We start from the raw sequence: 288358 nt of genomic DNA, 5'->3' as shown, positions 1-288358 counted from the left end.
TTTGAATTCTTTCCAATTAGTTGAAGTCTTTGTCAATGCATGCCAGCTCTTTGGCATAAATTAAGTTTTGCCTCATTTTAGGTGAACAAGGCAGACTGTACTTCAGCAGCAGGGAACAAAGCTTTCAAGGACATGCTAAAGAAATGCTTCTAATTTGTAAAAAAAGGAGGGCTTTGTGAAAATTACTTTTGAGATACACTTGATAATACATAAAATCTACAAGTTTTAAATTGTGTCAGCAATTTTTGACTGACATTTCAGAGCAGATATTTTGACATATTTTGATCTATTAACTCAGAACATTCTGATGCATTATGAAAAAAGAGTCAGATGAAAATGTTCTTTCAGAGAGCTTGAGCAATGCTAACAATGAAAAAGTAAACATAACTTTTTTTTCAGTTGCTGAATGAAAAATGATATGTTAAATTAAAACTATCCATTGACATTCCTTGAAATGTTTACACTTTTACTTTGTGTTCTCAAAAACATGGCATGCTGAAAAGCTGCCAGTTTAGTTAAATGTAATACAGTTTAAATATTTTCCAGGAAAATTTTAAGTTTAGGATTAGATGGATAAATTTCTCTTATATTAGTGATTATGTATACACCATGTCTTAAGTATAAAAAAACAAAGTCTAATTGGTTTATTGTAGACCAATATTATATAGATTCCTGTCATATCTCCTAAATTTCTTGGGCTTAAAGTATCAATTTAAAAACCTGAAAAATATCACTAATTCCTTGGGATTTTTTCATACCCGAGGGCTTTATACTAGCCTAATCATAAAAATGCAGCTTAAAGTAATAAAAATTAGCTGCTAGTAAAATTAATATTAACATTAAGGGTTTTATGCCAAATTTGACATCTAGACTTAAATGTGCTGAACAAAGTGCAGTGTGATTTAGGCTACTGAAAACGTAGTGATTGGGATTTCCTTGAAGACTAGATCTAGGTATTTCTCATATATACAAAAACTACAATCCATCCTGTGGGGAAAAGGAACAAACATGATATTGATCACAAAACTATTGATGCATCAGAAACCATTCAGGGGAAGAAAGAGAACAGATACTAGTATTCTGTAGTTAAAAGAGACTTTTTCCTCTTAGACTAAAGACATCAACCACCTCACTTTGCTTTTGAAAAAACCCACCTATAGATCTGTGACACACACAAGCAGCATCAGAATCACCCCTGCTGACCAATTTAAGTCAGCTGCAACTTGGATCTCTTCCCAGTTCTCTTTTGTGAGGAGTGCCCATCACACAGGCTCCACATGGACCTCACTGAGTCAGGGTGGTGGTGGGGGTGGGGAAAGGAGCAGTGTTAAAGTGTCCACTTGATTATCTCTATGCCACAACTGTAATGTAATTTAGCTCAAAACCTGGGCCACATTACAGGCCGTGCAAGAGGGTTATAGTGCCACTCCAAACATCTGCAGTGGTGCAAAGGTTGAGTTCTCAGCATGTCCCTGCAGCCTTTATCCTTGGCTTCACTCTGTCGGTGGAGCCTGGAAGGGCTTCCCAAGGGAGCAGCCTGCAGCTGTCTTGCAGAGATCCTACGCCAAGGCAATTTTCCTTCCACAGGAAGCAGGCTTTGAGAATACCTTATACATCCTCAGCCCTCTACTCATTAGGAACACTGAAACAGACCTGGGAGTGTTTCTCAGCCACTCTAACTGCACTGTTTCCCTTAATACTGTACTAATGTACTGGGCTAACACTTTAGCACTGACTTGCAAAAGTGATTGATATTTATTGAATTGCTATTTCCTCTGCAGTTTTGTCTCTGAATGTCCTTTCCTGTCAGATTTGAAGGGATTATAGTCTTGAGTGTAGAGACTGAATATTATCCTGTATAAATGACTTCCAACATGCAGCACAACTATATATAACTACTGGAAAGTGCATGTTTTTTCTTAATTTCTGCTCTAATAATGGTTATGTACAGAGTAATCATCAAGAAAGGACAGAGTATAATCACAGATTACTTGAACAACTTCCTTAATATCTTTCTGTTTCCTTTTCTGAATTAAGACAGAAAACTGTAAAGTAAAACAATGATCAAGGAGCTTAAAAGTGACAGTGATGTACCTAGACTAGAGTGTACACCCATAGCACTCAATGGAACATTGTATAGAGACCCCTGAACAGGGACAATCAAGCTGATGAGACATTTTGTCTCACTGAAATATTAATGAACTTGAAAAGCAGAATGTCTTTACAGGTGCATTTTTTTTTATTAGACCAATTATTGTTCTTGGCCCTACAAAAAAACTGTGGAATGACTGGCTTGGCCTTATCTTCTCTTGCACAATTTTGATTCCTGTGTTTTCCTGCTGCAGAGCCCAAGATCATTCCCTAGCTTCTTAAAGTGCTTCAGTTGAATCAAAGAGATTACAAAAAAGCATGCATCATTAATACATACTTAAATGGGTATATTTAATGCTATTTAGGAAACAATAAAAGCAGGGGAACATTTTTATAAAGCGAAACAAATATCAAAGCACTTCTTCGAGTGGTGACTAACAGAGTCTTACCCATTATGAATTCCTGTGCAAGAAGTATTGGAGACTGGGCTTCAACCTGTTTCACCACAGCAGTAAATCACCACCTTTTCACTGGTTCTCAAAGACTCCTGTTCTGGTGTACTTCAACTGAGAACAGAATGAAATATGTCCTCCAAAATCAAGATTCCAGAATATTTCTCCAGGGCCTTGAACTTCTTTAGAAAATGAGTCATCCACACACATCCTATCATACAGCAATGTGAGAACACAAAACAAACATCCATGTTTCAATAGAGCAGCAAGGTACCTAACAACCCCAACCCCACCATGCTCCTGAAGCCAGGTGTTTCCACTTGTACCTGAGGCATGTGAGGCAAAGTTCACCAATTCATCTGAAACTAGTATTGCTCTTGTTCCATTTTAATCTAATGCTTATGAAAAACCCTCCCTTGTTCTAGTTTGGTATTAGTTTCAAGGGAAGATAATTTATTAGCTCTTCACTGTCTGAAATGAGTACACTTGTGAGGGCTTCTGCATATCCCACTAATGAGGGCTCAGTGGCAGAAGCATTTCAGTGCATATAATTTGGAAAGTAGTTTTTCTCTCTTCATGTTGATAATTCGAGCCAAATATCAAAAAGGTTGTTAGGACGGATCTGGTTTTCCCCCTCCTTGCCTCCATTGTGGGTATTGTTAAAAAAAGTAAAAGCAAAATTCTGGTATGCAGTTTGTCCTGCACCTGCTTCCCATGCTGTGTCCTTCCAAGGCAGGGAACATAATGAGTGCATGGCTTTGGCTTTGAATCCAGCAGGAGATGTCATGATGCAACTTTTCTGGGAATCTGTTCGGGGCAGACTGAACAAGCTGGGCTAAAACCTGTTTGGAAATATGTTTTTCCTGTCTCGAGAAAATGAACCCAGCAGCTTCCTCCCAAATGCTGCATTTGGAGGCTGGAACTATAAGTATGGAGTACTATTCAGTGCGTGTAGGAATATTTAGGCCTTTGGTGTATTTTTGGACATTGGTCCCTGGTAACAGGCTGGGAGCTCCCATTGATGCTGCAGGTTGCCAAGTTGTACTCTGCAATGGCACTAGGCTGTGATGGGTTTTGCATTACCCTTAAAAGCACTGCTGGAAGAGACACCACACTGCTGGCTAGCAGTGTGATTTCTGCAAACACTGATTCAGAAATGGAGCAAGGCTCCAAGTGTGCCAGCACTCCCCCTTCCTCCCTGAACTCCTATTCCATCTCCAGTAACAGGAGTATTGGAGTATACTCACTTCACATGTCTGAACTTCTGGACACTATTTGTGTGCACCAATGCCAAGAGATTCTAGGCACAGGGACATAATGCTGCTTTTACCCATTTCCAGGTCTCTTCCTTGTTCTACTCCATACAAACAAGAAAGAACATAGTCACCCAATTTCAGGGAAGATGGCTCCTGTGCTTTTGATGGAAGGCAATGCAGATAGAAAAAAAAATTGGCCACAGCCTTGAGAGGAGTGCAGGAGCCAGTGCTGTGGCTACCTGGGTTCTTCCCTGTACTGCTTTACTTCCTCTTACTCAGGACAGTGAAACTCTAAGTTCACAAGGAAACAAGAGGATCCTGTTGATCTGTGGGCAGTAAGCAGGCCTTGCACCAGGCACAAGCAACAACTGAAATTGAGGGTCATGAACAGAACAGCATGACCAGAGCACATGAAAAGAGCTGAAATTCAGAGGGTCATGAACAGAACAGCATGAACAGAGCACTTGAAGGCTTGGAACTGTCACCACCTTTCAGCAGCAGGGATGCACACCTGGGAAGGCAGCTCACCAGCAGCAGGAACCACACTGCCTCCAGCTGGAGCCATTTCTGCTGTCAAGTCAAGCAGTGTCAATTTTTCAAGGGACTGTGGCTTTTTGGAAGGGCAAATCAGGTTTTCCTTGTGGAAAAATGAATGCTGCTTTAACTAGTTTTTGGAGTTAAGTGGATAGATCTCTAAACAATTAAATATTTCTGCATGCAGTGGTGAAAATGTCTCCCTTTCAAAATGTGCTCTCAGTTTCAGGAATTCTGAACTCACAGTTTCACAAAAGAAAAGCATAATGTGGTACAGCACAGGGCTTCTTCTCACACAGTGTTTTCAATATTTTCACTGTGGTAGAACTTCCTTTCCTTTACCTGTATGAATTCAGAGACCTATTTCAATCTCTGTAGTTAACGTCACATGTTTCCCAGCCATATAGTTCAGCACAGTTGAAATGCTTAAAATCTTTAACCAATAGCTTGTGTGAAAGTTATTCCTTATCTCTGTCTTAATTTCTGAGGAATTTGGGATTCCTTCTTCAATAGTTAGTGACTTCAAATGAGGAAGGGAATGAGAAATGAGAGTGAGAAAAATGTGTCTTCCAGGAAACATTCGGCATTTGAGATCAACACAGAAAGCTAAAACATGTTCTGCAGATATTGGCACCAAAGCAGAGGTGTGGAGGAATGCCACAATAAAGAATTTATTACCTTGGGCTTCCACAGTGTATTTTCCTGTACTACAGCAATTTTGTGGGCTGAAGACGAAGACAAAGAAACAGAGCAGAGCTAAACATAACACAAATTTTTATGATACAAAAAAAAAAAAGTATAAAAAGTTTCTGTTGACTGAACCTACATCCAAAGCTATCAGCCTTTCTCCTTTCTGGAAGCCATTGACTGTCATGTGAAGAACAAGTGGAGGGCCAGGAAGCAGAGTTATAATGATGTCCAAAGCTTGGCTCAAAGACCACTGCAGTAAACAGAAAGATGAAGTGCTGCTGCCTCAGCAGGTATCTGCTCAAAACAGGATTTGCAAAACCTCATTGCATTGAGTCAGATCCGTGATGTAAATCCAAACAATAAATGCAACTCAATACCACATCTTCCAAACAATCACAAGAGCTAGATAGGTTATAAATAAATGGTAGAGAGAAAATAGAAATTATACAGTCAAAAGAAGTGTTATCACCAATAATGTCTTAGTTTTAGCCTGACTTGGGGGAACTGCACAGAGTCTAAACTAAACAACACTTAGCCTTTTTTTCTATTCCAGGCTTAATTTAATATTATTTCTTTAAAGGAAGGACAAAACAAGTTTATTTTAATCACTGATCCTGTATACAATAGAAGGGTGCATATGCACTAGTACAGCCTGGCATAATTATAACTATTTAGAAGTTTTATTAGGATTAAAAGTTTTAACAAGTTTTCTAACTGGGAGTCCTAGAGCTCCTGGTTATACTGAAGTTATGTGGCCAACATTCCTTCAGCTCAGCACAGCAAAAGCCTGTCAGCCCATTTTAGAAATGGTATGGCAAATCCACTCTTCTCTTCTGTATTCAGAACAAAGTACACCACTTTTGCCTTTTTTACTATTATTTTTATTGTTCTGCATTGTATGAATGCCAGATATATATTGTCAGGAAGATTAATCTAACTGTACTTGGTTCATATTATTATTCCTTCCTGTCGCTTTTGCACAGCTGGCAGACATGAGTAAGCAAATAATTCTGCTTATGGAAAAATTATTTTTATGGTTATTTATAACTTACAGGCTCCAATACAGGGAGTCAAGTATTCAAGATGTGGTAACACAGTCTAACTGATCTGGTGCGTGCTGTTCTGAGAGGAACTCCTCATTTTTCCCTGTCTGTCCTGTCTCCTGTAGTGAAGAAGTCATTAAGATGGACTGAAAATGACTGAATACATGGGTGGGCTACACTGTGAATTTAGGAATTGAGTCCTGTTGAATTCTTGTGCTTTCTCTTATGAAATCTTTACTTATAAATGCAAGAGCAGCATCAAAAGAAAGAAGAAAGTCTCCCAAACCACTCCTGAAACTCAAGGCCTGACACTAAGCCTCCCTACTGGGTAATAGGCAGCATAATTTCAAATCCCCATATTGGGAGAAAAGTTTATAAATAGGTTCATAAGATAGTTTCAAGATGAGAGAAAACCTTCTGGTTATTTAAACCAGATGAAATTCAAAGAATTTGCTCAACTGTAGCCACATAATTCATGCCAGTTTTTCTTACCCACGCAGACTAGAAAGAAAGTGAATGCCAGTTATTTGTCACGTGCCTTAGATATTATAGAACTTGCTTCCATGTAACTTTAGAGCTGGTCAGGATGCCTGTTTGCCCTGACAAGCACTTGATGTTTTTTCAGCAGAGCTACTAGAACAATCTTTTTGATTTTACCATCTATGCAAACCTACCACAGATGTAATACAACAACTGTACAAGAATATTTTTAGTGCTTTGTTAGGCCCCCTGAGCCAAAAGGCTCTTCTTGATGTGAAACGGGAGAGGTCAACAAGAAAAGCCCCCTTGGAGATCAGAAATGTGAATAGGAAAAGAGAATTGATGTGTGGGAGCAGAGCCCAGGTCTGCAGTGCCACACTGCATTTCATTTCAGGAATTGCTGAAAGCTGGACAACATGGACTGAGGGAATAGCTATGGCATAACTTAATTGACTTCTGAATTCAATAAAAAAAATTTAACTTGACTTGCATCCATTTACTTGCCTAATTTCGGAATTTTGGGCCAAATCCAGCTGAGATCTTGGCATATCACATCATGCTGCTGGGATATAATAAATAACAAGGATGCAAGTCCTGAGGAAAATCATTTCTCATCACGCATACATATCTGCATATGCACAAAAGCAGAGCTGGGGCCAAGCTTACGGCAAAAATACAACTATCTTTTATTTCCCAACTCCTGCTTCCTTCTTCTCAACTTCAGAGAGCTCTGCTGATCTTTGAAACCTTTCTGTCAGGTTTCCCCTGTTTCCTGGGTATTCTGAAGTTTCCTTTCTACTTTTGCTCAGATTTGCCCCGCACAGTGCCACAGGGATGTTCAAAACAAAGCTCAAGAAAGAAGAAACCATGTTATAAGATGTTCTGGTTTTCAAAGAACTATGTAGCATAAAAGAATTGGAAAGATCCTGAACAGAATGTGACCCTGTGAGTCCATGAAACTAGATCATTTGACACTGATAACCTGTGACTTTGCAAGTTCTAAGCATAACTCAAGCCATTAAACAGTCTCATAAAGTGGTTAAATGTGGAAGATTGCTGTGAGTAATGCAGCATTGCAGAGTATAATATTAAAAAAAAAAAACCTAAAAATTTTCCAGACCAAAAAAGGAATAGCATGAAAAATGGCATGTTGTAGACAGTGGGCCATAAAGCTCTCATAAGTATTTGCATAAAGCAAATAGGAATGCAAATACAGTCAAATAGGAATTATTTCCCTTTGTGGAAGAGACAGAGCTATCTAGCCACATATTATTTGATACTGAAAACTTCAGTCAGCTCCAGAACTATCCTCATTAGGAAGCAGCAAGCCAGAGGGGCCTATAGAGATCAGCATGGCAAGTTTAGCATGTTAGAAAATACCCTTAGGAACTGTAACACAAACCTGCTAGAAAATCCTTAAAATCATCAGTCACTTTGTTAGGGGAAAAAACCAAAAAGAAGTTGTAAAGCTTCCTCAGTGACTTGCACCATGGGGCCTGATAACAAAGCATTAGATTCATGAAGATATACTGGTCTTTCAACTCATGCCACAGATGTATTTCCACATTACACAGCTAAGTATCACCTCTTAATTTTAGGGTAAATAGGCATTTACTAGTTTCCTTTATGGGATTTTGATTGCCTCCACAGCCCATAACAATATTTATTCCTTCCAAACCAAAAGCATTTGATTTGCATTGCCCTCAAGGCCCTTGGGTCTTTTCTAGAGGAAACATCACTTTTTATTTTGGCTCATCTACAGATATTTGTTTTTTATTTTAGGGAAGAGGTTTTACTGGAGACATTGGAGATGGAAAGGACTTAATTAGTCACTTAGGACTGACTTAGTCACAACCATAGTCTTTCAGTCCAACCCATTATCAAGCAGCCTTGGTTCTCGCTGTATTTTCCCATATTGCTGTCTCCTTGCACTCCAAACAGGAAGTTCCCCTGAGACTTACAACAGAATCTCCTTCCTCAGCTTTTTCCTTCTCTCCTTTGTCATCAACCATTTGTCCCTTACTCTTGTGTGCATGGTTTCATCACCAAAAAAACCAGTTATTTTATGTATTCAGCTTCACTTCTGCTTTTTTGGATAGAGGTATTTATAGAGTGCCCCTTTCCTTGTGTGGACAGATCTCTGTTTGGGAAGTAACACCAAACAGCTCTGCCTGAGACTCTACAGAGCAATGAGGATACTTGTGAGACCCCTATATTAGGGATTAGGCAAAACTGTGACCTGCACTACTGTATTTGAGACAATTGGTTATAGCTGAATTGATTAGCTTTCTCTTCAATGCTCCACTGTTTTAACTAATCCCTGGTTTGTAAAATGTTTGGCATTACAAAACCTCTTGCTCCTTGAGCAGAGAATAAAAATGGTATCCAAACTAAAGGCAACAGTTTCCACTTTTCCTTTCATTAGAGACCCTACATATGATATAATTTGGATTTCAAACTGAATTGAGGGTAGATTGCTTTGTTTTTGTGTTATAGATTACTCCTTTTCCATTAAGTTTTCAAGTATGGTGTGTGTTCAATTTGTTCTTCCCTTTGCATGTATGTTTAAAAAATCCCTGCTATATTTTCTTTCCAAATGACATAATTACTTCATGATGTCTTTACTTCTCTCTTGTTATTTTTGCTGGAAACAGTGAAAATGTACTTAAACAGCTCTTTGGCAGACATATATATCATACTGACCCAATTTATAGCATCTGCCTTGCAACTTTGTGTACCATCATTTGCCAAACATTCTGTAACTGCAAAATAATAAGAAAATAATAGTGAAGTGTTCCTACCCTTTCATGCTCTCTGTTCTGCATCCCACATGTCCCACAGAGCCTACATAATGAAATGTTTGCTAGGTTGTTGGGTCAGCACGGAGGAACAGAGTAAAACCCATGCTGGAAGTACTCACTGAGTTGGACTCATGGCTCCCCAGGCCAAGGTTCCTGCTGTTAAACACACTCAGCTGCATCTGCTACTAAGAACAGCTAGAGAAGAGTGGCCATTAAAGCTGCAAAGTTTAGTGGCAGAACAGAATATCCCTCCACAAAAGTAAAAACTGAAAGGGCAACAGAAAGAATTTGTAAAACAGGGCACCTAAACTTTTTCGCTTATGTTCAGCTTTGAGTTATGCATATGCTGTTTTTCTTTTGAATTTTAGCACACTTGAATTAGCCCTGGGGTTATTTTGAACTTCTAAACTAGTTATTTGTGAACAGAAAGGGACCAATCCAATTGGTGAACTCAGATTTTAATATAGGTGGCACTTCAAACATCTTACTGTGCATTTTGGATTATTAAAATAACAAATGGGAAAAATATTAACTAAACTTTAAAATTACCTTTTTCTTTTTACCTCCAACTTTGGAAGGCTGGTGTAAAGTGAATCAGTGCATTTCTTTCTAACACTAGAACACTTTCTTTCCTCTTCCACCTTACCAGAGAGAGGTTGATTTTATACTGATATATGCAGAAAAGAATGGAAAAATTACACCCCATTGGTTTCTGAGAACTGAATCCTTCATGTCAGCTGTTAGATTTGTTTTGTGGGGTTTTTTTCCTATAATAGCCTCCTCCTCAATGGTTTCTGTAACTTTTCCAGTACAAAATGGGTTAGCCAGATTCTCAAGAACTTCTTCATTTCCCTAGACATTGTGTAGCACAGCTATTTTTGCTGGGCCATGTTAAAAATAATGGTCTATGTGGCCTCAGACAGGAATGACCTAGTTGAAGCCTCAAATTAATTCTATGGAGGATGTCACTTGTCCTTATTTTGAGTGATACACTCATTGCATAATTTATGAGAACCAGCTATCTGGAAGAAACAGAAAGATGCAAAAATGTGACAGACAGGAAAATTCAATAGCAGAAAACATGTTTTCAGATGGACAAGCCACAGGGTGTGCAAGCCTAATCATACCTTGCCTTTCTTGTTTACTATGGATCTGTTTTTCAGAAGGATAAGTTACAAGAGGAAAACCAAAGTGCAGCATAAGCCTGTATAACCACATAGGCATGAATGTTAGCCCTACCATTTTCATTAGGATATATCAGATTCCTTAGTGCCCCAGCATATACCACAGCACATGTCACAGTCAAGACAACCAGGATACACAGAGCGCCACCATAAAATTTCAGAAAGCTTCAACCCAAACAAACACCTTACCTCTTCAGAAGCCTTCAGGTGGCTATCCCTACAGAATAACACCTCACCGCTTCAGAAGGCTGCAAGCATCTGCTTTTCCTGGTTCTTTAGCCCAACCTTTTATACCTTCATGTTGATGCATGGCACCTGTGTGCCCTCTGTTCCCTGTGGTGTTGGTCAGTGCCCCTGGGCACTCCATGGCTCATTGCTGTCAATGCTCTCACAGCTGTGCCCATTGGGGATGAGGCTCAGTCTCACTCCCAACCACCACAAACTGTGTGCCTATAACTTAGTATTTTATTTAACAGAAACTGTTTTGCTATCCAAACTGTATCAAAGTTCCACAGCACTTGTTCAGCAACTCAAACAGTCATATAGGATGTAAAATATTTGTAAAATTTTAATGGTTTTGGTATTCTAAGTTAGCTGAGTCATAACAGGTGGGGAAAGGTCAGAGCAATGAGGCCATTAGATAAAAATTTAATCATCACATTTCCCTGAATACACAGAAAAAAAATTAGCATTTGAAGTCATGGACCTGGATCTAAATAAATGTATTTTTCTCTTTCTGCATGACTTGGACCTGCAGGTGACCCACTTGTAACAGAAGCCATAGGGTGGGAGAAGTTGGCATCTTGTAGCTCTCTCATGCAGACTGTATATCATCTCTGTCCCTAAATTGTCCCCTCAGAATAGTCTGGCATCTCTCACAATCAGGAATTATGAAGTGAAAAGGGACATGCATAATACATTTTATTATCACCATATTTTTCCTCCTCTTATTCAGATTTTGTTTCTGCGCACAGTTGTGTCTCAGACATCCCAGCCTTGCACCAGATCAACTGCTTTCATGGGTGTTTCCTTGTGTCTCCTCTCTCTTTGGAGCACTCTGAGTAGATCAGTCAAGAATGGGTGAGAAGATGTAAAAAACAAGTGTTTCCCACTATAGAGACATGGTCATGGCCATTCAAAGATGCACCATCTGATAACTACTGAAGAAATGGATTTGTCATTATGTAACAATCAGAATAGGAGAGCATATTTCTCCAGAGCTAAGGTTCTGAAATATTTCAAAACCACTTTTATTCCATTAAAGTAATTAAGAATTTGAATCTCTTGCCTAAGTGAAACTAAACTTCAAAAATCCCTGTGTACTACGAGGACCATCACTGCTTGCTGAAGATGGATAAAATGAGCAGAATGTGTAACATCCATTTGAAAAGCACCAAAAAAACCCAAACAGTTAAGAAATAAAATACTGCTTATTACCTATTTTGAATAGCTTTCTAATTTTACCCTGTGAAAATGCTCTGCCTTGACACTAGCACTTCTGAAAATGAACAGAACACTCAAATTGACATGATTATATCCTACAGCATATAAAGCATTAAAGAAAAAGCAGTGAAAACTTCTGGGAAAAAGGAGTCATGTTCTGCCTTAGTTTTGGTTTGGAATTAATGAGCACCCATAACTATTTGTGCCTTTGCCTTTGGAGCTGGAACTGCCCACACATTACATTTTTTGTTGCTGTAACCTGAGGGCTGGGAGGCTGAAAGGGCTCCCAACACATCTCTGTTCATTCCAGAGTGCACTGCAGTTGCACTTAGAGTTGGTATCAGGCATGGAGCGCTTAGACACTGCACAAACAGAAAGCACATTTTTGGATGCTTTTCTGTGAATACCTCACTGAGCTGTGAGAGTTTGTTTACAGAGTTGCTCAGCAGCTTCACTTTCCATTGACTTCAGTTGCTGGCTCCTCAGGTCCGCCGTTTACAAAGGGAGGAGAGATGGAAAAGAAAGTATGGACACTGTTACAAGACCTATACTGCTAGATTTTTGTAATATTTAGATCTATTCAGAACAGGTGTTTCAGTTAATTTCTAAATGTTTCACTTAAAAAGATTGATCTATTTACTTAGTAAAAACAAAGAAAGTTGTAAGTCTCTTGGGATTTTCAAAGCAGCAGAGCCAGGTCTGTGTCCATCATCCACTGAAATTTATTAGGATTTGACTTACTAATTTTCCACAATTTTACTGAAAATACCAGCTTTGTGGGCAGCTATGGAAAAACTGAAGCATTTACTGCTAGCTATGCCATCATCTTAAAACACAATTAAAATATAAAAGGCATGCCAAATGCCACAAAATTGCTCAGAAAAGAACGGAGGTCTGAATGTAGGGAGATTACATGCTTAGGAGTAAGGCAAGAAAAATTATGTCCTATAGAAAAGAGTATTTTAGCATCATCTGAACCTTTTGGCACCAAAATGAGATATAGAAAATTGTGAACAGTTTGATTTTGAGGGACTAGCCTGTAATGGGACCTATTTTCTAATGAACACCTTACTGACCTTTTGCAACATTACTCTTAATTATCTGCCACATTAATACTTTATGAACAAAATCTTATACACTTGAGTATTTCCACTATTGTCAACATGAGCACTATTCTTACATATGTCTAAAATCTTACCACTTGCTTCTGCATTTTACTCTCAGCAACTTTTCCTTTTTTTACTATAGTGTTATCAAAGTGATAAAAGATTTTACCCCTACATGAAACAGAATAAAATTATAGTAACTCTGAGGTTACAGATGCTTAGGAGTAGTCTGGACATCCTTAGGGTTAGAAACTTGACAGTAGAAGTGAAGATTTAAGCTGCAGGACAAGTACAAAAACCTTATAATTCCTGTACTTTGGGCATTTTTCAGATAGTTTTAGGATGATTTTTAGACTGTGGAGGACTGCCTTGGGCATGTTCTTGTGGGAACCCATTGTATGTTTATTGGTGTGAATTTAACTGAAGAAACAAGATAACTCTGTTTATTGTGGGAAGGGATTATGGTGAGAACTCTTCTGCTGCTGCTAAATTATGTTGTTTTTCACTATCCCAAGAATAGGAAGAGGACATAAATCCAAACTTCTTCCTCAAAATTGCTTCCTGAGCCCATCATTCTTCTTATAGGGAAGCATGAGGGTTGTACCCCATCACACATATGGTAATTCTAGTGCATCCACATGGAGAAACACAATACCCACACAGAGGACTTTTGTTTCAGGCTTACACTACAGAGTGTAAATCTGCCCCTAATGCTCTGACTTAATAGAGTGCATCTACTCTTATTACACATAAAAAAATGCAATACTAATAGCCATAAATAATTATCTAATACCACAGAAATTTTCCAGATAATTCACATAAATGTGAAGACTTGTTATGTTTGAGTAGTATCTCTGCTTTGGGAAGGGAATATCACATATCCAAACCAGCAATATATCTAGTGAAAACAAACTTTCTTCTAGATTCACTAAAGAAATTATAAAAGTTGGCTATGTGCATAAAATGGCAATTTTTGCAATCCTGTTTGATACAAATACACTTGGCCCTCTCGGCACCAGTTCTAAATCTGCATTTTCACTCAGACGACATTCGGCCATTGCCTAACCTTGGCGCCCATCCTCCCCTTTACTCCAGATGAGATAGACTCGAGATACCAGGGCAGTGTGACTCACAGAAACTCCTTCCCGCATCAAATCCCCAGCCTAGCATACAACATGGATTCAAAAGCCCTTCTAGGACACATGCCAGCACTACAGCTAGCCCTGAGCTTCAGATCTCTGCTCAGAGAGGAAAGCCAAGGAGCTATGAGTAAGCCAGTGTTAGGAACATCTTTTTCTATCACCCACGTCTAACCCCATAGCACCAGCCGCTGCTGACACTGTCAACCCACACCCCTTAGCTCCTGGAAACTACAACACAGTAGCTATAAGCTCCTGTTAGCTACAACACAGTGTAGCTAATTCAAAAGTTAATTCTTAGTTCTGCCAGCCAGTGAAATTGTGACCCCTAGTCGTTGTCCTGTATTTATCCATAAAGCAGTTAGTCCGTCGTGAGACTCAGGTTTGGCACTAGCTCACATCCACCTCCAGAGGCTTCACAAGGGTTTCACAATACTGGTTAGGTCTTGCTGTCCTGAGTCTTTGACCATAGCACTGCAGATAAACTAGAGAGACTGGATTCAGGCAAGAGGCCTGATTTATCCACGTGGACAGTTTTCCCTTTCATGGACTTCTAGTTCTGCAGCATGTGACTTGTCTGAACACTAATTTCTATCCAGCAATATACTGATTTTCCTCTAATCTGAAATTCTTGGCAACTAAAAGAACCTAATTAGGGTGTTTCTGTTGGCATTTATTCTTTTTCTGTGAGAGGGAAACATATTTCAGTTTTGTGCAGCTCAAACTCCTTAAACACAGCCAATTAAAATACAAATTTGAACTTAACTGATCATCCTTTCTGGGCAGGGGAATTAGTTGTAAGTCCAACATTGTGACACAAAACTAGGCAAGCAGCTTCACATGGAGCTGCTCCTTGGCCCTCGTCTGCATTGAAGTTAACCCTACTGCTAATCTTAGCCTTAACCTTAATCACAGGCCAGCAACTGCTACCACTACAGACAGAATAAACTCATTGGGTCATAAATAAAACCTATAATATCGTTCTGGAAAAAAAAAATCTATCTATCTATCTATCTATCTATCTATCTATCTATCTATCTATATCTCTGTATATCTATATCTAGTTTTGAGGCTCCTCTCTGTTCAAGCACTGACCCTGATGTGATCACTAGCCCTAAGCTGAAGCTTTATTTCACTAATCCTCTACAGGAAATAAACTAGAACTAGCCCTACTGTTGCCTGTTTCTAAACCTATATAATTTCCTTAGTTTATAATCTCCTGCCATCTGAATCCAAAACCTCACCAATGGGGGAACACATTCATTGAACAAAGTGTGTTAAACATCTTGACTCTTGGCACCTCATTAAAGCAGCTGAATAAATTGACTCAAAAGAACTATGTTTTGAAGAATCTGCCTTCAGACTCAAAATCACGAACAAACTAAGCAGAGGGAATGAAAGAGAACTTCCATTTATCTCACTTGTTTCCACCTCTGACAGAAGCTCAGAGGTTGTGCAGCCTGCTGAGACCTCTGCATCCCTGAGCTGACAAGGCTCATTGCTCTGTGGGCTGAGCCAGCACTGGAAACCTCCAGATCTGCCTGGGAGCCTTACAAAGAATGAGCCATATCAGCTGGCCAGGGTCAAAGAAGTGACTACTTGGCAACCTGACTTGCCAAGGTGACTTTCTGATTTCAGGTGATTTCTCACTGGGATTTTTTCTCTTACTCTTGGCAGCTTGAGTACTGCTGATCAGACGAGCTGAGAGACACGTGGCTGTAACTTTTTAAAGATATCAATGCAACTTAGTTCTTTATACAAAGTAAAAATTCAAGTTGAAAAAGGTCAGGTGAATGATCAAACAGAAGGACCACAAAATATAATTATTACTCTCACAAGCATATATCTTAGTATATCCAGTGCCCTTTCAGATCTTTAGCAAGAAGATTTTAGGCATGAAATCTTTTAGTCAGCGACAGTCACTAAAGTAGAATTAACTGCAGAAAAGTATACAAACCCCTTGAAGTGTAAGATCACTTGAGTTCAAGAAGGAAAAACAAAATTTAAATAGTAACAGTCAAGCCAAGCCAATCTGAATTGCAGTGACAGGGAAGCAAAGCTATATAGACTGAACTGCTGTTTCCGGAGTAATGAGAGGCCTGGCAGAAAATACAACAGTGCTCTTTATCACTCCACTCCCCACAGTCCTAAGGGTCCCTTCAGACATTGCAAGGTCCAGATGCATTTTGGTCTTTTTTACTCTAGACCATTTCTGGTGATTGACTACCTCGTGAACCGTTGCACTGTAGTGGGAAACCCCAGAGCTGATGCCATTGCAGGCTGCAGGGATGGCAGAACAGAGATGTCTAGACAGGGAAAGGATCAGTATCCTATTTGGTCAATAGATGGTCCTCTGATCTTTTCAAAGGTGGGATTGCTGCTTTCTGCATCTGATGCCCAGCTGTTTTTTGAGGTATATCAGTTTTACTTTGGTAAACTGGTCATTAGTGCCATATTTCTTTTGCTGTAGTTCCTTTTCCTTCATTTGTAATTATTTCAGCCATTGGCTCACATGATATTAATCATTCCACAGAGAAAATGTTACACATGCCAGGTTCAGACTGTTCTAGTAAACCACAGGGAAATGGTTTATTGTGATAGAAATGCTAAGTTTACTTTGACCTGATGTCATTACTGAGTAATGCACAAGGACAAATTTCAGTACTATTCAAGACTATCCAACAGAAAGGTGGTAAGCAGCAAAACCTGAAATTTAAGTAAGACTTGGTGGAGTTTTAGGTCATTATGGACAGCAAATCTATTTAATGGGGAATGTCCTTTTTGGTATGTCTTTCATCTTGGAAGTGGGAACACTTCCCATTGAGATCAAAGAAAAAATGTTACTGGCATTCATGATACATAGCTAACATCATCAGAGCTTCAGGGTTTAATTAAAAGAAGAATTTTGTCCACAAGAAAAGCCAGTAGTCATCAAAACCATGGTGTGTTTCACAACTAGACTCTCTCAACAGATTCCCAGATACTGCTGAGATCAGTAGCCAAAGCCAAATGCAATGCTTAGATAAATACCAGATGCCAGGTGCTTGGTGTCTTTGGGCTAATATTCCCTCATACAGGGCTACTTTCCAGTTTGTGGTTTCTGCTGAAGAAGGTCTCATTTTGACTTGCATTAGGCAATACACACATGCACTGCTCTTAATGAATAAATCCCATCTGGAAAACTGCCATCATAAAGCTCTGCAAAGAAGCCTCTCCCTTCAACTGAAAGCACAAACTGTACGGTAGGACAGTACCTATAGGGTGCCTATTAAACCAAACTCCAAGCACTGGTTTCCCTCATGCAATAGTCTGCTCACAGAGATTGTTGTGACAGACCCTTTAGACAGGGAAGGTTCATCTCTCAGTTGCAGTGGTGCAATTTATGCGCATTCCAGTTCTGAGAGGCAACAGATATGCAAGGTCGTATTGCTTGCTCAAGAATGCATTCAAAACTTTGCACCTTTCCAAAACTCTGAGTCACTTCTGACTTATTCCAACATGTTATTAATTACAATACTGTTAGTGAAGTTCATGAAAGAGATTTTGCACATAATGAATTTTTCAAGAGAGATTATATAAAAGCACCTATAAATTAAGCAGATGGCAGAGCACAAGTCTTTGAGGGAAGAGATAATGTGGAAGGCAGAAGAAGAAATAATTTACAAAATGTTAAAACAAATAGTTTCTAACTTCTTGAATTTCTTTCACCTTTGAAGAAGGAAACCTGGACAAGGAATTCTGTGAGGAAAAGCAGATATGACAGGCACAGATTAGGAGGAAGATGGAGCAGCAGTTACAGAAGAGCAATCAGGAAGGGAGGAAACCATTCTCCTGGAAGAAAAAAATAGAGAGTGACAATTCACAGGAGTAATAGAAGATAAGAAAAACAGAAAACAGTGAAAGGCAGAAATAAGCAATCCTGACATATCCTGAAAATAAGAAATAACAAATTGGCAGAGAGCAAACCAAACTCAAAAAATAAGGATTCAATACAACTCTGCTTATAAGATCCAAAAAGACCTTTGCACTGTTAATGCTGCCCTTGGCCCCAGAGTTTCTGACTCCTGCTAGTACCAAAAGGAGTGGGAGGCAGAGGCATTTGACTGGCCCTTGGTCTGGAAGCCAGCCAGCAGCGCGGCAAAACTTCTTTTTTTTTTTCTTTTTTAATTGTTTTTGCTAGTGATTACAAATATTTCTCATTATGTGCTTTCTAGGAGGAAATTTGGTGTAAATAACCCATTTTTTTCTCTGTAAATTCTTCCTCTTACGCTTCTTATGTTTTGGGTTTCCTTCCACTAAATATACTCAAAATATTCTCACTAATTCTGTCCATCTCTGAGGTACAAATTATTCTGTGTCAATAGACTGGACTTTAGTTGGGAATTTTGTATATAGCAAACATTTAAAAATATTAATGTACTGTTTAAAGCACGGGCTTGTACATTCACTTACCCTTGTCATATCAAGACAAGATTCTTCACTGACTTCTGTGGGTATTTTTTGTCATTTGGTTTATGACAGAAGTCTCCAAGTGGACAATCTGTTTCTTTAACTATTTTTTTTTTTTTTACCAGAGGTTGAATATGTCCTTAATGAGTTAACTTTCAGTCAAATTTTTCCTTCTTCCTGAGGATTTCTAATAAGGTTGTGAACCTCCAAAGTTCTACTAAAAACTTTATGTGATTTTTATTCTTTTCAGTAGTCTGTGACTTATCCTTTTGAGGCCCAATATATAACCAGAGTAATGAGTTTCTTTTTCAAACACATCTTGCCCCTGAAACTTCAGGATAATTTTAGTTTTTTCCTATTTCTCATTTGCAACAACAATGGAGCTCAGCAGGTCTGTGGGAAACAGAAATAAACTGGGACAGAGGCCGAGATGGAAATGTTTCAGCTGAAAATCTGTTCTCAAAAATGAGGGATCGGTTGCAACCAAGTTGGAGAGAGAATCCTTTGTTAGTTTGGTATGACACCTGATATTATAAAAATCACAGAGAAGCAGATGTTCCTTATCCAGGAGACTAGGTGTTGGGTTTTCTTGTTTCCAAAATAACCTTCCAAGACAGCACAAAGCATGGGGAAATATCAATTTCTTCTGTTTCTGGTATAAGTTCTTCTGGCTGTACCTGCTCCAGTAAATGAACTTGGCCTAAAACTGTGTTTGGGTCTAAATGAACTGGGATGGCCTTTTTCAGTGCTGAACAACTGCTTTCAGACTCCAAAAGAAGAGGTTCCAGGAGACCTGCCTGGAGGGAATGGCCACCACAGTCATTTAACTCTCAAAACACAAAAAAGTGCCCAGGAATTGTTTGGGTACAGCACTGTTTGGGAAAGGATGAACTCATGCCAGGCAAAGCTCTCTTTACCAGCACAGATGTTCTCAGCCTGGTGCTCAGAAATGTTTCCAGGCATGCTTGGATTTGGTCATACAGACATAGCCTGAAGGTGTAATAGTGTTTCAAGGGGGCCCATGTGTTAGAGATGTGTTTTATGACCTTTATGTAATGTAGATCTTCTCTTACTGGTGTCTTCAAATCTCCATGGGAACAAATAAAGATATAAAGGTGTTATTCTGTCTTTGTGTAACAGAAAGGGAGGGAACAAACAAACGTGGAGTGTTTGGACTTTTTAATAAATCCCTAGTTTGCATGAAGCATGTTCTGACTAAGCCACACAATGGGCAAATTAGAAATCTGCAAATTAAAATATATGTGATTGATAGTGGTCATTAAACAGGCCTTTTCAATCAATCAAGTACTAAGACTGTTCCTGCTCACCTTCAAAGCAGTTGTGAAATTTATCATCTTAATACATGCAAAAGTTTCCTTCTGTGGATCCAGCAAATACTGCTGAGCCACCCACGCCGCACACATGTTCACAGGCTCTATAAATCTTGAGATGGTGCAAGTTCAGATCCATTCCAATTGCCAGAAAAAAACACTCAAAAAAGATCAGCAAATACAAACCAGAACAGAATCCTAAATAAAATACTTCAGAGGGTTCCCTTATCCCATTGTATTCCAGTAAATTATGTGTACTTTCCCGTGTGTTTTGGCACCAGAAAAAAAATACAAATCTGTCTCTTAATTATGCAAACACAAGGAATATGTAAGTCCTTGAAAACAAATCTCTTGAGCTGTGCTATGAAACTTTTTAAGAGATTCATGTCACCCTAACACCCTGTCACTTCAAAGCAAGAACCCAATATTTCATCACAGGAAAACTGGTTTGTTGAATTGGGCTTTACAAGTTATAACACAAGCAAAGTGCTGTACAGCATCTTTCAGGATTCACCTTGATTTCTTTTTTAGAAGTAGAAGCACTTCAGAGAAATGCTTTGGCAAAGCCTCCTTGGTGCAGTCTGGAAATTTTCTGGTATAGATAAAGACATACATACATACACACGGTTCGTGCCTGAGTGTGAGACCTGCAGGAAATGAGTGAAGAAGAAACAGGACTTACTTAGTGGATTGTTATAATTAAGCTCATTAACAAGAAAAATTAAATTATTTTCTACCTTCATCCTGGTTGATTTGAATGTTCTGCTAAATGCAATTGTCAGAACAACAGGTTAATTTTTGAAAAGCAGGCTGCAATTGGTCTGGCTGCCATTCAAATGTATATAATTGTTTCAGAATGAGCGAAGAGCACGACAAGGCCATGTGAGGCCAGCAAGAGGAGAGAGGGAAAGTTTGGATTAGAGGCTTCCTGTATGGAAAACATCTGCACTGGAGCTGGAGAAGCTGCACTTTCACTGGGGCCTGAGTTAGAATTACAGGGCTGAGGCAGCACCCACTGCTCACCCAACCTGTGCAGGCACATCACTTTGGATGATCCAGATGCAAGAGCAAGCTCAGAAGCTTGTCACCTCTTCCAAAGGCAGTTACTCTATTTAGTGGTGGTTACTCAAAGAAAACTTTTGAAACAACTGTTTTGTCATCGTATCAACTTCCCCCTGAAAATAAAATATTGTAAATGATCCACTTTGTATTTCATTCAGGACCAATACTTGAGACCTGAAAGTCTGCATTTACACAAAATGTAGTTATCAGCTGAAACAGGAATATTTTTTGCTGCACATTGTAGCCAGTTCTAGTGATCTGGGGAGAATGGTGTTATTAAATTAATGTTTTTAAGAACTTCTCACTTGTCTCTCACCCAAATCAGATCATCAAAACTCATCATCAAAAACATCAGCTCACCTAACTTGAACCAACAGCAATAGAGGCCATAAGAACCAAAGAAAGAGACATAGAAATCCAACAGTTTCCCAAATTTCTCTTGAGAAGCTGTTAACTTATTTTGAATTTTCAGATTCCTTATCTTTTCCATTTCATTGACTACATATTTCTTTGCTGATATAAACACTGTTAGATAGTTTCTATCTCTCTATAAAAACACTTCTCACTCAAGTGCTCTCCCCTTTCACCATAGCACCTCTTCCCCACTCCACACAGTCTATCAAAGTCACAGGAATAGAAGACAACTTGTTCAAAATTATGCAGCACTTAATTTCTGGAAGACTGTCCCTCAATCCCATAATTAAGTAACAACAGGATAAGCAAGATGGATAAATGCAAACTAAGATCTAATAAGTGGCTTTAAAACATTAAAAATAATTAAAATAGAATAAAAATTACTAGTAAAATCAGCTATAAGGACTGGATTACTTTTTTTTGCTGTTGTTTTGCATATGTTCAGGTCTTTGGAGATTTTCCAACTTGGAAACTTGGACTTGGTATCTCCTAGAGCTGATAAAGATGTAGCAGGGACCACGGACTTGCTACTAAGTGCTACGAAGCTCTCTCAGAACAGGTTGCAAGCCGAATTATCACGTTATTCACTTTTGGCCTTATGCACAGGCAGTGAATCCCAAATAAATAGCAAGATGCATTCTGTCCAACAAATGGACCATATGAATATGAAGGAATGCCACATGTACAAAAGGATAAGGTCACACCCTGAAAAAGAGCATTAAGCAGGAGCAGGAGAGGCACTGGCCATTCCTGCACTTCTCTCTTCCCAAGGCAGGCAGAGACGTGGCCAAGAGCAGGTGCCTATTGCCAGGGGGAATAACCACATGGTGAGGGGAAACTAAAGGAATCCAAACAAATTTCCCCCCAAAGCCACAAGGTCCCAGTGGAAGGAGCAGCTGGTTTCTCTTCCCCAGGAAAGATACCTGAGAGCCTCTCCTCCCTTTTTCCCATTGTGGTCAAGTGAGGCAGAAGCCTGTTCTGAGCCAGCTCCTTGTGGCCTGGAGTGACCCTTGGAGGGGAAGCTGATGAGAAGGAGCCTCACTAGACAGAGCTTGCCAGTGGGTGCAGCCACGGAGAAATTCCGTGTCTGATGGAGTCCTTGAGTGGCTGCCAGGGCCCCGGCATGCCTGGACACGGCCTCAGACACGTACAGGGCTCGGGGCCTTCGGGTGGGGGCAAACAAAAGATTGATGCAGCAAAGGATGCTATAGCTTTTTGCATCCAACTTGCTTTCAGTACAGCTTGATTTGCATAGAACAAATATTCCTCTGAGAATACTGCTGAATTCTTTCTAGCTGAGACAAACTATTTATATAAATTGTATTGTTCTGGAGAAATCCAGCCAATAAAGCATATTTTATTCCCTTTATTATATATGACATTTACATACTACACAACTTCTGATTAGTAACATGAATATAAAATCTAAGATTGATTTCTACCATAAATTTTTAATTCCATTTGCCATTTTGGGATCATCATTCTACAAAACTACATGCTTTTAGGCTGGAAGCATTTTTGTTTATATGGCATTAATTGTTTTTCTGAATCATAAAATCCTATGAGGAAACCTCAATTTCTGCTATAATTCTTTCCACTTTAAAAACCAGGTCATTGCCAATCACTCTGACTTTGGTATTGCCTTGTGGAATGAAATAATACCTTGTGTGTTTGGTACACAAACAATTCAGTTTAAAATAGAGGACAGAATCCTATTCCCCAAACACTGGATTACTAGAGACCAAACTGAAATCCCTTGATTTGAATTCTCTTTGCATTTGAATTCAAACCTTTCTCCTTAGGAAGACACAGTAATAAAGAATGGAAAAACAGCATTGCATCTAATTTTTACTTAATTAAAAAATCAATACACATTAGTCTTTATCTGGGATCTTAAGACCTTTCTTTACGTCTTCTATCACATTACTTCTACAAATCTGGAGATTTTGATTGCTCTTCTTCTGCATAGATTATAAGTCTTGGAAAAAAAAACAACCTCAGGAGCAGAAGTAACAGAGAGCTGCCTGCAGATTCAGTAAAACTGTTATTTGCTCTACAGCTCCTCCACATGCAGCAAGTGTAACCATATGATTAATCTCCTCTTTTGTCATTCTTAAAAATTGCAACCAAAAAGGAGCAGAAAGTTCTTTGCCACCTATACTCTGCAACATGGAATTTCTCTACACAGATTTGATTTGCTCTGACTCTTCTTGACCACATCTGTCCATCTTTGCTGGGGTGAAAAATATGATCCTGGAGAAACTGGAATAGAATATCACATATGATATGTATGTTTCTGAACTTAATCATGGTGGGCTGAGAGCTTCAACCTCAGGACACTTAGAAAAGGCATTGTTTCCTTCATCAGGCTGAGGAAGACTTCAGAAGTTAGAGTGGACAAATTTTCATAAAAGCATAGTCTTTCATTTACCTTTACTATAGAGAGATGCAAATATTCTTTGTTCCTCTCTATGATGAAAGAGGGTGGACAGCTTCTTTTTTGAAGCTTATTTATTTACTGGCATCTCTTGTTTTCCATGGCAGATGTTTCCCTGTCTATTTTGCATGGAAACCCTTATTTTCTGCAGCTTGTTCTGTTTTGAATTGAAGACTGCAGTGGAATTGTCTGTGACCAGCAGACAGCAGCAGGAAGACCTTTCTGCTTTCTAATGATCCATCTTGTAAATCATTACACTTGCAGCCTAGGAGTGGAGAGACTGGAACAGAAGAAAATATGGATTAGGAGTTGAAAGAAAATATTGCACAATTTGGTCTCAATCTTAAAGAAGCAACATCCTTAAAACCAGATAACTGGGATGATAAAATTCCTGCAGAGATTATTTCTTAGGTTTATTCCACAAAATCAGTCATTAAAATGTATTATTATCTTGGTGAGCCTTTGCTACCAGAAGAAAAGGGCAAGTTTTAAAATAAGGCAGGCAGAGTTATAAATAACTGGGTAAGAAATGTAAGGTTTTGTAGTAGAAGTGCTCTAACTATACTGGCAGAGTTTATAAATCACTAGCAAGGACCTTCAGGGCTAGCAATTACTCTACATATGACTACATCACTTGCAGTTGTCCTTAAATAACAGCAGAGAAAGAGTACTGGGACACAAAACACACGGCAGTGCTTCCCACCTAATACTGCTCAGGAAAGTGATCTCAGCCTTCTTACAGTAAAGGTTTCAATGAAGCAAAGCAATTGGCTGCCCCTGTGCTGAGAGCAGACAGAGAGCAAAGAAAGGCAAATGCAACAAATCAGCAAGATGTTGAAATAACCTTTCCAAGGGGGAAAGAATGTGACACAGAGCAAGTTACAATGAGTAAAAGTATCTGTTGAGTGTTCTTTCTTGGTAGCAGGAGGTTCAAGCTGAAAGGCTAAAAGCGTCCTCAACTCAAAAGTAGCTCTGGTTGTGAGCAAGCCATCAAAGTGCAAAAAGCTGCACAGCCCAGAAAAAGTCAAGCCATGTGTCCCTCCTGAAGCCCAGCACAAGGCTCAGAGCCTCACAGCCCTGGATGAGCACATCCAACCCTATGGCAGGATAACTGCCCCAGCTCAGAGCAGAAGCTGCACAGCTGGATTCCTGCAGGGCTGTGCCCAAGCCTTGCCTTCTGGCTGCCTGAGGACAGAGCTGTTCTTTGTCCTCCTGCACTTTGTTTGCTTGTCTGGAACCCCCACATGGGTCACAGCGTTCTGCCTGAAGATGCATCCTAACCCTCTGAAGACCTCTGGAAAATGCTCTCTGTGTAAACACCCTGAACATTAAGGGTCAGGATAGGTGACTGTCACAGGACAGTTGTTATGATCAAAGCACTTAGGAATGTTCTTCAGCATTCATTAGGGTTGATGTGGAAGCTTCTAAATCCTGTCATCCCAGAAAGGTTTAGGAGGCAGGACATCATTATTACTGCAGGACTAGGCTACTCTGCATTCTATTGCCTCACTTTCTTGTTTTGCATGTAGAACAATCCTTACATACCAAAACATATTGGTTTTGTTTTGTTTTGGTTTGGCTTTTTTAATGTAAAAGAGGTAAGAATAAGTATATCCATTACAGTGTCATTTGTCTTTGTCTGGGTAGCACAGCCCAAAAGTGAAAGCAGAATATTTACACTGTGAGTTTCACTATTTTTAGAAAATGGACTATTGGAATTCACATCCTCTGCAGACTGTTGCAGGGAAAGATACCATGAAGTTGAAAACAACGACTATTCATGGTAAAAAGGGCTATTTTGCTTGTGCTCAGCACTTTTTTGTGTTTACAGGGATGGCTGAATCACATTAGTTACTTAATAATATAAAGCTGAATTGGAATTTAACATGTCTGGAGGGATTTCTGGTTTCCTTGAAGTGCCAAGCGTATTCACTCTTTAAAATTGAAAAAAGAAGAATGACATTCATGATCCTATTGGGATCTGCCTTATTCAACACAATTTTTCTGATGGCAATCCACCTCTTTAGCTTGAGTTACTCTGTTCTCTGTAGTGATGCCTCATGCTCACTTGTCACTTCAAAGAGTCTGAGCCATGCTTTAAGGCTGGGGAGCAGACAGGTGTAGTGCTCCTGTTTGGGAAGCATTCCAGAGTGCAGGAGGTAGGTAACCCTGTGGGCTGGCACAGCATCTGCTGGATCTGCTGAACATCTTAATGGGATCTATCTGCACTGGAAATGCAGAGGCACGTTGTGGCTGTCCATCCATCTATTTATCCATCCATCCATTCATCCATCCATCCATCCATCCATCCATCCATCCATCCATCCATCCATCCATCCATCCATCCATCCCAATAATTCTGCTGGGTGGGTGGATGCAAGGTTTTTCCTGTGACCCAGCCACCCCATGGCTGTCACCTCTGCAGCAACACCAGAAGATCTGTCTGTACTCCAATGATTTGCTAATCTTAAAAAAGGAAAAGCTGTCTCTACTACACACAAAAAAATTAAGCCCACTTTCACTAAATTGCAAGTAAATCTGTAATCAGACCAGGGGAGACCCAAAAGCACAGCACGGACCCAAATGATGGGCCACTTAATGACTATCAGCTCTCTGACTGCTTCATTGATGGTTTCCAACAAATGACTTTTTTTCTTACTGAGTGAGTTCTCTCATTAATTAGGAAAAGGCTTATAAAATTGGTATCATGATTGAACATCTCTCAAAATAGCATGTGCTTGGTCAGTCACACATTTTTTCCATAAATTCAAAACAAGAATAAAGTCCACAGCATTTCCTCCATAAGCTACATTACATTATTTTAATGCTCTCTTTAAAGACCGTAAATTAATCTGGAAATGGTGGTACACATGTAGGGTGCCATGGTTTTTCATTCATAGCCCACACGAGATAGCATTAGAGAAAACAGGGTAACAGAGTATAGTTTTATTACTATGTACCAATTGTGCATTCCCCACACTTCTTTTGTATTTTCATTTTGTTAGCCTGATGCTTTGTCCCCTGGGAAATCTGTTGTATTATATTAATCAGGAAAAGGTTGTCTTAGTCAAACAGAGAATTGTGGAATGACTCTCTCCCATTTCTTTTTCAGTGGGGAGGAAAGTAAGCAAGCACACCCAAGTATGAAGTTTGTTTTCATTTCTTCTGACCCTTTTTCTGCTAGTTAACAGGTTTTGTTTTTATATATGCATAAGGCGAGAGATAAGAAAGTTAAAGTCCTGAACTTTTCAGCCCTTGACTACAGAGAATTGGTGGGAAATATATTAAAGAAAAAGAAGTTTGGAGTTGCAGTATAACTCAAATCCTGTATGAGATATTTTTAGAATAGGGAAATAAATGAAGTACCAAGGAAAAAAAAAATACACTTGATAAGAAAACACAAATATTTTAATTTATGGTCTTTCAATGCAGCATTCAAAAACGCTCTACCAGGAATGACAAAGTCTGTGCCACATTATTCAAGGCATGACCAGAGTTAGTAATTAATTTACCTAAGAAAAAAGTGTTCTTTGACTTTACTTTTAAAGAGCACTGGGAACTGCACTTCATACATGGACCATTTTACTGGATTAAATTAATTTATAAAATATGCTTTCAATGATAATTTTTTCTTAATAAATAATGATAAATTATTTAAGAACTATTTATGTGTTATTATGGCATTACCTGAGGTTCAAGCAAGGATTTTTGCAGACATAGAACTTTGCCTTTTTGTGCTTTAATGATGGCAGCCTGTTTAATGTGCAGAGAGACACATTCTCAGTAAAGCTGAGACAAGAGGGAAGCAGCAAATGTCCAAACCAGAAGGATATTTTATGTGCTATATCTATTAGTGCTGTTCAAATGATAATTTCTTAACTCGGCAACTACTTTTCAGGTTTTTAAGCATGTAATTCTTTTTGAACTCATGTTAAAGGCCTGTTTTATCCTTATTGATCCAGTTTTGCTCTTTAATCTTTCACCTTTTTATTCTATTATTATTAAAATGTACAGCTAATGATATCCTCCCAAGCTTTTTCTTCATCACTGACTTATATATACTTAGAAATTCTTGTGATTCACCCTGCTCAAAAGCAGATACTGTAAAACCTCTCTTATCAGCACCTCAGCAAACCCTGCACCTGACTTCTCAAACAGGTTATCTGCACTGGACCCATATAAATGTGGGTTTCACCTCTACTAGTCAAAGCTGACACCTCCAGGGTTGCTGGGGCTTAAGTAGTTGAGACTCTTAGGAATTCTTTGCTTGCTAAAAGCAATCCAGACTGAAAAGTACTTTTCCCCCTTGTTTGCATGACTAGAACTGCCTTGTGAATTGGAAGCTCCTGTGAGGCTATTTAAAAACAAAAAATTCTATCCCCTGTGAAGGTATTTAAACCATGTGCATGCTCTTCCATCAAAAAAAAAAAAAAAAACCCAACCAAACAGCCCCAAAAACCCCTCAAATCTTATCTTGTTAGTACAAATATCCCCTTGAAAAGTTGTGATAGATTGTAGAACATAGTAGTACTGTTTTGATTTATGAAGACTTATTATTCATCTCACAAAGTTGCAAGATAGATAAAATTGTTATTAAAAGCTTAAAATGGAGACTAGCTTTAAGTCAGATGAGAGAACAGGAAGAGAAGACAAGATCTAATCAGAGTGCCTGGAATTCTCTTTAGGTACCATAATTGCTTCAAATAGTTGAACAGAATTTAAAAGAAATCAGTAGGATAATTTTTTCAATGGGTATTATTGATCTCTGACATTAATCTCTGATCTCTAAGATCTCTGTTCATTTTGGGAGGATATTATAGACTGGAGAACCCAAATATCTACTTTGTGAAATGATTTTCTGCTGTGGTAGCAGAACAAATGACAGAGAGTGTTCCCTGATGTGTGGAAAGGTCACAGTGGGCAAAGAGGTCTCATCACCTACAGCTTCTACACTGAAGTGCTTTATTCCTATAAGAGTTTTCAGTTTGCATGTTTAACACTTATAACTGTCAACAAATCATACCTCTGACACTATTAGCTAATGAATTTGACTCTTACTCAAAAAAAAATGCAGGGAAATGAAGGAAAAAATAATATTTTAATCAAATTAGGACTCACCAGCAACAGGGGGATGGCTGGAGAAATTAAAATTGCAAATAAAGTACCATTTAGAGAAGAGACTGTGAGAGTGATCTAACCAACTGCACATAAAAATGTAAGGTTTTGGCCCTCCAGATGCTCTGGAAATAGGCAGATATGTCTGTGCTGATTACAGCATTAAAGTTTACAGCACGCTACTGATAAAACTATCAAAGATTTACACCAGAAGTGGAATGAAGCAATTCTGCCCATTTAATTAGGCAAGCAAATTGCAATGAGTACTTGGGAAATGTCTGTTCGTGGTTGTGATGGATGTTCCTGCTGTGTGATGATATTCCTGGGACAAGGAGTTCTCCAGCAGAATCCACCCTGTGTTTTACCCTAGCACTGCTGAGAGGGGGCTGTGTGAGAGGCATGGGCCAGCAGACAGCACATTTCTATCCCAAAATCCAAAACCAGCAACTGATACAACAGCCATCATCTGTTACATCTTCTTAGCGCTCTGCAGAGGGCAGAGACCATTCTCATCCTAAACACTTCTTTGCCATGTCTCCATAGCTCCTACCTGTGTGTCCAGTGGATAACTCCCCAGTTGCTCCTGGCAGTCTGGCACGGAGCTCTTTGCCAGGTTTTTTCAAACCTGTGGGAGGCTTCATTGGCTGCTTCAAGTCAAGAAATTCCGGGTGATGAAACTGCCTTCCATCTCTTTCTAGGGAAAGCAAGGAACTCCCAGCTTCAGGACCTATTTAGTCATACAAGGCAACAGCATGTGCTGATCCGCTTGTCTCTTTTGCTGCCAGGCATCTGGATAAAAACAAAACTGCTGTGAAAATTCCAGGGTCATGCCAAATGTAGCTGTCCTATGCATGTCTTTGAGCAAGCAGCTACCCAAATGAATAATGGATCACCTTTTCAGCTAGCAGCCCAGTTGTGCAGGATGCTGGAGAGCTCAGAAGCACTTCTTTATCAAGGAGGCTCTTAAACTTGATTTGAAACAATCTAATTTTGCTGTGTGTAGCAATTTAGAATTCAGTGGCTGAAATGGAAAAGCAGGACACAGAACAAGCTCAGGATCAGTGCAGTGATCAGGCCACTCCATGAGAACCCCAGAGGTGGCTGAGAGGACATGAGGTTAAACTGGGCACTTTAAAACACCATCTCAAGCAGAAAATCGTGCACAAGTTTCATAGGTGAGAGCAGGACAGCTGACTGCCAAATGGGATTTGCAAACACAAGCAACTCCAGTGTGACTCAGACTGGCAGGCACAGTGCTGAAACCCAGAAAACTCAAGTGCTCCATGGAGTGAGCAGGTGAATAATCCACTCTATGTAGGCATCAAGAACAGGTTCCCAGCCCTGGGGCACTGACACGTCTGCAGGTCCAGGCCCCATCTCTCACACTGGCCAAAGCTGCCATCTGTATGACCTGCATGTTCTTCCAGCCTTTAAGGGAGTTGCTCTTTTAAGCCTCATTTTTATAGCTCAGAAATATAAAATCTCTGTCACACACAACTGAGATAGAAGTAGCAATAAGCCAAATTTCCTATAAACATGCCAGCTATTGTTCTTTTCTTATACTATTGTTCATTAGGGTTGGCAGAGATTATCTGGGGAACTGGATGACTTTATCACACATTATTTATCCCACACCCAGCACTCAGCAACATGCTCACGACATGGTCAGTGAATCCATGTTCACCAATTCCCAGAAAGAAAACTCCCTCAGGTCAGCTTGTGATTCTCCCTGTAAAAAAATTGCCCATCAAGGCCCCTTCTCTCCTCAAAGCTCTTGACCAGCTATAAGCCATGTGTTATTCCATAGTCATCCCAAGACACAGCTGTGTCAACAGATCCATCTTTCCTAATATCTTTTTCTGTCTTATTTTTGAATTTTGCTGCTGCATGTCACCAATCTGTGACAGGATTTAGTCTGAAATGGAGAAAAAAAAATGCCCTGTTCTCTTACCTTAGCATTTGAGCAGGTCCTACAAGTGCCCTTAATGGTCCAGCTGTCACTTGCTGTGTGTGATGCCTCTTCATCTCTTCTTGAACAAAACAGTGTGGGGAGGCCAGTAACTGTGTTTGCGCACACCAGTGTTTTTCAGTGTGTTTAAAACACAAGTAATGCACAGAATTTAAGAAATGTTATGTTTCATACCAAAGGCAAACAAATCCCAGTGTCCTGCTCTACCACTGGTGGCTTGATTATTCATTTTACATCTTTGCAGTTTGTCATTCACGTCTTTGAGCAAAACAACAACGTGGAGATGTACATGTGGACTTTGTCATGAATGGAATATGAATTTGTAGAGTTTTTTATCCCTACTGAAATCCCCTATACATAAAAGAAAATAGCTAAAGAGGATCCTGATTAATAGTTTTTAGTTTATAGCCAAGACTTCTCTCAGCTCTAAGACAAGATTTAAACAAAAGAAGTATCTAATTGGCTTTTACTGCACTAAACTTCTTAAGTTTTATAAACAGTTATAATCATCCCAGATGGTGGGTTTCGTTTTTTAGAGTTTTTTGGGTTTTTTAGTCTTTTTTTGTTTGTTTGTTTGTTTGTTTCAAATTAAAGAATAAAGCTGAAGTATCCAGTTTGCTAGCAAAATTGTTAATAGAGTGTATTTTTATATTGATCATTTTCAAAGCAATGACTAAAAATGTAAATTAAATAAAGCACAAAAATGAGCGCAGATGAAAAAAGATTGAATTCACTGTTTCAGGATGTTTTGTAAAATGGATCTGTACATATCCTGAGCTTTCAATATGAATCTTTTCTAGGAGGTGGTCTGGGGTGAATTGTGTCCCTTAAAGCAATTTTAGTGGAACTTGCAATACATACAGGATTCTGATGCAGATGAGGAGGATTTTCTGCTTGTCAGATGTCTGATTTGGTCTCAGCAATCCAAGCTGACACAAAGTACCTCATCTTTCCCATTGCTGGGCCTGGCCTCCTACACAATCAGGACAATTATGGGGTTTGTTGGCTCAAATTGTTGCCCATTTTCCATAGGGTCTGACCCTCTTCCATGAGACTGAGATGTTTAGGGAGGAACTCCAAAAGAAACTTGCATGTTTATGCATATCTACTCATAAAAAGCTTTAGTGGCCAGAAGAGTGTTTTATATTTACTCCATTTGCCAGTTTTCTATGAAAGCCAAAAGGATCTGAAATTAAATGATCTGCATTCAATACAAGCCAATAATGTATCCAAGCACTGTTGGATGTTGAAGCACAAAATAACAGCTTTGCTTGGTAATGATGTCTTTCAAAAAACAGATGCCATATTTTACTTAGCTGTGGTTTACAGAAATAATTGATATTGTGGATATATGCAACCTCTCAGAAATACATTTCTTTATGTTTTTATCAAACTTTGAGCAAAAGATTTTCCTGATCAACAATGCTTATAGCTATAAGTCCTCATGTAGCTTTAATTGAAGTTAATTGAAGGTTTTAAGACAGTTTAGTTGAATCTACACACTTAAGACCATGGAGTAACTGTATTTAGCACAAGGATAAAATCCACAGTTCCTTTTTGGTCACCTAAAACCAATCTACAAAAGAGAAGTAGACCTTTTAAGATCCCTTACTCACATGAGTAGCATGCATGCAAGTGGACAGGCCTTTTGTTTATTTTAGTCTGCAATGGAAACCGCTGAAAACAATGTGCTTCCAAACTGACCCCTAGCCAAACCCATTTGCCTCAGTCCCATTTGCTGCTTTTTAACTAGCACACAGTGCTGGAGTGAGGTGAGTCAGTAATAAAGTACTGAGCAGGAGAAAAAGCTGTAGGTGGCTGCAGGTCACAACATGGGACACTACAGCTGAAGAAAATAAACACTAAAAGAAAACACACCTCAAGACAATAAACACTAGCCTATTTTACACATAGGAACATGTCAATTCAAAAACCTTCTAGTTTTCTTAACAAAGGAACTAAATTAAGCAGAAGGATTACTTTAGTTTACAGATTAGCAAAAAAAAAAAAAAAAAAACACAGGAAAGGAAACCAGAGTTCAAACAAAGCACACCTCAAGAATAAGATGCCACACCAGGTTATAAAGCACAAAGAGATTTTTGAATTACCTTCTCTGAGTGATACATGTGACTTTTCAAAGTATGTGCACCGGGTCTATCAACTTGCAAGTATGCTTGTGTTTGAGATGGCCATGAGAGCTAAGGCTAAACAAAAGCATTCAGAACATACATCTCATGAGTATTTTCCAGAATGTACAGCTGAGAGGAAAATCAAATAGATAAATAAATAAATAAACAGCCCAAATGAAATTTGACTGAGAAATAAAATGGAACAGGCTTATTACACATACTTCATGATTTTTTTCCTTAAACAATTTTCTACAGGCCAACAAATTATAAGCATGCAAATTCTCATACTATTATCAGTCTATTTCTTTATAAACAATAGAATAAATACCAGTGAAATGACTGTGTACATTTATAGATAGTATTCTTTGGCCACATCAGAAATTGTCTACAGACAATTTTGACATCTGCACTCATGTCCAAAGCAGAGCCAAGGCCCTATTTGGGTTTTCCATCTGCAAGCATAGAAATAGTGCAATGAGCAATCTTCAATACAAACACTCTGACAAGCTGATTATCACAAATTTGGCTCAAATTTTTTTTTTCTCCATTTTTGACAAACTAGAGCTGGTGACCATCCCCTCAAAGATGCCCAATGAAATGCAACCACAAACAGAGCCAGGTAGTGTTTACCTTTGTGAGTTGAAGATAAGGCTGTTTTACTTCTGGTGGAAGTATAAAAATGAGGCAGCATAAAAATATGGCAAGTTTTAAGAGTTTTACTCCTCATTCCTCCTCCCTGGCCTTGGGATCACCTGCTGAGACATTTACCCTTTGGTTACCACGTGTAGTAAGGCTCATTCCCCACTTCCCCATTATGGCACAGGCAGCGTTTAGTGTTTCCCTGGCTGCAAGTCATGACTTTTCTGTCTCATTCCTTGGCTTTGCATCTCCAAGAAGAGCCTGGCTCTCTTCTCCCTGTAACATTCACCCCCAGGGAGCTGAAGGAAGCAAAAAAATGCTCTCTGCCTTCTGCTCTCTGTGCTGAGCAAGCCCATCCCTCTCAGCCCCTCTGTACATGAACATGGTCCCATCAACACCATCCAGGTGGAGCTCTGCTGGATCCCCACCACTTGTCAGCATCCCTCCTGTCCTGGCTTACCCCAAATGGGACACAATACTTATGATGTGACTCCACAAATGCCACATGGAAAGGAGTAATGACTTCCCTCAACCAGCTGGATATGTCTAGACTCCAAATATTGTCTGTTTAGACTCCTTGAGGATGTGGGACTCAGCCTGGGCTACAGTCCAGCCTCTGTGTTCTCAGCTTTTCTTTCAGTGTGTCTTCCAGCATTTTTTTAAAAAAGAGAAGATTCTCCTTATCTGCCTCCTGCCTTGGGGTTCCTGCATTTCTTTTCTTTCTCCAGCCTGACCTCTAGCCTATCCCTTCAGGAGTCACTCCCCAATGACACTAATTTTCAGCTTTCATCTATCTGACAGGATCCCAGCCTCATCACATACTTTGTAGTCATGCTGTGTAGCCCAGAGACTGTAAATGACTGACATGCTTGCTTTATGGCCATGTCACATCTTTTCATGCTAAAGCATGGAAGAACTTTGTTCAAAACCCAGACATAATACAGGGGTTTCCAGTACAAAAAGCATGTTTGTCAACAGCTTCCACACAATCCCCTTGCATTAGAAAAAGGAAATTTTGTGGTATCTCAACTATTGCCATATGGAAAACTTCTCTAAACTCCTAATTTTGAGTAGTCTTGGGTATTTACCAAGTTGCTATATTCATCTTGGCTCCAAACCACAGAAAATTTCTTTGTCTGATATGTGTTTTTGTGTCAATATGGAGGACCTTAGGAAAGAGTCAGGGGAAATAGGTACTGTGCTCATCTGTGGTGATATTGCTTCAGAAATCTCTTGCAACAGAAATGGATGAAAAGTATTCATACATTACATCACACAAAATACATCCCTGTGGCTCAGTAACTGCAGAAAAATGCCATCCTTTTGCAACGCATCCTTGCTATTGATACTGAGAACAAAATCTATCCCTGCTTCACCAGCAAGTTGTTTCTTTACAAGCTATAACACACCTCTCCTAGATGCAGAAACAGAGCTGTGCAGGATAATTGTGGTTTTCTTGTTAACATTACTGTGGCAAAGCAATGCCCATACACTCAGCCCTGAGCTGTGGACAGAAGGGCTGGCACAGTACCTAGCAGAGCCTCATTTTGTCCTGCATGGGATGAATGTGCTAATCATGGTTATGTAAGTCCTGCACCAGGTTTTGCAGGTTTCTTGGTACAATGCTGGCACTGTAAAGTGCTGCTGATTTTACCTTAAGCCACAAGAGTTTTCACTTATTTAGAAAACAGACATGATTATTTATAATGCCTTTGGGGTAAATTCTAGTGCAGTCACACTGCCCCCTCCACAAGGTTTGCCATATTAAAGCTACCTTTACCTATCAACTATCTCTGATACCTGTGCTCTGCTTTGAACACTGTGAACATCCCCTTTGTACTGCCTGCTTTCCTGCTGTGCAGAAACAGAGATGTTCCCTCTTTTCCTGTGCTTCCTGTTCACAGCCATAAGTGGGCCACCACTTGGGCCCACGCAAACCGGAGCCATGCGTTTGGAGCAGAGGCCGCTCGTTCCTGCGCGGGCGTTTGAGAAGCGCCTCTCTGCTCCACGCTCCTCCTGTTGTTTTGTAAAAGCAGCTGGCCAGGGGGAGGACCCAGGCACTTTGCTTCACAGTAATGGAGCCCCAGGAGGTTCCATGACTCACGGCCTCCGTGTTCCTGCAGATGCTTTCCATCAGCAGCCATCAGGCTGGGATGTGCCTCCAGCAAGGCTCCCAAGCAGATGCTCCACACAGGCTGTCTCTGCTGCTCCAGCACGTCCTTGCCTGGGAGGCTGCTTTAGGCTACACATGCCTGGAGGGGGAAGAAGGGCTGGGAGAGGCAGCTAGAACTCACCAAAGCCCCTGCAAACTCCTGTAAATCAACGGGCTGCAGATCTCACAGGCAAGGCAGAGGAAATCACAGGATGGCTCGGAGAGATTATTGGGCTGCTGGTTAGAATCAGACTTCCAGGGACTCAAGGATTGTCATGAGAAAACTGAAGAATAGTGAAAGATTTCTTCATTGCATTAGTCAGAGTCAGAATGTCTGTTCTGCAAATTTTATTGCCCTTAATTCCATCTTTGATTTTGGCTCAGTTAGAAACAATCTCCACTCGCTACATAGTTGAGGCATGAATACACACACACACACACACACACATATACACATACATATTTTATATATATATGTATACATATATATATGTCAAAATGTTTTTCCAATATTTTTGTTTGAACTTACTGAAAAATGAAGCTATAAAAAATCAGAGCTGCACCTCAAGCTGAATGTTTTGGAGCAACCTAAACAACACACAAGCACAGATTAATGCAAGCTGCAGCTCCTCCTAAGACAGTTTATATTTCTACTTTTTAAAGCTAGCCTGCTCGCTTAGTTTAAATTTCCAAAATTGAAGTATTTTTAGCAGTTTTATAACATGAATATGATCCTGAAGTAGTAGAAAAAAAAAATCACTTTGCATTTGTTTACTCTTTTTACCATTACACTTTAGGCTAATCTTGCTAATTAAGTTTCAATAGCAGCTGCACTTTCAAAAAAGATGATACATGATTTAAATACCAGTTGAAAGGAAATAAAAGTGTCAATATTACATTAGCTTTTATGCTTCCATCCATAAATATTAATTTGCCTCCTGTTTTAACTAAGATTTACAACTCAAGTGATACAACAGCAAATATGTGCCAACACAAGTTTTCCAGTAAGCAAGAACATTTCACTCAGTTTTCTTTTCCCCAATGAGTTTTACTAGATGATGCTTTTATGTTAGAACTGATAGCTCTACCTTTAACCATCAGAAGGAGAAATCTGCTGCATCTAAATATGAATGCATAAAGTCAATTGACAAAATCTCATTGGTATTGAATGATGTAGGATCAGCCTCATTCCCACCTTACTGTAGACATTTGACAGCCTTAAATTTCATCAATATTGAGTAAGAATAGTTTCAAGATTTGTTTCCTTATGTGCTTTTTCCCCCCACAGGGACTCAAGAACTGATTTAAACCTGAACAATTTGAAGGCTCTTACTTGCTGCATTCGATTTTGTCTGCAGCTCTCTGCCTCATAAAGTAAATTAGAAACCTTCTCATGTCCTACAAATTTATGGAAGGCCAGCTTAGTTGCTATCTGCATGACACCACTATCATCATCTGGTTTATTTGGCACTGCTGGTCTGGACAAGCCCTGGATGAACTTGCCCTTTTTATGTAAAGCAACCTCTTTCTTCTAAGAGTTAAAGTTGAAAGACAGGTCAGTGTGGTCCAGACAATCTCTGTGTTATCACGTGTCATTAATTATGCTCCATCCTTTATCTCCTGAGTGATACATTCATTAGGCCGAAGCATGCATTGCTTAATGAGACATTTTGACTTTATTATTCTTTCCCAAATGTTCAGGAAAATTTATATTTGTAAGTTTAAAGCACAGCCAAATTGACAGTGATAGACAATTTGGCATTAGGCACTTTTTTCCAAGATTTAGTCCAACACTTTCTTATTGAATACAGCTGCAGAACTCAGATCTTACAGATGGTCACCACAATTCTCAGAGACTAGAAAGCCAAGACACTGGTGCCAGCTTATGTAATGACCCTTAAAGTACTGACATGTACAAGAAAATCCACGTGTCTTTTCTGTGCCTTTTTTCCTAAGCAGGCATGGTTGAAAGGGGGGCTTTAACTGTGTGATGTTCACTGAGAGGCTGGTGTCATCCAGGGTGGATGAGACTTTAACTGTGTGATGTTCTCAGAGAAGATGGTGTCACCCCGGGTGGATGGGAGGGTCTCACTCTGGTCCTGTGCCCAGGAAGGAACAAAGCCAGACTGTTAATGACAGCTTCCCCATGGTGGTGGGAAAGAAGGACAGCAGACAGTCCTTGCTGGATTTCTTTCTAGGTCACATTGACCTTCTCATGGCAAATAATGGTAATTTTTTTGCAGCTGAACACATAAACACTGTTTTCATTTTCTGTGGGCTGTTCTGCAGGGAAAGAAAAAAAAACCCCAACCCCAAAAAATCAAGTTGCAGTCAGTGAACCGTTTTTTGTATTCCTCTCCTCTTTCTGCATGCATGGCTCCTTAGGGCTCATATTTTCATGGAAGACCCAAACATAGGCAGTAATCCTTTGTGAAAACAAGAGGGGCAGTTGTTCCAAGGTTTCTCATTTTCCTCCACTGCAGTTTGGAATCCATCTTCCTGTCCTAGTGGTCCCACTCCTCACCCAGCCACTGAGACCTTAACATGCAGCTGATCACTTGAGTTTGATGCCACAAAGGGACAAGACTGACATTGAAAATAAAATGTGGAAAGGCACAAAATTACAGTAAAATAAGCAGATCCTACTTTTATACAAAAATAAGGGTTGCTGAACTTCCTCCTGACAAAATATAGCGATCTAATTTTGTCTGATGCTTCTCTGAGGCATCAGCACCTCCCTGAGAAGGAGGAGGAAACTGCACAGTATTTTGGATGCAGATGATCCAGCAGGCAGTCTCCTACAACCCCCATGCAACACTTCCTCTAGATTTTCACTAAGCAAATTAGTATGAGTGGAGATTTTATATCAATATGATAAAACAATATTCCTTTGTTTGCCCAGTTGCTGAGATCTTATTAAAAAAACTGTGGGAACTAGATTTCCTGATATGCTTTGCATTAATTAGTTGTATGTGGTTTAAATATGATTGTGAAATAATATTTGGATTATTATTAAAATTCAATATTTTATTTTAATGACATTTTTATTCTATTATTAAAAATGATAGAATTAAAAATGACATGGTAAAAATGACACCTTAATCTAATTTATTCTATTAACTGGAAAATATAGAGTTATATATCTAAATATTTTTTTTGAGAATAATGTTTTGAGAGCAGGAAGCAGGATGGAGAGCTAGATGCATAGCTAGATTTTGTTCAAAACTCAGCTGAATAGAATCAAACCATGCCAATTTAAATCAGCTGCAAATCTGGCTTCTGACTATGTTTTTTCCCATTTGGACAGAGGGATGTGCAATGCATCAACCGGTCATATTAAAAATGATCCAAGGTTATTCAGCCAGAGAAATCATTAAGCTGTTTGATTTTGCACTGTGGGTGATCACAGATTTTTTATTCCCAGAAAGAAAATAAGAAAATTGGTCTAAATGCTACATCCTTTTTGTCTGCCCTATTTAAAAGAGGTTAGCAGCATTAAAAAGTCGCCCTTGAACTAAAAGTCAGTACCATGGTGCAAGGCTGAAGGCTTTGAGGAAATCACTAATACATGGAGAGATGGAGAATGTTTGGAAGGTGAGGGAGGAAGGGGATATGACCATTTGGGACAGGGGGAGCCAGGCAAGAGCAGAGGAGTTCTACAGAGCTCTAAAGGAGTTCTAAAGGAGTTCTAAGGAGTTATTCAAGCTCTAAAAGAAATGAAGGAAGAAATTTGGATTCAGGGACACCACATTTTGTAGGTAACTAAAAATCAGACCTAAAAAGAATGTGCATTCCAGAAGCTTGCTTTCTGTCCTCATTGCCCTTCCACTCATCACCACTGAGCTCTCTGCACCTGCAGAGCATCCACTTACCTGCACCCCTTTACCAGAGAGGCCTCCACCTCTCCTTCCCAGTGCCCTCCCAAAGGCCCAGATCCCAGCTAGCTGAGCTGCTTTCTGCCAAACATCACAGCAATACCTGGGTCGCCAAGGTGTCACAGCACAGCCAACAACCTCAATGCTCTTCCACAGACTGCTCCTGGTGAATGCCCTGCAGCACAGAGCACTTGTGGATGCATCTCCACACCAGTGCTGGCAGACACAATGGGCCACACGCTGTGGCCCCAGCTCCCTGTGCCTCTGGCTTCACCCCAAACAGCCCCAGGGGCCCTTTGGAGTGGTGGCACCCTCACACCCTGAGCCCTCACACCCTGCTTCCCACCAGGCTGCCACCGATACAACTTTCATCAAATAGAAGCTCCTGGACCTCAGCCTCTTGTGTTTTCCTCTGCTGGGTCTGTCTCTTTGCTGCACTCCCCAGGGATTGTGCAAAGTATTTTAATAGTTCTGACACCGTGGCTCAGTGCTGGCCAAAATATTCACGTTGCCTTTTTTAGTATTTTGATAAGTAATTATTTGAACATCTTTTTCTTACCAACCTGCTAGATTGAAGGTAAAAATACTTAGAATTTACCTCATGCTACACAGAAAACTGTGAAGTTGTTCACTAATCTGCTGCCATCTGCCAGACACTCATTTGAATACACTGCATGCAGCAAAAGTGGATTTGATTAAACAAGGTCTTGAAAGTATATTCTTACTGTCTGAGATTAAGCCAAATATCTCTTTTCTTTCCCTACCCCCAGTCTAAGCTTATCTGTACTTATTCCAAGGAATTGTACTGACATGGTCTCCTTAGAGATTTTTTTATAATCTTTGGCACGAGCAAAAACCTTAATAATTTCCTTGACGTTTGCTGTTTATTTAGGGCCAATGTAAGCCATCTATTATATATCCCAATCCTTAAATGACCCCTAAATGGCAATTTAATCACATTTTTCTCAGAATCAATAGTGTTGTTGGAAAAAAATCCATCTAGGACTGCTAAGAACTAATATTGTAGTCTAATGACTATGACTACTCTCATAATTCAATCCACTTCACTGTCTTGTCCTTCACAGGGGTTCCAGAAATTGCAGTTTGGAGTCCAGACTAGACAGGTTTATAGTTTTTGCATAAACTTGAGACATGTAGTTTCTCACTCCTCAAGTCAGTACATTTTTGCCACACACAAGGAAGAACTTCAGCTATCAGACATCTCACATCCTTGTGTCCAACTTGTAATTCCCACAACTGGGGCTAAAAAGCAACGTTTTTATGAGTTTTTTTTCCTTTGCCAGATGCTCAAAGATCACTTAGAGCCCCTAGTCCTTCTGTTCAGTGCTCCAACTTCCCCCTGGATCTGATGACTATCTGATTCTTGTTCTCTTAATTTCATTGTCCCCAGAAAATGGGGACAATGAAATTAGGCTTTGCAAATCTCTGTTCAGTTTAAAACCAAGAAACTTTCCATTTTGTACTGCACCATGCTCTGGAGCTCGTGTCCATGGAGCCCTGCAGATACCCTGGAGCTGTGTGCAGCCTGCTGGGCACCACAGGGAAGGGATGGAGCATGGGCTGAACAGAGGGTGAGCCCACAGCAGGGACAGGGCAGCAGGCAGGACACTGAGACATGGCAAGGCCTCAGTGGGGACATCAAGAACCTTTTTCCGCAAGGAAACTCTGTAAATTTCTTGCAATAGAAAGTTTTTTAACTGAGAGCAGGGAAAAGGCACACATGCTCTCTTTCAAGGTCAAAGAAGGCTGGCAAAGGCTGTGTTCAGATCCTTTTATTTTTATCTCTGTCTTTTGAATTTCCTTTGTTTCATATATGACCCTGTTCCAGATATTATACAAACAAATCTGATTTTCTGTTTTTGTCTGTTTGCTTTGAACAAGGGTGCAGACAGATCTCAAAATCTTGGCTGGCTTGGGTTCCTGTCACCCTTCCTAAACTAAAAGTGCTCCTTTCACGTGACTGCCAATGCACTGATCTGTCTCCTGGCCCTTCCAAACCACCATGTGCTTCCCCAGAGGGTGACTGCTGTTCTGGTTTGTGTGTGCTGCGACAAACATGACATGTGATACGTTCTGTGTTGTGGCCTCAGATTTCTGCAACTGGACTGTTTTGGACTCTCTATCATCTCCTGGATGTGAGAAGTTATTCTGCTTTCTACACATTCATCCTGAACTGCACTGACTGGCCAAACTCTAATTATTTTATCTGGGTTTTGTTCTGGTCCTGCAGTAGTATCCAACAAAACTTTGTCCTAGATCCCAGTTCCTGTCTTTTATTAGAATTTCAGCACCCTCTTTCCACATGGCCTTTAGAGATCTCTGCATTTTATAACTTTCGTCTTCTCCTTTCCCTCTCCTGATTGACATCGCTTATTTCTTGAACAACACACAGAAAACTGTTACTCAAAAAGAAAAATGGGCTTTGTTTATTTGTTTAGTAAGGAATTTTCTGGAAGAAGATAATTGTTTCATAAGAAATTAGCTTGATGACTTTCATGAAAAAAATTTTAAGAGGCAAGAGAAAACTGGAAAGAAAATTATTTACATTGAACCATGAGATGAAAAAAAGAGAAACCATGACCCAGAAACTGCAGATTTGCTGCATAGCTGTCTAAAACTTCTCCAAGTATTCAATCTTTAAATGGAGATCTGGATGGAGATAAAAGATTGTATAGGATGGCTATTATTATCTGTGGCAATCTCTGCAATGCTGTGGAGTTTTTCTACAACTGACTGTCTCTGGGAACTCTCTGTGGTTTTATTAAAAAGAATAATAAGGTTCAACAGAAATGTTATAAGAATCTAAAAAATTTAATTTAGATAATCCTAGAGGATTTAATTCTTGCATATTTTTACTGACATATTTGAATACACAATTATGCAGAGTTCCTGTTTTAGTTACAAGATACCTCATAAAATAGACACAGCATAAGAAGTACAGACTAGCTTTCTATAAGCATGGAAATGTAAATGTTCTTATGACTCTATTTATTATCTCACTTGTGATTTTATATACTTAGTGCACTTATTTACAGTGCTTAAGTTGAAAGTAGATGCAACTGTAAGACCACAATAATTATATTTGCTTACCTTATTTTACATTATCTAGTTTTTGGTACTCTCTGGATGTCACTCATCACTGCACATGTTTTCTGCTAGGGTTTCTCCCAGTATTTATTCTCTGGCTCACAGAGTCACTCACATGCAATGTTGCAGTGACAGCAACCTGAAAATAGGTTAATGGGACAGTTCAGGTGAAGTATTCTCATTCAAACTAAGTGGGAAACGAGAGATGGAAAATAATGAAAGAACCTGAGCAAAATTATTATTTAATGGCTCTGTCAGGTACTAGCACAACCATGGATTTGAGTAATATAGTGATATAAAACAGTAGGACAGGTTCATTAAGACAATAGTTTATACTGTGAGATTCACAATATATAGGGAAGTCAGAATTCCTTGAAGCCTCTGCTAATCATTACTTGAGAAAAGAAATTAGAAATTATTATGAGGGAGTATTCTTCTACAGATCTCAAAATCAAGAAAACCCTGGTGAAGTATCTCTAGGCATAACTATTTTACCATTACACTTCTTTTTATTTTTAACTCCATTATTTGTTCCCATTATTAGTTTTTTTTTTTAATTTCTTGTTTAATAGCAAGGTCTTAATTATCTTGTTTACAGTTCTAGTGAGAGTTATAGATTAATGGCAGTGCTGGTTTTTCAATTACACTTCAGTAATTTGATTTGTGGCATAATACTCCATCTCTGCCTCACCACAGTGAAGAAATCCACTATGTACCAAAATAGAAGGAAAAAGACCTTTTCCTCAGCAGGGATTAAAAACAAATAAATAAGTAATTAATACCTCATTTGGTACCATCAGGAAAACACAAAACTTGGCACCATGACACCCAGCAAGGCTGGGTTTTAGAAGACTCCTTATTGCAGATGCCTTGTTTTCTGAAGCTTTCCCTCAAAATCAAAAATCAAACTGTCCAGCTCTATCTACTTCCAGCTGTATTCTTTACACAGGAACTCTTTTTTTATTTTTGTTTCCCTGTAGGGAAAGCATGATCAGATACAGAAGAGTTGACATCACCTCCAGCAGGTTTAGGGGAGCCTACAAATCCTGAATCTTGAAAGCAACCCTCAAAGCTTTTGTGCAAATCATTCTGTTCAGGCTTCAATTCCCTGTGTCCAGGAGTGGAAGAAGGTGGCCCAAATACCTCATTTTACACTGCCCCACCTAAACTTAAAATATCATCTGGTATTTTTCACTGAATTTCTGTGGAACTTGTATACTGAGTTCCCACTGAGTAATGAGAAAACCACTGGAAGAACATAGGAAAAAAATCAATTTACACAGTAAGGATATCTGAGCGGGTTCACACCTTAAAGGCGTAGCTTTTTATGCAGTATTAACAATGGTAAATGCTCAGAAGTCTCAGGTTTGTAACATAAGGACTCTTCCAGATAGAAAATTTTCTGAGTGAACCACATAATGGCACTTTTAAAGAATAAAAGCAGGAAGTTGCACTTTTCCTTAACAGATGGAAACAGCAGATGTGCCCAGATAATTTAATAATCTGTGACAATATTAGTTTTAGATCCAAAGCAGTCTGAGAAAAAACACATCAGATTTTCCCCAAGGACATCAATAAAATAAAAATCAGCTAACACCCAAAGAGAAGAGGCTAATCAGCACATCACAACATTTTTTCATGTGGTAGTTTGGTGCAGTGTCACCTTGACACAGAGTGCTGCTGCAGCAAAGGAAACCACACAACAAGGGACATCTGCATGTGATGGAAATCAAACTGACTGCCCTGGGGTTAGCATATCAGCAGTCAATTCTTTAGAAAGATTAGATTGGGGGTCTGTAAATGTAATTGTTTAAGATGTGCTTTACTGCAGAGATGTACAACAGTGGGATAAAATGGGCAATCCATCCAGAGAAACAGAAACAACTGGACTGAAGATCCTGGGTCAGTTTAGGATTTTAAGCAGAACTAACTGCTCCTTTCTCTGATGCTGTCCACAACTGTGCAGCTTCTTACTGAGGTTTCAGTAAGAGTGTTTCAGTGTCAAAATAAGCTGCACTCTGCTAACACATTACAGGCATTTTAAAGCAGTAGGACAAACTGGCCTACAGATATTTCAGTGTCTTGAAAGAACCAGAATTACATACGGGACTCTTCTGATAGGAGTATTTCTAACTAATTCCTGTTCAAACTGCAATAAAATAATGTCAGGAAACACAATTATTTCAAAACAGCATAAGATCATAAGATATCTTATTAGGACAACTTTTTCTTTCATTTTTTTTTCTAGCCTCTTTAAAAGGGTTTTTTCTAACCCTTTCTGTTGTCTTTAAAAGGATTTAAATTTCCTCATTTAATAGCAAGTGGTTTGAATTATTTTGCTTACAGCTCTAGTGAGATCTATAGATTAGAGGCAATGCTGTTTTTCTCTGAGCTCTTCCTAGCTGTCTTCTCTAACTCTCATCTTTCTTCCTTTCTGTCCTCCCTTCCTGTAAAGGAAACATTCCTGCCCAACTCCCCTCCCTTCAAAATGCTTCACTCCTAATCCCATGGGAAGATCCCTTCCTCATCTGTTAAAATGAAAAACCCTATCCAAAAGCCAAATCAACCCAGCAACAAACCCCATCATTGCAGCTTTAGCACATCTGGATGACAAAGGACATTGCTGCTTCCCAATATCCCCTGAGCCACAGGATGTCACTGTCACTGCCCAGGGGACACACTCCATGCTGCCCTGCAAAGATCAGGAGCCAGAGAAGCTGACATCTTTCCTCACCCCCCTGTGCCTCCCCTGAATTCCCCTGTGCCTTTGGGCACTGCTGCTGAGCTCTCCACTAGCACAAACACCCAGGTTTTGTGTCTTTGCCATGGCCCTGTCCTGCAGGGCCCTCCAGTCTGTCTCAGCCCGACAGTGCCACAGGGAGGTGGGTAAGACAAAGTTATTTCTGTTTGCAGCTGTTGGAGGGCAGAGTCTGTGGCACCTGTGTGGTTTGGAAGGGTTTCTGTGGCTCTGCTTTCACTGGAGGTTTCTCAGCCCTCTTCAGCCTCCTGCTGTGTGCTTAAATAGGATGGGACATCCCAAAAATATAACAAATCACTGCTGTGGTGCCATTGCTGTAGAGTGAGTGATGACCAGTTCAGTATGAGCTTCTCTTTCTGCCATAAGCTGTTAAAAGAGTGCAGAAACAGGACAGGCCTGATTTGACTCCCCTGGTGTGCCAAAAGCTTGGGCAGTGACTAAAATAATCTAGGATTTTGGTAAGTAAAATGAAGCAGATGCTTGTCAAGGTTTTCCTAGCAGAGCAGCCTGAGATTTGCAAACTGCATGTTCTGACTTAGATCAAAACCACAGAGCATGTTGGAGTTTAGCTTGGATTTGAGTTTTCCCAGAAACAACGGAAACTTGGTATCACTTCAGATCACAGATGAAACAAAGAAGTAAAATCTTCATTGCAGAGTTCAGTTTGTGGTCATGTCATGTGAAAGGAGGTCAGATTACCAGTGACCACACTGAAAGCTTTATTCAGAGCTGGGTTCAGATATCATGAGAAGTAAAAAAGCTCTCCAATATGTGACTAAAAAACATTGCAGCCTAGATGCATTAATGAAATTAACTTAGGTTAAAGTTTGCTAAGTAGATACATAAAGGCAGCTAAAATATCAACTCAGAGCAAAGTAATTCAGCTCAACAGAAAAAACCACCAAGGAATGCTTGCATTGCTTTTGGAGGTTTAGGCTTTTTTGCCTTGAAAACACTGGCTGCAAATGACCCACATATTTTGTGGCTGGATTAAATGTATAGTTAAAGGATAAAATTAAAATTTTGTTCATGCCATTAGATATAAAAAAGCCTTCTGAGCATTTTTTAAAGCTGCTCTGGGTATATTTGAAGAAAGAATAACATCTTAATCATGTTATTTTCCTATTTCCCTCAAGCACCCCTTCCCCCCTGTTCTTTGCTCCATTACTCTGCCCTTTCTGTGGCAGCCCTGTGTGAAGGAGAAAGAACAGCCTTAGTTAAGGAGGTCTAGGGCTTACAACACATTACATTTAGAAGCTGGTTCTGGCAAATTGACCAGTCAGTCACGCTGAGGAGAGTCCTCACTTCTCTATGGCTCAACCACAACACAGGCTCTTTGGAACACGAGACTCTTGGGATGATTTGAGTGAGAAAATTGGCAAATAACTCTTTCTAATGCTCACAATTTGTCTAATAAAACCTAAGTACTAGGATGTACATATCTGAAATCAGATACAGGGAACAGAGAACATAACTTGCACATAATTGGAGCTAGTTTTGCTGCTTGTAATGCACTGACTTTTCTTCTAACAAAACCTTTTCAAAATATGGTGTTTATTTTGACACAATTGCCCTTTCACTGTAACTCCCTGATGTGTAATATTTGTTTTTATTTCTATGTAAGGCTGCATTAGCCAGTTCAGAATAACAGCATATGTCACACATCTTTCACAACTCATCTCAACCGGGGCAAGAACTTTGCATCCTTGATCCCATTCTCTCAAATTCCTCTTTTGTCTTCACTGAAAATGCTAGAGTAAATAAAAATATTTCAATTTTCTTCTACTCTGACCATATTCACAAAGCAAAGTTGGCATAAACTATATATCAAATGTATACAAGAAATATATATAAATGTCTATGTATATAAATCAAGTCATTAGGGTTTCTAAGCTGGTAGATTGCAGCATCACTGATGTGGCAGCAAGGAAGGCCACAGCTCTTACATCCATTTCATGTGGTTACTCACTCTGTTACTGTGGGCTTTTTCAAAAGATTTCCGTGGGTTTTTTTTTGAAGGTACATATATAGACCTGTATATAAGCATCTCCATGTAAACAAATGCATATATAAGTATTTGCATGATTAAAGGCAAGAGCTGGAGTTTACTGTGTTGATTAGCCAGTCTTGCCATATTAGAAAGGGAAAAGGTTCTTTTCCTTTTCCAAACTGCAGGTTGATTTCACATAGGCAGAGATAATGATATAATTATGAAATGTATACTTATTTTTTCTTTCTTTCAGAAAGGGAAAACAAGAACCAACTAAATTTCCTGGAGATGGGATCAGAAATATGTTTTGCTAATTATTCCAGGAAGGAGCTGGCTTCCAAGCCTGGAGGAGCTAAGTTTCTACGTTATCTATAGAGTATCTAAGGGTACCTATGGGACAATCACAGGGAGAACCACTGTCACACTGAAATTCATTATACTCTGTCAATAAAGGTTAGTGTGAAACAATACCAATTAAATTAAATGCATAATAATCCATGAAAGAGTTACATAAAAACACACTGCCATTCACCACCATAAATCTGTGTCCCTCTGAGCAAGGGCTTCCTTGCAGATAAAATTGCCACGATTTGGATGCACAAAGTGGAGAAGGAATGCTTTCCCCATGCATTGCCCTGGGCTCTAAACACATCAATCACTGGATATGAAATCAGGCAGCAAGAATTGGAAAGGCAGAGAGGGTGGATGCCCCAGTGCCACAGAAGTCCAACATCCCTGTGCTGTGCACATATAACCTCACACAGAATGTGGTTCATTGCTTCTCTGGCAGCTGCTGAAAATGCTGACACAAGATGGAAAGTGACTGAACAACGGAATTGCACAGCTTTCCCTCCTGCCTTTCCCTGCTCTATCCTCAGCTGCATGTCTTTCCTGTGCCTCTCCCTTTTAATGACACTAACAGGCTGCAAATGTGAGAGCTTGTCATTTTTGTCCCCACCCCAACCTCCTCTCCAGCTCTCTATGCTTACACTGCCCAGACACAGTGTCCAGACACCAGCTCCAGCCACAACTTCCAGAGGGAGCTGACAAAGCTGCTGGGACCTGACCTGGCCCAGCCCAAGGCCTGGCAGACTGTGCATGGACAGGTGGCATCCCTGTGGCACCCACTGCCCTCTTCTCCACAGAGACACCTCTGACTAAAGAGTGTTTCCCCCTCAGCAGAGGTCAGGAGAGCCCCTGGCCACAATGGCAAAGACTCAGAAGAAAAACTACTTATGCCTAATGCAGCTGAAGAGGGAAGAAGATTGTGCAAAGGCCTGGACCACAGAAACCTTCTAAGAACTACTTGCACTGGATCCTGAGTGTCCTGGAGCTACCAGGAATGGAGACTGCTATGACAGGGCCCATATGAACATTAATTCATCAATCAGTGCTGGAGATGGAACTGGAAGCATCCAGAGCTTGGATGGGTGGTCTTACCCTGAGTTAAGACATAAATTTGGAGGAGGCACTGCTGTTGGTCATTTTTCTGGAATTCCTAGGACACAGCATACGGGCCTTCAGCAATCCACAGGAGGATCAAAGTATTAACAGGAATATTGGTCACGGAGAATTGTGTGGGTGGCAGAGTTGGGATAGTGGAGGCAGCCAAGTCTGTGGGGCAGCAATTCACTTTTCCATGTGCATTCAATCTGCCATAGCCACAGACTGGTCCTGAGACAGCCCTGTGGAAAGCAGGAGTACATTTGGCTTGGCCTCAAGCAGCATCTCCTCAGCAAATGAACTGCTGAGGACCATGATGGCAGCCACACAAAGAAAGTCCTTCCAGACAGACTTTAATGGGAAGCTGGGACTGATTCATCAGAAGTATCTAGTCTGCCTTTCATGAGGTTTAAATATTCATGCTTCAAACAAGTCCTACAGCAGTGCTGCTTGGAAGGCTGGTTTCCCTCTCAGCAGGACTCTCCACAGGAACCAATTTAAGCTTGAGGGGAAATAAACACCAACTAAGGCCTATCAAGTGAGATTCAGGACAGGATTTCTTTCCTGGAGCAGAACAGCAAGTCCTGTGTAAACTGTTCAAGAGCCCAGATGAATCAATGGCTGTGGCTATGTAAACATGATTCAGGTGTGGGCACAGAGACTGCTGGGGGAGGAAGAGGAGAGCAGAAAGAAAAGAGAGGAATACAAAGGCTTATTTAAGTTCAGAGTGGGGGAGAGACACCCCACCAGTTTATGCAAGGCACCATAGCACATAAGGGTGTCAGAGTCCTTGAACAAGGATGGAATTTCTGGGCTTCCTCCTCCTCTTTCCCAGAGCTGGACACCCATGTGCTGAGCACCAGAGGGTCACCTGAACAGACAAATCCAGAGGTCATAGCTGCCCTCAAGGTGTGCACTGGGGTTCCAAAGCCCAGAGTGAACCCCCGTGACACTGGGGCCTGCTGGAATGTGGCTGCACAGCAGAGGGCCTTGAATGCCCTAATCCTGTACTTCTGACAGGTTAAAGGAACAACAATCACTTCAGTGGAACAATATAAAAATATAAAAATTATATATAAAATCTTATTTATGTCTGAATCTCAATATGAAGATAAAGGAATGGCCTGGCATCCACTGACACCAAGAGACTGAGAAAGAAATAGAAACTTTTTTTTTTTTTTTGTTTCTATCTCATCATACCTACAGTGGTAAAATAACTGGGAAACATTCAATATAGAAGTGCAACTGGAAGGTAAACAGTTTCCCCTAACAAAACAGCTCTGAAAAGGCAGTTTGTAGAAGACAATCCCAGAGCAGCACACAAGAATTCTGGTAAGAACTTATTTTTATAAAATAAAGGTATGGCACTGTTTACCTGCTTTCTAAATTTGGCAGGGTTTTTCTACCATATACTTATTATGCACAGATGGGACAAAAACTGTAACACCAGAATAAAAACAATAGTCATTAGCTGGTTGGTTAAAAAAAAAGGTAGACTACAAGGTTGTACCAACATTACTCTTAAAAAAAGAGTTTGAGTCATTACCACATCTTGAATTTCCCCTGCCTTTGGTCAGGTCTCAGGATGCTTCCCTGGGTGCCCACAGGAACAAACTCCCCACAAACTCCAGCTGTGTTCTCCTGGGAGTGTCCTCAAGTGCTGCTTTCCAGGAGTGTAACCTTAGATCAGCCCTAGGCAGAGCTCAAGTCGTGTGATGCTGTTGCACAAGGTGTGGGGAGGAAAAGCACAGCTCTAAGGGAACAGGGAGCTGTAGATCACAAACTAACCCAGCATTCCTGGAAAACAGCAGTCTGCTTCTTGGGGCCAACCACAGGAGGTTTCTTCCAACTTTTCTTGGAGGCTTATTTGCCCTTTGAAACACCAACATGCAATCTGTGATTCCCAGGAAGAAGGCTGGATGTTAGGTTTTAAGAAAAAAACAGCTCTGCCACTGTTTCTAGGCAGAAATCTCAAAATGTTGAGATATGCACCTACTACATATTTCACAGCCTTCCAGATAGCTCTCTAGGAAGAGTGAAATTATGGAAAAATGAAAATTAATTCATAAAACCCAAGCAATTATGAGAAAAATAAGTAGTATTCAAACAAATAGAAGCTAGAATACTCTAGGGGCTTGCAGATAAGGGCTTGCATTCATAAAACACAGGGATGATACATTTTTTATAGGTTTCATTAAACTCTCGCCTGCTTATTGTTTTCCTGCTTTTTAATCAAATTTAGGGAGTCACAGAATGTGTCCTTATTTAAATTCTGCCAGAATGTACTTGAAGGTCCCTTTTCCCATGGGTTTCCCCTCAGGCTGAGAAAAAGCAAGTTTTAAATGTTCTCTGTTTTATAACAGCTGAGAGAGGGGCCAATGTCTGGAGTGCATTCAATGTCTGTCTGCACCTATTTGCCTTGTGCTTGAACTCCTGATGGAGACTGACTTGACATTTCCACAAGCCCAGTCAGCTCTGCTAATCTGCATTCCTGGTCAGCAGCTGCAGGGCTGGAGCACCTCCCAGTTCAGCCCCTCCTGACTCCAGAGGTACCTCTGAGGCAGCAGCCTCTGAAGGAAAGCTTGCAGAGCCCCTGTTTTGCATGTGTGCAGCATTCCCATTCCAGTATGCATAGATCAATGAGCAAATATCATTTGAAATATTGCAAACAGTTTGTCCACAGATTTTTCTGAAAGATCAAAGCCATCTGCAACACAGTAGTTTTAGACCCTTGATAGGTGCTGCTCAGAAACATTTAGCTATACATTCACAGATGCTCTGAATGTCTTCTCAGAGCAGTTAAGCATCATGTGAGTGTTTTCTGTGGGCTGTGGGGTCATGCAGACTGAGGATTTTCCTGCTTATAACCTAACATTTTCTCATCTTATATCAGCTTTCTCACAGCTTCCCTATATCTTTTCCCACAATAACAGTTTGCTCATGAGCACACACCAAGATGCAGGATGACCTCTGCACCAGAATAAAATATTGCTTAGAATATTGTGTGGGATTTTTTTCCCTTTGGCATTCAACCTCCTAGCCAGGGAGGTCTGTGAGAGACTGGATCAGTGGTCCTGAGAAAACAAATTGCTGTTTTGCTAAGTTTCAAGTAAATTCATTATGGCTTTATGACTCATGTGGCTTTAATGGCCTTACTGCTTTATTTATTAGAATGCCAAGAGACAATTTATCTTGTTTACTTAAATCTCCAGTCACATGTTTCAGACTTCAATAAGATTCCATTATTTTAAAATACCTACTTTGAAAAGGGCTATTAAATAGTGGAATCTTTTATGAGATTATATTACTCCAAATTTCATCCATCAAGCCTTTGCCACGTTACCACAACGTGCAACTGTGATGACACAGATCACAGCCTTGCTCAGTCTTTTAACATCAGATATTACACAATCTACAGGTTCTATCAAAATACACACAGTGAGTGCTAAAAATCCTTAACACCCTCAGGGACAGCTTTTATTGCAGACTCACTAAAACCTTAGAGATGTGAAAACAGACAAGCAACTTGTAAAGTCAATATTAACACTTTTCATCAGGAGACAATCTGACTCAAAGTCTAGAAACACCATCAAGGAATTAAATGATTTTGTTAATTTTTTTTTTTTTTTTGCTTCTCAGCAGCAGTAGAGCAGATCATCAGCTAAGCTACATAAATACAGCCTGACTGATGAGTGCAGCACAGCTGAGCCAAATCACACAAAAAATCCCTCAGAGCATTTCCATGCTCCTGTACAATTTCTCACTCACTTACCTTGAAAACTTTACCTTTGTTACCAAGTGTAGTTGCTCATTTTGCATCCCAGGTTTATCAACCACAGATGATATGTGATCGTGTCACTGTTTTACAGGGTTGAAGTGTTTAAAAATCTTAGATTTATTCTCTCTTTTTCATAGTTTCCCTGTGACAAAACCAGGGGAACCCCATTTCTGCATTGTTTGCACTGTAGGCGACTTTAATCTGCCATTATGGGGGAATAGCAAAGTATGCACAGGAGTGATAATGTTCTAACATACTCCACATATTAATGAAGAGCAGAAAATATCTCAGATTTGTAATCTATCCAGGCCCTTCAAATAGGTTTTGTTGCTTTTTCCCCCCCAGTAAACCTTTTTATCTTCATAGCCTTATCCTATTGTAGTGCACAGAAGGATTTTCTGTCTTTTCAGTGTCAAGGATTGCTTTATTTGAAAACAATGAAGTTTCAAATTGTCACATGTTTCAGACTTAAATAAGATTTGGGGGTTTTAAAACCCCCAAAATACAAGAACACCAAAATATTTTAAATGCACAATAATTTTCCAAAGCCAACCAGTTTAGATTCCTGGAGAGCTCATTCAGTTATTTTCAGTGAAAAATGCTCAATATATTCCAATTCTAATATGGTGCAAAGCTTCAAAAAGCATCTTGTTTTTACTGAATAAAATGCTTACAGAATAAAATCATAAAAGAAGTAAAATTCGCCACAATTTAAATGTTACATGTGGTAAAACCAGAGGTAGCTTTTAGAAGTACTCACGTTGAACAGAATTTCTGAATTTCTTTGATCAGAGAAGTTTGTGTGTAGCATGAATCTGCAAAGGAAACTGAACCAATGAGAATTTGAAAGGGTCTATCCTAAGACTCCTCTTTTGGCAAAGTTCTTATAAGGAGAATAATTTATATAAAGGTTTTGTTAACAGGCATTTAGAAAATATGGATGACTGTCATCCCTTCCAATCAGTATTAGAATAAAGGCAATTAGCTAAAGAACTTTTGTGATGGCTTAGTACAGCTTCCTTCTGGAAGCATTTGTCAGATATGCAACCTAGCCAGGTTTTTAATATGGTACAAACTACTAGAAAATAGGAAAAATACATAGAGACTGGAGCTTGCAGCAAGCAGCATCGTGGACAAGGCTCACTGTGGTTACCTACTCTGTGTGGGGCAATATTCCTTGCTTCTGGCACACACCAACAGCTCCAAGAGCAGTTCTTGGGGGCTGCAGACATGGCAAATCTGCTTCTTGGCAGCCCTTGTGCAACTCTGAGATAGCATAAAAGGTGATGGGGCAGAACGAGAGAAGTTCTCGCATCAGTGAAGTCTCACAAAAAATGCAGTGTGACTGAACTGCTTAATGTTGGCACAAGATGATGTTTTGTTCCTTTTTGATTTTCTTCTCTACTTCCTTCCTAATCTGTCTCTGCTCCTTCTTAATCTTTATTGCAAGGCATAAGTTCTGCTGAAATAAACAGTGGAAAATGTGAGGGGAAAAAAAAACTCTAAGAAAAAAAAGTCTAAAGGCTGAAATCTGCTGACTTTGGTTACTGTCATTCATATGAGACTTAAAATAAGTTCAGTTCATTCCAGAGTCCACTTTAGCAGAATTAACCTCAGGGTTTATTATCCCCAACTATATAGAAATTAGATTCTTGGGAAATTTCTTAAACACAAAAGTTAAATTACATATTCATATGTTTGGAAAGCTTTACCCCATCACACACACAAACTACATAAGCACTCCATGAATCCCACTGTGTCTTGTACTTCCAGAAAGTGCTTTGGTCTGAAGAATAAATAAATAAATGTGCAGTTTCTTTAATCTATGCACCACCACTGAGTGCATGCTGAAGCATCACAGGAAGGCAGCACATGTTACAAATGTCAGGCTTTCCCTCAGATAAAGCACTGCTTTACTCTTTTGAAACAACTGAACAAACCCAGAGAGTTGAAATCCTGGTCTCTATTTCATTTATGACAACGGCTCACCAGTTTTTCACCAGCTCACAGTGCAACTCATGCCTCAGTCTCTCATTAAGAATTTGTCTTAAAAGAAAAGGGGGAAAAGCAGGCTAATAAAGTACCAAGGCTCACTTGCTGCCTTTTGGCTGAAGCTCACCAAACACCTACCAGGAGGCATTTTCAGTTGCATTTTAAAACATATGGCCAGTTATTCTGAGAGGTTTTTTACATGTGACTTCTACATCCTCTGATTTTAAAAAGCAACAACAAAACCCCAAAGTGTGAAAATAAGGAAACTGAGAGCTTGCCTGCAATTCTTGCCACATCTCCTCTCTTTAGAGGGTGTCCAAAGGGTGACAATCTCTAGTGACAAATGAGATACAGTGCAGATAAGGGCTCTGTGTGTTTAAGCAGAGATTTCTCAGGCAATGACTGTCTCCTCCATTGCAGAAGAGACTCTTTTTGTGAAGCAGAGTTGCTCAGTGAGAATGAGACCATGCTTAGTTCCACAAATTGAAAATTAATCCTCATAATGAACTCTCAGAGCCAGCCCCATTCCTTGGCACATTCAATCACCTCTGGGATTACACGACCACGCTTCTGCAAGTGTGAGAATTTCTCCTTTTCCATCTGTGAAGCCAGAATGGAGTATAATTCCTTTCACCACATGAAAGATTTGGTCTTTACCATTTTGAGCAATTTGATCAATTTTATGTTTAGCACATATCCCATCTATTACATGGAAGGGCAAGAGCCACTTGCAGACCTGCTGGAAGTAAAGACGAGATAGGCCAAGAACATCCTGCCCTGATGCTCAGTGATTTATCAAAGGTTAAAAAAAGGAAACACCAACTCACCATATTTCAGCTGTTTGACTTCACAATTCTAACCTAAGCAGCTCATTTACTCAGGTATACCAGGATAGGCAGGTAGGAAGAAAGAATTAGTTCATATCATAGGAAAACAAGGAATATAAAGCAAGTAATCCTGCTTCTAGGTGTTAATATAGCTTGGGATGACAGGCCAGGAGAGTTGCTGGACATTCAAGTGGAACCAAAATCTACTATTACATGTTCAGAAGTGATACAGCCACAGTTAGCATGGTCAGCAGAGTGATCACAGTTTATAGAAGAAAAATATAGAAATGGAAAGAAAAGGCATCCAAAAGAAAGAAAAAAGTGTCAGCAAAACAGGCAGCATGAAGCTGAATAAAACACATGAACTATTTTATTTTTGTTGCAATTTAAAAATAAAAAAAGTCTTGTTCCTGACTCATTAGCACCACATTTCTAACCTAGTAGATGCTGTGTGTGTCTTTCTGCAGCAAGAGAACTTCCACAGCCAACACTGCGCTGTGAGCAGCAGCAGCATCCCCCTCCCTCTGAGCAGAGCAGGAACAATGTCCTGGGCTCCTCTGGCTGCTCCCAGCCTGGTATTTCAAAGCAGCAGTGAAAATGTGGCACAAGGTGCTGCTGCCCTGCCTGGGAGGGAACACTGACAGCAGCAGGGAGGGACAGATCCTGCTCACAGCTCACAGGACATGGTGATGTGTGCTACTTACCTGCCAGCACCCATTCCCATGGGTGTTCAAGCCCCATTCCCACAAATCCAAGTGCTTAGATGGATTTTGAGCATTAGCCTGGAGGGAAGTTTTACAAGGGAACAAAGTACCAGATGGTTTCAGATGACTTCTCTCAGAAGCACTGACACCATCTGTAGCAGCCTGTGCCATTTAACACACCTGGGTTACAGAGATTGTTTTCTAAGGCTCAGAAAAACTTCAGTTATTATCCTTCCCTTCTTAAACAGTCAGTCAGCAGCCAAGTATACTGAGCAGAGAAGTATGGGGGAAGAAAAGGACAAAAAGAAAAGTCAATTAAATACAGGAAGCACTGCAGAGAGAGTTACTCCCTAATTATCAGTATTGTACAGCTGCATTTAGAACAAGATTTTTCTCTGCTGATTGCAGATTAGCCCAAATTCGGTAATAAAGTAATTCTACCCTGAGACTGGATCCTTTCCAAAGGTGACTTTTAACCCATTCCAGCACTAAACCCTTTTGTGGCAGATCCAGCCCAATATTAAAGCACCACCCCATCCTACCTTCCAGCTGGGCATTTTAGTGAATGAACACTGTGCTCCAGGAGGCAATTTATTTAAAAACATTTATTTTAGGCAAAATTAAACAGACATTTGAGATTACATAGAAATACAGTTTCCAACTGGATCACATAAAAATTAAAAATGCACTGTTGTGTTGATTTAAGTATTTTTGTATGTATTGATCAGGTATATAAGATTTAACCATGCCATTTGCAGTCAACTATCATAAAAATCAGTAACGAAAAAGGTTTCTTAAAATGTGCAAATATTATCTTAGTGTTACCATTGATAATAAATGACCACTAAATAGATGCTTATTATGTAAAGCTTTTTAAAGTACAATAAAAATACAAATTCTATTTGTTAAAAAAGGCCATTGCTATGGCTACTAAACATCCTCATTATACAAATTCGAAAATACTATATGACAAACAAAATTATAAAGACTTTTCTTTATGAAACATATACTATTCTATTTGTTAGTGATTTCATATATTTTTAATATATATTTCTCTATAATACTCTATATGAATGATGAACTCAGAATGAGAGAGAGGAAGACAAATGCAATGTAGGATGTTAAGGCCCCAATTCAGCAAGGTACCTGAGGATGTGTCAAACCCAGCAAAGGAATAATCCCATTCTTTTAGAGGACTCCAAAGGCACATGCACAAGTACTTTGTTGAACAAGGCATAAAAATACCCATCATGAAATTGAAAAATGTGGTTTTGGTGTAAACTGTGACTCTGAAGGACAAAACTATAAGTGTCAGCAAAAAGCCTCTCATAAAAAAAAAATCTGAAAATTTAGGGGCAGGGGGGTTTCCACATTTTTATGCTTTGAAGGGAAAATACTAGAGGCTGGAAAGTTTTTAAATTTAATTAATGATAATTTTCTGAGATGGGTTTAAGATGGTGTTTCATTGCTTATGAGAAAGATTAATGAAGAGTATGCATAGACATGTCAGCATTCATCTCACCAGCAGCTGAGAATTTTGGTGTGCAGGTATTTCTGTAACATGAACAACCAGTGGGTACAAAGGACTTAGAGTTGTTTCTCTGCAGGAATTAAAGACGTGGAACAGTAAAGAAGAGAGTAAAAGAATTATACTCAACAGAGCCTGGCTGTAAACACTCGGGTGCTGAAAGTAATTACAGAACTGAGCCCAGTGACTGCATACACACAAAATTCCCTAAGTTCCTAAGTAAATGCAGGACCATAATCTTCCTTTTAAGTTATGGCTAGCATGTAATGGATTCCAAGGTACATACTTTACACTTCAGCTATAAAATATCAAAACAAAGGGCGGTTGCTTTGCCATTCTGCAATTTAGTAGTTCTTCTAGGCTCATTAAGCACTAATTACCAGACTAGCAACTTGTTAATTTCTAAACCATGAATGAAGGACATAAAATCTGGATTGTATAAACCAATGACAGCAGATATACAGGGCAGTAACCACAGTGATGGAAATCAATCACACTGCATCCAGATTTACTTTTGAAGCATATAGTAATGGTTAGTATTTTATGTTTTTTTCACTGCAAATTGAATTTTTTTGTAGCAGATAATAATTTTACTGCTTGAATATTAAATAATACCTTAAAAGCATAATTTCAAAATGCTGCCAGGTAAAGTACTATGTAGAATTCATGCCTGCACATTTGCAGAGAGAGACAGAGAGAGAGGTATGAGTGACCTTTCTGAAGAACTTCTCCAAGCTAATAGTCATAAAGCATAGTAAGCTCAGGCCAAAATGTGAGAGAAAGAAACAACAGCGTAATTTCATCCATAATTCATAAACAAATACAACTTTTTACATTTGTACAGGGAAAGACTGGAAATAAGTTGAATTTTTACAGAAGCAAGCCTCACAAGAGTTTACATGTTGAAAAAAGCAATTTTTGGCACATGGATAGTATCTGTGAGTACATGTTCAGAAATAAAAAAAAACCACTGTGGAGGAAATTCACATTGACTTTCTTGGCATCAGCACCTGCTGTCTAGTGGGTCAAGACAAAATACTGTGCCTTCAAGAGTTAATCCCATTTTGAACCCCTCCTGCAATGAAACAAGACATCATTAGTAAAGAGCCAAGTGAGTTCTGGAGGATTACATTCTCCTTGTAAAAACATTTAAATCCAAGCATATCTTTAGGCAGACAAACTGCAATGATACTTCAAAATTGAAGTACTCAATGATAATTCAAAACTGAATTCAGAAATATTTCCATTAATTGGTCAGCCACTTTTTAGCAAGTCTCAGTGGTTAACTCATAAAAGATGCACACCTTACAACAGCATAGCTACAGTATGTAGATAAAGTGAGGAAAATACTATAGAATAACAATATGGAATATTGTACATAGGCTGACAGAAATCCAAACAAGTTTAATTAGCAATATGTTGTTCCTGAGTAAAATTCAAGATTTATATTGAAAAATAGAGGTGTGACATGGGCATTGTTACTAATACAAGGTGTCTCCTACACTCTGTGGTGCTGTAAGAGCAGCCCAACAAAAAGTGCTGACTTCCCCAACTCAGAGGGCTGCTCTGAATTGCTCCCAGCGCAGTTAAATTGATATTTACTGCCCACTGCCATCTGAGCTTCATGAAAAAAACCATACTTGCTCAACTGCAAATGAAAAACTGTGCATTTTAAAGGCGTGTAACTCAGTAAAATAAAACCCAGTGGTATTTTGAAAGTGCAGTGAGTTGCTTTAAAAGTTCAGACCAAAATTCTTGAGTTTGCTCACATTCATTTTATTAATAGAAACACAAAAAAGATTATAAGCTGGATGCTACCACCTCCTCTATGGAAAAGAAATTTTTTCTATAAATACTTTTTATTTTGTATGCTTTCATAGATGCTTAGTTTGCTAAAGGTACTTTGTTCACACCAGTCCTAAACAACTGCACTTTTAATACAGGAAAACCACTCCTATTTTCACTTCTCTTTTTGCATTAAAAAAAGCTGAATAATATTGGCTTGACCCCTTAAAAGTCACCTTGGAGTCAAGAAAATTTCAGTCTCTAGGATGAAAGTACTTTGAAGGTTTAAGCAATTGGAAATGGGGCTCTGACTAGAAATGCCATGAGAGCATCAACTCCGTGGCAGCTGCAGCAGTGCTCTGTTCAGTGAGAGTGCTGATTGTGTGCTATGAAATCAATAACGGCTCTTTTCATCAAGGAAATATCTTGTAAACAAGATAAATCTTTTTGTAAAACCATCTGTGTGGGGATTAGGCACAAACTCAAGTCTTTCCCTCACATGCACAGCAGTACCTCAAGACCATACCTTTTGGGTTTAGAAGATAAATCCCAAGTCAAACCAGCTTAATTTCAAACAAATTCAAATCACAGGCTAACACTTGAAAAGTGTATGAATATCTAATAACCCTGCCAGCTACTGCTATCAGGAGAATAATGTGGAAAAACAGAACAAACCTCCTGGCAATAGTTACTAAATGGTCTGAGAATTTCCAAGTAAAAGCTGCATTTTCCTAAAGGCAGATCCATGCTACCCAGTTTACTCTACCTGGGTGACACAGTGCTGCCAAGGCTCACTAGTATATTTAATATTTTTCCTTTTTTTTGTTTTCTGTGCATTTTCAAAAGGATTAAAAGGAAGAACATTAAATGGAGAAGACATTTCAAGCAAACAGCAGGTGAAATTCCAAGTGAAACACATCCTGTTACAAAGTGTTCATTTTCCCAAAGGTTAAATTAACTGATGTGACTGCAGTCAACGGAGGACTGCTTACCCAGAAGGAGAATTCAGAGATTAGCCCTAGGGTCTGTTACACTTTAAACCCTGCAGTTACAGTGTGCCAGGGATGCTCAACTTCTGAGGTACCCGAAGGCTGCTCCCAGCTTTGAGCTTGTAAAGGGACACAGCAACAAGGGACTGTTGTTGGTGCTTCAAGCAGAGAACGCTTGATGAGCTCCAAGAGCAGAACATCACCAACAACTGGTTTGACAAGGATAGAGACCTTCATCCTGAGCCAGCCAGAGCCTTCACTGAACATCCATCCCATTCCTGTCCACTCTTATTTTTATCTTATTTTTACTGTTAAGCACAGCTTGCTGGTGTCTTAAGTGGTTTCACTTCCAATGCCCTCTTTCCAGCAAGGGAAGAGCAAATCAGATGATGCATTTTGTAAGTACACTCATCTCACTGCTCTTATGTTGAGCATGTCAAGTTTTTTCCACACAAATTGATATTTTGTCACTTAGCACTTTGCTCGTGTTTGCTATGACTTAGAACTATTTCCACTTTCTTGAAGAACCATGGCCTCCTTGGCTTTTCCTTCTGCAGCTTCACTCCTTTCCTTCTGCTACCTCCCCCCCAGTGCTGTTTAGTCCTTCTCAAGCTGTGATATTTTGCATTTAAAACCATTACATTTCCTCATATTTGCAATGTGATCAATGCTAATCCATTCAGAGACTGCTGCTCTTTATGGATCATCATGATTAAAAAAGCTTTTTAACATTATTACCAAAATGAACTGTCTGTCCTGAAAGAAACCAGTGCTGTGGCTGCCAGGTGTTGCTCCTGAGAACAATGGCTTATGCACCTTCCTGTCTGTAACAGGGACATGGCACTTCCATGGTCACTTCTGAGCCACAACAAACCCACAATCATCAGTGTCAGATTCTGCACTTCCAAGCAGCCTCAAACTTCCATGACAACCACAAGGCCAAAAAGCCCAACTGCATAGAGAGGACATCAAAGCAATCCAAGTGACCAGATGGGCATTCCTTTCATTAAAGGAATGTAAAATCTAGATTTTTTTTTTTTCTCTTGGGTATTTAGGTGGAAGACATGAAGTGAATTTTCAGGGAATGCTGGAAAAGGCCACCCTGTGGCACTGGCCAGGACAGGGAACAAGAAGTGTGCATCTATATTGTGCCTTGTTTTTCTGTGTTTGTGTCCACCTCAAGGAGCTTTTATACTTGAGAGGAATTTTAACACAAGAACTGAGCAGTTTAGATATCGCTAAGTAATGGTATTGTACTAAGGGACATGATTGATGCCCTAAAAAGAGGAGCAAAGTTTGTTTCCACTTGAAACAGCTCAGAAATAATCCCTCTTCCAAAAGCAGCCTTTTTGTGGAGTCAAGGATAAAAAGATGTGAGCTACTCTGGTTAAAACCAGTAAGCAGTACAAGACAAAGAACTTGCACTTTATCAGGAGATAAATTTGCCAGAATCAACCTTATGGCTGAGAAGTTCACTCACTTATCACTTCACAGTGATTTCACTCCATGAGCTTAAGTCAGCACAAACCCAATGAAGCAATGACAAATTTACATATCTCTGAGAAGAGCATTTAGAGGGCTGAGCATAACTTATTTGAGATGGAAAGATGTCAAGTCTACTGACTGCTTCAGGGCATGGAGGGAGAGTGGCTTACAGCTCCTGGAAGCTTTCTGATATTAACTACCTTGAGATTTTAATAAATTATAGCAGCTGCTGCTGGTGTGATTCATGATCCAGGGAAACTTCTCCTCACTGCAAGATTTCTGGGAAAGTAGACATTCATTTTATTAATGTCTGGACACAGTCAAAGTAAAGATGAAAATATGTTTCAGCATAAGGGTGCAGGGAAACAGGAGGTTGGACAGCCATCAGAGAGAGGCCTGAGCTATAAATGTCACATCTCAGCAAATGTTTGAGTTTTAAGCTCTGCAAAAAGATCAACAGAGATTGGACTGAGAAACGGAATGGAAAGCTTAACTGTGAAATTTGGATCCTCACTGAAGTTTAAAAATAAGAGTGTTCCCCTAGAGGCCAGGGAACCTTATCTGATCTCATGAAGTTCAGGATGCAGAGGAAAAGCACCCACTACTCAAGAGTTGGTTCTCCAGTGCCTCTTCTGCGCTGGGCTCTCCTCTCCCACTTTGTTCCCCAAAGCACAAGGCCACATCAGGGCAGCTTTTCTGCACAGGACTGTGGCACCTCACATGTTCCTCACAAGAAACAGGCTAAGAGAGTCTGGACTGGGCTGCTCCAATCAGGCTGGCACATCCTCACTGCAGGCTGAGCTGCATTTAACACCATGGTGCAGGAAGTTCATACTTGGAGCTATTTGCTAGGTGCCTGTAAAACAGTTACCTTCACAGACCTAACAGAACACAGAATTACTGAAATCCAGGCTGTGCTTCCATAATGCAAAGATGACAGACTCATTCACTTTGCATTTCAGAAAATAAAGAGAAGCCCACATTTTTCTTCCACATTTCTCATTGTTGGATTTCCAGAGCATATTACATGTTCTGTGCCCTCACCACCTCACCTGTGTCTAAGAGCTGTTGAGACTAGCACAGCTGCTTCTGCTCCTTGAAAAGTTTTAAATCACCCTGTCCAAACAAAGACTTGCTCTCAAGCATGATTATACTAACACAATCTCTGTACTAAAGGTTTTGCTGAAACCATTTCACTAGTGACAATCTGATAATGACAACTGGAGATATCACAAGTACACAGGGATCACAAACAGCAGTGAAAAAAAAAGGCTTAGTATTAGCACCTGGCAAGAGAGAGTAAAGAAAACAACCATCAGCTGTGCCTAACATAGAAATTGTGGGGCCCTAAAAATGAAAATGGCACTGACTCAAGAGTTTTATACACAAAACATAAATATTGAAATTTTTATACATAAAAAATATACATAAAATAAAAACACAAGACAAACACGTGCACATTTCAATTGTAAATGCTTTAAATACCATTATTAAAATATGATATACCAACCATCGCTGACGCTGTGCACCCAGGAAAGCACAAGAAGATAAAAGAGACATTAGGAAAAACATGTTTCAAGCTGTATTTTGCAACAATCACACAGTAAAATACAGTCTGTATTTTAAGGCTGTACAGAGCCTTTGCTCTGGCTCAAGTTAGAATATGGGGGTTTTTCATACCCTTTCAGCTGTACACTTGCTCTCAGCGGGATCATAAGTGTCAAGATTTGTGCCTACATAAAGTTCACTAATTAATTCTTAGTGAACGGCTGATATGCTGGGGGAGAGTGCTTTTCTTCACAACAGGACACAGTAACACTCCAGTGCTTGGGAGTTCTGTTATTGATTGGTTGTCTCCTTTTTTTAGATCAAGAGAGTACAAACAATGATGTGAGATTTTAATTTCATTACTTCAAACATCTTTGATAAATATATTTACTACTCCATTCCCTGATGTTTTATGAGGTGACAGCACTCTGTAGTGTTATAGGCAAACAATTCCAAATATTGTCAAAATATTACCTGTATAGGAACTCTTAATATGCAACATCTAAATATTGACATACCATTATTAGTGGCAACCACAGTTGCTACAATTTATTTTTCCTTAAAACCATGGAAATGTTGGTAATATTTTAATGGGAGGTGCTGTAAGATTTGGGGGTTGTGTTCAAGAGCTTGGTAACAACATTATGCAATTCACAAAACGCCAGCATGTTGTTGGAATTGCAAAGAAGACAGTTTGGGCTTTTAGCTGCTCTTTGAAATGATACAGGGGACTAAGAAGCTAAATTTCTTGCTTCATTGTGAGTAGAATTTGTCAGTGGAACCATCCTGAACTGACAAAGAAAAGAAAATGTATTCAGGAAAATGAAATGGTCTTTCAATCTTATTTAAGCCATTTTAAAATGCCTCTGCTGCTCTCTAGGCAGGAGACAGGAACAGAAGGAGCCTGAAAGCAAATGCTCTTGGACTTTGTGGGCTCCTAAGAGAAAAGAGGGTTGGAAACCCTTGGAATACTTTCTGCTGAGGAGCCAGGATCCTAGAAACTCAAGTTTCCATTATTTCCAGCATCTTCTTTTGCTGGCAGGCTGCTTAAAAAATACTAGAGATAAACTGGCAAGGAACTAGAAGTTTTCAAAGTCTGACTGCAGAGCATCATTTGTTCCAAAACTTGAGGACTTTCTCCTAGAATTGTTTCACAATTGGGTCAATAACTGAATGGACAATGTTGAGTGTTTCAGAATCAACAAACATTTTCTGATAAAACCACAACAATTCAGAATTCTTGAACCATTTCTCAGGAGTTAAATTGCTCCAGGGTGCCACAGAGCTGTTTTTAAAGGCAGCAAAAAATTGTCATGGCCTCAGAAGCACCTAAGTCTGTCCAATGCTGAGAGAAAACAACGTGATGCCAACTGAGGGAAAGAGGAGGCTACACTGGCATGGAGGAGATTGCTGCAGTGAAGATCAAGGGATGTGGAGGGCTCAATTCTCTTTTTCACCTCTGTCAGTCCCTTCCCAGGTAACAGCTCCCAAACCATTTTGGTTACTGCTGAGAAACCTTTCATTAGCGTAGCTGACTCTGTTGGTACCAGGTGGGGCTCTTGAGGCAAACCCAAACTGCAGCTCAAAGAGCAGCAGCATTCCATACAGATGGAATGGTCAGAAGCAGGGGTTTGTCTGGGCATTAGTGTGTGCTTTGTGGAACACATTTATAGAATATGGCAAGGATGTATTTCAAGGATAGGCACACAGCCATCAAAATGCACATAAGACAGTAGTTACCTGCATCTCATCTAGCTTGGACTGAATGTCTGGAGGGAAATCTCCTGCTCCACAGCTAAAAGGGTCAAAAGGTTCTGCTCCAAAAAGGTCTCTCTCTGCAACGACAGAAACGTGAGTCACTGGGAGAACAGGTATGGACAACAACAACAGTGCTCTGAAAAAGCCACCTTACATCTCCACCAGAGCTAAGCAACAGCACCACCAGATATGGCACTCATTAACCACAACTTCTAACATCCCAGTGTGCAAGCCAGCTCTTGGGCAGTTTCCCAAACCTTAATACTCAAATATTTTCCCAAGAACACCACTGGACTTCTGTTTAAGCCTCTCTTTAGCTTCCTTTAGTGCTTGTGCCTTCTAGAGATCTGGTGAGGAGTTGCTGCTCTTGGAAGAGGGCACCATGTACTGACGAGTGCTCTGGAGTCTGTGTGCAGGAGTTTCAAAAATGAAGAGGAAGCAACTGCACATGAGTTGCCAAATTTCATTTCTACATTCTGTCAACAACAAATTACGAACCAATTAATCTTTGTGTCCCCTGTCTGCCACTCCTCAGGTTAAGGATGTTTTTGTGAGACAAGCAAATATTCTTACTCAGGCAAGGTGAGGTCTTTATTTGATACAGTTCCTCAATGAACAACTAGCAGTAATTAAAACTAAAAGCCATCAGAGTTTTAAAATCTTGGAGAAAACCACATTAAGAAAGAAAAACTAATTTAAAAAAAAAAACAAAACCACAAGAGGACCATGAATTTTCACACTAAAATTGCACTAAATTTGGGTGCATAAATAGAATGATTGCAAATTTTCACTTTCTCAATACCAAAAGTTTCTCACTCTTTCTTAACTGCAGTTTGCATTCTAGTGGTCAAAGGGAGGGTGATGTTTCTTGTTTTTGTCTGGTTAAGAAGAAACACCTCCAATACAATTGGGAGTTCTTTTGGGTTCTTGTTTCGTATTAGACCAGTATAGTTCTTTATATCTGCCTGCTCTAATATTTTTTGGTTTTTCAGGTCTTGGGTGTTTTTTCCTCCTCCTTAGTAATAGATTTTTCTTTCCTACAGGTAAAAGTTCCATCTCTAGGCACATTTCCCATCTCACATTGGATTAAACTACAGCAGTTAAAAAAAAATAAAACTGCTAACCAAACACCACTGATTGCAGAATTTACAGAACCAAGTTCCTACAGCCTTGTCACTGGTGGAGAGAAAACCTGAACCATGAGGAGATATCCCCTGTCCTAACATTCATGGCTGCCTAGCAAGAAACTTGACAAGCACTCTACCTGCCTCAAAACAAATTTAGTTTTTGAGTGTGACGGTAAGAGGGGCAATTAACCCTGAAGTGACTGAGCAGTTCAGCACAAAATTCACCCTTCTCACTTGAGGTTTGGGTGACAATTGACTGCTGGAACCACTCCCCCTATTGCAGAATTCCCAGTCCTGTTATCAGTGGTGCAGCACCTGCCTACAGCTGCACAGCTGGTTTGGTTTTGGCATCCCTGCAGACAGAATTTCACACCTGTGTTCTCTGGGCTCTTCAACAGTTATTGTACATATCAGTCTGTCAGGGCTTTGCCCTTATCAATTAGGTGTTATCAGGCTGCACAGCAGGCATTTTAAATTATTGGCAAGTACCAGAATTTGCTCCAGCAATAAAGCATAGAAATTCCCATAATAAAGTACAGAAATTTGAGCAGCACTTGATTGATTACATATTTAAAAAACTGTGGCTAAGCAGCTACAAACTGTCACATGGGACCAGGAGATGGCCCAGATAAGAGAGCCTTATTCCAATAGTCCTCTACAGCCAAGAAGAAATCCAGTCTTTCCTGGCAAAGGCAGACCACCTGCGTGCAAGAGAGACTTGAACTCGGATAATCGAATGTAAAAATTAGGTTCTCTCTCATCCTTTGCCTCTTTCACAGCCAAAATGGGTCTGCTTCAGTATAACCGGTGTCCTGAAATGCTCTGATGCTCCCAGCAAATAACCTTCAGATGTGTAGCAGCTTTGAGTTGCAATCTAACCTCTACTGGGCAAAAAAGTGATTCTACTTTATAACCCTCAACAGTCTATGGGTCATTGTGTAGGTCCATTTTCTTTCCTTTTACCTTTAAAAGGAGCTGACAGCTTTCTCTGTGGTCAGACAATTGAAAGCAGACAGTTCCAACACCAGGGCTCAGCAAACATTGTACTGAATGTATTTAGGAAAAAACATTGAAGGACAAAATGCCTGCATGTAATTTGTACTGAATCATGACTTCTGACTATTTTTAAAAGCAAGTATTTTGTACACTATTATGGCTATTATCTCATTCATGCCTTATTATTGGGCTTGTATTAATGAAAGCCCTTTTGAGCTCATTAGCAGGAGAAAAGCAGAAATTTTAACTCCTTTAATGTGACGCCTTCCTTGAATGGGAAAGATTTCTGAATTTAAACTGTATACAAAGCAGAATTTAAAACAACCAGAGTGTGACTTATTCCAAGTGACAGAGCCTAGTAAACCCTGCACAGAATCAAATTCAAAATAAAGAAGCATTACCTAGCTGGGTTTCTGAGGAAAGCTATTACTTGGGGAATTATCTCTATCATAATTTGCTATCCGTTCTAGCTGAGGAAGTTCACAGAACAACTGCTTTTCTGCATTTAAAGTTTGAGTGTTACAAGAGAGGCTGCACTGCTAAGAGTCAGGGAAGCACAAAGTTCCATGGAATACTTTCAGTAGCACTGTCATTATTTGCCTTGAGAGCAAAAGCTGAAGAACATGTGTAAAATGGAGAAATGTGAGGATTTCATCCCTGCAGGGCCGGGATATTCCTTGGGATATCCATAGGCTTACCCACAGTGTTCACTCCACTCATGATGAAAGGGGGCCTCCTCTTAAGCACAGATGGGATAAATTGGTAACTTTTTGTTTTAGGCCAGAATATTTGCATGGAAATTAGCTACAACAAGAATATCTTGTCTTGCACACTCCCCAAAATCACTGTACCATAGACAGGGGCATTTCTTTCTCCAATAAACAGCAACCAGGAAGCCTTTGAAAATTATCCTTTCAAACAGTTGAAATAATTTCCTTTCCCTTTCTCATTCCTTTCTGGATGGAAATAAATTCACAGGCTGCAAAACTGACCCACAAATTCAAAAACCATGAAATGTTGACGTTTTAGATGCTCAGCTCAAACCACAGCATAACACGAACAAGTGATAAATTCTGGGACCTGACATTCAGGAGAACAAACAAATACTGGAGAATAGCAACCTGCACTCTATGGTAAAATCCAAATTGGCAATGACTAAGCAAAAATACAAATATTTGGTTTTTCTGCTGCAGTTCACATCCCAATCTCTATCTCAGCTCTCATCCAGGCTCACAGCTATGCTGATATATGCTTTGCCCAGATGGAGCAGCTGTGGTGACAAAAATGAATCACACTTAGAGATAAGCACCCAAAGAAATATTTGGAATAAACTGAGACAGGAAAATCCAGAAAGCCTTTCATTTAGCTGCAGGCTACTCCATATTTTTTTCTCTGGAAATTATTACCGCCATTATTCTGACAAAATACTCTTAAATATCTGCAGAAAAAGAGCACCTCAGAGCAGATTCCTGCATCTGCCAGTTGTGACCTTGGATTGTTCATGATGCATTTGTGTGAAATAAATACTGAACAACTCAGTAGAGAATAATCCTCTCCAGTTCTTTTCTGAGATATGAAAATAATGCTGTACCAACATGAAACCTAAGTTAATTCCTCCTTTAATGAAATAAAATTAATGAGCTAATTCTGACTATTCAGATAACTTATAAGAACTTACAACCCCTTACTCCATGAGGAAGCAGCATGCAATCTCTAGCATTGCATTTTTGGTTGCATTTCACTATGTTGCAATTATTACCTAAAGAGTCAGCATGCATTTAACCAATCTGCAACTTCCTGCACAAAAGTTATGCCACTTTCTCCTTTAAATAGGTAAAATAGGTAAACCCCATTTGTTTGCTATTGCTGATGCAGCCAGTAGTGAGCAGAGTACTGAGTAGCCCTGTTGGAACACTGCTGAATATGTACTCAAAATCTCAAGATTTAAATATTTTTTTAAAGCCTAAATGCTTTGGAAATAGCTGTCTTTAAAAAAAAAAAATAAAAAGTCACTGTTGTTCTGCTCTAGTATTAAAAGGTATCTTGAACTACACGCTGTGAGCTCAGCAAAGCCAGAGGTACCATTTATCACCCTACAACTGTTTTCCCTGTGAAATTATCAAGGGAAGAACTGGCAAGCAAAATTCTAACTCTGGGCATTTGTCATTATGGGAAGCTGAACTGTCATCCGGGTGCTAGAAATCACCTATGTAACTATTCCTTGGAAGAATGCAAAGTGCTTTGTATTTTTGCAGGTTTCTTACAAATGCCCACGCCTTTCTGGGGCACTGTTATTTTTGGCTGGTTTCTCAAACTGGCCAGTGGATGAATAAGATGAACTTTTAAAAGCACATTTTGCTTGAGCAGCCCAAGTGTCCTGCCTGGGTAACAGGCTCCACTTAGGCAAAAGGAATAAAATGAGGGGATACTAACAAATAGATGGCAAACCCTCATCTTTCTCCTTCTTTACTACTGAATGTGAGAAAGGTGAAAGTTACAAAATTATAAAATCCAAAAAATTCACCCGGTACTTTCACCAAATCAACTCTGCTTGAGTGCAGTGATAAAGAAAGTAGAGATAGGAAGAGGGAAAGATTATGTAGAAAATACAGACTCCAAACTTTCACTCTTGGTTGCCAGCTCTCTGACTTGTACTGGAGAAAGAAATGCCAGCTTGCTGGTTCTGGCAGCAGTGACACCACAAAGCAATGCATTATTGCACATCGCCACAGCAAGGGGACATTCACAGCCTGAATGAGCTTGTGGGAGCTGAACTTTCTCATCTGGGACAGTAAAGCCCTTGTTTGATGATAAAATATTCCTCTCATGTTTCAATGATGCTCTGAAACATGCCAAAAAGCATTAATAGCTCATGAACACAGTAATTTTCAACACAGAAAGTATCTTGACACAGCCTGAAAGAGCAGGGATCAAAAGTATAAAGACCGTGATGGGCTTTGTAATCTCTCCTTGAAGTGGCATCTCTGAACTACATCATCTCAAAAAGCCAAATCAGTGAAGTGCAGAAGCAGCAATTACTTTAAACAATAAATACTGCTGTTAATAAGCAACTATTTTTTTCTTTCCCCTTGTATTACAAATCCCATATAGCTGGAATTTTCAAGATCCTTCAAGATCTGAGTGCTGAGTCCCACAGGATTTCTATGGAACTGGGCCACAATTCCAATGGAACTGAGGTAAGTCAAGAGGTAAAAAAATTAAAATCTTGACTATAATTCAATTCAAGTTAAGTTGCCATTCTTGAAGCTGTATATGCACATTTAGATCTATTTTATGGCACTGATAATAGTTTCAGAGAAGCAACCTTTCAATTATTTATTGTAAAGGCATAAAATTCTCTCAATAGAGCTGTTCTATTCTATTAGAATATTCCAATATTCTTTTAAATTATATGAAAATAGTTAATACTGACTATACTTTATAGACATAAAATTCTGTTAGCATACCTTTTGGAGATCCCACAGAAGTTCATTAATTATATTAAATTGGTCTCTTTAAAAAAAACAAGGCTCTTTATTGAACTAAAAGTCTGAACATTTACTTTCTCTTTAGAAGGTGGCAGACATTCTGAGCAATACAACCAAAGAGTGTATCAGATATGGGCTTGGGGAGGGAAGACATTCACTCACTGAAGCTATAAAATGCAATTTTGTTTTGTGCACAGCTCCCATTCACAGTTGAAAATTCTCCATCCTAGAGGCATGCCCCAAAACAGCACAATCTCCTCAAATGTGTTCCATATGGTGGCAGGCAGTAACATTAATGTCCCTTGTTCACTCTAAAATAGGCATCAGGAACAGAAGACACAAACACAGACCCATATTTCCACAACCTCTAACATGCCCCACGCTCCTCTCCCTCAAGGGATTTCCAAAGCTTTTAAAAAGACTTTCTGGACTCCAAAAAAATTTCCAGTGAATTCAAGAACCTTACTCTAAATGCTTTCAAGCCTTTGCAAAATAAAATTGCTGTTGCTAATAACCTTCTGAAGACCTTTTAGGAGTGGTTGGAGATCTGGAGAGGTTCATCAACTACAGCTAAACAAAGCTGTGCATGACATGAAAAGCAGTGTTGAAAACAGCATTCCAAGTCCCCTTGAGGAGTTTCTTCAGCTCTCCCTTGAGCAACACCATCACCATACTTACTCCACCTGCTGCCTTCCCCAGAAATGCAGGCTCTAGGTGCTAGAACCGTGGCTTGACAAGGAAAGAACTAACAGGAAGTTAAAGTATTCCTTGAAGTACAGAAAAGAGACTGCAAAAGAAAAGCCAAGTTAAAATCCCCAACCCAACTCATTCCAAGTGTATATGTCACAGTTTCACAGTAAGTTTGTTTATAATGCAACTTGGCAGCAACATCAAGGACTTTGGGAGGATGGTATAAAGATGAAACGGCATTAGTGAACGTGATTTACAAAAACTGCATTTGGCTTTTCACGCAAAACGTACGTAAACTTTAAAGATGCTTTATAAAAAAAATAATGTAAGCAAAAGTAGGTCAGTTGTTACAAAACTTACTGATCTCTGTAGATCTACTGGGTACTGGAGGAGGCTGTGTGCCATTGCGAGTAGGTGTTGATGACTGAGGGGATATGGGAGAAAAGGGAACCATATCAAAGATGTCAGTGGAGGGTGATTTAGGTGTCACACTGCCTGCCTACAATAAGGACAATAAATATTAGGGCAATGTTTCACATGAAAAAGATCACAATACTGAATTCTTCAGCATGCAGATAAGAGTCACATTTTGAAAAGTTAAAAACAACCACCAGCATGCAAACCCCAGCTCCTGACACCAAGCAAATGGCATTTGCAGTACAGACTCTGACACATGCTAACACTCCCCAGTACAAAAGCAGCATTGCAATTTTTCCATTTTCAGTTGAAAATGTATCCCAGTTACACCTGACAAAGCTGTGACAAGCAGCTCTCTTGCAGACATATGAGCACAGACACCTTCACAAGACCCACTCGAGGTAATATGGCAACAACAACGTGCTCTGCTCTGGAGAGCAGAGAACCAAGTTCAAAGACACAATCCCAGTATTTTTTGGTTTACTAATTCTTCTTTAGATGATCTCTTATTTGGCAGCTTAGAGAAACTAGTTTGATCAAAGCTTTAAATGTGTTTTCCCACAAGTAATTATCTAAACGTGATATGCTGAATATTAACACCCAAAATAAACCTGTTGTCCTTGAAGGTAAAACTGAAGAGATTTTATTCAAAACGCACAGGAATTTAGAAGGGTTAAAAAAAAATACTGGGCAAGCAAGAAACCCCAAACCCACCAATTACTACAGTTCTACAGCCATATTTGGGTTTGAATGGTTCATTCCTCCTGCCACCAGCCCACTACTTCAGGGCACAAGTGAGGCACAGTCAAGTTAAAATATACTGAACACTGAGGACAGAGGATGGAATAGATTAAAACTGAGACTGATAAGCTGAAGGCAAAACTAGTTTGCATGTTCATGTTATTGCTGAGACAATACAGAAACCCCCCACACCCTGTGTATTAGAAAGGCCAGCCAGGCACAGCAAAAGCCTGCAGCTTTGAAACAAGATTCAGTTTGCACAAACTATCCACGCAGAAATGTTGAAGCACAAGTTAAATTAGTCACATGGATCCTTTAATTCAGAATACACAAATATGATAACCTGGCAAGCAGGTTGGTACTGCTTGTCCATGAGAGTCACATGGTTGGATTCTTATTTTGGAATGCTGCTTTCCTCAGTGCCTGTGCTGCAGACTTGCAGTTGCCCTGAGACAACTCACAGATCCCTAAGCCAAGTCTACAGGTGGCCCTGAACCACACTATATCTCTCTCTGGAGGTTCTCTGCAGTGGCTGCTGAGAGGGAATAGTGATCCACAGACTTCCTCTGAATGCACTGTTAAAAGAGGAAAAAAACCCCAGGGCTCCCAAGTCCTACATCTCCTATTTCTCAGAACTTCTGTGATTCATATTTTAAATTCGGATTATTTTTTTAAAATTGGATTGAGATCTGTAACTATTCAATATCTAAAACAACCGGAGGTATTTCTTCACTTTTCTTGCTATACAGAAGCATAGCAAGAAAAAAAAAAAATCTACATTTAACATACTGCTTTCATTTGCCTTAAAAAAAAAAAAATCTCTCAGTCACTGCTATTCCCAATTGTGACCATAGGTGAATCAACCTCATAAAAGAACCAGCGTTCAAGATTTTAACACATCCAGAACTCTTACTATCCTCAACTTGAATTACTATTGGCATTTCAAAGATCATGTACTGTGAAAAGATTTCAGTGCAGAGTTCAGACACCACAGGCTCCTGTTGGTGTCCATGGACCTTGCACTAACCCCGCAGAGAACCAGGATAATCCAGGTCTGGCAGATGGCTGGATGTCATCTGCTCCCACTCCAAGCAGGGCAATGGATGTGATGGACCCAAAATAAACACAATAAAGAAGCAAAGCCCTTCCTTCATCCAAAATTGCTCTGATTATAGACCGGCTTTTGTCAGCATCAGGAAGGTGGGATCAGGTTTAGGGCATAAATAAATGCTTATATCAGCCTCCATTTCCATCAACACCCATGGGCAACCCTAGAATGACTTGGAGATCATATGTGCTAATGGAGAACCTTATTTTATGGCTACCTAGAAGACAGATAAACAGCACTTACATTTAGTTATAAATGTGCTCTTCAGGCAAAAAAAGAAAACCCAAATTTTAGACTCATTTCCCATTTACATTCAATGTTGTTGAAGTCACTTACTGGTCATTTTGATTCTACTGATATGGTTTAATTAAAACTGTAAGTGAATTAAGAAATGTGTATTTTGAATACATATGAGCACAAGAAGCATTTTTATTTAGTGAACACATGCAGAAAGCCAGGATGGTCGCTAAATAAAGCAAATATTACTTGCACATGGAAGAAAAGTTGAGAGTATAAGCACATTAATATGAAAAAGGAGGCAATATGCCCATTTCATATTTGAGAATAATTTTCAACCTTCATTTTGCACAGTTTTTATAAAGTATTCTAAAAGTTATTTAATGGGTCATTGCTTTTCTATTAATTCCTGGGGGGAAGAAGCCCTTGCAGATGGACCTCTAGAATTGTTTTGAATTGCTATTCTTCATATAAAAAAACTTTAATAAAAGATTGACGGATAACAGAGATCATTAATTAATGGATTAATTTAAACATGTTGTAAAAGTAAGAATTTATGTTTTGAGGATGGAAAGAAAAAGCTCTGTAGAAATAAAAGTAATTCTTCACAAATTCCATATTTTAAGAGTACCCCTACAGAATCTAAGATTCATCCTCCCTATCCTTTAGCCACTGTACAAAATGCACATTTTTAATACAAGTTAATACACAACAGAGAACGAAAGAAAGCCAAAAATAAAGAAAACTAAAACTGAACAAGCTTTTGCACAGCAAGATTACACGAGGTCTTGGGCAGCTGTATTCACTGGCAGGCTTTGGAAGACCACTTTTTGAAGGTGGTGGTATTAACAATCCAGGTGGTAGTCTAGAGTCAGGAGAACTCCTAGGAGTAAGCGTAATGGAAGAGATATCTAAACAAGGAGGTGAATCCTCATTGTTACACCAGAAAAAAGTAGAGGGTCTTTGAAACATATGTTCATCATTATCACACTTTATGTGCAGCAGCTGAAAAGGAATCACAGAAAGAGAAAACACTCTGAGGAACAGAACGTGGTAATGTCAGGGAAAGAAGAATAAAAGAAACACATTTCATACTTCAAAAAAAGTTTGTCAGCAACTTGTTGTTCAGTGCTATAGTTACAAGATACAGAACTTGACAATATTTCAACAAAATATAAGGAAATGCCACGTTAAGAGGTAATTCAATACCAGTTGGAACAAAGACAGCTTGATCCTTGATCATCACCAAATAAAATGAAGTCAGACATCTTTCCAATAGTGTGTGTGCGTGAGATGGTAAGAAATGTCTAAATCCAACAAGGTATCAGCAGTCTCTCACATCTGCACTTGTAAATTAGCAGTAGGCACAAGTCTGGGGAGAAGAGTTACTGTGCTGGTTAATGCACAGGTCAGACTTTTCTCTAACTGATTGAGGAAAAATCTACCATTTATATCCCACCAGTGCTGAAAGAGCAGCTCATTACTGAACTAAAATCTTCAGAGGACAGATTAATATTTGGATCTTAACAGGAGGGATTGCACACTCGTGCAGAAAGTTCTTCTTGGCCACAGCCAGAAGTTCCACATGGAGAAGGCAGGAATGGCACCTGGGCTGGAGGTGTCCTAAACCCTAAAACTTAAACCCTAAGTTGGGTATCTTTGGGGGTCTTAAACCCTAAACCCAGTCCTGCTTAAACCCCTATGGCTGGCCCAGGCTGAGGCAGTGGCAGATGAGAGCAGAAAGAATTCTGAAGCTTGCTTTTGCTCCCCTTGTAGTGTTACACAATGGATATGTCATGATTATTTCATCAGAAATTTGCATAACTCAATAGAGCAGGATTCAATTATTTTAAACTATTTTTTTCAATGTTATGTAGAAAACAAAACATTTCACATCCTTTTAAAATGAGTCTCAGCTTCTTTCTTTACAGATTAACCTGGTTAATGGTACACGTGGCTAAACGTAGTAACAATGCCCTACTTGAGAATATCAAAACAACCTACAAAATTCCCTACTCAAAACATGCAATTCAGCATTAAATAATAAAAAAAAAATTTTCATCCCAACTTCAAAAATTTCTATGCTGGAATTGTGAAATGGAGGGTTTGGAATGGTAATCAACTAAAAGAAATACAAAACCCTACAGGAGAGAATTCTGATTATTATTTCAAGTGTATCACCAGACTACAGGTTGCAGTGCTACTGTGCATTACTGCCATGGAATCCTTGCTGCTGTACATAACTATGGGAAAAAACTCCAGCCCTCAGAATAATAAATGCTCAAAAAGATTAAACACAGTGTAAATAAGAAAGCCAAATACTCTCCTGAAATGCAAAACAGCCAAGAATAAGAATTTTTCACAAGAAGGCCTGGATGTCACATGAAAAATCATACAGAAAGCAGCAAAATGCACAAAGGACACCAAGCAGCAAAGCCATGAGGGTGATGAAACACATATCAAATCCAGACAATGGAAAAATTCAATACAAAACCAGAATATACAGCTCAGGTGTCATCCAAGCCCTGAACTTGAACAGGCACAGGTCTCATAGTGACACTTAGGACACCACACACCCTATGGGGTGGCGAGCTTCCTACAGCCTTTTGGGAATGAAGCAGCTCAGGACATGGATTTTCCCTGGGAATTTTGAGAGCAGCACAGAACCCATCAGGTGCTGGGAGGGCTGCTCTGTGTCTCATGCCAGAGCCCAGAAGGATCTGCAAGGCTGATGGGCTGTCTGCTCACAGCCTCTGGAGCCAAGCAGCCCACAGACACCACAGGGGCAGCAGGGAAGTGTATTCGACTATGGAACACAGGGAATGCCACAAGATGCACAAAGTGCAGGAGGAGAAAGGCAGAGACCCTTATTCTAAAGAATACAACCTGAGAAGGGCGTAGCTCCTGAAAATTAAAACACTTACACCAAAATATAAAGGAAGAAAATATAGTTAAAATAATTAAATTGTCATTTTATACATCAAGTATGTTTTGCCTGAGGTTGCCACTCCGACCTGTAGTAATGGTGGGATGGATACAACATGTTCCAATTTGGGCCTCATTCCATTAACATAAGAAAACAACAAGAAATTATACTTCATGAAATTATCATACAAGTTCAGAGGACTTTGTCTCTTTTATGGCTAGATATAACTAAGTGCCAGCAAAGGATTTATTTCTGACTCATTCTGCTGAGAAGGGTGCTGAAGATGAGCTCTTGTGCTGCACCATATCAGAAAATGTAACATGATTGAGGTTTTATTAACTGGAAAATCACTTCAAAATGGTTTCTTTTTACAAGGTGTCTCTAGACACTGATTGCAATTTCTGTGTCACAGCCACATAGCAATCACTTAAGTGGGAATTAGAAAAAAAATAGGAAATGGTTTTTGTTCCTTTGGACATTCAAATTAGTAATATAGAACCACCACAGCAGGAAACTGCAGCAATATTCCAGGGAACGGTGAGCGGCCTTGAATGGAAAATTATGCATTTAGTCAAGAACCTGCTCATTTCCGGAGATTTGGGACTACTAAGAACACTCACTAATCCATAACTTGCTAATTCATTAAATACTGTACAAACATTAGCAGTTCCATTAATTAACTGCTAAATCTTCAGTTAATTTAGTACTTTTTCAGTGACATGAAATATGCCATAGGGAATTTCAAATCCATTTTCTTTAACATTATAAATGCAGCAGAATTTTATACCCTCACGAAGAACTGCTCAAACATCTGAACACAGAGTATTATAAATCTAAACAAGCTGAAGAAAGGCAAAAAAACCATGTGCATTTTCCCACTTGGCAATCTTGGTGGAACAGGAATCAAGTGATATGCATAAACACATTCCAAAATGGTTTTTGAAATCTGCATACTGTTCCAACATCTATCTTGGGGTTTTCCCGTGAGTGTGGTAAAGCTTTCCAATGAGGGTCACAACAAAACCTTGGAGAAAGGTTAATCAATCAGTGTCTTTAATGCTCTGCTTAAAACTCAAAGGGTTTTGCACCACCTCCATGTAGGAGTACGTATTCCACACTGCTGCTTCGGCAATATTTATAGCGCATGGAAGAACACTGATCCTTTTGGGGCTGCTTCTCCCAACATTCTTCTCCTCCTGCTGCCCTCCAGTTCTGCCTCCCCCATGTTTCAGTGCTCTCTGGCAGCTTTGGGCAGCACTGGCAATGGGAACGGCAGCAAGTAAGACATGATGTGAGCCCACTGTGCCAGGGCTGTGCTGAGCTCTGGAGGCTGCAGCTACACAGCAGCAGCATCCAAAGCCTCCCGGGGACACAAACTGCAGCAGGGTCCCCACAGGCAAACAACAGGATGAGAAGCCAATGGTCCTCACATAATCAAGACCAAATGCAAAAAAGATCAGTGATTAAAGCATTGCCAAGCCACTGCAACAGATGAGAAGTAAACAACAGATACACAAGTCACAGAAACTTGAGCAGTGTGTGCAAAGGAGTGAGACAAAGGAAACGTTCCATGCCAACATTTCCCATGGCACATGGAAGCACAGATCAAGAGGCAAACTAAGCAAACTCTTAGTTTGGGATTGCATGTCCTCGACAGAGCCACTCAGGACACCAAAAAAAAGTGATAGTTCCTGTTGCATAACACTTCTGCATTGGCAAACACACTCATCTGAGGGACTAACTTCTCAAAGTTCTAGGAGGACTGCTCAAAACCATTGACCCAAATGCCAAAAACATGATCACTAAGCAGTTTATTATTTACTGAATGTGCTGAGCAAATGTAAATCTAATTAGCTACAATGTCCTGAGAGAAAAAGAGTGAAGATTGATAATTTGATGTTCAACTTTCACAGCATTTTTCATGCAAAAGTATTTCATTATACAATCCAGTTTTCCCTCTTTCATTTCCAGCTATGATCTCATTGCCTTAATGGCTTCTTTTATAGGTTCAGAAAGAAATTTTATTTTTCCCATAGAGTTTATGAACTGACAAAAAACCACCTAAATTAGATTGATGTTGATTTGGCCATATGGCTAGACTTAGAGCAGCTACAGAAAAATTTTCCTAGTGATACTAATAAGCAAGCAAGGAGAGAATTCTGATGGCAATTGTATCCCTGAAAAGCAGAACTCAATTGCTGTCAATGCTTTTCATCCATTTACACACTGCAAAAATACAAGGGGTAGGTAATTGCATTATTCACGCACATATTTTGCACCCATTTCACTCTGTCACTATTATTTTAAAATATGTCCTCCAATAAACCCTTAGTTGGCCTGCAAAAAACCTGCAATACATGCAAGAATCATCCAAAAGGGAGTTTTAGACTGAATTTCCCTTTGTACATCCAAATCAAGTCTTTAACTTGCACTGCTTATAAACTGGACAGAAAAAAGTCATCCCTAATTTTTTTCATTATTACTACTTTCAGTTTTTATATGCAAGTGGGATTTCTTCTGTTTTTCTGGGGTTTTTTGGGTTTTTTGGTTTTAATAGAGCAACTGAGGACTCACAATAAACTCCCTAATACTCCAATTCTATTATTACTTAAAACATATTTAATTAAAACAATTAGTAACATATATTTCAGCTGGAAAGATGTTCTCTCTTATGAAATTATCAACTCAAAATAGTTTTGATTATGTGGTTAAAATGAAGCCTTAAGCTTACAATGCACTGCTTGCATTTCCTTCTCTTAGTTAGATCATGCATGGATTTTTGGATAGGTCATTAATTTGTACACATTTTGATGTGAAAGATCAGCAAATTAAGGTGTTGTAATATTATGTTTTGCAAAAGAAAGTGTTTAACACTATTACCCAAGAATTCCATATGTGAGCACAGGAATTTTAGAGATGCAAATCTATCAGCAAAGCCACACATTGCAGTCTAGCCTGGCATATCAAATTTCATCAATAGTTTGTGAAACTACAGACAAAATGTTTTAAAAACCTTTTGGAAGTAGAAGAGGATCTGAATTTCAAGTTTGGATAGTATTACATTTGATCCTGAGCAAATGGTTTTATTTCATATTTAGCTACAAACCTATTTTCAGTGACAAGGAAGTTAGAAAAGTTTATTTCAAATGACAGCCTGGATGTATCTGTTTAGAACTGAAGCATGTTGAAACAATTTTTTTTTAAATGTGCAGTGAACCAGATACTTAAACCATACACGTATTAAGTTATGCATGCACAGTTTAAAGATGCTCTGACATTCTATTTTCTTTTGATACTGAAGTGAAAACAGGAAATGTAATCTGGTTCTGCTCGTGGGAAAACGATCTGTGAGTCAGAAGACCAAGCTGTCAAAAAGACCAGAATTGGCTTGCTTTTTTTAAAAAAAGAAACCAAATAAAACCCAAGCCACACAAATCAAGGGTCAGTGATAGAATACAAAAAAACCTGCTGCACTTCAAATTTCCTGAAGTGTTTTCTCCCTTCATTTCATTAAAAGCTAACAGGAAGACTAATGTGTCTAGAACGATGAATCAGTGCACCTCAGAAGCAGGAATAAAGAAATGATAGACTGGCACTGCATGCAAATGGCACCATGGCTTCCCAGTGACTGCCAGGTGGGACAGGCATCCTCTCCTGGATCAGTACCTTGCCATAGAAAGCATGACAGGGACATCACGTGCTGGCTGTCACAGCACTGTGTCATACTATAGGTGCAATAAACTCCAGAAGCCCCAAAGTCTCCTCTGCTGGGGATGGAAATCACCCTCCTGATGACTGCCAGCCTGACCCTGTGCCTGCTGAGACCCCCTGGCTTTGCTAGGATGGGCGCTGGGGGAGCAGAGGACACAGCCCAGAGGGATGTCCATGTTTCTGTTGCCCTGTTTGTGCCCTGCCAGCACAGCCCCTGCAGCACCCCCTGCTCTGGGAAGGGGATCCTTGCTCCATCCCATTGTTTGTAGGGCTGCTGTGGCCAGGCACTGGCCAGCAAGGGCTCAGCCACCACCCTGTGGGACAGGGGAGCCACTGGAGCACAGGTGCAAACGTTGGGAGAGAAAAACAGCATGCAGACAGCCAGACACAAAAAGGAAAGCACAAGCTGTGACAATCCAAGGTACTGTTCAAGCACAAACAGAAGCAACTTTTAACCATCCCTATCTGGCTTCTGAAACTGAACATTTCTTTACAAACTGCTGTGATGCCACTTAAAGGCATGTGTTCTTTTATCACATAAAGTATCAAGGATCAAGGCTTAAATTTTCCTTTGACCACTGAACAATCCCTTCCCCTAGACCTCAGCATGCAGAAGAGCTGGACTGCCAGATAAGGAGCATCAGCCGTACAAGATGAAAAAAATATAAATAAATCAAAATGCTTATTATGGCTAAGAAAAGCTTCAGAAAGCTGTTGTATGGCACTGGCATCACTGCATGATTCAACGGTGTGATATGAAAAATGCAAGAAAACTTAAAACTTACAGTTTAATAAATCTGTTCTAAATCTCAAGGACAATTATCATACTTTCACAGCATGCAATACCAAGAATATCTGCATGGAAGAAAGCTTCCCCCATCCACTCAAAAGTGCTTAGAAAGGGGCTCAAATAAGGTATTATTCCCCACATTGGATATTCAGCTTCATTAAAGCTATTTAATTTCAGAAAATACTATCAGCAGATCTGAAAAGTTTACTCTGACAACATAATCACAATATAGATCTGTTAGTTTAATTTTGAAGACAGAGCAGCAGCAGTACACAGATATTTTTAGTTTAAATTCAGAAAAGGTCCATAATTATTTAGTTTAAAACTAATCTTTTTTCATTACAGAAATCATGTGGAAATAGGGGGAAAGAAATTTTTACACCACTTCTTTTTTCTGATAAGAATTGAGACTGTGCAGAATCATACTTGGAATTATAGTTGATTTGAATGAAAAGCAAAAAAAATTAATTGCAAACTACAACAGGCAATCAATTGTCTTATGAATTGTTTGTAATTTTGTTCCTTCATACATATTTGTTGCTCACAAAGTAAAAAAGGAGATAGGTGTCATCACATTCACTGCTATTCCAGGCACATTGATTGATAATCCTTTTAACAGACTCAAATTGTCGTGAAAATATTTTAGAACTTATATAAAATATAATGATTTTATCTTTAATAAATAAAATATAATAAAAGATATTAATTTTATTCATTAATTTGTATAAATGTAATATTTTTATCTTTTTCTCTGCACTGAAGTCACTTGACAACCTCACCAGCCCATTCCTTCATTCATTCTCAGCCTAAGGGTTGCACTGCCATGGAGTTCCTCCTACACCAGCACACTGAGAGCTCTGATTCACCATCTCCACAAGATCTGTTTAAAAGGACCTGCTGAAAGCTGCCTCTTGGTGAGTGCCAAAGGCTGTGAACCTGGAGTTGGGTAAGACCTTTTCCTAAAAATGAGCTTGGCTTTGGTTGGTTGGTGTTGTTTCATTTTAATTTTTGGCTGTTGAGGACCATGCTCAGGGAAGGTCCAGCATCTCCAGGAGTACAGAGAGTTCCAACCCTCATCCATTTATAGAAACATTTCATGTCAGAATGGATGCAGATGTTGAACAGGCTCTCAGGTGGCTTTTACTGCAGTTTTAAACATTTGTGACAGGAAATGTTTGGTGGTTTCATTTCAAAGGTGAAGGAGTAAATAAAGCAATAAAATAAAAGTGCAAATTAATAGCCAACAGTGATTATTGAAATGAATTAATTATATCAATAATTTCTATAGTTTTGTTGCAGCACAAGTGCTATTTAAAAATATGCCTATTCAACTGTACCAATAGTAATTAAGAATAAAACACCTTCCAGGGAGAGAGTTTACAAGTGGCCATCAAATTAACAAATTTACATCTTAACTCTTTAATATGGAATGCAACACCATTGTCGTAAAAGACACCAAAACTCACAAACTACTGGATATTTTTGGGGCACTATTATTAATTTTCTTTCATTTTTTTGCTTAATGAAACGACAAAGTTCTTTAACTTAAATGAAAGAAAATGTGTTTAAGAGCCTATTTATTTGCATTCAAATATACATTTAGTTATTATATTCATAAATAAAAACAAACTGCCATCTCAATTGAGGAAAATAAAAGATGAAAGAATTGACTAACTTGATATTAAATTTAGCATTAAAATTGATTACCTATCACTGAATGCTTCATAAGTGAGAAGACATTCATAATTTAAAATGTTCACTGTGGTGGCTAAACAGTATTTATAATTTATGGTGCTTTCTCCTCTAAGTAGATTTCAGTAAAATGAAATGTCAGTCCCTCATGGGAACCAGCATCTCATCAACATAAAGAGTGTACAGACACTGCTGAGAAACTGTCAGCACCACTGCAAACATGCTTTTACACTGCCCACATCTTTGAACATCCATTTAAGGGGAAATGGTGAACATTCAAGGCAGGAACAAGGCAGTCCAAAATGCACAGCTGAAAAGCAGTTCCTCCTGTAAGATTTTGTCACACCTACATTAAGAAATTGGATTTATTTTGACAGCTGCCTGAAGTTGTACAGATGGAGCACTCTTGTGAGAAGAGGGGAGTCATGAGGACCAGTCTGCAGTGCAACCTGCATTGTTGGAGGCCCTGCCTAGGTGTCAGGAAGTGCCAGCCAGCCATTTAAACAAGCTTCTGTCCCGATCACCCACAGGAACTGCAGAGCAGTTGGGATTCCCAGCAAGGAGCCCACCCTTGCTTCCCTTTCCTGACCACCCAGCATTAGCTCCCAAGACCTAAGGACTCCTCGGCAGGCAGGCTGTCACCACAGGTGACCATGTGCTTGTGACAAAGGTGTGAGGAGCTCCCAAGCAGATCCTTTCAGTGCAGAGTTTTTCACCCTCAGCTGGCACATTCAGCTCTCTACTCGAGTGAGCATTTACTGTCCTCAGGCAGCAACAAATAGGTATGGAAGAGGCACAGCTGCACAGACTGCAATTTGCACTTCTGCTGGCTCGTCCCTCTGTCACTGTTAGTGACACTGCCCTTCAGCAGATGTGCTACTTGATCACTGCATGCCAATGGAAATCTCTGGGAACAGCAGGGATGTTCAGAATGATCAAGTGATTATAAATACAGAGTGACCCCAGACACAAGAGTTATGTCAGGTACTTACTGGAGACGCGTGCACTTGTGTTATTCTTAACTGGTTTTCCAAATCTTGAACTTTATTTTTCAGTTCTGCATTTTCAGTTTCTAATTCTTGAATCTACAAAGCAAGTGGTTATTCAACAGCTATTGAGATAGTCATGGATTTCAACAACAGCATCCACTGAACGTAAGTTTTATCAGAGATCTGGTGATTTAGAATCAAGCTTTAACTCTTTATCTGACTACAAAACATTTTCAGTATCCTCCATATTTCAAACTTTGTTTTTCACATCCTTGGAGGGCAGCAAAATATGAAATATTTTTTTAACAGATTTTTTTTTCAGTCTTTGTTTTTACCTTCACAATCTGAGAATAATGCTGGAAATTATGCTTCCATAAAAAGCAGCAGCATGTACTTTTATTTCTTAGAAAGAACTAATACAACTACAGCAGCATGTACTTTTATCTCTTAGAGAGAACAAAAAAGTTCAGAACTTACTCTTTTCTGTAAACCTGCAATTTGTTTCCTTGTTTCAACATCTTTTCCTCCGGATTCCAGAAATTTCCTGTAAGCTAAGTCAAATGCTTGACCAATTGTTAAAGTTATCTCTTCTGCCTTTACATAAAACATAAGACTGAAATTAGTAAATTAGGAATAATTGCTGGAGCTCCTTTCATTTCAGAATATCACAAAATAATTTATACCATGCATCATATCCAAAGGCTTTGCCCCATCCAACACGAAGCCAACGCTACAAAGGAGCATCACAAGCACCCTTCAGCAAAATACCTTGGCAAAATGCTATGAAAGCATTTTGAACGTAAAAATATGTAAAATGAATGTAAAAATACTTTGGATAAGAAAGGAGATTTAGCAGTATAAATTATGTCCTCAATTTCCATAAAAATGGACACCATACTGCACAATGGCTTTTCCTGATGATTTCTGAAGCATTTACAGCCTGTTCAATCATGAAATTAAGTCTTTTAGATTTAATGAAATAATGTTTTCATGCCAATGGATATTTTGACCCCTATTGATTTTAAATCTGGATTTCAACACTTACTTTTGTGAATACTATAAAAGCTCACTCAGGATACTGCAGACAAGTATTTAACTGCCCAATCATTTCCAACTACAAATATCTGAAAAAATAATCCAGATATTGCATTTGTAGGTGCAAAGTATAATAATTTACTAGTTCTATGCTGATTCATATCCTTTGTTATGATGTGTTTATACAGTCAGTGCCGAATATGTCTGTCAAAAATGATGGGGGTAAAGTAAGCCCACAGGAAGATGCTGAAGGACACCAAGGTTTCAGAAGCAAGTGACTCCAAAGCAGGACCAATAAAAGGTGAACCCATGGATACACTATTTGCTCAGAACTTTAGCAGAGAAAGTAAATAGACTCTCAGACACCAGAGAATGTCAGTTCTTGGTGCAATGACTTGTCTGGGAGTGCTTTGTGTTGTTAAACTTGAGAAATGTGGCAGTGAAAGGGGTGGATAAAGAAGGGAGAACCTTGCTGTGATAAAATAATAAAAAACCCCAAAAAACGAACAACACAAAAACCTCAACGCTAAAACCAGAGACTGACACATCAGCAGAAAAGCATGCAAGGGTATCTCAGCCCCAGAGCTGCAGTAATCTTTGCAAACAGCTGTGCAAACATCTCAAGCCTGGTGGGATGGAGCCTGTTCTCCGAGAGTATTGCAGATGCTTCCCCCAGGATGTTGAGCTGGGCAGTAAGAGAAATTATCCCAGAAAACCACCTCAGATCACTGAAGAAAGGGACTCTTCCTTAATTTAATGCATCTAAGTTGCGAGACACCATAGTGGCATGAAAAGCTGTGTCCCAGGTAAAAGGCAGGCAGTCTCCTGTTGACCATTCCCCCCTCACTCCAAGGCAGAGCCCTGCAGTGCCCCCCGTGTACTTACACACTTCTCACTGTCAAACACATAGCACAGGTGCTTATTGGATTCTGAGTCTTTGCAGATGAAAGTGAATATTCTCTTGTCAGTTTTGTCATCAGCACAAAAGGATATCCTGTGGAGCTGACAGTTGTGCTGGACCTCCTGCAAACAGACAGGATGGCAATTTTAAAGAAATTCCAGCACTCACTAAGGATAAAGATGCACAAAGGAAAGATCTGGATTTCCTCATAAGAGCAGGCAAGCTGCAGTAATGGTTTTGAATGCCTCTTATTGCACATGAGAGTGCCCAAAAATGGACTTAATGCATAACAGAAGTTAGCAAACTCATCTAAAAACTGCTCCTAATTTTACTGAATGTAAACAGGAAGTTTATTTGGACAGCATTTATCTGGAAGTGTTTATTTGGACAGTAATTTCTGTTCTAGAAAATTGATTTTGCTGTTGCTTTGCATACCTCTGCAATTTATTTAGGGCCTGATTATGTAAAATCATCTGTTCTTTTTCCAGGTGCACAAGATCTTTAGATTTCCTCATCTCCCAAGATTTGTTAAAATGGATTTACTGAAATGAGTCTTTTGCTGCATTAAATACAGAAAACAAATAAAATGACTTTGCTAACCGAGTAAAGAGAAAAAAATCTGACACGCAAATATTTGTTTATTTGAGGTGCCACATAAGCAGCTTTTAAGCATTATTATTTGTATATTTTTGCTACTGTACCTAATTTTCCATTAAAAACCAATTTCCAGTCATTTAAAAAGTTGCAATGGCCCTGCTGTTCAGTTGCAAGAGCTTGACAAGATTGAAATAAATAATCTCAGCTAGTTTTTTTGTTGTTTTTCTTCAACAAGTCTCTTCTTGGTATTTTATTTTATTTGGCTTATTACATGGGAAAGCAGTACTTGCTTTAAAGGAAAATATGTCTTTTAGATGTGAACTACTGTCTATTAAAAAATGTGCAGCACTGGGGTTCCCAGCTTGCTGTAGGCTCAAACAAGGCCATGCCCTCTTTGCAGACACCCACATAGCCAAAAAATGCACCCTATGGGCAACCTTTTCCCCTTGCCCCAAGTGAGTTCATCTTCTCAGTCTTTACAGCTGTTCTGAATATTCAATTTCTGCCATGTCCCAAACCCCTGTCCTGTAGCTCTTTAGCACACTAAAATAACAAGAAGCGCTTTCCCCAGCACTATGATATTTACAGATTCGTATAATTATTTTATATCATTTAAGGACAGAATCACTTTTCTATAATCCTTTTTTTTGAGTGCTAAGTATAGAATCAGGTCCTGATGAGCTGTGCTCCTGTTCCTACTGCCATTAATAGTCACTGTCTGACTAAAACCCAATATTCCAACTGAAGTGCTTTGTTTGAAAAACACACTGCAAAAAAGACTTCAATTAGTGCTGATAACATGAAATTGAATTTCCTAAAGCATTTGTAAACTGTGCAAAAAAGAAGGAAAACTCAATTGAAATTTACATGGAGCTACGAGAAACAAAGTGGGGGAGATAAAAAGACTGCTCACAGTTGATTACTACTTGAGTTGTAATAACAACATTGCTAAGAGATCAGAATGTTCCTACTCCCCCAGGAACATATCCCACAGATTTCTGCTAATCTCTGCAGGAGGCCTAAGATCTTTTGGCATTTCAAACTGTTATTTTAAAACAGTTTTTGCCACGATTTGGGGTTTTCCTTATGCCCTACTGCACAGGGAAGATGTAAAAACTCCAATTAAAGTTGGCATGGATATTTCTTATTCACTCTGCTTGTGTGTGAGCTGTTGAGTTCTGGTTGTGTGAAGAGTCTGAAGCAAAAATTAGCTGCCAACTTTGAAGTACAGCTACCATTTGCAAAAAGGCACTGCCACTGCCTGAATGCAGCAATTACTCCACAATTAAGAAGCAGGAACAAAAGAATCTTCCAAATTCAATATTCAACATATATATGGAAGGCTTTTTATCATATGCAGAGTTAAAAATTATTTAGGTCATTGTTTTCATCCTCTCCAAAGTTTAAAAGTTCTGCTGTTAAAGGATTAAAAAAAAATTGAATGCCACATCAGCTACAGTGTGCTTTCAGGACTATCATGTACCTTCCTGGGAAGATGTCACCCAGGTATTGCAACAAAACATGGTATTTTAAAAGATTTTTTCCGTCAACAAAATGGCTTTTGTTATAATACTTTAAAAACTACAAAACAATGAAAACCTTAAAATCAGTGAAAGAAATATTTACTAGTTTAGCATGAAAAAATCCCCATGTAACTTTCCTACCTTTGTTTTTGGATCTAGAATTTTTACACCATAGATTGAGATTTGTAACTCAACTTTGGGTGTCTTTTGGCCTTCAGATTTCTTGATATGTCTTGCAAACTGCAACACAAAAAGCACAACAGCAATCACATTAACATAAAGTTTGTTTGTTTTTATTAATTCTCATTTTCTCTCAACTCCCTCCACCTGAAGTTGTTTCCTTCCTTCTTCAATAAGCTTCCCATAAACAACACCAACTATTCCAAGAGTCTCAGTTGAGCACAGAGCAGTGTTTCTAACTGCACAATACAGAATGTTCCTAAAACTCAGGAAGAAGCATTTCAAAGTTACTTAGCATGTTCCCCTGAAACTTCTATCTGTTTTTATGCAGTTAAATGAAGGTTTTGCGTACTTCAAATACTCATCACTCCCACACTTGTGCATAAAGGAGTATCTGGAAGTACCCCACAAGATATTCCAACAGTTGTTTTAAATGGGGTCAGTTTGAAAGCACTACAGTTGCCAACACCTAAGAAGTACTTGATTTGTTTTATTCTCAGAATTTATCTGCCTGAAGCCCACTAGATGGTGGCTAGGCAGCATTTTATATGACTGGGTTAGGTAATAATTCCTAGCCAATACACTTTCCATCCTTACCTGTCACTCTTTCTCTCGTGAACACTGCCTATAAAATCAGCACAGTATCTCAAATTTGTCCCTGCATGACAGTTCAGAAGTGCCCTAAATTTGGGTATGTGATTGCTCCATATTTTTCTCTGTTGCCAGAGTAAAATGTTGCCCTTTTACTCCCAAGTCTTTGACAGCCTGGAATGGCATTTTCAAATGCATAAATAAGATGGAGATCCACTAAAGGCCAGAAGGTGGAGTCTCTGCTTCAGAGCTCGATGTTTGAACACAATTACCCTCAACATTCCCATTCCAGAATAAGCTGGGTGTGTAATCCCCACCAGTACAAATGCTCTGTGTCAGAAGCCAGTTTGGACAATGGCTTTCAGTGCCATCAAGATTTCAGGGTGCCACCAAGGGTGCTGTCTTGTGAGGTGCTCAGCTGTAGCCAACTGACACCTCTCCCATGAATCCCTACAATCTCTGATTACAATTATTTCTTTATTTAAGTGATAGTTCAGGGTTTGGATTTTTGCTTTGATCTTTTCCCATCCAGTACTTGCAAAACCTTCCCATCACACAAGTGCTTTACACGACATGACTGTTAACCTCTTATTTCATTTTGCTAACAGGCAGCCTCATTCATGACAAATTATTAACTAGTTTGCAGAACCACCCCAAAAGCACAAAATGAACCCGTTTTTCCCTTCTTCCCTATTTTATTCATCATTATGAAGGCATACTTATTGAACTTTTGACAGCTAAACATTAATTTATAATTGATCCCATCCACTTCACACAGTAACAGGACTTACCCAGACACTTCATTACTGATTAATGCACCCCAATGGTTGATAAGTATCACACACTTGGTAAAACAAACAGCACCCTCTCACCTCAAAAACCCCAAACAACCCTCCCCCATCCAAACTACTCTGTGTCATTCTCAAAACCAACTCTTAAATATAAATACCTATTTTGCATTTTAACATCTAGAAATGCTACAGTCACTGGCGAAGTATTTTATAAAATATAAATTATTTTATATTTCATACAGGAGGACTTGTGAAAAACAATTAGTTGAGAGTCAAGAAAATATAATTTCTAGCTCTTGAGAATATAAGTTGAATATAAGTTCTTTCTTCTTGAATATAAGTGCTAGTTCATGATGCCTCTTTAGCATCATGGATATGCCTCTTGCAACACATCCTTTTCCCATCTGCGAATTTAGCTTCAAGCCCAAGTCTTGCTACATACACTTTTAATACACATTAATCCCTCTATTTATTAAGATACCATTCCATATGCATATTTTAATTTTTAAAAATCAGTTTTATAGAAAATAGAATTAAAAACCATAACTGCTGGTTTACAGCATTTTGTCCAACGACATTTGTTGACTTTAAAGAACAATTAAAATTCACTACAGAGATAAAACATTTTATTTAATAAAAATCACTCACTAAACCACACAAAATCTGTCCTAAATTTTATACTGCAAATTTAGCCTTTAGTCTGTGCTTAAAGAGGAAAAAGATAGGGCAACTACTGCTTTATTAGCATAGATTTTTTTTTCCAAGATTAATATAAAGCCTAAAGTGTCTTTAGATAATTTTCAGACCATGGATTTATACCTCAGCTGCACCCACCAGCTTTCCTCTCTGCGTTGTAATTTCCTGATGTCCCCTCAGTGGGTGGGACCTGGAGCACATGTGTGATCCCTTTTCTCAGTACTCTGCACTTTGCCAGGTTAAACGGAATGACTACAAAATCCAAAGATCACCCAGACAGTTTGGACATCTCAATTCCAATGCACTCGATGGTGCCAAGGAAGACACCCATGGAACAGACAACTCTGGGGCACAACTCATCCTGAAACAGCCTGGAACTGCAGGAAATCCTGACCTTTTGGAAATGTCTCTTTGCCAAGAAGCCATGCATGAGAATTTCTGTGCAGCAGTAAAGAGAAAGCACAAACACTATTTGATTTTACTGCATTAAACTCATGGTATATATTGAAAATGATGATGGAATGCTTGATTTTCCAACAGCAGTCAGAGTCTCAAACAACAGCTACAACATGAAAAAGTTGTAGTTTTTACAGAAAAGAAGTTTTAAAGACAAAGGTTTTAAAGTAAGTGATGTGAATAGCTTGCACAAGTTTTAGAACAGCTGGCCAAAGCTTGCTCCAAGTAGTCAAGAAGACTTACAACACTGAGGAAGTTCCAGAAGGCAGTTCTGTGCAAATTCCAAAAAAAAGGGTGAACAAACTGACCCTACCACGTCTCCACTCTCAAAAAGCAGAAATACAGTTCAATAACTAGATAAGTCAAGTAAGATTAAATTAGTGATGATCAATATTTTTCAAAAAATGAAGCTTGTCCAAGTAGAGAAAGCATCTGCATTTTTATGCCACTTATGTTTAAGAAAGTGAAGCAACAGAAAGTATGAGTTTAGTTACATTAGTCTCCAGATGTAGTTATAAACAGGAAATTGTCATTGGGAAGATATGTTTCTAATGTATTCCAGCAGGGTTTATTTCTTAAGCATGACATTATTGAACAATGACCAGGAGGAAAAAAAAAAAAAGAAGCTGATAAAATCTGCAAGGAGAGAAAATGAGGGGAAAAAAAGGGGAGAAAACAAACTAGTGATTTGAAATCTAAAATTGCTACAGAGGAAGCTTGCAGACCACAAGGGCTGATGAAGGGGCAAACAACAGAGAGAAGCCTCGTCAACCAGAACAGCACAGGCTGGTATCCCAACAGAGCCCCTTGTTTTCTTACAAGTAACCCTGCAAACCCTACACATGGCAACAAACTGTGGTTCTTGGGAAACTACCCTGTGAGGATGAAGAATGAAGTCTTGATAACATAATAGGACTTCCACTAAGTGAGGACTTTCTCATGAAACCAAAACTGGGAAGGTGTTTCAAAGACATCCTTAAGATGACACGAATGGCTGCACTGCATCAGCTGCTTGTGAGAAAACACTCAAATGTTACCTGCTGAGGGTTTCAAATGCAGAAGGACGTCAACACAAGGGAGAAAAATTCACAGGCTATTTAGCAAAGTTAGCAGAGGGCTGGAAAACCCACTTTAAGACATTCCACAAAATCAAAACCAGGCCAATGGTGAAAGAAACCAAGCACCAAAGAACCACCTCCATGCAGACATTGAGACAAATTGAGCTTTTCAATCAAAGGTTTACTGGGTGCAGTGAACACACAAAGATTAATTCAGAAAATCTGTGGCAGTTCCTTTCTTGGTATTTTTCCTGCCCACTGTCCTGTGCAATAACAGACAGCACACAGATACTGATCAGCAATTCCTTTTATAGCTGACATTCTCCAGAGTGCCACATTCAGTCACCTCCCAGACTTGTGCAGGGTCTGACCAGCCAATCCCATCACTGAGTCAGGTATCAGGAATTTTCTCTAATTTATTTCTAGTCTTTCCTTCTACCTAAGGAGGACCCCAAGGGACCTCTGGACCTGGGAGATGTACAAGCATTATATTTTCCTATCAGCACACATTTGAAACCAAATAATATTTGTATCTCACACAGTAACAAGATTATTTAAGAGGGTAAAAATCTGCAGCCTCCCACTGGCATAAAAATGGAAAACTATATAAAATTATAGTGAATCACGGTATGGCTTAGGACAAGACACGATGGGCCAAATTCTTAAACTGTTAGTTTATACATATAATGCTCTCAGGCATGAACTCCAAGTTTGGTCCAGCTCAGTGGGCTGGGCTAGTTTATGTTCAACTGCTTCAGAATTAAGATGATATTTTCATGGCATTTTTAGGGAAAGGAACAGATACAAATAAACCTACTTTCTACAGTTTAACTTAGCTTTAAAAATAAAATAAATGAAAAAACATCCATATTTTTTGTAATTTATCACAGCAGCATGGGAAAACGCATACTCCAAGTGTGTTATTAAAATTAAATTTGATGTGTCTAGGTATCAAATCTTATCAAACCACAACCAACAAAAATGCCATGAGGAAAAAGAAAATCATGTTTCAAGACAGCCAGGAATCGGAGTTAAAGAATTAATTGTTAAGACTAATTACCTCTATAGATCTATAAACTGATTTAAGCCATGCAATCAAAACTATGTGCGTCTCTTTAATATTTACACCTCCAGCACAATTCAAGATAAAATTAAAAATAGTTGAGACATCAAAAGAGAGATGTTCCTGTGATTTAGGTACTAATGTTCATCCCAGCAAAGAGATGTTAAACTCCTTCATTTCATGCAGGTGACCAGTGACAAATCAGACATTGCACTTCACACCTAAAAAGAGCCCTGGCTTAGGGCAGGGTCATTGGATAAGGTGGGATAACTTTGTAACCTGTCTTTGAGAAAATGCTTCGCATCCTTTTTTCTCATTACAACATTCATTGTAAGGAAACATGTCTGAAAAAAACCCAACAGGCCCCATTTTTTTTTTCCAGTGCCTTCATGTCATCTGATTGGTCATGTAATGGTCCAAACTCTCATGGGCATTTGATGTGGGCATAATGAAATTATAGCCTCTGTAAAAGAGCTGTCAAGAGGAGGAAAAGGGTGAAAAGGCCACTGACATGCAAAATTCAATCTCTCAATAATCATCTTTGCAGGGAAAAAGCCATCCAGAAGTGTATGTCTATGGAATAGGTTGTATTTTATTTTCCAGACACACACTGGACTGAGAGGAAGACTATATCCATTATCCACAGTGTAGGACACAATACAGTGCAGTCTTTTTTCCATCTCTCACTTCCTGACAGAATTTCTGTGTTTTGTTTTATTTGGAGGTGGGCTACTTTGTTGCTGTTTTGAGATATTTTGGTCATTTTGTCTGGTGGCATGGAGTTTTGGGGGTTTGTTGCAGTTTTTTTTTGTGGTGGGTCTTTGGTTTTTTTTCCTGTTGGGTTAGTTTTGGTTGATTTTTTTCTTATGTGGTGGGGGGCAGGGTTTAATTTTAGTTTTTCTGAGAGGCAGGGTAAGCAGGTATTCTCTTATTCTTATTCTCATCTGACTTGCTTTGGTCTTCAGGATGTCCTTGACTGGTCCTGAACCACAAACTGTGCTTTCTGCAGTAGTTCAAAGAGAGCAGTCATGGCTGGAAGGCTTGGCTGCAAGTCTCTTTATCCCAATATTAGAACACTCTCTGTACTCCACCCTCCTCCTCTGTCCTTTTAACAACAAATTAAAATGAGCTTTAACATGGGAGGGAGCTCAGAACAAGATCCACAGATGGTCCTTGAAGGGCAGCAACAGGACAGCATCTCTGCATGAGTGGAAGTGTGTGAACCAGCACTCTTCACTCTGTGTATCCTTAGAGGTCAAGGACATGATGAAAAATATTTCAAGTGGTTTCAAAGTGATTCATTCTATTTGCATGTTGTCTGGTCATCTCCACTTACAGAATAAAAGTGGAAGAACAAAAGGATAATGAATTGAAAGCTGGGGAAGCAAACAGCCTTAAATTTGGCCCTCACAAAATATCCCTTGGAAGACTGTAGAAGAAACAGCCCAAAACTCAGGTGTTTATTCTGGTTTCTCCTTAACACCCCTCCATGCAGCTTTCTTACCACTGCTCTGGTTATGCTGCCCCTTCCATCTGTCCTGCTGCTCTTCCACCCTGTTTCCACCTCTGGCAACTCTTCTTACACTTTATAAGAAGGCTCAAATTCATTCTTACAGTCTGACTGAGAAGTTACAAACTTCATTAATCAAGGAAAGTAATAATTTCAATTAATAAAATGAAGTGTGATTTGACAACACGTAGACATTTGAGAACCATAGGCATGTTTGGATCCAGCATCTGGGCGCCATGTGCTTAAGCTTTTGTTTCAGTTTGACTAGAAAACTTGAAGGAAAACATGTTTTGTAATAAACTATGATATTTTATCTTACAAATAAATAAACAAACACATTGTAAAACATTAGTGTTCAAGTTTCTTCTCTCTCCTGCAGTACAGCTCCAAGCTCAAGGGGAAATCCCACCTAGATAAAGCCACTGGAGAATCCTCTGGTAAAATTAAACATAGTTGCTTGAAAAACAACTACCTTCTAATTGCAACCATCCCAGAAAAATTGTCAAGAAAACATAAAAGTTGTATTTGGGATAAAAGTAGAATGAAGTATCAAAAAAAAAAGTTCATCCAAGATACTTTATTTTCTGTAGAACATCAGCTCCATCTGCTGGGAAAAACCAGTTTGTAGCACGGGAGCTGCAGTTTCTGTGCTGGGCAACCCAAGTTTTTGTGCTGAGTTAAGGGCTTTTAGATGATTTAGAGAAGTACACAGTTGTATATCAAATCTTGACTCTGACATTTTGGTGACATGAGGGCTTAGAGAAAAATGCTTTCTGGTGGCTGGGTTTCATGGTCTGTATATCACTGGAGCATGTGACTTCAAAAGCTTATTAGAGTGATGCATGTCACTTGTAAAAATAGCTCTAAACACTACGAAAGTGTCAGTTGTTTTTGTGCCAGCTATTCATTTTCATTAAAAACAAATTATGATTAATAGCTTTGCAATTAAAAGCAAATCAAAATAATTTTAAAATATAAATATGCCATCAGAAGCTACATGTCTTCTAAAAACTCTCCTATCCCCAAACCACTTCATATTTCTTCAACATTTCTTTCAATATGACATTAGTTTTTCAAGCTGTTTAAATTGCTTAAAAATTTCCAATTAGCATTTTATAAAAACAAACTACAGATAGATGCTTAATGAGAAAATCCACTACCTCTAGGCTTGTCTTCAAAAACTACAGATGCACAACCAAAGTCAGTCTTCAAATGAGTATTCAATTAATTGGGGATTGTTTCAAACAAAAAATCATTTTCATTGCTCTGAAAATTCTGTTGCAAGTCCTTCCTAAAGTCATGCTTATTTACTTTGGAAGGTCTCTAATAAACTTGTGAGTATGTAAGATCACATGCAATACTTGATATCTAAGCTACAAAATTCCAGACTTGAATAAAATAATGCAATTCTAGCAGCTATTCAGATTTCTATCTCCAAGGTGGTTTATTTAGGGAATCTGTGTAGAAAATTAGAGTAAGTATCTATACACTCCAGTGACACCATAATTGCACACACCACTTTTCTGGCTTTGCCCACATGTCTGAGAGCAGTTATTTGAAATCCTTTTTGGCCTCTCTATCAGAGGAAACAATCTCCATGTGTGAAATCATAGAATGCAACCCACCCAAAGCCTCCAGAGACCACTGAGAGCCCAGGCCAGCCTGGGGTTCCACCAGTGACACAGAGACACTCAGCATTTGGTTATTCAGGAGTCCAACAAAACATTTAAAACAAAAGCAAAGCTGCTCCATAGCAAGATATCACTCTGACAGATTTCTGCACAGAACTGATTTTTCTGGGTGTATTGGAGTTTTATAAAGACAAACGACACAAGGTGCACACAAACCCACTTTGTTTCCACTGACAGAATGCTGCAATGCTTAAAAAAGGGTTAAACTTAGCCTAAAACACTTGAAAAGCCCTGGCCAAAAATGACTCTATCTGCAGCACAGAAAACTCTTTTTGGCATAAAACACTCCAAGAATCAGCTACATGAATCTTTAAAGGCAGCTGTACTATTTTGGTAGAGGGACAACAACAGCAAAGACATGTTTCAATACCTTAATAAGATTACTGATCCATCTGGTAAAGATGGCTTTCTCAAGGGAAAACTGAGCCTTAAAAGCTGAGCTACATGAGTAATCTCTTGTTTCCTTTCTGCATTTCTTTAGTACGGTAATAACACAATCAATTTTTTCAATATTGACTCCCCACGTTTCCTGCCCATTTCCAAGGAACCTGTTTAAATGAACAATGAAAAGCCTGCAAAAAGTTATGAAAAATGCAATAGCAGGGAGAAAGTTTTTTTACATCTAAATAAACTGAAGGGCCAATAGCTCAGAGCAGCTAAGCATGAAGCAATTCCACAGGAACAAGGCAGTGGAGTGGACTGGAACAATCAGCATTCCCTTCCCAGCTCAGTGTCAGAAGAGCTCTGAGCAGCCAAGGCAAAGCCACGTTCACTGAAAACAAACAACCCTCAGCAAGTCCTTGCATACAGATATTTTTAGTTGTCCACCAAGTCCCTTGGTGGCCAAGCACACGTAGCCAGGAGGAAATTGCAAAAGCCTGATTTCCTCAGCCATAGCTTGGGATGGCAGCTAAAACAAATTCTTGCTACTTCAGTTTGTATTAACGGAGCCCTTAATAAGCCTGAGGAAGAAGCATTAGCCATTGAAATACATTAACTTCATAAATATTTCTGAATGATCGTAAAATCTGTAGGACAATTAAATATTGTAGACAGCAGAACACCTGACCATACAGACATAAGGAAAAACCTACACACTAAAGGGTTTAGTAAAAGCAATACTTCTAGAGCCAGTGAATTCACCTAGAAAACCAACAAAGTGTCTTAGAAAAGTGGGTAAGAACACATTCAATTTATGTCTCATTAAAAATTCTTACCTTTAATTTTCTAACAGCATCTCTTACAACTTCTGTGCCTTTGGGCTGCTCCACTTCTGTACTGCCTAGAAACTGAAAAAATTGCAATTTGTGAGCAGTAAGTTATGCATTTAAAGGCCTAATCAACTTGAGTAATCTTATTTTCGAACAGCATTTTGGAAAGGCAATTGTTTCAGTAGTTGATAAATAAAAAAAACCTTCACACAGCTATTTCTATTCAAGAAAATAACAAGAATTACATTCTATACTAATATTAGCATTATTAAAACTGACTTTAAAAAAATCCTATACAAATATGTAAATTAGAAGTTCAAGTACCTTTTTCTACAGGGAAATTACCACTTTGGTAATAACTCTCTTTAGAAAATAATAAAAAAATGCACACAAAATACAGATGGAACATTCTTCCCATGAAAAAACACGAGCCAATAATTTGGATTCTGTCACTTACACATTCACACAAGATGTAAGATAAATTAAAAGAACTGATTTTCCTCTCAGAACTGCTCGGTATAGTAACACATTTACAGGAACTGGGCTCCAGCTTATGTAAAACAAGAAAAATATTCAAGTAGTTTCTACTACAAGTCACATTTTTACCAAGTAAGGCTTTAATGAAAACCAAACATATGTTTTCATATACAAAGCATAATACTGCAAAAGGACCTTATGTCTTTATTTGTACACTGAAACGCTTTTGTTTTCTGTACAATCACTCTTTTCTACTGTGCTGTTACAAAATGTATGATAATCCTGCCTGAAACCCATCTGTGTGAGCACTAATTGACTTTCTGTTGCCAAATTTTGACATTGAACTACAGTGAAGTCACATCAAGTACATATATATGCTAAAATACCTCTAGGAAAAAAAACCCCTCCCTTTTCTCCCAAAGTACAGCTTTCTGTGTACCATGACACACAGAGCCATGTGCAATTTTTCAGTCCTAGCCATTTTGAAAGGGATTTAAATTTGCCAAGATACAGACAACTTAAACAGAGTAACTCTGGAGTTTTTGGTTCTATTAAACCTTCCAAACATCTTTAGTGCAGTCAGTGTGCTCAAGGTACTCCTGCAAAGAAACTGTGCACCTCCACCCACAGTGAAGCCTCATTAGATATTTGCTACTGACTGAAATATGACATGCCACCTTGAAAACAACAGTGTAAATCAAAACACCACACACATCTGCTGCCAATATTCTCTATGATTACATTTCTCCAGGAGACCAAGGCTTTGGAAGAACAGAGCAGAAGGCTCTGCTATTGATTTGATGTCCTTCACACAACATCTCTGATGACTTGAGACTGAGGGGATGATCTTGCCTGGAAAAGTGATGGCTGCACAAAATGCATGTAGAGAAGGAAGAATGATTCTTGGACATGATGGATTCTGCACGTGGCAGAGACAGAAAGGGAAAGAGGAGTGAATATATGTTAGCAAAAAAAACCCCAAACCAGCAGGTAAGATCACATGAGAGTCTAAGAGGAAGGCTAAAACACCAACCAGATACCTGCAGACAAGCAAACCTAAATCCACCACACCTGGCAGAACACAAGAGGCAGAAGTTCAATTGCTGTATGCTGGTGAGCACACAAGGTATGTGATACACAGAGCAGGAATCCTGCAGAAACACAGGGAAGAAGAGCTGCAGGTGTGGACAAGGCTCAGTGAGCAGAGCAGAGGTCACTGCTGCCCATGGAGAAGCAGAGACAGATGCTTCATCCCTGGCTGTTCCCTAATCCTTGTACTGTTTCCAAACTGGCAGCACCAGTGTAAGCAGCCCAGTAGTTCCCAATGCAGATTCAGGGCCAGGCCTCTGGTGGAACTGGGTCATGCACACACAGAGATGCCCCAGGTTATGCTGCCTTGCCTGCAGCTGCTTCTCCAGAAGGGCACAGGGCTGCCCTATATTTCTTACTTACTTCCATCCAGATGACCAAGCTCTAATAAAGCTAAGAAAGAATCAGTCATTTCCCCAGGACTCTCCTCTGCTTCACAGTCCAAGAAGGATGAAGGTATCTTTGCTGTATTCAGTAAATCCCAGCAGCAGACCAATCTTTCCACAAACAGTACCTTCCACAAATACTGTTCTCCCAGAAGCTTGTACCTCATGATAATTCACACCACTGCCTCAGAAAATCAAATTCCCCAGCCACAGCTGGGGAATCTGTTAAATGCCACTGAATTGTAAAGCTTATAGTAATGTTCCCCAAACCAGAAATTAGCATTTATGATCATGGAGGGGAGGGAGAAGTAGATTTTAAAGCAGAAAGATAAACTGCTGAAAGCACTTTAAAAGATTGACAAAACCTGAAGAAAAACTCATTGTGTTTGCTCAGTAAATTACAAAAGAAATAAACAACCAAGACTCAGAGAATACAGAAACACCAAGAGACTTAGATCAGCATTTACAGAACATAACCCACTAGAATTCCATAAATCATTCACTCTCTTCCAGATGAGTGTTGGTTTTGACATTAGGCATCACCACTAAAATTTCAATTGCTCTCAGCAATCCAAATTCCAAATCCAGTTTTGAGCTGGATGTGGAATTCAAACTTGTGCATAATAAACTATTAAGCATAGGAAAATAATTAAGACACATTTAATCCAGATATACAAAGAAGAATTGTAACTTAAATGTTAAGACCAAGAAAAATTACAAGGCTATACTATGGATTGCACTGTTTGTAACTATTTCTAATTCTTTCAATTGCAACTGTACTTTTTGTTAATTCAGGTGTGTTAAAATTGCTTACACATTTCATGCTTGACTTCCCTTCTTAATTCCTTTGTAAGAGTAATAAAAAGAGAACCAGCAATTAAGGGGAGATATTCTGAATATTTGTATTAATTGGACTGTTCTGTTTGGGGAAAAATAGAGACAGAATTTCAGACCAAGACAGGTTTGTAACAAAAGAATTACTATGCAATAAAGCTTTAACAAACAGCTAATGTTCCAATGGGAGGCTTTTTATGGCTTGCTTTTCCATATGCTCTGTACCTTTTCCATCTCCTCTATCATCATTTTCTGTTCAATATGAGGTACCAATTACTGTGGTATTACTGATGATAGCTAAGCTAAGCAAACAGATGTATTTGCAAAGCTGGGGCTTCAGCTGCCAAGGTCACTGCGCAGTTTGTACAACCCCTGGCACAGCAGACGCGCTGCCACCAGGGTTTCTGGGGGAAGCCACCAACAACTAACTCACCACCCTCATGAAATGGGAAGGTGGCCATTTCATCATGGTCCTTTCAGCAGATTTTTCTCACCAAAACTCTCACAAACACAGAGAACAAATATTTGTTGTATCAGGAAGTTGGTCCAGCTGTGGCATGAATAATACAATTATTCAGCATGGAAGAGTTTCTGCAACAAAAATTTCAGAGCAAAAGGGGTAAATGTGAAACCTCCCTTTCCATGCCCAGGCCCCTTTAGGGAGCAGTACTGATCCAGAGCTTTAGATGGGAACTTGGCAAGTGCTTGTTTTCAGCATTTGAGGTTCCCTTCTGCAACCTGACTCATGCAGAACAACCAGCATAGGAAACCAAAGTGGTTCCTCAGAGTCAAGCTAACACAACTCCTGCACTTCACTGCAGAAGAGGGAAACAGAAAATAACAGTTTCCCTTTAGATCATTCACGATTAATACTAAATGCAAACTAATAAACACATTAAGTGCTTAAGTGTTCTTTACACAAGTAATGTGCTCAAATACATAATACATCTCAAAAATGTTTACATATGACTGCTACATCCATTTACTGTCTGCAGCTAGCAAAAACATTATTCCTGAGGTTGGTGTACTCCTTGCATAACATGCCTACTCAAACAGACACAATACATAATTTAGGCAAGCCACGAGACTCAAATATTTATGTGCTATTTACTATTAAGTTCATCGTGATCATACTGAATTTTTGTTGGATATGTAAAAAACTTGGAAGAAGATGGCATTTAATACTTTGTATAACATAAAGCAAGCTAAAACAATGCTCTTTACCACACATTTTTCACTGCAGTCTGCCATTCTTCCAAACATATTCCCTACAAAAGTGATGAGCAGTTATTTTCCTAATATATTACTCATTCTTATTTCACTTGCAGCTGTCTGCAATCAGAAATAACTCTTATGAGGCCAACAGATCCTATCAGTCAGGACCATTTAAGTGTTCCTTTAATGTACAGTGATGTTTGCCATGAAGAAAGTGAGCTGTTGGCCAGCCACATACAAGACAAACTCCTCAGGTCAAACTGTTTGTAATCTAATACTAGCAGACAACCAGATGTGCTCACTCCACATGCAAAGATTTGCAAGATAATGCAGCTGAAAAGAATTAACAGATACTATTTCAACATATTAAAGCAACAGAGGTTTTATCATTGACAGCAACTGAGAGAAAATTCAGCTCTGTTATGGCCAGGAGGGCTGTCTTACAGAACAAGCTATCAGACAGACCCTTTGTGGGGAATATCTTTGTCAGAATGAAGATGACATTTCCCTATGCACTAACATGAACAAGTCATATTTTTGGTCCAATTCCATTGTGAAGTTACGGAAATTGTATTTAGAGTTGTACTTTGGCTGGAGAAGCTATTAAAACAAAAGGTAAACAATCTTTTACTTTGCTGGCACAATTAAAAGTCATTTCAAATGTAAGACAACTTCAGGCATCCAGAATCCCTGACATTCCTGACAAGGCTGCTGCTGTTCTGGTGTGCCCAGCAGGTCTCAGTAAAGCCAGGTGAATTGTTAAGGTTAGCAGAGCACTTTCTTTCCTTGACATCAGCAGGAAACTCTCCAGTAATTCTTGCCCTGGCAGTTTAGATTTGATCCTCAACACTTTATTGGCTTTATATGCAAAGAACATCCAGGTGCTTTTCTTCAAAGCTTAGGGGGGAAAAAACCTCCATACATGCTTAGGAAAAGTTAGTTTTACCACACCCAAAAAATGAATAAACTTGACTTTTGATTAAGAACTAGTTTTAGGTGCACGTCTGAATATTTAATGTAGACTTCCACTCTTCCAGTAGAGAGCAGTGTAGGATATTTTAATAATAAAACAACATCTGTTTTCCTTTGTCATCACATTTCAATCTTGAAAAAAATCCAGTCTTTCACAGTGCCACATTTCTTTTTTACTCTGAAATTGCTGAACATTAATGGTTCTCTTTTATGCAGACTTAAATGCAATTATATGAAAACAGTACTTACCAAAATCATACAATAAAGAAAGGGAAAAAAACCCAATGCAAAATGACTGGATACCTGCTGGCAGCTTTTGACAAATTAGCTCCTTCTGCCTCCTCAGTTCTACAGGGATGCTGATTTACGGATGAAAGGAAGACAAATGTATCCACATTGTGAGAACACCAGAACAACAGAGTATAAAACAAGAATGAAAGAGAAGAGGGACCAGTTCTGAATAAATGTCTAAGCTGTTAACCACTCCATAAACCCAGGCAGACGTTTTGCTCAGCCTTGCACTCGTGAGCCTTCTCCATCACTCCAACAGCAGACGGACAACAGGGACCATAAAACAAACAAAACTTGGTATTTTGGGTTCCTTCTCTTTCCCCACCCCACAGTTCAGCTCCTCACCTGCAGCAGCTTCCTTGGCTCTCTACAAAGACATGTTTTTTGCCAGAGCACATAATGTTTGGATTTTTCCCCTTTGGAGAGCACTTTCCTAGTGCCACCTTAAACACAACTCCTGGGCATGATTGCCACTCAAATGAGAGCAGAAATCCAACTCTCCACATGGGAGTACGAGGCAAAGTGGCATCAGACACACATCAGCACATTCCTTGAATATCCCCTGCTTGTCTGACATCTAATGCTCTGCAGAAGTGGTGGCCCTGACACAAGAAAGAAATTCTAGGTATTTTTTGAGGGAGCGTTCAAGTACTACTGGCAAAGAAGAAAGATGAATGCACAATTAAAAACATTTTTAAAAAGGCAGCTATCTAATGGAAATCAAATATTACCAGGTATTTAGTCCATCAATAGAAAATATTTATAGCAATTAAGATATGATGAAAGAAAAATCTATTTAATAAGTTATTGAATTATTTGGGGAGAAAACAAGAGTGTTACAGAAATGATCATAAAGTAATTAGGTTCAAAAAGTCCCACTGGCTTAATTTGTACTTTCTTATATTCTCAACAGCTGCAGTAATTAAGAGCTCTCCACCCTCAAATACACAAGCAGTCATTTCAGCCTTTCAGTCTGGATCTATTAATCAGTAATAAAGAACATTATTTGATATCTAAAGCTCAACATATCTTTGAACAGCTGACAGAGACAACAGAAATTTCCCTGGAGTTGTGCACCTCACCTGGCTGTGGCTCCTGCCCAAAGGTCTGGAAACAGGAACCCCTAGAAATATTCTGTCAAAGCTACCTGAGAAACTGAGGGCACGTGGCAGCTCTAATCCTGCCTACACCTGCATCCTAACCCCTGTTCAGATATGCTAAAAAGAGAAATTATTGAGCTGCTGACTGGAAGAAATCAAGTCAGCTGATTCCAGCTTGGTGTAACCCTAAAGGCCAAAGAATAGGATAATTACACAAGGTCACATTCCTCCTCAACTCCCACTGCAGCCAGAAGGGAAAGTGGCACTCAAAAAGAAAAATACTACAGGAATATATGTTTGTATTACCAAAACCAGCTTGTTTGTAAGCAGAACTTCAGAAGACCTTAGGATACACTTGGTAAATGATCAAAACTTAAATCTTCTCCAGTGTGGCCACATACCAAGTGGGCTATCAACAAGGATAAAATAAAAAATTAAATCCAATTGCAACACAGCTATCAAAGCTGTGCTCTGTATTAAAGCATCTAATTCTAAAGACAAAATGATGCTAATACAGGTAGGACCCACACAGGGGAGCTAAGAGCAGAATAAATACAGAAAGAGAGAAAAGGTAACACATGTACGTTGTCACAACTGTCACTACAGCAAACACCAGCTGTACAAGAGAAACCAGCCAGCATTTCTTCAGCCCATCAGTCTCCCCAGCACTTCAGAAGCCCAGCTCAAACTGAACCATGCACCTGAGGATCAGACAGGCTCTGGGGGTGGTGTACCCTGTTCTCCCATTGCACACACCTCCAGCAGCCCCCCACAGCTACCCAGACTACAGACACAGGCTGAGAGCAGCACAGCTGCCCCAGCCTGACTCCCACCTCAGGCACTGAGAGCAGAGAACATTTCCCTGGCTCTGATCCACACACTCCTCAGCTGGAGCTGACTGTTCACTCCAGCCCTGAGTGGGGAGGAGGAAGCAGGTAATAGGGATATGTCTTAGGGGTAGTCCAGCTTGGAGCAAAAAAAAGACAGCAAACTCAAGCCACTTTTAGAAAATTCTGAAAAAACTTTGATGTATGGGAAAAGGGCTTAAAAAGGGAACACTTTGCCAGTGCACACATGGCAGTGATGCTAATACTAGTAGTATATCATGCTGAAGGCCTGTTTTGCTTTTAATCCCAGATGCACTTCCCATGGCTGATAAATAAAATCAAGGATAACATTTGGCATGTAATAAACCAGGGCAGGAGAAAATGGCAGTGAGAGCAAATCCATCACTGGAGAACATAATTTCTCATCATGTATTCCCTGTCTGTGTCTGGGTCACACAGGTTCTTTTTATGCCTTCTTTCCTCATGTGTGTGGCAATGTTCTTCAGCCTTCACATGCAAGAATCCTGTACTCAGAGGCTGGACAAAATGAAGGAGTAAATTAAAGAATGACACATTTTCAAAATTCATCTATTATGCTTAAATTTGGACATACTCTGTGTTTCCAGTTTGGCTTTTTACACATGTGAAAAGACTTTTTTTTTTTTTTTTGGTAGGAGAAACTGTCAGATCCTTTTGCTGCAGCAGGAGATGTCCGTGAATAACCCAAAGGCACCATCCTCAAGTTATTACAGCTCTTTTACTCCAATCCACTATTGACACACCAAACAATGGCATCAAATCTGCTCCTCTGCTGCTACTCATCAACTCTGCAGAGCCTCCTGTGGCACAGCTGGATACTGCCTCAAAGTTTGAGGGTAACTACCAGGAAAAAACCCATCCAAATAAGCATAGTATTGACAAATGCGGTCTAGCTTGACCCTACACATGGCCTGAATTGCTTCTGACTTGCATAGGAAATGACTGAGCTGTCCAACCACAGATGCTCAATAACATCCTTGTCAGCTCCTGCAACCTCTGTTGTTACTCTCATATTGGTTTAGATTCCATTTAGTTTGTGCCCTCCAAGAATTAAGAACTGGAAGCTCTGAACTGACTGGTCAGTCCTAAAATGCAGTGTATCTTCAGTTCTGCAAGAATTTTCATTGCTGAAGGAAGGTTCAGTGAAGGTGGGCACACAAACCATTCTGTATCAAGATAGGACAAACAGATGTAATTATCAAACAAGACACTTCCTTTAGAAAGGACAGTCAAATGTGAAAAGCCTCTGATACTCACTGAAGACACATCACACTACTTGAATACTTCAATTTAGAAAATTTATATTCCTGACTAGATTGTTTCCAATAAAAACAAAATATCTTCACTGAAGGAAGGCACCTAAAAATAATGCATATTCACTATTTCATACATCAAATTTTTGAACTTCAGAAGTAAACAATAACAGAGTGGACAGATTTTTCAGCTTTACACATTGATAATTAGACAGACTTCATTTGGCACCACAGCAACTCAATTTAACTCAAGCATAACTTCTTCGTGAAAATGGTAAAGTCACAGTTGGCCCTTAAATGTACTAAAAGACTGTTTTTCATTAAGTCCTAGATATTTACAAATATCTTAATGTAACAAATTTGACATAATTTGCTGATTTTTTATTTTTATTTCCATGAGCCAGATGCCAATGCAGTGTTTAATTTACCTTCAACATAAAACTGAAAAATTGCAACAACTCCTACATTCTTTTTACAGATGTGAAATGCAGTGTTAGAAATTTCAGAACACAGAGGCCACTTGGCTTCACTTCCCCCTTCACCTCTGCAGATGCCAGCCATCAACTCTGGCCATTCAGCAGGAACTTCACTGCACTGCTGTAGGAGAAAACCTTCAATTGTTACTGCTTGTGTAAAGCCACTATTTTGCCCAAGCTGAGGTCAAAGATCTTTTTTTTCAGCACTCTCAAATGGAAAGGACACATTCCCATGTCCACTGGCCCCTCAAAAAACACACACCTCTAGTAAAACCTACAATTAAAGGTACAGCAAGATAAAGATCCCAAGTTGCATTGCAGCAGCTTGAATACCCAGCACAAGCCATCAAAAGCTGCTGTCCTGGTTTCACAATTTAGCACTGCTGAATTATCACCCTGGTTTTCACAACCCCACTGTTCCTCTGAATGCAGCACCTACTGGCTGGCTCTGTATTAACATCCTGCAACCATCTCTTTTTCTACAAAATACAGCAAGCTGAAGCTTGAACTCTGTTAAGCTCCATCTGTGCTGCCGATTTTTTTTCCTACAAATATTAGGTGCCTATCTCCCCAAAGAAGAGTGGAAATCGAACTGAGACAAAAAGCCCTCATGAAGAGCCAAGATATGCTGTCAAGTATTTGATAACAAAGCTACCTTAATTCAGAAAACTGACAGAACCATTCTGCTTTACCAATAAGGTGAAGCTTTCTAAACCCAGGAGCATTTGATGCAGAAGTTTTGGGGTGCACCTCTGAGGCAGGGGAGCAAACAGGCCATGGCACCACTGAGAGCAGCTGCTCCTTCCAAGAGATGTTTCCCAGATGAGTTCATTGTTAGGAAGGGCTCTGAGCACAGGCTTCAGATCCTTGCTTTCATAACAACATGTACCAGACCAGCCAGGAGTTTCCATGTGCCAGTTCAAGGTGGGATTGTGCAATTCTGAGCATTCAGCTTGTAGCAACTGAAGCTGGACACAAAATTCTTGCAGCCTTCCTCCGCTCAATGTAAATAAATTCTACAAGTTCTGGAAGAAATTGTGATGGATTTATATACATATATATATATATATAGTGTATATATATGTTAATAAATAAAATTCAAAACCTATTGAAGTTATTATTTTTTACCAGAAAACACTAACGATATCTTATAAAAACAGAGATTAAATTGCACAGATGTTTCCCATTTTGTGGTTAAAGTTTATTTTGATCTAATTGCTACCTCCCTTGTCCTTGACAAACTAAACACTGAACTTGTACTATCATGGCAATACAACTTCTGCCATGGCAACATGCAATGACATTATAAACACAGAAACAGGAATTCCCTGTGGGACAAAAAACAGAAGTCACAGTTAGGAACAAAATCCTCATTCCAACACAAATAGCCTCAGTAATAGGAACAAATAACTATTGTCCCTGACTCGCAGTTTATTAAAGACTTTTTCCAGTTTAATGTGAAATAAGAAATGGCCTATTTTAAGGACACTGCATTGCTTCTGAATCAGGACTTGTAATACTGCAAGGCTTTCTGCACCATAATTAGAATAAATGACTCCTGATTTAATTCTTGATTCAGGGAATCAATGTGCTGTCAAACAGAGGACAGGCAGCACAACAGAAAAGAGCTATTCTGAAGAAAGAGCCATGAATTTGTGCAGCTAATGCTTTAGCAGCTTGGAAATAACATATAAATTTTAGTAGGCTTCTGAAGACACCCAAAATTTTGGACAGAGCCTCAATTTCTTTTTTTTAAGCCGTCATTACCAGAGAAGGTCATCTTTAAAATCTAGTATCTTAACTTTGAGTGCAGTAAATAATTTATACATACATTCTGTGGGCAAGATAAGAGACACCACAGGGCAGATACAGGTTCTGAGGAGCATTAAAGGGCAGGAACATCAAGCATGAAACTTTGTTGCTTTTTCATTGGTTGGTTGATTTTTTTTCCCTAAACTGTAGATTTCCTATACTGAGAACCACTTAATTTGTGAAAAAAGAATAAGCCTAATGTTTTATTAGTAATGTAACTTCAGTGAGAAAATATGTTGAGTCAGTATGCAAAGTGTAATTCACAATCACATGGCTAATCTACATGAATATGCTAAATTAAATACACTAAATTCAATACTATATTCATAGAAATTAATATCAGCATTTTTATAAAAGTGGACAAGAAAATGTCTGTGTCCAATAAAAATAAAAAGAAATTATTTTTCTTGGCTCCTAGAAACTACTTCCTAAGCTCCATTTACTTCTTTAGATGTGTTGGTAATTTTATACAAATGACACATATAGACATCTTTCTCACCTGCTATATTCACAGAACTATCTCAGAAATGTTCAGAGAGTATTTGACTGGGATAGTCAAGTCAAAACCAAATTAGTTACTTGTGGAAGGAACTAATTCTGCAGGGAGAGGTAGTCCATGCAGCAGATAAATACACAGGCAACAAAGCAGATGCCCTTAAAACTGAACATGATTGAAATTCTGACAAAATATCTTTAAGTGAGTACCTTGGAATAAAAGAAAAAGGACAGGGCAACCTGCACTGGTTCTGAGTACTTTGATTATTTGGACTGAAAAGGGGCAATAGCAACAAGACAGCACAGCTGGAGGTAAACTGGAAAAGCAAATGAAGAGCAGGGCTGGAGAGGAAATAGCTCTGCAACCACAGCAGCTCAACAGGGTCTTCATCGACTGTGGGGTCATAACTACAGCACAAGGTCAGCTGGTCAAGGATTTTTGGGAATTGCATTCAAAATTTTTATGGGAAAACACAAACATGTTGGAAATCTTCCTTCCCAAGGCTGGGAACACACCCTTAACGTACCTCTGCCTCGTGGTCTGTGGAAATGCTGCTGCACAGAACACAAACCCTACTTTAAATCCCTCTTCTTCAACTCCTGCACTGATTCTGGGAACAAGTACAATTCAGGCAATGGGCCTCAACAAGAAAAGCACTCCTTACATTGGTTTAGCTGTACTGGATCTTCCACTTTTCCTGCAGAGAATTGGAAGTGTCTTCTCTGTGATGATTTCTGTTTTATGAGCCTGTCTATATTGTCTCTCATTAATCTGTTTTTCAGAAGAAACTCCCTTCTTTACACACAATCTCTCATAAAATACAGCTATAAAACAGATGTGATCACCATAATTCAACATCTGGCCTTCAGGCACTTGAAGAATATCCATAACAGAGGCTTTTTTTTTTTTTTTTAAATCTAGATAGGATGAGGTAATTTTAAAAATTATTTGGAACAGAAATAACTGTCTCTTTATGTTATCATTTAACAAATGTGGAGCACTACTAAAACACAGAAAATATCCTTCCCACTAAAAAGCACAACATAGAAAGCTGAATTTTCTTATTTGATTATTTTAGCAAAATGTAAAAATATTTCGACCTGGCAACAGCAGATATGAAATGAAACCACCATTATCATGACCTTAGATCTACCAGCAGATGAGATGAACATCCTGGATGAACTTTTTAGGAGAACATAACTGAGATGGAAAGTAATCTGTAAATTATTTTACAATGGCAATAAATCCAAGAAAAAATTGGCTTTCACTTCTTACTTCATAGAAAATATTATGTTTTTCAATAAAAGACCTCAATCTGGTGCTGAAGTGGTAAAATTAAGCTGGACAAGATCATTAAAATGATACTCATATCATTAGGTGAACATAGAATGAGAAAAGTCTGATTCTGTATTTAAAAATCCTTCACATAAGGACATGGAGTCTTCCCTAAATAGCAACCTAATCCTTTTCACTAAGAGAACAGGTATTGAGAAGACATTTAATCTTGAGCTCAAGGCATGAAAGCAGAGTTCAAAATTTGGGGTCGGATTTGAGAACAGAGATTTGGGGCAGATATGTGGAAAATCTTCAGTATTACCTCTGTTCCTTATCTTTAAGCTGAGGATAATAAGTCACCAATTTCTTATCTGCATTATCATTTAATTATCCCAGCTGAGAAGAAAGCTCATGAGAGAAGTCCAAGGTCTTCAGTTGCCTACTTATTCTGAGCTTTGATCTATGACTACTTGCATCAGGGTAGCACCTACAGCCTCCCTCTCATTATTCTGGAGGCTGCACAAACATCAAAAAGATAGCCCTTAGCTTCAAAGAATTTATGATCTAATGAACTGTGATAAATTGCAGTAACCCCTTGGAAATGCACAGCACAGTTTCAGTTAGTACCTCTGAGTGTTACTGATGAAAATCAATATAAAACATCGACCCTATTCTTCCTCATACACATCAAACAACCAACACTAACACAAATAAAAAGCTATAAGCAGCACAATATTAACAAAGTGTTCTGGCACACAGAGTGCTTCAGCAGATTTCAAAGATAAAAAAGAACATGTGAAGAGGTCCCACCTTCCCACCTGCCTCTCTTCAAAATCCAAAGTTTAACCACTAAACCCATACCTAGTTTTGAAGATTTAAGATTATTCTGAACATTAAGTAAGCACATGCAATTTTGGGGAATGCTTTTCATTTTGAGAATGTTTGCCTTTGAGAGTTTCAGGTCCTCAGTGCCTCATAAAGTGAGGATATGGGATATGGCCTCTAAACTCTGACTTAAGATGACCTATAAATTCCTGATTGTAATGGATTTTTCCACAATAAACCTGTATTCATGAGTAAACAAGATTTGCCTCCCACTTAATCTTTTAGCTCTAATTAACATGATTTGTTGAGTTACTTACCTGCCCTTGTAGTTTCTTTCTACTCAGAAGCATTGGGAGCTACAGCAATAGTACAAGATCGGATTTAAGGACTTTTCTAGTTCATGCTTCAAGTTATCTTTCCCTTCAAATGCAACCCTTGATTCTGCACATTGCAAAGATTTAATGGACATCCTTGTTTCTATATTTTCCCTATTTTCAGTAATACTACAGCAAGACATTGCAAAACAAATTGTAAAACAATAGGACCAGCCCCATTTCGACTTTCCTAAAGATTCAGAAGGAAGAGAATATTAGTTAAAAAAATACTGAAGATAAAAAATGAAAGTTTAGAACAATGTAACCCATCATTACCTTTTAGTGGCACATAATTCCTAGTGAAAATGCAAAACATTTAAACAAAGCTTTACAAATAACTTAATGCAAATATTTCTCCTCTGCTATGTTCCAAACCAGAAAAATACTAGTTTCTCTATTAAGTTACACCTAGCATTCTCATATTCAAAGTTCAAAATGCTTTTTAAAACAGGCCAAGATTGTTTTACCCTTTCTGAGCCAAAGTGATCAGAAGGAGGCATTTCTGAAATATTTATTGCAGTCCAAGATCTGCAGCTGACTACTGTACACTGCTATTTTATTAAAGTTAATAAAGTCAGGGACTGCAGCTGGTGGTTTGTCTGATGGTTTATTAGAGGAAGAATCCTCATGGAGATCAGCATATGTGAAACTTTTCCTGAATGGTGAACAGCCTGGCTTTTGGACAGACTCCTGTAGTCTTGGCTCTGTTTTTAAAATTTTATCTCCTTGTAGAATTTTCTGTTAAGAATACTGTGCCATTCTCTTATTCTCTATTAAACCAGCTCTGTTTCTAGTTTATAGAAAGGCTGAGATTGAATGTTAGAGATAAGAAAGAGTAATTCACCTGCAGGCCTGATTTAATCTAAAGCAAACCAATCTAGAAACAGCTGTGGGTCACCTAGCCCACAAGGACAATAATCCAGATGTTTGAACCCTACTAATTCCAGCGTCAGGAATTAGTTGAAAGGCCTTTTTCCAGAAACCTCCCATTCCCACAGCTGCCAGCTCTCTGGAAACAGAGCTGCAGAGGGAATCCCAGAGGAGATGCTAATGAGCCTAATTGGCAGTTCCAGGCAGACTTAGGGAGAGGCAAGGGAATAAATATGAGCAACAGGGAGGGATGTGGAGGGTTGAGTAAATCTTTGTTGACCCTAAGGTCTTTGCACACTCTTTCTAGCTCTGTTAATTCTGACTGGACAGACCTCTGAGCTTTATTCATTTGTTTTGAACAGGGAGATCACTCACTGCTCCTTCATCAGTGAGTGCCTGCTCTTATCCAGGGCTGAGAACTCATGACTGAGTATCACAGACTTCAGAAGATTAGTACTCAAATACTACCTTAGTCTTTCTCTGAAGAATAGGAAAATGACATTGTAAAAGCTGCTATGAAGCTTCTAATGATTTTGTGACTTTTGTCTCAACAATCTCATTGCTCACCTCTTGTGAGACAATACCAGGGAAGGCCAGAGATGCAAATGCTCAAAACATACTTTTAAACTCATTGTTAACATGGTATCTTTAGAAATATGCTTCAGATGCTGAGTTGAATACTAAACCATAGAATCAGTTAGGTTGCAAAGGGTCTCTAAGATCATTGCATGCAACCCAGCACTACCATGTTCACTGCTAAAAACGTCCTAAGTGCTACATCCACATGGTTTTTGACCACTATCAGGGCTGGTGATTCCACCACATCCCTGGACAGCTTGTTCTACGCCTCACCACCCTTTCAGAGAAGAAATTTTCCCTAATATCCAACCCAAATCTCTCCTGGCAAACTGGAGGCAAATTCCCTTTGTCCTGTCACTTATTACCTTAGAGAAGACACCAACTCCCACTTGTCTACAACCTCTTTTTGGGTACATATAGCAGCCAATAGGGTTTTCCTTCAACCTCATTGTGTCCATGGGGAAAAAATCTGGGGAGCATCTGGTGCTCCCTCAGCAGCTCCTCATAGGACTTGTGCTCTAAATAGAATATTATGAAGAACTGCTGCTGAGAGTTGCTATTAGTACTACAGAAAAACCTGCAAGTGCCTTTTCTATTAAAAAAAATATATTCCACTTTCAGAACTTTTTGGATTAACACTTAAACACATGGTTGTTCATTACAACAAACAGTGCTTCTACACTAAGAATCACAATTTAGAAGAATAATCTAATAATTATAATCTACATAAAGAATAATAAATTATACAATAAAAAGAACCTAAAGAGTGTACCTAGCATAGGTTGGGTCTCAGGTGCTATGTTGTTCACCAATGTGCTCTGTTAATTGCATCATCCACATAATTCTTCTATGCCAGAGAAAACAACACCACAGAACGTTCTGATGTGGATTTTCCAACTCAACCAAAACAATATACATGCTTAGGAAACCAAAATTTGAAGTAAAAGGTTGAAAAAAGTTCTGAGCCAGAAAGAAAAGTTTACCATACATGTATAAACTATGTGCCACACAATCCAGAAGTTACATAGATGCCACGGGTTTCTAGCCCTTCTGCAACTGATTCTTAGACAAAACAGAACAATAACTCATTCTTGACTAAAATAAAACACAAGGCTTAAAGTTACACCTACACCCAATTCTTTCCCATATCTAAGCAAAGTGTAAAACTTGGCAAAACTTATGCCTCCAGGAACTTCAGAATCCTAGCTCCCATTTGGAATCCTAGCTCCCAATGCTGAGCACAGCCCTCTGCCACCAGGAGACCAGATCTGCATGAGCAGCAACATCCAGCAATTCCCTGTAGGGGCACCCCAACAGGGCAACTCTTCAGGCCCTGCAGGGAAAATAAGGCCTTGCAGTTTAATTGTTTCCCTTAAGTTGCATTCATACTTGGAAGCTTAACCCATGTGAAAGGTTGCCAGACCAACTGCTGTGGTAGTTGAAGCCTCTTAGTAAGATAAAAACATCACGTTTCCTCTTAAAGCCACAGGCCAGGCAGCCATCAGTTAGCCTACATAATTCCCAAAAGCATTCCTGCATCCCTGAACAGCTGCCTGAGCATCCAGCTACAGCTGGCAGAGATACAGAGGGGAGAGCGTGGAAGGGGGACCTGGCACAGGGAACATAGGAGGAATAAGGACAGCTTTTCCAGGCATGCAGGGGTGAATTTAGAAAAGCCAAACCTCATCTGGGGTTGACAGCGGTGAGGAATGTGACAGAGAAGAGGATGGCCAGGAAAAAGGGAACTGCACTTGTTCAGCCTGAAGGGGATGAGCCTGGTGTACACACGTCCATGTGTATGCATGGCTGAGAGTCACAAGCTGCACAAAATCACAACTAGAAATAAGGCAAAAGAAGGCAGAATGGTAGGGAATTATGTCCTGGAACTGGCTGCCAAGAGGCTCTGAATCTCTGCCCTTAATGGCATTTAAAGCTCAATTGCATAAGGCTCTGTTTTGTACCACCTGGCTTTGAAATAATTTCTCAGATGGGAATCAGCTGGATCATCTCCAGAGGTCCTTCCAACCTCTATTACACTAGATTCTTTCAATTCCCAAAGCCAATCCTAATCCAAATGCTGGACCACCAAGGGACAACTGCAACCTTCAAGGATGCATAGGACATTCCCTCTTCCTAAAATTGAGGGTGCTTCAAAATCCAACAATGAGCTAAATCTTTTGCAGATTTGTATTTTCAATCCAGATTGTACTTGTTAGAAAGCATATCAATGTCTGAAATAACTGATTTTAGAACTTTCTACCAAAAAAATTTATCTCAAGCTCTTAAGGTGCTTAAAAATATTTTTTCTCTGATGGGAGAGGTGCAAATTAGAATGTTTAAATCAGAGATGATGAAAACGTGTAATTAAGCAGCCAGGGTGCTAAATAAATGGATGTGACGGCAATTTATGTGAGAGAAGCAAACTGCTTGCATACAAAGGAAACCTAAAACTTGCTCAGGATAGGAAATACTTTAGGGCTGTGGTGGATCACTCATCAGCTTCAATGTAGACAAGGGGCTCTGTCTTCATCCTGTTTTATGACATTTTTAACATCTTACTGCATTATTGAGAGAGGGACTCCAATTACTTTTCAGATCCTATGCTGACTGCCATAAATTGGTATGAAGCATTTGTGATTCCTGCAAGAAACTCCAGCCCCCATAACTTTCTTGTGCTGCAAATGTTTCATAGTTGTAAATGAAGTTACGACACACAGGACACAGAAATTTCAAGGAAAGTGGAGCTTATGAAAAGCCCAAAGGATGACAAGCAGAACCTTAAAGAAGATGGCAGCCATAGGGAACAGATCAAGAACTACTGGTTTGTCCTTCAGTTGGAGTTCATGAAGTATTGACAATATGACCAGTGTTTTTTGTAATTTTTTTTTTTTTGTTTCTAACTGGAACCTGCCACAACCATTTCACTCAAACACATAGGCCTTATTTTTTCCTTTTCCAGAAAAAGGAAATAAACGAAACATCATCCATTGTACTAAACTGCCTTGCATTACTACACACAAATGGAATTTAAAGAAGAAACATTGGAATTGCTCATAAATTTGATTTTTTTCTTGAAGGAGGCCCTCTTCTGGAGAGTAAGAGCAATCAAACCAAGTCTGTTGAGAGTACCTGTTGCAGACTTGAAATATTTTAGATTTCATTCGCATGTTTATTAATCTTCAGTATAATGAGCCCCAATTTAATGACTGTAATGTATCAGAAATAACTAAGAAGTTCAAATTTGCATTGCCTTGTAAAATTACAGTTTTTTGCTTTCCTATCTCATTTGGGTGTTTTCACTAAACTAATTTTTCTTGTGCTTAAACACTAATTATGATCACATGCAAGACATTTTGGAACCCTAATGAAAGTTAATTGGTATTAAGTAATTAATTCTAATTATAATAAATTTAAAGCAGGAAAACTCATTATTTCTCTTCTACTGCAATAGTTTCTGATTTTCAACATTTTTGTGCTCTGTTTGAAATATCTTGCTATATCTATCTTCACCGCATATCTTAAATAGTGTGTGTGCCTTTTAACTCTGTTGACTTGGGAAAGCTACATGCAATTTGCCATTTGACATTTTTTCATTACTTTTAATGATGCAGTCATGATCATTCTGCTGAAATGCTGATAGAAAAAGAGAATTTCTATAGCAATAAAAAAATAATTGTAGTAGAAGTGCAGTTTACGCCACAAAAATGCGGCTTTGATAATATTGTACACTAATGATAGCAAAATGCAGATATGCAAAAGACAGAAATGCATCTAGAGCCCTGCACCCATAGTGACATCATTTGACTAAAATGCCTACTCCACATGAATATTATTAGCCATTGAATGATGATAAAAATTATATGGAAGAAGAAATAGCATATAGTTGAGAATCTAAATAATCTGTTTATTGTCCTACAGTGAGGACTAAGAGTTTTAGGTACTGCCAAGGGAGGTCTCTTATTACAGACTCAAACAATCATTTGGGTTGGAAAAGAGCTTCCAGATCATAAAGTGTGACCATTACTAAATTCCTTTTTTGAATTTTTAATTTAACTCTGAGCTTTCAAATTGAAAGTACTACATCAAGAATCAAATCTGCAGCTGACAATATGAAAACTCTGACAGTGAGTGTGAAGCAAGCGTTAGGCCAGTGAGCACTGGGAGCTGTGACATCTCTTGGTGAAACACCCTCCCAAGGGTTTAATGTGCCATCACTTGCCATGGAAAAGGGCAGCACTTCTGCCTCGTGCAAGGTCAGAGCCACTGACCCCTGCCTCGCCAGCTGCCAACACAAACACCAGGCTGGCAAAGCACAAACTCTCTCTGCAAAATGGAAAGCTGCGCTTGTGGAAGTTTGATCTAAGCCAAAAAATAAGCAAGTGAGTCTGAAGGGGATCACAGATGCAGTTACCACAGAGAGGCACAGTACACACGGCTGGTTGGGGCAGCTTTTGACTGGCAGAAAGGCACCACTCAGGGGATGACAACCACCAGCCCTATTTAAAGGTTACAGACTCATTCCATTTTAAAGTTACACTTTGGTCACTTCTGCTTTGCAGAAAGGAAGCTGGCCTCAAACCAAAAGAATTGCCATAAGGGCAAAAGAGAGCTTTTTCTTTACAGTACAGAAAATAACAGAAATATCCCTTCTTAATTAAGGACAATTACAGAAAAAAATTAACACAGAGAAGTTTGGGGTTGCCTTAGAATGTTATACCTGGGTGATATTAAAACTGTCATGCCACATCAAAATGAGTCTATATTTGGTACTGTATTATAAAAATTCTCAATTATCTTTCTGGGAGAAAAAAAAAAGTGTGACCAATATACTTTAATTTGTAGTGACACAGTTTAAAAATACAGGGCCACAAAGTGATGTCAAAATTCTGGCTTCACTAAACAAAGGTCACATATCCAGAGCATGCTGAAGGGTGAGGAATCTTCTTATCAGTGTGTTCTGGTAGACCAAGATATCAGTAAGACAAGAAGAAAAAAAAAAAGGATCCAAGAAAAACCACTAAACACAAAAAAGTAACAGTAACAGAACAAAGGCAACCAAAACAAAACTGAAGAGGGAAAATAAACGCCCCTGTCCCATCCCTGCCACAAATAAAAAAAACCAGTCTCATTGGTTTACACTGTGCAAAACCATGCCAAAATCAGCTAATTTCAAACCAGCAAAGTAGGAGTGGGTGTTGGAAAGTTGGAAAAGAGAGAGAAATTCAAGACAGTTTTATATTTCAGGGCTTCATTAGGAGACTCATGTTTCCTGGATTTTACTTGCAGAAGAAGCAACTCAGCTCATGTTTTCTTGCAAAGAGGATTATGGCCATAAATCATCCTGAGGGTGCATGTTCTAAGAGATAACATGACATTACTAATTCTCTGTTAAAAAGGTTCTCTCCAATTGGTAGAGAAAAAAGGCCACTTGTCAATATTGCAGGTTTCTTTTAATTTCCAGTTAACTTTGCTGAGATTTTTTTTTAATAACAGTCAACTCATGAACTGCATTTTATCAATGAGCTGTCTTAGCAATCAACAAAACATCATCTTTCCCAGTAAGCTCTGTCCATGTTCTGATCATCTCAGATTAGTGTCAGAGAAACTATTTTTGTGTCTTATAAAGAACAGAAACCACTTTTCCATCCACACTAATCTTCATCCAAAAAACTGTGGAGTAGAACACAGCTCACTTACTCATGGACAAATAACATCTCTGGTGTTACTTTCCATCAAACTAATTTGATTTTCTGAACATGTCATTCTTCACTCACATATAAATAAATATAAATCAGATCAAGCGTTGTCTTTTCTTCCCAACACACATGGAAGATACATGAACTGAATGCTAGAGAACTGGAACAATTAGGAAAAAAAAACCCAATGAGTTTGGTTAAATTCTTGTATAATGAAGGCTTTCTGAAGCTTTTAATCATAATTTCACAACATAGCTACAAGTTATCAAATCAATGAGACATTTCACTTAAAACCCAAAATGCTGCAAACCCCACATAAGGTACTGATAGATGCATACTTTCCTCTTCAAGTGAAAAATACTGCAAAACTTAATGAGAATGATACTTGAGAACTCAGGTGGAAATATCATCTAGATTTATTATGGTTATGCATGCATATGCCAGCTGAGTTCATAAAAGCTGAGTGAATTTATTCCAGGTGCCAATAAACAAACAGGGTAGGGAATCCCATACCCTTTACACTCCAGTTACAGAGCAGAGCAATTTTTTGCTTACTTTGAATCAAATGACTGATAGTTCTAAATAAGAATTTTCTACTGTGATCCAAATGAAAAAAAATGAGTTTAACTTTCCTAAAAAAGAAATAATAAAACAAACTCAAAACCCAACATATGTGGTATTAAAATTTCAGTTTCCTGCAAGTATTCTGACTGACCTTAGAGGCCTTCACAAAGGTGGAGGAGGCCCTGGAATAAACAACAAACAGGAGCAGAACTGGAGAGGACATTTAGGCACATATCAGCCTAAATAAGTGGAAAAACATTTTGGACCAAGAGTCTTGCTTTAGATTGGAATTCTCCTTTCTTTTCTTCTGCTCCAGAAGTTGCTGATGCTGTTGTTTCTACAGTTACCACCATCTCAGCACCATCCTCTTTTTTCTAATTCTTTTACTGCACAGCTACACTGACACCTACTCATCAGATCTGCTCTTAGGCAAGACAATGAAACATGAAAGATGAAGGAGGTTTCTTTTTTTCCTCTCAAAGACCAGAAAGGAACAGACATCGTTCAGTGCTTTGAAAAAACTCATGGCTTCTGCTTGCCCTGAAAACACATGGCACAGTCACCACAGCAAGTAATCCTCCCTCTGAAGAAGTACAATATAAAGCCAAAGTGTCTGGCAAGGCTTTTCAGTGAAATGTTAATACATCCTTTCGACAAAAATTCAGTTGGAGAGCACATAGAATAAAAACACATTCAAAACCTGGCAACTGTGAGAAAGAGACTCCACTTCGCACTACAAACTCTGTGGCAATGCTAAACAAAAGAAAATTGCAAATACAAAAGCAGGGAACACTCATATACCTGAGTCCTAGCCCATGAAACAAATATTTTTTGTCACATACAGATTAAAAAATTTGGTACTAGGAATTTCCACATAGATTTTTTTTATTGACTACTTTAACAAAAGTTTTTATATTAAGAAATACCAATCATAAGAGAACATCATCCAGAACGGCCCACAATAGAATTTTAATAAATTATACTCTCAGTTTGAGCAAATAATGGCAGATTGCTCAGTTTACTCTGAGTTGTGTTGATGGCTTCATATTCTCTCCTCCTTTTAGCAAGCTATCTTTTAAGCTGGTATTTAGGTAAGTATTTAGGAACCTTTATGTTCTGAGGTATTTAGGTAAGATCCATTTCCTGTCAAGGGGTGTCATTAGACAAATTGAACCATTACTTATATAAACTTATCTCACTGCAATTAGGGTGAGAAAATTAAAGTAAGGTTTCTGGCTTTACTGAGCAAAAATGCCATTATTGTTCTACCCCATTTCCTGAGTATTTGACATGTCAATATATCCAGCAGAAAGGGTTGTTACTTGTTGCCTTTGATATTGTTCAAAAGAAGTCTGTGCCATTAATTTTAATAATACTGTAAGCATGCAGCCTGATGTAAATTCCTTTGCACTCAAAACCTCAATCCATTTACAAAAACATCATCAAGCAGAAAAGGAACACTAATTTGCTTTCCAGTAAACCATAGCTCAGAACAAGAATCAACTGGCTATTAAAAACAGAGCATTTTCACCTGCAAACCAGACATTTACTAAGCTTGTCTTCATTATTTCACCTGGCAAATCTATGTCTCTGCAATCTTCAAGTCAAAACAAGATAGAATGTGCTGCATTCTAAAGGTAGGAGGAGAAAATAACTTCATATTTTCTTACCTTTGCATTATAGGGAATATAATGCTTTGATAAGGCTTCAGGAGTGTGCATCCATGTTTTGTCTACAGAAAAGCAAAATAAAAGAAGCACTGAATAGGTTATTCAATTGTTAACTTAAGTATAACAGAATCTCTGTGGAAAAGTTCAACAATCATCCTCTCACTCAAAAACCAGCTGTCTGAAGTAGTAAGAGGGGCTGGAGGGAAATCTCTCACACCTTCTCAAACACTTAAAAGAAAGAACCTGCTTCTTTCTGTTGGGCACATTTCCTATTTTAACCAGCTTGGTTTTCCATAAGAACTACAATTCCTCACCCCAAATGGTTCTGTCTCAGATCAGGATTTTATGCATCCTGCTGTTTAAAGCACTGACTGCATCTTGTGCATCTAATGATGCTGTTTTGATGAATTATGTCCTTTTTCTGATGAATTATCAAGACATTAAAGGGACAAACAAAAAATTATACAAGTTGCAACTGACAGAAGAAAGCCCTAATCCTTATAAAAGAAAAATGATGAACATCAGGTTCGTACATTTTAGATCTGATTTATAAGTTCAGATCATCTGTAATTTTTCCATACCTATGCTAAACAAATTTGCATACTTACCCTTCAACTTTGCCATTACAATACTGTGTTATTCTCTTACTTTTCCTGCTGCATGGACATAATTCTGTAATTATTTGTCAAACACATCTTCTCTTATTTGAATGGCCTTTTTGAATGTTCTACACCATTTAAGACGGAATTCCAAACATTAAGGAAAAGCTGCTTTTTATTACAAATCTTAGAAACAAATTTTCCAAGCTTTCTCATTTGAGAGCATTTAAGAAAACAAAATCATTCAAAAATACTAATTTTCATTACCACACATTTGGGAGAATCTGTAAATCCCATTAATGTTTTATATGACATACATAGAACATTTAGTAGTATTTTCTAACTTGAGACTACCCTGGTTTAAATGAGCATGAACTAAAGTCACAAATCTGGAACTTCATTGAGTTAAGTAACAGAATGACAGCTTAAAGGAAAAGCTTACCCTTGGATATTCCCAATTCCATTTGCCTTCACATGGCGTTGCAGTTACAGTAATCACCAACTTTTTTGTTAGTTACACTTAAGGACAATAAAATTCTGTTCACTTCAAACTGTTGAAGAGCAAAAGCTGTGACACTGATTGACACTAAAGCAATAATGAAATATTTCAGATTATGCAGGAGCAAGAAAATGGTTCACCAAGTTATTCACCAGCCACCACAGTAACAGGATCAGAACTATAAAGCTGAGAAATTCTTTTTTCCCCTTAGCAAATTTCATTCTAGATGGCAGCAATGTTCAGCTCCATTACAGAAGAGTGATATTATCACTTCCTAATTAAGGAAGAATGATTTGCCCATTCAGTGGCACCCAGGAGGATGATTAAAGAGGCTCTTCCTTTTAACTGGGGCTGGTGATTGGACTGCCAGAACCAAGAAACCATTTCCCAGAATATTTTAACACGCAAAACCTGATCTCCTCTTTAGCATAATATCAAAGGCTGATGTTACCTGGAAGTGCAAAATAACCATCCCAGGGAATCTGTGAGTTAAGGCCAGGTAGAATAAAGCCGGGAGAGAAGCTGAAAGCTAGCCATGCAGCTGGTCACTGGGCTTGGGGAGCTGGCACTCAGGACAGGACTGCTCACTGCCTGCTCTGTGAACACCTGCACAGGGCCAAGTTCAACTCCTCCAGGTGCAGCCACATTGCTAATACCCAGAGTTAATTTACCTAGCTCCTTCACAGTTCTATTTACTAGCTTCAGTAGGGATGCGATCATATTTATACATTTATAAGGGAAAAACTAATAAAAATAGAGTACTGAACCTCTTAAGGAAATTGCAATAGTTCTGCACTCATTTTATGCCTAGTACCACCACAAACAAGTGACAGAGCTGTAGCTTCTAAAGCAATTTTACAAGCAAACAAGTGGCTAGACAGGTGCCATCAAAACTATTCCTTGCAAATGTTTCTTCCTCCCTTCATGCCATCAGCACAAATTCAAATCTGAAAAAAATGTTATTTAGTTTGGGAGTCAAGTGTGAAGTGCTGGTCTTAATTCAGCATCAGGTAATCTTTAAAATTTTATTATCATGCACAAAGCTTTACTTAAAACGTTTCTGTGAAATCATCAAGTTGCCTACCAGCCTCCAACAGTAATGTGACAGAGATTCCAGCAAGGAATAACATTCCTGGGCAAGTGTTGCTATAACTGTTGGCACCCCTAACTGGGAGGAAGATCAGGAAATATGGACAGGTGCTCCCAGCTCAAAATGAAATCAGTAACTTAGTGAGGTACCAAAAGACACCTGGTTCCAGGTGTCTTGTGAAATTGGCTAAAATAATCCAACATTCAGATGGAGATCCACAGACACAGCTACTGAAGATTTCCTCTGACAATGGAAGTCCATTTCTTAGAGGCAAGTAATAGTTACAGAGTGGTGATGGTTTGGAAAGAGCTCTTAGTGCTAAACTACATCAATCCAAGGCAAAACTCAGCCTGATAGCAAAGACATGCAAAAAATCATACAAGCTACTATGGGGTAGTTTTTTAACCAGCATCTCCTTCTGAATTGTAAGGTCTGACTATGGACTTATACTACCCTTGGCAGCTGCTTGAAATAGAATTAGCTTGATTTCACAGCAGTTGAGAAACAACACATTTCAGACATTTTGCATGCAATAAACCAGAAAAACATGAAAAAAACCAAACAATAAAAGAAGTATTGGTCAAATATCTGATGTAGATATGGCTTGTGGTTTGCATGATCCCTCACCTAACTTAATTTTTTAAGAGTTTTCACAGCTTAAAACTTAATTATTCATTCTTTCTGAAGCACCAAGCAAAATTTGAAATGCTACAATGAAAACCACAGTTCATATTATTATTTTAGTAGTTACACAGACACTTCCCAGCTAAATAAAACAAGAGGTCCTAAAGAAAGAACTGAAAGCCCAGATAAAACCATACCTGACAACCTGTATCTAATGTTAACAGTAATAGAAAGTGAAAGGACTCATGCTGTTACACTAGGTGAAAACCATAGTCATTTTAGATCTTGTCTGAAGTTTTTAATCCAGGCTGCCTTAGAGTTTACATTAAAGTTTTAAAAAGTGCTCAGTTGTTTTTTGAGAATTATGAAGTTTTTAGAATTATGAGTTTGAGCCATTCAGAGTCCAATAGAACCTATGCTTAACTGAGGTATGAGAAATTCTGAGCAAGTGGTGGTTTTGCCACACTCACTGGCACTGTGTGGAACAAGAGGTGTAAAAAAGGGTTATTTCAAGGGCATGGGGTAAATGGCAGGGTCTGACAGATTGAATTGCAAGGGTGGAGGTGGGAGCTGGGCACTTCCATGGGCAGAGTATTAATGCTGCTCAGCACTGAGCCTTCTCTCTTTTCTCACCCCCCTGCACCATGCCAGCCCCTTACCCTCAAAAGGGGGAGGTGGCTTTGCAGAGTGCACTTCACACCTGCTGGGTCCCGTGTGTGAGCCAGGGCAGAGGGACAAACGTGTGCTGACAAATGACACACTGAAGGCAATTGACTCTGGGACTTCACCAAGGGCCCTGAACTGCTGTGCTGCACTCAGGGGAGGATGGCAGCAGGTTAGACAACAGCACAGTGACCATTTATCTACCAAAAAGGAAACACTAGCAGTGCCAAGAAACTGTTCTCCCTCTGAGATTAATTTCTCTGCATATTACTGCCCTAAGAGACTGCAGAATGGCATTTTCACAGTGAAGCTTTAGTTAACTGTCTCCCTAAAGCCCACTGCCATTATTAATTCATTAACATTAAGTAACACTTATTAATTAATGTCTCTAAAGTGTTTATCAAAGCATATTAGACCATTCATTTAATACAATGAACAGGGAAGGATTCTGCTTTTAACTTTTTCTTTTTCAGTGCCATAAAGAAAAGAGAGTTATTTCTAAAAGGTAGAAAATAAAACCTTTATTCTTTACTGGATTAGCATCTTTTCACATTGATGGATGCTTTTAGTGTTAATAGAAGAAATCTTGGAACTGTCTTTTCTTCCTGTTTTACAAAACTTGGTATGACAAAAATATTTTTTGTGACAAGCAGCATAATAAAAGTCTCCTGAAGAAGATATCCTAAGAGATCCATAATACATCTAGGTATTACTTCCTCAGGAACAAACAGCTTACTTGCTTCAGTGTATGTACACAAGTGCTCTCTGTTTCATTATTCCTAGATTATCTATTCTTCTGTAAAGAAAGAAAACCTTCACAACATGACATGAAAGAACTGTCACCCTGTTAAATAATTTCCTTTATTCTGACTGCAGTAGAAACAGGCAGGTGCTCACAAAGCCTCCTTATGCTGGTGAGACAGCAAGGTAGAATCTGACTTCCTGACCACTGCAGGTAACACATGAAAGGATAGGCTGAGGCCGGAGACAATGCTTGGCACCAGAGTTTTCATCAGAATGTAACACTAAAATGTTACTAACAAACAAATCTACCCATACTATTGCATTGTTCAGCTGCAGCATTTGTTCCAGCCACCTCCTAGAGCAATGACTGAGTAAAATCTGGGTGTCTGACAGCAGTAAAGTTATTAACAGGTTACTATGACTAAGGAAATGAAATTATCAGTCAGAACCTTCCCTAGAAACATATCAATAAAAATGCCCATCAATACATATAGCTCAAAAATACTTTTGTTATTTTTTTGCCTTTTTTTCCCCAAACATAAGCTATGTTTTGGATGCATATTTAGTCTTTGCCAAGAAAAGAGCCATATCTCCCTAGAACAGAGTGAGCCTGGCAGAATGCTTTGCCTGTGTCCTTCTCCCCTAATATTTAGTACCTTGTAAATGGTTTTAAACAGCTGATTGCTATATTTGCAGAATGGTGTCTCAGAATGCTGGGTTGGCATAGTTACAAAATGAAAACAAGCCTGGTATTTGTATTTCCCTCAAAAGTAACATCCACTGCATGGCCTACACATTTTATACTATATGTTTCTGATATATGGATGCTGATATGTAAGTTCTGACAATAAAGGAAAACAGGATGAAAGTGTTAGTACAACTGACCAGTGATTTTAGCAAATCTTAGCTTTTGCACTTTAGATTTTTTGATGTTAGAACTTGTAACTAGTTCATAGAACTTATAACTAGTTCATATTCCTAAACCAAAGGGGAAAAAAATAAAAATAAATCTGAACTATTTAGTTCATACCCTGTAAGTCTTCTAGTTACAACAGGAGAGCTCCCCTGTATTTGATAAAAGCTTCTATTTCAAGTCAAAAAGAGATTACTGGCATAACAATTTGAGTGATCACATTTTGCAAGTTTTCACTAAGATACATGTAGAGACCAAACCTCCAATTTCATATTTCCCTTTTGTAGTTCTGTAGAAAAATAGTTCAATGAACTATTCCAGTACTGCTATAAATAAATTTGGAGGAGTATCAATTAAACATAAAAAAATGTTTAAATAGCAAGCTTTTGAAGAATTTCTTGCTGTTAAAGAACATTATGTAAATAGATCAAAACAAAGGAAAAGAAGCATAAATGACAATCTCAATATACAATTAAAACAGAATTTTAATTTTCTGATTCCAGAACACTGAAATTATGTGATATAAAAGTTCAAATGGAGCTTTCTTTAAATTCTAACTGGAAGGAGAAGAAAGGAGTTTGAGCAACCAATGAGAGCAACTAAAAGATGCATATCTGTAGCTTCTCCTTGCTTATGTACCTAAGGTACATCCCTTTATGTCCCAGAAGGATTTGATTTCACAAAACTGTGCTTTCATGAGCGATCTATTTTGGATGTTCCCTGCAATTTTCCAACAGCTTTACAGGACAAATTCTTATGAAATCAAGTAGCCATTGTCATTCCTACCAAGGTCTAGTTGTTACAGCCCTAATTGATTTCACACAGGATAAGATATTTCATCTTTAACTAGATGCCTATCAAGCAATCTCACAGTGCACCTGTGTAACAAAAGTATTTAGGCTGTGGCTGTGTAAATTTTAATAGGGTAGAAGCCAAAAAGCTTCAGAGTCCCAGTATTTGTGCCTATGGCTCAACAGCACACGTCTCCTGGAGAGGAGTTCCTGAGCTTTGGGAGAAGTAACAAATAGTTCTTGCTGCAAATGTCACTGTTAACGTGCCTAGAGTAGTCCTTACAGCAGGCAAGAGATAAGATCAGTTCTGCAACACCTTTTTGAAGATAACACGGATAAAATAAGCAATAGGAAATTATCCTCCTCTTCTTATGGGACCACGGAGAAAAGAAAAATCAGGCTCAGCTGCACAGAGCCAAGAATCCTTCAGAGAAGGTTTCCAGAGCACCCTCCTCATCTGTATCCCTCCTGTAACCTTTTTTTTTCCTTAGCAATTAGAGCTGAACCTTCTGCTTTCAGAAGGTGAATATACTACCACAAATATGCATCCAGCTGCATACAGATGTTTACAAACACACACAAAGTGTCAGACTGAGCTCAGCCCTTTCCCACCAAGAGAAGACCTCTGGTCATTGCCAAACGAAGGTGGAAACCCTGCAGGTCTCCTTGCTGCTGTGCTTGAATGGGTGCTGCCACAGCCTGAGGAGAGCAATAGAACAAACAATACTTCAAAAAACAGAGTCAAAAACCAATACAAAAAAGGGACTAGGTCACTGAATATTGGTTTTCCACACAACCCCATATTTAGAAAGACAAGGAACAATAATTGAAATACATATGACTTCTTTGGGGAGGTGTTATAAAATTATTCAATGATTTTTGTGTCAAGACCAGCTGAACACAGAAATATTTGTTATACCAAAAAAGCATCCTCTTTTCTTCACACCCTTAACTCCTGAAAAACATTTTGTTCAAGAAAATCCTACAAAAATCAAGAAGCAGCTTTTTTGCATAGAGGCAGAAGAGGAGATTTAGACGTAGGTGTGGTTTGTTGAATTGCTGGTTTTCCTGTTTTCTTTTTCCCCTCTTCCCTGTAAGGTGAATGCTTTTATGAAATTACATAGTGCAACCACAAGAATTTCTGAAGATCACAGTGGGGGTGCCTGTGACTGCTTACATTCTTTAAAACTATGTGAGTATATCCTCTTTATGCTTTTTATCATTACTCTTAATGTGGTAGTCCAGCATACAATAGGCCATTTGTTTAAATCACTGATGTGAAATACATTCCGACAGAAGGAAAGCATTTACTTTAGCACTACACTTATCCCCATCATTCTTTTGGCCCTTCACTTACTGTCTCCTTAAGAAATAAATATAAACCAAAATAGTTTTCATCTCTGGAGTGCAGCATATGTTTATAATAAAAATAAAGATCATGCTACAGCCAGTGCATTCACATAAAAAAAGCATCCTATAAGCTTTGATTGCAGTTTTTTTATATGTCAGCCCCTGCCCATTAAATGCACCTGTCTACACTTTCATAAAAAAGAATCATAAAAAGCCATTTCACAGAAACATCATTGCTGAAATTTATGATTTTAAAACAGATCATTACTTCAATATATTCTATTTAGCATTATAAAGACCATCTACATCTCAAGAGCTGAAAACTGGCAGCAATTATCCACCTTATTAACTGCTCTCATATGGAAAAAAACCCTAGAAAACTTAGATTCCTGCATATATTGAACTACATGTGATAAGGAAGGCTGACACTCTTTATGGGCTGAAGGAGGACCATTGGGGCACAATAAAAAAAAAAAAAAAAAAAACACTAAATTCAACTGCTACATCCTGCACAGCCTCAGCCATTTCAGCCATTGTAATTCAGTGGACATGTATATCTACAGTTTTAGCACTGGTTTGTGTCACTCAAAAAGTTTCAATCTTTTACTCACAGAGGGGTTGGATTACAGTAATTCCTTATTCAGATGTGTCTCTCTCTGGGAGGAACAGGAGTTTTCTCTCACATTTCTGAAGTGGCAAAAGCCAGGAAACACTAGTTATTTTTCCTTATTTATATCCACCAGTTCTTACACTAGCATCTTTTAATGGAAGGACGCAGGATCAGTAAAATGTGCCAAATCCATTTATGCGAGGCAACTCCATTGACTAAAATAAGTAAAACAAAATCCCCATAGTTAATGTTTTCCATTTTGTTCATGCAAATAAATCTCATCACAAAATCAAGTCTAAATTAAGAACAAGTAATTTAGTTTAGATACAAATACACTAAGAATGAGAAAAATTTACATAACCACACAGCATTTAGAGATCTCTGTTACAGAATTACATTAATATCCCTAAGCTACTTAAAAGAGTGATTGAATTTAGAAAAATGCAAACATATTTCAAATTGAACAGACTTCCATCTGTACTACAGACTTTTTGCACCACAGCATTTCAAAGTGAGAATGATACCACATGTGATTTTAAATGGAAAACTGAAAATGGAAAGTAAAATGGACTCCTCAAAACCCCTTCCCCAAAACTGGATCACATAGAAAAGCAAGCTTCCAAATTGTGATAGATACACAAACATTTTCACAAGCTTGGTCATAACAAGGAAACAAGGACACACATATTGTTCATCAGTTTTTTATAGGAGAAGGAAAGAAATTCTCCAAGAGAAGATAATTGTAATTTCACTGTAATTTATTGAATTCATTAATCAATGAGTGGAAAACAGAATGCTCGCTTTTGTACAGTTTGTAGAGTCATCGAGTATTTCTGCAACTGAAAATTTTGTGCATAACACACCTATTTCTTAATCCAACCAAACTCAACTCAAGCTAAGAGAGAGCCTCAGTTACTCTGAATGTTTTTTTTTAAATCCATATTTAAATATGCAACTTAAACCAGCAACTGCTGGTATCAGCTTTAAACCTGAAATTAACCTTTTTTTCCATATTAGTGCCTACAATTTTTTTTGCTGTTACACAAGCCCATGGCTAACATAAGAGACCAGATATCACAACCTGGACTGCTGAAATATTTCATTTTTTTATCATTACCTGTGTAAGTACTTGCTGGAGCAAGCTGAATTTGCTTAAACTTCACATGTTCTTATATTTTTCATTGCCACTACTAAGATGAAAGATTAATAGCTTGCTTTTTTTCAATTTGAGATTTAAGCACATCAATTAAGCCTTCAACCCAAATGACTATGAGACAAGTAAAAATAATTTCAGCTGAAAAACAAGCAAGCTCACCAGTTCTGGTTTATACTAAATCTTGGGGAGTCAGGCAATGGCTGCACCACTTTTTTAAGGCCAGAGCATCAGCACACCATGTCAGCTGAAGTGGCTATTTCATGTCCAAACCATGCCCCTCAAAAATCATCTTACACTGGTACTGGCTGCAGATACAATACCTGTAGCAAAAAATTGTGCCTGAAAATGAAATACTGGTAATGCTGAAAGTGGAGACATGTGCTCTCAAGAGCACTGCTCTGATTTATGAAAATTTGCTGTTCCCATAACAGATTCTCTCCATAAACACTCATGCCACACATCTTATCTGTAGGAAACTTTTGCCTGTAAAGGATCAGAATTAATTTTAAAAAGAGATCACGTTCTGTCTTAGCAACTCACATTTCATGGCAATTCTTTTGTGAAAGCACAGGCTGCTATCCAGCCTCCAATGGAAGAAAAAGGGGAAAAAAATTAAAGAAAGCTTGCTTTTAGTGCTTATTTTCTTGCCTTGTCTAGCAAAGTCTGCAAATTAAATAATTTCCTGAACATTTAGAAGAAAAAAATCGTGTTGTTGGGATCAGGTGATGGCATGAGAACAGAGCTCATCAGCAAGAACAGCACAGTCCTAGCCATTCTGGCACCCAGTTCAAAAAGATGGGAGCTATGGCATGAGCAGCTACCTTCCCTATGTGTCATCATCACAAAGAACATTGGGGAACGTTTATTCTGTGCATCTGCCCAATTCAGATACAGTCTCTGGCCATTATCCAAGAATCACCTCCACCTGTTTAAATTCCCCTCACAATCCTATGGATTTAAGGCTATTGTTTTTGTAGCTTCAAGGTAACAGAGCACTGCAAACTTGGAACTCACAGAAATCCTGCCAGCACAGCCAGCTGGAAACTGGTTTGGGTTTAGTAAAAGCTGCTTGGGAAGCCACAGCAGTCACACTCTTAATGCCTCGAACCATCCACACACTTGTGGACAGAAGAAACCCACAAATAACCCATCAAGAAATGGAAAAAACTGTATCTATGAGATCTGGGGGGAAAAAGTCAAATACTATCTAGGAAGTTCAGCAATTGAAACTGTTTCTAAATGCAGTTATTATGCATGAACACTGATTGAGCCGAGTTCTTCTGAACTTCAATTTGCATTAAAAAGACGTAATTTGAAATAAGTAATTTTCACTTACTCTTGACAATTATTTAACTGAAACTTGTTTTTTTTTTTTCCTAGGGTATGAGAATGGAAATGTCATGAGTGTTACTATGAGTAAAATATATGGATGACAGCATTGAATTCCTGTCTCCTTATCTTCTGAATCATTATTAGGAATCCACACTAATTGCATTTCATTGTGCATGACAGCTTTTATATGATACTTTTTTCTTGTTGGGCTAAGAAAACACAAGAAATCAACTAAACAACAAAGCAAATGTCTTTGAAAACAATGAAATTCCAAAAATATAGGTAAGGACTTAATGAGAAATTTATAAGGATTTTCCTATGAAGAAATGAAAACAGAGAGGAGTTAATTGAGTCCCCTCAAATGATCCCAGGAAACTGGGGATACAACTTCACACCTGATTGTAAAGGCAAGATGTAGAAACTGCCAAAGGCAATACGAAATAGTGACAGAGCATTTTAGCATTCTGGGCTCAAGTCCAAACTCTGAGAAAATATCCAGTAAAACACAACTGGTCTGTTTCTGAAACATCACAGGCTGACCTTCAAAAGTTATCAGAAGTCATTAAGAAAAAAAAAAGAATAATTACATGGTCTCCTAGACAAAACAATCTACAATCCCCAAGTTTCTTTCTCAGTTGTGATAAATCAATCCACAATTAAAGAATAATCAAATGGTTTCTGAAATTATATGGAAGAAGCTTGGCAACACTATCAAGCACCTGAAAGGTGCTATCTGTTGATAGCAATGTCAAAATTACCTACAAAAGAAAACACATCAGTGCTTAAGGAGAGCACCGGCTATGGGTTTAAGCTTATTCCCTCCTGCTGTCAGGGTATTAAAAGATCTTTTATCCTATTTTGCAGCCTTTGTAAGTGTCTCTTCCTTTTGTAGTCATGTGCTGATATTCTGGACTGCTTCTCTCACCTTGATTCACCTGGCTTTAACAAACAAGTGCACTGGGCATACAAGGATGCAGTGATGCTGGCATTCCATGTTGGCCTAAGTACAAAGACTCCTTTTATTTCCAACTTTGATACTGACACCAAAGCAGAAACTCTTGATCTACAAACAAAATATTCACATTCAGTCCAACTGAGGTTACACCTACTTATTCATGCAAGGGCTTCATCTCAGTGTGTGCCACACTTAAGGACCTTTAGAAGAAAACATGGAAAAGGACCTTTAGAAGAAAACATGGAAAATAAAGAAATGAGATCTACTGAGTATTTTCTACCTTACAAACAAATGGGGTAAATATCAACAAAGTTGTCAGTAAAAAAAGCTTCACCACTAATGCTCCTTCTAAAGACTCATGTTTAATCATAAGCAGTTCATGAAAGAGACTAAGCAAGCCAGAGGAGCAACATATATAACACTGAATATTTAGTGCTTTGATATCCTTTTGGAAAGCATGCCATTTCAGATCGCTGCAAATCCAGAATAACTTCTTACAGCTAAAAATATCCTGCTGCACGATATATTCCAAGTGTATTAAACACAGTTTGAAAAAAAAAAACTCATCCAAGAACAAGAATCCAATGAATATATATATATAAAGAAATGTCACTGATTCTTAGAAGTTCTAAAACCCTCCAGCACCTCCTTTGGTGTGTGCAGGCAAAAAAAAGAAAACAATGTGTATTTTATGTTTATGTATTCATATGTGTGTGTGTAAACACATCCTGCAATAAAAAATACGTGAAATTCAACTTCAGCCTTGGAATGCAGAAAGCTCTGTAAGTACCAATCCACAGTGCTTTGCTCCATACATCTTCTAGAAGGGCTGCTCATTCTTATCTAGATAATTCAGGGCAATGATTAAGTTTTTCTTTGTATAATTCTTAATATTCCAAAGAAGTTTTACAGGGCATTTATGTCTCCACGAAATATAAGCTAAATTACCTACCTTTCTTCCTGCTAAAAGCACGATTCATGTTGAAAATCTACCCAGTCAATGATGCTTCTGGGTTTGGTTTTTTCCTCCCCTCTTTAACCTGCAGAAAAACACACATAAGAAAACAGAAAATCCCATTATTATAGTTGAAGCTCTATTTATCTTCATATAAAGATGCTGCAAATGACCTTAAGAACTCAGAAATAATGCTGAGAAAGTGGGGATGTGCTTTGCTGTGGAAGAAATTTCAACATTGAGAAGATCTACATTCACAACACCCGGAGGTGCTTCATACAGACAGACATTTTAAGGTTCCTTTAAGCTGTTCTCCCAAAGATGTCAGAGGCACAGAGCAGGTGGCATTATACACGTACATGAAGACAAATACCACTCACAAATAGGTTGGAAAGAAAGCTTTCAAATGAAAGCTGGCTCCATAAAAACACTCAGTTCACATTTGCACTGCCCTGTTTTGAGTCATTTAGGCTGTCAGATTATTTCAAGCTAGGCTTTCTTCTTCACATGGGCTTGACACTAGGGAAAAAAAATAAAAAAACCACAATATATAGACTCTTCTTCACTCAGGGACTCAATACTGATAAAACTGCATTCTATCAGTGCTACTACATCCTTGCCCCCTTTTCCTCAAACTGTACAGTATTATCTGTATTTTCTTCTCTTAAAAACACAGATCCATTCTTAAATTATTATTTAATTTTTGATTCATGATACTATTTTTGAATTTTGTTATTTACCAACACAAAAAACCCAATAAAATCCACTACATGCAAAGCTATTCAACACCACCCCATTCTGCATGACAGAGCTTTTACTTTTACTAACACATGTAAAGATATTCCCATTACTACTTTTCATTCTGTTCAGACCTTCCAAGCAGAAGTTTCACCAGTTCACTTTTTATCACAAAACATTGCTCTTTCTCTGCTCTCCAAGTCATCCAGTCAAAGAACCAAAAAAGGGATAGTAAAAAAAGAAAATAACACCTGGCTATCAGATGATTTCTTAAAATCAACTAGAACAGTACTTTTGCTTTGAACAAAAACAAAACTTAGGCCAGTATTTCAAATGTCAGCATTAAGATGACAAATACATTTAAGATAGGTTGTGCAGGTCATTAATATTTCTTGTGGTGCTTACCCCTCTTCTTCAAGTAAGTTCAATACCAATTAAAACAACTATAAACAAATTTCCATGTAAATATTTGATACTTTTCAGATTGGAACATATGAAAGACTACAGCTAGGAAAAAAAAACCAAACAAAAACCAACAAACCAAAACATCAAAACCTCAATTTTATTTTCCACTAATCACTGATGCAGCAGGACTTCTCCACACAGTCCTGTGAGAATGAAGGAGCAATTCCTCTTGAATTAAATTCACATAGCACCCTGGACATGAAACCAACTATTTTTTCCTTAAAGCACAGGTATCAGACCTCTGTTTTGGGAGATTTACTGAGCATTTGAGGAGGGAGGGCATAACAAATAGCACAGGCAGCAGTTACCCATGTGGTTCCCATGCCAAGATTTTGATGCAAAGCCCAGACAGTGCATTTGGTGCCGAGCAGCTCAAACAGCAGGGCTGGAGAAGCCTCACCCTCCCCACAGCCACCCCCTGCCCTCACTGTCATCAGCACCACACAACAGCTGGGGTACACAGGGGGCAGTGAAACCAAAAACACCATGAGGGTGTCCTAGGAATGGTTGTAGCAGCATCCCTGGAAAGGGCAATGGCATTAATGGGGGAATTCCAACACACCAATTCCAATACCCCAAAAGCTGAGAGTGCATGAGTAGCTCTCCTGGCAGGGCAGGCAGTGTGGGGCCTTCACCAGTGTAAGTGGGGACAATTAACTCAGTTGACATCAAGTCATAAGGAATGCACAGCACTAGACCAAACACTTGAGTTCTCCTCCATGCTGGGATCATAACATGCCCTTTTTTGGAATGTCTTTTTTTGTGTATTCCTGTCTCATCCAAGAGACTGCTAAGGAACATATTTGAGATGGTTACTGCATAGAGCATCTTCTAATTAGAAACTGCAGGCACATCATAGGGAAGCTGGCTGGCCACATTTCTAGAGCTCACCATTCAAGTATTTTGTTTAAAACACAGTGTAACTAAGTGAATGATTCTTCCTCATGAGCATGGATATATAACAAAGTGACCTATGCTAATAAAAGCCAAAATTCATTGACATTTAGCTAAACATGGCCAATATTGCCAAAACTATGTTCATCATTTCAATTCCAACAAAACATCAGTAGAACAAAACACAGATGTGGTTTAGGCAACAAACAATATCAAAACACTTAATCAGTGTACTTCCACTTCATACGAAAAAAGTTATTGAATACGGAAACAGAACTAGCTACATGTAACTGCTTTTACAATTCCCTCAAACTCTGATATGAACATCATCATCAACCTCTCAGTTGCTGTAAAATCAAATGATTAAATGCTTAATAAAATTTTGCTATTAACAAAAGACCAAGCCAAACACCACCAGGTTCATTTCAATCTCCTCAGTGGGGCTTTGGGCACAAGGGTGGTTATCAGATTGTCATACACAGCACTGGGAAGTTTTCAGTCAGAAAAGCAAAGCTAAGTTTAGACTTATTCTGCAATATCTTTGTCCATGATATTCCAATGATAAAGAATAAAACTCTTAGGAGCAAGCAAGCTGTTCTCTGGTAATGGAAGATAAATTTTCTGGCAGAAAACAATTGAGTTTCTGACAAATCTCAGCACACCAAACCACTGAAACAGACCAGTCTGTTAAAAGCCTGTAAGGAGCCAAAAGGAGGGCAAGTCTAAGAATCCCATTCTGGTGCAGGGAACCCTATAGACAAGGGGAGAGTCCTGCCTATAAATCACTTGACTTGCAAGGGTAAAGCAGTTGTAACAATAAGGTGCATTAGGGAATAGGAATGTGGACCAAGCCATTCCATTACTCATCACTAAGGAGGACACACCTAGGTAAAGAATGTTTCCCCACCTTACTCCAAAGAGTTTGCTTCAGCTTTGTCCAGAAACCAAACCCTCATGGGAAACAGAAAACCTACACGGGATTCCACAAAGCTGTTAACTGAAAAATTGTGAAGACTTCTGACAGGTACAAACTTGGGAAAATCTGGCTAATATCAGAGATAAAAGAAACAAAAAGAATAAAAGAGAGAAAAGACTTAGTAAATAATTTTAGTGCAGTAAAATATTTCAATGACAGATAAAAAACCTGAGCAGAAGACATGACACCCATGGTCTGAACACCCACCTGGGCATATGTCCTGGGCAGGTGGGTGTTTAAGCTGTCATATCCAATTTTAAGCAGTCACAGAGCAAGAAAACAACCATCTCCTTTTTTCTTCACTGTCATTAACCCCTTGGTTTTCACCAAGGGGGGTCTTGTCACAGCAAGGAGGAAAGTGCAGAATGGCAAGGGGAAACAAGTGGCCTCGGTGTTGGCAAGTATTTGGACCGGGGCGGGGAGTGCAAGGGTGGCAAGATCTGAAGCGGAGATTAGTGAGTAATTACTTTTTAACACTGGCAGTCACGTTGGTGGCTGTCTCCTCTGCCTAATGCAGCAAAGGCAGTGAACAATGAGGTGGAGTGGCAGCCTTCCAGCTGCCAGCACAGGGCTGCAGCCCTCCCTGCCTGCTGAAACAACTCAACAACTTCCACACCGGTGCCTCCACACGCCTGCGGGCTCCTTCAGAGGGCCGGGGTTTGATGTCCTTTCTAAATTTAGAGCTGTCTCAGACAAGCCACGAGAACACACTTAAGAAGGGAAAAAACAAGCTGTGACTGTAATTCATCCTCTTTGTCTCTTATTTCGTCTTAGAAATATTCCTGAGGATTTCTTTGGGGTTTCCTCCCCAGTCAGTCGCTTCGAATGGCATGGGCTGTAACAATTACCTGGTCTTAGTCTTTGATTTTATGCCTCTTTTTCATTCCACAAATAATGACAACAAAACCTCCCTAAAAAGTCCAACTTGTACCCATCCACTCCCTGTAATAAAAAATAGAATCCAATCTGTCCCTTCCCTTGCACACACACAGAGTTTCCCTACAGAGACTAATTTAGCTTCAGAGGACATGAAGATCCAGACTCTTCCCCCTCTCAGATCCCAGCTTTTAAAGCACACTGGGTAACATTCCTTAAAGAATGAAGCACAAAATGTCTTAAAGCCTGTTTTGAAAGGGCTGCAGCACACAGGATGTGTGATTCATTGACTTGAAATGAAACTTAGGCTTATAAAGTTATTTCTGAAGGAAAGATGAGAAACTGGAATAGAATAACAGCTTTTTAAGTATTCTTCTGATTTAGACCAAAACTCCATGAAAATATTGCTCTAATATAACATGGGGCATAACAGAGAAAAAAATTGCCATAATACAAGACTGCATTGAGTAATACACAAACCAAAGGAAACATCTTAATATCAGGAAGCACTTCCCCTTCTTTTTGTATGAAGGTAACTAAGACATCAACTTGCCACAACCCTTTTTCCTCTGAAACAGTAAAATCATTAAGAAATGGCACATCAATGAACATATTTTGATGCAGACCCAAACTTGCACTGTCATGCTAGGAGAGCAGCAAGCACTTTCAATCATGGTTATGAAAACACATACACCCTTTATGTTTATAAACAAGAACAGAACAGTCTGCAGGGCTGTAAACTACAACAGCATTTAAACAGAATTTAGAACTACAAAAACTAGCAGGAAAAATAACTTTAAAATGACACAGCTCTATGGGTTTCACCAAAACTGAAAACCCTTCCATCAACTGAAGTTCTTAGGCTACACTTGTGCTTTACAATTCACAGAAGCATAAATGGAGTATAAAGGAGAATAGTCAGTCACCAGAAAACTTTGAAAGTAAAGTTTTACTCATTTTCAAAGACATTCATTAGCCAGAGCCAAGTGGCAGCCATACATTCCTCCTGAAGGTGAATCTGCAGAAATACAGAACTACTTCTTGCAGTTTTTCAGCTTTGCAGAGGATGGAGCAAGGCAGACTGGAAAAAGCTGGTCCCCTATCTAAAATTCCCATCTTCCCATCACCAAAGCAGGCACTGCTGTAGAGATGACAGAATTCCCAAGGGGGCAGAGCCCAAACAGCTCTGCGGGCCCCCGAGCCTGCAGGGTGTGAGTGAAGTGCCCAGAGGTGTCACTGGGCCGCACTGGGTGTGAAGGAAGAGCAGACAGAAATGAACTGGGCAAACACCAAAACAGCTGGAAGCCACAGCCCGAGAAAAGAGCTCACCTTCCAACACACCGATTGTCCTTCAGTGAGTGGAATGGGCAGGAACACCCCAGTCTGAAAGCTGAAGAGCTTCCTGTGGTCTGACTGAGATCAGCCTGCTCTCCCCACGCTCCTGAAACCACCAGGAAGGTACAGGAGTCACACATAGTCCCTATCTTTTTCTTCCCCTCTCTCAAGCAGTACAAGCCTAGTACTGTTGTGGCAAGTGTTTTCCAGCCCACAGCAAGGAGTCTTTCAGACTACAGGTAAAGCATTTCTCATACAGTAGATCTGCCAAAAAGTATTTGCAGAAACCAAGGACAAGGAGACAGCAGTGTTTTGCTATAAATATCAATATCAAAGAGAGGCCAGGAAGCAGAAAATATATATGAAACTCATGCATTTCATAGCAGTTTTCACAAAACTCTTCTAGGTGATTTTTTACTCTTCCATTTCCTGAAATAATCTGTTCCTTTCAGTGGGAAAAAATGAAAATAAAGATGAGTAAACCGGTGACAAGGGGAAATCACTCAGCTGACAGCAAAAACAATTCCTTAGGCAAGGTGATCACTAACTTTTGTTTTACAGCAAGAAGAAATATCAACATCAATAAGTATAACAAGAATAAACTTCAGTATTGAAATACAACCAGGAAGAAAATGTGTTTATAATTGTTGCGAGCACCAATAAATCCTCAGACAAGCTGATAATGGAATGACCTTTAAAAACACCAGACAAATAGAAAATGTACTTGTTCCACACAAATAGCTCTCTAGATGTCTTTTAAAGCATTAGGAACAATGTAATTTTAAAAAATATTGCACTTCTCAGCATATTTACTGGTAAACAATAATTTTTTATTATGCTTAATTATGCTGATACATATTAGTGCATTACATGACTCATTGAACAAACTGAAACATATACTGTCCAAGCAAAAAGAGTCACTGCAAACACAAGAACATCCTCTTCTGCAGAAACCAGTTCTATTATTTCTATTTTCTATTATAAGGTTCATTATGCCTAAATAACCATAACAAGATGTAAGAGAGGAGTTTTCTCTTTCCTGCATTCCACAAGCACCAGTGAGTCAAATGTGAAGGATTTCACATTCTTACTCCAGTGTAGAAGAACTTAAAAATGTCAGATGCTCAGAGCCAGCAGAAGGGCTTTATGTGTTTTTTTTCTCTCCCAAAGAGCTCAGACACCTTCATCTGCTCCCAAAGGACAGACAGATGGCAAACATCTTGCAGAAAAGAGTATTCTGTATTTCACATCCCATTAGCCATTTGATCAGCTAGATGGAATCAGAACAAGATTTCTGCCTGTCCCACTACTTTCAGGTGGATGATTGAGCACCTGGGGAGCTTCGTGAGTGCTCTGTTTTTCACAGCAACAGAGTTCATCACTGGGGTCTACCACAGACAGGTAAACACAGAACAGCTCTTAAAAATAACCCAGCTCTGGTGGAAGGGATTACTGGGCACCTGAGATTTTGACTCACGGGAGAAGTATTTTTCCAGAATTTCACACACACTCCTTGATTAAATAGATACATACAGTCAAATAAAGGTGTTCCCTGACACAGAGTATGGTTACTTCCATGCTGGCATCACTATTTTTTCTCCTCTGGAAGAGTTTATTGCTCTACAGCAATCTGGATAACCTATTTACTTAATTACTGGCAATTGATTTTCACACCCCCCCCACCCCCATACTTTCTTTAAGGGGAAGGGAATGTATTTGAAACTTTCAGGTCTCAAAACAGCAGCAAATTTCTGTTAACCTTCTGTATTTTTTCCAGCTACATTTACTGCATTCATTGCATTTTTGTAATCACATTGTAAAAAGTGGTGCTGACAGAAAAGGCAGAGACCAAAAGACTCATTAGGTATTCTGAAAGTAAATCTCCAAACCAATTTCAGAAATAGGTTTAGATCCACTTAGAGTAAAAACTCATCCTATTTAGCAGATCTGTTATGGAGGCACAAGATTTTAACAAAAGACATAATTTTTCTCCTCTACCAAAGTACACTTGGCCAACCCTGAAAAGTGCATCAGACATTCCAATGTGCACATATGCTCAACAGGTCCCAGAAGACCACTTCACGTGCTTCCCTCAATGTGCATTAACCTTAATTGAAGTTCAAAAGCTGATTACTGATGTTCCAAAGATGAATAAGATGAAGAGAAAGCCCCAGATGTCTGTTTAGACAAAAGCAACCAAGAAACTTCTGGGTAGGTACCGAGAACAACCTGCACGAGAAGAATGAGATGTGCCTTCATCTCTCCACACATGCTCCTGTAATTTTGTTACTCCTGTACAGCACACTCTAGATATTTTCTTTGCTACAGTCCTCTCAACAGGCTCATTCCTATTTATAAATACAAAATGAAAAATGTAATCACCTTTTCCTCAAGGGATCTGAACTATGACATCCCAAATGGTTTCCTAAGTCTCTGAAATCAGTTTGGGTGTTTTCTTGTAATTGTAAAAGCTTTTGGGCTTTTGTTTATATTGGGGTATGTTTTTTCAAGTAAAAGATTGATACAAAATTAGCAGGGATCATCCTCTTATGGGAATGAGGAATACAATATTGTAATCATTATTTAAATCTAATTTATCTGCAGGACTTAAAATCCATACTTTTGTAATTTTATTTGGGGTCCCTGGTCCCACAGCTGTCCCTCAAAGGAGAGCCAGAACCCTGTACAAACTCTATGCCTACAGACTTTGATGCAGGCTATAAATGCTGGCTTTCTTGTCCCTTACAGCCCAATTCCTACCAGCATTCAGCTCCAGTGCTAAAGGTTACATGATAAAAAATATCACTATCATAAAAATTTCTCATAACTTAGTTTCTCATAATCAATTTATGAACATATTACATACTTCTGAAAGAACGGCATTCACTTAAGAGTTTAATAAGTGCCATTCACTACACAAAGACTTAAAATCTGTGATACTGAACACAATCCCTTACTATTAAAATCAATAGATTTCTCATTAATATTAACGCATTCAGATTCCTGGCTTGAACTGGCTAGCCTGAAGGACAGTATTAAGTTTGATTTATACAGATCAGATGGACTGTATTAAGTAATTTCAACATTTTTCAAAATTGAGAAAAGTTGGCAATACGCACTTTCTCACTTGTGCTAAATGAACCTCAGAGGGAGTATCTTGAAAAATAAGATTATTATATTGGATTTTAGGATTTATCACATGACATTGCTTTAGGTTATCTGAATATAGTCTGAAGAATCCAACCATTTTGGTAAGGTGGTGGTATGAAGTTAAATCCACAGACATGGAAGAGACACAAGAGCATGGGAACCAAAATCATATTTATGACAAATTAAATTAATTACCATGTCTATTGAGGAGAAACATTCAGGTTTTGCACACTATTACAGTCATTACTAATCTTATTTCAAGATTTTGGCAAGTGATCCATCCCAGAGTAATTTGGTGGAAAACACTGAAATCCAGACTATTACATAAGAGAATTTCTAAGCTAGCAAGTGCCAGCTGTATCTCCTATTACAGTTGGGACTAAGGAGAAGACGTAAGTTCTTAAAACATGAGAGACCACAAGGTTTAGACTGAAAGACTGATCACATCACACACACAATGGTACTGGCTGCTGGGGACTGGGACAGCTCCAGTCCCTGCTCCAATTAACCTCCATGTTGTTGGAACGTGCTGCAAGTCATGTTCACAGTTTGTTCAGCTTTAAAACCCTCAGTGAGGCAACTTCAAAATTTGGTAATGAAAGACTGCCTTGTCCCACCCTTCACAAGCATATTAATCCATGACACACAGCAGCTCTGTCCCCAGGCAGGGATCAGTCTGGGCTGAACCTCCAGAACCAGAGGAAAGAAATAGAGATTCATCCTCCTTAATGTTGGGAGGAAATTTAGGCACCTGCTGACATATTCTGTGGCAGAGTCCACAACTTTAATGACTGGATGTAAAAGAAGAGGGATGGGGAAAGTAGGTACTAACACCTGTTATGTTTTCAAAGAAAGAAATTTTTAAGTTACCCTCTTGAAACGTGAGAGAAGTGGGAGCAGAGGCAGAAAAGGGGAAAAAAACCCCAAAACTACACAAAACAAAATCAGAAAACACCAAACCTCAAAGCTTGAAAACACAATATTTTAAAAAATGGAAATGGATCCTTGCCAGAGTTTCATACTGAATACCTTGAATGCCTGTGCCAGGCATTTAATTTCCCTTTTTTTTTTTTTTTTGCAGCTCTGAGATACCAAGTCTGTTCTATGGCTCTAGATACAGTGACTAGATTTGCAAACACTGGAGCAAAAATATGATAGTTTTGCAGCAGCTCAGTCCTCTAATAAACTAAAGCTTCACTACCAAGGCTTCAAGAACTCACTGTATGAATTCAGTGTATCAATGCCTTTTGAGTGAGACTCTCAAATCTGTTTGTGTAGGTGAAGACTGCAGGCTAACTGAACTTAAACTCTGCTCACAGATCTTTAACATCTGTCCCTACCAGCTGGCACAAGGCACCTGAGCACCCAGAGCTGCCTGACGTCCTTGGGAAGCACAGCTCAGGGCTAACAGCGGTGCTCCTGCATTTACAGCACAGCTCCACTGACTCCTGCATTATACCCCAGTAACACACAGCCAGACAATCTTCTCCCACAGTTATCAACTCTCTGAGGGGGAAACCACAGATCACAGAGTGCACTCATGCACTTGAGAAAATGCTTTTGTTCAAAAGCCAAGCCTAGGAATCAGCTGATGAAACAAAAGCATCATTGTGAAACTTCAGCCTGCATCCCACAATCACACCAAACCACAGGCTCATCTCCTCTACTCCTTCCCCAACAACCTACACTGGCATTGCTGAATTTATGAATCAACAGTAACAGTTCAGATTCCTTAAGCTACTTCCAGGACAATCACATGCAAGTACTATTGGTAGTCAACAAAGAAAATTCAATTACTTGATGTTTTGGATTTGTACACAAACACAACTTCACAGACACTGTCTCAATATTAATTTTCCAAAAGCCTCTAATGTTGTTTTACAGTCAAACAACGACAATTCAAGAGAGCAAGCTGTGCATTTCTACTGGTATTTATGTATTTCACAGTTAATTTCAAAAGAAATAGCTAGGAGCACTGAAAAAAACTAAGCTTGTGTGAAATTACCATCATAAACAGTCTTGCTTCTACTGCAGTTGCAATTTATATTTTTTTGTAAAAAATGAACACAAAGAAAATAATGAGAAATGCAGAAACATATGAGGATTTCTTAAACAGGGAATAGTCATTACAGGCCAGTGTTATAAACATCCTGCTCAAATGCATCAAATCTTTAGCGATAGTTTCCCACACTTGTCTAAAACCCATTCTGTTTTAATAGAAAACGTATGCAAGCAAACTCAAGCAAAGCTCCTCCTTTGGAAATTGCTTTACTACACAGGCACATACATAGATGTGCACTCTCCTCTGTCTCCTGCAGGTGGACAAAAAGGACTGCTACTGAATTCCTACATCTTGGACTCTGCTTTTAGAACAAGAAAAGGGACACAGCCAAAGAACAGCAGCATCGAGATCACCTGAGAAAAACCTTCTTTCTTGAAGATGGAAACCTCAGTGTAAACACTAATGTAAACTGCAACACAAATTTCTACATATAAAGAAAAAAACATGAAGAATTATGGGGGGAGGGAAGAGAATAAAATAAAAGTGACTAACTATCAGTTTCCTTACTTAAGCTAGAGAAAATTACATGTGAAAATCCTTGCCTTGATAAACTGAAACAAATCTGAAGAGGGAGCAATGTTGGAAGCTGGGAGTTCTGGAGCCAGGAGGTACTACAAGGTATTTGTGGATGGAAAATCCCCATCTCTCTGCCAAACCTCAACTCCTTTCACTTCACTATGTTTACAACTGTGACATGCTATGCCTTCCTTGACAGAAATAGGTATTCCATCTTTCAAATGGTCTTAGCTGAGCATCCAAACTGAAATTAATCCGTTTGATATTGAGGGCAGCTCATATTCCCTGCTGTTGCTCTATGAACAGGAGATATTTCACTCATGCAAGGTCCTGGACAAATAATACTCTTATTTTTCATCCAAGAAATTTAAAACCAAGAGATTTTCCTCCAAATGCCCGAAATAAAAGGAGGAGCAATTCACCACCATACCTTTAAATCTGCTCGACTATCTGTTTTAGGAAACAAGCATACATTCACTATTCTGCTTTCTTCATCTATTTGTGGCTGTTGTGCAACTTTGGATTAATTGTGGTTTTATCTCTATTTTATGATATTAAGTCGCTATCTTGCCAGGCACTGAATTATTTAAAATATTAGCAAGATAAAGATCTTGCAGACTGGTCTGAATATGTGATACAAGTAAAGGCTTACCCTGCTACAAAGCTTCCTGGCACAAGGATGGTGCCTTGGAAAGTTTTCTTTTCTGCTTTTTTGGCTAAGGCAAAAGGGAGCAAACACATGGAAAACCTAGTAAAAGTTAGCTGGGTATCCTCTCTTAGGTTACTTTTTATGAGACACACAGTTCTGCCCTGAATTCCCATCCACATAAACCGTCAGCTCTCACAGTTCACATTGAATAGGGGGTTTTGGGGTCTTTTTTTGTACACAGCTGTATTCCAGCACTACGTGCAAGGTTTCCAGCACTGAATATTCATTCACATGAAAACAAATCTTTGCTTTGCTCAGGGTCATGAACAACTCACTTGTGACATTTACATCAATTGATCTGCCTGTTTTGTGAGTACTCCTTACAATATGCTGATCAAAACAATCAATTAATATTTCATTGCGTTAGAAGATCTGCACTTTTCTTCTCCAAGTCAAAATGATTTCTTTTTCAACTCATACAAAGACTCACCCTTTGATACTTGTTTTTACTTCTCTGTACTGTGATACTTTCAAAATGGTACATTTTCAAGGCTCAAAAAGTCAGTAACCAAATCCTATAGAATTTCCTTGGCGATAAATGCAAAGTTGCTGGCAGACACTGCTACCTCTCCTTGCGAGAAAAGCTAATTTTGAGAACTATCTTTATTCAACAGACTGCTAGCCAGAGATCTGTGCATCTTCATCAGCAAGAGTTAATAAGCTACATTTCTGCTGGTAAAAAGATCTTTAGCCAGCAGCATCTAAATTTGAGCACAAAGGATGACTGTGAGTGCACTTCAAGGTGTATAACAAAACACTCTGGCGTTATTGGCAAATAACAAGTCAGTCTTATCATGTTATCAGTCAGGGATATTTTTACAAGCACTGAGATCCACTCTCCAAAGCAAAGAAATAAAAACTATAGACTTGCCTTTAAATATGTAATTAATTGCCACTTTGACTCAAGGTTAAAATCCCATGTTTTATCTTGTACTTGTCAGTAAGCCATTATCACTGCAATTAAGATGGTTTATCTGATTAACAGAAATTCTCTAAACTACACTAAATCATTTCTGTAGGGTGAACAGCAATTGACTTACTAGAAAATCACCTGGCTTAGCTATCAGTTCTTAAATATCCACAGAGCTGCCATCATCACAGTATTTGACACCTTCTTTAATCACATAATAAAGACCTGCCACCTTCATAGCTCACTTTCATTTTAGAAATGGGAGAGCAGAGACACAGACTGATGCTCAGGAGAAGACATGGCTGCCACCATTTAGCACTCAAGGATAAAACACTGGAGAGACCAGATTTACCAGCATGTAGAAAAATGCAGAATCAGGTGTTGGGAAGCCAACAGCTGGAAACACACTCTGTGCTTTGAGTGAACACCCACAAAGCAGAACAATCAAGAGGTGCAGAAGAATATTCAGAAGCATGTTTTAATTTTTAACTCCTCAGAGGAAGGGAGGAATAAATGGAGTTTTAAGACTGGCAGTTTCAGATGAACACTTGCTCAGGCATCTGTTGGAACTGTGTGACTGGCAATGCAAACACACAGTGCCTTGGTGAGGGAAAACCGCAAAAGCAACGAGCCATGGCAGTTATTTAAAGGTGGCAGAGAACTCTGTCACACAACAGCCACCCCTCGGGCTGTCACCTCACCCGAGCTGCTGACACTGCTGCCAGAGCTGCAGGAGCACTCTGCCACAAACGCTTTTTAAAGGCTCTTGCATATTAATGTCCACTATGGCAGAGCAAGCACATGATAATGGACATGCCAGTGAGTTACTGTCAGAGCAGTAAGTCTGCAAAAAGCATTAAATTCACCCAAGAAAATAAAACCAGCTCCAAATGCAAGGGATGCAGGCAGAATGAGGAAGAGAGCCTGTGACAGTATCCCTACTTGCCACCACAAAGCCATGAACCTCACAGCAGAAGCTAAAAATTTAACTTTAAATACTGTTAAGTCTTCAAGTTCCTGCTTTTTTAATCTTTTTTTCTCAAAATGCTATTATGTAGGTGTGACAAACTTCAGAAAGACACTTCAATGTTTTTTCCAAAAAATGTCCTAGTGTAAAAAAAACCACAGCAAGCCCGTATTTTCTGTTATTCTGCATTGTTGAAATGTGACTTATTTGGGTATTCAGGTTTGATATCCTTTAATTTAGAGTTTTTTCTAACAGACCAAAATTTTAATGCTCCTGTCATTTCCCTGTAAATGAAAAGAACAAGTGCAAGAGGTTGCATTGGAAAGTTGAGAATGAATTTCTCAATTTCACGTATCATTTAACCAGTATCAGACAAAAAAAGTACCTTATAAAAAAATATCTGCAATGCACAGCCACTGAGCTGCTGACCATAGGTGGATTGGCTTTGGCCATGACTCAGAAATATGGAAGAGTTGCAGTTAAGAACCAGACTGAGGGTTGGGTAGAGGGCAGCTGTGTAACTCCTCTGTCTACACCTCTACTACGAAGCACTACAGAGCTGTCTCACAAACCTGTTTGAGGTGGTCTCTGACACTTTGATTCATCTGTTTACTCCTGGAGAAAGTGCAGCTCTATAAATGCAGAAAGTGCAAGCCACTATTTCTAATAAGCAAAGAATAAAACAAGTGGCTTTGAGGAGCAGCACAAACAGCAGGATGGAATTAACCCAAGCAAGCACTGAAAAGGCCCATGGTGGGATTCCTTCCAAACACCCTGCCAAAAACATGTGTGGTTTGGGGAGGGCAACTGGAAAGAAAGAAAAACACAGGAACAAAATCCACCAGATTTTTGTTTGTTTGCTTTTCTAGTCACTGATTACCTGTATTCAGACTATTGACAACCTTTTTTGGCAACCACTTCAAACACATTTATCTCCACCTGGAAATGGACATGGCTGGGACATCATTTCATTCCCTGTGACCTGCAAAACATCAACTGGGCTATTCTGCTTGATGACAGCAAATTGCAAAGATGCGGCAGGGCATCCAAAAGCTTTATCAACTGCAGCACAGGGATTCCCTGGCTGCTGACACTCCTGAATGACAGAGCACATCTAGATATTGATGAAGCCCTTTTTTCCATAGCAGAGGACACTGCTCTTATGGTTATTTAAGCTAAAAGGGATGAAGCAGCTAGAATTGCATCTCAAATATACATTAAACTAAAGGGTATACTTACATTTTGACCTTACATATTACGCCAAAAGGCACTGCAATGCACACATTTGTTTTAATAATACACCAAAATGTTGGAGACAAAAATGTTTTAAAATTATATAACTGCTCAACTTCAAGAGATGCTAAAGCCTAATGCTGAACAAAAAATAAGCATAATGCAGCCTAGATGCAGGTTTAAACAAAAAGAGAATTGCCTATAAAGAAGAAATTAATTAGAGATGTGGCAGAATCTTCACCCCCCGCAAACTTTCAGAAGTTTAATGGCCCTGTGAGAAGGAGTGACACCCCCAAATGGCAGGATGCCTGTAGGAAAGGCAACGGCAAGAATCTCAAGGTAAAGCACTGAAGCAGACCTGGAAGGCATTTTACATTCTGAATCATTTGGCTGCAGCCTTGCCTGGCTCCTTGCCAGGAGGCAAGGAGAAACCAAGACAAAGCAGAGCTAAAACCAGTCTGGCAGCTGGGGAGGCAGAGATGCAGCAGCAGACAGACAGCAGGGATGGGGCAGCTCAGCACACACAGCAAAGCAGAGACACAGAGCTTTACACAAGCACATCATGGGGAACAGCATGGAGCACACAGGTTTTCATGGGTGCACTGGAACTCCTATCCCCTATAAGCAGAATCCATTTTTGAATTGAGAAAATCAAACACACTCAAGAACAGAAAACCAAAATCCAGTCATGCAAACACCTTGCAATTAAAACTCGATTTCACTACTGTTTTTTGTAGGCTTAAACATCTATAGGAAAGATTTTCTGAATCAAGTCTGTGTAAATAACTCTGCCCACCTACCTGAACACCATCTGCATATATCTTGCTTATACTTAGAACACCATTCACATTCTCTACACAATTTTTTGAAGTGCTTTAAGGGAAAAATATCTTTTGAATGTACATACTTACTAGTTTTACATGATTAATATTGCTTATTAAAACATACTACTTCACATTTTTTCTGAGTTGGAAGAGACCTACAGGGATCATTTAGTCCAACATCTGGCCCTGCATGGAACAGCCCCAAGAATTTCACTGTGTGTCTGAGATAACTGTCCAAAACCACTTGAACTCAGTCTTGGTGCTGTTCTCTGGTGAGCCTGTTCCACTTCCCAACCACCCTCTGGGAGAAAACCATATTCAACCATGACCCAAAATTTTAGTTATCACCCTATAAGAGAGAAGGTTTTCTAGAGTTTTGACTCAATCACATTTAAAAAAAACCCCAACAACCTAGATGGTAGTTTCTGTTTTTTTAAAACCTGCGCTAATGCACTTAGGCTGAAAAGCATTTTGCAGCAACACAGCCATTCAAACACTGCAGATCTGATGTTACTCCATCATTAGTCACAGGAAGAGTTTTGCATTTGATTTTTCACACTCTTGGAGCAGTTGTGCTCCTTGCTGCCTTCTGTCCAAACATTTACTCCTACTTCTACTGCCCTTCTGCACTGGCACAAACAGTTCCTGTAAGGAAAATGTCTAGGAAAAAAGAAAAAAGCCCTGCAAAAAACTGTAGTGAAGTTTTCTCTAATCACACACTATAAAAAGTAAGGTCTGACAATAAACAGTGGAAAGCAGAAGAGCAGCAGGACTGTCTCTGCCACCTTCCACCCTGCCGTGTGCTGTGGCACTGAACTGCAAATCCAAGCCTCTGTGTACATCAGAAATCTTTCAGTAAATAACCATCTCTTCTTAGGTGCAGGGACAGTCACACTTCAGCCCACAGACAGGTTGTGCCAAAATAGTCAGAAAAGACATGAATTCAACTCATTTATGCTCAATTTGCTGCCTCTAGAGGCACTGTGAGACATCAGCTCTGCTTGACAAAGCCATTTAGATGCTATAGCAGAGACAAGTTCCCTGTGTCTTAAAAATTGTTTAAAGTAACTGAAGGCAGCTCTGCACTGAACTTCTACAAATGTAGAAAACAGTAAGTGCAAAATTTAGAGTTCATTAGCTCAATCTAACCACAGGAAGACATTTTTATTCTGCTCATTATTGGAATAGGCATGAAAAAAAATCCAAATACAGAATCTGGGCAAACAAACATTATGGCAACTGTGATGTAACAGAGCTTTCCCAATGAAACGTTAAATGGCAGTTTTGCTCTAAGTGAAACTGTTTTCCTAATCTTCCTTGAGATTTTAACTTCACTTGCCTGCTGAAAAAGGAACACAAGGGGCATTCCATGTCCCACTGGCCTCTCCTGCAGGTCTCTAAAGAGTGCTTCACACAAACAGTAATTTATGGACTCTTGGACTACAAGTACCTCAAATTCCACTTGAGGGTATTAGGCCAACTGCTGTTTAAATTACATGTAAACTAGCTGAATCATGACCCTCCACTGGGAAAGTCTGCCTTATAGATCATGTCCTCAGGGAGTTGAATGCTGTAATGACAACTTACCACTGAGCTAATCAAGGATCAGAAAACAAAGTTACAATTAACTAAAGCAGAAGCACTGCAAAAACAAATCAATAGTGCTACCCAGCTGAACCAGGTCATGCATGCCAGAACCTCCTACCATTTGCTGCTGCAGTATATGACTGCTAGAGTAAAAAAAATAACTCTAAACCACTGCAAAATCACTGAGTTATTAAAAGATGTCTTTTTACTCTAATACAGTGAAGTCAAAACCTGTTTGTTATTTCGGAGTTTTTAGAGCCCATCACTGGTCAACAACTGATTTTGAAAATGTCAGTGATCAGCCCTGGCCCTAAAGGTATCTGTAGAAATTACATTTTTACGTAATTTCTGCTCTAACTTTACAATGATGCATGCTTCATTCACTCAATAAATGATGGACACCAGAAGCATATACAACTTTAAAAGCCCAAGGACCATTTTATTTTTTAAATAAAGCCTTTTTAAATAACACCAGAGTTGTCTTTAAAATCCAGAATTCCACACACTGCATAAGCCTGCTGCAAATCAGCAAAAGAATTGGTATCTAAGAATATTAGACAAATCTGTTTCAAAAAGATCTATATTTACAACATGATTCTGTGCTTTGGACTGCTAAAGAGTTTTATCAACAACAGTTTCTGTAAATGGGTCTGGCTTTGACCCTCACTGTGGACAGACAGACCCATCTGGAAGTCCTGTGTGCAGAGCTAGAAGGTGAATCCAGAACATCCATGGGAGAGATTTGGAGTTGGTGTTGTCAGACAGAATAAGTTATAAACATACACACTGACTTTCTGAAAACCAGCAGTTTAGGCTAGTCACTCGGCAAGATAATGCCACAGCAGTAATCCAAAATCCAAGGAACTTTTACTTGAAATACAGTATTTTCACACCTCCTAGACCATGGTGCGGCAAGGAGCTCAGGAAGGAGCTGCACCTGAGTGCTGTGTGTGCAGGAGCAGGGGAGTGCTGTGCAGAGGCTGTGATATCCCTGTGATATAACCTTTGGAAATGCCAGCAGCATTCCCAGACAGCCTCAGCCATCTTCAGCTCTGTGCTTTGAGAGGTCCTTCGATGGATTTGGGGATTCATAATGAAATTAATCACTTGTACTACAGCACATTGAAGCAACAGAAATAAACCAGCCAAGAGAAAGTTTTTGTTAACCACTAGATTGCTAAACAGATGCTTTTGCTTATCCTTGCTAAAGATCAATAAAAGCTTGACACATTTTTTCAGCTCATCTTCCTTTACAAAGCTAACCATCCAGTTTCCCAGAGGCTCCTAGCTCTCCACCCCCACTTAAAAATCATTTCAAGAATTTAATATTTTTCACAAGTATATTTCCGTCACTTTTAAAAATAAAGTCTTATATACCATAGTGCTGCAGAATCCCAAAATTTGCCCTTTTTTCCCCAGTAAATGAACGTAAACTCACAGCTGCTGCCTTTCCTTTATCTAGGCAAGCCTTTCTCTCTAGACTACAGAGAAGTGAAGCAGGGAGACTGCAGCTCCAGCAGGCTGTAGCAGTGTCTGCAATCTAAGCCCTGAGTTAGCAGCTCTGGACAAGGGAGGGATATAAAAAAGGAAGAAAAAAGGAAAAGCCAGTTTGTAAGTGTCATGCCTGCAAGCATTATTCTCTCATTCAGCAGCAGGGCTACTGGAACACAGATGCTTGCACTGGGACAGCTTTGGGTCAAAAACTCAGTTCTGATAGACACTCAGTGGGTCTTGTGGCAAGGATGCTGTTTAATTCCGGGGGAAAGAGGAGCACCTCTCTAACCCCTGCAAAGTATAAAGCTTTGACTTTCTTACAAGCACTTTATATGGAGAAGAAAACAGAAAATCCAACTGGAGTCATTGACTCCAGTATTAGAAACCTTCCTCTACTCAACCACAAAAAAATTGAAATGTTTGCTTAATCCTTTTCTGCAAAACACTGCAAAGCAACAATATCACCAGCTTACCCTTCTGCATTCCAATTTCTTGCCAAGGTACAGAGCAGACACTAATTCTCATAGATCACTCATTTGCCAACATTTTTGTACCTTTGTTACTGCTGCTTTATAGTTTCTGATGTAGCAGAATAAAAAGAAGCAATGACAGATACAAGTTCTGAACTAGAGTATTATCAAAGCACAATAATTGTTATCTCATTTTAAGAAATGTAATGCCAATGGAAATATGTTTCATGTAGCAATAGAACCGTACTTCTAAATAAGAATTATGATATATATATTTCAACATAATTTCCTCATGCACATCTGCCCTACACCAACAAAATAACCACTTAAACGGAGCAGAAGCTTGACCACTTCTTAAATTAATCCCACTAAATACGAGTGCATGAGACATGCAGAATTAGACAAGAACTCCTGATCCTTTAAGCAAAAACTGATTGGCAGTTTCATAACAATAAAAGCAAAAAATAAAAATGAATACTGCACTCCCACAGCTTGTAGGAACTGTGCCTGTAGAAAAGGCGCCATATCTTGTTTCAGCATAAGGAAGTTCAATCCCCTCTAGTGCAGCACTGAGGATTTGAAAATATGCCCTTTACTGAATATTTGAATAAGCCATCCTAGGAATCTTGATATTTTTGTTGATTCAGTCTGAGGTATTTAGTTATACTATTTCCTTCAATCTTCTCGGATCCCTTGACTTTCAAGTATCAAGACATCAAGACATAGAATTTTACCTTATCATCAAGGGAATATTATTTCCCTGATCCATTAAATGGATAAATTACTTTACATCCTCTATATACTCCTTTCATTGATTTATCTATTGCTGCCTTAGTGTAAAAACTATCTTTGTGAGGAATATGAATTCCTGCTATTTCTTTTCCTTCATTTCTTGTTTCTCTACTTCATTCTTCTTCCCCTGACCTGGCTGCTTTTTTCCCCATTCACCTTAAGGAAAACACCAGGAACTTACATTATGCAGTCCTTCATCACCCTGTACCATTTTCTCCATTAATTGCCACAGGGGTTTTTTTCATTAGTTCTCAGCTGAGTTTCACCGAAATCAATCCAATTAATTATGTTTTCCCTTTTTCCTATATCATTAGTCAAAATGGCAAGTAAAGCCAGGTGACACCAATGCCTCTAGCACATTATTTAACAATTTCCTACAGCTTGATATACCTTTTTTCTTTTTCAGTCAGTTGTTACTAAGATGAAGTTCTTGCATTCAAGGATTTCAAAATAGTTTTTTAACCACAAATTGGAGAAGCATAAGTATCCAAGGCTTTTCAGCTACAGCACAAAGCCCACCAATAATAATTGCAACCTGATACCTACTGAGTACAATCAATAAACAAGTGATAAAATCTGCAAGTACCCAATTCCTTATCAAACATGCAATTCTTACCATTAGATCACCTGTTCATCTTCATAGAAACACAAGAAGAAACAGTAAAAAAACAAAATTACAGACTTGATATTGCATCATAGTAAATTTCATAGTGAAATAAAATACTATAAAATTCATAGTGAATTGTATTTTATTTTTGTCATCATTAAGACTTGATAATCACACATGCACTTGCTATCAATGAAAAGGAAATTCTGTTTTTCCTTGTGGTCTCAATTCAGTAAGAAAGTAAAGATCATGATAAACTTCAAACTTTGAAGCCCCATGATCAAATATTACTCAAGCCTAGACCTACACTCTCACCTAAAGCTTATCTGAGACAAAGGAACTTCTTGTTGATTCAAGAAGCAGAAGAAGATTGGAGGAAAAACGGCTTCAGGACATTGCACCAGGTGCTTAATTATTCTGTTTATGCTACTGAGGAAAAAGTCAGAGATACCAAACACAATTTACTACCTTTGAATCCCAATATCCCAAATGATTTCACCTAGCAAGTTGCTGATAGCCTCAGTTATCCAGGCAGTCACTTCACCAACCCAGAGGTCAAGACCCCAAATGTACAATTAATGATACAGGTTACTATTAGAACATAAACCCAGTGCTGAAACATCAGGAAGCTTCCCCAGCAGGCTGCACACTGCCCCACAAGGCTGTAATTTCAGTGCTTTGTTACTCTGCCAAAAAAAACATGTGTCAGTTTTAGTAATTATCCAATGCATCACGCTCGCCTGTTTCACTTGCTTCTATCATGCCTTCATTGGGATATCAAGATCATAAATGCTGAAGGACATTTGCCTAAGAGAATGTGTTCTGGAGCTACAAGATGCATTGTCCCTTCATCTGATGTGAGATATATCCTCTACCATTTCAACATCATGACAGTACTGAACTGAGCACACCAGTGCTGCACTCACACTCAACCAACTCCATTTTTTTCTACTAAAAAAAGCGTAAAGGAAGAGGAGCAGCAATTTCAGCTTTTTCACAAATGTATTTTTATTTCTGAGCTAAAACTATGTTTTTTAAGAGTTATATTCCAGGCAGAAGATAAAACCATAAACTATTCCACACATAATGACTTTGTGACTCTACAGCTGAGCACCTCCTGTTCCCCTGAAGACAGCAGAAGCTCCAAATTCTCACTCTCCCCCCTCTGCAAATTTGGGTTTTACAGACAGCATCCACTCTAACATTTCCTTGTCAACTGATACAGGATCTGACCCAGAAGACAAGACTGAAACACATATTTAAGTGTCATTCACACCTAGATTGACACCTCACCCATGAGAGTCAAACACTGTTTCATAAAAAAGAGTGTAACCACTTTTACTTGGCTCTCCCAGGCTTTTTAGTAACTATATGGTAACAGCATCCCAACTGTGCGTTTCATATTAAAGCAGAACAAATGAAAAGGTCACAGAACACTCTGGAAGGCAACACTCATTAATGCAGCGTTCAAGGTTAGATCAAAGGGAGCAGTGGAACTGGGATTACACTGACTCAAATGGCTCTACTCCTTTTTTGCTTATTTGCTGTTCGCCCCATAGTGCCTGAAGCTGTTGGCACAGCTGCCTGCCAGCAAAATTTATTTAGAAACCCCTTCATATTGTACTGTTCACAGTCACTATAACCAATATTTCAGGAATTATATTTACAGAGCAGCTGTCAGCAAAAGGACTTGGATGTGCAGCAGAAAGTTACAGCAATTCACTCTTTATATTCAAGGCACAGACATTGCACAAACCACACAGAGAGGTTCTTCAACTGAATTATCAGAGAAAGACACAGAAGCACCTTGGCTGTGTTTGTTCTCAAACAGTTGCCAAAAATCTGTCTTTATCAAAACCAGTCCTTTCTCACTTATACACATCCAAAGCAATCCTGCACAGGTTCAGTAATACCTACAATCATAAAATAGCATGAAAGAAACTCAGCTTTTAGAATACATTTCAAATTGTACATGTCCCAGGATGTGGGATAACTTCTTCCTAAATACTCAATTTTTCCTCTTCCTTGAAGAGAGGGAGGATGCTCCTTTATAATTATAGCTTAGTAGAAGTTATGTCAGTTTTAGAAGACAACAAGCAGCACTTACTGGAGGCTATAAAATCTGTGAGGTATACTATGCTTGACATCATCTCAGAGCAAAATGTTCCAAACCATTTCAACTTATCCTTTTGAAAACTCCAGATAAATAACCACACTTGTCCTAGTGGACCTATACAGCACATCTGGGACATTGATACTTACCTTGGATTATGCCATTTAAAAAAAATTAATTCCAAACTTTAAATCCACAGGAAAGTTTCCACAGCCCTCCACAGCTACAGCTAAGCCAGCAGTCTTTCCTAAACTCCCCTTTACAAATTTGTTTACCCCATCTCTGTCTTCTTCAGTTCATAGATGAATTCCCTATTGCAATCTTGCAGAATTTTAATGTGATTATTAATCTCATCTTTGTTCTGCAAAGTATTTAACCTTCTTCTTTTGCAAGGTCATAAAAATAATTGTTATAAATACTCTGGTTCAACAGACCCAAGAGACCCTGCTTTTCTACAGAGAAGAATAAAAGTCTTGTATGTCTCAGGAACGTGGTACCTATGTATTTCACATTACAAATGGATTTACTTACATATCCACAGAGTAATGCTGAGCAAGAAAACCCCAATTTTATCTGTGGTGTTACGTGAAATAATCCTGGAAAATTAATAAAGCTAATATGTAAAGGTCTAAAGTACATTCTACAGTGGGTGATAGAAGAAAGCAAGGCTGTACTCAAAGGAATTAAACCACCCTGCAATATAAATGTTAGAGCAGTCCCATAAAACAATGAGCTCCAGCAGATTATGGAAGGAAGAGCCAGAACATCAATTAGATATCAGAAACTGTATCCAAGTTAAAAGAAACCTCATGGCAAATCTGAGGGTTGTCTAAACAACCTGTGCCCACACAAGCTTTAAATACTGTATGCAACATGGTGGTAAAAGCTTTCAATGAAACAAAAGGGAGTAAACCAACTGATTAAAAAAAAAAATCAAAATCCACTAAGCCAAACTATTTTCTTAAGGTCAATTCAGGGAGCAGGAAGTTAAGAGTGTTTCTCAAGGGAAACCAGCTATGACTTTTTGCAGCTCAAAACCACATTGTACTCTATAAAAAGAAAAGACTAAAGGAGAAAGAAAATAAAGTTCCCAAATTAGACATAGTAATTTCTCACACTTTAGGTAATAAAGTATCTGCAAAGCTGAGACTAAAGATGCAGTCGCTCTTAGACAGGAAAGAAACATCCAAGCAGAATATTACCTAATTCTTCTGCATGAGAGACATTTCTGCCAGGGATATCCTGAAGGTCTCTAGGACTAGAGAGACAAGCAATATCCCAGGATGCTACCATTCAATTTTATTGCTACAGTTCCGCACATTTTGGTTTGTCTCCCCAGGTATTCAGGCAGTGCATCACCACTGGCAGGTCAGCAGCTGAGGGACTCCAGAGATCATTCCTTTGGACTCCCCTACTGATCCTGGGAACGAGCACAGGCAACTGCAGTCAGCTCCCAAAAGTCACTGGCTAATGTGAATTATTCTGCTCAGCACAGGCCAGCTCTATGTGACTCACTGATGAGCCTCCACTGGTGAGACCAGCGTTGAATTAACTGCCACAGCAAACAAAAACTCAGTGAACCCATCTTATTTTCACACAATACATTCTGAATCTTGTTTTTCTTGGCAACATTGTTGTGGGTTTTTTCTGCTCGTTCTACTCTTATTCTCACTCAAAACCAACCACGTAGACAAAGCACATGCTGCAAGAATGCTGGACAACAGAATTTGTCATAAAAACATGAAAGAAAAAGCATAAAATGCAGATTTGAGAATTAAGATAAAGTACTACACTTCTTATTTGATCATTGTATGTCATCTGTGCCTGAGACAAAGAACAGAGGGTCTGAGCACATCAAGCTTCATAAATAAGCAAAACACTCCTGGAAATACTGGAAGGAGACTCAAAGGAGTTTTCAGCTACTGGTGGTTGGTATTTAATTGAGAGTGCAAGTTAAATAGGGAAACTGACAGAAACTGGATCACATTCAGCTGTAGATATGCAAGTACAACGTACAAATACAAATCTTTCATTACTATAGCTCATTCATTAATCTTATCAAAAAATGCTTACAAGGAATTGAATCACACCAGTTATCAAACAACAACGCCACAGAGTTCTGCCAGGACAACCAACACATAGCTCCTTACAATGAACAGCAAGCCTGGAGCTCATTATCTAAGAAATGATCACACAAGTTCTCCCTCCACAGCCAGTCCTTGCACACCTACAGAGCCTTCATTCTCATGTAAGCCAATCTGCAGATATACATCTACTGGAGATAGTTGTTTACAAACAAAGGCAAAAGCTTGTCTCAGTGCATTTTAATGGGTATTACAAAAGATGCCACAAGAAAAATTCCCAGACCAATTAAGATTTATATGCTGCTAGACAACAGCAGGATAAGAAACTTTAAAAAGCCTATGGTATCAGTAAAAAAAAAAAAAAAACAAAAAACCAAAACCTTTGATTGTTGGAACATTTTAAATCATGAGGAGGTTTTAAAAAAAGCTTTTTTGATCTATGCCCACCCACATGCCAGCTCCAAAACATCTATGAGATGAAATAATTTCAAGCAGATCATGACAGCCTTGTGAGACTGAAAGAACAGTGATAAATCTGCACCAATACATCACTCTAAAAATGCATAATGCAGTGAATTACTTTCCCTGATGTCTTTAGGAAGGGAGTATGTGCACGTGCCAACACACATTCCTCTGTGTGTACACATGGAGAGTGCACCAATACACAAGTTCTGTGTTGTGTACTTCAGTCTGGGTCTTAGCAGTACTGAATCCAGGAGAGCCACAAAAGCAGGCAAGCAATCTTTCCTTCAGCTAGTCTATTCCCTGACTCCAAGCTGGAGAGGGACTGAGACAGGGGAACAACGCAAGGCTCAGAAACAGTTTTTATGCAGTCAAGAAACACAAACTTCTCAATTTAGAAGTTGGGACTCAGAACTCCTTCCTCTGTACAATTTACAATGTAATTATAGTATTGCTTGCAGCTCCAAATGACTCATGCAGGACCATTTTGGAAAAATACCTCAGTCTCCCAGAGCAGCTTTTGCCTCTAAAACTGTCGTGCACTGTGCTGAAGTTATTCCCACAGGGCGCCTCCTCACTGTAAGAAAAGGTTTATGTTGTGACCCTGGGCACTGCAGGATTTACCATTTGGCAAGGATGGTTTCCTCATACAGCTGCTGTAGCCTGGCAAGCTCCTAGCACTGCCTGCATTCCGCTCAAATACTCCTTATGGATATGGACTGCAGAATGGATGCAGGCAGCTGAAGTCAGCCCAGAATGTGCCACACTCCTGGAGCAAACAGCAGTCCCTGCTGCAGGGAACATCAGTGGTGCCACAAGGACACGCTGCAAATCCATCCCTACGACCAGGAAACGTGGTGTAGGGATAGCAAAGTCACATAAGTGTCAAACCAGGAATCTAACATTTCAGAGGAGCTGTTACACATTTAATGGGAACTTTCATGAAACACCACTAACAAATTTCATTTGGAGATTAAAATCACCAAAAAGCCGCAAACAACACTCCAGTTGGTCTGAGAGATTTCTGTGTGTACTCCAGACATTATCTGCTACATGACTAAGTAAAGAAGACAGTGATTATAAACATTGTCTGAAGACACATGTAGAGCTGGAAATGGAGCTAGTGGAAACAGGGAAGGTGAAGGATAGACACAAACAACGCAGGAAGTGTGTGGGGAGAGAACCTCATGTACATGACTTCAGTAAATTGATTCCCTCATACCCCAGCATTGGGAAACATTTTATATTTCAAAAAGGATAATTTTATGCTTAGTATCTTAACTAAACAAAGCTGAAAGCTAAGTGAGGAATGTCAAAAAATTACCAGCTCGCCAAACTAACATGCAAATAGAAATACAATGCTGTGGTTAGATTAAACTACTCAACTCACTAATAATTCATTCCTCCATGGTTTTCAGGCTTTACTGAAGCCCAAATCACTGTAAATAAGATTGTTTTAAAATAGCTAACACAAGCCTCATCATGTATACTAACTTCTTTTTGATTGGACTTCCAAACATCTGCACATTGGAGGCAATCCTATGTCCAACCTCACAGCCCCCCTGCCTAAAAACATATTTCAAGCCATCACAGACTAAGCCTAAACATTTCAGGAAGCAAAAACTTTTTTCTATGGCTTATAAGAGTTTCATTATTTAAAACCTTTGAAAAGCTAGGGGAATGATTGACCCCAGCTCCCCACCCCCAAAGGAACAGCCAGATGACTATATTTAAGCAGCTGGACACAACAATTTCTCAGTGCAGGTTCTTTAATGTAGTAGTCCATGAAACCAAAACTGGAATTCAAGCCCCTCTTGGTAAGCCTGCCACCTGCTTGCCTTGAGTTGATTTAAGGAAGCACAGCCTTTTTTCCTCCTGTTTAGATGGCAATTTTGATTGAAACATTCTGACAGATTAGTAATTTGGGGCCAGTTTTAAAGAAAAGCATTGTTTTTATCTGGTGATAAAAGTTTGATTATGTTTGTGATTTATAAGGAATTACTTTAAGAAGGCCAGGTTGCAGATGACAGTCTGCCTACATCCTACAGCCCACAGCTGCATAAAACAGAGTAATTGCAGCATCACAGCCTTTGAAACATGATTAATGGTGATTTCATCTTCTCTCAAATGGGTATAGAAAAAAACCAGAACATTATGCCTGGAAAATAAATTTGCCAACAAAAATATTGTAGCCCAAGTCACTTCCTAAATGGACATATTGCTTCCCAGTAATAAAATACACTTGCTCTATATCTAGACAGAAAGTAGTAAGCAAATGCATTTAACATCAAAATATAATCTTTAACTGCTCAGTCCTGGGTTTACTTAGGAAAAAAGCTGAAACAATTTGAAGTTTTCCAATCAGTAAATAACAGATTAAGATCTCTAAATTGAACATAACTCAATCCCAGCTAACTGATATCTCTTATCACAACATTGATAGTGAACACATTGATACAGAGTTGCATTTGGAGCAGCTGATAGTGCCATCACCTCATATGAGAAAATGCACACAGTACAGAAACCATGCCAAGGATAAATTTTATCTCTAATGACGCATTAGATGCTGCTACTTTAATTGGTGCTCCTATCAAAACTCATGAATAAAAGTGATGTCAACACTCAGTAATAGTCATGATTATTGATCAAAAACGCCTTATTAAAACCAGAAAATTTTGCATATTGACACTCAACCAACTGCAAAGGATTGGCAGGGTTCAGAGATGAGCCCCTGCCATCTGCACATGAATATGTATCAAGGGTTCATTTGATCAGTAACAAACAACTTACAGTCATTACAACAACCAAAAAGAGCACCATGTAAAGAAGGACTAGGGGAGTTATTTCAGCCAACAAGATTCCTCTATGAGATACAGCAATACCTTCAGACTCTCCAGCAGCACATCACTTCTAATTAAGCCTTGGAACAAATAAAAATCAAATCAGGATGGACAGGCTGACACACACTGTTGCCAACTAAGAAAGACTGAAAACAGTGCATGTCTGAAGGTAGAAAAACCATCCGAAGTTGTAATCTGACATACTATCTTTCCCTAAAATCTGAATTTACATGATTCAAACTGTAGAATGATTCTCTCTTAGTAATTTGAGATGACAAAGGGAATGCTGGTGCCACGTACTCCTCGAGGAAAGCCTTCACCTGAGCTTTCAGCCTGTCCCACATTAAAGTTCTTCCCATGGCCAAGTCTCTGCTGGGCTGTAACACTGAACCCCTTTAGATTTCTCTGAAACACCAAGTTTATCACTACTTCACTATACTTAAAACTACTGTTGGTTTTATTACTTTTGCCATCCTGTAAGGGTCTAAAGCACACCTCAGCACAGCTCTTCAGTCACAGCCTAAATTTCCCTAATACTTCAGAGTACCTCAGTTGAGATTGGAATCACACAGGACACCTTTCTCACAGCTCTGAGCTGCTCCTCTGGATCAAGGCACAGTGGACAGGATCTGAATTCTCAATCTCTATTGAATTGTTCCATGTTATGATCATGTAATAACATAAAACTGAGGAGAAAAAAAATATTCCACAAGAAACTAAGTGGAAAGAAAACAAAGAAAGAAAAAAAGAAAACACACAAAGAACACAAAACTCAAGTAAACAGGGACCGAAAGCATAAGGCGACAAAAAATAAATTACTCTGGAAAAAAAATGGTATTTTCTCCACAATGAGGCTTTTAAAGCCTCTCAGTTGCTCCTCTCTTGGCTCCACTTTATCCATAGGACACAATAGTATTATATATCCTCTATCCTCACTGCCCTTAATGACAGGCATGGTGCACCCAACCAAGAGCAGGACATGAACCACAACTGCCCTTGCAGATGGAAGCAATGGCAGGAATGAGGATCATGGGCTTCACTTCAAATCCCAGAGTTTTGCCAATACCACAAAAGCATCACACAGAGAACTTGATCCCCATCTTAAAGAAGATTGCCTTGGTCAAGGCATGATTGCGTAAAACTTTAGAAGAACCACCCAGCCACATCCTGGGTAATTCATCCTGTTCTTCAGGAATAACCCAGGAAAGAAAAGAACAAAAGTGCAAAACTACAAGGTTCACAGCATAATGCATGGAACACTGGAGCTGCAACATTTCTGGCATCCATGGCAACTTCTGAAATTGCCCTGGCCACAGAGACATTCTATTTTAAGAAAAACCCTAATTGCCATTCAACACAGGTGATGCATAACAATTACCCGACAAACAAGGCAAACACCTGTTTAAACTAAGAATCAGCATTCATTTGTATGTGATAATATGGTAGACAAGGTTATATACAGAAAGTGAAATTTCTATCTTGAGATATGTTTTAAATGTCAACAAGTATTAAGGAAGAGGCAAGTGAGGCAATACAAAAAACAAGACTGACAACCTACAAACCTACAATTAATGATCAATCACCAAATTATACTAGATGGAAATAATGTGTGCTTCACTGCATATGTTAAACTAAAATAGAGCTATTTCAAAGAGAATGGAAAAAAACACTTTTACAAACAATGTGGAACAATTATCTCTTTAGAAGTATTTTGGATGGGTTTCTCAACCATATCATCAGATAGAGATTTTTAACAAGCATAATATATTTAAGGTGGGTAAGTACAATTTTCATCTGAATTTTTAAAAGCTCTCTCAGATTTTTATTTTCCAAATACATTCAACCACAAGAGCTGTAATCAGTGACCTAAAAGCCAGATATTCTCCAACTGTTTTTCAAACCATATTACATAAAGCAAAGATAAGCCTAAGTCATAGTGAGAAAATATATTGGATGGGAAAAAATTTTTAGATAAGAGGCTCAAAAATTATCCCTGAAACAAATCTACTAACAAGATTAAATTTAAACATCTCCCACAAACAAAAGTTTCAAGCAAAGCCAAGTCTAGACACCACACACAAGAAGCTCTGTATAACATTTTTTCTAACACTGCACACATTTAATAAAGATGCCTTGAGCAACCTGAGTGCAGATACTCGGCCATGCAGACTAAAAGACAGTATCACTAAATGCCATACGTTACTCTTCCCCCAAGGACTCAAGCAACTTCTCCAAGAAAGCCCATGAGTTCTGGTGAAGGAAGAGGCATCCTGTAGTTTTTATGTCTATCTGGGAGGCTGTTTTCAGATTCCACAGTTAGAAGATCATGTAGAGTACATAAAAATGCTTCTGTCCTCCTCTTTAACTCCACTGCAGCAATGACCTCTAAGAAAGCAGCACAGCTCTCCAGCTGCATTTCACAGGGATATTCTCTGGTTTTGAGTAACCCACTCAAACCAAAGTGAGCCATCCTCCATCTTTATCTTACCTGATCCCCACACTTTATCTTACTCCAGTTCCAAGTGAATACCTAATGTATCCTGTTGAAACCCAGTATTTGGCTTTGCCACAATTTAGATGCAATGGCTGCACAGGCCAAGGTCATTCAGCACTGTAAATGCATTCAGTCTCACCTGTCCTGGAAGCAGCACACTAAATAGGGAGAGAAAAGCATTAAACATTTTCCTTCATCACTAAAGCTTGTTTTGATCTTTTAAAATGGATGAAAATTATCTTCACAGAAATTAAGAGTTCTTACTATTTATATTCTTCAGTAAATTTAACTTTCTGAAATATCATCTTGATTCTAGAGCTCATTTTGCAGCCAGTAACTGATCTCCGATTTTCTTCCTACTCAAAGCCATTTACTTTTACTTTTTATTCACCTTTTACTTTTCCCTCCTTTGTTTTCTTGGTTAAAAATCTGTCTGTTGAGATAGCAGCAATCAGCTTGTACTGACTGATGATGGGAAATCAATACATACAGCAATCCACAACTTCTGGAGGGGACCTTGCATTACCTGCTCTTCACCAGACTGCCACTGCTGCCTTTGGAGAACATATTACTCCAGTTCAACACCACTATGGTGGAGTTCTGATCAGGTCATGCTTGGCAAACAATTATTAGGGAATATTACTTCTAAATGCAGTCCAAACACAATCCTGTTAAAAAAAAAAAAAAGCTCCCAATGCTGTACTGGCTGTATAGGGAGACAAATAGATTCAAAACCTGCATGGCCACTCCGTAACCTTCTACGGAGTTACGTTAATAATAGCTTCAGCCCATCAACTTCTTGCCAGGTTAGGGTTTAAATCAATCCCTCCTTTCCCGATGAAATGAAAAGTTTATCAGGTATTCTTTTATTTGGTAAATTTTCTGATTAAGCACTTTCCACCTAGCAAGAAGAGTCAAAGAACACCCCTTTTCATGTGCATGTTACAAGGGCCTCTACTTCAAACACAGGTTCAACCCTGTAACCATTCACTTTCCCATAAATATTACAGAGCAGTAAAAACCTGCTAGACTCATTTGGACAGTTCTACTTTTCTTTTCTTAAGTCTGTTGCTAGATATTCTGCCATAATCCTTAAGATGTGCATTGCTTTTTCATGACCAGAGGAAAAATGTATTACCATACACAAGAAAAAAAAGAAAAAATAGTATAACAATAACTCAGGTTGTATTACAGAACTACAGCCTTGCTAACATAGCCTAAATTTCAGCTAGACAAAATATTGAATTCACTTTCATCAAGACTGGTATTTCATTGTAACAATGGACAATCCTTGTGCACAGACATAACGAGCAAAAGTACAACTGCCAAGTGGGAAAATCCCATCTTGAGTTCTGAAACTTCTCAAAAGAAGGTATACACCAAGATATATACTCAAAACCAGGAGCAGATGGAGCTGCTCTACTATTCAGACATTAGTTTGAATCCCCAAGATCCAAGTGTTCCAACCCTACCACTCCAAGAGTTCCCACCAAGAGGGCTGGAGAGGTGATGGTCATACAGGCACTGCAACCAAACAGTGCAGCCCCACAAAAGCCCAGCTCCAAGGGGTTTGCATGGCTTGTCTGGAGTTTGTTTCCTTCCAAGGAAACAAACTCCAGAACCAACACAAGCCTCCAAAAATTCCACCTGACCTCTGTTCTATCTTTGGCTGTAAGCAATTCTGCAGGAAATCACCACATTTAAAAAAAAAAAAAAAAAAAAAAAAAAAAAAAAAAAAAAACACACCAAATCTCTATTTTTCCATTTCAGCTTTGAAAAACAGACCTAAACCTGCAGTGGACAGAGCAAACCTCTACCTGTTCAAAACAGCCAGGAACAATACCATAACAGATTCTTATCATAGAGAGGAAAAACACAGCCAGCATTTTTAAATATGTTTTGAGGTGACTGCATGTATTCACATAGTCTGACAGCAAACAGATGTTTCTCCACAGAAGCCTGGACTGCAAGTGTATGAAAAACCAAAAAACGCTGAAAGAATGCAGCTGACCTTCTCTTAGGGCACAGTAATGACCATACAGTAACAGCCAAGAGAAATGTAGCCCAACTGCAAAAACATCAAGATATGTACACTTGGGGAAAAACCAGGATACGAGATACTTAGTAAAGACTTGCAAAACATAGAATCAGCATTTTGTAACAGTGAAGTCTTTGATGAAGAAAACTTCAGAGTCCCATAGTACATTTTTCACTTGTTTAACTTACTTTACTGGCTATTAAGCCATACTTCCCACAGCAGGGGAGAACATAGGCCAGCAAAGACAGAACTGCAAAAACTACCAAAGCCCTACCTAACCTTTCATGAGACCAATATGGGATCCTAAATAAAGCTCCCCTGTCCTCATTTCACCAGGCTACATTCTGTAGTAAAACACTAATGTAGCTTTTAAAATTTAAAGGCAGAAACACCCACACCCAAGCCTGTTACAACCAAGATAACTTCCTACAGAGCTGCTAACACAGAGCCAGCCCTAAGCAAGGCTGTTGGGTGAACAAAGCAAAGACTCTGATGTGCCACAGCAAGGTGGAACGAGACATGAAAACCTCTCACCAGCTCAAAGCCTCTGCAGGTTATCAGCTTCCCTAAGTGAGAAATGCCCTGGATGTCATCTGAAATCATTAAAAACCATGGGTTTTAAGCTCCCCTGACAGGTAACTGAGGCATAGGAGGAGGATGATAGAAGCCCTTCCCTCTAGCCAATTATAATCTGAATCCTGCTTCTAAAGCACTGCACCCCAAGAGATAATTTTTTTCCAATTAACAACTCTCAAAGTGATTGACATATACATGTCGATAATCATTAAAAAGTTATCTTAATTTGAAAACCACTTTTCATTTGGTATATCTATAGGATGAGATGCTCACAGTTTTACCAATTAGTGGCCACATATCAAAATGGGCTTTTTGTAACCAGACTTGTAAACAGAACAGAACCCAAAGGACACTCTTGTGTATCAAATCTATACCACTACCACAAATAATCACAATAAAATAGGCTATTTGCTGTGCATGAAAACATAAACAAAACTAAACAGATTTACAGCAAGAAACATTGACTTTGAGATCCAACAAAAATACAAGGAGATGGGAGAACTGTTGCTGTGAACATTCAATTTCCCTAAGTGATACCAGTTAGATCAAGCATTGACTTGTATTGTGCTGAAAAAGCTGGAATTACAGCATAAAGCTGTTCTGCATGGCAAGCTTCTGAAGGCAATCTTCCTGTATTATACATGAAGTTCTCTTTCAGTACAGCCATTCTGAGCAGGGTTTTGAAGATCAAGGGGGTTTTTAGTTAGCTCCTTTCTCCTACTACCAATGTGATCCAGCTGCTGCTCCCTTCCCATGGCTGCTACAGCAACTGAGAAAAGAAGACGTGGCAATAACACAGACTCCCTAAATATTTTTTTTGCTTTCTGTCTCGACAACTGCCAGGAGTGCAGCATCTAATCTTGGCATTTACAATAAATTCTTTTCCAAACTTCCCTTTTTGGTAAGGTATTTGCTAACTAAGGCTTCTAGATATCCCAGCTCACATATCAAAAAACTTCTAAAACTGCTGCAAGCCCGTTTCTCTCCTATTTCTGCAAAAACCTCCCTGCACAAACCAGAAAAACACAAGTTTTGGAGTTTTTCCTGGAGCACACATACTTCATCTTTTTAGAGTGATACAATTCTTGGAGCTTCATTTGAAGGATAATTGAATTGACTGAAAATGACAAGTACTAAATAAATCAAATAAACTCCAATACTCCAGAAGTTAAGTCAGGTATGACCCTCTCAATTTTGTATCAGCAAATCCTCTGAATTCAAACAGGTCCAGTTCAAACTTACACTTACATAAAATATGGGACACTGATAGGTATCAAAATGATTTCTAGCATCCATTTGTTTCAAAATTCCCACAAAATTTTTTAGTCACTCCTAAGATGTCACATGCTTCCCTCTGCATTCTCCTACAAAGACATGGTATGGATTTTACAAATCAAGTACAAATTGTTCATTTTTCATGGTACATACAAATGGAAAAAATATATGACTGCTTTGATTTTTAATTAAGAGCTGAACAGCCACTACAGTACCTCTGTTCTCTCACAATTCAGCTATTCACCAGATTTCCTACCCAACGGAATTACATTAAATTTGCATTATTGTGCTCAATTTCCTTCAGGAAAGTTCCTACATTGCCTGTCATTTCTCTGGAAGCAACACACCATTTAACTATGTACTTAACTAGCAAAACTTCAGAGCTGCTTCCCCTGTTCTACATCAGTGATTTAACAGGAACAAAAAGAAGTCATATGCCTTGGAACAAAAATGCCTTTTATTTTTTTTTCCCAAAGTTAGCACTATACAACCAGCATACAGCCAGGACCAACTATTAACCAATTATTTCAATTGGTGTGCTGTAAAGTTGAACAGACGTCCACTAACCCCTTCAGAAGTCAATTAAAATCCATATGCCAAATTAAACAGTACTGATGTTTGGCAACTGTATCAATAGCACTACAGCAACAATTCCCCCTATGTATTCAATATGTAAGCACACAGACGTTGTAACTTGGACACTGATAAAAGCTCATGGTTTTGCATGTTCCAAATTTTCAAGCATTCAAAAAGTGCCTGGGAAAAGCTATAGGGGAAAAATATCCATCCAGTTCCCTTAAGCACAAAATAAATCTTCTTTGATCCAAGTTGTCCTTAACTTACACATCACTAAGAAAGTAACTGTGTGCTATTTCATTCTTACCTTCTCCAATAAAGAATAAAGGAGAAAATGAGTCCACATACAGGACGGCACAAAGAGTATTAATCTGATTCCACACAACTATTAACATTTTTAACTCTTGACATGAGTACATTCCACAGCAACTACAGACCTGGCTGTCCAAGTCCTCTAACACTTGAGTCCACTGCTGTGTGATGCTCTCCTAGAACTCCAAACTGGCCTGGACTGGAGCTGAATTTGTCCTACAACAAGTTACCAAAACAATCCAGGGGTTGCTAAACCCAAAAATCTAAGTTTGATCAAAGAATGTTATTGTAAGTCAGCTGAGAAAAGAGAATCCACTGTGAGTGATCCAAAAAAGGAGCCTTTTCCCTGCCCACTGGTTCCCTGCCAGAGAATCCTTTTGGGCACAGCAGGTTTGTCACTCTGTAGATTAATTTAGCTGCTTCTTTTCCTTATGGAGTCTCTGGGGGTTTTCTCTTCACTGCTCCTTCCATCACTTTATGGGAGCTGTGCCTTTCTGCAGCACTTGCCAGGAGTCCTGCTGTCTCTGGGAACTCCTCTCAAAAGGAAAATTCCTGTGCCCAATTCCTGAGCTGCTGCCCATCTCCCACTTAGCACCTGTGATCCACACTCTCCTGACAAGGATTGCAGGCATGTAACAAAGTGAAATGGGAAGAAAGCAGTCTGTCAAGTCACAGCCACCATGCCAGCGTGCTCAGTTCTGCTGCTAAATCTCAGCTAAAGGAATTGAAACACTACCTCTGATACTACATCAAAATGCACACAGTGGGGAATGAAATGAACCACGACACAAAAAAACTGGGAAGATTTCTATCCCCTCGATCTCCTAGGTCCTTTTTAAAGATTACAGCTGAGCTGTCAACCTTACAATAAATGAGAAGCGTCCACAATACAAAGAATTCAATGCTACAGGAATTACACTAGGAGTCCAACTCAAAGCATTGGTGAAGGCATCAAAATATTTGAGTACAGCCTGAAAAACATAAATGATTAATAGTTGAACTATCAGAAAGTTAAATGCAAAATCTTGTTTCTAATATAGCTTATTACAAGAAAAAGGACAAACTGCATCCACACCTGTCAAAAGCCAAAGAAATGTCTCTTTTCTAAAACACTACCACAGGAAGTTACTGAGTTTTGAACTATGTGAAAAAAAATCAAGAAGCACAAATAAAAGAGAAGCTGCCTATTCAAGATATTTCCTAAGAAGGAAGAAGCTTCTGCAATGCCAATAAGTGACCAGTGAAAGTGTTCTGGGAGTTTCTCTCTTGGACCCTTAGATCAACATCACTGCTTTTTTTTCTGAAGTGTAAGTGAAAGATACTGCTCCAGATGGAACAGACAACAACACATCAGAATGCTAAGCTAGGAAGGCAGAGCATTTCTAAATTTCATGACCAAAATTACCTGCTGCACCTGTCACAGGCCATTAAATTTCATCTAGGAAGGATTTCCACCTTTGAAAAGCTATAGCAAAAACTTACATTTTCAATTTCAACATCTCAATGGATGGCTACAATGTTTTCCCAAATGGTAGCTTGTCCAAAAGATGAATCATCTTCATTGTCAAAAACATATGCCTCACCTCCAAAGCCAGTTATTAAGCATCTGTTTTAGTGATTGATACTTGTTATGTGTCTCCCTGCAAATGAACACAAGCATCAATACCTGCTGTTTTCCTATACAATAAAGGCATTTGTAATTGCTCTTTCTGAAAAGCATTAAGTCCCTAATTGTCAATCTTCTGCACATTTTTATGGCTCTTTTCTACAGTCATACAACTGTATGTTCTCCAGAACCGTGTAAGCAGGCATCATGGTCATGGCTGTATTTTAAAATGCAACTTCATTAGGATGGAGAGAAAGCAAAAACAATCTACTTTATTTCCATTTCACCTCATTTTCTCTCCCATCCTTCCCCATCTCTCACTAACACAAAACAATGATGCACCTCCAGCTGAGACTCACAGGTGTCACAGAGGGCAGCCTCCTTAGAGAACCATAATTTCAGACAGCAGTGACTGAAAAGACCACAAAACTGTAATTCAGAGAGACACCAACATACCCAGACACATCAGAGTACCTCACATTCATTTCTATGGGTCTGAAAAAGCCCCAGATCTTCTGGAAGACAGTAAACCACACAACTGCTCAAAAACCAGGTAAAGAAACACTTCTGGGACAGGAACAGGTATCTTCTGCATGCCATTACAGTCAGGGTACCATCTGCTGGAACTCACCTGTTTCATTTAACTCCTTTTATGTAAAGTTGACAGAAACAGAAGCTGTATTTTGAGAGAAACAAGCTGTGCATTAACGATAAGTCAAATTCTTTGGCTTCCAACATTGTCAAATATGCCATAATATACTGTCAGACACAAAGTGGCTGTAGTATATTTCTGCTTAGCTGAAAATCCTTATTCCTTTCTATCAGAAAACCACTTCCACTTCCCTGGTTAAAAAACAAGAGGAACATTTTGGAATACAGACTTCCTTTTTTATTTTTTTTTTTTTATTTTGTCAGGACACAAAGATCTTGCAACTAAACAGCATGAAACATACCACCTAGGAGGCTAGACATAAAATGTTTTTAATGGAAGCAGCAGCCAAGATGCATTCACCTGGATGATGCTGGATCCTATTAAACTTCATTCAAGCAAGCCAGAGAAGATCATGTATCTTTTATCAAAACAAAACCACACATACTGTGACTGCAGCCTTCAGGCTGCTGGTTTCTTTGAACAGCAGGGACAGTGCTAATCCTAGTGAGCCATGGAAGTACACTCCCACAGCAGCACTGCTTGGCTTCTCCTCTCCTTCCACTATTCCCAGTCCCTTCTCAGAACATCTTGAAAGAGATCAAAGCTCCTAGGTTTGGAAGCACAACGTTTCTCAGAAGAGTATTTCCATAGCTGTTATTAAAGTCTTAGTGTACATCAAGGGCAAGAACAACTGATGAGCCTGAAGAATTTTGATACAGGGCTCTTAAAATAAACTTTGTGCCACACAGAGCTGTTCCACTGGGTACTGACACGCTGTAGATTTTCAGCTCCAACTCAGCCTCTAGCAACTCTAACCACACAAAAAAACATTTTGACTGAACCTTTAACCTGTAAAGAAATTCAAGAAGAGGCAAACTGGATTAGCAGCCCATTTTTATTTTTTATTACCACCTCTGGAATTTCAAGTTCCATAATGCATGGCATCTTTTATGATGGTGAGTACACATCCTTGAGAAAGAAAGGAACTGTTTTACATGTGTCCTCTTAATTGCCTCTAACAGGAGTATTTCCCAATACAGCAGCATGGGGTTTCTAAGTGCATGTTGGGCAAGCCCTTTTTGTACACTTAAGTTCTTGACAAGCCATGCCTAAAAAATTTGTTTAATAAGGTACTCCTGAAATTTTAATTCTGCCTTCTCTTTACCACAATAAAAAGAAAAAGCTCATCCTTTATTTCCCTAAGTTTGATTATCTCCAGGAGCTGTGAAAGGGAAGACAAGAAGTTTGGAAGACTCAGATGTCAAACTTAAGTGACTTAAACTACTGCAGTTACAGCAACACTTATTTAGCAATTACTCTGATAAGAGAGGATCAGTAAAATAAACAGATTTGTTCATGTTCCTATCATTCCTACTACTGCATGAGCAGAGACCTACAATATGGAGAAGAAATAAAGTACTAAGTGGTGTCTCCTCCAGGTGTGGCCAAGTCCCAGAAAACACATCAGCAATACAATAAAGACACAAAGTTAGCATAGTTATTAGGAAGATACCAATTTTTTCAGCTCCTAAGTATTCTTTATTCACTTGGAAGGAAAACCAAATGAGCTATCTTTTTAAATGCCATCCTTCCCAAAACTGCTTGAGGCATCACTGTGAGTGGTTGATCAGGGTCCATGCTGTGCAGCAGCAGTCTCCTGTTACCTTGTCTTGCCCAAATTTACACCTTGGCTACCCAGGACACATTTAAAGCTTGTCAGAGATCAACTTTTTTTTTTTTTTTTTTTCCACAGAAATAGAAAGAAAGGAGTATTCCTGTTAAGAAAAATACTGGACAAAGCACTATTGCCCTTTTCTGTTACATGTCAGTATGTTTTCAGTATGTTTTTGCCAGACATTGCACAGCAAGACAAATGCCCCTCTTGCACAAGAGGCAAGGGGCAACCAATCACTCACTCTTTGTAAGCAAGGCAACTTTTTAAAGTCTCAAAAAAGAAATTTGTTAAAAGCCATCCTATTCTTTCCTCATAACTGTCCAGGAAGAGTCACAATGAAGACTGGTTAAAAAAACTGGCACCATGAAAAAAACCTCATAGAACTTGCAGGAACAGCAGCTTGGGGCTGTCACATTCTGAATGTGGACACACAATCATAGCCAGGAAAGATGCCAGCCATACCAAGACACCACAGAAAATGACTAAGGAGTATTTCCAAACAATATTCATTGCAACTCCCAAACAATTCATGCTTCTTACTTGAGTCAGATCTAATATCGGAAACAACAGAAACATCTGCAGAAAGCATCAGGTACAAATAAAGGCAAAACGAAAGTTATTTTCATAATCCTTAGGTAATTTTTGGCTAAGTCACCACTTGGAAGATAGCAGTAGCCAGCAACCCCTGAGTTTATAAAAACAAGGAAGTATTCATAAACCAAAGCACACTAAACAATAGCATGGCAATGCCACGTGCACTAGCAAACTGCATGCCTTATGTCACTCCATTGCTTCATGGGGTAATAAAATGTTTTGTTAACTGCTTGATCGAAAAATATATCACAATTTTGGCACAAAGTCTGGAGCATCAGTCTACCAAGAGGTAGAGTTATGACAATGCAGCAGGAACACTCCATATTCCTCTTTCCATGCACTGGGTTTGTTACCTCTTCAAAAATCAGAGAGCAATTCTAAACAGTCTTGTAAACTTAAGTCAAGCAGAAAATGCATATTCCATCATCCATCTGTTGCTCCAGCTCTTGCTTAAAATGTAAAAGTGCAACTATGTCTTTCTTTCAGACACAGAAAGAAAGAAGAAAGATTTTGCCAAAGGTCCAACCTAAACCGGATGGATAAATTTTAGCAAAAGCATCACCCTGAACATTTTAGATCTCTACTTTTTAAATTTTAAGAGAGAACACAATATTTTGCATATAAAACACTAATATACACATTATTGCTACATGAATCTGACATCCATGTTGCAAGCAATCTACTGTTTGTTCCACAATTTATTTCCCATTAATCAAGTTTAGAGTTGATAACCTCCCACCACAGGTACAAAACAATTTCATATCCACATTCTCTTTCTGATCTCCCCCAAAAAATTGCTTATTTAGTTACTCCACAACTATTTGAGATGGGAGAAACCCCTTCTGGATGCAAACAGCCTAGTCTTACACAGGATTTGATCAGATCACTATTACAAGAGGATACCAACACCTTGCAACAGAGTTTTAGTTGTCTCTCATAACATTGAGATATAGAGCATCAAAAGAAGCAGGAATGTATTTGCAAATTCAAAGTAAGATCTAAACAAACCCTTCTTCCAAGGATCATAGAAGTATTTAACTCCTACACTCTATAATTAACTTTATAAAATAGAAGAAGGCATTTGAAGCAGATTCCCACCCTGTACTGAACTAATGTGCAACAAGTTAAGAACCTTATTCAGTTCCATTGAATTCAAACTGTGAGGGAAGTTCATGCTACAATTCACCTTTCTGGCTGCTCTGGAAGTCTAAATGAGAGTCCTACTTCACCTGAATACTTTATTAAGCCACTACTAAGCTGAAACCTTCTTGGGAAAACTGCACAGAGTGCACATGTGTATCAAGATATGAATCTGTCTGTTGTGGAAAACATTTCTTTCAAATACTGGATAATAAAACTTTTATTACAATAAAGATGAAAACTTTGCATTTATAATTACTGTGTCAATACATTCCTGTAAAACAGAACTCCAGCTTGGTGATTAAAAAAATCAATTCAAGCATCACAGATGAGAATTGCTAAACACAAGGAGTTTCAGACACACTGAAAGTACTTATTGTCAAGATGCTGCTGCTTAATGAATACAATCTAACAAAACCTATTTGTGAAGTCTGTGTTTTGAATAATGCACTTATCTGGTTGTAGAGAGAACAGTTCTTAAAACTTGAAGCTTCAAAGAGAAAAGCGCAGCACTTGACACGCAGTTCAAAGATTAGAACTGCCTGTATTCAAAAAGCAACACATACTGAGTCTCACAGGCCTATCTCCTAGGAGAGAAATCCACATTTTACAATTGTTTGGGACTTTGTTGCACATGTAGACACTTTATGATTATTAGACTTTCCATATAGAAGTTATGTCATTCTTCTTTTACCAAGTCAGCAGTAAATATGACAACATCAGCTCTCCAAGAGCTATGAATGTTGCATGTCAAATTAGACAACTGTCTTTTCCTACTGTTATGCTCTATGAATCTACCTGCACTCCATTATGGATTTTCCTCTCAAATCTCCCCTCCACAACTCCCTGACCATTTATTTGGGAGCAACACATGATTCTCTGTCCCAGGTAGCTGTCAATTTGCTCCACAGTAAAGTGAGGGTCCAGTATTTTAACAACTGCTGGGCTGAAATGTATTTTTTTATCCTATATTCTTAACCTGCTGCAGGTGCAGCAGTTAAATAGAAATAATTTTTTAAATATTATAGAAAAGTACTGTATTTGAGTATGAAAATGTGCTTCCATATTAACTATGTTTTCTTTAAAATATTTCTGAACTTAGAAACAGATGATCATCTAATAGAAAAATATTAGAATTACTAAATGTTACAAGCCACAAAAAAAAAAACCTACTAAACCCCACACACTAAAGAACTAAAAGCAAATCACTTGCCGCTTGTCAGGCATAACCTGCCAAGCTATTAGCTCTCATTTTGAAGGCTTGCATTCGCTCAATGGCTGACCTGCACATTGCAGAGCCTTAGCATGAGAAATGGCTTTTAGGCTCAGCTGCTTTCTAAGTGCCATCCATCATCAGGAAAAAGATTATTCCCTTTACAGTCGGCTACTTTGCCAAATTCTTCTGGCTCTGATCCATCAGTCACACCCACGGCACCCTGGGGAAAAGCAAACCCTAGCTGTATATCACTCTGCTCCTGCTGAAGAGCAGAATGAACAGCAATTAGCATTTGATGCCATTTATGAGGAAAGTGAGGTGAGAAGACAGCTCTATCATTTTCCAGCCTCACTCCCTGCACCAGCCAGCAGCTCACAGGGGCACAGAGAGGCAGGCTGGGAACTTAAACTGGAGGAGGGCAGAGCTGGAATATCCCATGGTTTGCATGACAGAACCACAAACACACCCACATGCAGCAAGGGCCCTTTGGAAGCCCTTCTAACAATACATATACACATACATTGTCACTGATGCAAAACACCAGGAGAGGTACTGCTTGCTGAACCAGAAGATGGTCTAGGAAGGCTCTTGTGCTTTCCAGTAAGGCTTCCTCCCCACACTTTGTTTATACTGAAGAATTATAAACAAGATTCCCTTTCAAATCAAAACATCCACTCTTGCATTCGCAGCACAACGAACACACTGCAGAACAGATTTATCAGCAATGGCAAAACAAACCCCAAATCCCTCCAAAGGCAGCCTTTGCCTGCCTGTTTTGCCCTAAAGACTCTGCAGAAGGGTGTGCCAGGTTAAGCCTTCACCCACAGTGTCCTGTGAGCACAGCACACTGCAAAGCCACCAACACAGCAGGTTTTTGCAGTCAACAGGCATTGAAACAGATGGATCCCAAGGGTTCTAGCTCCTTCCCCTCCAAGAAAAAGGGAGAAGAAAGAGGTCAGGACTATCAGCCCATTGTTCAAATCCAGGTCAGAATTTGACTTATAGAATAGCCTTTGCCTTTCCTGACTGGACATGTAAGAGGCTAAGGAGGAAGATTACAACCGCCACTTCTCGTTCATGGTCTGTGTACAAGAGTGCAGTCACCTTCTGAGGAAAGGCACAGCCAGCTGGGCTCAGTTCTTCTCTCCTTCCCTTTAAATCCCAACTTCACTCATGCAGCCACCAGCACGCAAACAGTTTCACAGTAAGTTAAGGATGACCAGATCTCTTTGGGTCTCTTTGCACTTTCTCTGCAATCTGTCTGAGTAATACACACCATTAACCTGCTTAGTGAAAACCTAGCAGGAAAAACTTGGAAATATTATCCATAAACTGAGCAGTCTTTCAAAATGGTCTACCACTGGAAACACAAATCTGAACTTGTGTTACTCCTTTGAAAAATATATGCCCAAACCACATTCCAAAGGCATTTCCAACTTAAAATGTTACTACTCTTTACTGTCACATTTAAAACTACTGTGCCAGCAGAAAACACAAGTCACAAGTTTAAAAGATTCTCAAGACCCTGACACAACACACTTGGAAACTAAAGCTGCCACAAAAAATGCAATGTCCTCTACTTCACAGTCAAATAGCAAAAAGCAACTAAAGCAGCACTGTGGGTTTGGGTTTCTTGAAGGAGGAAGTGATGGCACGATCCCTCCTAATACCCACCAAAGCAAGGCGTTTTCAGCACCAATTTCTTTTCTCAAAGTCAGGCAGTGGACATGAAATCAGCTTGAAAAATCAGAAATCATGCGTCCTAGCATGGCCCATCAGCCTCCCCTGCTCAGTGATAAATGAGAGGGATACCCCATGCTCTACCAGCCCTGCAGCAGCTGCAGCAGCAGCCCCTGCCAAGGCTGGGCTTGCACTTGCAGGAGGAGCCCAAGGCACCGAAGGACTCCTGTGCAGCTGCTCTGAGACAACCTCTCTCCAAGCAGCAGCCTCTCTCCAAAAAGCTGCAGCCAGGGCAAACAGGCAGCATTGGACTGGCCCTTTCTCCCAAGAAACGCCAGATTGACACCAAACCTTCACCTTGTCTACAACTAGGGCCACTCTGTGACCAACAACGTCCTCTTCTCCACCGCACAAAGGATGGTAGCACCAGACCACTAAATCCTGGATTCCTTCATTCCTATCCTTTCTTCAAATGAAAAATTCAGCACCTCTCATACAAAGAGGACTTGTTTTGCCCAGTGCCTTCCTGACACCTGTGTGCCTTTGTGTCTTTCCTCCTTTAACCATGGTGAAAAATTGATCAGGACACCACAAAGAGCTTTCCCCTCCCCACAACAGGTGGATGCCCTGTGCATCTTGTGAATCTTGACAGAATTCAGAGGAAAAATGACTCAACCTCTTCCTTAATCCCAGACAAACTGCTTCCCTGGTAGCTGTGCTGCAGTTATTGGCAATTCCCAGAGGTAGTAAAGAGGAAGTAAACAAGATGAGGGAAGCAAAGGGCTGGAATTCTCAAATGTAATAAAGGAGGGGATGTTATTTTATCTGCCTGGTTGTTGCTAACTAGGAACCAAAGTTCAATCCAGCCAGTTTTGACTTTTTTTCCTACCAAGACGACCTATTTCACTAAAGAAAACAAGTTGCCTTTGAATGGATGACAAACTGCAAAAGGAAGTTATGTAAAGTTACCAAGTTATAGCCCAGAGACAGCATTAACATTTTTGCCAAAAATCCCTATACTCAAACCCTTCCCCAAGCTCAACAGACTCCATGTTAATTTAATTGCTTTCAGGTAATTAAATTCCACATTAAGTGGGGCTAATCTACACTGCTTCAGCCTAATTACTATCTCAGTTCCAAAAGTTGGTGGCTTTTTTTTCCCCAAAAGGGATTAAAATGGAATTTATTCTTTAACATTGTAAGTCTCCAGTTGTCTGTCAGGTCTACTGAATGAAGCCTTGTAGCACAGTAATATGGACACAGCAGAAAATTCAAGGCTAAGTCAGTCTTACTCTTCCTGTATTTATTCCGCATTTTGTTTGCTATGCTAATTGAGGCTGTCAGCTAATGACTTCAGCACACTGTTACTAATTTGTGGTTTTTCTTTGTGAACACTAAACTAAATTGCCTCTAAATCAAAAGGAAGGGCATCCATACATGACATTGAAAGGAACATTTAGGTTCTAAACACAGGTTTATCAACACTCATCCTCCTTGTGCCAAGGAATACTGCCTACGCCAAACTTTAGTACAACTCAAAAATCATCAACAGCTGCCATACTTGAAGCTAGTCAGAGGTTTACCACCTTGTCCTTAAAGATGCTTTAGCACAACTAGACAACCCAATGGATAAATATAACTCAGGCAAAATTAGATCTGTTACAGTGAAGGCTTCTCTTATGGTGAGAACATTTGGATGTGTAGAAGGGACTGGAAACTTCCTTTTTCATTCCATACAGGCTCCACTGTTTTTTCTCTCACTCTGGATAAATGCAAGCACCGCTTTATAAAAGAAAAAAATATTAGTCACAGAGCTTGCCTTTTTATAAACTTAAGTACTGGATTTCTTCCTTTCCAATTTCAACCTAATAAGCATCCACTATTACTGCGCAAATTAATAATAAAGACAGATGGGAAGTGGGGAAGACAACAAAGTCCTGCATTATTCCCACAGGTGGGGTTAAAGACAAGACAGAGCTGGAGCTCTGATTAATGCCACTTACAATATATTTGCCTACCCCTATGGAACCATAAGAGCACACCAGGCTTTGTTCACGAAATAAATAAATAAACCAACAGTTCACAAGGCAGTTTTTCATTAGATAGTTGGCATGCTAGTAAGAGTAATCAGGGAATATAGATATAAACAACAGCTTTCTATTCATTCTGTCCCAATAAATAAGGCCCTGGAAGAGTGCTCACTGTAACTAAATATATCTAACAATTTTCACAGTGCAAGTACTAAAATTTGAAGCTTTATTCTTAAGCAGAGAGGCAAAAGCCAGAAAAAAAGGCAAGTAAGTGAAGCTCACACAGACTCTTACACAAAGAGTGACTGTCCCATGTGACAAGCACCAGCAGAAAGAGCCCATTTATATTTCTCTGTCTCCAACAATCACAGCTGAAATCTATCTTTAGGAGCCTGATCTCAAGTTCAGAAGACTTTCAATATACAGCTGATTCTGCAGAACTCATATTTCTGGGCTCTTTATCATGTCTCCCTATTTATGCCATAGGCCAACATAATCTGGTGCCTGGGAACAGCAGGGCAAGGGCTGGAGACAAAAAATTCTGCCTTGAAACACCACCTCTTTATAGACAAGGTTTATCTATGTTAAAAACAAGCCCCAAAAAAGGAAAAAGAAAAAAAAAAAACCACTAAAACCCCAAATGAGTCCAAAATAACTCAAAAACCTTCAGCAACCTCTTTCTATAACATTTTCATTGAGCTAAGAGCCCAAAGCTCATATTTAGAGTATCAGAATATCTAGCTATTTCTGATTTATTTCTCAGAAATATTTTAATCAAGAAACTTCAGCTGTGATGCTTTACAGGTGCCAGACCATCATCACTTGTTACACAGTTTTATTCCCCACTCTTGAGAGCACAGTCCACACTGTTTACTTCTGCTCAGGACACAGTAATTGAGTACATGGTCCTCTTGCCCCACACTCCTTTATTTCATCACATACCTTGAATCAAAAATGCAATTATATTCTTCTAACATAAGCCATGCAGATTTAAATTCTGCTTCATCTTGAGAGAGAAAAAATATAAAAATGTTTGTAAGGACGTCAGGTAATAAAAATATCACAGTTTTATGGTAAGTCTTGCTAAGACTTCATCAGGAGCAAATCCCTACCTAGCTACTTGTATATCTTCAGCACACAAATTTGCTTGTCAAGTTCTAGAAGGGATTCTCCCTTCCCAGCTCCCCAGAACAGAGCCTGCAATTTATGCCAGCCACCAAAATCCTACAGCAAATCCTAACCACAGTCCTATTAATTTCAAAATCCATCTGACCTAGCCAGTGACACTGGTTCCTTGTACCAGAATGCAACAACTTCAATGGAAATGAAATCAACAGAACAAATTCAACAGAAGGTCACAAGTGTCATTTTTAATTACTACACTTCCCCAAGAAACTGACCCAGTTAAAAAAGCAGATTTATGTTCTCTCAAAGCAGTGATGACAATCTTACTCTGAAGTCACATAACCCAAAGCACTGACAACTACATCTGCATGCTCTGTGATCTAACCCAGTCTGGCACTGAAATAAAAGTAAAGCAACAGATAAAATAATCAGCCTGTGCCAGTGAGATAAATAATGGTCAAGAAAATGCACATCAAGGAACCATGAATTCATAATAAAAGTTGACGTAAATATGTGCTGGAAAGAAAGATTTTAACTGCAATCATCCAGGATAAGGATTAGCTTTCACCATTCCACAATTATTATGGTTTTATGTGCCCTACAGTAACAACAGAAACATTCAGACAGCAAAAAGACCATGGGTGTTTACAGATTTTCCCCTGTGTAAACAGCACACTAAAACCTCCTATTGGAATATTTCTGTTTCAACAACAAAGAAATTAAATCTATTCACATCAGATCAATATAAGGGATTAGCTGTTTGTGTTAGTAAGCACATTTATCTGATCAAATGTAGATATACAGTAAAGCAGAAAAGGTTATTACTGAACCTGATCTAGTGGTTCCCTCCACTCCACTTGTCTTGCATCTCACCTCGATGTTATCTGTCAGAAAATTCAGAAATCACAATCATTAGATTAAACTCTCAGCAACTCATAAAATTATTTTTAAATCTTCAATCCATACTTGCATATATTGCTAATACTTTGGACATCAAGTTTACCTGGCCTAATAATTTGTCAAACTTGAACCAAGAGATTATTTGAGGTACAAGTGAACCTTTTTAAACACACAGAAGAAAAAATTGCCAGTGCCAAAGACTAATTAACTCCCAAGGGTTGAACAAATACAAGAATTTTGGGGACATGTGTTCTCTGGGACACATATACACTACAACTGTCCCAAGAATTTCCAAGGCTCTTATGAGATCTTATGACAAATCACTTAAGTGCCTTCTTTGGGCAATTTTACCATGTCTAGTACAGAGGCTTTGTGTATACGAACAGCACAGTGTTCAATACTCTTAGCAAATGCACTTTTCCCCAAATATTACACATTAAAACGTGAGTTTTCATAGGCATATATATTCCTCTTAAGTTATCAAATGTAGACAAATAAAACAGAAAATAATTTTCAGTGGCCTGAAGAGGTCCATGTTAAAAAAAAAGTAACAACACACCCCAGAGAAATTAAAAGCTTTCCAGTGCAAAAAGTGATGTGTTCACCACAGCTCTGTGGGCACAGAAAAGCTCAGCAGTCCTTGCTCTATGGGTTTATGTGCCTAGGATAAGGTCCACAGGTCACTTTTCACACTTGTCACAGGAAAGGACAATTTGTTCTCTGCCAGCTGAACTCAACATCCAGGAGAAGCCCTTGATCTTTTTCACCACTAGGAAAAGTCAGTATTCCTGGGATCCAGCCAGTAAAGTCAGGCAAAGGCATAACAGTGACAGTTAATTGCTTGCTAATCATGCTTTGGTTTCAGGATGAATGCCACCAGAAATATTTCATTTATTCTTTTCATTGATATTAGACATTCATTGTTACAATTACAAAAAATTCATGTTAACCATTCTAGACGACTGTCTCTAACTGACAAATACGTGGAAAAAAAGCTCATTTTTGTGTCTGCAGCTTGAAGGGATGATTCCACAAACCCCATGCTGTTCAGAGCTGATGTGCAACTGAGAAAGAAGTACAGAATTGAGAGAAGCCATATGGCAAAAGTAAAATATTTTGGTGTCAAAACACCCATCACAGCTGAATTCAAACATCACATTCTTCACACTTTTGAGACATGAGATCCAGAGACTGGTCAGAAGTGTGAATTTTCCCACCAATTTTTATGGACAAGGGTCAATGAATTATTTTTTCTTGACAGGAGTGTGACATTTCAAAGTTTGCTTTCACCACAGAGCTCTCCATAGTTTCAGAGCAGACAAAGAGACTGCATATTTCCTTTATACACATAGTTAGGCAATCAAAAAACATTCCAAATCATTTCAGCATTAATAAGACAAGCTTCATGTAAACATCAGCATAACTTAATTTCCAAGCTCACTTATGCTTAAAGAGTTCTAAAACTCAAATGTGCTCAATATGAAATGTTAAATATTTACATCCCAGCTGACAATGACCTTGTGTTAAATTATTAGGGAACAACAGAATAGTTGATGTTGCCACAAGCATGGGTTATAACTGGATATGCTGGCAAACACAAGTAGATGGATCATTACAGAGCCATAATTAATGGCCACTGCCATACACTGGGCCTCCAAACACTGCCTGTAATCAATATCTATTAGCAGAATGCTGCAATATAAACATTTATAAAGCAGACACAATACACCAGCTAAACCACTAATGCATGTAATTGCTAACACAGAGCCATATGCTGAAAATTCATCTCTCTTTACATTTAACTTTTACAACCTAGGCAAATCAGACAACTGTCTAGCCCAGAGTCTTCCAAAATTGCTTGCTGAATAGAAAACTGTAATCAGCTGCCAGTTCAATTGTTTTTACAAGATTCTACATAAAACAAATGAGGTCTGTTGCCCTGACTTGTGAAAGAGCTCCAATAAATGCCAATTATAAGAGCAATTAGGAGATCAAATCTGACATCACAGGTTTCTCTCTAAGATATTAGCTCAATGACTTTTTTATAAGCTAATTAGTCATGGTCTCTGAACAATAAACAGATGATCAAAAAACAATGATTCTGCAATAGTGTTGTCAAACCCCAGCTTTCCAAAAGCAATTATATCTATGACTGTCAATTCCTTCAACTATATTAACAATAACAATCTAAACTATGAACAAGAACACATGAAGTGTTCCAAGCATGATCAGCTTCTGTAAAGTTCTTAAAAATCCTGGATTTACCAATATTTCCTGTGTCAGAAGCCATGCTGTTAATCAAATATGAGAGAAATCTGCAGGGATTGCACAACAGGAAGAAGGAAGGAATTCCCCTATAATACAGTGAATTTGCCTCTTCCTAAAGGAACAGAGGACACAGCAAGAAGTGGGTGCTTCAGTTGAAAAAAGACAAGCCTGGGCACCAGCACAATCCAGGAGAAGAAAAGTAGTTTGATTTTCTGAAAGTCCTCTGTTGTAAAATGGCAAAACGTTGTCTATATGATAATTGGGATTCTCTTACATGCAACCATAACGACACTGTGTGATTATGCAATGACCCTTTTTCTGTAGGCTATTACCTTGTTCAACACACAAAACACAAGCAGGTCACCAAATGAACATCTTGTCTCATGGTCCTTCGCAAAGCCTGGTGCATTATTTGCCACCAATCCCTCAAAATGCAGCCTGTCCAGAGGACACCCACAAGAAACAGTTCTCTGGCAGCTCTCACCAGAGCACTTGATGGTCCACAAACTTGAGTGTGTTTCAAAAATAGTGTTGTCCTTATTTTACATTCAGCCAGTGTGGCAACCCAACATAAGAGAATTGAGGCTCCCAATCTGAAATGATCATCAAGCATTTTCCTGTCTCTACTGAGAGGCTTAAACTCAGCTACACTCAAACTGATTTGCTGCAGGTGCAGTAAAACCTGGCAGAAACTACAGAAACAACCTGCCAAGGAAACGTGTGCAAGCCCTCAGGCGTTATTTCCTAAAGAGCTATAAAATGTGGAGTACTTCATGATCAAAGCAGGCTGCCCTTGATTTCAGGTATGAGAGTCAGCACTTGGTTCAAATCACAGCCAAGAGCGAGGGGCAGATATTTCTAACATCAGCAAAAATCTTCCTACAGCACCTTGACCACTATTAATACGGAAAAACAGGGTGAGGTTGGGAATCACATTCCCCAGAATTATGTTTGACTGGTTAAGTTCCGTTTCAGGGTCTGGAGAGGGCAATAGGTTTTCAAGGAAGAAATTCTGTCTTTCTGTCCTACGCAAGGATAGAAAGGCACAATTTGTGTTTATGTGTGGGAGCACACTGACTTATACATGAACACATTTTTTTAGAAAAATTTGCCACCCCACAGAGAAGCCACATCAAATCTTTAGGCTAATTCTCACACAGCAGCAGCCCAAAACAAACCAGGCAACACAGACAGAAATTTTATATCAAGCCACAGTTTTCCTCAGCCTAACATACAGGCAAAACCCTTTTTCTTCATTAAAATTACAACCTAGCTGATATGAAAATTAACCTAAAGGCCCCTCTGAACATGCTTCTTCAAATAACTTATGACTAAGTTACTCCAGATATCTTACAACACATCAGATATGCAATGACACAAGCACTAGAAAATCTAATAAAACTCTAGCAGTAACAACTGTCAAGAAGCTGTAAGAAGTACATGAACGTGGTCAGAATCTAATGGATGTAGAGACAGCCAAACAGAATTATACATGGAATAAGCAGAGAGGCAGCAGTGTATGGGCACAGCATGGAAACTGGATATTTCCATGGGTTGCCTTTCAACACCCCATTGGGAATGATGCCCTGAGACCCACATGACCTCTGAAACCTCACACTGGTTACCTCCATGCCTCCAACACCCTCACACTCCTGAATTGCCTCAGGAGTGAAACATGCTGACATGGCTCTGGAGGTAAACCCACAGCATTTCTGGAGTGGAGCTGCTCCTGGTTTGCTTAAGCCACAAGCTGATGTGTTCAGTTCTCTCTGCACCCTGGAGTGCAAGTTCATAACCACAGGTATTGGGACTGGACACTTTTCTTCATTTAGAAGACTTTTCATAGAGTCACAAAAGTTGTCATTATATACATATTTATATTTCCCCACTTTTTTACTCCTGTTAAGGAGTGTGTTGGTAACCATATGATAATGCTGCATTGAGTGTCAGGGTTCAACAAATAGAACTGAACATAAGATTATAAAAAGAAGCACCACATGCACCACTGAAAAAATCTTACAGTGACTTACAGATAGTAATCTCAGCAGAAGACTTGTATAGTCTAACTATATATATTCTCCTACAACCAATTCAAGAAACAACACAAAAATTGAAATTACATTGGCTTTACTACTTTACAAATCAAAATCTTCATTAGACACACCCCATGTACAGCCATCCTCCCTTACAAAGCTACCAACTACTCAGATTTATCTTAACAAAAGCACCTCCTCTAAATGAATCACAATCACCTCAAGAACTGTTAGTCTACTGATTGAGACTGGACCTAGTGACATACTTGCTAGGCAGCATAGAATGATATTTCTATTACACCTGGACTATATAGATTAGGACTGAAAATTCTGGGTTTGTGAAAACCAAGGCTTCTTTTTGGGAACTGAATATTTGTTACTGAAGTTCACAAATGCAACAAGTAAAACAGACTACTTACTATAACTAAGAAATATTTTTTTAAGTAACCAGGATCTCAGTGATGAAGTATTCAGACAATATCAAGTAGAAATATTCAAATGTAAGTAAGAACAGACATTTCACATAAATTTTTGACTGTAATACACAATTCAGCTAGGCACACTGATAAAAGTTATCCAGAGCCCAAACACAAAATTTAGTGTTCATGTAGGATGTAATATGCAGAGAGACTTAAGAATATCTTCTATTTTCAAGCAATAAATATAAATTAAAGCTGTGTCAACAATATAATGAATGGACTAAACAGATGCAGGTGCATGAAGCTCAAAGGAAAAACCTTCACTTCTCTGCCACAAATGTCCCACTTTGTATCACAAAAACATCTCATTTGTTAACTTGTGCAGTTTGAGCCAGGAGGTGCTTTTAATCCTTGTTTCACCACAAAGAAAACTTCCATCATATTCTTTGATTTTTTAGTCCAGAGTTCTGTACAACCCCATATATTCTCCTTTCACAGACATCACCACATTCAATGTGCATTTTTGGACTGGAAAAGAAGCAGGACACTGATGACACTATTATTTCAAAGTCCAGGATGTCAGGGTTAATGTATTCCATTCACTCATACTGCATATAAAGCAAACAGTTTTATAACTGAAAACCTTCCCCACAACTATGATTACTGCTACGACAGAAAAGACATATTTGGGGTTTTTTTTTGGTTGGATGGTGGTTTTCTTACTTGAAAAAATGGAGGAAAACATATTTTAAGCATCTTGTCCGTAATAGTTATCGCAAATCCCCAAAAAGACTGGCTGAAACTTGAGATATTATCACTTCACATCTTAGTGTCCTGTTTGGTGTTTAGATTAGCAGTGTATTTCAGCTAAAATTATACAGTGTTGTCTTCAGAACATTTGTATTTCTCATCACAGAAGAGAACAATAATAGGAAAAACCTCCTTTGTAAAACATATTAAGTATTAAAAAAAAAAAAATCGCAAGGGCTAAAAATGTCCCATCCATGACATCACTGCAATGCAGCAGATGAAGGGAAAACCATTTTGCACAGGACTCATCTTTTCATCCAGAAGAGAACACCAGCTCATATTTAAACCCAGGAGGTCTTGGTACATCTTTATCACCTATCATGCACATGAGAAATGGAAATCTGAGTATGTGGAGAACCACAGTGGTCAGAGGAAGAGAGTGTTTGTGAAACACTGTAGAGATGGAAATTGCATCCTCATTGTTTGAGTCACACCTATTCCTTGTTTCCTCCTGAGCAATTCCAGATGGGGATCAGGCACAAAGAACAAATGTGGAGGTATTTTTTCAGACTCCCAAGTCTTGATTTCATCAATTAGGTTATCACTAACTTCTGTGAACGAACTGGCAGATGCAGATGGACATGCACATTCAGTTTCAAAAATGTGGCAGAGAATTAGAGGTATAAAAGGAATAATGGAGAATATATTAAAAAAAAGGCAGCTAAAACAGCTAACTGAAAAATACATGAAAGCCAAATTCAATGTTTTACAATTTTATCTAATTGAAATGAATCATAAAAAAAAAAACCTTGCAAGCATGGACAAAATTAACAAAAAAAACCAATAAAAAGCAGCAGAATTGCAGTATAGAAAAGGTACAAATCAAACAAGCACAGCTGATGAAGTAACCCAGTGAACAACAACATCCTAAAATTCTTTCATATAATAAGAGCAACCTTCAAAGCCTCCAGATGGACATTACTACAATGCTGCTTGCAAGGGGAGAACAGACAGAGGCAGCACACAAGATTTCCTCCTTTAGTTTTTGGTTTCATTTGAAAGCACCAAAGCATGCCAAGCCATAAAACCTACAAAAAATAAATACAAAAGATGTGGCAAGTCTGAACCTTGTGCAGATAGAGGAAGAGGTCATTCAGAACATTGCTGAACCAAGAATATTGAAATGACATCTGAACACAACCAAACTATGCAGCTTTAAAGCTGTGCAGATTTCTGAAGGAATATTTGTAAGAAGAAAAATTGGCTGCAAAACCTGGGAGCATATGGAATGCATAGAGGCCACCTACAGCAAACTGAGAATTCCATAGAAAAACAGGTAAGCTATTTGATTGATAGGCCACTGCCAAAAAATCTGGAACACTAAAGAAACATGGGAAAACCAAGGAACTTTAAGTATACTGCACATATATTGGGTGTGACACGCCAATTCTGCTGAAGCACAACTGAGTAAAAGACTGTCTACTGAAAAAACAGAGTGAAGAGGGCTAAAGCAAAAGTTAAAAGAAAACACAAAGTGCTAAAATGTGATAAAAATAGAAGATAAAAAACAGATGACTGAACTGCATGAGTATGATAAATAATTCAAAATAAACTTCACAATGTTGTGAACCTATAAGGCCACTCCAAAATAAAGTGCTGGAAAGGTTACATCCATTATGATAGAGATTAATGGATTAATTTTCATGACCAAGAAACAAAATCAGCTTTTTATCAGAGGCTTTATTACAGGTAACTGTCACTAAAACTCAGCAGATTTGAGTGATGAGTGAGAATTCACTGTTTCAACCACATCATACTCCAGTCAACTTCATGTCTCCTACAGGGACAGTAACATCAATCTCTCTTTTCTAACAATTCATCAGAGTTTGTGAAATGCGTGAAAATTTTATTGGAGGACTCCAACACGTTCCAAAATCATTGCCAGGGAGAGAGGCAAAAGGAAAAATGGGACTACTTTGCTGCAGCCCAATTCCACTCAAGACCAGCTCAAAAAGTCCAGTTTAACAGGTCTGCCTTCTTTTTCAAGATCAGTCCCTTGAACACCTGAATCCTCCTCTCTTCCAGCACCAGCAACACCATTAACTGAAAAAAGATGTGCCAAAAGGCAATTAAGTTCTGGCAGGTCGTTCCACGCTATGATAAACCTTACAAAAGTGGAGATTCAAAGGCAAAATTCTATCTTTAGCAACAGCATATTTTAAATGGGGTGAGCAGGGGAGAACAGCTACTAGACAAGACTCCACACTGTTTGCTGCAACTTCTGTTTCTTTTCTGTTATTAGTTAAAAGATAAGCTGAGCTCTGGCACATTCAAAAGTCAATACATTGCTCATTTTTGAAGAGAGGTGAGAACAAAGTAAAAAGCTTTTCTGTTTGTTTTGTTCTGATAGAGCTCAGCAGGAAAAAAAGAGAAAACTTCCTAATACACACCATGTAGGAACCTGAATTCATAACAAAGGTAAATAAACTGGACACAGTAACAACAACGTTCCTGCTTTTCTGCACAACAGCACTATTCATCCTCGCTTATTAAAGTGGGGTGCCTTGAAGAGCACAAAAGTGGAGTGAAGGCCAGATAGAGACAATGTCCATGTGGATAAATGTGTTCTGGTTGGGTCAGCAAAGAACTGCACTGCAAGCACTGCGGAAACCTATGTATGAAAAACCAGTGCCTGGGTTTTACACCCATTAGGAAAAGCATCTGTACTGCATTTTGCTCTGTTGCTCCACAGTCAGACTGAACATGTCTAAATTAACTTACTCTTCCCACTTCCTGGTCATACTTGATCAGTTCCCATACCAAAAACACCTGAGCCAGTACCCACACAATGGTGCACTAGAAAGGAAAAGGATGGCAGCATATGCAGAAGTGCTTCAACCAACACCTCAGGAGCATCATTTGACTGTAAATTACTTCCACAACTGCAGGGTGAACATCTTGACACCCTGAGAAGTCACATAGACATGAGCAGGATTCCTGCATGAACACAAAACAGAACTAATAACCATAAAATGACCATCAATCACAAAGCAATTTCCCACATTTCAGCCCTCACACTAGCCAGTTCTTTGCCATGTACACCAGTTTTCCTAATATCCACATGCCAGGGCAGACTCAAATAATTGACATGTTTCCAGATAAGTGACAAGATAGGAGCAAGCAGAAAACACTCTCCTCACCCTTCACACTTCCAGGGTGTCAGAAGCTCAGAGTACAGTTAATAAGTTGCTTTCTCCAGACATGCTACAAATTTATCTGAGCTGCAACATGTCTCTGAAGATCTTACCACGTAAAATGTTCCTTGATATATCGTGAAACACAAATATCAGAAGCCTGTCAAGATATGTCAAGATTTCACCAAGTTTGTCAGCTAAGAAGAAATACACTTGATTCTACCTTAGACAAACACTGTCTGGGACTTATATTTGTGTCACGTTTCCCAAATAGCAGCTGAAATAATACACAATTGAATACTGCTGTCTGGGGGGAAAAGAAGTATTTAGACCATAAACAAACAGGATCAAATTAGCCAGAAGTACACATGCCTTGCAGCAAGCATAAGAAACACAACAGCAAATAACACACAAATATTCTTCAAAAGCATCTGGCAAAATTCACCATAATGAATTCAAAATATTCAAGCAATTATTTCCAGCCAACCACTTATTTCCTTCAGAACTGAAATCCTTAGCATTTTATTATTTTCTTGACTGTCAAGGCATATTTCCTCAGTAGTTTGACTTTTTTTTTTCCCCCTCTGCCATTTGGCTAAGCAACTAAGTAACTTATTCAGTAACTTCCAGACGACCTAGCAAATGAAATTTATTTGGATTAAATAGCAACAGATTATTTCAGTGGTTAAGCAGTCACGGGTATGCCAGCAATATAACACATCTCAAACATATTCCACTAATCCTATCAAGTATGCTTTTACTTATCTTTCACTAAACATCTATTTTATGGTCCATTTCTTCATACCTTCTAATCATGGCTCATTTCAATGTCAAAAAACCTGAAATCCCAAACTGAAAAGCACAGAGAACCACAACAAAGATAATTTTCTGACTAAGAGGTACATAAGGGACTGCTGTGGAATTACTAGTGTTTACAACTATACGCATATTTACTGCTTTGCTTCCTTTACAGGACAGATTTGTTACAGTTGAAAGCTTTCCCTTCAGGGCCTTTTAGAGAAGCACATATATCCCACAGATAGGCCATAACCCATAAAGTAATCCCAGTAATGCACAACACAACTTTTCTCCTAGGGTTTTCTGAGAGTACAACGGCAAGAGGAGGAAAGGGACATGGAAAAAGGAAGGAAAAGGTGTGCATGCAGGAGAGGGAAACTATACCTCTAATTTAGAGCTGGAAGGATTTAAACTCATCTAAACCAGAAGTCTTTTCCATTCCCCACCTTTTGCTTGCTCAGATTTTGTTTATTTTTCTGACTCATTACTCAAAAATTTCCTAGATCCTAATCAAGTCTAACAATGCTTCAGAGGAAACACAACTCCAAAATGGGAAGGGGGAGAAAGTCTTATTTAGGAATTCTTCATAAGCCATTAAGTTATAAAAACTCAGGATATCCTCCAGGAATGGTAAGAAAAATGCTACATAATAAAGTACAATATCCTTAAGTCATCAAAACATGACTTGGCTCTGAATTCTGGAGGTCAAGGGCTTAGATGGTGACTGTTCATTCTTATATTGCACTTCTGTTTGAAGTACCCCAGATTCTTCCAGGAGTGGCATTTGAAATAAATTTAAGACTCAAGCCAAAAGTATCACAGATGAGAAAATCCTGAAATATATCAGTGGATCAGTGGTCAGCAAAGACACCTGGACACAAAAAGCATATGAATCAGACAAAGCATCCCCAAAAGGCCTCTGTTGTGACAGAGTCCCCAGAAGAAGCAGCTTTCTACTCCATTTTAACTGATCACCTTGGCTGACACAGGCTACACATGATGCACTTCATCAACAGCCTCATCCATCAGCACTTGAAAGTGATTCACTTTACCCACACAATACCACCTCTCTTTTTTATTAGGGCTACATAATTTTCTTATCTGGCTTCAAATGAAATACACAAACAAATGATGTCACATGTACTTTTATCTGGCTTCAAATGAAATACACAAACAAATGATGTCACATGTACTTTTATAGTGATTACATTTCTATCTATGGAGATTTAAAAATAAAGACTATGTCATTGTTTTATTTATGAAATCTGAGAATTTAAAAGACAAAACAGACTAATATGAGAATAAATTCAGATAAAAATATTTTGTAAATGGATTCTAGTTTCAAAAAAATAACATTTGCTCCTAAGACATCCTTCATCCTATTAGATTCAACCTTGGGAAAAGAAGACTAAGACTGCAAACTTTTCACTAAAGCGTGTCAGTCTTTTATGAGTCTGAGGCTGGGTTTAGAATTCATGGTGCAAATCGTACATTTTGGAAACAGAAGACTGACAGGTATCAGTTATACAAGAAACATATGTGTATTAGCATGTACATGCCAGGTTTGCCATCTAATAATAAATGTCCATGTAGAATAATCTTATTTCTTAATAATCTAGTTTAATTAGATAGCTACATGAAACAGGGTGCCGTGACATATTACTGGTAAGTAGTCATACCTTCTCCTCCTCAGAAAACCCAACAACAAAAGCCAAAATCTAAGCAGACTGACAACTTTACATCTACTGCTGTGGATAATAACCAGCATTTCCACTTTTGTCCACTTTTGGAGAAATAAACACTATACAGAACACCAGGCATTTAAGCAGTTCCTCAGAAGTACAGCACATTATCCTTGCCTGCCGTGACACAAATCCTCCTTCCTTGCAGCAGCACTGTCACTTGTGCAGTTAAATCATTTTTGCCTTGCCAATCAGCACCAAAGCCAGGCAAACACCTGCTTGTTTCTAAGAGAAATAATCAACAGTGCTGTCAACTGCACTTCAGTCTCCTGACAGATCACTGCTACACCCACATAAGCTCTGCTTGCTCTGAGCTTTCCACATTGGCAGATTTGCAGTGGCCACCAGCTGTCTCATGCCAGCCCAGTGAAAACCAGTTAAAAAAAAGAGTCACATACCTGTACTGATAGCTGGGGTATCACCCATGCAAGCACATCATTCAGTGTGGCATGGCTGAAAGGCCAGATAGTGATTTGGATTCAGGAATTACTCTACATACCACAGAAAATTACTAATACAAAACCAGTCTAACAGCTTAATAGCTGCATTCAATATCCTCAGCCATAAAGCAAGGGGATTGGAACCAAGACATCTGGGAGATTTACTTAGTTGTGAAAGAAAAAACAATATACAGCTCATATGCTCTTCTAGATTATCACATTTGCTGTTAATGGCAGAGTGCTTGTTGCAACCACATGGGATTGCCAGTCAGTATGACCAGGTTAAATCATAACTTGCAGATTCTGCTGTCTTGCACGACAGAAGCAATAGGTCCTGAGAGAACTTAGCCTGGGAACTTCCCAAGTGCCCTCTCCAAGACTGGCTGATCTCTTAGGTACAATTCCAAACCTGTGGGGACTAAACCAGAAACAGAGCTCCCCTCACAGTGGGATGGGAGGGAAGGTGGAGAATCATTTTTACAGGCTGGAATGCTCCTAGGTGAGTTCTTTTGGTCTCCAAAGAAACCTAATATGCTCTTAAAAGAATAAAAAGTAGAATTAGCAGTGGAGAGCCCCACAAGCAATTTTACAAGAATTTTAACCACTAGCAGTTTAACAGTTTCAAATGGCTGTGTAAGAAAATGTTACTTTACATGTCCCTTTCCCAGCCACAGGCATTGGCCCCTCTCTTATCTTACCACCCTGCAAAGACAAAACCAACCCCTCACCAAGAAAAACCAGCTACAAACTCTGATTTACAAGAAAAAGTATGAAGCACTGCATTGGTAGCTACACATGAGCTGTTTCATCCAGTGAGGTAAAACCTTGAAGTTCTCTCTTTTAGGAATGTTAGCATTACACACACTGATGTACCTGTCAGCAGTGCTGACATACTGAGTTTCACGCCATAAAACACAGCAAAAGCAAACAATTAAGAGCAATTACTATATGGCACAGAAAGATTAGGGTATTAGATTAGGGTATTAGTAATTGCTCCAGCTGCACAAGTTGTTGGAAAAGTATTTCTTCCATCCTAAGTCCATTTGCACAACATAATAAATTGAATATTAATGCAACATGTAACTTACAAAATTAGTAATGCAATTTTCAGGCTGCTTGAATCAAGAAAAAGACTGTCCTTATTGCAGACATTAAAGACCTTGGTGTTTACAAATCCACAGTAGGCTCTGCTTTAGAGCTTACACATGTGAAACAGATTAAGAGGCACCACAGTGGGGGTTAATGTCTCAAACTTTCTGCTGGCTACACCGTCAGTCCCCTGCTGCTATATTCTACCCCAAGTAAAGATTCAGCATCATGCACACTTCACCTCTCACTTTTGCTTTAACAAGTCCACACACATTAATCATAACTACAGTTACTCTAAAGCAGGCATGACTTGGGCATACAATACCCCGCAACATGAAATCACCCTTTAGCTTTGATCCCAAGTGTCCACTGCTTTGGAAATGATGGTTCTACCACTTGATCAATCAGGAAACAGAAAAAAAGAAAAGCTGTAAGAAAAGCTGCAATTTTCAGCAGAAGGGCAAACCTCACAAGATACTTTTTCTTGAAGACCCAAGTCCTAAAACTGGGAGTTTGTATGAAAAGTAAAATGTTTTTAATAAAAAATAAAATTCAGGTCTTCATGCCTGTGTAAAGAAAAAGCTTTAAAGAAGGAAAACAATACTAAATGTTCACAAGGAGGCTGTAGTATTTTAAACATCATCATTTTTACTATTTTGTTTTTTTTTTTAGGGAACCTGACTCATGATCTATGAATGCACTGAGCTGCCAACACACAGCGTGTAGGAAGGAGGCATTAGAGACTGCACATATCTGCACAGCAAGGCATTTGGAAAGATATCCTGGACACATTAAAAAAATAGGTTTAAGGACACAAGAAACTCTCTTAAACAACTCCTAATGTAACTGGCATGCAAAAATGATTGCTGTTCCAAACAACATTTTGAGATGTGACTGCAGGAAAAATAATCTATTTTACTGGGAACACAGTCCTTTATCTAGGCTCATTACCTCACTTCAGTGATATGTTCCAGAAGATTTCACAACAGATTAAGAAAAAAATGCTGCTGTTTCAAGAGACACCTTCTTTAAAAGATGTGGAAATACAGACACACACCCTGAAATAAAAGCTCCCAAACCAACAAAAAAAAAAAATAATTATTCATTAATATCAGGAGTAGCTTGGTGTGCAGGAAAACCAATAATTACACTGGGCAGCAGATATAAATTGCCAGCACTAGCACAGAAGAGACTTGCCAAAGCTGAGCAGACCCAGCTGGGAAGAAACCAGCTCTGCCCTGGGACCCCTGCCACAAGGAGAGCTGCAACACCCACGGGAGAATGGGCAACCACCTCCCTTCCAAACATCTTTCTCCACAGCAGGAGCAACCTCATCCCTGATTTTTGTCTAGTGGAAAATAATTTTGATTTTGCCTAGACTGCTTGAGATCTCTGAAAGAGCCTTTAAAGACTACAGGGATTTAGAGTAGATCACCTGGAAAGTTTAAGCACAATGTTTAAGTGCCTAATGTTCCACTCTGCCTAGAGGGAACTGAAGATAGGATATCTGCATGTAAAAGACGAAAAATGGAAACAGAAAAGAGTATTAAATGCCACGACAGGTACTAGGTCAGGATCCTGATTTGCCCATTGTGGTACTGCTGCATTTTGCCTTTGGTCAGAATTTTCCCCATTAAAACTAAGGGGATGGAGAGACCAGAGGAAGAATTGAAAAAAAAAAAAAATCACAATAAAGACCTTAAAATGTTCCAGAGAACTCGACTCCTCAAAAAACTATTCCATTCTATCTGAAAAGAATGAGGAGGAATTTTCATGCAGTTTTACAGCTTTCATGTTATTTTGGGAATGATGAGAAGATTGAAGAGATTAGGCTTCTGCATCCATATCTATTCCCAAATACTGGAGTATCCACATACCCTTCTCCACAAAGCAATAAAAAAATCTAGAAACAGCCACCACACACTTCTGAGTAGCAAAAGATTTGCCCTAGAATTCACAATTTTTCAACATAGAAATGTTATTTACTCGCATTGCTCAGGATATCTCTGCAGCACAGGAATAACCAGAATTTCCACAGATTATAGTTCTAATTTCTGGTGACAACAAAAAAACAAAAAAAAAAAACCCACTTTAACTCTATCAACAGAGCCAGCTGCAGTCTCCAGCCAGCACATTATTAAGAGAATTGTTTACCAATTTACACTTGTGCACACCATTGCAAGGCAAGGGTGCTGATCGGGTATTGTTGACAGAACACACAGAAAAACATTTGGCTGCACAGATGTAGCTGAAGCTTTACAACTCCAAGTGATATAGTAAATGGAGAAAACACAGCTCAGTTCTCAGAATAAAACCAGAATATGCAAGCTTAGGGTGCAATATAAAATAAATGCAGTAGTAACCAAGTGATTATATACTAATAAGATGAATATGTCAGACTCTGAAATTAAAATGACAATTTCTTAATGGCTGCCCTTCAAAACAAAAAAATATTGCCGAAGTTAAAGACATTCAGTGCCTTAATCTAAGAGGCTTTCCAGTACTTTTTGACAAATTATCAAGCAGCCTTTGTCAAACCGTAGGTGTTACAGCCTGAGTTCTGCTTCTTGCTTCAGTGAAAACCACATAGATGGCTGTCAGAAACCCAGGTGTTGTCTGTTCTACAAATGTTTGTTTCCTTCAGCTACAAGATTCTACATTCTCTCTGTCTTTGCTGCTATGTAATTACACATCAGAAAAGTAAGTCACTTCAGCCTGATAAAACAATCATATTTCAATTCAGAGCACCCTCTTAGCCTGGTGATAAGAACATCTGCTTAAACTGGCACAAGCGAGGAGGAATGAAAGTGGAAATGCTTTCCTGGGAATTCATGATGTGTTTACAGCTGGATAAACTCTGTTGGGATCCTGGATGAAATCTGTGGTAACATCACTTTGGACTCTTGATGTTCAGTTTAGTGTAACAAACGTTCTGTGAAAACCATACAGCAAGGGGGTCCTTAAGGGAGCACTGTCTGCTTGTTACAAGCAGTGGAGCTGCAGCCTAGGTTAAAAATGCATTTAAGTGCATGAAAATGCTTAAGAAAAAAGATTTTTTTTAGACTTAAGAGCTACTACTGACCATCCCCAGAGTCTCTGCAGTGCCCCTGGACAAACAGAGTGGCACAGGCAAGGTCCACAGCCACATATCTGAGACTGAAAGGGTGAGCAGTGATGACACTACTGTCCTCAAGGGACAGAACACAAAATAAAGAAAATTGAGTAAGCCTACCTCCTTCTTCCTCCCAGCCCTAACCAGCACAGGCTGAGACTGTAAACCCAGATCAAGGCTACACATTCAGTGGCAGTAGTTGGCCGTCCCACAACAGCAAAGGCACAGAACAGCTTGATTAAGCATTTAAGTCACAGGGAATGTTCAGGGGAGCACTGGCAGTGAAGCAGCAAAGCTATCTGCATCAACAAAGCCAACATTCTGATCTCAGGGATTCAAGAGATACCAAGAAGGAAATTACTTCCAAAGATATTGACAGATACATCTGCATGCACAGCTGCATTCTGCAGGTAAGAGAACCAAAGAGAACATTGTTAGCTAGGCAGAGGCACCGTGTGTTCTAACAGGGGCAGTATTGTTTGCTCTTTTCTGGATTACAACCTGAGTCTCTAAAGGAGCTTATCCCTTCAAAAATCAGATTACAGTAAGGCAAAAAAGGCAGCGGGGAAAAGGTTTACTTCTGCCCAATTAGCATATTCTTGTGCAACAACTCTATGAAGTCATGAACTAATGATTTTTTTGCCCTGTCTCAGAAGCTGATGTACTTGGAACACAGACTCAACTTCTGCCATGCATTCCATCGACAATAACTAACAAGTCTAAGGGACCTGCAGTTTTTTCTGAACAGAACTTGGTGGACTTTTCAGCTCTCAGTGTTCTACTTGTTCTCTTGAAAAAAAAAATTACAGAATTAGAATCCTGACACAAGCTATACCAGGTATGACCAAAATTTAGTGATATAGTAGTTTCCCCCTCTGTTCTCTTTCAAGCTGTATGTTCCCCAGTTCAAGCCGAAGTTGCCCTTTAATTAATTCAGCTCGTAGTTCTAATTATGTTCTTATGACATGTTCAAGCAGTACACTCTTGAGGGATTATCTCAAGAGGAAAAACTAATTCCATAATTATAATACAAATTCCAGTTTATTGTATTAAACCTCTCAAGTGCTTCATGCAAGTCTCCTGATGACGACTTTTAGAGCATCCAGCAATGTTTCCAAACATTGTACATTACAAAGAGTGTTTACAAACTGCTACTGAACTACCAAATTTCACCTTGTCTACGTGCAATAGACTAGCAAATTAAAGTGACCTTGTAAAGGAAATTCTGAAATGGCACATCAGGTGAGTGCTTTGCAGAACAATAGATGCACGATCTTCGAACAGCAGAAAAACCCTCAAAAAGGTTACAAAGTTACCTCCAAAGACTAAGGAAGCAGTACGAACCAGTAGTTTGTATAACATCCCTCTTGTTTTCCACTCCTGTTAGCTACATCTTCCTCCTTGCTGGTCCTCCAGTAGCAGGAGATTTCCTATGAGACTTAAAATGCTTTATACAGAACACTGTATCACAGTTCACTGTTGCAATAATTTTAATTTCTTTACTCATCACTCACAAGGCACACCCAATCACGTCATCCTAACTTCTCAGGCAACCAGAGTTGTATTTGCTTCTGCTTATTTCCAGCCCCTTTTCATTGATATTCCTCCCACTGTAGCTCTGCTCAAAGTATTAACCAAAGTTCTCCCTTGCATCCTTCAGCACTGTGCCATAACACCAGGCTTTTAATCCCTAAATCACTTTTTATCCAAGGCATTCATGTAAACATATGCCTTTAATGAGATCAGTAATCACTAACACATTCATACACTTAAAACACATCCCAGGAAAGTGTATGTATGCCTAATAACCATGGAATTATTTTCCCCCTGGTCTGTCGTTTTTAAGTTCAAGTGGATAATCTCCAAATATTTGAAGTTGTACCTGACATAGTACTGGATGACAAATCAACCAAATAAATCTACAACTAAGAGGTAAAACTTACTGTTCATTCTGAAATGACCATAAAAATAGAAGCTTGACCTTCAAAACCATATTTTCCTTTCTGGTGAATTGTTTTGTCTTATTTTGATTAACACCTTAAGTAGCTCTGAAGTACTGCTTAACCCTACAACAACTGAAAGGTACCACTCACATTACACATTCATCTAACATACAGGAGAAGAAAATAATGGAAAATTACTTCTAAAAGGAGAAGTATTCACACAACTCACAAATACAGGTGCTTATTTTTATTTATACTGCATAAACTAAGTATATTGCTATAATATTTTACGTGAATCTCTGCACATTGAAAGCACCTTCATAATCACCTTCACGTACGCCTTGCTTTCCAGTTTATGGGGGGGGTTTAGCATCTTTTTAGTTGTGATAACTTCTTTCCATAAAGATGACGTTTTAAGAACTTGTAACTGAAATGGATCTGTAGGAACTGGAAAGTTTAAAAGTTGCATGCTATTTAAATTAGAAATCTAATAAGTGTCTCAAGTTCAAAAAAAAAGACCCCAGAACTCTATTTCTTCGGAAGGGAGCCAATTCCTTTGTATGAAGAATACAATTAACCTTTACGGGTCTTTGATTGACTCTCAGTGCCCCCTAATAAATGAGGACAGTGAAATTAAATGAACAATACACTTTTACACGCTCCTCTAATTGTCATAGAACTTTCAGAGCCTCTCAAGCTGAGAATTTCTCCCTGAATCTCCCTCCCAACTCCAAGGCAGAGCCGCAGTCCTTGCTCAGACTTCTCTCTATTCGCATGACGACCGAGCCAACTCCTCCAGCACTCCACCCTCCCGACACACGCGGAGTTAAAATTATCTCGGTGGTTTGGGTTTGGTTACGAGCCGAAGATCCTCCCTTGTACAACAACTGAGCGCTCAGCAGCCCCAGCGGCGAGCTCGGCTGCCACGGCGGAGCCTCCCGAGGAAAACAAAACCTCCTCTCGGATAAAGGCTTTACTGTACTTACAACGGGCAAAAACCCCAACCCCGAATGAAAGGCAGCGCATTATTCGCAGCTACTTGGAATTCACCAAGCCCGGTCCGTGCGGGCGCCGGGCTGGGAGCAGCCGCTGCCGGCGGCCCCCGCAGGTGAGGCGGGACCCGCGGGGAGAGGAGCTGCCCCAGCAGCCGCCCCTGCCAAGTTGCGCGCCCACGGCAGAGCGGGGCGGCGGAGCCCGGGGCAGCGCTGCCGCGGCGATCAACAGGCGCTCACACAGACCCCGTGCCCCCCTCCGTGCACCGCGGGGCGGGGCAGGGCAGCCCCGGCGCGGGCCCCGCGTACCTGCCGGGATGGAGCCGCCGGGGATGCAGCCGCCCGTGCCCGTCCCGCCGCCTCTCCGCGCCGCTCGCTCCGGCCACGGCCGCCCCGAAAGTTTCCTGACGTCAGCGCGGGCGGGCGGGCACGGACCCCGCCTGCCGCCGGGCCGGGCCGGGCCGCCGCCGCTGCTCCCGGGCTCCCCCTGCCTCCCGCCGGCGCCGCCAGGGCCGGGCAGCGCGGCGGCAGCGAGAGCAGGCGTGAGGAGTAGGCGGCGGCTGAGAAAGTGAGGAGCGCGGTTTGGTAACTCTGCGCTCCTCAAGGAGGCTTCTCCTAAAGAAAAGATATAGACGCACTCGCACTGGTCTCGGTTAAAGCTGCAATGAATCTTGTTGGGTACAGATCACATGTACCCAACAGCATCACACTTCGGAGAGCGTCCGCAGCACTCACTCCTCGTTAACATGTGCTTCAGAAACACCACAACAGCGTAACACCAAATACATTCTTATGGCTGTCATGGTATGTGCAAGTTAAGGACAAAGCATTTCCTGCTCAAAGGCAAGGAATTCATGTCTGCCATATTTCTTTTATTCCTGGTGGGCTTCTGCCAATAATAAGGCATGTAGTGCCTGTGGAAAGGCAGGAAACTCATCTATTATTCCTCCCTGATTGTTTTTTCTTAACAGCACATGAAAGATGCCTTTCATTTTGCATTAATCACTAGACAAACCTCGAGAATGGCCATTTAGAGAGCAGAACAAAACATGTCACTGAAACCAACGCAAAGGCGTTTTGTCTGCAGCAGGTGTACCTTGTTTTAAAGACAAGATGGAAAACAGTTCAGGGTTGCAATTTATGGTCCAGAGTGAAAAGTTTCATGACAGAGAAAAACCCGTGAAGACTACAAGTCAGGAGCAGGCAGCTTTTTAAATCAGTAAGCTCTGGATAATTACATGCATAAATATGAAATATGCAAAAATTTAATTAGTGTGACTGCCTTTTCCATTCATGATTAAAATAAAAACCAAAACCAATCAAACTCCAAAATAGGTACACAAAACCCAGGTAAATTAGTAGTTTTTCTGCTCTAGACATAAGAAAATGACTGAAATTTACCATCAGTTTAGTCTCTCAACTAAAGGAAACAAATACGAACTTTTCACATTGTTTTAGAGTTATTTGTAAACTTTACTAGGGAGCTAACAAGCTAAATTCCAAAACATTAATATAAAATGAGTTCTGAGAAAGAAGAAAAACGGAAAACACTTGGGGAAATTGTATGAACTTGAAATTCCAAATAACATCAAATCCAGGAATTATTTGCTGCTACTATTTTCATATACTAAACCTTAAAAAGGTTTAGGTGGGGAAAAAAAAACTAAACAAGAAAACTACTAAACCTGACTACAGCAATATTGAGAAAGTTGAAGGAGAATCTGAGCAAAACACATCTCATTCACAGATAATGCATGAGTCACCATCAGAAATAAACTTTTTTTGAGTGTTGTTGTTACTGACAGCTATTCCCTTACACCTTTCTGCAGCATCTGGTTGCAGCTGACAACTGCATTGCATGCATCTCCTCAGCCACTTGTCCCTGTCAAAAACAGTGACAGGGAGGATGGGAAGAGAGATAATCTAGGAATTGTATGAAATCATTGAAGAAAAGTAAAAGTCAGCTGCTATCCAGAACCTTATTTTTTTAGAGTTTCTCAAAGATACAGACACAAGCTCATCTAGTATAAGTTTCAAACTTTGTGATAAAACAATTTAGGCTTCAATTGCTTGTTTTTCATGTTTGTGTGGTTGGTCTTTAAAGCAACAAGGCAGTTCGTGCAGCGCTTCCTTAGGCAGAACTGCAGTTCATCTCAGTGTCAGGAAGCATCTTTATCCATTTGGCATTCCACAACATACATCCAAAGTAGCTCTTTGGTTCAGATCATAAACAAGCGCTCAGCCTTGTTCAGTAAGTGTACCAATTTTAGTTTGATTAGACAACCTCAGCTGTCATCTGCAAAGCAGAGCACACTCTAGACATAGAGAAAACATTTTGGCTATTGAAATGCACACTATGAATTTTTCAAAGGTGATGCAGAAAGCAAGTAAAATTAGGGGCACTTAATTTTTTTTCTGGTACTATAGCAGATTTTACACCAGAGGAAGCTAAAAATAAGTTTTTATGCAGGAATGGGTTTTTTTACTTACTGTTTAACATATTCTGAAGTCAAATATGCTTGATGAAGTCAGGGTATATTTTTTCTAAAACCAAGTTACACCATTTTAAATGCAATAAAAATACATGTATAGAATATATTAGTCAGGAAAGGACATTTTTCAAAATCGCTTCTGCATGCCAATTTTTTTTTTAAAGAAAGTGAGACATTTTATAACACAAGAGAAAAATACTCAGGACATAGGGAGCTTTCTAGTTCTTCTGTGATATATTTTTGACATAATCTGTACTGAAATGCCTAAATAAAAGGAATGTAGAGCAAACCTACTTTCAACTTAAATTTGCTGCATAGTATTTGAAGGAAAGAGAAGAAAATGTGACATCTTTCTTCTATGATTGGTTTTTTCCCCATCAACAGTGATAACCCCAGGGTGGTACAAGGACATTATTTGAGAGGAAAAGTAGCGCAAAAATATTTTAACTCTCTCATTAATACCTATTCCTCTTAGTTTTTTAATTGGTGTGGTCCATAAAGCAAAAGATAGAGAGCAAAAAGAAGCAAATCCTGCCTTGCTCAGCAGTCTAGATCCCCCACAATACAAGAGGGCAAATGCAGGTCATTACCAAGACTATCACTCTTGTTGTAGAGAAGTTGAGCAAAGGACTCAAGAAATGCACACAAGAAATGACAAGAGGACACTCAGAGCAAAGAAAAATCTTTCAGAAACACATAGAACAGTTTCCAATCCCCTGCCAAAAGCAGAGACCTTTCAGTAGGCCAGGGTGCCCAAAGCCCCATCCAGACCAGCCTTGAACACTTCCAGGGCTGCAGCACCCACAGCTTCTCTGGGTAACTTATTGCAGTGTCTCAGAAGCCTCAGAATTTCCTCCTCATATTTAATCTGCCCCTTTCAGCTGGGAGCCATACCCCTTTGTCCTATCACTGTGTGCCCTTATGAAATGTCCCTCTCCATTTCAGGCTTGCACCCTGGCTCCTACATGAATGGTCTGGTTTTGTTATTCTTCTGAGACTGTAAACATCAGTCATGTAAACAGATGGTGATGACTGGGTGGACATCATAGAGGACAAGCTAAAGCAACACAATCAGAAGCCTTTTAGACCTGTAGCTATGTCAATATCAAAGGAAAAACACCAATCTTGCCACAGCACATGCTGCAGTTGAGACAGCCACAATACACAGAGCATCACCACACAATTTCAGAAAGCTTCAACCCACACAGAGTAACAACTTAGCACTTCAGAAGGCTGCAAGCATCTGCCCTTCTTGTTCTTCAGCCCAACCTTTTATATCCATATCATACATGCATTGCACCCGTGTGCCCTCTGTTCCCTGTGGTGGTTGCTCAGTGCCCCTGGGCACTCCATGGCTCGTTGCTGTCAGTGCTGCTCACAGTTGTGCCCACTCCCAAGCACCACAAACTGTGTGCCTACAACCACTTGGACTGATTTGCAAGAAAATAGTTACTAGAGAACACAGAGATTAAAAAACTGCTCCAATTACACAACCTGAGAAGTTTCTGCACCCTTCTGGGTCCTGTCTCACCTCTCATAGACCAAAAGCTACTTAACATTACTCTGCATGGACATGAAACAAGAAAGCAAAACAACTCCTGTTCAGTCCTTATGAAGAAACGATATCAGAGAAGCTATTGCCAATTTTCTATTTAACTGCTAGCTCATTTAATGTTATGGTAGTACAATCTACATCCCCATTTAAAGTTTTCCTCACTTTGCCAAAAGAACTGTAAATTCCACATTGTAAACAGATATCACAACATTCATCTTAATGACCTTAGACTAGAAGAACAACAGCAGGAAGCCTCTATTTCAGCAAAGGGAAGGACATCATTAGCACTAAGATCATTTTAGGCATCACAGATGGCAAAGGCCAGAAGGACCTGAGTAGCCTGCCAATTATTTGCCTTTCTATAGACTTAACCAAGCACACAACAAGGTGTCTGCTCATCTCTTTAAGGCAGCTGTATAGCACCATATTACCTGAACTTTCACTTGGATTTTTCAAAATAAAAACATCTTTTGGGAGAGGATTAATGACAGAGGCTTATAAATTTAATCTTATAAATTAGAAGGTATGATATGGAGACAGTAAAGAGGGAAAACATGAGTAGATGTCTGGTCTAGCTTTATTAACTGGGAATGTAATCATGTTTCAAAGATGTGAAGAGTTATTCACTCAAAACCACACTATTTCTTGTGCTCCTCTTATGTTCCCATTTATTAAAAGACTCTTGCCAGCTATTTGATAGTTTTTCTGCTTGTTATGCTGTTACTCTTTTTTCTCCATTTTGTAAAACTTTAAGAGCAGAAAGAACTATTACATTACTTTGACTTGGTAGGTGCCATAGGCTATACAATTTTAACCAGATGTCTTAACTATTGAGTTGTTAGAGCCCATTCAGGGCCTGAGGAAACCAGTAGTAAATGGATGAGAAAAACAAGCTGCTGACAATGCTCAGGTGCAGGTGGTGGTGACTGATTTACTGTTGCTCATTGCAAACCTGAGCTGGTTATCACTGTGTAATAACAACATATATGAAGAAGGTCCTTTATGTCACAGCTGCTGGAGTTTTCATCCCAAAGGCTGTCAGACTCTGTTTCCCTGAAGCTTTTTCTGGGAGTATGTGACATTAAAACTATTCTAGTCAACCTTACAAAATATTGCTAAAATAGAAAAGCAATATTCTATGTAGAACTTTTCACAGACTAATGCTGTGAAACCTCCCACCAAAAAGCCAAGAGAAAAAAAGGGGGACTTCATTCTAAAGTTTTGAGAAAAGGAAGAAGCAATAGAGAATTTTTATTAAAAACTAAAGGGAAAAATATAGTATTCCTTGCACAGAACAAGAGTAGGAAATGCTTATTTTATTTTTTTAGATTTTTTTCTTAGCCAGTCATCCTTTGAATTGTGGTAGAACATCTACTTCTGAAAATAACTGAATGATCTAAATTGCTTAGTCTATGACAAAAACCTAGAACACTAAGAAGGTCTAAAACAATAACCATGCCACTAGCTTATGACAGAAAGAATCAAAGAAACAATTGCTCTTCTCTACACTGCACATGGAGCTAAGTTTTTTGAAATATTTCTGGTATTTGAAAAAAAGCGCAACAAAAATTTACTTAGTGGTGTGCAAACCAAAGAAAAATTTCAAGTTAGCTCCCACAAAACTTGCAATGATTTTTCCTGTGGAATTCAAAGAGAGCAATATATTAATAAAATATTTATCCAAGAGCAGAACCTTGAAATAGAAAGCCTTTGCTTTCATGCCTTCTAATTGGCAGAATGTTGGAAGGAGATCTGGAACAATTTCTAAGCCCCTGACATAAACACTACAGTGCCTTCCAACAGGTAAATTGGAAAGTGAAATCTTCAAGGTTTAGTAAAACAGTCTAGGCAAGGCCTCACAAAACATGAGCATTATTTGAGACTTTCATCAAGACCAAATCAATATTTTATATACATGTGTCATAATCCAAATTTCCCTTTTTCTTGTGTAATACTTCATTTACTGAATACTCCTTTACTGAAGACTGGATGTAGATGCACATCAAGTTAAGGCTGAGTTTACTCATTCACATTAGGTACAAATCACAGCCTTGGTGATGGACAGTAGAAGGGCTGCATGCATTTAATGTGCACATTAAAAACCCTTGGGTTACTTTTCACATATAACTGAAAAGTTACAAGAAAATAAATTTGGTAATACTTTTAAAAGGCATGGGGAACCACATGAAAGCTGAAGGCAGCATGGGACTAATACTGCAACAAAGAACCTAACACTGCAAAAAGAAATAAAGCCCTGATACACACCACATTTGTGATCTGTAGGAAAAAGGATAAACATCCAATTAGAACGACCTCGTAGCTCAAAGTTTGGAGGGTAATGAATTATCAGCATTATTTGTGTGCTGCAGAAATGAACCTGCTTCCTTTGTAGTCAGCTGTACCATCATTTTTTAGCCCACTGCTCTCATCACTGTTCATAAATAGAAGCCAAAATCATGACATTTCTTGCTTTTTTTTTTTTTTTTTTTTACAGAAAACATGTTACTCACAGAAGTTTAGCACTGTAAATATTTTTAAGTATGCTCTCGGTTTGGAATATACCTGTCTACAAAGAGAGAGTGCCATTAGTCTCTTCCAGTCGTGATGCAATCTAAGAATCCTCAGTAAATTTCAGACAATGAATTTGTATTTTTAGGTAGAAAACATGAGGAAGCATCACTTTGGAGTTTGAGATTTCTACCTGCAGATTTTGGGATAGACTTCCCAGCATAAACAGGTGCCTTCAAGCAAGGAGAACAGAACATCAAACTTTTTAGAGGAAAGCAAGCCCCTGAGCTAGCATCTGCAAATACAGACTTGGAACAGGCTTGCTCAGATATTTAAATCAACCTCCATGTTTCCCTCTAGGCTCTCAGCTGTTCTTCTTGGGTTACAGGAGTGAGAAATGAACAACAGAATTATTCCTTTGTTCATAACTGATACATGTGATTTATGAACACATTCATAAGTCTTCATTGCTTTCACCAGGCACAAATTCACACATTTCCATAGCTATCAGACCATGAAAGCTTTGTGTTATTCTTTGCCACCCATTTCAGACCCATACATTCTTTCCATTTTCTTGGTAAGTATCTCACATAAATTTCCTGGGTTTATCCTTTAATAGTAATCCTTCTTTTTTATGCTGTAAATGAAAAGCAGCTGAGCCTGTTGGCAGATTATAAATGGACTTTTATGTTGCAGGCAAAACTCAGCTCTTGTCTAAAAGGTAATAGTGCATTCTATAAAACAGAGTAACAGTGTGAAGAACTTGTGCAAACCAGAGAACCCTACAACATACCTGCAAATCCATCTCTGACTGGTACTGAGCTAAACTCTTGTTTGTGCTGGAATTGTTATTCTTGCAGAGCTGCACTGTGGTCTTTCATGCCCGTGCCTTCAGGAACAGACAAGGCAATCCCTTGTCAGTACCACCCATGTGCCACAAGTGGAGGTTAAAAACTGCCTTCTCTTCACCAGGTGCAGTTAGAATTTTAGTGCGAGGTTTGCTGATGATAATGATCTGCAGATGCTTTTCATTATTAAAAAAAAAAATAAGTTAAAGGAGTAAACATGTCACAGAATTCGGGCCATATGTGAGACTCTATTTGAAAGAGCTATTGCTTAAAACTAATCTGAAACTGCTCAGGCAAAAAGCCCAGCTGAGCTTTCAAAAGAAATGCCAAGGAGGTTGTATTTAAGTTTATATTACAGGAAGTGCAATATTTTCAGGTAAAGTTCAAAAATTGCTCTTGATGAAGCAATCACATTTTAATGCTGCAATAAAAACTCATTCAAGATGAGCCCAACTTCCACGCAGAACTCCTACATCCCCCTAGTGACTATTTAACATTCAGCACACCTCAGAGTGGAGTCTAAACACCCCTTTGAAAGCAATAACTGTTCTGATTTGTAAAGGTCCATGTTATTATTGCATTACTTTCAAAAAAGTCATGGGTGCTTATCTGTTGAATAAAGAGCAAACAGGTCACAGAACTATGCCAGTAAAATGTGTGGCTGGGCAAAGCAGAGCTGTCTATTTTAACCATCCAAAAGAAAAGAGGGATGTGCTGTTCCAGGTGCTGCACCTTTTAGCCTCCCTTCACCTAAGGACATGAAGGGAAAAAAATCTGCCTTTGATTGTATAATGACATCAGTAATCAGTCATTAGCCTTCTGCAATGAGAAGGTGTTTTTCCATCCACCCACTTCTTGCTAGGTAAAGCAGAGAGAATAAATTAATTTTTGCATGCTAATGGTCCCTGCTATCAGCTCCGCAATTGATCCTTAGAGCTGTGTAACAAACATGTGCTTTCACACTCCCACACAGGTGGGTGGAATGGCTCTCTGCTGTTCACTGCTCATTTAAATACCTGCCTCTGGGTAGCCAATCCCACCCATGTCAATAAGCAAGTAAACAACCTATTTGTTCCACCAAGCAAAAGATAGCCTCTGTAGAAAACTAGGAATAAAGCTCCTAAAGAAAACATCAAAACCGTACAATACCCACCAATCTCCTTTCCTCCCTTTGACTTAACTTTTCTAAATAATATCTTTGCTGTAGAAACAAAGCAGACAATTCAGCACAATATTTTATCTTCCTTTGATCTCATTTTGGAGTCTTTCAGCTTTTGATAGTCAAGAAAAAAAACTAATGTACCCATATGGCAAGTAATTTTAGAGTAGTATATGGCCAATATTAGCAACACAAAGCAACAATGCCCCCGAAAAACCTCCTACCATCCGACTAGAATCTCTTCTCTACCTTAACAAAGATAAGGCATGTCTGCTAGGACAACACAATCCTGTTCACCAATGCCATCAGACAAAATAAGCTTCCCTGAAAGTGTTTTTTCTCCTAGCTTCCTCTAATCATTTGTCTTTCTGCTTCTGCTTCTAACTTAAAATAATTCCAAATAATTCCTGTTGTGTCAATGCCTCTAAGTTGTTGGTTTTTCTTCTCATATTCTAGTTTTGCTTATTGTTCAGCTGAAACCAGAGCTGGTTATTTCTGCTTCAGTTTGTTTCTGGTCACAAGTTGTTTTTCTCTTAGCCATTTTCTTTTTATTCTTCTATTGGAAATCATAAAATACTGGCCTTTGGTTAGTGCTTTCTGATATCTTGTTTTCTTGGGAATCCCCTCTGTCTCATGTTCACACGGCACAACACAAACCAACTTCCCAGCACCTGACACTGACTAGACCTGAGCTCAGATCTCAGCACCAGAGCATCTCCTGCATGGTTAGATGACAACTAATCAGACCAATTGCTGACTGTTCCTCAGAACCTCTTTGTTCCAAGTAGAGACACATGCACCTGCTTCTCTGTTTGCTGGAGAAGCCTAAAACATGCTCAATATAATTTAAGCACCAGCAAGAAGAGCACAACTTGTTCTGAAGTTAAACTTTCCAGCTCACTCCTGCCATTTTACACAGAAACAAATTCCTGCTGAGTTTCAGCCTCAAGCAGCTTCTGGCTATCAGACCGCCTTGTGTTCTCTGCTAAAAGCACAAAACACTGATCAGTTTTACTTTTCTATGTGTCTGAAGGGCACAAGATTGCAGAGGAGTTTTAGATTGAATATTAGTAAAAGGTTCTTCATCCAGAAGGTGGTTGGGCACTGGACAGGTTCCCCAGGGAAGTGGTCACAGCACCATGCCTGAGAGAGTTGCAGAAACTTTTGGGCAATGGTCTCAGGTAAATTATGGCATTCTTGGGGTATCCTGTGCAGGGACAGAAGCTGGACTTTGGTGATCCTTGTGCGCCTGTTCGAACCCAGGATATTCTCTGATTCTGCAATTCCAAGATGGAGGCCTTTTTTAAAATTTAAACCACAACAGAAGACAACTGCAACCACTTGGCAACCAACATACCAAGAAGCAAACATACAGCACAGAGTAAATGTTGCTATGAGATGAATGCCAAATTCATGGTTTCAGCAGACATCTGCCTTTAATCTATATTGCTCATTAACTGGGAGTATTGCATGCTTGGGATTAGTTATAGTAAATAATACTGAAACACATTCAACGTGGATACATTTCCTCTGTATTAATGTGAGAACTGCAAGGAAACAAAAACCAGAAAAACTCCCCCATTAAAAGCTGCTTGGCTGAAATTTAAGGCATGCACAAAGGATCAAAGAAAACTAAGCAATTCCTAGAATGATTACTGATTGCAAAAAGCATTTTATAGGATGACTGTTATTCACCCTTAAAAACTTGCTTTCTCACCTTTTCTTCTGCTGAGCTGTTTGGGTGGCCTCTTGACAATTTTCTGTGTTAAAAGGAGCACCTTAGAAGTACAAGGGTTCATTTTTTTCTTTTTCAACTCGACTATTTGAGAGCAGGGTCTTAAAAATGACTGATTAGGACAGCTAGAGAGAGCAAACTGCAACTGGGAGAAACAAGAAACAGATTAAGATTTCAGGAGCTGTTTAAATCAGCTGTAGGTTGACAGGAGTCATATGTTGCAATGACACTGTACAGTGGGATATTTATTTACATCTTCCATGGAAAGCAAATTACTCCAGTTTTAGCTTTGCCCTTGATCTGATATCACCCTTTGTTTAAACAGATGCCTAAGGAATGCAGGGTTGGCTTCTCTACATGAAATGCAAATGAACAAATTTCTTGGTATTAGCTGCAAAGTCAATGATAAAAGTTAGCTATTTGAATGAGGGGGACAAGGTTTCTAAAGTTATTATTTTTAGGTTTAAAACCATAAATTCAGCTATGAACAGCTCACTTTCTACCTTTGTTCTTTCCAAACAAAAATCTTTTCTAATTATGAATGTGACATTTTGGAGGATTTAATTAGTTCTTTTCTTCTTAGAAATACTGTTTCTCAGTGTACACCCACGTCAGTCATACTTATGTTAGAGAACTCATAGCATTTAAATTATATATTTAAAGCAAATTTTAACATTCTTTATTATCTAATTTGAAATCTAGCAAGCATACACTCACTTCAAAAGAATGATTCAGCATCTCCAAAGAGATAAAGTTCCAAAGAAAATTGTGGGACTTCAATAATAAATCTCTTTGTCATATTAAACGCAAATTAACATAAGAACTGATAGAATTTTTTGTATATAACTTCACAGTTCTGTGAAAGTACAGCAAGAGTTAACTAGCCAGATTAATCCAAGAGTTAACTCATGTAGGTATTTGGGATTTTTAAACTCAAACTGAAACTGCAAAAATACATCCAAAACTGAGGAAGCAATAAGCATAAAAGCAACACAAATCAAAATCCTTGCTCCTGTTGAAATTGGAGCAGAAATCTCTTTTTCTTTCAGCCACTTGTTGCCATGTCTGGCTGCGCTCTTGCAGCCTGAAATCTGGTTATGCCATATGCCAGCAAGTGGGGTAAAGGAAGCCTCTTGTACAGCTGACAGCAAAAGATTAAAATAACACTGCCAGCAAGAAATGCAGTCTAGCAAACACTCATCCACAAGCTTAGGGTGGATAGAAAGGAATTTTATCAAAGTACTTATACAGAAATAGAGAGTAGAGGGGGCTCTGAAAAGAGTTAGGAAACAAGAGGAAACAAGGACAGTGGATGTAACAGATGACCCAAGGGAAGACACAATAAACATTCACAAGGACACACTTTACCTATGGTTTATGCACTGTTTGCTATCAGAGATTGCCAGAGGAAAGATCTCAACTTCAGCAGCAAAATAAGTTGATGCTCCCCTCCCCGACAATTGTTAATCCATCTCATTAAAAAGGGCAGCGTATTTGAGATGAGGATATCAGCCTACCATTACGAGTTTCCTTGTACTAATCTTGTCTTTTATGCCATACCCAGCCCTGTCCTAAGCCAAGTTCTGGAGTTAAATAGTGAAGACTACTTAACATTTACCTTGTAATTTCATTATTGTTTTCTACTCTTGTTTCTCATACATTATGTAGTACAAGTTTTTGAAATCACAACCCTAAAATATAATAAAGGAGAGGAAGAAAAGAAACATTGCACCTTAGTGAGATTTTCATAACAAAAAATCATAGCATTGTTTGTGAACCTGAATTTAGGAGCTAAGATCACATATCACTGCATCTGTCTCTTCACCATGGATCTTGCATATTACACCATGCCAAAAAAGATGCAATTGTTCAAAGATTATGAATTTAAAATGCACATTCATAAAGGCACAGCTATTTTTGCCATCTTGTTGCAGCTTTATCTGGGGGACATCTTCAATGTCAACAAAACAGGGAGGGTTCTTGTACCATTTTATTAAAGAGGATGGTTGATGAGTGTCCCCTTTTTGAAATCAACACCAGCTGGACTTCATGTCCTACTTGCAATGCATAAAGACTGTATGTGTTCAGCATTTGACCAGAACAGAACACAGAGGTTCTGTTGTCTATTTATTTTTATGTGGCAAAAAGAAAAAAGCATTATAAAAACAATAATAGGGAAAAGGGAACATGAGAAACAGAACAGCTTTAAAGTTTCAAGTTTGAACAAAGTAACATCAATAGCAGTCAAAAATACTGCTTAAATCTGTGTATTCATTTCCAAAAACAACTTTTCACATTTAACTGAAGTAGAGTAAAACAGACACAAAGTGTCCAGAATCACAAGTTTAAACAGCTGTTTTCAGAAAGAGGAGATTTACTTTGCTGCAAAAATATTTTTGTTCGAGAAAAGGAAAAATTCCAGAATAAAAAACACCACAGTTGCAAGTCAGCAGTTCAAATTACAATTACTTTGATGCCCTTGGTTAGGAAACACTAATATTTAGAAGGAAATAAGTAGCTTGTATTGATACCCATGGATGGATAAGGCCTTTCCAAACTACCTTGTTCTATCAAAACAGAGCCAATCTTTCAGCCAGCTCTATTGAAGGAACATAAAGGAACAAAAGCAGGACCATTCTGCTTTAAAAAGCCCCAAAACCTCAGATTTGTGTTAGAAACAGGAGCATGAAAGAAAAAATCTATTCCATCCCCTAATTGTAAAGTGTACGTTTAGAACAGAAAATAAGATCAATATCTCTAAATTGTTTTTTGAAAATAAATCTTCATTGTTTTATTTATCCCTTTATATCTTGGCTTGCATTAAACCAACAGATCTAGCAATGTGTTATCTACTATGCAAGGATTCTCCTGATCAGGAAAAAACTTCCAGTGACATTATTTCCTCCTTCTTTAATTCATAACGCATAAATAATCTTAGGAATGGGACTAAGAGACACTTTATAGAAATCCCCAGATTTCATGTAACTAAAATGATTTGAGGTGTTTGGAAGGTGATAGCCTCAGTTGCATTGGGTTTTTAATTGAACTTGCTATTCAACACTGATTTCTTCTAAGAGCTGGGAGAGTTTAGTGCTATAGAAAGCTGACCTTTCAGACCAAATCTGATTTAGGAGTACAGGTTGCAGTAAACTGACTAATATTATTCTATTGGGTTATGTTAGCAATTTGTTATTAGCTAGGACAAAGTGTACTCCTGGATGTGTATTTTCACCACAACTCTGAGTTTGATTTTGTGTTCTGCAACAAATTTTAGAGAGAGAGTCTAAAAGTAAGTCTTCTTACTCTTGGAGACTCTCATCCAGAGTAAGGTGCAAGTGTGGGGCAGAACAAGCAGGAGAAAAACACGCAGAAAAGTAAAATGTGAGCAGACTAAGGAGTAAATTTCTTCATATCTTCAGTTGTACATGCTGAAAGCACTACAGATTAGATAAGGGCAAACTAAAAACATCTGGCAATTCTTTCTGAATATGTCTTTGATTGTCTGAGGGAAAATTGCTCTGTAACTTTTTTGCATTTCATTTAAGATTACAGCTAAAAGAGTCCAGTGACGTTTTGAATATGGTAAAAAAAACCCAGATGCATTGGTGGAATAAAATAATCCATTTTAATTTTTAATAAAATCTGGTAATCAATACTTGCTATATGCCAAAAAGGGTTTTTGGCATTTAAAAAATCATCAGAAAACAGCATTCAAAAATTGCATAAATTTTCAGTTCAAATACTGCAAAATTATGTTAATGCATAAGAACTTTGGCCCTTAATTTCGTTGGCAGCAGGACTGAATACTAAAATTAATATTTGAAAGCTACGGATTGGACTCCATTCCTCATTTTAGATGTGTCTGCAGACTGAAAACAAAACATCCCTGCTCTCCCCACTCTTACAAAAGGTAAGGAATATAAACAACACTACTTAAAAAACATTTAAGACTAAAAATAAACTCAAGTAAACACTGTAGACTGTTTACAGAGAGATTCAACTATTTCCTAGTGAAGCAATTTTTTGTAAAAGTAAAAAAAATCTCATCATAAAGAAATATTAATAGAGTATTGGCACAACACAGCTGATCACTTTGTGATATTTTATTACTAAAGATCGCAAAAACTGCACTTTTCCCTTGACATGATTGTATTTGAGTGGCTTGACTATTAAAGCAGATAAATTATGTTACAAAAAGGAAATCAGGCAAAAACCTGCTTTAAGGCTGGTCTTGGGCAAAGCATGTCCTCAGAAAAAGGTCTCTCCCTCTTGGGAACAGGAGGAAATCAGTGCCTTTACTCATACTAAAATCTGCTATACCATCTCAGAGTGCAAAATGCCTTAAAATACATCAAAAGCCCAAAGCATAGATGAGGCTGTGACCCTTTTCATTACTTGATTGCAGAACAGACTGGATATTCCTTGCAAGCCAATTGCACCATGTATAAACTCTAATTTGAATTACGCTGCCACCACTGTGAAACTGATTAAAGTCACATTTAACTTGAACAGAGCTGTGTGCTGTGATTTTACACATAAACTGCATTCACTAGTAGGAATTTCTTAGATGTCTTCTAATGTTCCCCAAATTCTATGCAAGTAAAAGCCTGTACATTAATTTTAGATCATTGTTGCAGTGGCTGCAAAACATGTCTTAATATTTTATCATTTGAATTATTCACTTCCTAGTGTCCTAGTCCTAAAATAGATTACTTCTTTCCTATGCCTTGAATTAGATTTGCCAGTCACAGTATTTGCACAGCTTTCAAACATCAAGAAATGGGGAATGAGAGGGAAAGTTTGCACATTCCAATATTCAGCAAAAAGACTGAGTATCTTTGAGAAATGCAGGATTACACACTTCTTTTACCATGGAAAAACATGTCCCTCATTAATCTTAGTGTGATGATGCCCAACAAGTCTGATAACTTCTAATCATTTCTTTGATCACATTTGTCAACCATATGAACTCCAAAAAGTCAAAGTCCTACTGCAAGTCGCTTCCTAAACATAGACAGAAAATGCTATCAGGAGTTAAAATACTGACTCCTCTCTTATCTGAACTCTTCCCAAGCCCATGTAGCATATTTTGAAGCCAAGGACAGTTGTTACAGCACTTCCACTACAGGAAATCCTCAGAGAAAATCAAGAACAGTGAGGTTCAGATGAACTCCAGCAGGATGGAGTGCTACAAAGCAAGCAGAAAATAAGCAAATTGGATTATGTGCTCAGTGAACCTGTCTGTAGATACAATTCACAGCCTTCCCTGACTGTTTGATGAGCCTTCAGGAGGCAAATCTCAAATTCTCTTTTGTGCTGGCAATCTCCCTCAGCGTGCTATCAGGATGATAGCTGCTCTGGATAACCAATTGCTTCAATAAAACAGAAATTCACATGTTTGTTTGAGGAGCAACTAACCAACTGCTAATCAATTAAAAGTTGCTTACCTGTCTCTGGCAGTTGGCACAATACTTCCATCACAAACTCACAGGGGTTTTTAAAGTAATTGCTAAGTTACCTTTGTACCTGGCTGTGCATTAACCTCATTATCCTCTTCGGGGTAGTTTTAGGCACAAGACACCACAACAGGAGAGTTCCTCTGCCTCTTTTACTCATCTCCCCTCATCTCTAATCTCATGTTAGTAAAATAACTCCCATCAATCAGGCACGATACAGCAGTAAGTAACTGGTGTCTGGCTAATGTGATTTTTCTACATCACTAAGTCCTAAATGGGGAGAAAAATCTTCTGCCAGCCCACAAGTGGAGAAAACAGAATATGGTAGTTCAACATGGACTGATTCTACACATTTTTAAACAATTTATCAATTGACGTATGTTGCGCTGCCAGGGAGTAATCTAAATTATCTTTGTTATTCATGGTTGGAACTGTTGCTTATAATAATGCTTCCTGTTGTTACAAACAAGATTTGAAGCCAGGAAAATTATTTTTCCCTCTCAAATATTGTGGGCTTGTCCCTTTTGACACAAGTTTTAGACATGTCCAAATTTCTGTATCCCAGTAAAAGGAGAAAGCCAACGCCCAACAACAAAAGAAAAGAAAGCAAACAAGCAAGGTCTCCTTTGAAGAAGATTGCTGGGAAAAGCAGCACAATTTATTGATTTCTCTTAATAAGCTCCAAGAAAATAGTCATGCCCTGTAGCATTCCCTGATATATCAGATGTGGTTTGATTTCTCCCCCTGCTTTTTTTGGCGTATTTTACTATACTGGACTGTAAAAAAGTAGAGGTTACCAGAGAGCAGAGATGGAACAGCTCTGCTTCAGTGCAAAAGCAAACTAAATACAGACAATTCTTTCTGGGTATGGGCAAGAGGCCTGCCCAGATTTCTGAAATTGGTTCTTCATAACTTGAAAAAAATAGACATCATATCAATAATTTTTAGGTTTTTAAATGAGTTACGTGAAGTACCTAGGAAGATGCCATTTTTTGTACTATTTTCTTAACTTTGAACTTGCAACAAACCAACTCCAAAGTCTTCTCTGCTCTCCAGGCTATTTTCTTGACAGTTATAATCCAAATCAAGAGAATCAAGACACTAGAGGAAAGCACTAAGAGAATTGGAAAAGATTGGTCAAACTGCCATTGTGTTGTGCTTCTAATAGAATCCTGCGATTTTTCAGAGTATCAAAGTACATCAAAACACCATGAAAAAACATGCAGATCATAAGTATCTAAGGGACTGGGGGAAGCAAAGAAAGTACAGCAAATAATAGAGGAAAAAAACTATCTTCCCTAAGGTAGATTTTTCCTACAGAAAAAAATAACTTTTCCTTCTGTTTCTTGAAAAAGTTCATACATACGATATGAATAAAGGACACCTGTCTTTGATAATTCTTTGGTAGAAGGAAAGGACAGAATTTCAATAAGAGACAAAATGTGCTATCAGCATCATAATGGATTCAGAAATTTCTAGATTCACTTTAGCCCAAATTTTTCAGGCCATGAAATATGACAGTGTAGTCAAAATAGACAGCTTAGTTGCATGGTCCTCCTAGGACACTTCATTACATAGGTTTGTTTTTTAGGACAAGAGAAAAAGTGTGGGAGATGTCAGCAATTGCTGTTGTCCTGCCTGAAGCAGAATGTCTCCTCAAAGAGTTTTATTCCTTCTCCTTTAGATTCCAGATGATAAAAATTACTCATGTTTGCTCTTCTGGACTATTCCCTATCACCCACTTTTTGTTATCACAGGCAAAGGTCTCAAAACCTTCTTTAAAAAAGCTTTCTATTTAGTCTAGGCATGCAAACACTTTAGAGCAGCGTCTCTGGAAACCTGCAGACTGTAGCCCTATAGAAATTATTTCTAGTGCAGTAATTTAGTCATGTACATCATAAAGCATTAGTATTTTACAGTGATAAGAATCCATTCAAGATGTAAGGTAAAGCCTTGAGAAGACTGACCAAACTGCCATGTAAAAATTGTAACAGTGTGCCATTATGCAGGACTGAGATTTATATTTACACAAGGAGCAAAGTCACATCCATTACTCTTTGCCAAAGAAATACCTTGCAAATATTTCATATTGATTGCAATATATTAGTACCAGGATGAATTTTATAGGCCAAGTATTTTAGCCTAATTTGTCAGGCTGCACTTGCAATTTGTATGTGCCATAGGCCAGTAGTTCTATTGTTTTAGAACACCGAAAAAACTACAAAGTTGAATTCTGTTACAGAACCTATACTAAGAAAAAAATACTTCCTTTGAAGTAAACAAAAACTAAAACCATCAAATCATGGGGGCTGTTGTAACATATTGTAAGATTGCTATTGTCATTACATTACAAGGGTTCCATATTGCCAGAGTTTCATACCTCCTTGATGTTTCTCGTAGGCAGCTCCTCTGGGCACTGACTGTTCCTTGTCCTCACAGCAGCCAGCTGACTCCAGCTCCCCCAACCAACCCACCCTTTCATAACACTCTTCTTATTGGCTACAGGTGTGGCCCGTTCACATCAGGCCTGTTCCCAATCTCTATTAATTGGCTCAGCTGCAACTCCTTAATGGGGTAAGATTACTTTCTATACTACCTTTACTTTCTTATATTGTATCCCCCTACAGGGAGGGCTGTTTTTTTTTAATGCCTGTCTTACTCGCAAAATGAAAATGTTACAGGAGTTTTATTTCTAGACTATCACACCCTTACTAAATGTCTCAGATAAGAACAAACTGCTGGAGAAACATGAAAGACAAGTCAGTAAATACCTGCTGTCCTGGTTAGCATGGATGGCAATACTTTGTCATAGACTGTTCAGCTACAGATTCCACCTGGTACCAAGAAAAAAGTTAAGCAACTTTTTCCTTCACAATACACCCTTATTATACTAGGCAATAGGTGTTAGAGGATAACAGCATTAAACTTTTTCTTGCCAGTTCCAAATGCATTAGAACAATTATTCATCATTAACAATCAGAAGGAGGCAAACATGACAAAATTGAATAAGTTGAAATGAAAAACTTCACTCCTAAATGTCAATGGACCTTGCATTCAGCCAGCAGGGCAATGTATGACAAATAGGTATAAACATTTAGGGATTAAAACAATTTGCAAGCTACTTGGACTTTTCCATCTTCCTTTAGACCTGCAATAAATGGGGTTTTTTTCATATGTAGCTCAATTAATTATCATAATACTTAGATAGCAATTAGCACTGTTGAGAAGAAGACAAAGCATGACAAATATAGAGCAGTGTCTTTCCACAAAGCAGTAAGAAAGGTTTTTCCCAAGTCAAGTCCATCCAATTCTCAAACATCTAACTACAATGTTCTCTATTCCATTATTTTTCACCTGTATATGCAGCTCTTACATAGAAGTAAGAATACAAAGCCCTTTCCTACATTTATTCCTACAGAAGTGAAAATCCTTTTTCCTTCTTAAAATGTTATCATATTCTGTTTCAGGATAAAAACATAAATTTTCGTCTTTCTTATTAAAAGGCCATAGAATTCACCCCAAACTGGAAAAAAAAACCAAAAAACAAACAAACCTCAGAACCTTCTGTAATACTTCCATAAAAGACAAATCCACACGATTTTAAATGCAAAATATTACCTGCATGAAAACTTCTCTAGATTTCAGCTTTCAATTAGTTTTTTCATTAGCTTACTGCAAAGTTGCTCTACAAGCCCATTACAAAAGTAAAATCCTTTTCCACTTCAATCTGCTTTGTTGACTGCTACAGATCATTGCAAAGAAGCCAAGGAATGCACAGCAATTAAGTTGTTCAATTTTTCTATTTAAATTCGCTTAGGAAAACAGCTTTGGATATAATTACCTTATTATTTTACCTTTGGGTTTTAGCCTTGGAGAGAAGAAAAAGCCTTGCAAACAAAAGTGCTTAAATAGCATTCTGAATGCCGTATCACCAAGTCAAGGAAATCCAAATGGAAAGCCTCAGATTCTTGAGCTATGAACATCCAATACAAACACCTCAGCAGACTTTATACAAGGACAGTGACCTCCTCCAAAGACCCCCAAACTACAGGGTAGAGTTGCTAAATACAAAATATTCCACTCTGCAGAGATATCTAGTAAAACAAGTCTGTCCTGAGCAATTTCTTGCTCTGGTGAGTGCAGTATAACGTTCACAGCATTTTAAAGTTTCTTTCCTTTTTTTCATGTGATGAACAAAAGCCATCAGAACAACAGATATCCATAACATAAAACTATTCATTATATTCATAACTACCACAGCCTAACTGAGGTAACATTCCTTACACACCACAGCCTCAGACAGTGTGAGGGTCAGGCTTCTGCTCTTTGAATATCTGAAAGGCTGGACTGTAGTTCTGTACAGCCAAGAATAATTAACTTGCTAAGTAGAAAAGGATAGTTAGAAATAAATATTAACAAAAACCCTTTTTCAGCCATTGTCTTTCCAGTGTAGCTCCTTGATTCCAGGTTTTTTTTGTTGTTTTTCTTCTTTTTTTTTTTTGTTGTTTTTCTTCTTTTTTTTTTGAGCTGCAGCATACACCAGTTAAGTGCTCACAGGCTGATCCTGTTTTTTAAAGCCCTGCCCAGCAGCTGATCCTGTGCCTGAGCTTCAGCTCACCAGCCCAACCCAATTTTCACCTTTCTACCCCAACAGTGCTCAGGGCCTCCCCCCAACACACTTCACACTCCTTCTGCCCCAGGGACTCACCTGGTACCTTTCTGAGAGCACACACAGCTATTTTCATCTATCACACCAGTGTAAAAACAGCTGTTGGAGATGGTTTTGGGGGGAGATAGGGGTGCTACAGGAAGAATATTGTTACTACTGTCAGCACTACAAAACTTACCAAGCATTGTAACAGCATGCCGATTAAGCTTTGAAAAGTAAATATGTGAGGAGTCATTTGGCAAAGAAATAGCATTGAAATCTTAATCTGATTCATATTGTGATACCTGACCAAACTGAAAATGAGGTAACAGAATTCAGGTAAGGCTTAACCAACAGACTATGCAATTCCTAAACTCCCTGCTTCAAAATCTGCAGGGGAATTGGACAGGTACTGCAAGCTCAAGGCAGAAAGACACAGAACTTTCAGAAAGAGCCACCCACAAAAAAAGTCACATCATCAAACCAGATTTTATCATTAAATACTGTATCAAAATGTTTCATTTGTCACAGCCACAGTTCCTTTACTGCCTTTAACCAGGCCTTACAACAGCACTTTAATTTTTGCATTTCTGAAAAGAGAAGGACCTTAAAGTTCAGTAAAAAAGGTAAGACCAAATTTCCTAGCTTAAAACCACACTGACAACAAACAAACAAAAAAAAAACCTATAAAAAACATGGAAGGTGTTTTCTTTTAACAAACCCTTTGAAAAAATGTAATTTCCTATAACCTGCTAATTTTCATATGAAATCAATATTTGAAGACAGAGCTGTGACCAATGATGCATCAGCTGTTCTCTACTTATCACTATTTGATAAAAATTATCCATTTAGCATATTTGTAGTCTGAAAGGCTTCCCTCACGTATCACCAAAAGCATTTTTAACAAGAAGCTTAGATTCCACAGTCAAAAATCAACAGCTCACTGTGATTTCCCTGCTCCACCTGATAGGTCAGATAGATATGACATGCTTGCAGCTTTAACAAACAGAAGTACCAAAGAGCTAGACTGATTTCCAATGTCAGATGCACACAGGAGTCCCTCAGAATGCCAAGTTCCAGCCAAAATAACCCACAGTTCCCCTCCTGCTATCATTTGGCATTCAGAAGAGTACTTGAAGTTAACACAGTAGTGAACTTTTTGCAGAGAAATTGACTTGCTCAGGTAGGTGTGGAAAAGAAGACAATAACCATGTATTTGAGGTCCAAGCTGGGACAATGAAGTTGTCAGCTTTTCCTTCTTTTCCTTGAGGGGCCATTAGATAAGAACTACATGCATCAAAGGTCTATATTGTAACCTATCCTGTAATGAATATAAGCTCTGGTGTACATCCAGTAAGGCTATTTTAATTTCAATGCTTTACATACCATAAGAACACCTTCAAGTATCTTGCAAAGGAAGTATAAGCAGCACTGAGTCCCCATATCCCTCACCAACCTAGAAAAGTGTTTTGTTTAGTCCTTAGAAGGAGGGTACAGACTGCTTGTCCAGTCTTCTCATGAACACGTTCCCCCATGTCTAATAACCCACAACAAAAAACTGTAAAACTTATCCTCTATAAGTTACATCTAACTTCACTAGAACTATTACTGTCTTTTCTGATCCATACTGAATTATTTTTCCACCCCCTCCAGGAGATATCCAAAGCCTTACCTTTTGCAGGCTAGATTTCCCAATGGAAAGCAGTCACAACCTCTGGTGTTACTTGTGGACTTTATGTGGGCAAAACAATCTGCTAGCCAACAGCAGTAATTGCTTTTTCCGCATGGTTTGTGGAGCCATTAGATACTGGGTCAGAAAAAGCTGCTCCTTACATGTATTTAGTTAGAAAAACCGAGATTAAATACTGTTTATGCATAAGTGGGCAGTAAGAGCAGGATTGTCCCCTCAGGAAGGCCAAGGTGGCCTCTGAGGGCAGCTAAGCACAGTGTCCGCCTCACCCGCTGTGGTTGTTCCCCATAGCAGGTAGGTTGGAAAAGCAAATCTCACCTGCCATTGGGGACCCCCAGGGCCACAACACAGGGCCAAGGCCACCAACCAGCCAGGGATATCACAAGGACCACAACCCAATCCCTCAGGAGCAGGGGGACCATGATCCCAGCCTGGGTTTAAATGGAGCCCTCCTGCGGAAGGCCTCAGGTGCGGCCGCTTAGGGCCCTCAATGCACTCAGGCCTTTGGAATTATTTCCCAAACCCCTGCTCCCTGTTCCCAGGTGCTGTGTGTTTGCTCTATTGCTTTGATGATGTGACCTTCTTGTGTGTGACTCCATCTGAGAGTGCTGTGTTTTTCTACCTGGAGCCTGCAGTAGATGTCCAATTCCCCTGCAGATTGTGCAGCAGGGAGTTCAGGAATTGTGTCTGTCAGGCAAGCCCCACGTGGATTCTGTTACCCCATTTTCAGTTTGGTCAGGTATCACAACATGAATGTAGATTGAGATTTCAATGCTATTTCTCTGCCCAATGACACCACACTTGTGCCTGTGAATACTTTGCTATTGACAGTGCAGGTGCTGCTGCACCCCTTCTGTGTGGGGGCAGTCGAGTCTTTGCAGAGCCAGGTGGCTTTAGAATGGGGTGGGGTTTTTTCTACAAGCTGCTTTGTTGTTGTGGGCACACAGTTTGGGGTGATTGGGAGTGATGCTCATCCCTAATGGGCTGCAGCTGTGCAGGACAGGTGAATAATATTGAAGGTAATGAGCCCAGGGGCGCTGACCAACCACCAAAGGGAACAGAGGGCACACAGGTGCAGTGCATCAACAGGAGGGGATAAAAGGTTGGGCTAAAGAACAAGAAAGAGCAAATACTTGCTGTTTTTGAAGAGGTAAGGTGTTGTTCTGTGTAGCTGAATGCTTAAGGCTTTCTCAAATTTTGTTGCGATACTGTACTTGTTATGGCTATCTCAACTGCAACAAATGGTGTGTTTTTTTCCCTTTCTTCAAATGTGTTTTTGCTACGTGTTTTATCATTGTAAGAGTATCCTTAGTATGTCAGTCTGGAGTTCTATAACTATGTAAAAAATATTTGCAAAGGTATAATTTTGAATTTGTTTTTGCAGTGTCTTAAGTAATTGTAACTGCTTCTCTATGAGCTAGCTTGATTTGCCTAAGGAAGGTGAATTTCTTGATATTCAATGTGTTTTGTGGTAACTGAAATACACCAGCTTCATAGATTTTGTATGTTTTGATAAACTTAAGGTTGATATTTGCATTTTGAGTTCACTTTCAGTAAAAGTCAAGTATATGTTTTTTGACATCAAAGGGAGATGGTTTTGGGTTTTGTTTTGCCTTTTGTTCTTTGAATTTTTTTTTTGTGTTGTTGGTTTGTTTGTTTGTTAGGTGTTTTGTTTGGGGGCTTTTCTTAAGTTCTTCCTTATTTTATTTCTCTAGACCATTTTGGTCATTGGAATGTGTTGTTTTACTTCTGATGAGGATGCTGCTATCATTAGGAAGATGGCAGTTATTTATAACAAAAACAAACAGAACAAGCCTTTTTCTAGTTCATAACATAGTCACAAAAAGTTACTAGCAGATTATATATAATAGTATATATATGGTCCTTGAAGTAAGATGCCTACTTTACTTTTGTAGCTAGAAAATTTCATTAAAGTGTGTGTCTGCTGTATTCACCTGCTCTTTCAGAGAAATAGCATGGTTTTTTCAATGGCTTTGAAAACTGAATTATCAGAAATGTTGAAGCAATGACAAAGGCTGATGCTTTGTGCCTTTAGGGGTAAAGTCATATGGAGATATCAGGTTTAATTCCTGATTAAGGTTCAGAAACAGATTTGAGATATGTGAAAAGGCTTTGAGCAGGACTCAGAACCAAGCATATGTTTTTTAGGCTATATCCAAGTAAGAGCACTACAGTATGGTTTAGCTCTGGCATTTTTGTGCTGAGTGCTGGGAGCTATAACCACACCAGTGACTACAGAGTTTGAGCTGGATTAGCAGCTAAAATGCTTACCAGGTGATTCACTGGCTCTGTGCAGCTGATGCCTGGTTCTTTCGGCAATATCAGGAGTTTATTACTCTTTGAGTATTAGTGTAAATGTGCTGTAGTTACACTTCATTTGCAGATGTATCTCTTTAGACAGGCATGCTTGTCTCAGAGCAGGAGAGAAAAGATGATGTTCCTGTTTTGGTTATCAGAGATAGAACATTGTTACAAACCTGCTTGACATGGCTTTGTATTTATTTGGATTTTGTCAAATCAGCCTCGAGTCAAAGCCCTTACTAACAGTCATATTGGAGAAGAATGAGGCATGTGTAAGCATATTCTGAAGCTCCCTGTCAAAAGTCTTGCAGCCTTGTACTTCAGGTGATTTGCACAAGCCTGAATATAATCTTCTTCTGAACAGACACAAAGACAGCTTGGTTCCTCTCAAACTCTCAGCTTAAGCTACATAGGGTTTGCTTTGAGCAGTTCTCTATTTCTCTGACTAACCTGGATTTATCAAATCCAGTGGGAAATATCAGTGCAGAAAGTATAAAATATGCCACCAGCTCTGACAAATCACTCCCGGTTTATCCACTGAGGAGTTGGTCGAAATCCCTTGGAGGAAGCCTTTCCCTGTACTTATATTGCCAGCCAGAGAAAATGTGGTGATAGCTACAGTAAAAGTAATTAGTGCCTTCAGGTAAGACATTATCTAGCTGTGCCAAAATGTGCAGGTTAGCTAATTATTCTCAGCTGCAGGGAATTACATCAACTTCACCTAAGAGGGATGGAGGGTGTGGTGGTGGTTGGAGGTCTTGGATACAACAATAATGCAGTGCTAGAATAGTTTATGAATGGTTGAGGTGATGCTGTTAAAACCATGAGAAATACTGGTAAGAAAAGGAGGTGGAATTTACACTTTATAAAAATGGTGAATATCATCTTCTGCCTGTTATGTTATTAATGGGAAGGCTGCTGATTTTACTGCTATCATTTCTTTTGTCTTTGACAAGGAAGGAAATGAAATGTTTCTTATAACTTAAGATTTAGCTCAGGAAAACAAATGTTCCTTGGTGTTATATGACCTACGCAAATAATTGAGAATGAAGCTGTGCTTCTGAGCAACTCCTTTCTAAGGAAGCAAAAAGTGCAGGAAAATGTGACTTCAATAGTATTAATTTAATTACTAGATTTATGACAGACTTCTAGACTCACTGTGCTACCTACATAATTGTTTTTACTGTCTAAATGTCATAAAAGTATATGGTGTAGGAAGGGTTCTACCTGGGGTTGTGATTCTGCAACTTAGCCTTACCCAAACATAAGTAGGATATTCATTAGTCTTTCAATGTCTTTCTGTATGAACTGCATGGTCTTTTCCATCAAAATCCTCTAAATAGCCACATAAAGTATTATTACTTATTAAAAAGGTGCTCTAGACCTACAGAGTGCATAATGTAATTTTTTTATTCATTACTACAGTAGAATTAAAGATTTGGTCAGGAACTCATATGAACAAAAGAGTCTGCCTGCTGTTAAATATCTAAAATGTCAGAAACTAGATGTATAAACTGGTGGAATTGTCTAGTCTTTTAAGATGTGTGCAGATAAGGACCCAGTTAGCAGACTCATGTATTGATATGCTTCATTAAGGAGTTTTAGAACCAGTTGAGGGTTCTCCAGCCTTACCATGTAAAAGCTTGCTGGTATATCTTGGTCATTCATCTCTGAACTAAGATTACTTAAGCTTTACTGCTCTGGGTTAATAAATGAGAATATTTTAGATGTTCATGAGTGTTGCATTAAATAATTTCATTTGACTCCTTTTTAGGTTAAACTGCTAGCCTTGTAACTAAAGAAAAGTCAAATAATGAGAAAATAAAAAACCCCAACCATACTTGTTTTCCATGCTGACAGTTAAAATTCCCAGTGGGAAATCTCATTTCCTTGCTGTTACACATTTCAAAGGAACCAGACTAGAGTAGTGGCCTTTGCCAATCTTTCTTAGTCTGCTGTTTCTTATTGCAAGGTCTTGCCTCAAGAATTTGTGTTTGGAAAATTGGTCTCTTTCCATTATTACTGTTCTCTGAGCTGCTGCTAATGCTGCTGACCAAACACATTTTTTGAACTTCTACATTATGTATAATAATCCTTCCTTTTAAAACTTATGAGTAATACATTATGGTTTTAGCTGTTGGTTTTATCTGTTTGTATCTTTAAACTTCCCCTTCCCAAGAAATTCTGCTTGTTCATTATTTATATTTACATATAACTTTCATAAAGTAGCTGTGGAGTGCTGAGTTATCCCCTTGATGGGGACAGAGCTGGTGCTCTGATGATGTGCGCAGGGAAGAGGAGGGTTTGAGTGATTAGCTGTTCTCTTTGGCTTCCTATGAAGCAATTGTGAATTTACAAATTTCTGCGGACCATGCTGTGGTAGATGCTGATTTGTGCCTTAAGGACAAACATTTAAGGTAGGGAAATAAAGGATGGTCTTAGGCTAGAAATCACAAAAATCTACTATAAGTTTCTTTCTTTTTAACTTCTTTGCTTTTAGACTTAGCTTTGAGTCCTACTTCTCCTATCCGCCTTATTTAAAAATACTATATAAACAAAAATCAGTGGGAGAGCTGAGTATTGCTAGTACTATAGTTATAGGTTTTGCTTATAAGTATCCTGCAGTAAACTGGACCGCAAATGAAAAAAATTGCACAAGAAGAAAATCAAAGTTCTGATCAATTCTGAGTCATTTGGCTGATGTGTGGTGTTTCCATTTCTGCTTCATTTTACAATGGAGTCATTAGTGAAGGCTGCCCTGGCTGAAGAAAAGCAGTCACAAAAGGGCTGAAGGCCAAGACAGTAGTGTAAAGCACTTTTTTCATGCAAAAACCAGCAATACAGAGTAATATAAAGAGTAAAGCTTGCATTGATCTGTCTCTGTCTGAATTATTTTGTATTATATTTTCATATTGTTTTCAGAGGTAGTTGTTTCTGGTTTATGTACATCTGAATTGTACTGGAGAGGTAAACTGTTGTAACCTAGGCATGTGTGTAGATATTTTTAGGATCTAGGCCTGGATTTTTGACAGGAAGGTAGCATTCAAATTAATAAAGGAAGTCCAGCTGTGAAATGTGAAAAATGAAATATTTGCAGACAAGTTTTTTTTAAGGGTTATAAAATGTTTTAATGAAAGATGTCTGTGATGGAGAGTCTTGGATCTTGAATGACGCATTTATTCCTGTCTTAATGAATTATACAAATTAGAAGAAGAGATTCAGCAATATATTTCAACTAGTAAAACTGAGTAAAATCAGATCTCCTGCACTTACCCAGGGTCTGGTAGTTAAGAATCAGCATTAAAGAAAATAATCACAACTCTGAGACAAAGGGGACTGATGCAAGACAGGGTGTAACTGTGCTGAACCATAGGTAAGGGTTTTATATAATATGCTACACCAGACTCATCTGTGGGGTTAATCAGCACTGCACAGAATACAGTGAATAAAGTTTTAATGAGAACACCAAAGACAAATGATACTTATGTGAAGCATAAACAATTTGAAAGGGATATTAAACTTGTGATACTTCTAATAATGGTGCTGCTGATGAAAACATCTATAACGATATCTTAACACACTGATTGCTTAGGGGTTTGTCATTGGAATTGCACTACCAACAGCACTTATCTGTGGGGTAATTATTTTTTTTTAAATTAATAGTCTTGCACATGAATATATGTTTGATAATGGGGAAGGGATTTTCATTCCTGTTTAATTTTGGATAGGATAGAAGAGTACAGCTGTATCATATTTCTGTTAATGGTGAACATGTTTTTTACTGCTCTAGAAGCAATCTTTAAATAATTGTGTAGGAAAATATCTTGTAGTTTTGGTAAAGATTTGTTTAGATGTTTTTTGTACTATCTGTATGTGAAAAATCTGGGATTTTTTTTCAACATGTAAATACCTTCAGGGAAGGTTAAACTGGGGAGAAAGATGGTCAGAAATGCCGCTTAGTGGAGTATCACAAGTAGTCACTATTGTTTATTGATGGTGTTAAAATTAAGGGAAGAATAATCAGTTGAGGAAATATCTTTTCAGGTATTCATGGCTGTGTGCTTTTTCCAATATTTTCTAGCTCAGACCAATAAGGAGAATGAGGTTTTTTCAGGCAGAAATTCAGCCTCCCCTTTGAGGTGAGGCTCTCAGGCTGTATTTGGCTTTTTATTGTGTGCTGCATATCTTGCAGGGAAATTTAACTTCAAACACATCCATTTTGGTGAACAGTTCATGTGTGCTGCTAGTCCACAGGCAGCACCACCAGCATGTAAGGGTTTGGAGATTGTTTTAAGGCTCTATTTTTCCAAATGGAAGTCAAAATGAATTATGATGAGCCTCTGGTCTAATGCCACATTTCATGGGTTCAGTGCATGCAGGTAATGTTTTTGTCTGAGAGAACACAATGAAAATTATGGTCGAGTACTTGGTAAAGAAGAATTTGTAAGATTCAAGGCTGCATGTCTAGATCTAAAAAAAGGCCTTAGCAATGAAAAGGCTACAATTATGGGAGGGCTAGATGCTGCAGCTGTGTTATGGAACACTTAATAATGTCTGGAAGCAAAGCAGAACTAAATTTTGTTCAAATTAAATTTACATGTTCATAATGTTTGTCTTAGACAAAGTCTGTTTTGTTATGGCTAGAAAGAAATCTGCTAAGGATCTTTCTAGAGTGGTATGGATGGCAAGTAGGAATTCACTAAAGGATTAGCTCTGTATCTTGCTGAATAATCTGAGCTGGTTCAAACGGTGTGATCAGCAGCAGAGACAGAATTTCTGACACATTTGTGGAGGACAAGTATGGGAATAGTAGTGGTTGGATGGCAAAATTGAAGCCATGGACTATTATGTATATGGTTTATATGAAGAAAATAGTTCATCAACAACCCTGTTATACAGCAACCCAAAGACTCCTTTCTTTGCTTCTTGTGGTTTTTCTTGCTTCCCTGAAATTGCTTTGCTCAAAAGTGTGTCTAATTAAAGCAGGTGCAGTTGCTTTTGTACTGAATACTGAATGATTACTGAAGGATAAAGGTTTAGGGGCATGAACCTGAGAAGGGGGTGTGAGTATGGCTGCTAATAATCAATATTGCCACATTCTGATTTGGGGAGGTAGGTGAAAGCAGAAGAGCTTGGTCCTTGCCTCAGCAGAATAACTGAATTAATTAAATTAAACAGTTAATATCCTGAAAGACTAGGTACTGTCTTGCTAGTCATTTGTCCACAAAGGAAACAGAATTTACAGTCAGAGATTTGTTTAAATGGCCTCAGATTCTGTGTTTGTTGACACTTATTTCTATGTGGCTGAAGCAAGGTGTGCCTTTTTAGTTGTGCTCACTGGACACAGCTGAGTTTGTCATGTAAAGGCTGAGTGACACACCAGCACTGCAGGGACGCCTGGTCTGCCCTTCTTACCTGTCATGTGCAGCAGGGTCTGTAATGGCAAAGCCTCTCAAACTCAGGAGCTGAGCACACTGAAAGTGAACCAAGTTGGTTCATTAGAGCCTCAGGACAGGCAGGTGGGGAGCAAGGGCTTGTCCTCTTACAGAGCAAGAGGGAACTGCTGATTATGGAGAGTAAAATACTATGAGGATGAAAACTGTTGGGTAAAAACTTGCAATCTGAACAATCTTGAACAGAAGACCCTTCTTTTGTGAGCATGGGGCCAAAAAATTAAGCCATGAAAAAAATTCAGCTTGGAAGCTGGTGACAGAACAGTCCTTGCACATCTGAGCTACAGAAATAGCACAGAAGGGCTTACAAGCTGTTAGAGAAGCTGTTAGAGTAGCTCTGTGTTGGTGTTATGCTGAGCTTAAAAAACAAATCTGCTTAATGCTTGTTTTGCTTCAATTGAAATTGGAGGAAAGACCTGTGGAGCAGGGTCTATGTGACTCACAGAGCTTTCAGCTGCAAATTTAGTCACAATAAATTAATTACACAATTAAGTGTGGTGTTAACTACTGTAACTTGTGCTGGCTGGCAACAAAGGTTCAGTGCTTTCAAGAAAGCCAAGGATTATTATGCAAGGTGAAAGCTCCGAGTCTGGAAGAAAGCTACTAGTCAGGTCTGTCTGAAAGCTTAATCACCAAATTTAATATATAGCCACATGCTTCAAAATTATTTCAGTGAACTGCCTGGTCAGTTTTGAAGAAATATCTTCTTGCAGAACTGCAAATGAAGAGATGTCTTAATCTTTTAGTCAAATTATGAGTAGAGCAGATGAGCAAAAGTGTTCTTTTGAACTTTTGCATTAATTATTGTGCTGAATGATAGATAAGATATTCACTAGAGGATGTAGACTCCTGCCAGTTCCAGGTTTGTGTAAATGGAGACTTAATGACAGAGAATTGGGTTTTAAGTAATATGCATTAAGGTCATTAACTTCTCTGGGCACACACAAAAATGTAATCAGACACATCCTTGCCTCCAAATTCCAGGCTGCAAGCCTAGAAACTATTTATCCCTCTATTCTGCCCCAAAATGTAGCAACAAGCTTACATTTTGTGTGCTGTTAATGCAGAAATGGGATGAAATGGAGCTTTTAGTCCAGTTAGATGATGCTGGTTTAAGACTGATGGTAGTGCCACTGAAATACTGAATATGTGGGACTGTGGTATACAAACATTTAGACCCAGCAATTATTCCTATGGGCTTGATTAACTGCATGAAGGACCTGAGTGCTTTGTAAGGGGCATAATTCTACTCTAAAGGGTGCAGACAACAATTACTTGCCATCTGGCTTTTAAAAGTAAGTTTTTACTTACTGGACTGTACTCTGCAGACAGAGGCGTGGCGGACAGAACCAAGAATAGGGAAAAAATGAAATGTGGTGCTGGGAACTGTTCAATGAGCTCCTAAGTGAAGGCTGCTAACAGGCTCTGTTATTTTGAGAGACTAACCAAATTATGTAGACACTAACTTCAGACGTGATTATATTGTAAAGGTGTATGTTAAGCTTCAGCAATAATCAGAAATCAGTTTAGTCTAAAACTAATTCCGTGTCTTCCAAAGTATTTCTGCCCAATTTCCATGGTTTTTTTCCAGCAGAAGAGTGGAACGTAAACTAGGTATGTATTCTTGTTATTTCAATACACTTTGAGGTTTTTTTTTCCTTCTTATATCCACTGCTTTGTCCTAGAAATTGGGTCTTGATAGCAGAGTAAAATGCAATCTAAAATAAGGTCTAATTTGATATGGACTGCTACAGTGTTTATAAGTTCAGAGATTTATACAAGATTTCAGTGAGCCCTAAGTTTACCGGCTTGATAGTTCTAAGGTTAGTATTGGGATAAATTCCTTTTCCAAGGCCTTGTTTCTTTCTTTTCAACATTGAAACCTTTCTTTCATCTTACACTTGGTCTGGCAGTCAGAGTAATGTGGTTTTGCCTGTTCCTTGCCTCAGGGCTTTGCTGGATAGAGCAGTCCAGCTCAGGGTGAATTGCACCCTGGAGTTGGTCCATCAAGAGTTAAGAGCTCTCTGGGAACTTCAGGATAGGAGTAGGCATAAACAATCTGTCTCTTTCTGCCCTCCAAGAAAGGGGGAGGGCAACTTTCTGGCATCCAGGTTTTCTCTCTGCACCAGACTTGGCACATCATTTATTTGCCCTCAGTTGAGGTTTGAAAGGTTTCCTTTGCAGAATGGGTCTGGAAGGCTTTCTTCCCCTCTAAGCTTAGACTTTGTAAATGCTAATGATTCTCATGTGAGAGAAGGGGTTGCTGTGTCCTGCTCCTTCTCCTTCCCAATGATCCAGGGAGAAAGTAAGCCACTTAGTGTTCTTTGAGTTTGCTTCCTGAAGATTTGCTTGATAAGGGTTTCCCAATCTTAACTCATTTGGTTAGCTGCAGTAAGTTCAGCTCCTCATTCTTTTCCTTTCCTGGAGCAGTCACAAAGGAATACAAGCTGTGTGTTGTGGGAAAAGTACACTTTTTCTTTAAAAAAAAGCCCAACACAACAAAGCTACTTTGTAATGTGATTAGAGAAACTCATTCTTGGCTCATTTATTGCACCAATTGACATGAATGGTTCACAAAAGATTTGCGCATAGTCAAGATTAATATTATTAATTTAGTGTTTGAAAATGTGCAGAAGAGCCAAAGGTCTGCAGGGAAAAGTCAGGAAAAAATAGCTTTTGGCATTAAATAGATCTGAAAAATATTCTGCTGGAATGATACTGTTGGGATGGTTTATTACATAGCTGTAGTTGATAGCTTACGTTTTTAGATTTCAGACAGTACTTTTGCTAAAGGAAAAAATTGATTTTATTCTTTTTATTTCACATTCAATGTAAAAAGTTAGAGGTTTCCAGAGTATTGCATTGGATATGATAAAACAGATCTAAAACCCTTACTTTGTCAAAAAATCCCACACAGGCTAAAATTAGCAATGATTACAAATGCTTTGAAGGTGATGCTCAGTGCTTTGCTCTGAAAGATCTAAGAAACAATACCATGGAAGAATATTGAAAGTAATTGGTGAAAAGTAATAAAAAAATGTCCAATTAAAGAATTTGGTTGAACAAATGTGTGCAAGGGGCCTTTGATCAGTCCCATGTGGCCAGGGTGCCAGGTGAGCACCTGACATGGTGAGAACATTGAGGCACTTCCAAAGAAATGCTCTGGGTTGGGCATGGGGAGGCTCTGTTGGGGAGCTTGGAGAAGGGGATTTCAAACCCTCTGAGTGTGTTTTTAATCTTGTACTTTTTAACAGAAACCAAATTGATGCAGAAGAGCAGTGTGTGGGTCAGTTTTAATTCCAGGCCAGCCCTCTGGAATTAGTGGTTTAGTTGTTCAGGTTAAGAAGTGTGCAATGGGAGCCAATGTTGAACATCTTGGAAAGTGAGAGAACGCTTTAAGCCATGCATGTTTCCTCCCTCTTAAAAGGGGCTGAGAGAATTAAGCAAGGTTTCCCAATAGAGTGTATTTCCCATAGAGATAAAGAATCTATAGTAAACACAGAGGCAGAGGTTTAGGTAAAACTTAATGAGATCTGAACTTGGCTCAGTTTGTTTGATGTTTCCTCAAACTGATTTATGAGCTAATGGCACAGTGTGTATTTGGATTTTGTTTTACTGGATTGGTATCTCCATTGCACAGTTGGTAAAATGCAAAATGATCATGCAGAACCCTCTATTTTAAATTCCATACTTAGAGCCAGCACTCAAAATGTAGTAATTTTTTCACTGGAAAATGAGAGAATGTTTTTATGATCCAGTGCAAAAACCTAGTATAATAGTTTCAATTTTACCTTCATGTTCATTTGCTTCTTTAAAAAAATCTTTGACTCGTGTTTTGGACAACCAGTCCTGCCAGCAGAATTGTTTGCTAACATACTTAAGAAAATTATATCAAGAGCTGTGAGAAAATCATGCCACACTTAGACAAGATGTGTTAGTTTAAGTGATGTAGAATTTGCTAGTAATAAATAGCCTGAATAAACAGTTATTTGCAGTATGTTTATAAACTTCTTTCACACAATTTTCTCTTCCAAGAAGTGGAATATTAACTCAATGAAGCCTTACCAGAAGTAGATGATATAAATTCAAAACAGACAAAGCACCACATTTGTGGTGAAGCTTATTGTTATATATTCAAAATAAACTTTCGGCAACAGTGCAGTAAATCAGTGAACACTGGCCAGTTCCTGCCTGCCTGAAAATTGGAAAGCAAAAATCTCACACAATAGGGAGCAATTTTTTTATTAACCTTGAAATGTTACAGAATCTCTAGAACTAAGTTGTGCAAAAGTAGCAGCAGCCATGTGTGAGCACTCAAAGTGTCAATGTTAGACCTGGAATGTGGGGCTGATTCTGAGTCCTGGGAAGTTTGTTCCATTCTTAATTCCTTATCTACAGCATATTTAAAGAATAGGTATAAATTATAAAATACTGTTTGTGTAGGGGGGAGTAGATTGAGGTGGTTTTGTTGTGTTTTTTTTTTTAAATTCTCCAGTGGTAAATGGAAGAACAGGGGTGTGCATTTTTTTCTTTTCTGATCTAGAAAGTATTCTGTCTAAATACTTGTTATTTGCTCAATCTCATACTTGCATCTCATGCCATCTTCCCAGACTGATACTCATAAAAGCAGGAAAATCATATTTAATCTGCAGAACTGGGAACAGAGCATGATAAGCAAAAATAGTCTAATCATTGACTGAGATTAGCCTTTGATGGCTTAATGTGTGATTTATTTCTTTATTTTGTAATACAGAGGCAATGTGGAACATTCTTGTGATATCAGTGGAAATATGAGTTCTTTATTGGAGATATATAATTCTACATTGTAGGTATAAATATTGTAATATTTTGATATCTTGAACTTCTCAAAGCTACTTGTTTTAGAAGACTTCCAGTTAATTTTCTTTTCTCAAAATCAAGAGAACAGTTTTAAGCATAAAACTTGATCCCTTTCAGCAGTAGCTTTTTAATCTTTACATTCAATGTTCATAATCAGGTCTGACTATTTGGTAACTTCCCGAGTAAATGAATTTGGGCTGGGTTTAGATTTAATAAACAATTTTGATTGTGCAGAAAGACCCGTTACTGTCTGAATCCAGGTGTGGATTGCCTTGTTATTTCAAGATGTGTTTTAGGAACCTCTTAGACTGCTTTGAAAGGAATGCCAGTCTTGAGGCAGAGATTGCTTTGGAGGAAGGCTTGGCTCTTGTATCAATTCCAACAGGTAGCTAAGCTTCTCTGATCCTGATTCCTGCCTGCACAAGGATGATAATTCTTCCTTTCCTCCCTGCCTACAGTCAGCTCTTTGAATAAAAGAACAAGAGAGCATTATCTGAAGGGATTAGTGTGGAATATAAGAGTGTTTATAATACAGATGCTACAAAAATTTAGCTTGTGGTGTACTTGTACATAGTAATAAGTTGATGTTAAAAAAGAGGAAACCTTGCAACATGGAAGAAATGTAATACGATGCATTCTCTTAGTCCCAAATTCATTTTATAGCTGTGCTCTGGAGGCTTACTTTATAAAGAGCACGTTTTGCAACAGGTTAATTATTTAAATATTATGTAGAAAATTATTATCTAAGACTAAAGGCTCTATAATAAAGTATTTTAAGTTGCTTAAAAATCAGTCAAATCTTCAATTGGGATTTATAGCTTCTTAAATAACTTGTTCAAATCTCATTAAGATGAACAAGAAGTACAAAAGAAGCACTCTTGGGGGAAAAAATGGATGTGATTTTAAGGGAATATATTGAGTGCAAATTGCCTTCTAGCTTTAAGCCTAGAGGCTAGAGAGTCTGAAATTGCTTTTCAATGTAAATAACTCTTGTAAATTAAACTAAAATTGTTATTAGAATTGATGCAATGGTCATCCTGGTGAAAACAGGATTACACTTACGGTATAAATAAGAAATAAACTTTACAGTGTGTATGGGGAAAAATGTTTTAATTTTCAAAAGCTGTCTTTGGGCATCAGATGCTGGCCCATGTCTATGGCAGGTAACATTTGCTGTAGTTGTAGTCTGTTGGTTGTTGAGGGTGGAGGAGTGGCTTCAAAGGCACAAAGCACAAGTGAGGTTTAAAAAGTTTTCAAAAGAGAAGCAGGAAGGTTACCTTTTTTCACACCTTTCCCCTCCTCCCTTGTGTTGTTCAACAGATGGAATAACTGCCTCAAGTGAAACAGAACAGCAAAACCCTGAAATAAACCCCTTGTTATCAGTGATGCTTAATTATTTCTGTCGTTAAATGCACCCTATGAAACACATTGCTTGATTTCCTGAGAGCTGTAGTGTCTTAGAAATAGTGACTTGTGCAGTATCTTTATTTTTCTTAGCAAGTAAAGACATCATGGAAATAACCCTTCTCCTGCTGCTGAAGGGAGCCTGTTTGCTTGTTCCTTGGATTATCCCAGTTCTAGAGAGATTTTGATATACTGCTGGATGTTTTTGTTCTAACCTCTGATTTAATGGCTTGATCCATACAAGAGTTTTAGATGTTTCATGATTCTGTATGTCCTATTGCCTATTCACTCCTCAGCTACTGTGCTTGTATCAAAATTTCAGCTTAGTGTTTTTTCATTTGTTTTGGGGTTTTTTGGGGTTTGTTGTTGTACAGGAGTACTTGAAATCTCAATCTGTTTTTTTATATAAGAAATGTATTGTCCTTACAAATTCCATATCTCTTTCAAAAATCGAGCTGAAAGGAAAACTTATCTTTTTTCTAGATTGCTTCTGAGTAGATGTTATCAAACACTGCTCATTTTGAGCTTGTTGCTGCCTAAGTTATCACAATAACTGAATTTGAATACATTGTGATGTTTATAAAGAATTATCTGTGATGTAATTTCTGTTTAATTGTAGATTCTTTGCAATCATGATTGGTTTAGATTGCCTTACTGGAATGAGAAGGACAATTAATTTGACCCCCAATTTCCTGTTTGATTGGCATCATGCTGTTCAACAAGAAAATGCTTATCATTTAATCAGAGTGGTTTCATAAACTTAGCGGTTTAGTGATATTGCAAAAATTGTCTTAAATGGTGTTGCAGATTCCCCCTCAGACATGCTGTCTCCAGATTCAATAATTAAAATGTAAATTATGTGCCTTTATTGAACAGAAAGCTGCTGCCTTCTCTAATGACAATTTTGTGTGTTATGGAATCACACCTTTAACAAAAGATCATCTCAGTCTGACTGCAGATCAGAAGTAACCTTGTAATCAAGAATTCTCAGAAGATGCAATTCAGTCATTAAATCTGTGCTCTGTGGCAGGTCACCAGCTAGGGTAGTGTCCCCTAGCTTAATGAAATATTAAATCAGTAGCTGAACTATTGATCCATCTTTGCAATTAAGTATACTAAAAACATTTAACAATGAAATTCTGGTGTAGGCATGATGCTTGTTTTCTTTCTATGACAGACACCATATGGGGGGGTTATTTCCTTTTTTTTTTAGTGGAGTGCATGTCAGTTCAAATTTTATTTCTTCAGGAACAATTTGTAATATGGGCTGGACTCTGAGTGACAATGGAGTGACCAGCACTCTAAAAACCTCTTAATGTTTTAGATGAAAAATTGCAAAATGCTCTGTCCTGACCAACAGACTATTTCTAGGTCTCTCCTTACTGGCAAGTCCAAACTAACAGTGAGGGAAAGGAAACTTCTGGAAATCTTGTGGATCCCTCCCAGCTCAGGGTATTAAAAATAAAAAGCAAACCCCCAATATTTGGATTATAATTGTATTGCTTTTCCAGGCTACTAAGATTTGAAGTTATGTTGTGCACATGGGTAGAATAGGCTCAAAATGCTATTACAGCGGTCTTTCAGTGGGGTTTTTTTTGTTTACTTCAAAACTTTAAAATTGGTTTCCAGAGAACCCTTTGGAAATGAAATTGCTTTCTTGCTTCATACTGGGTATCCTGCTGTGGTGCTGATAGTTGCAGTCAAGCACCATGATTTTAAATATCATGGATCATTGAAACATAACTTTTTCTCATTTGAATTATATATAATAAACATATTATATTGATGGAAGCCCACTTCTCAGGTTGGTTATGATATTTATTCATGAGACAGGAGCAGTAAAGACTGCTTTGCTGGTCACAAGTAATGTGCTGTTTGTCATGCAACAGCTCTGCTTTCAGGAAATGAATACCAATCTTGGTAGAGGACTTGCTAGAGTAATTAAAAATTGTGAGGGAGGAAGTGTCAAAACTAATTTTTGACTGTTTATCTTGTTTTTTTTTGTGTTAATGTGATATTGATGCATTGCAGTTGGTCTTGGTGCATGTACATCTTGGGTACTAGAGGCAAACTTAGGAAAAGGATTCTCATTAGACATTTTATGTACAATTTTCAATATTTATAAGGAAGAATAGGAAATCTTAGCATTCAGTGTTTGGTTTCAGTTGAAACATGCTTTGAGGATACTAGTTTGTATTCACAAAGGAAATTTTTTATTGTGTGCATCACAGAGAAAGTTTATTTTAGTCTGCCCTTGACAAATAAATGTTTGTTTTAAAGGAAAGATTCTTGCAGGAAGTTAGTGGCTCTACAAATAATGAGTCTGGAAACAAATGGAACCTCTCTAGACTTGAGGCCTTATTGGTTTTTTACTGACTCAAAGAGGAGGGGGAAATGTCTAGGAAATATAACCTTTCCTTAGCTTCGAAAGAGGCTAAATAATCATCTGGCATTATCTGTAACTCAAAAGCTGTTCAGTAGTTTTATATTACATTTTAAACATAGTTTGATGCTAGAAATTTCAACAACTACATGAATCATTATTGCCTTAATTTTTTCCCCAAAAATTTGAAGCCCTGAACTTTAGTTCATTATTTAATAATATAAACTTTTGGATTTAATAAAACTTCTAACTTTATCCCTTGGTAATCTAGTGATCAGAAAAGGATCTTTGGTAATGCCTAATTTAGGACTTCACTTGATGTATGCAGAGCTTAAAATTAAAAAAATCAAGAAAACTATTCCTTTCAAGTAAAATAATGGAATTTTTCCCAGGTTTTGCGAACTTATTCTTCCTCCTACTACAGCTTTGATACACATATCATATGTAGTTAGATATTTCATGCATATGTTGTGACACTTTGTGTATGTTATATATACATAGTTTACTTTAGGATTTATACAAATGCAATGGAGATAAAAGCTGTGTACCTGGTTTCCAGTAATTTAATCTGTATCAGAATTTCTTCATGACTTTCCAAAATTTAGTTACTGACTACACTATTTCTGGGTGTAGTGATGGCAAAACATAATCAGTTATGCATTTTTACCCTGATGTGGGTAGGATATGTATTAAATCAACAGATGTTGAGTAAAAACACTTTTGAAAGGAACAAAGGAAATATTACCTAAATCTGGTGAGGTTTTTTGTATGTTTTGGTGAATTTGGGATTTTTTTGTGTTTGTTCTTTATGACCCTTTGCTTTAAAACTGTCCCATTTGGACAACAGTGAGCTTTTTGAGTTATGTGTTCAAAGTCTTGTATGCAAGTCTGTGCCTTTGGGGTAATGAGCAAGGCATGACTAATTTCTAGCAATTTGGTCTCTGGACCATCTCCTGGAGGGCTAAAATAGTCAGATGAAAATGTTGATTTTAATCAGCCTCTCCATTGCCTGATGTTTCAATTACAGCAAGTCTTAGCTTAGCACTCTGACTCCTGTCACACTACATCTGTGTTATTTCTGTAAGCCTGCCAACAATTTCCAATTCTGCTCACTGTTAGAAACTTCAACCCACAAAAGCACAGCCCCAAACACAAACCTATGCAAGCCTTGCTGCAAAGCCAGTGAAGAACTTATTAAAGCTGACTCTGTTCATTGATGTTCAGTGTGATTGGGCATGAGAAATAGCCTCTGTGGGCATCACTGAGGTCTGTGCATGTGGGCATGCTGAAGTTGGGTGACTTCTATCACTCTGCATGTATCACATCTTGTACTACTTCCTCAAATTAAATTCTGTGTCTGTGGAGCAGAAGTATGAAACTAGCTTAATTTGGATTTTGGTTGGTTTTTTTTGTTTGTTTTCCATTTTTTTTTAATTTTTTATTTAATACCTATTTTAACTAGGTTACACTGAAATTTAAAGGACAAGAGCTACAGAGAGTTAGAAACTCCATTGTGGACAGTTTCCTGGGATTTACTGGGTTGAAAGCCCTTGTGTGTTTTCAGACTTTGCCTGGCATGCATCTTGTCAAGGGCAAGGATTACACTGTGGTTTGAAAGGCGAAGTGATTCCCAGATGATTTAGCTAGAAGCTCTGGGGTTTTCAGCTCCATGTAGGAGGTCTGTGTGCAAAGGAAAGGAAAAAAAATTGTATTTTTTGAAACGGTTTGACAAAGCTGTTCTGAAGCATTAGTTCAGAGCTTGATGCCATATACATCCAAATCTATCCCCAAGTGTGTCCTCTGAAATTACACCAACATGATGGGTGGGGCTGTCCAACATGCAGTTTTGAAGGAACCACTTTAAAAGTGCTGGGTTAATACTGCTGTATGAAAGCTGTAAAAGATATGTGAGAAACCAAGGTAAAATAGCATCATAGAAATACCAATGGTGCAGCAAACAGATCATGCCCCTTGACTGAGTGAGCTCAGTCAGATAGTATTCATTATTTACTGATATTTATTTACTGATTATTGTTCATTATTTACTGTCCACTCCAGTTGCTATTATGCCTGAAGGAATGGTTTGCCAAGTGCATCTCTTAGGTGGGAATAGTGGCAGAACTTCCAGAAGAGAGATGAAACCTCTTAAGTCATGGACACTCAGACTTTTTCCTATCTGTGTATGTGATAGTGAGCTACAGCTCATTGCTCAGCATTTTTTTTGTTCCAGCTTAAAGTATTCTAAATAATTGGATGCTGTTTTTCCTCTTAAATATTTTCTTTTATTTCTATACATATAGATGAACACAGATAATAATTTATATTTTGTTTTTTTAGTCTTGGTATCTTGTCTATCTATTAACAAGGTAATCTTCAGTTGTCCTTACTTTAATTTAGTCTGATTTGTTTGGCTCTGTTCCTTCAGAAGTGCATTGCCTGATATTACATCCAAAAGTGAGAATGGTGGATGATTTTGGTGCCAGGCAGCTTGTATGCTCTGGTCAGCAGTCTCTTGGTTACTATACCTCCTTCTGGGTAGTCAGGATACAGGGTGACAATAACCAAGTGAAGAGGCCAGGATGAGATGACAGTGATGTGACTATAGAAGGTCCCCATGCTGTGATATCTCTTGGAACTGATAGCTGGATGAAAATATTATAACTATTTGTCATTTCTGCAGTCAGTCCTGTGGTGACTGCTTTAATTCATGACTTTATCAGAGTTCTCCTCTCCTTAAGTATCTGTTTAAACTAATTTTCTAGGTCCAGCTTGTACTTATGCACTCTGGATTTTAGATTTAGAGGTTTTGAGTATTTGCAATTATATGGTTTCTGATGTCAGGCCAGTAAACTGTCTATGATTATTGATGTTTTTATAATTATTCTGTAACTCCCAAATATATTAGACTGTACTTTGGTGTACACTAAATCTCTGCATTTATTCTAAACAGATGTGTTCCTTGTTAGTACTTGAGGCTGTAAAGAAAATACAAGTTCACAAATGGGAGTGGAGCTTGTTCTTCTGCGCTGTCAGAGTCTGCCTGCAGACCTAGGGATGGTACATGGACCAGAAGATGGGGACTTAGTGAGGTGTTTCTGAGATTGTTCCCTGGTTATGCATGTGTGGAAAGACTCCCACCCTGTTCATGGTATTTAACATCTCCAGATGTACCCTTGACCATTGTTGTGATGCAGGGAGCAATCTTGTGGAAGGAAATACGAAAAACAAAGGTTTGGGGGCATGTGGTGCATCTCCCTCTGCAACAATTTTCCACCTGTTCTTTGCTGTCCCTTTGGTTTTTTGCCATTTTTCTCTCACTTTCTCCCTGTATTTTAACCTCATCACCAAATACAGGAATGGAAGCTTTATCATTTTCAGAGGAGAAAGTGAACTAATGAGTCATTAAGAAAAAAATGTGCTTTTTGCCAGGCTTCAGGTGCAGTTATTTCCCACAGATGGCTCTCAAAGAAACTTGTTCTTAATGCTGGCAGACAGATTTCTTTCTGAATCATCCAGAAGTAATCTTATATCTGGAACTATTTTTTCTGCTTCCTAGGTCTTTATTCTCTCATCCCCTGCCAGTGAAAACATTTGGGATAATGATTATTGTGATCATGTCATACAGACCTTAGTAGGCCTATGCTCTCAGTTTGTCTTTCAGGATGGAGAAGGAAAAGTCAAAGAAATTAGCTTTCCCCTTGATGAGTTTCCTTTTGTGTTACTGTTTTGTATATCAGCTATACTTGATACCTCGTTCTAGCATCAAATTTTGTCTCATGTCAATGTGGTGTTGTACACTCTGCCAGTTCAAATAATTGACCCAGGTCTGTCAAGGAGTATTCTCTTCAAATACTTTGTTTAAATGCTACGCTGACACAATCAATGTCTCTTGGCTTTGGAAAATTTAGTAATCAGTCTTCAAGTTGGAAGTCATCGTGTGGATTAGTGTTTTTGTGGAGCAGAGTATTTAGAAAATGAATTTTCTATCATGTACCAAACTGCTGTTTTTATATCTTAAATTTATTTCTGCTAGTGGAAGTATTATCTTTTTTAGGCCTTTTTCCCCTCAAAAACTTACGGAAGATTAAGTGGTTTTGAAGAGGCTCATCCCATGAATAAAGCTTGGCTTGGTCCAAGTTCCACCAGAAGCTGGAACCTTGCAAAAGATGGATTAGGGGAGAATGAGGTCCGAATACCAAGTGTTTTTGTTAAAAGAGCTGTTCAGGGCAGTGGGAGGTTGGTACACAGTTATTTAATGAGTTCTGTTTTGATGTCCTCATTACTATGGTAGAATAACTACACTTCTGTCTCCAACCCTTTCATAATTTTACACAGAACCAATGAATGTATGCTGAAGTGTTTTTTTATAAATCAAATTTAGTATTGCAAAAATCAAAAGAAATGTGATAGAATGTGGGCAAGGGTTTTAGCATGGCAATTAAACCTGCTGCACTGAAATTTAGAAAAAAACCCACAGAACACTGGCTTAGCCGTTTTGTCCCTGCACTTGCCACCTGCAACAGATTATTTCCAGCCTTGCTTGAAACACTTTGAGATTGCTTTATTTGTTAAAAACTGGCAATGTGCTAAAGCAGTCCTTTCTGTTAAGTGTGCCATTAATTACTACCTTACATTAATTAAAGTAAATGCAATCATGAGGGCAAGCTGGCAGTGTTCAAGTTAATGACCCAAGACATCATTACTTAGCACAACTTCGAAGCTCATTCAAGCGATTTGAAACTGTAGGAATTAGATTGAGCTATGTGGTCATAAAATGCTAAAACCCATGATTTTAGCCTTTGTGGGAAACTCTTGATGGATTTCATGTTAGTTTGAATAAATTGAGGGCAGAGATAATTGCCCGATACTGGTGTTTGTGCAAAAACTTGAATTTGAAAGAATGTACCTGCTCAAACTTTATGTAAATGTGCAAAGTTTGTGTGCTGTTAAAGGTGAGTGCACTGAAGTACCCATTGTGTGAAATGCTGCCTCACCTTTAGGAAGCCACTGTCCTCACCTGAGATGTCAGCAGCAAATTTAATATAAGACAAAATATGTGAGCTAATATCAAAAAGGGGGGAGAAAAGTAATTGCAGTTGTAGATTGTATAGGCCTGAATTAAAGCTTATTTGAAAGAATGAGTTCTAAACCTTCATTTACTTCAGGCTTTGGAACTTCACTGAGCTCCACTTTGAGTCACATTTGAATTCACATTTTCTATTCTGTTTGACTATTTCTTGTAGATGACTTGAGATTATTAGAACACAACTCTTTGAAACAGTGGAGTGATGCAATGGAGATGGCAGAATCTCTCTGATTCATTTATGATCATGTTTTGTGATTCCAATGGCTATTCACTGATATCGTATTCAGGTGGGATTTTTTGGGCTACTTAGAATGGTTTTGGTCTTTAAACTATTCTTGATGCATTTGCATTAAAGATAAAGGTGTAATTATAAGGAGACATATTAAAGGACCTGTTTAACAGCCTCTTCTGAAGCTACTGTTTGTTTTGGGCACTATCGCTCTTAAATTTGAAATTAACAGCATAAACAAGACAATACTTAATGAAGTCATACCATCAATATATTCTTACAAATGAATCACTTATAGAGTTATCCAAACAAAATACAGTTGGTGTGACTAGAACAGGCTGGTTAAATCAGTATGTCTGTGTGATGTTTCTCTAGCTGTAGGTGAATACAGTCAGTGTCAGCTGGCGAGTGAGGTCCTGCTCACTTTGGTGTCCCAGCTCACTTTGCTCAAAAGTGAAATGAATCTGATCTTGGTTAGTAAAGCAATCCTTTCCTGAATCTGATCTTGGTTAGTAAAGCAATATTGGAAAAAAAAGCTTTGCTTCAACTTTCTGCACTTAATGTTTAAATGACATTATTGAGGGAGATAAAATGGCTTATGCTGACAGATGTGTAAGGATTAACTTTCATTGCTCTAATGTTTTGCAAATTGTTCTTTTATTTAAGAGAAATAAACTCATTGTGAGCATTGATTTATGAAGGAAGGAATGGGGAATAAACTAATGGATGGTAAGAATTCCTATGCTTATGCTAACATGCCATATAATTGTGCTTTCTGTTGTTTAACTCTTGGCTCAAAACTCATAATCTGAGTCTGATTTCTGTTGTCCTTAATAAATTATTAGGGATTTAAAGGAGAACCAACAACATGGCTATCCTATGGAAAGGAAGTGTGCAGAACCTTATATCTGATGTTTTTAAGACAAGCCATTGGTGTCCCAACCCTACGCCCTTTCCTGTAACAGCAGCATACTTAGACCCATAATCTCCTCTGTGTTGTAGGAACATGACAGCACCTGTGGTGAGAATTGTGAATAATTGTAATGGAATCTTCTGTGGTAGTTGGTACTGGAAAATAACTTTGGAGGGGGGCAAAATTGCCCTTTTCTACAAAATTACTGCTAGATATCTATTTCATGATTATTCTGGGTATGTTTACAGAGTTGCCACAAGATTTGCCTGGGCTTTTATTGTGTCTTCTGTAGGCTATAATTCTTTTTCAAGGCTGCTCTCCTCCAAGGATCTATTACTTTCAAACTGTCGATCTTGGCTTAAACATTTTTAAGGTTCAAATATCTGTCAGAGAGCAGAATAACTCAATGTGACACGTTTGCCCAAAGCACTCAGCAAGAAATCCTGTGAATGATTATCCATGTCTTGCAACTTCTTCAGGAAGCAATGAGGGAAATAAGTGAATCCTTGCTGAGGACACATTGCTCAGACTTCCTGCCAGCAAATAAAAAATCTGACGTATGCAGCACATAAAGCAATACTGAAATGACAGCCACCTGATGAGCTGCAGTGTGGTAAATAGCTACCCCATTAGAGATGCTGGAGGGAGAAGGCACCAAGAATGCCAAAATATACTTATTTACAGCAAGAGTGGGCAGTGGAGGTAGAGAAGTAGTGAGAAGAAATGAGGCATGAACTTTTTCTAGTTCAGAGCATGAACTGACAAAGCTTTGGTGGCCCTCAGCCTGTATTTCTATGCAAGCGCCACGCTGCAGTAAAACACTTGTGCAGTTCAGGGGTCTAAATATAGACATGTTCATGGTGAGATTGATTTCACAGGGTGCTGCAGATGTCTAAACAAAGCATCTGGGAGACTGAAGCCATTCTAAAGGGGTTTGTTCTTTTTCTGGTAAATGCACAAAGCAAGGAATGTGAAGAACCAGAACATTGTTCTGATAAATGTGCCAATAAAGAAAGGATTTTCACTGCTGCTCGGTGGATCAAAAGACATTTTCTTAAAGTTCAGAAATTTCTGTCATGCTTCGGGAAGGGATGAATGCCAGGGAGTGTTCTTACATTTCTATTTTCCCTGATATGTTTCCCAGAAAAAAGAATGTGACTAATACAGTCTTTGTATCTGAGTTTAAAAAACCAAAGCACCAAACCAAAAACTCAAAGCCACAAAATACTATGTAATACCTCAAATATAATGATTTATTAGTGTAATAGTCCCATTTGGTGTTGATACTTGGTAGTCTTACAGACACAAAATGTATTTTTTCCAGCATAAAGTAATGGGCCTCTGATTTTTGGGTGGCATTATCTCCTCAGAAGCAATGCTGATGATCTGGTATAAGGAGTGTTGTAATCTGTACCTGTTATATCTAGTTTTGTGCTGAAGCCTCACTGGTTAATACTAGGCATCTCAAAAAGTAAATAGAATTTTAGAAGTGCCACCTCTATTTACTGTGGCTGTGTGCTGATTTGAGTGCAGTGGTAATCGTGGTGCAGCTGTGTTTGTAGCACAAACTGCCCCAATGAGAAACAGAAATCTGCTGGGTCTATTTCTGCTTCACATGTTCCAGCCATGTCTCCATAGCTGCTCACTCTACATGGCTGAAGGAATTGCTGTGGTACTCTAAATACAGCCTGCAAGAATTAGGGAGTTGTAAGTTTGGGGTTTGGTGTTCTTCGAAATCTTGCCATTTGTTTATTTTACTTTGTAGTGTGTACTCTGTAATACAGAAATAGATTACTGTTATCCAAAAAGTAAGGTGTCAAACACCTGGCTTTGTATTTATCTGAGGCATGTCTCATTTTCCTTTGGTTTATGCCTTTTCAGTCACAGAAATTACAGTTAGCAAGTTTCATGAGAACTGTGCTGTTTGTGCCAAGCAATGTGATTAATTGAGATGTCTGGCCCCATCATACTATTATGTGGAAGAACTGGTGAAAGTCCTAGTAATGTGAGTGAAGAAGTTTAGTTTTACTTTTTCAATAACTTTCTAATTTCCTCCTTTCTACACTGAGAACCCTGTTTGTTTCTCTTTCCTACCCTGCATTTGAATGCTTAATGTTCAAGACGTATGTCTCAAATTTCCTCTGGACAGGAATGTTGATAAAACAGTGTAAAAACCAAACAAACAATAAAACAAACCCCAAAAAACCAAAACAAAAACCCCAGAAATCAAAGTAATAGACCACTCATAACCTACTCATGTCAACAAACTTTAGAGAAGACAATATTATGGTGGCGCTTTAAGCGGAAGAAAAAACAAAAAGACAGAAAACACCAAACTAAAAGAAAAACAACAAAATCTGCCAAAACCCAACAGAAGGTGTTGGAATACTTAATTTCTCTGTTAGACATTACAGTGTTATTTTGCAATGTTTAGTGAATTTAAACCTGGTCTACATTGCAATATTTACAAAGTTTTCAGTGAGAATTCTGAACTTTTTTTTTCGTTGTTTGAGGGATGATTGTATCAGTCAATTGCCAGTTTTCAAAACTAACTGTCCTGGCCTCTGGCATTTAAGCAAGTGTTTTGGAGGTATTGTTGCAGTTCAGAATGTAATGGCAGCCTGTGTTTGCAACTTAGAAGTCAATGATGCTGAATGAAGATATACAGATAATTTGGATTGACATTCAGGACCATCTTGGTGCCTAAACCTGCATCTATTCAGATTAATTCCCTACAAACTGAAGTACTAGGGTAGCATGGCAGGAAATTACTTTGTGCATAAATATTTTATCTTGAACATTTTAACAGCTTTGTTCTTATGACCATATTACTCATCACTTTCACTCTAACAGAACAGTAGGAAGACTTATGCTGCAAGTTAAGACTATATATAGTGTGGAATTTGTGTTGTGTGTATTTGCTAAGAAAGAAATGTGCTGCACTTCTCTTGCTTCCCTCTATGAACTACGTATTAAATGTATGATTATGCTGGGGTCTTCTATGTGTGAAGATAGCACCATAATCCCCATGCAAAACAGCATTTTAATGCCTATTTCAAGTTTTAATAGGAGCCAGAGCTCTAACGATAATTAACCAAGTATATGGGAGTTATAGACCTCTTAGGTCTTAATATAGAAAGGTATATAATTCAAATAATTCACTATTCAATTATTGAAGGAGGCAAACACCACTGGCTGGAGTTAGGAATGATGTCTCTTGTAAATTGCTGAGGCATTCCTTAGCCAAGTAAAATAATAAATTGTATTAATTGTTCATCTGCTGGTTTCTTGAATTGAGAAACAGGGAAATTCGTTATTGTTCCAATTAACTTTGGCCTTTTTTAATGTGATAATTAGGATGACGTCACATAGGAGACCTAGATCTAGTTGATAATAACACTATTAATTCTTGGTCCTAATTTTGATAAACTTCTCATCACTTGCTATGTTTCCTGATCCTTTCTGAGTAGGGGAGCATTCTTCTTCAAAGCAACTGAGCAAGTTTGTGCTTTGTCACAAAGATTCTGACAATAAGTTAGGAGACAGTCCTTGTTATTGGGACATGTATTCAAGTAATGCAGAAGTTAGTTTTGTTAGTAATGAAGCTGTGTAAACTCGACCTGAAGACCTCCAAGTTCAGGTGTTATTTTTGTGTCAGAGAAGGAAAGATATCCAAGACTGGCCCTATTTAATCCATGATTTCAAGGCTATGTGTGCATAAACCTGATTTTTGATTCTCTAGAGTTTTTTCAAGAACCTTTCTGGGGAATTAACTGTAACTCCACCAGTAGGTTGCACCCTGTCTTTTTTAAAGCCTGCAGGTGGGTTTAAAGTGACAGCTCTTGTCTTGACATCTTAACATGCATTTGAAGATGAAAGAGTTGACTTGCGAAATCCTTGTTGCAAATTTAGAAAGATGTTGAGAATTAAATGGATTATGATATTGTATTAATATTTATAAGCAGTTTTAGAAGTTAAATCTTCAGTTGTGTAGGAGGCTTTTCTACAACATGATATGTCATGTTTAAGTATATAGATTTTCATATCAAGAAACCTGTTTTTTTTTTTTCACTGTGGTTTGATCTGCTTTAACAGATCAGAACAAGGCTAGTAGCTTTATGGGCTTTGATATCAGCTCAATTATCAGATGTTAGTATGCAATCTACTCCTTTAAGTAGCTCACATACAGAAAAGTTTGAGGTCTGTTCTGTGTTATGCTGCTCTGAAAAATGGGTTGTAGTGGTTGGCTGGGTGAGGTAGGTTTTCTGCTCCTTTTCAAAAAAGTTGGCTGGAGAAGCCAAGTTAGCTGTCTGAGAAATCTACTTGAATGACTTAATTCTTGTAAGGCATGCAGTATTTCCAGTTTAAGCACAGATGAAGGTCTGCTGAATTATGCTGCCCTTGCTCCACGTAGCCCTCTATTATTTCTAAGGGAGTGCTAAGGTAATTTATGAATAAATTAGGAACTGAGCTGAATCACTCCCTGTGTGCTTTTATTGAATAGCCTATAGCATTCTTTTTACTGCAATTCAACAGAATAATTTCCAATGCTTTTTCGACTCTTCAGATTTTCTTATTTTCCGTTCCTTGGGCTATTAATGTCCTCTAATTGACTCTGAAAAATCACAACTTCTTTCCTATTTTGAAGCACTTTTATCAGTAACTCTTTAGCTTATCTATGTGTTCATAATCTTCAGAGGAAAGAGTTCCTGAATTACTTCTCATGGAATGACTTAGTCAAAATCTGTAATTAAATTCTTAATTCACTTGAGAATAATGTCAAGAAAAGAGGAGTTGCTATGTCTTCAGGTCAAGTGTGCACTCCAAACTCTATCTAACTTCACTTTATTTCATTACTGCAGCTATACAGTACAGATATCTGTGCAGGCCCAGAAAACCCTCTCTGGGAGGAGTTGAGAGCTTTAGTCTGACCCATACTGTCTTTTCTCTCTGAAGTACAGCCTGAAGGTCACTGTGAGGTAGTCAATAATTAATAACAGCAGTGTGCCAGGCAACTAGACCTGATTACCCTTGATGTACCTTCCACATCAATGTTCCTCATTCCCAGGATATGCTCCCAGGTGGATCTTGGAGAGGAGTGGGGGAGGGAAGGAAGGAGCTGTTCTCTGACTACTTTTTACTCATTTTATTTTTGAGTGTTTCTAGAATCTGGCACTGGCAGCCTTGTATTGAAATTATGCTGCTTGAGACGAGAAAGAAAGCAATCAAAGCCTCCACCTCAGATTTTGGACTACTGCTTTCTTTCAGTCTCTCTCCAAACATTTTTGTCAATCCTATACAGCCACCTAAAGATTAACTTCTATGAAACTAGAAATTAAACTCTTAGTCCCAAAATTTTCAGTGTTTCTAGAGATATCCACTGAGAACAAACACCAAGATTTCAAGTACTTCAAATAAAAATGTGTGGGAAAAACTACAAAAGACTGTCAAACAGGTGTAGCACAGCTTGTCTTTACACATTTCATTAAACAAGAAAATTAATTGAGGAGTGAATTAGATATTATACAGACTATAAGTAATTACTTCAAATCTAAAACATTTCTAGTAACCTTTCCCTGCTACTTCACAACTGTATATTCTCATTTTAGCTCACAACCTTTGCACTCAATTCCTGCCTTACTTGGAGATAAACCACCTCCTCAGAATGTTTGAAAGAAAGCAATTGGATTTCTCACGAATTTGAAGTCTCTATCAATTTTGCTGCTGCATGCACTTGAGAACTTTCAGATCACCTTGCAAAAGGTAGCAAGTGACAGGCAAGCAGGAAGTTCCTAAGTATCCATGCTGTGCCATAAGATTTTCATACTTGCATCTGCATCGTTTTGTGTATCAAATATGTGACTTAAAAAAGTTAATAGGTATTGTGTGTAAAAGCTAATCAATCTAACAAACGTGGATTACAAATGGTTATAAATATTCCGCACTTGATTCTTGGACAATTGCCACTAATTTCCTTTGATAGAGAATATATCACTCACAGTTCTGTCATTTCTACTCCCACTCACACATTTTCTTCTCTATGTTGAGAACAATAAGAATGAGTACAAAAGAAAACACTGAAAAACATTTTTAATGCTTTTCTGTTTATACTGTATTTCTGTATTTCCAAGCTCATAATTCAACTGGGGAGAGGCTTTCAAAGCATCTTTTTTTCATGCTATCCCTAGCTTTTATACTCCTTTGTCTGACTGTTGGAGTCTGAATTAAGATTTTTCACTTGCAATATGGTAACAGAAAAATTCTGAGTGAAATATTTGTAAGTTCATTGTTGAGTACTCCAGAGCCTACATCTGAATACAATGCCACAGAAATTTCAGAATCCTGGCCTGGGTGCTTGAAAGATGGAAGAATGTTGGGAAGATTTAATAATTAATTTCTCACCATGTTTTTGTGGTTTTTTTTTCTTTTTTTAACATCCTGGGGGCTGCCAAATACCCGTGTTTCTCTTTCTCTGTGGTTGTGTACCTTCATTAATAGACACCAGTGCAAACTTCATTGCCCAGCATTAGCTTCTGTTGCTAAGCTTCCTCTGTGTTCCAAGGTGTCGTAGGCTGGCATTGAGTCTACTTCACTGACACCTCCTGAAGGGACCACCTAACTCCTGAAATTCTAAGGAGCCTTCTGGAATGCTTCTGAGTGCTGGGTGCACAGATGTTTGACCTTGAGCTCAATTTTGAACCACCTCTGTAATTCAGGCTACAAGAGTGCCACTTGTCAGCTGTACCCATCCCTCTGAGTCTGGCTTCTCCTTACTCTGAGGTTTTCTAGAAAAAATACTGAAGCTTTTGCCTGTTTAAGTTTCTGGAATGCTTACAGTTATTGCACATTAGAGAAAAGCTGAGGTCTCTCACAGTAAGATTTCTGGTGTGATAGTCAGCCTTCCTGGCCTGAATCTTACATGCCTGCCCAATGTTAGCACTGCCTTGAAAGTGGCTGCATGAATCAGTAGAGAGATGAGTGATTATTTTCCCTCCTGAGGTGCCACATTTGGTGTTACTGTTCAGCAGCATGCTTTACCTTACTGCAGGTTTATACATTTACAGAGAAACTTGTCAACATGATCTATGTCCCCTTGGTGTGTAGGCATCACAGCAAGGGCAGGTGGCTGCTGTGTGAGAAGCTTTGCCCACTCTAATTCAGCAAGCCAGCAATAGCCAAAATACCTTCTGGATTAAATGCTGTGTTCTGCAATTTTCTTTTTCCTCAATACTGAAGTGGCTAAATTCATAAAACAGTAAAAAATTCAATTTAGGGACTAATATTTGTGTAAATTATAAATCAGAAAACTATTTTTCCAAAGCTCAATGAAAAGCAGTGGACTTCTTTAAGGCAAAAGCCCCTCATTTTCAGGTAAACCAAACCATTCTTCTTAGATTTCCTGCTGTTATTTACTACCTGGGTTTTGAAAGTGAATATTTTAAAAATGTGAATCATAGGAATTGTTCCGACATGGGACTCTCCTTTTGTTTCTTTCCTTCCTTCCCATGTTCAGTATGTTATTGATTCTGACCAAGAATAACTTTTTCCTGAGTGGAGATGAAGAATCTGAAGCAAAACTCAAGTTTCCAAAAAAGTAAACTACATGCCAGTTCTTCTCAAATATAGTTTTGATTCATAATTTATATGTGCACACAAAACTGGAACACACTGTCTATTGCCCACTTCTAAAGTTCTTAAATTGGTTCTTGATGTCTTGAAAAATATCTTCTGCAGCTCTTAAAAAGAAGGTGTTTGTAGGAGAGGGTACTTAAAAAAAGAAAAGGTGGTACTTGGTTCATATTCAGTATTGGAAGTTGAAGTTTTTTCTACTTTCCACCATGTTATTTAATTTTTTCACCATGTTATTTTTTTTCTCCCTGACTTTTATATTTTATATTTAATTTATTATTAACCTTTCCTCCAAGAAATTCACCAAGTCTGACACCTGTGATCTTTCCTGTTATCTGTCTGTGCTACACTTTGTTCAATGCACTGCAGGGTCTCTCCAAAAGTACTGAATACGCTTTGGAGCTGGAATACATACCTGAAGAACTTATTTGCTGTTAAATACTTTCTGAAAGCTTTTAAAATAGTACTTTAGTGAGAATCAGTGATGCAGCAATGTAAGCGTCCTCGGTTAAAGAAAATTCAAGTGTTATTTCCACAGTCTAATTCTTTTGCAGAGTTCTGTATTATGACACCCTCATAAAACAATGAACATTTAACCTGATGTGTCTCTATTGGATGCTGAAGGTTTTCTGATGGGTCACTTTAAATACCAGCTGTTCACAAATACAGGCTATTGCTTTGTCAATGAGTTCAGAGCACTATAGAGTTACTAATTTAACAGTTGTAAAATAGATCCTTCTGCTGTGAATTAACTTAAAAATGCTTGGATTCTTCCTAATGTTCAGGGATTATAGATCAGGCAGAAGGAAAAACTCATTCCTTCTCCTACAGGTAATAGATGTTAAGCACTTCAAAAATAAAGGCACTGAAGAACTCGTGGCATTAACCTTAAACTCCCTCATTTGATGTATATCATAACATACTCTTCCAATAACTGTTAATATTCCATGAATTACTTAAACATCTTATGTCTTACTGCTGGTTACACACTGTCAGTCTGTCTCACAAACTGTTATTCCTGCCATTATAATGTTATTTTTGTGTAATTCAAACCACCAGCTTGGTGCATATAGAAAAACAGTAGTTCACAACTGGGTAGGCTATAACAGAACAGTTTTTGTGTCACTGGGGGCTTGGTGCCTTGGGGTATTTAGCCAATTAGAATGGCAAGATATAATAGAAAAAGAGTTTGAAAATCTACTGTAACTGCTTTGTGTGTTCTGCTTAAGCTTTCTCTGGGAAGCATTAAATTGAGTTACAAGGCTGCGGGTACAGTCACATTGCACTAATGTGGCTCTTGCATGCAGTCTCTCCACTTCATTAATAGCTCCCTACCAATTTTGCAGCCTGTGAGCCTTGAGCAGCTGTACACTGCTGATGTTCAACAAACTCAGTGTACGAGTACTTTTAACTCATTTGGCACACTTGTGAACAATTTAAATAAGTGCTATTAAATAAACTACCAGAATGCCTCTGTTAAGAGTTTAGCAATACCTTTCTTAGTGTAGTGCAATGATATTTTTAGAATGCTAGAACAATCTCTCTACAGCATGTTGTTTTTTTAGCTCAGTATTTGTCATGTAGAGCATACACAGACTGAGTTGTTCACATCAAAAACCTCCTCTGAGGCTGACTTTAGGGTTTATTAATCAAATAAATAAAAGTTTGTGTGTGTGTAATAAAAGTAAATTTAGGAAAAGGCCTAAATTTAGGAAAAGGCCTAGTAGGCTTCCTGCTTTAAGATGTAGCTCCTCTTGCCAAAATTTTCCAGACTCGGGTAATTTTTCTCTGCATTGCTCTGCTTCCTGATTGACTTCAGGGCTTGCACACCAGACGAGCACACTTGGAGAACTGAGATCCAGCACTGCTTTCTAAAGCTGCCTATTGCTCAACATCCTGCATAGTGAGTCCTTCACTAAGAACACTTTTAAAGTGTGTCTGTACTTCAGAATGTCCTCACAGGATTGGGAATTGCCTGTCTGTCCAGCTAGAAGCTTTGCCAGCAGCCAATATCTTAAAAGTATGAAAAGGTTATAAAATATTACTGAAATTTGCTGAAAGGATCTTACTCATCCATTAGGTCTGTTAAGGAAAAGAATGGATTTCATTTTTCAAGCACACAAATTATAGCAAAGTAATGCTACTGCTGAGACCTGCTTTAATTGAAGCAAATAGTTTGTCTTGGTGCCTTCATAACCTTGATGGTGCAAGGTAGTTCAAGGGTCTTTGGAAGGTTTTTAGGAGAAAAGGATACATTGCTGCTGGTGGCTGGCAGGAGATATGTATCAAAGCTTAGAACAACCTCACATCTTTTCTGTTTGTAACTGATTCATTATTTTTACTTAGTATTATTTACTACTAAATTAAAAAGCTGAGTTGTAATTGTATGCTGGCACATTTAATGACTTTTTCCCCTGCTTTAAAAAGATACTTGTTCTGTATGTGAAGCAGGCTTCTTATTTTCTGACTAGCCTTACACTGGTGTGACAGCAGTGCCCATCTCTGGGGTGCCCTGGGGAGGGGCTGCTGGGCAGGGCCATGGCAGCAGCAGCTCTGCCGGCTGAGCAGGGGCACTCCAGGATCAGGTGCTGAAGCACCAGCAACACCTTTGTCACCTTTGTCATGCTGGCAGGGGACAGGCAGGGGCCTGGCACAGGGATGAGCAGACCTGAGAAGGGTTTGCTGTGCTGTGCAGCAGAAAGGGAAACCCTCACATGCGTGAGCTCCCTGCTTCTCCCAGCAGCAGCATGCTGGCACCTCCTTAAATAATGCATCTTTCCTCTTGCTGGGGTAGCCCATGAGGATTTGTGACCGGATTGAAACTGAAAAAGGAAGAAGCATGGCATAGGTTTGCATTCCTTCAGTCCCAAATCCTCCGACATTGGCATGTTGTTCATGTTTCTCCTCTAAATTATTTGCTTGATTATCTACTCTGTCTGGAACTGGTTTTTCATCTGCACTCTACTTGCTTTGCTTTCCTCTTTTTCTTTGTTTTCCTCCTCCCCACAGAAATAGCAAAAAATCCTTTTTTCCCACAATTTTGCTTTTTGAGCATGGTGAAAATGAGAAGTAACTTCCTGCCTACACTAAGGCTGACCCCTATTTACAAGATTTTCAGGTTGAGAACTACAGAGTGAGGTTATTTGAGGATTAAGTGTAGGAAGAGTCTGTCATGAAGTAAACACCATGCAAGGTGGCACTAAAAGTGAAACATGGCCTAGATTTACTGGGACTGAAATTGGTCTGATGTATCTTTGCAGCTGGATACCAGAGCAGGCTGCTTTTAGTGTTCAGTCTATTTCACAGATGGCAGTGTACTACTTCTCTTCCATATAGAAGGACTTATGTGAGCTCACTTGTGCCTTATCTAGCAAAACAAAGTGAAACATTTATGCTGCTACAAGAATGTTCTGGCAGGAAAAACATGAGCACAAACAAGGTACATTTTTTCCATTTTAAATCCTGGATATTTTGTGAAGTATCAAGTGGAGCTTTCACAGGCAGCTTGGATAGGAATAGCTAGCCTCTTGCCATTTTTAGCACTTAGTTAACTATATTTTACCAGAATTCAAGCCCTTATTACTCATATGTGAGTCCATTCTGTCTTAACTAGGAGATAAGTAAAAATCTTTATATGGTGTTGATATTCTAACAGCTTTTCTCTGTTTAAGTGTTTATATAATATCAGCTGATACTGAACCTCAGCTTTGGTTTCTCTTCAGGGGCTGAATATTATGACAATTATCTGAATGAATTTATCCCTGATTAAATAAATTCTATTTTGCTTCAAGACTTCATGACCATAAATTTCTGTGATCACAGTTAAAATGGCCCAAGCCCTGATTTATCTGTCAGGCATTTTATAAGTGATTTAAATTTTTGGCATTCTATTGCATCCCAAATTGCAGTCACTGTCTACACTGACATTACAGCAAGAGCTACAGCAGCTTTTCTGCTTACTGCTTTATTCCATTTAGCAGTAGAGAAACACCCATGTAGACAAATGTCAGAATAATTAAATACTTATAATAAAAATTAAAATAAACATGTTTTCAGGGTATTTTCCTGACAGGAAATTCTGATTTATGAATGAAAAAAACATTTGATTTTGATGATAAAGTTGAGAATAATCATAGAAATAATAAAGATTTTTTAATAGAAACATAAGCAAAATTGATTGCTCCTGCTAAGCATTTAATAGGTTTGTAGGTTGGCTACATCTATGGGATTATTAAGCATCAGTTGGTAGTTTGGGCAAGTTTGCTTGGGTATGTTATCAAAAAGATTTCTTTTTCTGGAAAGTTACTTGAGGGTGATTTGTAACTTTATAGATCTGACAAGAACAGGTTTAATGTCTTTAGGAGCACTTTAAGGAATTTTGGGTGGTTGCTTTCCCAGCTGAATCTAAGAGCAGTGTCTGTGGAGAGTTTTGTCAAAGAGTGGCTTGAGGAGAGAGGACACAGCCGAATTGATTTGATAGAGATGTCCTAACTAGGGCAGAGGCCTTTTTGCAGGCAGGGTGTCTGTTGAGAAAGCAGCAGGCTAAAGAATGGAAAAGTACAAGACCGTGGTTAATTCCAAATCTTGCACCTGCAAAGATAACGTGTCCTTGGGCCTAGCGGAGGATGATAAAGAAATGGACAGCGAGGTGTGAGAAGTAGAGAATGTAGGCCCAAAGGAATGTGGATGAGCTAATGGTATAGTTTAACCAATAGATTGCTTGGCTTACAGAATATTCATGAGCTTATTATTTGCTGTATAAGTGTTTGATGCTTTCTTTAATAAACTGGACCTGTGATGAAACACCTGGTGTCCGGGTCTCCTTCCATGACAAGTGTCCCCTCTTACTATGACTAAATTGTTTTTCTCTTTTGTATCTCACCAAAAATTGGGCTGCCTTTTCTTTTTTTTCCTTCTAGAAATAAGTTCTCTTATGTAGATGCTTTACTGTACCATCCTGTACACAACCTCCCAAATGCTATCCCTAGATTCTAATGTGATTTAACTTAATCCACAGAGATTTTTGTGAAGATTAATTGGCTCTGAGTCTATAAATCCTGATTTATTTGATGTCTTAAGCATACACTTAATTATTAATGGTGTTCTACCTATATTTAAGGAATCAACTGTAATGTTTGGATAAGGATGGGAATAGGTGAAGAATGTATAGAAAATTGCTAAGAATGTAGATATTATTTTTCTTAAAGGGCATGAATGAAAGTGGAGACAAAACTCCTAAGAGCTGATAAACTATCTTTAAATGTGTGCTCTAAAGCAGAATAGTGATGGGTTTCTTTACTTGATTTCCCCACTCTTCACATCCATCCCCCAATTACTTTTCTCAAATTGTAACACAATTTCTTTTTCTTTGTAATGAGTAAATGGAAGTGCCTCTTGGTAAAACTACTTCAGTTAAACTTTTGTTAGTGCAAAGTGTGCTCATTTCCTCTGTGGAAATAGTGGAATCTTTCCTGAACCTCATTGAACTAAATGCTTGGAATTACAATAATTATGCAAATTGAGACAGAATGGCAATTCTGCAGAAGTGGTTGATTCCTGCAGACTTTTTAAAAACAAAACCCCATTAAATGTACCTGTCACATCTTTCTGTGAGGAACACCAGAAGGCATTTTTGGAAGCTGACAAATTGGTTTTTAACAAGTTTGGCAGAGTCTCTTTCAGACTCACCTCTTTAATGTGCATCTTGATACAGAATCCAAGAAAGTTCTCTTTGTCAAGAGAGTATAATTTTTAATTTATTATTTTACTCTTTTAATATATACTTGCATTTAAGCTGATTTTTAAAATTCAGTATAAACATGTAATAAGTCACAATGAAGAGAAATAATTCTGAATTTTGGGTTCCAAAATATGGTAGTTCAAGATATGTGATCTCATCTGCATTAATTTTTGAAATTAAATGGTGTTTCATCTAACAAATGCAAAAAAATATTCTTGACACTGAATTACCATAATGAAATATTGTTTAAAAGAAGACAGTAATTTAAAGTTTCATGCTGTTAGGTCTTTTTGTTGTTTTGTGCACCTTAACCTCTCAGTACCAGGATTCTACTTTATGCTGCTACTTCCCTGTGATAACTCTAAAGCCAGCTTCCCAGACTTATTTTGCCATTTGTTTGACTTTTTAGGGATTCTTGTACTTCTGTGGTTTTTCCTTTCTTTTTCCTGTGCTGCTTTTTGGAGTAGTCAGAAATTCTTCTCAATATTTACCTTCAAAATCCTTCTTACTACTTGATCCTTTTGTGGTGCCTAGAGATGCTGTGTAATGTTATACATGGTAACATAATCCAACAAACTTGTCAATTTTGAACTGTTATAGGCTCATTGAGAATGTTACAAGCCCCTTAACCTTTGCAGATTCTGAAGAACTAATTCTATCATATTTGAAACCAAACAACGACAACAGAAGTGCTGAGAATCAAAGTTATTCTGATTACAGGAGTCTGCCTTTTGACCAGCAAATATACAGCTCCAAGTACGAGATGTAAATTTGGTGGTGGAAAAAAATAAAAATAAAAAAAGCTGTCAACATTGCTTTTGTGGCTGCAGTGAACAATTTAACTCAGGGACCTTTGCCCTCTTTCCTGTTAGTATTGATCATGTAAAATATTAGTGTCACCAAGTGCTCCTGTGCTGAAGAGAGGAGTGTACAGCTTTTACAGATTTAGCTCTGGCACAATCCCTGCTAAAGAGCCTTTGTTAGGAATGGGAAAGCTGTACACCTGTCTTTGAGTTTCTGTGTGGGTGATTTAAGCTAATTCCCCTGGACCAGTTTTATGTGCCATATGGGGCTTAGGGTTATTTTAAGGCAATTGCACTTAAAAGGAATTAAGCAGTTGCCTAAAGAAGAGTCCTTATTTTTCTTTTCATGTTTATATGATTTTATTCCTTGTTTTCTTGGTTTTATTAAGAAAATAACAATATTAAGAGCCATGTCCAGCTTCTTTCACCCATGGCTACTAATATGTTTAAGATCAGAACAAGTGGGCTTAATTGGAAAATACTTCCATACTGCTAAATGTGCTATAAGTGACAGCAGAAAGTTCATGTTGGAATAGTTTTGTGCTATAGATAAAAGGAGTTACTGATTGCTGGATAAGCAGATAACAATGAACACTGGCTCAGACACAAAATGCCTCATCTTCTGTCATGCTGACAATTTTCAGACCAACTACTGCTTTGCTTAACAAAGCTTACATTTACAGCAGTAGATATTCCAAATGAGGAATGTGACAGCTACTGTGGGGGAAGAAAAAGGCTATTTTTCTCTTTAGATTCTTTTTAGCTGATTAAATAAACCTCTGATCTCTAGTTTGATATTTAAGTTTTTTGAAGTCTGTGGAAGTATTTGCCACCTGATGTACCCGTATAAACATAATATTTCTTTAATGCTGCCCGCTGTGGCAATCATAGTTTAGAAGAATAAGGACACAGCTTGTTCTCTCCTGTTAACTCTTAAATAATTAACCTTAGAATTGTGTTCACTTAAAAATCACAGGAAAATATCCTAAAATGTAGTGAATTTCAGAGCATTGTCTCCATCAGTCACGGCTGTGTCTATAAAAGCAGAGACAGCTCTGATAGGGGTTGGTCCCAGTGTGACCTGACTGGGGTTGCTGTCACCAGAGCCACTGAGGGGAATTATCCCAGTAGGGAATAGTCATTTGTGCCTAGATGGTATCAGCCTCCTAAAGTATTTGAAAATTTGCCTAGAGCAGCTTCAGATCTTATCATGTCTCTAATGGTTACATTTTATTGGAAGCTTTGTGGACAGCCAGATAAGGGAAGCTTATGAATGTATATTTCCATGGTATCACAGTACATAAAAATCCCCCTTAACATAGAAAAAATGGAGTGAACACTTTAACTCTAGTTTAACAACTCCATGAGCAAAATTTGACTGAACACTTTAGTTTAACAACTCCTTTTTTTTTTTTTGCTTTATTTGTACAGGCTTTCATATGACTACTAACCTGTAGGACCTGTGAGTTTTAGCATTTTTGGTGTCTAAAACTAACTATTTGCTGCTTGTGGTAAAAGTTTTAGCTAAGTTTGCTTACTTAAATCACTGCTTACAGTAGTGGCTTTGAATAAATAACAAAGCCATATTACATACAAGATATATACTTGTAAAGCATCATAGTGAAAAGTCTTACTACCTGCAAAGTAAAAATTATATTAACAATTCAAACTTATCACCTCAGCATGTTTTATTCTAATACAAACCCATTAAAATATTTAACCAAATGAGATCACTGCTGGTCTAAATATACTTTGAGTATTATACCTATTCATTTCAGTGTAACTGCATGTTTTATCTAGTACTTATTTAACTGAAAGTAATTTTCCTTGTCTTTCTAATATTATTGAAAAGTCTTTGAAGTATGATCTCTTTTTAAGAAGCAAATTTCAAGGCTATTGGTAATAGAGAAAGTGAAAGCAAGCTGTCATGTATGTTCAGTGGTATAGAGAGAGCTGATGTTCTCTGTGTATGGGGCAGATGCACCTCAAGTCTCACCAAAATGAGTAAATTGTTCAGCCAACATCCTGTGTGTGAAATTAGCATAAGACAATTATTTTTCATTACTTTTTTAACTTTTATTGCATGTTGCTCAACAATTAAAATGTGTTGTTGAAAACAGAAGAATCTTGCTGACTCCATAGAAACTTTTCCATGTTTCCCATTTACCCAACACTGGGTCACAAATGAAGTCACAGCTGCAATAACTTCTGAAGCAAACAGTTCAGCCACTTAAATCTCAGTAGAAGCCTAAAAATTTTGCAATGGTATTCCAGCTTTTCTCATTGGTGGTTATAATAAAAGTGGGCTTGGGCAAAAAAATCTTTGTAAATGCTATGACATGGTTCTAGGTGGATGATAAGTTAGCATAAACCCTATTTGGATCCTATCATATGTAAACCAGGAGAGCTCTAAAAGCTCTGATAAGGGCTGGTCTCTAAATCAGGTTTGAGCAGGATAATTTTCATTTCTATCAATGCAACTTCCTGCATGCTCAGGTGGGGCTTTTTCATGCTTCTTGTCCTATTTTAGAGATTAAAGTAATGGCCTCTGATTTCAGGATTAAAAAAAGCCCAAACAAACTGAACACTTAAATCCTTAGAACAAGCTTTCAGTTCTGCAACTAAAGGTTTAGCTATCTGATGTTCTAATTAGGTCAGGATTTAGTAGACAGCATTGACATCTTTGCTTTGTGCTCAGGGTGTTGTGTGAGTTGTTTTGGGGTTAAGCTGTAATTCATGGCCAGCCTTGTTTCACACTCTGCTTCATAACTTCAGCAAAAACCATCTCTAGCCACGTGTGATTCAACCTTGTCACCTTTGTGGGCAATGTCATGTTGTAAAAATTAAGGTATTTAGAAACAATAGAGCAGAGATGAGCTGAGAGGTGATTCTTGTAGGTTTGGTATTTTTTGTTCAGCTGAGGGGAGATTTAGTTTCAAAGTACAGTCTTAGATTTTGGAGAAGTTGACTTAGCATAGGTCATCTATTGTTTGAATTGAAAATGGGGCTGTATACTTAGTAGCACCAAATTGTGTGTGGTTGCAAGACTTAATGTTTTTCTTATTAATGAGGCCTGTCTTCAGCCCTGGGGTAGCTTTGTAGAATAGCTGGTGAATAGCCCTGGAACTGCAGTGCTCATCCTGGGAAACATGGGAGGGAATAAACCAGGCAAGCTCTGTGCCACACAACTCTTGTGATGGGAATTGGGATGGAAATTCCTGCAGTACCTTGGATGTGTCCCTGTGGCAAGGACTGGATGTCTATCTTTGAACTGCTTGGGAAGCATTATGCATGTCTGATGAAACTCTTTTGTCTTAGGGTCTATCGAATAAAATCATATCTGAAGCTTGTGGACAGAGGAATTAATTGCTAGGTACTGCTGGTTAGAGAAATAGTATAACTTAATTTATTTTTCCAGTTGCATTTGACAATTATAGCCTTGGTGTTACTTCAGATCACTGCTTATTCTTTTTCTTAATTAGCTGATAAGGACACTTAAAACTTGGAATCCCCAATGACTTTTGTGTGGATATAGATATGGAAGTAATTAAACTGCACTTTTGAGTGCTCTTGACCCTCATGTGCTAATAAAACTCTGTAAATGTCAGGTGGAAAATGGAATATAGCTACTGTGCTAATTTCTGCAGTTTGTAGAGATTGAATGGTGTGATAGAAATCATTCTTCATTTTTGCTCCATGGAAAGATTCAATCTAACAGACCTCGTCAAGATACCAACTGGAAAAGTTGAAGTTTGTGACAATGTTGCAGCTCTTGGAGAGACCAGACCCTGGTCTGCCTGGTCTTCTCTTCTCACAAGAATTTCCAGGAACTGGGTAGTGCTGGCTGCATAACACTGATCTGTCCCTCTTACCCAGAGATGACTGTATTTTAAATACTTTTTCTGACCTGGTGACGCACCAAGTGTCTGTGCTTTCTTCACTATTAATAGAAGTAGTAGGTGTTGAGATTTTAGTTTTTTCTTTTTCCTTCAATAGGGGAGACCAATAAAAATAACAAGTTCCTATTTTGGTCTTAAATTGCACATCAGGAATGCATTTTTAAATGCTACTTTTGCTGCTATGCAGTTATCTTTGCTGAAAACAATGTTCTGTTAAGTTGACTATTGTGAAATCTGGAAGAATTTAAATGTCTTTTGCTAGCATTCAATTTTTTTGTTTTGACAAATTTGGTAGTGTGTAAACCATAAACTTTAATTTGTTTAATTTCATTTATGGTTACTTGGTGTTTTCTTTGTCCTAACCCCTTTCTGCTCTTGATCAGAAATGTAAACTGTCTCAAATACTGTATCAGTTTGTATAATCAATAAAGGAAAATAATTATTTAGGAGTAGATTAATACAGTGTAATCAAAAGGGCATTGGAAGTGTTGCAGGGGGTTAAAAAATTAAATAACAGTCTTAGCTGGAGTGGTTGAAATAAGAATGTTTATGCTTATTAATGGTTATACTATGAAATGAATGTTATCATTTTTGTGTGCTGGGGGATATATTGATGTCTATATCATTTCCTTGCCGTTTTAACTAAGAGGAAAATATGCAGCTGCTGTTGCAGCAGTCATGTGTGAGATGGTCATCTCTGACACCTTGCAGGGAAGTGCCATTGTAACAGGTACTCCTCAGGTAGTAGAGGGGGACAGTAAGAGACATTGGGGGTCAAAACCTACACAGATATTTGTACACTGATTGCACCAAAGGACAAACATTTATCCAGCAAGCCTTTTTACATGTGGGGGTTTGTAGGGAACTTTTTCCAACTGTGATTTAACTTCCCCAAAGCAAACCCATTTGCTAATTCTGTTGATCTCCAAGCCTATTTTATTTCAAGGAGAGTCCCTAAATGATTTTTTCACAGCTACTCCGAAAGGAAAGGGAGTACTATTTATGTTTTTGTATTGAGAAGCAAATAGTTGTGTTGCACACATGGTTCAATGTGTGTATCATTTCAGGGAAAGTTCATCCTTTTCAGATCAAAGACTTGAGTCTTCTGTAAATAACTAAAGCAGTTTTATGGAAATGTTTTCATCACTTATGTTTGGCGTTCTACTTAAATGTTTCACACAGGAATGTAATATTTATGTTTGAGGTTTTTGTTTATACTTTGGTGTAAGAACAGGGATTTCAGTTTCCTATATCGTATTAATTTCCATGAATTTGCATCTGTCCACTTACAATATATTAAGGATGCTTGAGGCACTTATGTGAATAAATCTAGCAGAAGAAGGAAGGCAGAGAAATAGTGGTCATGTATGTCAGGATGGCTCAATCACAAATACTGGCTGTAGCAGTATTATGCAGCATGGTTTATCCTCTGAGATGTGATCTGCAAATTTCACTAAGATTGATTTTCTGAGCAAAAATTGCCTTATGCAAGATCAATGGCCTTAAGTCTGGTTAGCACTAAATATCATATATGTGAATATTAGTTATGACTGCTTGGTGAAAGCTAGTTAGATTGGTGGATTCCTAACAGAAAAATGTATGTCAGTACAAAACCACAGGAGCAGTTGGACAAGGAACACCATGCCCTTGATTGCTTTGATGTTAATAATGCCCTCTGCACATTTGATCAGCACAGGATGTAATTCTGCATCAGTGAAGGGGGGTTTGTGTGCTTATTTCTGTTTTGCTTTTTCTCTCTTTGCTGCACAATTCCTTATTCAGCATTCAGTTTATTTTTTTGCCACAATTCATCCTTTAAGGTGACCAACATGAACAGGGGGCCTGTGGGATAAAATGAAAGGGAAGCATGGTGCTGTGAAGATGTCTCTGCCTTTGACTTATGTTTCTTAGGCTCCAAGAGCACCTAGTAGTTTTCTGCTCAAGAAACCTCCTTGATGAATGCTGTTGGAGGCTCTTGAAGTGCAGCCTTTGCTAGGTTACAAAAACAGGCTGTGAAGGGTACCTTTCCTAATGTATAGGTGAGGATGTCTTGAAGTCAAAAAAGCAGCTTAATGCATGTTGTCTCTTTATGCATTTGTTTTTAAAACTACCCATACCTTAGTGGACAAGTATTTATATAGAAAAAACTGATTTTCACCCTACATTTAATTTTAGTAGTTTTTGTTTTCCCTTATCCTTCTCTCCTCAGTTTGTGTGTGATCATTGCTGCTGACTGCTGAACTACAACATCTGTGATGAATAAACTAAAGGAACACAGCCTGATGTTTGGGTCACTGGCTGGATTAGCAGGAGTTCAAAAAAACTCCAAACCTCAGACGTTCTATTGCAGGTGTATCTTATAAAGTTGCTCCTTTTTAGCTGTTTCCCTTTCTGGGCATCAAATGACTTTTGTGCAGTGTTTTCAAAAGTTTACCTCCTGTTTTGGCTTTCTGATGCCTTTTTCCAGAGATTTAGCCAGCTACGTTTGAAGTATTTGGGATTGTTGGACTCCTCTTCTGCAGGCACAATAACAGACCTACAACAACTGTGTTTCCAGGCACTGGTATGAAATAAAAGCAGCTGGCTTGTTAGCCCAGTCTTAGCAGAGGAATTTGCAAGCCCTGTGACAGCGACTGATGCAAATTTGCAATCCTAGTTAGTTTTTGAACAAAATAGTAAATAACAATAACTTCCAGTATAATGCTGGGTTCCTGAAATCCTAGCTAAGTAATTTTGGGGAATAGAGAGGATTCCTCTAGCTTAAAACCTATGTACTCTGTGTTGCAAACCTGCTCCCTTGAAAGTACTTGGGAAATCTTTACTTTCTGTATGGGAATATCGCAGAACCTGTGTAAATTTTTTTTTATTTTCAGGATGAAATGTGAAACCTTCTAATTTATGACTCATAAACCCACTGAAGCAATGACACTACAGTCTGTAGTTTGAGGCTAGGATCAAACTGAAGAAAGGAAGAGCACATGTTAATACACCAAAAAATTAATTCCCTGTGATTCCCTGAGTGGTTTACAAGCAGCCCATTGTTTGAAGATGAAGCTGAAGAAGATGAAGTACGATAGGAATGACTTGACTGTCACTTTGAAAGAAAGGAATTTATAAATGCATGAAAGAGAAGGGGTTGTTTCTGTTTGTGCTTGAGTACATTTCCCTGTAGGGAGACATGTCAGATGCCATGGAAATAAAAAGCAGCTTCTTTGGCATGTTGTATATTGATTGCTCTGTCATCGACAGTGATCTCTGCATTGATCTGATGTCCTGCCACACTTCATGCCCTGTTCTTTGCCTTAATGCAGCACTAATAAGAGTTGTGATAAGTGGAAATATTATTTAACATGTTTTTAATCTTAGCAAATAAGAAATAATGTTTTATCAGAAGTGTTGTCAGTCAGTGCTGTTAGTGTAAAGTCACACAAAGTCACACATGCAGTGTAAACACTGCTAATTTGAGCATTAGGGAACTTCTGTCTCAGCATATTGTACATGTCTAGGCCATGTGTTTTTATTGTGAGGTATAAAAAACATCACACTCACTCTGTCTTCTGTGCTTAGCTGAACTTGTAGGTCTGTCTCTCAAATTCTCTTTAATGAGTAGAAGTACATTCCATTTCACGTTTCCCGACCTCTACTCCATGTAAAAAAAATGAAGTAGAAACATCATAAAATAAAGGAAATATTTTCATTTTATTCTTTGTAATGATTTCAGGAGATTTTCGTTGGCCATTTCAACAATTTCATTGTTGTTTCTTTTACTGCTTTTTACTAAAAAAATGTACTAGGCTTATTGGTGCAGGACTACATTTCCATGTGATGTGTTCTCTAGCTCTGTGGAGTGCTTGCCTGCCTTCATATCACTGACTCTACTTAAAATGCATTTTATGCTTATAAAAAAAGGGAATAGAAGTCTTTCTTTTATTCAATATGCTTAGAAGTTCTGGGGAAACCATACTTGAAAGACAGAATTGATTTGGGAAAGTTATTTTCCAATTGATGGTGAAGCCTGACACTAAACATTGTGTATGAGCTATGTGGTATTGGAACACAGACTGCACTACACAAAATGTTGACAGATGCTGCTTTCATAATATTTGGTGGTGTTCCTTAACACAAAATACACTGCCTGGCAAATCTTTGGAGCAGGCTCAATGTTCATTGCAAATTGCCTATGATATCTCATGGAACAACTGGAATCTGGCTTTCTGAGGAGTAAGGGCAATGCAACTTCAAGTTCTTATACGAAGAGTTAATTTAATGTGATTTTGCTATTATGTCAGGAGTGCAACTCAGTTGGAAACAGTCTGTGTAACACCCGGTCTCTTGGAAGCTCTCCCATCACTGGGGAGCAAAGGCATGTTTAATTTCATGGAGGAAAATCCCCTTTTCCTTCTCCTGTCTCTTGAACTTAGCAGGCACTTAACATTTTTTCCTGCAGAGCTTTTTATATCAATGACTGGTTTGTTCAAAAGATGCAAAAAAAAAAAAAGCTTCTCATGATTACTTCAGGATGTAGCTTGTAAATGCAAAATGGATCACTGATTTCCTCTCCTTGGAATGCTGTTCAGTCTCCAGTGGGTTATCGTAGGCCATTTTCTTTGCAGACAAAATTTTTCCCGAGGCAGTTAAGAACCATAACTTATGTTACTTATGTTTTTTCCTTTCTTTTGGGAAGAAAGTTGAGTTAGAGGCTCAGCGGCTACAAAAATACTCCAGCAGTCCAACTTCTTTTATTTATTAATTTAAAGGAAAACTTGTAGGCTTTTGAGGAAAGGGATCTTGGTATCTTCCGTTCTTTGTGATAACAGGAATTGGGTCTTTCCCCTGCAGGGGAGCTTCTCTCCTGTCATTTGTAGCAGGCTGCAGTCCCCATGTGGCACCTTGCTGTGGCCAGCAGCCCTTGGCTGGTCAGCTGGAGAAGGCACCCCTTTACTGGACAGGATGAAGAGATGTCAAGAAAGCTGCCCAAGATAAGTTTGAGGTGTTTGACAAGATGACGGCGATTTTAAGGACAAGTGTTGCAGAACACATAAGCTTTTAGTTTAATGAAGTTATTTGCAAAATAATTTTCATTTCCTAACATGGATACTGGGAAGGAAGAACACAACAGGTGTGTTTGATTTTTAGTTTTGCTCTTCCCTGGAGACTCTTTCTTTCCTTCTGCATCTTTTTCCTCATAGCCATGTGCTGCTTGATTCCTTCTCTCTGTAGTTGTACAAATTTTGTGAGAATGTTCCTGGTTGGGCCACATCCTCCTCTTTTCTGAGGTCTGACCATGCCAGAATAAGTTCTGAGTCTAGGAACAAGTCAAATAGAAGCCTCCAAAAGGTAAGATTTGGGATGTAGTGGCTTCTACTCAAAAAAGCAGTGTTTTGGGGCTTGTACATAGTGTTAGACTTAGCAGAAATTTTTCTCTTTATATTCTTTTAACTTTATTGGTAAAAATTCTTGTTTTTCTAAGGCCATGGCTTTTCTTAGGAAATATTCTCTAGTTTGTCAGAAAAAAACAGAAGGATTTGGGAGCAGTGAAGAAGAGGGCAGAGTAAAATGGGAACAGAATCATATCATTGTTGTCTTAGCATACTGCGTTCAGTACTAATGTACTGTATTCTGGGATGGTGAAGTTGTATTGTTGATTTACTTTCTCAAATCTGTAACAAGTATTTTATGGGGCTTGGGAAAAATTACTTGGCATTGCTATATTGTGAAACTGAATTATTCACTTATTTGAACTTAGAAATTATAAAAAGATACTACCAAATAGTGAAGGTAACAAACAGATGCCCTGATCCTTTCACTGCCTTTCCTGAACGTGGTTCAAGGAAATTCAGCTGCAGCCTTTTCAGGTACTTGTATGCTTGTTTTCTCTACTAATAGAGAAGACACACATTGCCAATAGCAAACGACAAATGCTGAGTGATACAGGGAGTACCAGCTTCAAGAAATATCCAACACTGCCTTCCCAGAACTTGTAAAATCTATCCAGATTTCCATTTTGCATGCAATTTTCTAGTCTTTCAATGATATCTTATGTTTCAGATCTCTCTATAAAAATTTAAGTCTGATTTTTATGTTGAACTTAGGTATTTGACAGAGGTTTTGTTTTGCAAAAATCCACAAACATTTTTAACTGTTAATATCTAAGTTGATGCTTAAACATTTTTGATCATCTTCTGCAAGGCAAAACATATGTTGTATTCTGGCACTAGACTTTCTTTGGATTTCTCTTTAATGCTATTTCCTGAGTCAGGCTATGCCTCCCTTTTGCAGGTATAAATCAGAATAGTAAATGGAAGAGAATGGGAGACAGGACCTCTAATCCCCAGTCTGTCAGTTGTGGCTTTAGGCAAGTCACTTAAATTGTGTCTCAGACTCCCATAAAATGGGATAACATGTTTCTTGCTCATCAGGGTATTGTATGAATCGATTCACACTTGTAAGATTTTGCAGAATGCTTCATGTTGCAGCATTTCACTCAACCTCCTGCTGCACTCCCCACCCCCTGCTGATTTCTGGATTTGCACTGGCTAAAAGAGACATGATGAAGAGAAGGAAGTAATTCTAATTAATATTCAGGAAGATCGAAGTGAAAATGAATATAAACATGAAGATGCCACTTAGAGCAATATTGTCACAGAAATCCACAAGTCAGTAAAACTGCCCAGGGTCATTTTTATCCTGTGGTCTCTTGTCAGGAATCTGATAGGCAAAGGAGATGTGTGCTGGAATTTAGTGGACACTGTAGGAAGGCGTGAGAGCAGCAGGCTCACTCTGCCCTGTGCTGTACCAACTGCATAATACCCCAGTCATTTTTGAGCCAGTGGATGCTGTGGCTCCTACAGGGTCACTTTATCCCTGTTCTGGAATATGTCCTCTGCTATAGGAGTTGTTTACACAACCCTGTCTGCACTACTGCAAGTGCAGCTGGAGTGTGCTGTGGACACAACGCAGGGCATCTGCTGGCAAGCTCCTATGGCAGGCTTTGAATGATACCACAGAACTTCCACTGCATTTTTCTTCAATTTAAATTGTCTAGCCTTATCTTTACCTGTCTGGAACTCAGCACAGATTGTAGATTGGGAAGGACTCATTAACCATTTAATTACCCTTTATGAGCCAGACTAATGATAAGCACAGGCTGGACCATCTCATGTAGGCAATTATGGCTGCAGATGCATTTGGAGCCAAACCCTGTTATTCCTCTTGTGTAGATGGAGCAAATGCCATCAGAACATCCCAAATACTAATCAGGCAAAATAACACTTCTGTAGGGAAATTGCCTATATCAGAAATTCTGATGAAGGCAAAACCTGCTGAGCAGTATATGTGATTTGAATTGAACAGGTGCGGCTTCATCAGTAAAACTGGGGAATGCAGACCAAGACAAAGCCTTAATCTGACTATTAGTTTCCAGAAAATACTCCCTGTGTGTGTATTTTAAATGCTAATTTTAATCAGTGTAAGAGACATCTAAACTAGTCCTGGAACTGCAGTCCTCTTGAGAGCAATAGGATTTACAGTGTAGCCTGTTCTCTGATGAGTCTCCTCAGCAGTCATATGAAGAGATGCCTAAATGAGCAAGTATTGTGTTTTGGAAGCTTGTGACTTTGAAAATGTTTCCAGCTGAATTTAAATTTAAATTCCAGCTGAAAGTTTCTCTGAATTTAAAATACTAAAACTGTAAATTTCTGAGTATTTGGGCATTTGGTGTGAGAGAGCCTGATTTGCTTGTGGCACTCTATGTTCAGGGTACTAATATGCTCCTGGTCAGATAAAAACAGGAAAATCTGGGAGGGGGAATGAGAAAGGAGTGTAAGGAAAGTAACAGAAGACTTGTGTGCCATTACCCCATATGGGACACAGCACTGTGCTACAGGAGAACAGTAAATAGCATTGTTTGCTGTGATGTGTGAGGAAAGCTTTCCCCTTATGTGCCATCATTATCTGCCTGTGATAGCTGTCTGCATGGATTTAATAATGTCATTAATTACCTTAGAAAATATTACTCTGATCTGATTTCTTTTTATTCTCAAGCAGGCAAATTGTAAGAGTGCGCAGAAATAAAATATACGAAGTGGTGCTGTCAATTCTTTCTTCTGATCCTTAAAACGTTTCTTAAATTAGCATTACAAAATAATATCAGTATCTATAGTCATGGTCAAATCAATTCTGACCAAACCCCTGCAGGCCATGGTAGCAGTGTAACTGCAGTGTTCTTATACTATAGAAATGACACAGTTCAGAGCTCAAAAGCCTCTCAGAGGTGGTTCTGTGTTGTCAGTTCTTTGAGTAATGGATGTGTAACACTGTGGTTTTTCAAAAAAGGGCTGTGTGGTTTAAATACCCAAAAATCCTGTGGAGATCTGCTCAGCAAATGATAATTTGAAAATCCTTTTTAGGAGTAGGGACAGCTGAAAAGCAAAAAAGTGAAAACGTGAGAAAAGCTGAATAAATTCAGGAAGGTTAGTATGATTGAAAATGAAGACCTGTTTAAAAATTTAGAAGTCCTCTGTGGTTGAAGAAACTCTAGAGATAATATAATCCAATTGAACAAGAAAGCATCATGAAATTGTGCCAACACTTTTGATTAGTTGTGAGATGAGTGTCTCTTCAGAGGGAAATCAGATAGAATTTGAATAGTGATAGCGTCTTTAATGAGCCATTTTGAGTAGTCTTTGTTTTGAGCTCAGGTTTCCATTTATGTGCAAATACACTGCATTAGCAGACAAAGGCATCAAAAGCAAAAATATTATCATTGTAAAAATTCAATTTGTCTTTCACAACTTCGATTATGTGTGGATTTTTAAAATTGAATCCAAATTACTATTCAAGAAGTGAAGATAAATCAATCATAAATCTGAGTGACAAATAACATAAGAGTCCTGCTGGGTCTATTTTGCTCAACTTCCTTTCTCTGACAAGGGCCAGCAACAGATGTTTGGAGAAGAGGCAGGAGGAGAGAAACACAGAATAATTCCCAGTCTTTCTAGAGGGAATATTGGCAGATTCCAGAGATTTGTGATTCAGGGACTTCCTGCTTTAGAGTTAGTCACTGCTTTATAAGAGAGTAATAACTAGATGCTCTGGAATCTGAGTTTGTAGGTTACTGTAAATTGGTTCAGATGGGTTTTGTTAGATCAATTCCTACATAGTGCACAGGCATGTGTGTGAATTACCCTTTCCATTTGCAAAATGACACCCTCTTAGAGAGAAAAACAGGAGAGAGAGAATTTGAATTGCTTTTTTGACCCCAGAAGACTCCTTTCAAAATTCCTTGAAACGAAAGTATTCCTCACAGGAATGAGTAATAGCTTACCAGATGAAGAAAATGTGTGTTTACTGCTTAAAAAGATGTCTGATTGACTTGATTGAATGCAGACTGAAAACTAAAACTTTATTAAGTTTTGGTGTAGATTAGCCAAATGATCAGCAAACATTAAATATTTAAATGAAGAACATTATAATCCTGTTGTGGGAAATTATCCAGAAATAAAACAATGGAGGGGAAGCTTGAACACAATTTAAAACTAGTGGAGGCCAAGAGGTTTTCTTCATTTAAAAGCATTCCTGAATCAACATTTTATTATCTTTTCCATATCTTTTTGCTGTGCAGCATGTGCTTGGGAAGTTCAGGGGTGTTGGGGATAGAATAGTTGTCTTAGAATTGAAACTGTTTTCATTAAGTAGTGCAAAGAAATACTATAAAAGGTACAACAATAATTAATTCCAAATATTGATTTTGTAGTTCCATACAGCAATTTTCTGAAAAAGATACTGTATGTATATTTGCATGTTTTATGGTAAAGTTACCCATTGGGGCAGCAGTAATTTTATTGATTTTTTTTTGTAACACAACTTCTGAGAATATTTTTCTACCTCTGAGACTGTATTTCTTAAAAAGAACCCAAACAGTGTAGTCAGTCCTAAGGATAGTCACTAGCACTGTTGTTTCTTTAAGTTCATTTATTTGTTGTGATTGCCTATGCCTTAATAGTTTGCATGCCAGACTGTTGCTCTGCACTCTTGGATGTACGTGAAAGAGGGAGTACATGCTGAGTACATTTCTTAATAATTCTGCATAATTGGTGCTCATTTATTAAGCAGGCACTGCTGCAATTGATGCCCAAGGGATGAGGAATGAGCTTCATGGGTGATGGGTGAATGCTTAGCACTGTGAAATGAAAATGTTTAATTCATGTCTATTACTTTTCCATTTACTTACATGAGAACCTGTGTAAAATTGAGCTGAAAAGTTACTCAGTTTGGATTGCCTCTGAGCAGATTTATTCCAGGATTAATTGCCTCAATTGCCTGCAGTTTTCCCTTCCCAATTTTATTGACACTGACTGCAGAGTACTGTCACTTGCTTTCAGTTGTACACAGGAGTTAATCAGCACAAGTGCTCTCAAGATCAGGCGCTTTGTCTCGATGTAGGATACGTGATTATTCACTTGGATACGATCATCTTCTCATCTTTGCCCCTTCCAAAAATAGTATGCAGGAGGAAGCACTTTACTTTTCAGTGAGATGTTTGCTGTGCTTTTGTTTTCCTTTTCCTCTTCTAGTTTTGCCCTTCCTTCTCAGGTTCCAGACCATTTTCTAGGTACTTTTTTTAAATGCTAGAATCCAGCAAATGTCAATCACTTTTGTTACCTAGTCAAAATTTGATTGCTGAGTCTTTTGGATTCTGTGTTCCATGACAGAGAACAATTAGTTTTGTACATTTCATTTCTATCATCAGTTTTTTTTCTAAAAACCCAGGGTGATTTGACTTTATCACTCTGATATTGATTTTCCCATGAGCTTTAATGGCATACTTAGTAGTACACTGTGTGGCCTAAAATACTGAATAGGTGTCAAGAATATAAAGTGAAACTGATTCTAATTGGTTACTCAGCTTTTTCATCCCAAATAAGTGTGGAACTTGTAATTTCTTCAAATGCACAAACAGGATGCCAATAGTATAGGTATTTTTCTGCAGTTATGGGCAAATAAAGCCTCCTACATCATACATATGTCTTCTATGGCATTAGAACACTGTTCTGGACGACTTTAAATTTGTGCTGACTGACCTCAATCAGCATTATTTTATTTTGAAAAAGCTGAGTAAAATATTGAGGAATGCCTTGAAAAATGGAATACATCAGCACTGCTTCAAAGAATTTCACCATGTGCTGTTTTGTTTGGCTACTGCAAGGGTTAACAGCAGTCATTGTTTGTAGGATCTCCAGGTTGTTTGCTGATTGATACCCATAGTGGTGTTGCTGATTTATGCAATGTCTGAGAAGAGAAGCATTTTGTTGAATTTCTTTCAGTGTAAGCTAACACCTTCCCAGTTACCTTCATGTTATCACACCTCCAGCACAAGAGTTGTGTCTCTTGATGCCAGCCTAGCCTGTGTGGTGTCAGCAGGTGACAGTGCTGCACTCGTTCCGTTACTCTGGGAAGTTTGGTGTGATCAAGCTTTCATCCTCACCATGAATGAAACTTGCTCTAGAGTTACTACACTGCATCTTTTTAAGTCCTTATGGTTTCAGCACTGCAGCAACATCATGTGGCAGGTATTCAACAAAGGCTTGGAGCAAGTACAGAGACACAGGAGGTACTTGGCTCTGTCATAATTCTTTCATGTTGCAGCACGTATTGTCAAAATGTTAATTAAAGCATTACTTCAGGTGTATTCAGATGTATTTAACTTGTTCCTTAACAATTTGGCCTGTTTTAGGTTTTTTACAGAAAAAAAATCAACTCTGAATGTACCAGCCATAATGTTGCTTTACAAATTACCTCTTTCAGCCATGACTTCATTTTATTCCTGATTTAGTTTCACCTCATGTGGAAAAATTTGATTTAAACTCTGAAAATGTTATCATTTTCTCACTTCTCAGTTGCATTCAGTTTGAGGTTTTCAGGACATGATGTGATTGGAATGGGCCTGTTGGAAGTGGCTTGTTTTTTGTCAGCTTAACACCATTTCAGCCTTCATCTGTATGTTTCCCCAATCTTTGGAACTTCTCATGCCATTTTTATAATGCTTCTGTCACTTACTAATGAGGCCCTTGGCATATAAAGAAAGTTGATATCTCTATCTATGTTCATAATATTTTTGGGTGGTTTTTTTGGTAGGAAACCTTGAATACTCAAAGGCCAAGTTTTTAAGCACTTGTTTAACTCATTGTATTGAAAGGTACTAATATTGGCTCCTGCATTTCTACTGAGAGAAGAATAAGAGGGCTGTGCATAAATATCTTCAGCAGTTTTGAGGCAGGAACTCAGCTTTAGGCAGACCCTGCAGTTTTGACTGCAACACCAGGAGTGGATTCATCACATACAGAGAACAGTGAAGTCCTGTGATTTGCATGAATCTTTGCCTGTTGCTGCTTGTACCTGCTTTTGGCTGTCTGTCTCTTCCCATCCCTTCAGCATTGCTGTAGTTCTCAAATCTTTAGTTCCAGCCAATATTTGTCCTCTTAAGGCTGCCTGGAAAGTGTGAAAGGGCAATTATTCAGTGAATTTTCTCTTTGCTGAGCAGGTGCAGTACTAGCAAGTCTATTTTATCTGTAGTGACAGAGTTGGAGCAGCTCCCTTTGAAGGAGCTCATGGTGAGCTGTCCTCCATTTGCAGTCCTGAGACCTGAGCTTGCAGGGAGGGGCTTTTACCAGTCTGTTGGAGTTTGAAATTTCTATTGGTTGAAACAAGTCATGTTGAACTGCCTCTAATTCAACTGCTGCAACTCATAGCTCTAAACATGAGAAATATTTTCTGTAGAAGCTGAACTTCATAAGAATGTAGGAAAATCCATAAGGAAGACACTCTAGTCAGAAGTTTGGAGGCAAAATGGGAAGAGATTTAATGTGGAACTTTAACTTTCATGAGAAATACAGGAAATGCATCATTAAACTGCAAAGAGATGAGCTGTGCAAAGATGAAAGCCATAAAAACACTCTGTGGCAGGAAAAACAACAGAAAAGTAATAGGTGCATGGTCTGACTGTCAGAGGTGCTCAGCACTTCCATCAGTCACTGTCAGGAATCTCTGCAGCTCCTTGGCACATCCAAAGCTACCAGAGGCAGTGAAAGACAGACAATTTTGGTCCTTATTCTCAAAAAATCAAAGAACATTAAAAATAGTACCAAGTGAGGTTTTTGCTGTCTGCTGCATGCAAAATGCCTGGCATGTTGCTTTGTGAATCCTGCATCGTGTGTATTTCCAGCGCTTACTGATTTTAAATAACGATTTGTTCCTTTAACAATTTACCACATTACAACATCACTGTTTAGGAATGAGCATCATCAGACTTCTCAAAAAGATAGCAAAAACAAAATTAGAGTCTTTAGAAACAGATTAAAGCAAACTAAATGAAAGAATTTTCCTCAATTTGCATGGTTGAAGGAGAAAAGATGGGGTCTGCTAACAGCATAGGCATATTGGTAGATTTTTCTTGCACAAAAAGTTGTCTTTTCATTGAAAAAATGTTTCAGGGCATCTAAAAAATTTGAGAAGTGCAGTGAAAGTAAAATATTTTATATCATTGCAGAATAAAAAAGCTATTAAGAAATATATGTGCAAGGAGGATATTAATTTTACCGCTAGTACTTCAAGACTGATTGTTCCATTTTCTCCCATTCTGGGAAAAGTACAAAAAAAAGGACAGGACTTCTTTGATGTAAATGAAAAACTAGTTAAGATGATGAATTAATAGAAGTTGTAATTCACAAATTCTCATAACTGATGTAGACTATTCAGTTGAAAACACTTTTGTATCAGTAGTGCAGCAAATAGCTTTACTTCTGCATGGAATTTTGATACTCATTTCAGCTGTATAAATCAGAATTTTATTTAGACCTTCTATGTGAAACTGAATGTATTTCTGCAATATATAGAACAACTTTGGAGACATTTTACAACTTGAGCTGAGCTCAGAGTGATGAAGAGGTTAGTATTCAAATAAATAGAGGAGTCATTAATCAATGGAATCCATTATCTAAGATCTAATAAAATTGGAGGAAAAGAAAAGCATCAGGGTACTGATATAAGGGCTGATCATAGGGGTCAGACTTGAGCAAATATTCTTGTGCAGCTTCATGGAAAGCAGCTCTGGCAGTCTCAGTCTCTTGCTCCTGCAGGTGATGAGAACTCTCCAACAAGGGAAAGAACCTTCATGTTTGCATGCACTGATCTCTTGGGTAGGCTCTGAGGGGAAACACTGAAATCTTTGGATCAAGGAAAAAACGGCTACAGGAAAAAAGGGGAGCACACTGAACTTGGAAATAGGCATTATGAAGGCTTTCATTTTTTCAGTCAGCTTGAGCTGATAATGGAAACGTTCATGTGATATTAATCAGAATATTGGCTTCTGCTATTAGTCTAGAAATGCACGTTTGAGGAATGAGCTTATTTTCTTAAATGTAACTGTCATTGATGAAGAACTAAAGGTCTTTTTAAAATAGAAGAAGAAAAGCATTAAATCCATTACTTATGAAAACAAATATTTTTCCGCTGCCTTTCCCTGATGGTTTTTAAATTTCTACAGTAACATCATGGAAAAAATTACCTTTTCAAGATGTAACAAATCAGAATGGGATTTTGTGTTTGTTCCATTATTGTTGCAGTACAACAATTTCAGCAAACACTTTAATCAGTGTAGACATATGAAAAAAAAAGAAGAAACAAATAGGATCGCATGTCATCCATGTTTGAATTCTCATGTCTGTAGGTCCAGATTTGCACAGAAAATTTTATTTGAATGGAATTGTTTTCAGTTGCTCTAATGTGTTCAACTCTTTTTCTGTGGTCATAAGTTTACTGATGTGATGTTTCTAATTTTTATGACTGCAACAGGCAGTGCATATTAAATCTTTGGAAGGCAACATTTGACAAAATGAGTTTGGTTATGACTGAATTTATTTTCAAGTCTCGTTCATCCAGCTGGAATGTTCTTTTTAGCTGATGTTGCAGCACTATCTCAGGTACAGAAACTAGCTAGCCTGTCAGCAGTTCTGTTCTGAGACTGCTTAGGCCTAACTTAGTCAATGTTCCCAAAGTTTATACTGTACTGACTTCCCAAAGTTTAAACTAACTAGTTTATACTGGTTTATGCATCTTTTTACTAATGCATGTTCCATGTTTTATGTAGTATTTTGCTTAAGGACTGTTTTCAGCAAAATTTACCTTCATGTGTATGTATACTCTGCACAATCAGTTGTGCACAATCAATTGTGCAGCTGTGATTGCACATGAAAAAGGAATGCAGTCAGTATTTGCAAAATGTTTGAATTTAAGTTTAGACTGAACCACCTGCAATTTCCCAGCTCTGCTGCCTTCCTCTGAAATAGAGCTAAGCTGTGCCTCAAGTCAACTTGCATTTCTTGGAAATGCGTGATGCAGTAAATCTCAGCACGTAAATGCTTTGGTACCTTGAGAATACATTGGCTGCTGGTGTCCCTCTAGAGCTGGGTGCTACTGCATGTGTTTATCCCAGCATTTAACCTGCTGCACACGTATTTTGTGGGCTAAATTGAGTTGCCCTGTGAGCGCATGCACCCTGCCCACAGCAGCGTCGGTGGGAGAACACACCTTGCTCCTGTTTCAACAGGCAGCCCCCTGCAGAGTACTGCTAACCTAGACCTGCCAGCCTGGGCTCTTCATCTCCTTCCTCCAGGCTAAAGAACCCAGGTTAAAGTTAACCTAGTTTTAAGCTGTAAACAGCAGGTCTTTGCTCCTTTTTCACCTTGGCTGAAATAAAAGAACACTTTTAGGATACGATTAGTGGTGCTTGCGCATGGAGATATTTCTCTTTGAACTTTAGAAATTACTTTGTTCAGAGCAAGCACCACCTGCTTGTAAATCTTTCAGTGGATGTCTTGCAAAAAAAGGAAACTTGGGTAAAGCTGTGACTGACACAATCTCATGTCAGTCATGTTTTAACTGCTCCCTGCTGACACTAATGGGGAGTTCAGAAATCTTAATGCCATAATCTTGCTTTAAAACACACAGGCCCTGAGTCCACACACACATTAAATGTTAATATGCTGATAAAAAGGAGCCTGTAGTTATCTTGCTAAAAGCTATTCATAGGCAAATAAGATGTATTAAAAGCATAACTGTTTTATTGCACTCAGATGACTAGAACAGCTCCTAATAGTGTTTCTGCAGAGATAAAATACAAAACAGAATTATTATACCTAATGTGCCCATAAATTTGTATGACAAAGGTTTTCCCCAACAGCAGGTATAATGGAAAAACACCCAGAAGAATGTAAAGACTATTTATTACTTCAGTGGACCAAGTATAGATTTTTGATGTGGCTTATTTCCATTTGTTTTATATTGGTGAAGACAGTGTAAGGGACTCAGGAGAGCAATAGAAATTATGTGTGATGGGCTGGGAAGATGAAGTGGAGAAGAAACACTTTTTAGCCTAGCTTTATCTATAGGGGAGTTTGGACAAATACCATTGATTACAAAATTATGTTGAATGCTTTTGAAAATGCATGAAATTTGACAAGTTTGAAAGAATGTTTGAGTTACTCATGGAGATTTTTAATCTCTAACTTACAATTTTTCTCACAAGCATGTCTGTCATTTGTCCCGTTGACAAGAGTAAATTATTTGAAACCAGAAGATTTATAGCCATGAACAAAAAATTAATTACACACCTCACGTGCATCACTATTGACTGAGTTGTCTTTCCTGTAGCCTGCTGAAATTAGATGATGAAGTGGATGGGTTTTCATGGTGTGTAGCACTGTGCTTCAGCTAATTACCAGTGGACAATAAATGTGTATCTCTCTCCCTCAAATACTGTACCGGGGAGTAGTTAGTTGGCTTCATTGCTAGGGTCAGGCTGTGTGATGGGGAGCTGGTTTGTGCAATATTTTGACTTTTCCATTGAATTCCATTGATTTCCATTGAATTTTTCCAAAATTCAGAGTTGGGACTTTCACAGAAGATATAGACAGGTGGGTGGGGAAAAAAAATCCATGGAAATCCCTCCATGGAGCCATGTTGCATTATTTATTCAAATGCTTCTTGTATGGGATTTTATCACTTAGAATAAGGCCCTCTGGACAGAGAACTATGTATTTATAGCATGCATGACTTTAAATCAGTTTTGCCTTGCCCATGGTATCATGGGTATGAAGTTTGAAACATGGAAAAGCAGTAAAGCTTGTCATGTTGGCTTTGTTTCTTATACAAAGAAAGCAAAAATACTGTTGTCACTCAGTAATTTCAGTCAGGGGTAGATGCAAGCAGATCTCAATTTAAATTGTCATTAACAGAATCACAATACCCAATAAAATTGGGTTCTGACATTGTAATTGAAGTAGATAAGGCACTGAGAGCTCTATGTAGTGTAAGGGAATTATGATATGAAGCACAGGAGGTCATCTTTGTCTTATTATGAAGACCCATAATACAAGAATTCTTTGCCATGCAACTACAAACCTGAGTCAGGGGAGACTTTGCCTCTCTATAAACAAAAATGCAGTAGGGATGTGATAACCTTGCAGAATAACAATTTTAATGACAGGGATCTTGTGTGTGTGTATCAAGAGCTTTAAGTGATTAATATTTTTTTCTTTGCTATTAAAACGTATATATGTCAGTTTAACCACTGAAAAAAGCTGCTGAAAAGCATTTCTTTTTCCTAGGCTTCTGTTGCAAGTATAAATTGCAGTATAAAGATTTGAAGGCTGGTGTTGCATTACCAAATCTGACATTGCTCCTAAACAAAAACCACCTTGCTCTTCTGGGCCACTGTAAATCCCACAGTAACAGGAGGAAAGAGAAGACACTTAACTGTAAGGCTCAGTGTTGATGTTTTTTATTAATACCACCATTTTGATTACATAAAATACCAGAATTATTGCTTGGATAGGTGCCATCCATGCTGCTTTTCAGCACTGGCAAAACTACTCAGGCAGAGCTGGGGCTGGTAAAGTGCTTTTAAAGCATTTTAAATCAAAAGCTCAATTTTTCAGTATTTCAGAAACTGTGATTTAAATATATATGTGTATATGTGTTTGCCTCTACCCAAATGTATTTCAAGTTACAAATGAAAGCAAATAGTTGATTTTACTTAAACTGTTGCCAACAGACTAAAGTGTTTTTTCAATTTCCATTGAGACAATTTGGATTGAAATGAAATCAAGGTCATGCCATATACTGTTCATGTTTATGAATGCTGCCTATTTTGACCTCCTTTTTAAACCTATTGGAAGATTTTTTTTTTTTGTTTCATTATCTAAAACTGACTTTGCAGATTTTTGGAAATAGATTTATGTTCAGGTTCTGCCAATATTTATTTGCTAGTCTGTGCAGATACTGAAGGTGTGACGCACATATATCAGGATGACAAAAATTCATTAGCCTTTATTATAGGCAAAGCTGAACCTCTGAAGTGATAATTCAAACTGTCCTTTAAAATGCTAGCAAAATTGAGATTATGGCTGAAGAGAATCCCACTACAGTCTGCTTTTTGTTCACTGCTTGTAATTTACAGACTTCTGATACTCCCTGTCTCTGTGTTTAACTTTATGCATGATTTGCAACTATACAGTGTTCTCCAACATCAAATTTTAAGGTAAGGAGACTGGAAAAGGTAATTTTGATGCAATTCATAGATATCTGCACCCTGTGTTTCTGGCCTTTTTGAACCAAATTCTTTTAGGTTTTTCCTTCTCCTTTTTCTTTTTTTTTCTGCTGTAGATGTGGCTGTACCATATTTTATGGTGATGAACTTGCATGATCTTAAGTAATCTGATCATGCAAGTTGATCCCCTCACAGTAACTTACCTGTTCTGGAGCAATATGGATGCTGAAAGAAGTCTCTTAATTTACTAATAGGATTTTCAATCAAAAGATAATGTATTTGGTGATGTGTGCTCTAAAAACGTTGGAATGTGATTTTATTTCTTTTCCTGTAAAAATATTTAAATTATGTATATTTGCGTATGTATTGATGTTGTTTGTGCTATGATTTAAAAAATGTAAAGTGGTTGCCTAACTAATACTTTCTCTAGCTGTGGTAATGAGAATTATCCCTTAAATGAGCCTCATGTCTCTTGTAATAGTCATTTGAGGTAATACTTATGAAAAAGTGAAAATACGTTTTAAATTGTGTCAGTTAAAAACTCCCAAATCATGGGCATTGCCTTCCCATCACCTGCCCATCAATCATTACTCTTCTATTCCACAATCCTGCTGTAGTACAGGTGTAATACTCTGCCTTATTTCAAAAGGAAACATTGAACACCTGCTTGAAAGGAGATCTGTCAAGAAAAACACCCCACTAACCAAAAAACCCCAAACAATTTCCCTTTACCCCTATCCCCATTAAATGGAGCCCCTCTGGGGTTTGGAGAGGCTTGGTTTCCATGGTGTGACATCCTGATGCCCTCAGTTTGCATTGAGGGTTTCTTAATGCAGTTGGGGTTCCTTAAATTGCAGTGGCTGGGGAAGTAACTCTTGCCAGTTTGGAAATGGTTGTTAAATGTGATTTTACAGTTACTGTTCTCACCATTTTACAAAATCCCACTGAGATTAATTAGTGCCAGGGATAAGGCAGGGCAGAGGAGATTTACAAAGCTTCCAGCACTGCATTCAGTATTGATGGCTAAAAGCCTTGTGTTCCCCACAAGGGGAATTGATGTAATTTGTCTGAGCACTTGGTGTTTGTAACATTTCTGGGATGTTTTCTGGAGGAGCTGGGCTCTTGCTTGAACAGGCAGTGAATACCTGATGAATTGTCAGTGAGGGTTTGTCAGCTTGGCGTTGTTAATATAACTGTGTAAGCAATCCAGCACCCTACAGAGTTATTCCTCTCTGGTCCTTTGCCTAAGGCTCCCTCAGCTGCAGTTCTCCTTCAGATACTGTGGTCTTTAGTAGGAAAAAGACCTTTTCCTCTCCTTTCAAAGATCAGTGCAGGTAGATGATAAATCCTACTCCTGGAAGGTAGCTTGTATGGTTTGAAACTACAAGACGATACAAATAGAATATCTAATTACTCTCATACAGCTCTGTATATGTTATTCCAGAAGATGGGTTCTGATCCTTTATTTTAATATTCAAATACTGATACAGGTTAAGGGCTCTGGCATATTGGCAGTGGAGGCCATCAGTATTGTGGGGGCTTTTTTTAAACAGATAAGTAGATTTTTCTACACTGAGCTACAAGACTATTGGAACCCTAGGTCTGTGCTCTGGAGGCTCTTGCATCACTTGTGAACTTTGCAGCACTTCATTAATGAGATTAATTTCTGGGGTTCTGCCTGAAGTTGAGCATGTGTTGAAATGTGTCACCCAAGCTTTCTGCTTAGCTTGTGCTGTTACATTGCCTCCTCAAAGTTTCTGCAGAACTCAAACCACCAGGCATGAGAGGAACAGGTCAGCTTTTGTTAGTATTGTCACTGAATAATATTGGAATTCAGATCAAAAGCTTTCCTTTTTAAACCTGATTTCCATGGCCTGGGCTGTGTCATGACACAGCCTTTTCACCAGCTGGAGCTTTTGGGGCCAGTATTCGTTCTTTTATAATTACTAGTTGTTCTATTATGAACTAGACATTGTGTGCACCTTTGTTCCACTGGCCCTCTTTTGATCAATAAATGTGTTCAGTTGCTTTTCCTTGCTCATCTAAAGACTTTCTGCATCTGTTTTTTGTGTGACTTTGTCTACAGCAGCCAGGATGATTTGCTTTTCTGCATTTTTAGAATTGGAAAGACTTCTTGTAACTCAGAGGTAGAGGGGCAACAATTAAAAAAAAATAAAAAGACAAACTAATGCCCAAATAGTCATTGATTATATGCTGGGTTTTGAAAACAGTGATTTTTGTTGATACACTTCTATTTTTCTCTCAAAAATCACAAAGAGTGTGATAGTCCATTTGGTTTCTTGAAATTGGGTAGGTTGCCTTCCTTTCCATGCCTTTGCTCATACAAACAAGATGTCTGGATAAGTAAAATAAAATATTAATTCTTAACTGAACTTTCTACCTAGAGTTTAGGCTAGACAATAAAATATTCTTGACTATATGTGATTATGTTCTTGCTTTATGATTATGTATTAATGGTGAACTGTATCAATTTCTTGAACTTTATAACATGAGTTAAAGTTCTTTCTTTGTTTGGTTGGGGTTTTTTTGTCTGTTTGTTCACTTTTCCTTCTAACACCCTGCCCTTGTAACATCCCATAAGGACAAGTTGGAAATGTTAAATGAATTCCCTTTTTGCTGCTAAGGTATCATGAGGCATGTAATTGCACTCCAGGTGCTGTTTAAAATCTGACAGAGATAAATTTAAGTTGGTGGTACAGTATAATAACAACAGAACTAGACAGATGTTTAACAAATAAAGTAAGAAAAGTTTCAGAGACTGCTCTGAATGGCAGCAAGGTTTTGCCTGTTGTAATTTCCCTTATTGTGCATCTTACTATCTTTCTACTGTTTCTTTGAAGATTTCCTGGTTTGCCTACAGTGACACTCAGTTGCAGAAGGCATGTGGATGAAATTGTCCCCAGAACCTAAAAACACAGGCCATAAAATGCAGGCTGTACAGGTAATCCCTGACAGAGCTGCTCTGTGTAATGCTGATTCTGTAGGTTCTGTGCACTTTGCTGGCACAGCACCTCCAAGGAAGCCCATGCTGATGTGTCCTTTTTGTCCAACTTCAGCCTTTAATGATTCAGCTGGCATTGCTATTAATAACTGGACCGTTAAAATGCATTATTAGATTAGGCACAATTAAAGGGAATGTTTTAATTCATTTACAATTAAGTGTTACATGTCAGTTTTGTCATGCTTTCACCAAATAAATATTATGCTTTAACATTATGGTCTGCTAGGCTCTACAAGTTTTGCAAACAATCTGGAAGAAATATCTGCTTCAGATATCAAGTCTTGTTTTCTGTCAGAAGTGATACTGAAATGCTTGAAAGTAAGCAGAATCTGAACAAAATAGCCAAGAGCTTTCTTTAAATTTAAATCCTTCTAAAAGTGAAAATGCTTTGTTATGGCTTTAATGTGAAAGATATGGTTTGAAACCTATTTATGATACAAGGATGCTGTAATAGAGACTGTTTAAATGCAAAGAGAATATTTGGTTGTGAGCATAGACACAGAGACCTTCAACAAGAGCTGAAAATGGTTTGTTCTCTGCCTCAGATGGGGCTCCTGTGCCACACCTCAGTGTCTAGCTGGGCACCACCAGTGACCCCCTTCACTGCTTTGCTTAGTGACATTTCCATCAAGATTTATAACCAGGAAAGGAAGGCTAAACATAAACTGCTTCTTCAAATATTGTAGGTCTGAACAGTAATTATTTATCAAAAAAGTATTAAGCTATTTCTGTTTAATAAGTTGATGTTAAGAATTATGAAAAGAGATTTTTGTGGTAACTTGCTCCAGGCAGCACACTGGCTTTGGGTGCCAATTAAAATTCCCTGGTAGAATTCCCTGGCAGGGACTGTGGTGCGTGGTGGGTCACCATAGAGTGAAATACTGTGTTAAGCATGTTATCTCCTTTCTTGCTCATTTGAGGGGTTATCACTGAAACCATTCCCCCTCTGAGATGTTTTTCTTTTTCCAAAGCAAAAGGCACTTCCCCTCCTCCTCCCCCCACCCAAATCTTGCTTTGGATTTAATTATAAATTTTACTGCTAGGGTACTCCATCCATTTTAACACTCTCAACCTCAATCTCAATGTGTCACAGCAGCACCAAATTATTTTGTCAGTTTGTGTTTTAATGAGAGCTAGGATCTACTTGAAATTGGAATTAGCTGCTGTAGTTCATGGCATTCAATTTTCCTCGTCCCTGCCTCATCAAAATATTCACCAAGCTGCTTCTTTCAAACTTGCACTTTACTACTCAGAGCATTTACATGAATAGCAATGGAGCTGTTTCAGGGATGAGCAGAATTTATAACTTCTGTGGAGGAGGATGCTTCATCACTCCTTTTAAATTCACTTATGGTCATCAGCACATGAAGTGCTTTCTGTCCTCTACTGTGAACAAAAGTGGAACCAGCAGCCACCTGATTTGATGGAACAGCTCTTTTTCCTTTCTCCCATGCTCTCACTACCACTAATGTGTTTCTCCCACCCTATTCTTGTTTTGCTAATTCTGTTACTTTTTCTTTGTGTGTTCTCTGCCCTAGAGCCTCAGGCTACCCTGCAGAGCTGGTTCAAAAGCTGTCAATTCAGCAAAGCAAAAAAGCACAAGGCAAGCTAGATCCAATTGTTAATTACAGGGTGAGATGTCAGGATTTGTCAACTCCAGCAGATGATGAAAGAAAGAAATTGTGCTTAAAATCCGAGTGGAAGCTAGAATGTTCAAGTAAATGTTCTTTATTAAAGAAAGAGGAATCCAAAAATATGTACCAAAACAAATTGGGAGAACTTCATGTTCCATATTTTTCTTTGTTTTCTTTATTCTCTCAGCATAAAACCCCAGCTCTCTAGAGTTATCTGATGGTTATCTATGCACACACAATTTCTTTCCGAATCACTGGACATGCACAAACAATGGAGTTTTTCAAATATCTAAAATGATTCTTTTTCATTCTGAATTTTCCATGGACATTGATGATATTAGTTTGTTAAACTGATAGTTAGGCATGTATTTATAGAAAAAGTAATTGTATTTTAATATTGAATCAATATTGCATTTAATACTAAATTTATACCTCATCTTAGGTATGGTCTGTTGAATGAACTGTATCAGGACAATATGAATTTTTTTTTTTAGATAATCAATCTTTTTTCAATTTTCTTTTTGCATGAAATGGTTGGAAAATTGTGTTGGTGGTTTTGTTTTAGTGTTCGGGAAATTTAAAGGTGTTGCACAGGCTCAAAAGGTATTTTTCTATTTCACAGTGATAAAATATGAGGAGTCTTCTCACTGAGTGGTTACTGGTAAATCACAGCAGCCTTAACACAGAAATCTACTTTCTTCTGAGGCATTTTTCTAATCTTTGATAATGTCTTTCCTGTGGGATAATATGTTGCTACTTCAATAGTTCCAGAGAAATATAAGCCAGGGCAAATAGAGCTCTATGATTATTTTATGTGCTTGTGGGTTAGCTTATAGCAGTGCAATCCATTCTGGGAAAAGGACAGTGTGTAACCATAAATTGAGACTGAATTGATTCACAGCTCTTTTTGTTGTGCTTTATTTTCTGAGTAAACACTGAAACAACTGAAAACCAGATTTTTTTCATCATCGTTGTGATGCATAGCTGCTTTATGATCAAAACCACTTTAGTGTGGTTTTTTCTTTACCATTTTGCATTGGATGAGGCAGAGAAGAAACAGCTGTGGCCTGTTTGGGATGGGGTCCCAGCCATGTGCAAACTGTGAGCACACAGCCATGCAGAGCCAGCACTGTGTCTGTGCACTGCAAACAAAAATGTGCAGGGAAGCTGGGGCCAAAGGAGTCACTGGAGCACATCCAGATGCCTGGAAGAGCTGCAGTTACAGGGCTTTGGGGATGCTCTGCTGTGAGGAGCCCAGCTCAGCCCCCAGGCCATGTCAGAGTCCCAAAGTGCTGTGTCAGTCTCTCCCTTTGAGCTGGGAAGGTGACAACCTGTGATACACCATGTCTAGCACCTATAACAGGCTGCTTTGAAACATCCGTCATGCTTTATTCTTATTTGAAGAAAATAAGCATTCTTTGAAAAAAGGATCATTTTAACTGTGTGTAAGACTGTTGCATGATTACAGTGGAAGTCTCTTCTCTTTCTTGTGTACTGTACACTTTGCAAGTTGCAAAAAAAAGCTTCTTATTAAGCATCTGAGAAGAGGATGCCATTAACAAAAATTAAGCTTATAATTGGATGGAATGGCTAAGCTTTTTCTTCTCTGAGTCTCTGTGCCTGGGTGTAAAGGCACAGTGCTACCTTTCAAATTTGCAGCGCCCCTTAGAAGGAATAAACTGATTTGCTGTGCTGCTTTTGGCTGAAATAGAGTTAATTTTCTTCCCAGTAGCTAGTGTGGAGCTGTGGTTTGCAGTTGTGCGGGGAATAGTTTTTATACTGCAGCAGTGTTTGGGTTATTGCTGAGCAGGGATTGCACAGTCAGGGCCCTTTCTGCTCCTCACCCCGTGCTGCCAGCAAGGGGCCTGGAGGTGCACACGGAGCTGGGAGGGGACACAGCTGGACAGCTGACCCAAGGGACATCCCAGACCATGTGGCTTCATGCTCAGTGTATCAGCTGAGGGGAACGTGGGCTGCTGCCTAAGGGCTGGCTGGGCAGCAGCCAAATGGTTTGTTTTTAGTTGCATCACTTGCCTTTCTTGGATTTTATTTCTTTGTATTTTTTCCTTTTCGTTACAATTTATTGGTTTGGCTTTTTGGTTTTTTTTTTTCCCTAAATTATTGTTTGAAATTATTAAGCTGTTCTTACCTCAACCCATGAGTTTTCTTGCTTTTACCCTTCTAATTGTCTCCCTCACCCTGCCAGGGCAGGGAGTGGCCAGCTGTGTGGGGCTTAGTGGCTGGCTGGGGATAAATCCCAACACTGGAATTACTAATTCTACCTTAGGTTTGTCATGCTTGATTCCTTGACTGTAGGCAAATTGTATTTTCAAACCAGCTTCTCACTGAGGTAATTAGAATGATTAGAGTTCGCTGAACTACAAGTGCAATTTTATATGAGGACACAGCTGTAAAAATTTCCTTAGAATAATTT

General features: G+C 38.6%; 1 protein-coding gene across 3 annotated transcripts; it reads right to left on the bottom strand.

Annotated features, from left to right (window-relative positions):
- Nucleotides 1-56977: 56977 nt before the first annotated feature.
- Nucleotides 56978-222044, bottom strand: GULP1 (GULP PTB domain containing engulfment adaptor 1). Of its 3 annotated transcripts, XM_058809193.1 has the most exons (14): nt 221947-222044; nt 221661-221730; nt 181024-181077; nt 133098-133185; nt 120820-120881; nt 97706-97777; nt 88594-88692; nt 86317-86454; nt 84874-84990; nt 84400-84492; nt 75069-75293; nt 72146-72284; nt 65467-65561; nt 56978-58994 (listed from the first exon to the last, which is right to left on the bottom strand). In XM_058809193.1, the coding sequence occupies exons 4-14, from the start codon at nt 133123-133125 to the stop codon at nt 58923-58925; spliced, it is 1140 nt and encodes a 379-aa protein (XP_058665176.1). In that variant the 5' UTR covers nt 133126-133185; nt 181024-181077; nt 221661-221730; nt 221947-222044; the 3' UTR covers nt 56978-58922. The 3 variants fall into 3 exon arrangements, with proteins under 3 accessions (XP_058665176.1, XP_058665175.1, XP_058665177.1); XM_058809192.1 differs by lacking the exons at nt 221661-221730; nt 221947-222044 and adding an exon at nt 200183-200272; XM_058809194.1 differs by lacking the exons at nt 75069-75293; nt 221661-221730; nt 221947-222044 and adding an exon at nt 200183-200272.
- Nucleotides 222045-288358: the final 66314 nt, after the last annotated feature.

The sequence above is a fragment of the Ammospiza caudacuta genome, chromosome 8 (assembly GCF_027887145.1).
Source record: "Ammospiza caudacuta isolate bAmmCau1 chromosome 8, bAmmCau1.pri, whole genome shotgun sequence".
Lineage (NCBI taxonomy): Eukaryota > Metazoa > Chordata > Aves > Passeriformes > Passerellidae > Ammospiza > Ammospiza caudacuta.
Note: the sequence above shows the minus strand (reverse complement) of the source record. Positions and strands in the feature narration are given on the sequence as shown.

Bases quoted from the DNA above. Each gene is read 5' to 3' on its own strand.
- GULP1 (XM_058809193.1), bottom strand. From the start codon at position 133,125: ATGAATCGTGCTTTTAGCAGGAAGAAAG. The intron at 84,991-86,316 runs GTAAGTACACGG...TTTTATGTAAAG, and splicing joins TGTTTGACAGTGAGAAGTGT to GCAGAAGAGATAACTTTAAC. The intron at 75,294-84,399 runs GTAAGTACCTGA...ATTCCTTTTCAG, and splicing joins CACAAGTGCACGCGTCTCCA to CTGCTGCACATAAAGTGTGA.